At 39.4% G+C, this 260,528-nt stretch overlaps 4 protein-coding genes across 5 annotated transcripts; 2 read left to right on the top strand and 2 right to left on the bottom strand.

Moving 5' to 3' along the window:
• Window positions 1–3,315: 3,315 nt before the first annotated feature.
• SLC16A10 (solute carrier family 16 member 10) lies at window positions 3,316–67,019 on the top strand. The gene is made up of 6 exons (XM_062489949.1): window positions 3,316–3,830; window positions 40,694–40,838; window positions 43,926–44,364; window positions 59,165–59,308; window positions 60,800–61,028; window positions 62,219–67,019. Exons 1-6 carry the CDS (start codon window positions 3,458–3,460, stop codon window positions 62,452–62,454), a joined length of 1,566 nt encoding a protein of 521 aa, XP_062345933.1. The 5' UTR covers window positions 3,316–3,457; the 3' UTR covers window positions 62,455–67,019.
• A 1,264-nt stretch (window positions 67,020–68,283) lies between these two features.
• On the top strand, window positions 68,284–79,990 carry MFSD4B (major facilitator superfamily domain containing 4B). Its single transcript, XM_062489951.1, has 4 exons — window positions 68,284–69,522; window positions 69,613–69,781; window positions 72,302–72,418; window positions 74,890–79,990. The coding sequence occupies exons 1-4, from the start codon at window positions 69,178–69,180 to the stop codon at window positions 76,128–76,130; spliced, it is 1,872 nt and encodes a 623-aa protein (XP_062345935.1). The 5' UTR covers window positions 68,284–69,177; the 3' UTR covers window positions 76,131–79,990.
• Window positions 79,991–80,866: 876 nt separating this feature from the next.
• REV3L (REV3 like, DNA directed polymerase zeta catalytic subunit) lies at window positions 80,867–192,500 on the bottom strand. Its single transcript, XM_062488968.1, has 32 exons — window positions 192,362–192,500; window positions 149,363–149,552; window positions 147,799–147,873; window positions 146,985–147,145; window positions 142,957–143,053; window positions 134,400–134,494; window positions 133,725–133,829; window positions 132,705–132,789; window positions 132,467–132,619; window positions 132,055–132,173; window positions 129,317–129,554; window positions 126,186–126,325; window positions 119,531–123,722; window positions 118,179–119,161; window positions 117,513–117,595; window positions 116,345–116,470; window positions 114,585–114,777; window positions 111,969–112,080; window positions 103,245–103,360; window positions 98,209–98,327; window positions 97,412–97,530; window positions 96,297–96,438; window positions 93,420–93,664; window positions 92,341–92,449; window positions 91,282–91,488; window positions 90,488–90,597; window positions 89,362–89,476; window positions 87,785–87,922; window positions 86,749–86,939; window positions 85,411–85,657; window positions 83,777–83,986; window positions 80,867–81,379 (listed from the first exon to the last, which is right to left on the bottom strand). Exons 1-32 carry the CDS (start codon window positions 192,498–192,500, stop codon window positions 81,239–81,241), a joined length of 9,495 nt encoding a protein of 3,164 aa, XP_062344952.1. The 3' UTR covers window positions 80,867–81,238.
• Window positions 192,501–226,949: 34,449 nt separating this feature from the next.
• Window positions 226,950–242,139, bottom strand: TRAF3IP2 (TRAF3 interacting protein 2). 2 transcript variants are annotated; one of them, XM_062488736.1, is made up of 7 exons: window positions 241,074–242,139; window positions 238,654–238,829; window positions 237,197–237,285; window positions 235,461–235,529; window positions 233,078–233,194; window positions 231,896–231,970; window positions 226,950–227,221 (listed from the first exon to the last, which is right to left on the bottom strand). In XM_062488736.1, the coding sequence occupies exons 1-7, from the start codon at window positions 241,193–241,195 to the stop codon at window positions 227,075–227,077; spliced, it is 795 nt and encodes a 264-aa protein (XP_062344720.1). In that variant the 5' UTR covers window positions 241,196–242,139; the 3' UTR covers window positions 226,950–227,074. The 2 variants fall into 2 exon arrangements, with proteins under 2 accessions (XP_062344720.1, XP_062344721.1); XM_062488737.1 differs by lacking the exons at window positions 235,461–235,529; window positions 238,654–238,829; window positions 241,074–242,139 and having other exon boundaries at window positions 237,197–237,383.
• Window positions 242,140–260,528: the final 18,389 nt, after the last annotated feature.

Genomic DNA, 260,528 nt, shown 5'->3' on the forward strand with positions numbered 1-260,528 from the left:
TCTTCTTTTTTGTTTATAATAACAATTTAGCTGAAACACATGCAGCTGTCTGTATATGAGGTATATCTTCTCTATCTATGTAACCTCTTTATTTTCACTGTTTTATGGTGATTATCTCATGTCCATGTTCCTTCTTTTTCCTCTACAACTTTTTTTCTTGTGAACCTACAGGGCTCAAATAGTAGAGCCACAAAGGTGGCTTTCCTTTCACATACTTTTCCAGAGTAAGTTTTCTTTTTTTTTTGTCCCAAATAATACCTTTAAAATTCTTTGATAGCAGTAAATTTAAACAGCAGTGTTTTTATTGTAAATCTTCGGGGTTACAAAAAAAAAATAAATCAAAAACTTCAGAAATGAAACTGCAGTCAGACCTGCCCATATTCTGTTTGCAAAGTACATTTTCTATGGAAATTATCTGACTGTGAAGAGTGAGATTTTATTGTTCTTGTTCTTGGGAACTACTAGGGAAATAGCTGAGATCTCAAGAGACCTCTCTCAAAAGGAAAGAGGCTTAGCTCTTCAGAGGAGCAGAGTGTACCAAAGAGGTACAAAGTTTCTCTAGATACCTACTTAATGCCTGTAGAGGAAGACCCCATGAGCTGTTTTTTTTTTTTTTTTTTTTTTTTTTAATTTAAATACTACATATTGTTTTAGTTTAGCTAAATGGCAATAGGACAACAAGGTACAGAATATTGAAGAAACATCCAGAATAGTTATATGCACCACATTTATAAAAACTGTACATGCTGGAGAATCTGATTTTTTGACTGTGCATTCCCAAATGTGAAGAGAAAGGGGAAATAATTTGTTCATACTAATCAGGGTATAAGAAACACTTAATGACTAGAAAATAGAATCTTCCTTTTAAAAGGCACAAAAGTGGAAGCTACACACAATATGCTCTTGGGTTTTCTTAAAGACACATCCTTTATCTTAAAAAGTGGGGGAGTCATTGTATTGTTTATAGGAAACAGGCAAACTGCAGTTCATAAACATTTCCTTGAAAAATATGCAGAGAGGGAATTAGTCTTGAGCTTAACTGAACACTCCCCAAAACTGAAAAAAATATGTGGCACTTCCTCCAAGCTGATTTGACTTTCCATCATACATTTCACAGGCTTCCATTCAGGACTCCCATCTGAGGAGTTTCACTAAGAGTTAGAAACATACATAATAGCTTGTGGAACCATGACCCCTTGGATCAGTCACATTAAGATCCAGTCTTGGATTTTGCCCTTGTTTATTTCTAAGCAACTGAAAGTTTAATCTAGTTAATTGTTGCTGATGAATGTAATGAAGATTGAATCTGAAAAAAAAAAAAGTTTGTTTGCTCTGTCATAACTGTTCAAAAAATGTTGTGGTGGAGGAAGCTTTAATTATTGTACGAAAGCTTAATAGATTTAGAAAACAGCTTCTGGACAAAGACTTGGTGGAAAATGTGAACTGTTAACTTTTGCATGTTAAATTGCTTATGAAGTATTTTGCACATAGTTAAGCTTATCATAGGCTTGGGGTTTTAATAAGCATTCAGACTTGTTCCTTGGGGGGAACAGATGTGTTTTTCAGTGGTCGGCCAAATATTCTGTCTTTGCTTTGGCAATCATTAGGTAATTCATAAAACTATACTGTGTTTTGTTTCTGGGCTTTTATTTTCTTCTGAATTCTATTGCTGTTTGTTTATGTGTAATGTTTTTATGTTTAACATAGAAGGGCATGGATAACAAGACAGTGAGTGTGCAGCAAGATTAGTGCACCTATCAAATGCACCTCATTATAATAATAAGTGCATTTTATACTGTTATATGGCTTCTTTCTTTAGCTACTAGTACTTTTCACGTGGAGAGCAATGTGTGCTGAACCATGTTCTTAAGGATCAGTGCTTTGTTTTGGACTAAGCTTTCTTTTTCCGTGTGGCCACTGGTAGGTAGGACGGAGAAGGTGATTCAGGGTCAAAAAAGGAGGAAGAGGTTTTGGCAGGCAGGCTGAGGAGCTGGATGGCACAGCAGGCATAGCAGTAGCAGCCCAGGCTCTGAGGGAAGAAATGGAGATGGTGTATGAATGGAAGAGGATGCTTTGAGCCCTCCAGATCTCACAAGGAAGGACGGAGATTTAATCCGCCGATTTTCTTTCAAGAAGTTCTCTTCCTCATCAAGCCCAAACTGCTAAAAACGTAAGTAGCTGCTAAACAGAGGAACAGACGTGCGTCTGCAAGCTTGGAAGCAGGATCAGGAATCAAAACCTTGTCATTTAACACTCCTGACCTGCGCTTTCCCTATCCTCTCACTTCCCTGGCTGTGGGGAGGAAAGGTCAAGGGCTGATGCCTCTGTGCAAATGGGAAACATGTCAAGAGGTGCACTTGCAGGAGCAAGTACTTTCTCCTCCTTTTTAAAGAGCAGGAAAGACAATGGGCAGAAGCGGTTCCCGCACGGTCTCCCCTGGCACAGGGCGTCCCAGAGGGAGCTGGACAGCCGTCCTGGAGGACAGCGGATGCCCCTAGGGCCCTGGAGCTGGGCGCCTCCGTGCCGGGGCATGCAGCCCTTCCCTCGGGGAGAAGGGTGGGCTCTGGACTCCGCAGAGGCCGGAGAGCGCCGGGCAGGGCCGAGAGCCGGCTATCACCGCGAGCGGGGCCGTGGGGGTGGCGGGGGGGGGGGGGAGGTGCGCGCGTTTTGGGGCGGCTTCTCTTTATTTCGTTGTTGTTTGCGAACGGCCGGGGCGGGAGTTTCAGACTTTCCCCCCTCGCCCAGCTCGGGCGGGGCACCGCTGGGCGCAGCTGCCCTGCCTCGTGGGGAGCGCGCCGGGCCCTGGAGCGGGGCCAGGGGCTTGTTTACCGCTCTGCCCGCCGAGGGCAGCGCGATACCTGCGTGCAGGCTCGGGGCGCTCACCCGCCTCCCGCCCCCTTCCCGGCGGCCGTTAACCGCTGAGCTCCAGCCTCGCCCTCCGCTTCCCCGCTCCCCCTCCCCAGGCGGCCGCCGCACGGTGCGCTTACCGCCGCCGGCCACCGACACGGCGCGGGCCCGCCCCGCTCCACCCCCTCCGCCGGAGAGCCAGAGCGGCGGACAAGGTGGGGGGGGCCCGCAGAGAGGAGCGTGGCTTCGCCTGCCTTTCCCCGGCCCCCCTCCCTCCTCCCCTCCCGCGGCCAATCGGCGCGGAGGGAAGCGCTCCTGCCGCTGACGCCCCCGAGGGAGCCCCCCCTTTTAAAATAAAGCGGCGGCGGCGCGGTGGGAAGAGGGGGGTGTGTGCTGGCCTTGCTGCGTCCTGCACACCGGCGGACAGACAGACAGACAGACAGACAGACAGACAGACAGACAGACAGACAGACAGACAGAGTGTGTACCGCAGGATGCCCGCAGCTCCTGCGGCCAGGGGCTGAAGTAGGGCGAAGGACAAGAGGTCGCGAGGAGAGGGAGAAGGAAGGCGGGAGCGGCGCGCCTGGAGGGTCTCTCGCCCGCTCCGAGGATGGCGCCGGTGAGCGAGCAGCTGGAGCCGCAGGGCGCGGGGGGAGACGCCGCCGGCGCGACCCCCCTGCCCGGCCCGGCGGCGGTCGAGGAGCCGCGGCGGGAGAACGGCGGCGGCGGAGAGTGGTGCCCCGGGAGCGGCGAGAGCGGGGTCCGGCCCCGGGCGGCGGCGGAGACCCCCGGGAGCCCGGGGTGCCCCGGGAGCGCGGCGGCGCCGGAGCCCCCCGAGGGCGGCTGGGGCTGGGTGGTGATGCTGGCCGCCATGTGGTGCAACGGCGCCGTCTTCGGCATTCAGAACTCATGCGGGGTCCTCTTCGTCTCCATGCTCCGGCTCTTCGGCAGCAGCGAGGACAAGCAGCTGGTCTTCAAAACAGGTGAGGGGTGGCCGGGGAAGGGGTCGGGGTAGCTTCCAGCTGGAGGCGTCCCGGCCGGGGGCCGCAGGAGCGAGACCCCTCTGGAGGGCAGGGCCAGGCCGGAGCCGGCTGGGGCGCTCGGGAATGCCCCCGAGGGAAAGGGCAGCTCCCCTCGCCTCCCTGCCGCCCGGGCAGCCACCTCTGGGGGGATCGGGGAAGAAGCTGCTGGAGAGGAGCAGGTGTGCTCTCGCTTCTTCCACAGCTGGATCTTTAAGGCATCCGCTGTCGGGCAGCGTGCCTTACAATGCACGCTTCTGGCTGCAGAAACCTTTATTCCCCTGCCCCCATTTAGCCTAAAGGTTAGTCTGAATGATCAAATAATAGTGGGGTATAGTGACACTTAAAATATGTCAAGAATGGGTTTGACAAATGCCAAACCCAGCATTTTGATGGGCAGATTTAGTGCTGCAACCGGTGTGACAAAACTCACCAGTGAAGTTAACGGTATTTACTAAACTTTAAAGACATTAACAGTACTCGCACATGTTGCTGTCTAAAGCACTTTAAACACATAAGATTAAATTAAATTAAAAATGCAAGCATATGTTTTGTTTTATTTTATCTAAGTTTTCTGTGGAAAGTGTCTTATGCTCTGACTGTAAGCTGAGGAAATGCAGGTTTTGGCTCTTGGAATAACAACAGTTGAAACTAAGGAACAGTATTAAAATTATATTTTATTACAGTAAGTAATAAAGTTGACTTACATAAACAATAGCTTTGTGTTAGATTATTAAAATGAAATACTGAAAAATAAACACTGTCCTTTATGTTTTTGTTCCTTTCTTAAAAAATATCTAGTCTTGCAGAGTTTTAAGCCTTCTAGAAAACTTTTCCGGTACAGAGTGGGTGTTACAGACCTTTTGAAATTGACATCTTCCTTAATACTTGCATAAGTGGGCCTAAAGTTGAGATGTTAAGGCAACGTTAATTTTCTTCCTGCAGCCTAATAACTATTTTTGTCTGAAGTAGAAAACCAGGGCAGGTGCTTAGACTGAAGTAGGAAAGCTGAAAAGCTGTGGAGGGGTACTAAGTGATGTTCTTTCTGGCATTTGAACAGTTTTGTATGTCATTTGCAGTGATAAACAAGGTGTATTCCCCAGTGTGCTTGAGCTAGGAGGATGGAAAGCTACATCAGCACGTAAGGCTGGGCAGTGCCTGTTTCTCAGAAGGGAAATGCACATCCAGGAGTAGGTGCCTAGGCTCCTTAGCCCGCGCAGGAAAAGAATGAGATTCAGAGAACGTACTGTGAACATTTGCTTACTGACCTGGGAGCCCCTGGCCAGTCAGAAACGCAGAAGTAAATGGGTGGCTGATACTCTGCCTGTTCATTGTACATAAGTGTAAAAACTACTTTTCCTGAGTATCTGGTTTGGTAGTAACAGTCTCTTAAAAATTGTTTTGTACTTGGGGGAAAAAAAAAGGTCTTTAGGTGGTACTTCAGTAGTTCAGATAATCAACGAGAGAGAGAGAGAGAGACTGAAATTATCTCCTATCTTCCAGAAGGGTAATTGTACCACTGGTGTCTAAGCGAGGTGAGATAGTGGGTGCTTCTCTCCTCGTATTTTGGAAAATTTGCCCAGTTGCAGAAAAGAGTGGGGGGGGGAGGGGAATGGAACCTGGCTTTAGAGCCTAGTTGTTTTGCATCCTGCTTAGAAGAGCAGGAAGAATTCTGAGTCCTGGATGCAGCCGGCACCTCTTGTATCGCTTTTTAAGTGATTTGAGGAAAAAAAAAGCTACTGCTGCACTTTGTTTTGCTTTATCAGATGTAGTCTGGCTTGGGTAATGCAGAAGGTGCTGATCTTGGTTTTTTTTTTTTTTTTAAATATGAATGGGTTCAAACTGGGGGAAATACTGCAAGATAGCTGCCTTGCCTAGATTACTTGTGTGCATGTGAAGGAGGACTGCAAATACAAGAAGTCTCCTGTAAACAAAAGCACAGCTTATAAAAAATGTTTCTTCCCTTTTAATGCCTGAAAGTACCTTGATGAGTTGGAGTACTGGAAGAGAAAAAGTCACTATGATTTTAGTGTTAGAGAAAAGTCTAGCCTGATTATTGCCATGGTATTGATTCAAATACTTTATCTGCTGACTCTCATGTTTGGACTGATTGCAACTCAAACCTGGCAGTGGTAACTGAGTTAGTCAAGTTTGTGAATTGGAAAATTGGAATTTGTAATGAAAGTTTTCTTGCTGTGGGGCTTTGCTTTGGAAAGAAAAGTTTAATAGTCTAATCCTTCTGGAGAAAAAAGATTTCTCTAATATCTGAAATGCTGATTTTTTTTTTTTTTTTTTTTTTTGAGAGGCACGAGTATTCCAGGTAATTTCTTTAAGGACCCCAGGTGTCTGTGGAATTTTGCAGTTGATCCACAGTACCAAAGAGTTCAGGTCTGTTTGTAGCTTTTTTTTTTTTTTTTTTTTACTACAGCATTACTTAGCTGTTGCCAAGAGGATTTGTGTTGCCATAGGTTTTTGTGTGCCTGCTCTTTTGGGACCAGCCAGTCGTTGTCTCTTGCCTAGTGTTTTTCCAAAAAGGAGGAATTGAGTAGGTTGTAATAAAAGCTGCTTTTGGTATCACTTAACAACATCTTGTAATAATGTAGAAGTCAATGGAAGGCAAAATGAGAGGGCTCTAAATATCATAAATAGTCTATGCTTATGCTATTTTTGTTAGTGTTAGCAGGTGGGTGGGTGTTGATCACCGTGAACGGCAAAAAGGGAGGAGGCAGAATGGGGGAAGGTGTAGTCAAGAAGTGACTCTGCCTTGTAGGTGAGAAGTGGAAGGAACCAAAAGTATAGGCAAGGCAGCAAGGCTGTTTACAGCATGCAGCATCAGCACTGGATAAATAAGATAAAGAACTATAATTAACATTGTTGCTGGATTCAGGAGTATTAATGGAAAAGCTTGTGGGTCATAGAGGGTTCAAAAAGTCCTTCAAGGGACACCTTTTTAAGAAAAAAAATTGAATATAGCTAACACACAGTATTTTGATATTTGTATTGGCAAAAATGCATTTATTTGCTTATGTACAGTGCTTATGACACCGTAGAAGCAATTCCATTGTTTCCTTGTGTAGTCATTTTTTGTTCAAAAACTAATTGATTCACAATTCCAGAAGAGGAAAAGCCCCTAGTGTAAGTATGAAACTTCTAGAAAGGTGTGCCTGAAGTCTCAGGAAACTACTCTGTTCATTGTTTATATTTCATTGTGTTTGAGGAATGAGTTGGGTAGAAAAAAACAATGGTAATGAAATACAGGAGGCTCACGGCCCTTGGAAATAGGGCAGACCTAGTGTTTGAATGCAATTGTAGTCTGATCACCCTTGGAGGGAAAGGATTTAGTCTAGACCAGACCAGGGTCTGGCAGGGATAGCACTTGGTTCCTCTGGAGCTGTCACATGGGGATGAGGAGAACTGAGTGAGTCCTGTTGTTATCTCAGAGGTTTGTGTGAGCCCCATCTAGTCCCGTGTTTTGTCCTTTTGATAGGTGCCTATGTTATAAAGGTTTTTATGTGCATGTGTACCCATATTTGTTTTCAAAAGGCAAATAAATACTATGATACAAGTGGCAACAGAGATAAAAATGGTACGTTTCATTTAAAAAAAAAAAAGATAAAATTACTAGTTCCACTACTTTAATTGCTCCTTGTTCTATGTTTTACAATGCTGGTTCTGTAACTCTACTGAATTATTCTCTCATGTACAACTATTAAGTACACCTGTGTGTGCAGGCATCACCTGCACAGGGAGTATGTACTGCTATTAGAGTTCTGCATCCATGTGTTTGCTTTGTTAGCCAGTGTCCCTAGGAGATACCAGCTCACCTTGACTGGTTATCTGTGTGCTTGTTTGGCTCTCTAAGGTGCAGCCTTTGGGGACGTACCTGGATGTCATTGATTGGCTGGTTCAACTTTGTTGACACCATCAGGAGCCTTGGACCTGGATTGCTGAGAGTTTGACAGGGCAGGGAGGAGAATTCTGATTTTACTTTCACATACATGCTGTAATTCGAATACCGAGAAGATAATATCAAATTACTACAAAGATCTACAAGGGGTAATTTCACAGGACAGTTTGAAGTTTTCCTTTGTAATCTTTTCTTGAATCTTTTGATATCTTCCTAAGTTTTCCTCCAGAGATAAAGACCATCAGCAATTTTGATGTAATTCAAGTCCTTGTTGTGTAACTGTCCTTCAGAACCACAGTTAGGTTTCTATATCTATGGGTTGTTGTGTCCAGTAAATTTGGAACCTTGTCAGGCTGGTCACGTGTGTCATGTGGTTTATGAGAGAGCAACTGACTTTTCTTTCTAAGAGGTGCTAAATCAAATTTGGAACACCGAAGTTTTTAGAGTACACAGGTATAATTTGTGTGAGGTACAAGGAGGTGTGCTATTGTGTAACACCTTGGTCAATGTGGATTACATTGTAGTGGAGGACGTGGTTCCACAAAAAGCTGGACTTCAATTTTGAACAAAAATAAATGGCTACACAAGGAAACAATGGAATTACTTACACAATGCACATGAATATCTGTGCTGCTGTAGTCTGCTTTCCTTCTCATATTTGTGTGGCTATTGAAACCAGAGAGGGGAACTAAGAGTGAATTCTAACCTGAAAACTAACCTGATACATGTATATATATAAAGTAGTGATTAATTGTATTCAGCTGTAGTAATTTTTGTACCCCTTTGACCTGGTTTTGTGACTATAAATACCTATGTAAATGAAGGTTTTGAAGTATTTGATATGGTGGTTGGGTCAAACTGGAAAGTTGAAGGCAGTTTCTGTAGTATGCTGTCTTTGTTTAGACCAGAATGATTAATACCACTACTGTTTATGCATATACACATGCAATGTCTTTATGCCTCTGGAGCATTTCTCTTGTAGTCTTGTTAGCTACTCTGCAAAGTGATTAACTTAGGTAGTCTTTTTGTGGGTTTTTTCCCCCCTTTTATTGGATTTCACATTAGTTAGATTCTTCCAGCTGTGGGTTAACGTGCAGCAAACAGCTTTGTTAGGGAGAATAATCTTAATATGTCTGAAAGCTGGTTATCAGTTAATTTTTGTGGGGTTCTTTAGGGGCTGTATGTGAATCCCTATAGAATTCTAAAGATGGTTGGCAATTGTCACCACCCTGCATTAAATCCACATGCCTCAAGTTATGAGCTGTGGTGTGGTGCCTGTCAGACAAAACTGTATCCTCTAAAATCTCCTTCATACAAATCCACTGAAATACTAAGTTTTACAGTACTCTATTTGTGATAGTTTTGTTGCATGTGAAATACCTTTCATATTCCCAATGTTATTTTTCTTTGTCAATGTCTCTGTTGCTCTGTAATGTAGAGAAGAAATGTACTGTGTCGTGTTATGAGGCTTTGCTGTTTTCTGGCATGAGTGATGTACTGTGATGATGTTGTGCTGTCTATTTTGCATTATTTGCATAACATAATGTGTTCCTTGCTGCTTATTATTAGTATCTGCAGTTGGTGAAGCTTAGTCGACTTTGAAGTTTTTCAGTGTGCATTGCTCCTTGCTCTTCAACTTTGTTTTGTTTAATTGGTCCCTGTAGTCTGTTCAATGCCATCTTATTCATTCATTTTCTAGATACCATTCTTTGAGGTTTCTCAGATCCCTTCCTCATTTTTGAGTTGCTTTAAATAACTCCTGTCTAAAAGGGAAGTTAGCAAAATATGTATGTTTATTAATAAACCTTTTTCTTAGACTTAGCAAGATGTACCTATGCTTAGTGTTTGCCTATCCATAAACATGATTTTGTCTTTCAACACAGTCTCCAGTCTGCTCTGGACACTTTCAGTTTCCTGATAATGTTCAGTCTCTTTTATCTTGATTTCTTTAGCCTTCTGAAAGGAGTGATACTGAAGGCCATATTGAAGTTCGAATGTTATTGGTCTCTCTTTCTATTATTGAGTTACTAGTCTAGTGTGAAGCAATGTAGTAGCCTGTTCTTAAACTATGAGATCATAGTATGTCTATTTACTCTTTTAGCCAGTTTGAGTTATTATCTCTAATAACAAGCTGTAGTCTCTATTTGGAGCAATGTCTACTAAAGCAGACATCTAAGGACTTTGCCCAGCTGGGTTTTGATCATCTGCAAGGATGGACACTCCACAGCCTCCCAAGTGCCAGTGTTTGACAACTGTGAGCAAAGAAGACTTTTCTTACCTTTAAATGGAATTTTCTTTATTTCAATTTGTGTCCATTGCCTCTTGCTTCTTGTCAGAGTACCACTGAAGAGTTTGGCTCAGTGAAGGTCTTGAAGGTCTCAGAGAAGGTGAAGTCCTTCCATCGTTGCCTCCAGTGTCGCACATTGTGCTGACCCCCTCCCACATTTCCTTCACCTGGTAACATAAATACTGCACCAGCACACAACTCCTCAGGCATCTGAGTGCCTGCTGCCTGCCATGCTCTTCTAGCAAAAATCTACACATCAAAGATCATGCTTTGAAATGAGAAAATATTCAGAAAATTCGAACTTATATTGCTGTGTATTGCTAAGGAAAATAAGGATTGTCAATAAACATTCATTTATAATGCTCAGCAAGTAATTACCCAATTTGAAACTGCTCCTGGTCTGTGAACTCCAGGGAAGGAGACACACTGATTATTTGCATCAAAGCTAACGTAGCACTGGTAATGTAACTGCTTGGTTTTAAAATAGTCCTTGTGTGAAGGAATGATATAGCTTCTTTCTTATGTCTTCTACAAACTTTTTTTTTTTTTATTCTTTCATTTTGTGAACAAACCATGCAGCCTTAGACCACTGCAGTTCAACCTTCAGGAAATATGTACAGATAGGATAATTTTGAGAAAACATTCCATTGTGATCTTATACCATTTGTTTTAATTTCAGAAATCTAATTTATTACAATAACAGCATCTCTCTTCTAGATATTGCCTTTAATTTTCATGGGACCTGGATAGGAATGACTGGTTCTAATAGCTAAGTTAATAGTAGCCCTTTAGTAAGGATGGGACCAATTTAAAAATGATCAGCACTAGTTCGTTCCCACACACAGGAAGGGATTTCTGGGTTGTTGAGCCCAGCCTATTTGTTACCAGCAGCATGTCTATAATCTCATGGAACATGGTATCAGTTAGATGGTAGACTGGAACTGGAAGTTGTAAAGCAATTTTCTTGCTGCCTTTTTGCTGCAGTAGCGCAGTCTTTGGCTGTTTACCTTCTGCGGTGTGCTTTGTTCAGCAGAGCTGTACTTTATGTGTATCTTCCAAGTACCCAATAGTTTTTTTTTCTTCTTTTGCATTTTTAAGAACAGAGATTAGAGGAATAACAAGTAATTCAAAACATGTTAACTATTAATTTAATTCTCTTAGTCACTGGCTGTTGTCATCTGGGAAATGATATGTAAAACATACAGTAAAGATGGTCTTCTTGCTCCTAAACTAGATTTTAGCAGTTTTTTCAAGATGCTTCAATAAAAATATTGTGAATAGGAAATGCATTGAGTAAATAAGTCTTCCTACTTCACTGTAAAGAAGTAGGTTGATATTGGAGCCACTTAATTTTAGCTGTATTTTATCAGTGCTGTAACTGAGCAAGGGTAAAACACTGATATAATGTTCTAAATAAACTGTAGTCTTTAAGCTTTTGCAGTCTGGAATGGATGAGCAGTCCTTTCTTTCGGACCAAAATGTAGCTTAGTGGCAAGTTCATTAGATGAAACCAGGAGCAGTTCTTGTGTACTGGGTAGGAAAGTTTGTTTTGAAGAAAGAAAAATGCAAAACCCCGCGCTTTACTTAACTATAACATCAAAAGAGTTCATTCTAGTTAGAGGTGTCCTGGTTTTAGCACTTCTATATTGCACTGAAAGCTTAAGAGTCAAAGAATTCGAGAGGAAAAGAGAAGGTTAGTATTCATCATTAAGTGGTCCCGAGTGAGTGTTCAGATGGGCTGTATCTTTGGAGACTTTTGTCTGTGCTGCCCCTGGTATCACACTGCCTGTTGTCCTTGGACTGACTTCTGTGACTTTGCCTTGTTGGTTTCTGTACCCAGGCATGCGCTAGCCATGTGTCTCTTAAGGAGCTGCTTAGTCTGCTCTAGATTAGAGTCTGGGTGGCAGCTAAACCACATGCAGAGTGAGCAGTTAAGCAGCAAGGACATTGGTGTAAAACAAATGGATTTGGTTTGTCCAAGGAGGACTGCAGCTGTTATCCAAGGAGTCGGAAGCACTAAGTGTGCTTGGGGTACACAGCCAGGGCTTTCTAGGACAGTAACTTGATCCCGTGTTGTGACTGAACATGCTGGGATTGGAACAATTTCAATGAGTTCCACAGGTCAGACTGAGCCTGTTTGTCAGTGTGCTCCAGTTTGGTGCATACCGTAGTAGTTTTAAAGTGGTTGGAACTGGCTGAAGACATCTGCTTCTATACAATACTGCTTGTTTTTATGAGAGGAAGGAAGGTGTGGTAGCAGTGCTTTACCTAAAGGTGCTGTTAACCTCAAAGCACATGAGATTGAAATTGAGAGCCTGAACTGTGGTGCATATTTTGGACATGACAGTGATATGTGTCATGGTTCAGAGTAACAGCCTTATCAGAAAATTGATTTAGTATGGCTAGATAATATTTTTTCAAAACTTGAGTGTACTGTTTATATGATGACTTTTGGGTTCTCTTTCAATTTATCTGTGAAAATACTGCCTGTGTCCCCTTGAGCTCATTGGATTAAGTTGTCACATGCGTGATAAAATTGAAGGTATGTACTTTAAAGAAGGCCTTTATGATTTTGGCACACAAAAGAGAATTTGAATTTGCCCTTTGTTCTTTTATTACTTCAAATAATTTCTTACCTTTGAAATATTTATGTCGCTTAGGTTCTTCAGAACCCAGCATTGCATTCCAGACTTGAAAGGAATTAGAGCTTTCAACTTATAATTTCTGCCACAGTTGGGCACTGGCAGCAATCTAGAAAATTAAATCAACACAAGGAAGTTTCTGGAAGCCTAAATGTGCGAGCCTGGGATGTGCTTTCTAATCCTATCAGAGTAACTCAATTTTTTACAAATTGAAGCACGAAGCATTATCAGCTTTTTACACCTCTGTACATATCAAAGTATTTTGTTCATAGTGCAGCAGTTTAATGAAGATTTAGTTTCATGCAGTGAAGTCACTGACCCTTGAAGGTGTGTAGGGGGACTGGAACAGAATTGGGTAAATTAGTGGGAAGGCTGGAGTAGAGCTGCACAAAATTGGTATGGACAACATTAGTCATTGTATGCAGTCAGCTGTCCAGTCATTGTGGCCCAGCTCCAGTGTTCTGACAATCTTTTTGGTTTTTTTCTGATATTAGGCAAAGAAAATAGTATGTTGCATGCAATTTATGCAGTGTTGATCTTTTCTATATGTGGTTTAAGGCATTTCTGTGTTGAGGTCTGTACCAACACCTGTATCCTGTATTAATAATGTTTTTATGTGAAAATGTCAATATTTCAGCAATATTTTAAAGTATTTTGTAGACAATTTAGCTGTGTTTATGAAGGGTAATTGTATTGGGAAAATACAGGTTGAGAAAGGCAGATATCTTACAAACTTCCCTGCTGCTTGTTCTTTGGGATACTGTCTCTGAGCAGTTGAGATTTCTTTTCTGTTTTATGTGGTATCCCACTTACCAGTATTCCAGGTGCACGTTTTCCCGATTGGAGTAGGTAAGAGAGGTGCTATAAACAGCCAACTTAAAACCAAGTTGAAAAAGGTTATCATGTTTTTAAAACTGCCTCCATCTGGACCTATGTGGTTGTTCTGGAGTTTCAAACAAAAAAAGGATGTGGGTTCTTAATGGGACAGCATTCCTCTAGGTATCAAGTTAAGGATCAGAATGGATAGAAACTTTGTAGCATATTTTCACACTGAAATTATGTTGTCTTCCGAAGGTGCTGAATCTTAGCATTTCTCACAGCTGTTTATAAGCTGTATGAATTCTCTGGAAACTGAGGGCTAGTTCTTTAGGAGAGGATCTCAGCCTGAGAGATTGCTAGTCAGTGGTTATTGTGCAGAAGATGAGGATTATATGAACAGCATTCTTAAAATGAAAAGACTGTTTTTTTCAAGGCATTGCTTTAACTGAAGAGGGTTAGGGCTCCGCTTTTTCTTGATATTTTGCAGACATCTATAGAGTGCTCCATGAACTGTTCTGGAATTCCTCTTCAACACACTTATTTGGATTTTTTGCAAGAGAGTAATTTCTGTGACTAAGATAAGCCATTGGAACCAATTTGTGGTAAAACATGGTTACTGCTTTTCTTTTGTGTGTTAAACTAAAATGTGGGTTAGGGGACGGTAAGTGGACTCTAAAATATAATTAGGAATGCTCATACTTAAAAATGGGTAACAGTAAGGTGGATAAGGTGACCCCAGCAGTTACCATGTGCCTGAGAGCATTGGCCAAATGCTTCTTGAGCTGTTCAGGCTTGGTGCTGTGACCACGTCCCTGGGGAACCTGTTCTGGTGCTCAGACACCCTCTGGGTGAAGAACTTTTTCCTGATATACAACCTAACCCTTCCCTGATACAGCTTCAGGCCATTCCCTTGGGTCCTGTCCCTGGTCACCACAGAAAAGGGGTCAGTGTCTGTGCCTCTTCTCCACACGAGGATGTTGTAGACTGCCACGAGGTCTCCTGTCAGTCAGTCTGCTCCAGGATCAGCTAAGTGACCTCAGTCCCTTTTCATATGGGGCTTCCCCTCTAGACTTCCCACCCCCTTAGTGGCCGTCCCTGGGATGCTCTCTAACACTTTTTACCTTTCTTATATCGTTGCACTCGAAGCTGCACACAGGACAAGAGGTGAGGCTGCCCCAGTGCAGAGCAGAGTGGGACAATCCCCTCCCTCACCTGGCTGGTGATGCTGTGCCTGATGCTCGAGGACATGATTTGCCTTTCAGTTTGTAAACTCTGCTTTTTATGAACTTTAAATTTCATGACAGAAAAATCACAGGGGCCATGAACTAACTTTTTCTCTCAGGCTCTTCTTGTCATTATTGCCAGAACTACCACCTATCTTTTGTGTAGAACTCACAGCTTGGTAGTGGTGAATTCATTTTAAGGTGATCTTGCTGCCAAGTGTGAAATTATATAATGAATCAAGTCCTTTTTTCTTGAATAAGAGCCTGAACTGGCCAACTTTTTAGTGAAGTGTTGAGTGTAGCTTTGTATGAAACAGCAATTGAATCGTGGGACTAACAGCTGTGACTGGGGGAGTAGTGAATGTTCAATGGGAGACTGAGAGGTAGTTAAAGAATGGCTTAGCAGTGTTTACTCAAAGACAGTTGAAATGAGTGGAGTTCAGGGCTAGAATAAATGCAGAGGAAGGAAAAAGGAGCCTTCACTTATTGTTAGAACTGGTGAAGAGGAGATCAAAGGTATCTGCTTATTTTAATAGTGGGACTTCTTGTTAAGCCACCCTCCATTGAAAATGCTGCATCCACATAGATTTGTTTGTTCATATAAAGTAGTGCTTATCTTCCAAACTGACTTGTACTGCTTCTGATTACAGCTGTGCTTTGTTGGCATTGTTGTTTTCTTTGGCAATTATTTTTTGTCTTTAGCTACCTCTCCATTTTTATGTGGTGATTTCATAATTGTGAAGCGTTTTCCTGTGTGCAATTGGTTTAGCTTAGATGGGCATAGCTTCTGTGAAATTCTGTAAGTAGTGAATTTCAGTTTAGTGTAAGACAGGGGTATCACAAGTGTTTTGTGACAGAAAACAGTATGATAGGCTTTTAGAGATGATCTGTTCATATACTTGTCTCAAATTTAAGGAGAGTTTCAAGTATTATAGTTAAATTTTTGCACTCAGTAGTTATATCTGGCATGTGTTAGAATAATAAATGGCTAAACTATATGTAGTTGTTCCCCTCCCTTACTTTTTTTTTAAATCTGGGTCACTATGGGAGTGCTGAAGCAAATGTGATGGTTGGAGGGTTTTTTTTAATGTTCCGAAAGACATGATGTATACTGAGGTGAGACACAGTCTTCCTAAATGTCACTGGTGCCAGTCATTCTGAGGTGTTTAGCATCACACTGTACCAGTAATGTGAGTTTTGCTTTCATCTGTTTTTTTTTTTTTTGTTGTTGTTTTTGTTGTTTGGTTTTTTGTTTGTTTGTTTTTTTTATTTAGCTTTGCTCTACTTTTCTGTTTTTCTGCGCTGGTATATTGGGTGGCATTTTCAGGCAGTGATGCAAAATATGCTATAGTGGTGTTAGACCTGGAGAAAACTGGCAAGGTGTGGAATTCAGCTGGCAGATTATAGTAGGTGAAGGTTTGTTGAGTACATTCAGTGGTTTGTGGAGAGTTACTCAGCTGGGTAGATGCCAGCTTTTAACTTTAGGGTGGGCTGAAATTCTGAAGTTAACCCAAGCTGTGCTGACTAGATCTCCACTGCCTCTAGTGGGAGCTTTGACTCCTCACTCACACAGGCAATCCTCACTCGGGTGCTTTCACGTGGAAGTCGAATCCAACTCCAGGGGTCCTGTAGTACACCAAAAAGTTGTACATTTACGAGTCTGTGGCACATCTTTGTGCTCTTTGCTCTAATAAGTATCTGCAAAGACATGCACACCAGTCTATGCTACTTAGAGGCCACATTTGCAAACCTGGTTAGTTGGATATTTAGGGGGTTATTGCCAAAGTTATCTTTCTTTTGAACGTTTATCAGAGCCTGATATGATCAATACAGAAAGCAATGCCCTATGGAACTCTTTGATGCTCTGATCTTGTATGTAGTCAGTAATTTAGCTCTATTTGCTGATGAATCTTCCATGTGATGTATGATCTTCAGCTTCCAATTGCTCTAAAATTTGCTTCAAGACATGGAAAATGGGCTGATGCTGACTTTGTGGCCAACACTTTTGAATGTTTCTGGAAAGGTAAATTAATCTTGTATTTGGAATGCTTAAATTCATTTATGAGACTCCCAACAGACTGTAATTGTAGGTGCTGGATCCATTTCAGCTGTTTCCAAATATGAGGTAGTTATAGGCAGCTTTTCCAGATATGATTAAGGCCAGTGATGTCTTGATGAGCGAAGTTAGGCTACAAAGAAGAGTAAAAAAATCAGTGTGAAAATCCAGAAAGTTGAAGTAGTTTACCAGCCAGCACTGTAGTGTCCACTTTACAAGTCCAACTTGTAAAGCTTGTTTTTGGAGGTAAGGTAGAACTGCTTGGTGTGTCCTCCCCACCCCCCTACTGCCCTTTAACCTTTTTATTTCCAGTTTTGGTCTTGTCATTGCTATGGAGCTGCTGGCGTATGTAGATGCCAGCCAGTGCCAGCCAGTTATGTCCTGTCTCTGGGAGAGGGAATTCATGCTGAGTCCCACATTTGGTAGAAGCTGGAAACTGCAAATTGCTTCCTCTCTGAAGCAGTGCATTACTTCTCTGAAATTTGTCATGGTAGGACCGAATGCTTTGCCAAAGTATCTGAGAGATGCCAGTTGGTACCTGCCATTCAAAATTTTTTTGAAATGTTGGCTGGGCTAATATGCTATTTGAGGCTTTTGTTCATGCGTTAATTACATCTCAGGAGGATAACCAAATACATGTAAATGAAATTTGGAATGTTTTTTAGTAGCAAGCAGTCTTAATAGGTTAACTGGGATTTAGGTTTCTATTTTGTTTTAATAATTTATTTAACTTGATTATTCTGCCTTTTTTTGTGTTGGGGACTGTGTGTGGTTTTTTTTGTTTTGTTTTTGTTTTGACTAGTTTGTTTTTGTTTTGTTCTGTAATTCTTTTAGTTTCTCTGGAAATAGACCAGTTGCTAGGAAAATAGTTTGGAATAGAATGCTGTCTGGTTTTGGCTTAAACAGGTGTAGGCAACCAGTGGTACTGCTGGGTATCTGCATGGAAATGCACTTCCTTATTTTCCTAACAATTATTGTCTGTATATGGGCAGTATCTAGAAGGGTCGGTGCTGCTGTGCTAGAAAATGGCTTGAAGAACATTTTTGTTTTTTTCCTTTCTGAAATGGTTCTCTTTTCCCCTTAAGGATGTTATCTAGATAATTAATCTCAAGATTTTGCTGTGCTGTTGATCTTCGGGAGCAAATTGTTAGATCTGAGTTCCTGTGTGTATCAGCTCTTGATACTTTACTGATGAGAATTGCCAAGATGAAGCACTGGATTCTACAGTTTGCAGCTGCTTTTCTGAGCTCTCAAACCAGAGGAGAAATGCAGGAAAATGGAAATACTCTTGTTATTTTAATATTTTTATTAGTCTTAGTGCATTTACTTTTTCATTCCTTACATTAAATGAGGTAAGATGTTCTCCACTTTCTACTGGAGAGAGGGAAATGTAGAAGTAACATTTAATCCAATTAATCTATTTTCCTGCATTAATTCATTGTGATGACTCTGAGCTTCTGGTGGTAACTGAGCATGAGCTGCTTAAAGTCACAGAAACCCAATTCCTATTATTTCTGCTCATTGAAGAGAATAAATGAATTACCAGGCACTAATCTTGGGATAATTGCTTGCTGAGCAGGAGATCTTAGCTCTTAAAGAAATTAGTTTTGTAAGTTTATGGAGCTGTCAGAACTAGTGAACTATTAAAAAAAGGTTAACTACAAATGAACAGCCGCTCAGCTTTCAGTCTTTTATTCCTAACTATTGCAGTTGAACTTTGCAATATAGAAATATATGCAGTGGAGATAAATATTTCTTCCCCTTTGTTGTAGTTTAGTCCCAGCCAAAACTGAGACACTCTGAGTTTTACTATTATTTATCAGCTGAAGTTTAAGCTGGAGACTGAAATTTGTCAGTATTTCTGTCAGTACAGTGGGAGGAGGTATGTGCAATAAGATACAGTATATACTGCTGTTTGGGATGACCAAACCAATTTGGGTTTGAAGTAACTGTTATTTTGGGTTGGTCCTCTGATTTGAACATAGAGGAAGGTGTGTGCTTTTTAACTCTAGACAGTCTACCTTGTGACACAACATCAGTTTTCCTTATTCTCCATTGTTTGACATGACTTAGGCAGGTTAGTGTCCAAAATTCTTTGAGTTCTTTGTAACTGCGTAGCCTTGTGATGTATGTCTTTCGGGTATTGGTGTTTGAAAGTCATGTTGCTTTCCACTGATGGTCCTATTGCTTTGCCTTTGGAAAGCAGTGTGAAGAGGGTGTTAGGAGTCATCATTCATAGCTCCTGCTCAGTGGCATTGACCTCACTGGAGTCTTCTACTGGGTCTGGGAGCAGACTTCCTCCCCCACAGATCTGGAAACATTCAGAGCCCAAAAATAACTAGATAACAAGCAAGACTCAAATACACATAGCATTTTTTCCAGTAGAATAAAATGTCTGTTAACTAATTTTCGACACATTTTATTTGCAGGATAACTAAGGAGTACTTTAGGGTTCCTGGATCTTTCTGTCCTGATTGGTATTTTCTGTCTCTGTTGATTGTTGCTGCGGGCAGTCAATGCATTTTTTTGAGGCTATAAAAAACTATATTTGTCTGTCAAATTCCTATTCTGTATCTGGTCTTTACAAATAACAGCATACAGTCATTCAGATTTTTTTTTTTTTTTTTTTACAGTTTGTTATAATGTTTAATACATTGCCTGTTTGATCAGAACTCCACGGGGATTCTGGCAAAGTGATGACTATATCCTGGGTTAACTTGGATTAAGTACTCTGACTGGAAGTAATTGTTTCATGCAATATGTTTCTGCCTGTCAATGAGAACTGCACTTCTGTCCTGTAGACAGTCTCTTTATTGTGGAATCTCTGTTTGAAACTTCCTCAGCTTAAAAAAGTGAGCTTTATTTATTCACCTTCCATTTATTTTAACTACTGTCAAAATACCAAGATACAGCAGACTTGTTTAAGGACACTATTATTGACATTTTTAGGGACAAACTGTTATCCCTGTAAGTTGTTTGACTTACATTCAGAGTAGGCATGGAAGCTTCAGTGCCCTCCCTTCTCCAGTCAATGTCCATGGGTTGATAACAGTAGAAGTGTAAAAGCTATGTACTGTCACAAGTACTTGCTGCAAATACACCATGCTTTATTTTCAACACACAAGAAGGAAACAGCATTTTCTTTTGCACTCAGGGACTTCTGTTTCTGAATGCAGAGACAAACTTTTAGGAAAATGCAAAAGCAGAATCAAACTCAACCTGTTGTTTGCAGATTTGTTTCTGCCACAGCTTGCTGCTTTTTTTTTATTTTAATAAAAGCTGCACACAGTGGAAATAAATCTATTATTACAGTTATCCAAAAAAATCATAGAATATATTGGTATAAAATGCAGAACTATGTTATTTCAAACTTACGGGTCTTCACAAATGCAGTTTTGTAAACAAGAAAATGGCTTATTCTTGGCATTTTTTTGGTGTTGTGGAGTATCGCACTGTGCACAGCTTATAAAAAACGGGATAAATTGAGCAAGTGTCACTTTTTTCCCCACTGTTGTCTTTGAGTTTCCTGGACTACTGCTAGTGGAGACCTTCTTGATTTGATATTTCCAAATGCCTTTTTATTTCTAATTTACAGTTAATTAGAATTGCTGTCTTGAGCACTTGAAAGTTGTTTTTTAAATCCAAATGGTTCAAATTCTGAATTTTATGAAGAAGTTAGCATATGCAAAAGAATCTGTACCCACATTGTACAATCACAGAACCATTGAGGTTGGAGAAGACCTCTAAGTTTGAGCCCAACCATTAACCCATCACTGTTAAGTCTATCATAAAATTGTGTCCCCAGATGCCACATCCACCTGTTTTTTGAACACTTACAGGGATTGTGATTCTACCTCTCTCCTGGGCAGCCTGTTCTCAATGGCTGACCACCCTTTTGGGGAAGAATTTTTTCTTAATCTGTGGTTCACAATATCCTCCCTGGTACAGCTTGAGGCCCTGTCCTCTTGTCCTGTGCTTCCTACCTGGGAGAAGGGACCAACCTGACCTTGATACAACTTCTAGGCCCTAGCTTTTGAATGCAATCCAAGAACGTGGCATAATAAGCAGTGGTGGCTTTTATTTTGCACACAACTTATTGCATACATCCCTGGCAATGTGATTTACTACTTTTAAAAAGTGGTATTTGTGTTGCTCAGTTTGTGACTGAGTGGTCATGTTGTGTTGGTGTGCTCACTGGCGTGACTGTGCTTGAGAAAAGAAACTGACTTGGTGCTAAACCTTACTATACAGATTTTTGAATAATTTAATTCAACATTTGTCTTTTGAAGCAATGTTGTCAGTGATATGAGAACTCTCCCAAGGGGAATCAGGAGTTGCTGACAGAAATATGTAATAGATCCTGTAATTTTCTGGCAGCAACTTCATTATGAAAATTGATATTTTATTTACTGTTATAAACTTGAGCTACTTGGAAACAAACTCTAGTGTAAACTAAGGGACATTTAATTTATCAAAAAATGTGGTTACTTGTTATTTCTGTTGTATCTTCTTCCTTGTGTTTGGTAGCTATGGAGAAAAGAAACTCATTGCATAAAAACATTCAGAGACCTCAATTTGTAGTGCTATGCTTTGCATGGATCCTCCCGTTAATTTGCAAGGAAGATTTATGCAAGTGCACTGGCAGTGGATTTCAGAAGAAATAGCCCTGCTTATGAAAACTCCTGGCTGTGGTATCTGTATTAATGATAGGCTGGGTAGGATATGTGGATCCCCCATTCAGAACAAGCTCAATCAGATGAGGTTACTCGGGGCCTTTGTCCAGTTGAGTTTGAACAGAGATCCCATAGTCCATCTTCTGCCTCTTGTGTTATAATTGTGCACTTTTGAGCACTGTAGTTAGATTTTCGCTGCCTTTTAGGTAACTGTACATGTCAATAAGATCTGCACTCCTTGTGCCTCCCAAAACTTCTACTAAGGCTGAAAACCCCCAAATCTGCCAGTCTTCCCTCCAACATTAGGTGCTCCAGCCCTCGGTTATCTTCGTGCTTTCTGCTCTCAGTCCAATATATCATTGTCTGTCTCTTGCTCTGGGGTGCAGAAAATCTAGAGCAGCTCCAGATACAGCCTCATGAAAGTGGAATGCCCATGTCCCTCAGCCTGCTGGTAATGCTCCTGCTAATGCAACTTGGAGCGCAGTCAGTATTTATTGCTGAAGGGCACAGTGCTGGCTTGAATTCAGCTTGTGTCCCTGAGGTCTCACGTGTCCCCTTCTGCCAACCTGCTGTCTAAGCAATTGACCTGCAGTCTGTACTGGCTCCTGTTCGTTCATCCAGGGGCATGACTTTACATCTGCCTCTGAATTCCTTCTGCCTGCTCTTGTTCCTGTTCTCAGGACATTGGTCCCTGTCCCTGCACATGGTAGCCCTGACCTCAGCATATCAGCCACTCCTTCTAATGGGATGCACGTTGGTACATGGGAAATGTTTCTTTTAATACCTGTTATCACTTACAAAACCAGCTGTATGCCTTTAATGCTTAATAAGACACTTTCACACTGGAAATTTATCTAAGACAATGTTCTGTATCCAGTAATTAATGCTTACAAAGCTTAAAAAGTAATTTCTCCTGTTATGCACCTTTTTCCCTTTGGTCAGTCTGTGATTTTTGAACTTGGAGAGGCTGAAGTTCAACTGACATCAATTGCACTTAATACCTGTGGACTTCAGAACACTCAGTTGTAGAGGATGCACAGTTTAAAATCTATTTCCTTAACGTAATCCGTACTTCCTTGTGTTCTAAATGTGCTTTCTGATAATTTTGGGAGACCCGTCCCATTTTTGTTTGATAAGAAATTAAAAAGTAAATTACTCTATTCGGTCATCCATATATATTCTCTCTCAAAAAAAAGCCCCAAAAAACAACAAAAAAACAAACAACCAAAACACACAATAAAGCCTACTAATCAAAAAAGCAGCTTTCAGCTGCAGTCACCTGAGTTGTTTTAAGATGAGGAATTTTGTCTCTTCACACCTTCACTGTTTTCCAGGTGATAAGTTAATGTTGCCAAACAGCAAGGGACTCAAAACGGATTCCTTTTGGATGTTGATGGTAAATGCTCTCTGTATGCCAATTTGACCCACCTTGTTTCTTTAACCTGCTTTATTCATACCTCCAGGCTTTTCTCTTACCAAATGGAAACTTTGTTTTTCTAGGAGTCTTTTGTGATGGATGAGTCCTTTGTTGAAAGCTGCTAGAAGTTCTATCCTTAAACATACTTTGAATGGCATGTTGTTTTAACATATCCAGATAATTCTCGATAAGCGATTTGTATCTAAACACTGTATTTCTTAAATCCTTTTATTCAAAAGAAGTTTAGTGGCGGGATTTCATGATTAGTATTTAAAGCTGCTTTGAGATGTGCAAAAGTTCATGATATTCAGCCTCTTTGAAGAGGTCTTGTGTGAGAGGTGGTGATATCATTGTGGTGAGCAACTAGCTGTGTTTTGTTTTAGTGCTTTCTAGAATAAAAAATAAATGAGGGAGAAGAGTATTCCTTTAGAAAGAAAATAAACCTTGTAAAAAAAAAAATCTCTCATTTATTCTAAATTTTATTCTAGTTTCTTAGCAAAATGCAGAAAACATACTTAAAAATATAAATTCTCTAATTATGTACTGAAGAGCCTTTGTTCTTCTTGAGGAATAGTTTTAAAAAACAGTTCTTAGTTGTATCTTTGCCACATGGAAATGCTGAGGTCTTTTCTCCTCAAACAATAAAAAAAGGACTTTGTTCTATCCCCATACTTCAAAAAAACCCTTTTTCTTTTATCTGGCTATATTAAAGTCATGATAAGGGTGGTGGTCTTGAAGCTCCTACCAACTTGCACTTCGCAAATATTTAGTTCTGACTGTCTGGAAACCTACTATTTATGTTCAGCAATACTGCAGTATATGGCATCATCTCTTTGCCTTGGCAAGGTTATGTGAAGATACTTTCTGACTGGGGGTGAGGGGCATGAGAGAAAGGTTGTTGGAGGCTTTCGTATCTTGTTCCTTGTAGGCTTTTGAAAACCAGGAATGACCCAGTTTGACACTAGCCATCTTAAACATGAGCAACTTGAGTGAATTTGTCCCCTGTCTTCTAAGGAGCTGTCCCTAGCTTCATTTATGTGTGGAAGAGAAACACGTAAAAATAACATTGAAAATAAAAAGGCCCAAAGCAACAACTTTCTAGTTTCTTATATGAAGTCTATACTATTCTTACAAGTAGTAAACTGGTTGTAGAACTACCAGAATCCTTTAGTACCTATGTTAGGAAGTTTTGGGGGTTTTTATTTTAATTTATTCACTTCAGAGCTCCTGAAAGCCAAAGCAGTGCCTCAAGCTAAGCATGATGTTGGCAGGAGTTGTGCAAACTTTTGTGTAGTTTTTGCCAAAGAACCTAGTTCTTGACCTGAAATATCCCTCCCGTTTCCAGCTGTGAGCTTCATGAATGAACAGTATGAATTTTGACAGGCTGATCATTATTCCTGCAGAATAATTTATTAGATTAAATTTTTGTTCCTAATTAGTTTCCCTTTGTTTTTTAACAAGCTTTATTTTATTGTTTTCACTGCCTTCTTATCGGATCTTTTTGCTCATGTCATTGGGTTGAGTAAGTAATTCTTAAGTAAGAAATGACTGAAGGATGCAAGTGACATGTGACATTGCATTGTCTAGTTTAAATGTCAGATACCACATGTAACTTACTGTCTAAGAATGTAATAAAATGCGATATAATTGTATTGGTATATGGAATTATCTGAATTGTGATGTTCATAAGCCAGGAGTACCCAGGGAGAAAATTAATTAAATTGGAGCTTTAAAAGAAGATTGAATTTGGGGTGGTTTGGCATTTCAATTGCTGCATCAAGTTTTTTGTTTCACGATAAGCTAGTGTTATATGCTACTTAGAAAATCAGGAATTTCTACTGCAATGAAATCTTCTACTCAGTCAAACAGTGGGAAATGTTGAGTCAGACATGAAATAGTCTGTACTAAAGCTAGTTTGTGCAATTCCTTAATGCCCGGATAATATGATGATGGAAGTTATGGACTGTTTCCCTTGTTAATACAGTATACGGTTTTTCCCCCTCTCATCTGTCCCATTAATCTCCTTCCATTTGGATGATGAATAATGTTGAAGCAAAATTCACTATGAGCCTTTAGAAGATGGGGAGGAAGTTTTTAAAATTAAAACATATCAGTCCAAAAACGCTCACAAAACATAACCAACCCTCACCCCTGTGCATGCACATGGTCCTACCCATGTACTCAGTACCTGCTGTCCGGCAACCAGACCGCACAGATGAATGTGTTGAAGTGGTCTTGCTGGAAATCCTCCCAATGCAATGAGTGATGGGAGATTCCTGCTATCAAAATCCTCATGTCTGCTGGGTTTTTCTTAGGTCAGTAGTTATATGCTGAATCTGGACTTTTGTGCCCTGTAGGAGATTATAGTGGTGAGGATCTCTTAAACCTGTTCCACCTCTGAGTCATTACTTAGATTAACATTTACTCAGTCTCTTGTCTTCCTTTTGTGGCTGCCTTATATCTTCAACCCTGTTGCTTATCTTCCCACTGTTATCTCTGTGACCTAACCTATAGTTTGTCCCCTGCTATAGTGTAAATGTAGTCCTTGTTTTACTGACTTAGGTATTTTGAGGACCGGATATGTAGATATACCGTGACCTTTGACCTGCTAATCTAGGTGTGATAAACATGTGCTATTGTTTTCTCCTGCTATTCCTTCTGGTGTTTCCACACCCAGGCATTCCTATTCCTATTGTCCAATCAGTCTTAATGCTTCCATGTCTCAGCATTAATGTGTCTGCCTTGGTACAAAATGGGAAAGAACATATGCCTCTGTTTCGCAATAGCAATTTCTCATGTGTTACTACCCTTTAAACTATTAAAATACGGTTTTCAAACATATTGCCTGAATTGTTATTAAAATGACTCCCTTTTTGTTTGGGTAACCAAACTTCACCTACCCATTCTAGCATGGGGCTTCAGTTTGTTAGAATCTTTTTATTCCTATCCTGTCATCCAAAATCTGCCTAGTTTTTCTTCTTCCCCTTTTCTTGCTTTCTTTACCTTGCTGGTGCCAAATGAAACACAAGACTCCAGCGTCACACTAGCTTTAATTTTGGAGCTTATCAGCTTAATGCTTTGCTTGGTTTTTGGTGTTGCATCTCCTGTCTTGTTCATACCTGCAGAGTTACCCATCCTCAGATCTTACAGACCTGCTCAACGCTTGGCAATTCCTCAGTTTCAACCTCCTGATTCACTTCCTCTCCTGGGTAGGGTATGAATTCCCTGTACAGTAAAGATTCTCTTGTTTTCCTTAAACTCTCTCAAGAGCAACCACCTTCTTCTGGAGGTGGATTCCTAGAGAACTGGTGGGGTGGTTGTTACCAGCTTTGAACTGCCAAGGGCTCCTCACAATTACTGCTGATTTCGTTCTTCTTTGGCCCCCAGTGTTTTTTACTAAATAAAGCCCCAGCCACAGCTTTCTGCTTTCTGCACCCCGGTCTGCACACTGAATTGAAACTAGTGTGGCCTTTTGATTCTTTGTTCTCTTTGGGCTAGCTGGGGGATACTGAGTGTCAACAGCTTTTCTTTGAAACACTTTAGCTAAAGAAACATGCCTGCTATAGTTTAGTTTTTAATAGTTTTAGAAAATAAGCACTATTCTTTTGCTATCTGTAGTCCCAATAGTTAATTAGTTGTTCAGTCTGTTGGATTAGTACTTTTGTTTTCAGTCTTATTTGAAAATTCTCCAATATTACTCATGAGCAGGCATGCTAATAATTCATGTAGTTTGATTACTTTTACCTAGTGGTAGTTTACATTATGTTATCCAACAAGGTCAAGCTATGTGCAACAAATTTCCATATTTCTGTTTAGGAAAGAAGTCTGGGGGTGGTGTGTTTGTTTGGTGGTTGTTTTTGTTTGTTTTTATTTCCCCATAAAGGTATTTGGACTTCATGGAAATTTAGAACAGCTGCTGAGCTCGTTAACTTGTATTCCAGTTGCTGCAAGGAAAGTGTTCTGTCCTAGCAACTCTTCTGCTGTTCTAGTCTTAATTAATAGAACTCTGGAAAACAGCACTGCAGTAAATGTGGTTGTAGAAATGGTGGTAATAGCTGAACTACTTAGTGCTAAGGTAGCTGGTAAAATAGAACATATGTAAAATACAGAGATTCTAAAAAATCAGAGTGAAATGTTATTGGATGGAGGTTGAGCCTTCAGCAGAAATAATTGGTTGCTTGTCTTTTGTGACAACTGTTATACTATTCTGTAATGTACTAGTATGCATTGTAACTGGAAAAAAAAAGTCTGTACTGTTTGTATACCAGTTCTTGCTTTTGACAGAACAAAAATGGCTGTGTCATTGCAAGAAAATATTACATATTTTCCCACTTTAAGAAACACTGCTAGTTTCTAGGAAGAGGGGTGTTTTTAGGCTTCTTTTCAACAAATAAGTTTTTCTAGTGAACAGTTAAGGAGTAGGGCATTGAGACATCCAAAGATATTCCAACTCCCAACAGATATTTGAAGGAGACAACTGATTCCTTGAATAAATTTTATAGTTTCTTTTAAAAAAGCCGCAACCCCAATCCAGCTTACATTAAGGAAGTAATAAACAATGTTTTAATCCAGGACTTCAAAAAAATTATACTGGACACTGTGTGCCTGTTTGTTTGCTCATGGCAGGTACAAAGAGTCTTTTTAAAACAGGAACTGAGAAGCTTGAAGAGCTAAAGGCATTGGTGAAAAAGGGGGAGGAAAAGAACCAGCAGTATGATTGGCTCAATTTTGTGTTGTTTTACCTACTTATTTTATAAATAAGAGCTTTGGACTTCTGATATTTTTCCAGAATACAGCAGAATAGTCAGTAAAAACATTGGTTTTATTACTAAGATGGTGTGATCTTTATCAAGCAAAACTATTTTTTTTCTTTTAAACAATCTTCAGAAAGTTGTAACCCTAACCAAAATTTGATGGACTGGTGTGTATTGCGGTTTTGGTTTTCTTAACCACAGTTTTGGTAAAGAATTGCTTGTAGTTGGATGCACAGTCAAAGAATAAGTGATGTAGTGCTAGCGTTATTGGAATAGAAAGATGTATTTCTTGACTAAAACAACAAATTTATTCCAGTTACGATATTTTTTACACACTTTTAATTCTTTGTGGGATATATTGGCATTATTACTCCCTTATCTTTGATGGGATTTTATCTATATAGAAACTTAACATATTTACTTTGTAAGGATACTTAGTATTTTGAGAGCTGATATGATGTCTTAAGCATAACCATATAATTTTTGGAAAGTAATACTATACAATAAAGGAGAAAACCTGTAATGCTGAAGAGGATTTACCTGTGTGAAAAATGTTGTAGAATAAGATTTGCATCTTACCTTAAGGAAAGGGTTTTAGCTCAAAAGAAATATTGTCATTAAAAATACTGAGATAGCACTCAAGTAGCTCAATTACTTGGCTGTTTAAAGTTAAATTGCTGTGTTTTGCTTATGGAAGTACCTGGTGCTCTGTGTGAAATAAGGAAGTTGTGTGAAAATGGCTATGAAATCTGAGCTGAAATTGGTTTTTGGATAAACTCAGTGACATGGATAAACCTGTGGACCCCTGAAGAGAGGGCATCCATGCTGCAGCAGATTTGCTGTGACCCCATGGGGGACCCACAGTGGAGCATCTTGTCCCTGAAGGTTTGCACCCCATGGAAGGTGTCTGCACAGCAGCTCAGGAAGAACTGCTGCCCATGGGAAGAAATTGTACTGGAAAACTTAGTGGAGGACTGTCCCCTGTGGAAGGGACCCCATGCTGGAGCAGGGGAAGAGTGTGAGGAGGAAGAAGCAGCATGGGGGGCTACATGTTATGAACTCTGCAACCCCTGTTGTCTGTACCCCTGTGCCACTGAAGGGAGGAGGTAGAGAATTTGGGAATGAAATTGAGCCCAGGAAGATGGGGAATGTGTATTTTAGGATTAGGTTTTATTTCTCATTACCCTAATCTGATTTGATTGGTAACAAATTAAACTAATTTCCCTAAGTTGAGCCTGTTTTGCCCATGAGAGTAGTCAGTGACTGATCTCCCTGTTCTTGATCTCAACCCATAAGCCTTCACTTTCTCTCCCCTGTCTTGAGCTGAGGAGGGGAGTCAGTGTCTTGGTACGTACCTGGTGTCTAACCAAGATTAATCCACCACATAGTCAAATTCTCAGCTCTAGGTTATTAACTTGAAATAAGTGTGGTGCTTCTTTAAAATAGTTTTTAGCAATAGTTTGTTTTCACGTTTCTCAGTAGTGTTTCATAAGGGAAAAAACCAAACCCAAAACATTTTTATCAGAGAACCATAGCATAGTTTGTGTTGGAAGGGATCTTAAACTTCATCTAGTTCAAATTCCCCTAGTGCCATGTCTAGATACCCGGGGAACCCTGTGACATTTTAGGGGGTCAGTTTTTAAGCCAATCATTTTGGAAAGCGTTGCCAGCTCTGGGAGTGTGGGGTGCATCTACTGCTGCACTCCTCCTGCTGCCTCCTCGGAAGCAAATTTGGGAATCACTGTTCTGAGAAACCACTTCTGGTTTGTGGCTTGTTTTTAACTAGGGGAAAGTGGCACGTTTAGAAACACAAATAACTCATAGCCCCAGGGCATGCTGGCATTACAGGAGTAAGTCCCTCTGTGGTATCTGCTCAGTTTATGTCATTTTTCTCAGCAGTAGCTATTCAAACTCTCCTTTCTTTCTCCTCCACCTTCCTTGGAAGGAAAAACAAACATTAAAGATTAATTAACGTGTGGCTTTCCCAAATTTGTGCCCATTGGTTTGACTTCAGGATCCTGCAGAAAATAGGATTTGGACAGTATGCTCTGTCTTGAGGGAAGGTATCTTGATTCAACAGCTTATCGGGAAGCATTTTGTTTAAAACATTTTTGTACTTTACTAACTGTAAATATCATCCAGATTATAACTGCAACCTGTGATATTTCCACTCAAAATCCTTTCTTGTTCATAATAACTACAAATATGCAGATGTGAACTCTGAGTCTGCTGAGTACCTCAACAAGCTGTGCTGCACATGTCCTGTATCTGTCAGGCTGACCTATGCAGCAAGTCACATCCAGCTGCTTAGCTAAGATAAAAATACTCCCTGTGTATGCAGTGTACTTGCAGCAATTTGTTCAAGTTTTCTAGATGAATGGCAACCTGGGCATTTGGATTGCTGGAAGTCAGATAGATAACTGCCTGGGTAGCTGGGCATTAAGTTAATGAGAAAGAGTTTGTCTCAGTGAGTCATATTGCCACACTTGAAAATTTTGTTATGGGGACGAGAGAGAAGAATAAGGTCAAGAGTTACAGTGGCTGGTTCACTTGGTTGCAAGGGTTAGAGTGCACATGAGTGTAACTGATATAAAGGGCACACGCTGACATAAAGATTTATTATGTCACACGTGCTGTCTGTTCTTATCAAGCTTTCCATGCAAATGATTTCCTCTCACTATTAATCCTCTGAAACGGAGGATACTTTGATTCATCTGTTTGCTGTACAAAAACTTAAAATGCCCCTATTATCTGACTTAAGTTTTCTGTACTTGAAGGGGAGAGAGTAAGAGATATGGGTTAAAGAAAATTAAATGCTTTTATTTTTCTTCAGCCTGTGAAAACAACATCCAGCTCTTAGTGTTGCTTAAAAATAATCCAGTGTTGGACTTCTATATCCACTTGGCATTGTATTTGTGATAGGATTGATAAAATCATGTGGTGAAAACAAGAAAGCATTCTTTATGAAGGACACATACTGAACTTGTTAATTGTCACCTCACTTTACCTGAAGGTTCCTTACTTTAAAGTCAGATGTAGCTTTCCACATAATAATAGCATAAAAGAGTGTTACAATGCCAAAGACAGAAATTTGCTGTATAGTTAAGTGCTTGTACTTGTATTATTAAATGCGGGCATGTGACTGAACATTTGTCAGGTTTCTGGTTTGTAAAGTTGTGTTGCAAAATAGACACTGTTGTTTCTGTGCAAATACATTCCCCTCTGAAGCAGATGCAAGTTAAACAATCAGATCTTACCTTGAAAACTACTTACTTTTTGCAGCATCTAAATGATTTGCCCTAAAATCACTTGTTCTTCTGTTTTATTTGGCCTGCTTAATAGAGTTTGGTTAGTCTTTCTCATCCTCTATGGTAACTAGTCTCTCCCTTGCTTAAAATGCCTCTTGACTGATGACTGCTTTGGGGAAGAGTGGGAAAGGGTGGTTTGTAACGTTGGAATATCTTTTAGATAACAGTTTGAGCCTTGAGGGTAGGGATTGGAAACCTAAAGTTTGATTATCTTGTAGGGACATACAGAACATAAGGGGAATATGTTGATGTAATCAGGGAAGAAAAACTGTTAGAATCTGTTGAACTGAAGTTACTTACATTCCGTGGGGTCTTTTAGCCAATCCTGATAGGTTCAGAAGGATCTTTTAATGTGAAAAGTTAGGGTTAGTTTGTGAGTTGCTTGGTGGCAGTCTGTGCTCCTGAACTTTAAATAGTGTACCAGATGTACTTGTGAAGTAAGATTTCTTGATTGTGCTGCTTTTATCTTCATGGTCTCACAAAGACTTCTTATGCTGTAAGAGTGAAATGAATGCTTATGTCAATTAAAAGGCAATCTGGATTTGCAGGTCTTGACCCAGTGCAAGTTAGGTGAGAGAAAGAAACAAAGATGACTGATAGCTCCATTAAGAGTTTAGGAATTTGAATCTTGAGGTTTAATCTATGCTATAGCTCTAAAACATGAAACCATTGTATGATGTTCGGTTGCAGATAAGTTTGGAATGTAGGCAGCTGTTGGTTGGGAGAGCAGTTAGGATTAAATCTTTCTGGAAAATCAGTGTCATCTTTGAAGTTAATAGCTAGTACTTCCTTATGCAGAAAATTACTGATCCTAAATCAAAAGAGAACATGGTTCTTGGCCTTAAATTATTTGAATTTAAAAAAAGAATAAGCAAACCAATGCTGATTTGAGGAGAGCAAAGGAAAGATAAAAATGTGCCAGGAAATCAGTTCTGGAACTCTATTTTTTTAGGCTATTAGTTAAAAATATGATTACTTTTTGCTTTGAAAAGAGTCAGCAGAAAAAATTCCTGTATTACTCCTAAACGGAAAAACAAGTGGTTACAGCCATTTCTTATCGATTTGTTCCTTGTTTATTCTTCCTACCACAGCATTTTCAGACTTTATTAAGTGTCAAAGGTCAAGCTCAGTTTGCTATGAAACCCAAATGCACGTGTTTTTCTGTTAATGATTTACTTCAGCCTTCCTTTAAAGGTTCCTGAAGGCTTAACACTTAAAATCTCTAGCAGCAATATTTTGTCTAACACTGCACTTTTGAGCTTTTGTTTTAGCTTCTACAAATTTAAGCATGTGTTTATTTTCCTCTAACTTTTTAAAATATGTGGAAGAGTTGCAGTCTCTCTAGTAGTCAGAGTTGTTGGCCTAGAAGTACATCTTTAACTGTTTCAGATTTGTATTTACTCTTCTGTTTGAAGAAAATTTTGTGATATTTTCCCATGGTACATGCTTTGCATTCACCATTACTTTCTGTTTTGTTAAAGGGGAAACCAACAAGACGAAAAAAATTTAAAAAAGGCTGCAACACTCTGCCTAAGCTTGTGTTAATGCAGCAAGTGTAAATCAGATGGTAGCTAAATAATTGTCTAGTTGCAGTGGTGTGGGATGTTTTGTCAGTATATGAACAGTCTTTCCCCCCACCACCACAGTTCTGCTTTCCTGCTGTTTATATGCGTAAGGAGTTCTCTCAGTAGAAATTCTGATCTTGTGTTGTCATTACTTAGGAAGTTAGAGGATGAAATTAGTCTAGTCCAATTCTGATAAATGGCAAGCCTGGGGAGGCTCGCTGTATTAGGAATATATGTGACTCTCTTCTGGCACTTGGTGTTGTCTGTCACCCATCATGTGAGAGAATATGGCTTAAAAAACCTTGAAAGAAAGAAGCCTATGTTTTGACGTGACAGAATGTTTTTTACACCTACAAGCTTGCTTTTCTTGTACAACAATGTTACAACACGTTGGCAAGTTTATGCTTCTTTCTACCTTCTTGCATTAAGTTCAGTGTGGCATATGTGAACCTGAAGTGGCATTTTTGGAGGGTCAAGAGGCAATACACTGAAGAGATTCTGTACATAAGCACAGGAAAATTTACAGTTCTTGGCAAAATCTGGGAGTTCAGTCTTTCATTCAGAACAAGCTAATTCAATCTGCCTGATAATGACTTCATGTTTGCTGAAAGCAGAGGTTGTGCTTTCATGCTTTGTAATAGGGAAACAAGGTGTCTGTTCTAAAAGTCTCTTTATAGGGATTCAGTGACTCATTGAATTCAGATGCATCATAACAAGCAGTATTTTTGAGTGGTAAGGAAATCCCCCAATGCCTTGTATTCCTGTTGGGTACTTTCACTAGTTCCTGGTTCATAAATCTTCATGTGTTGACCATGGTCTCTGAGGGTGTTATGGGAATCTGACCAGATCCTCTACGATAATTCTGATTTCCAAAGCATGTTCAAGACAGCCTTGGTGTGCAAAAGAGATGGCAATGCCTTGCGCTAAATTATTTTTTTCCAAAGTATTTCAGAATTTTAACTTAATTTAGAATTCAGATTTTTTTTAGTAGTATTGCTTTAAGGGAAAGCCTAGCTCAGACATCTGCAAACTAAACACGGGAAAGTAAGCAAACTGAAAGCTGTAGTCGTGTAACTTGAGTTCAGAGTATAGGATACTTCCTGTGGCAGCATTATGTCATAAATTTATTTTTAGCCCTTAAACACATACTTCCTCTAATGGGATCAGCAGTTCTTTTTTGGATAGAAGAAGCAGTGCACTTTTTTGACAGTTGGGATTCTAAGTGTGTCCATACATGCATTTTTAACATCTGCTTTCCTTTTCCACTGACATGCTGTTCTGGGATCTGTGGATTACTCAGTAATAGGAGTGGCAGTGTGGAAACCAGTTGCTTTCCCTTTTGTACCCATGACTGATTAAATTCCTCACAATTCATGAGAAGTTACTGAGCAGGTTCTGAAATAATTTTCATAGGCGGTTGTAAGGGAAGCATGTAGCACAAGGTATTTGATGTTGTCTTTGAGCAGTGATAGGTTAGAAAAAAATGAGGTGACAGTTTCCAGGAGGCTGCCCTACAGAGGCTTTCAGAGGACATGGGAGGAGGATATTGGAATATTTGTTGGGTCCAATGGTTGTGTTGATCTGTTAGGTAACTAACATCTGCTGAGTAATTCCTTCTTATGGAAATTGCTGGCTTTCCCTGGAGAAAAAAAATAGATAATGGATAAAAGAGGATGTATCTGGAGTACCTTAGGCAAAGGATAACCCAGTGCTTCTGGGCACAGGGAACAAGAATGAAACAATACTGACGGAAAAATTGCATCAATAGGAGGGAGATACAGTAGTTCTAAGCAATGAATTTCACATCTATAGTTTTAATAATAGATCTCATACGATCTACTTCTTAGGATTTATTTGGTTTAGAATTCAAGGATACTCTCAACTCCTTCCCATTTTTAAAGGGGGGGTGGGGGGGGGAAGGGTTTTAATCTTGTGGGTCAAGTGTTTTTTTTTTTTTGTTTGTTTGTTTGTTTTTTAACCTGGAGGAGTTCATAATGCCAATCATTTTTTTTTATTCTGAAGAACTGCTGATGTTTAACACTACCTTCAGAATCCAGTTTTTCAAGAAGCAGGGGTTTAGAACAGTACTGTTCGATAAATCATATGGAATAACTTGAGTTGCAGGAGAGACTCTGGTTTTAAATATACTCAAGAAAGGAATTTCCACAATGTTTTTGTGTCACCCGTTCTAAAGTTTGACTACCTTTATGGGGAAAATTTTTCCTGACGTCTAATTGGAATATCCATTGTTGCAGTTTCAGTTGTTTTTTTTTTTTTTTTGTCCCATCACTCTGCACCACTGAAAAGGAGCTAGCTTTATATCTGTAATAATCACCTGTTAGATACCTGGAGGCACTGATTAGATTAATTTTGAGCTGCTTTTCTGCATGCTCAACAAATTCAAACACCGTAGTGTGTCCTCAGACTGGAGTGTGTTGGTGGCTGACCACTAAACTTCCTGTGTTCTTCTGTTATTGCTGAGTGATTAATATGGCAGATTAAATTCAGTTTATATACGTGTCTCATGAAGAAAAATGTAATCCAAATAAGTGGTAGGAAAAAAGGCATCTACATCTTCAGACGCTGTTGCCATTTGAAGGAAAATAAGGTAATGGATAGTTTTCTAAACGTATTTACTCTGAAGCAGCTGCAATATATAAAGGAAAAAAAGAGAGGGGAAAGGAAGTATAATTAGAACATAGAGATGGGGAAATAAATTGTTAGCATAGAAACTTATTTTTAAATGCTGTATGCAGTTCTGGCAACCCAGTCTCAGAAAGAGTGGCATGTACTCAGACTCAATATAAAGGGGCAAAGTACATCTTCTGTACAAAGACAGACTGAATCAAAAAGTTGTGTCATTTTGGAGAAGAAAGTAGTATGAACAGATCTGATTAAGACACATAAAATCATTGGTTTCAAGAGGAACCTCAGCAGGGATGATTAATTTGTTTCTTAGAGTGGAGGAATTAAATATGAGTAAGTTCAAAGCCAAGGGGAGTTGTTTTTAATGTGGTGCTGGTGCCTAAGCATTTTCTGTAACTGATTTCAACAAAATCAGAGAAGCCAAAGTAATATTGATGGAACTAAATGTTCTTGTTGAATGGTTAGATGCAACATTCTGCTTGGGCTGTTTCTAAGCTGCTTATTGCTGGATGTTGGGAGGATGTAGCCAGGGAAAAAGCAGGATGCTAGCCCTTTTCCCAGAGTTCTTTTTCTGAGTATTTTGTGGTGGTCAGAAACAGGATACTGGGCTAAATCAATCTTTGATCTGCAAGACATTGCAATAATTTTGTTATTTTAAAAATTAAATGCCATGTAAATGTGATTATACAGGCAAGGAATTATTAATACTAGCTGGAGACAAGCAAATTATTTCCAGAAATAACTTTCAACAACCACTTTTGTTTCTTCCAGAACAGGATCTCTCAAATTCACTAACTATTTTCATAACAGATCTTTTTATGGAAGCCAATCTTCTGCTTTACTGAAGAGAACATCCATGTGTTTAACTGGCTATAATAGAAGTATGGGCCCTTTACCCATTCCATAGTTAAATTATGGAGTTTTTTACGGTAAGAAGTTGTGGATGCTGAAAATACACCAGTGTTCCAGGGAAGCTTGGTAGTTCATGGATGAGAAATTGCCAGAATATTAAAAAATACAGTGGAACAGTAAGTAATGTCCAAAATTATGCATAAGGAAAAACAAATAATAATAGGCTTACAGAGTCTCTCAGCTTTTAATGGTTTGAGACTGGGAGAGTACACACAGGCTTCCTTATTCTTTCATAAATTGTAACCAATAACTTAGTGAATGTTAAATGTTATTCAAGCTTATTGAGATTTTAGAAGTTAAGTGCTTTTATTTTTTCCTTCATCATACCACTTGTCTTCTAAACAGCAGCATTTTGTTCCCTTTCTCAACCAGAACAGTCTCAAGGGAAAATAGTGAAGAAAAAAGTCCTGAAGCTTGTTAAAGAATGAAGGGTGTTACTCCTGTGTTGAGCCAACCACTAGAAAGACACTTGAGGATAAAACTGCTAAGTTCCTTATTGTAATACTTGGAAAAAATTGATTTTAAAGAAGAATGTTTTGGATGAGCAGCCTTTATGTAAATTTGTGCATGATAAAGCATTCCAATGGAACATGATAATAATGTTTTCTCTTTTGTTGTCCTGTAAATCTTAGTGCTTGACTCTATAAAATGAACTAAAATATTTAATAGCTTGAGTTATAATTTTGCAGATAAATATGTATTGTGCAATGTAAGTGTGACAATGAGAATAATTCTGAGAGTGCTCAGATATTAGATACTGTATTTATAGTAAAGACATTATCTGAAATAATAATTTTTAATTTTTAAAGAGTCATGGTAGAACAGCAGTATATTTTTTGAGTATGTGGTATAGCTGCTTTGCTGTAGACTTTTAAACAAAGGAAATAAAAAATATCAGAATATATGTTCAGATTTTCAGTGAACTGATCAGGAAAGAACATGTAGCTGTGACATTCATGTTTGAATAATTCTAGTTATAATAAAGTTTTGCGTTTTTGTAATCCATTATGTGTTTCAGTGGCACAGAACAAACAAACAGACTTTTCAGTACAGCTGCTTTCTGGTCTGATACTTTTATCTTAAGGATGACTACTTTTCCATCTTCTAGGGAAGCCTGGGAATTGTTATATCTACAAAAAATTACACGTTTTGAGGAGCTAATTCTTAACTTCCAGTGCCTTAAGGAATGTTTAAGTCTTTAAAGTAGGAATAGGTTTTCTTCTAAAGCAATCAAAATGTTTTATGTATGAATATGAATGCAGTTATATGTAGCAATTAGGTGCTGTATTAGTATCTGAATTAGCAGCTCTGGAATATGGCCAGCTTGTGCCAGGAAAGCAGCCAGTAGCCTGGAGGAGAAATACTTCAATTAATATGTAATAACTGCTCTAGAGAGCTCTCAGTATTCTGGCAAGATGCATTTGTGATTTTTTTGTATTACTTAGGACAGTTGTAATATCTGTTTGAAAAAATGTGGAAGACAATTCAATGTACATTTTTCATACTGCATGAACAAGTGTAAGGGTGCTTGAAAACATACTTAAAGCGAGATTGAAAATTGCTTGATCTATTGAATATATTTTAAAGCCACAAATTTCTTCACAGAATGAAGGTATCACAGCAAGAATTATTTGCCTTAGGGCATTTAAAAATTTACTCATGTAGTCTCCTGTTTATCTTTCTTTTTGGTGCTAGATTTCTTCACAAAGGAAGGAGACAGGGCATCTTCTCAATCTATGCATACATGTGAAGTTTAACTTCAAGAATATTCTTTTCAATAAATAATAAAGCTGTTCATACAGGACATGCCAACCATGTCTCTAAATTACATTTCTGTAGGCTAATGAGAGCAACTTAATAACCTGAAGTAGTAATTTATAGGGCTCCAGTTTTCATTAGGTAGATAAGTGGTACAGCATGGGCTCCCACTTCTGCAGAGGGACTTATTCCCTATGACCATTCCATTCTGAAATCCTTCAGATAAGGCATCATCCTTCATCTTAATGGTCTCTGTGTTGTAAACCAGTGGAAACCTTCCCTTTTAGGCTCTGCCCTGTCATTATTCTAACAATAAGAAGAGAGAATCAAGTGATTAAAAAGCCATAGTTTTTCCACGAGTTCCTGGAAGCACAAAAAGACAAAATTAACATGTTGTTAGTTTAATTTGAATTGAATGTCTTCACTTCAGCCTTTTACATTCCAATTATTTTATTAGCTGTATAAGCCATTAAAGAACACTGTAAACCTTGACTTCACTAAGGAGAATGGTAGTAAAATCACAGCCTGTAGCTCTAGAGTAATTTAGTCTGTTACTTTATGCAAGTACTACTTAAGCTCAGTTTCAGATGCCCGCTTTGTTTGCCTGTCTTGTCTCCACGAAGAGGGTCTGTGTGAGATCGGATTCTCAAAACCAATTGGATTCTCACCATCTCTGGGCTTGTGCTGTGACTGTTGCCTTTGTATCTTTTTGTACCTGGGCAGGACGGGTGACAGGAGGTTCAGCCTTTCCTTGGTACCTTCATATCATGTGAGACTTGTGGCGGCTGCTTCTCAAGACTTGGCTGCCTCTTGGCCTTGCAGGAGGAGTACTCTGGTTCTTAGTGCTGCCCTGCAAAATTCACAGTGGTGCTCAGGACTGTTCATGGTGGTGTAGCCACCATTTATTTGGGAGGGTGACAAGCTGAAATGGACATTCTGTCCCCTGGTGTTTGCAGTTTCCTTTGGACAGTAAAACTGCAGGCTCACTCTGGGAAACATAAGTAAAAGGACGAGGAGTCTTGTAGAAGCTGGACTCTTTAGAAGCTTTGTAACTGGCTGGTCTGGTCTCCAGGCTGTATGAGAGCATCTCCTCCCTCACACTCCTGTTACAGACAGTGGTTTGTACAGTGTCTTGTCCCATCAGGAGTCATCTGGGCTGTAATAGGGGACAGATGTCAGAGGATTCATGTCCTGCCATACCCTAGGTGCTCTTGAGTATACCTCAGCTGCAGAGAAAGACTAGACCTTCCTTAAACTTGGTCTTTGCTGTTCAGGCAGTGTCACAGGGTCTTTGTTCCTTCTTTGTCTCTTGTGCTGTTCCTTCATACAGCTTGAGCTTTCGTTGCAGAGGTGCAAGGCTGGCAGGGCTATCATACATGGGGTAGTCCTACACAGGAAATGGCCGTAAAAGCACCTCACTCTTTGGATTTTGCCTTGAAACTCTTATTTTATTACATGATCAAAGGATTCCAGTAACACACATCCCTCACTCTCTTCCCCAAATGGTTCCCATTGTTTGTTGAGAGCGTTGTTGGCCCTGAAATACAGGCTTTGTTCCTTGTACTCATTTCTGGTTTTCTCTAGCCATCTATTCACTTGTCTTTCATTTACATTGTAAACTCTCAGAAGAAACAAGTTTGTGCTTGTTGGTTTCTTTTTCTGTGTTTGCTGCCTTGCACAGTGAGGTTCTAGTCGGTGTGTAGGGCTCATTGGCACTTCAACAGCACATCTCCTAAGCCTTGGTAGTGGTAGATCTACTTGCAAATATACTTAATTTAGTCTTGTGGTGGTATGCTTTTCCAGGTAATTTTATTTGCCTTCATCACTGAAGGGATGGTTGTTTATTGAACAACACATAGATGTTTATCTAGCTATGTCTTCAGGGAAGATATTCTAAATAAAATTCCAGCTACACAGATTTAAAACTTTTTCAAGTTGGAAGAGTTACCCTGTCTTCTATACAATTTGAAGTGAAGATGAAGTTTTTTTCCATTAATTTTGAATAAGCAGCCTTTTCTACTTCCTGTTTAGACTTTTTTTTCCCCCCATATAGGCAGGTACACTTCCAATATATATGTAACTATATATATCAAACATATTAGTTGTAACTATTAGCTGAAAAAACCCACTTGTGGCTGAAACTATAGTGGACTCACCTGAACCGAATCTTAATAGTCTAATAAACCAAGTACAGTTTTTGCAATTTCTGTAAAGCTGGAGCAGTATCAAAAGTAGTAAAAATTTCCCATTATATATGGAAGTGTTTTTACTAACTCAAGCTTGTTTAGTATAAAGTAAAATCACCTTCCTAATGTGTATATTACAGTATAAAAGCCTATTGTTGATTGCTCATTATTGATGTTCAGTATGATCTACATCTAGTAATGAAGTTTTCAGCTGAATTTTTTAAAAAAATATTTTTTTCCAGCAAATGTGCCTGTTTAGAGTCATTAAAGTCTAGCATTACATCAAGTGAAATGAACTAAGTGATGTCAGAATGGATATGGATCTTCAAAGATATCTTTAATGACCGAGGCAACAGTTGGAATATTAGTTACTAGAGAAATGTCTGTGTTTTTTAAAAAAAATAAGTAATAGCTACAAAAACATTAATTGTATTCACTGAGCTGATAAAATCTAAGTTAGTTGATTATGTAAATTGTTAGGCTTCTTTTACCATGTTAGGTAAGTACATTTTAAGTTGTAATTAAACATTTAAAAAATAGTTACTCAATTGCTACCTAACTTTAGTTCAGCAAAATAAAATCGTAGGTGAGAACAAGTATTAACTGAAAACTGAAATCACTTGGTCTTCTAAAATGTCTCTCTTTTTTTTTTTCTTTTCTTTTCTATTTTGCAGCATGGGTGAGCTCTCTTTCTATGGGAATGGTCTTCTTCTGTTCCCCAATAGTCAGCATATTCACAGACCTGTTCGGCTGTCGAAAAGTCGCTGTTATTGGAGCTGCAGTAGGGCTTGTTGGACTCCTTTCGAGTTCTTTTGTAAGGTAAAAAACTTAAATTCATAACTTTCAAAATGTTTTATCAATTTTTTATTATTATAATGTTGATCTTGTCAACAGAAGGGGTAAACAGTGCAACTTTATATTATCTGTAGAAAACTTGTTTTATTTGGTTTGGTTTCGTCTTTCGAACTATGACTCGAACTTCCAACTTAAAAGGTATTTTTAAAAATATACTATTTATAAGTAAAAACAAGAGTCCCTATTTAACCACTATGTATAAATATGCCAACAGCAAGACTAGTGCTATAAGATCAACAACTTTGTCCAGAATAAACTTGTATGTTTGCTTGATGTATATTGTGTTTTAACAGGTACACAAACACTGTTGTTGTGGTCCCTTCCTGCCCTGTCCCCTTAATTTTCTTTTGAAACAGTTTCAATGGTGATAAAAACACAGTAGGGCCTCCAGGAAGCTGTAAAAATTCTAGCGAAATTGGATGTTTACTTCTGTTCTTACTGGTCCAATTGCCAAACATGGAGATAGACAAAACCTTGGTATATTGACTATACTTAAGGCTTATTTGTTTTGTTTTTTTTTTTTCTTCTAATTTACAATTAATCTGTATGCTTCTTTTCATTTTCTTCATTTGTATGTAACTTTTACAGAGTAAATCTTCAGCATTTCCAGAGCGACTGATTTGTTGGATGTACCCAGTAGATGTACTCCTACCTTGTAGAAGATAAAGAAACAGGAAGTTTACTTAGTTTAGTTACTATAAAAAATTGGTTAGTGATGGTAGAGTGTAAAATCTAGCAGAAACTTATCTAGTTCTCAGACTTTTTTTCCCCCACCAGTAGCAGAATAAGTATGAGAACAATCAAGCTACATTCAGAAGAGCTTTCCACTTAGGTGCAAATGTAATTATTTATACAGGCAAAAAGCTTGTGAAAATCTTTTCTGTGCTTGTACTCTGAACCAGATGGATGTGAGCTGTTGTCATCCGAATGGTTAATCCTGGTGCAAATATTTGGCTTAATTCATTTTATTAAACAAACAAATAAAACCCCCACTTCTTGATATACTTTAAGAAGCTTCTTACTAAATGTGAGGTAAAAACTAAAAGATGTGGCTTGGAAAAGTTTTTCTTCCTCCTTGCTTCCTAGTAGGATGTTGAGTGATGAATACTAAACCACCCTTGTCATTAGATTAAGATCATTCTTGTGTTTGTCTGAAAGCCAATGGAACAAGGGCACAGAAGAGACATGCAAGAGCAAGTTGTTTTGTAAAGGCTTTAAAAATATTTCAGCTTAACTAAACTTTGAGAGGTGACGTCTTGTAAGAGTACCTGCCAGGCTGATGTGCATGCTTGGTGTTTCATTATGTTACTCACACTAAAATGATTTATGCCTATGATGTTATCAGCTCATTAAAGGAGTATAGTTCAGATATAGAAGTCAGTGATCTAGAAGTAAAATATTGTCAAGCAGATGTGGTAGTATGATCTACTACTTTTGCATTGCACTAATTTCTTAATATAAATTTTATGTCTTAGGAAATAGGCATGTAAGTGTTTATAATGCCGGACAGTGTTTTATATGCATTTGTGCTGGAGACTGAGTGAATTTACATATAGAAGCAAAAGTTCATTGTCTTCACTGTATGATGTTGCTCCTCTTATTTTTTAACTTCTGGTTTTATTCTTCCTAGTTATTTTCCATTAATAGAGGTAATAAGTATTTTCCTTTTATGTTATTTCTGCTGGCTTATATTGTGCATCAGCAGTTTCAGAAATTGATAGATTAATATAGAAAGTGACAAAATTTTTACACAAATAATTATTTTTCACTACAATGCACAAAACCAGAATTCCTGGAGTCAGACTTCTGTTAGTCAAATACTCTTTTCTAAGTAGTTCTGTAATTGTATAGGAAGCTTGTGGAATCTGTTTTTGTACAGACGGGTGCTGGCAGGTTGCATCCTGTGATGAAAAGCACTACACAAAGCATTCATGCTCTTTAATAAAAAAAAAAAATGTTAAAAAGATTAACAGTTTACCAGAAGTGCTTTAAAAACAGGTGTTAATTGATAAAACAAGAGGTGAAGGTTCATTGTAAACATAGCATTAAAAAAAATTAGATGAGCTCTCATGTGCTACCTCAGAAAACTCATGTAAAAATTTCTTGCATCCTGCTTGCATCTAAATGTTAAAAAATATCTTCTTTCATTAACTAATACTACACCACTAATTTAATTATACTGATGCTGTTATTTCATTCTTTCAACATTTCTTGCACAAGTACTTTTTATTGGTGTCACACATTTGAGATCAAGTGCAATGGCTCTGCTATACTTTTATTTTTGTTGTAGAGTAAATGGTAATAATGGTGAACTTAATGATGAAGATCCACCTTACTATGAGGCGAGAGGTTTCATTCCTTATTAAATTTTTTTAGTTCTTTCTTAGCATATTCAATATATGTATCAAAACACTGAATTTAAAATATTTATCCATAGGGAGATTGTTTGTCTAAAAAATGAATACCTAAAGGGGCTATAGTTTTTATTAATATATTGCATTACAAAATTCTTTCAGTATTGAAATATTTTGTTCTTCAGTAATAATGATGTTTGCCGTAGTTGTTACTTGACTTTCATAACAAAATGTTTATTTGATTTTTGTTTTTCTGGGTCCATGAGGAGAGTTCAGTATTACATTTGAACTGCTAGCATAGTGAAGAAACGTGTAAATCAAAACAGTAAAACATTCTTTAGCAAAAAAATCCAAAAACCCAGTAATGTTGAACTTGCATGTGGCTAATTTGCCCTGACAATAATTTTTAAAACTTTTTTTAGCTACACTATTTGATGTAATTATACTTGAATGTAGCTTCTTTTTTTGACCTGTTCAGTGAATTCTATGAAGATTTTCAGTGGAAGGAGATAGAATAGGTGCTGAATTAAGCTGACACTGTGTTATTCAACTGTAAGTATAAGCAAATTCTTATTTGCAGGAATGAGTTATGTTGGTTGAATGATTGTGAAACTGTTTTGTTGTCACTTCCAGGAGAATCAACATCCTTACACTGCCTTACAAAACACTGATGATTTGTTCTTTTCTTTTGGTGCAGCACCATTGAACCTCTGTATTTCACCTACGGGATCTTGTTTGCCTGTGGCTGCTCATTTGCCTACCAGCCATCGCTGGTCATTCTCGGGCACTACTTCAAGAAGCGCCTTGGACTGGTGAATGGCATTGTCACCGCAGGCAGCAGCTTGTTCACAGTGTCACTGCCCTTCCTCCTGAGGGTCCTGATCAACTCCGTCGACCTGTACAACACCTTGAGGGTCCTCTGCATCCTTATGTTTGTTCTGTTCCTGGCTGGATTCACATACAAACCCCTTGTTCCTAACACCAAAGACAAGGAGGGAGGAAAGAAGGGAAAAATCAAATTACCTCCTGCGAAAAAGATTTGCAATTTCTCAGTTTTCAAAGTTCTCAGTTACCGAATCTGGGCTTTTGGGATCCCAGCTGCGCTTTTTGGATACTTTGTGCCTTATGTTCACTTGGTAAGTGCACGTTTCCTCCTATGTGTGATGTGTTTGAAACTACATATACTTGCCTGCCTTTGTGTTGTTGATTCAGAAAGCAATTGGTGATAGGAAGCCAGATTTAAACTGCGAGTTGTGTTGGGGAGAAACACAAAATTAATTTGGATGCCGTCTTATTAAAAGAGTGCTTTAATCAGAAGTACTGGTAAAGCCAGTTAAAATCTTTGTTCTCAATGCAAGGTTTAAAATACTTTAACCATGAAAAGAGAGATTTGAAAAATATTCTACAGTATTCCAAAGAGAATTCTTTGTTTTGGTACTCAGCTGTATACATTGCCAATGACACTCATGTAAGGAGTAAATAATGGGAAACATCTTAGAAGTATAATTTTTTGTTCTACCGTATTCATAATTTTTCAGGTTTATTAAAAGCAAAATACCTGGATTTTTCTCTCTCTCAAACTTCAGTCTTGTAGCTTACAGGTACAGCATTAATATAACTGCTCCTCCTCTTACCCCATCTGTCCCAGCTGCATTGTGTTTTACTGCTGTATTCAGCAGCTGATGGAGCTTTGGCTTCTGGTGATGGGGAAGATGTCAATTAGCCAATTCCTGTACATGTATTAGAGTTGTTTCCCTAGCAGTTTTTTTTTCCTGTAGTACACTCCTAAATGAAGAAATTTAGGTGCAACTGGTGATAGAGATGCATACATTTGTATCAGGCTGACACATATTGCACTGCTTAAATGGTGAGTTATTCTTGGACAGCTTGCTGGTGGTGCTCTCTAAACTGAAGTGGTGTAAACCAAAAAGCTTAAAAGGGAAGGGTGGGGAAAAAGCCCACAGTTTCTTATGAGATGCTGCCTTGAGGCCATTACACATCCTCATATTAAGAGTATTTGATAGAGCATGGGCTAGTACAACTCATTATGAAAACAGATAGGTCATTTCAATATTCATTATTCACCCATGATACAACAGTTAGATTAATGATAATAAGTATCTTTACTTCTGTCAAAAAAATCTTCAATACCTTAAAAGCCATTTAATGCAGTATAACAAGTGGTTGTCACTACTTTCTGGCAATTGGTTAGATTTTTGGCTCTGCATCAGATATTTCTTTTTAAAATTACCTTTTGGTGGGAGCTAGTGTGTTTTTGAGCAGCTGTAGACTAACTTTTATTAATGGTTAGTTCTCATAACTTAGTTTTTAATCATGTAGATCTTATTGCATAACACTTCAAATTAGCCTATTTCAAAGGACTGTACTATCCAGATGACATCTTATGTTATTTCCCTATAAGCTTTGTAAAAATGGTTTAAAATATAAGCAACTTCAGAGGAGTAGGAGACAAGTGTTCTAGAGTAAGCTATTGGATAGGTCACAAATGATCCTTAACCCTTGTAGAGAATGGAAGAGTAAGGCTACAAAAGCAGGCACAAAGAACTTCTAAAATATATTTATTGAACAAAAAGCTTGTGATATTTTGTGATGATGCTTGTATTGCTGCTTCCTGTTTATACATCAGACTAAAGCAGCTAGTTTCCTTGTAGAGAACAAAGCCCCTTATATTATACTATACTATATAATATTAAAATATTATTATTTTTCTTTTCATAGGGTGCTGTCACTCCTGTGGAGTGCTTTCCCCCCATCAGACTGGCACAAGTTCTGCTTATCTCTAGTATAGGAAAACAATTTGATCAAGGCTGTTTCTAATATAGTGTTTGATAACACCATAAAACTTATTCCAGAGTACTGTTAAAATCTAGTATTTTACAGATTACTTCAAAATTACATGAAGATACTCTTTTTGCTCAGAGTTTCAGAGAAACTGTGATGTTTAAGTGCTTATAACATAAAAGCTTCAACAGTAGACAGGCACATGCTTTGTATGCTTCCTTTGAGTGAGAGAGGAAGCTTCAGCTCTTAGTAAAACTTTGACTGAATATTACTTGTCAAAACCCCTCCCTGAAACTCACAAGTTTTTATTTTAATTTACTTGTATCTAAATATTCAATTTTTCTTAAAGTCCCTGTGGATCTGTATTTCTGAAAGTGAATAAATTGGTGTTTATGAAGGCACAGCATGAATTATGCCCTTCAACACAGATACTTCAGCTCAAGTGGATAGCTCTGGATTCTTTTTATCCTAGTTTTGTCTGCTTTGATTAAAAAGCCACACTTTGTGTACTTCCTGAAGTACACAGAAGTATGCATTTACAAATAAGTCAAAGGCTATAAGAAAAAAATAAGTTTTTTCACTGGTGCAACTGCCATGTACAACTTTCCTTAGCTTTAGAAAATGAAAGTTACTATTGTGTTACTGTTTATTGTATTTTTAAACTGTAGTAATACTGGAAAAGGAATATGATCCTTAGACAAGTGACAGTTTTTTTTACATTAAAATGCTACTATCTTTCCCAATGTTAGGCTGACAGCAGCCAGACTGCTCTACAGGGATGCTGGTTACAAGTGCCCTAAGAAAAAAATATAGTCAATGTCATGCCCTCTGATCTGGTACCTGTACTCACCAAGTCCCGTTTTTCCCACCTGGAAAGACATCATCTGCCAGGATGGCTGCTTTTTACCCTGTGATGAAGCACAGGTGGCACAGACCCTGCAGGTTGGGGTCCTTGCGTGTCACCACTCGGCTGGTGGCACCTGGGGGCTGCAGGCTGGGTGTGCTGAAGTCACTGTCTGGAGTCACTTTCTGCCAGCCTGGCACTGCTCAGGAGCTCCTAAAGTCCCAGCCAAGGGTCTCCGTGTGCTTCTGTGCCATCCCCAGTCTCTGTTCATACCTCTTGCATTTTCTGAAGCCTGTTGGAAAGGAGAAGACTTGCTGTGACCCCTGTATATACAAAAAAAACCCAAAAAAACCACAAGAAATCTTTTTCTGGGGCTTTTAAATAACAGAATTAGCCAAGTCTTTGCAATTTAACTCCCTGCACTGTATTCTTTATGTGGAGTAAAAGCTGTTAAAACTAAAGAAACAGCCTGCTCATTAAGTGGCTCTAATTAAAATTAAATGCATTAACAAATTGATTCTATGGAATTCTGGGTAGGAACTGGTAACTCTTACCAGCTTCTTGACATGAATCCTGACTGGTAGGTATCAGGCTTCAGATTCCTTTTGGCTCCTGCAGGGGAGAACCAAAAGGGAGAGCTTTTCTTATCCCAGTTTAATTGGTGTCAAATTCCATCAATAGGTGTTCCATTACGTGTAACTTGGGAATTTGGTTGAGATAAAGACTATAAATAAGTTTTGATTTAAGTTTATTATATACTTTCAGCATTAATTGAGACTGTTGAAGAACAAACTTCTAAGTCATAAGATTGCTAAATCAAATGGCATTCCTCTCAATTTTAAAACTAGTCCAAACTAGTGATTGAGCTTTTTTTTGGTGCCTCTCTCGAATAGGCAGACAGACAAGTAAAATCCTTGCTTAGTCTAGTTTGGTTTAAATTCTGAATTCATAACGCAATCTGTGGAATTAGTGGAGTATGCTCTTTCCAAGTGTTTTTAGTAAGGACTATCTCACAAGGAAAAAGAGTATATTTGAAAGAAAGTATACCTAGTCTCTATGCCACTTGTCCTGTGTTTATTTTGATAATGAGTAGAGAACTTCTGTTTTTCAGCAATCTCATGTTAAGGGTTTAGTGTTGCTCTCTTACCCTTAAAAAATATTTTCTCAATCAGGATCATGCATCCTTAATACTTAGGAACTTGTTAGGTCATTTCTGTTAAAATTTGATACAAGGTCACATGCTTGGTAGCTTACAAGATGTGGTTGCTTTTTCGTGCTTTATTTAGCAGGGTGCAAAGAAATACTGCTTAAAATGTATGTGGTCACTGCCTGGTCTTCTCTAAGCAGTGACTAAAGCTGTCACCAGATTTCACTGTGAATTTAGGAAAATATTAATTATGACACACTTACAAAAAGGGTCCCAGTATTGTTTTTTTGTTGTAGCAATATTTGGTCACTATGAGGAATACTGCTAGAACTGATAATATAATCTTAATACTTCCAGTGCAGTGTTTCAGTCCTGCAGTAATTTCTCTTTGAGTGTTTACTAGTATAGCTTGATTTAACAGTTACTTTTATTAAATGCCTCTTGCTAATGATAGGTCCTGCCTTATTTATAATATTTGACACCTTGCAGGATGAAAAACTGAATTTAACAACCCAGTAGTTGAAAAAAAAACCCACTGCACATGTGTGTTCTGTTTTTAACAAAAAGCAACTGGATGGTAGATAATGCAATAAAAATGTGTAGCGATAAAGTTTACCTTTCTAAGTTTAAATATTTTTTATGAGGAGAAATGCTTCTAAAGAATGACTAGATATATTTGAAAATTAGACTTATGGCTGCAGGCCTGTATACAAAGCTACCCATCAATTGATATGCAGTGTGAAAGTTACTATGACACAGACTGTCCTCTTGAAATTTCAGAGTAGCTCAGGGAAAAGATTTCAGTATTTTTCACCTTGCTTTGCTGCCTATTTCTTAATTTACTCTGTAAATCTGGCTTTTTCTTTTGATGCTTATCCATGTTAATATTCCACAATGGGTACATACTTGCATATGTTGAGATTTTTGGTTAGCAGTTGCTGTGTGGAATGTATGTGTTCTCTGTTTGCTTCATGTTTAAGAGATGAAAAAATGGTTTGTGTTTGACCATTTTTTCTGACAACTTTCATACTAGAGTTTGTCTTGGTAGGCAGATAAGTACTGGATTTCATGTCCTCCATAGATAGATGCTGAAGATTCAATGCCTCATTGCTTCTCTGAAATCTGCACATGCCAGGAATAAGCTCATCTGGACATCCAGAGAACCGGGAAGTGAGATTGCAGACCTAATGCTTAGGGAAAAAGAAGGTAGATACTTCTGCTGAGAAACAAAGCATCATCTTGGACTCTGTTCTAAGATTCTTGGAAAAGAAAATGCATCTCAGAATGAAAAGTAAAGATTCTTCCAAGCAATTTTATTCATGGGAGAGTCATGAAGCTGGTTAGAGTTGCTGAAGAGTACATGTTAGTCAAAAGAACTTTTTCATGCATATAAACAAACTCATTTTCTTTTCTGCATCACAAAATCAGACAACGTGGATAAATATTAGTCTGTCCTCTGGGTGGCTGTGTCTGTCTCCAGATCTTTTGTTTGTCACTTAGAAGTAGCTGAGTCTAGTGCTGTGCCCACAGCCAGTCCTTGGACAAAAAGATAATGCTCTCTGCTGCTCTATGCTTCCTATCTTTTACTGGAACATCCATTTCGTTCCTACTCTTAAGATAAGTAAAGGTGTCTCTTTCACTTTAGAAACATAGTAATTAATGGGAAGAATTGCTGATATGGATTAGAGCTGATGAAGACTTTTTTGCCAGATTTGATTCCTCCCCCACCTTCTGATCTGTAGTGTAAGTTCAGTGTCTTTTGTGTGATTTAACTGTTCTACTGCCACTCTATCACTTTGGAGTACCTTTTTAAATTGAGCCTTGAGGGTGACTTGGCTTTCACCTCTGTTCTTTATAAGCCACCAATTCTAGCTTGTCTCTGCCCATTTCTGACTCTCTATCAGTGATGTGCCTTGTTTTTGTTAATAAGAGATCAGATTCTGCTGTGCAAATTCAGTGTGTTTGAACCTTTGCACCCTAAAATATGTGCCAATAAAAACTGTTGACTTGTGCAATCAGCTTGGAGAAATGAAGAGCCAAGTTCTTGTGAGATCCTCTGTAGTAACAGCTTTCATAGGAACTTATCTGAAATACTTGCTACATAATTTGAAAGTTGTATATTCTTCCATATACTCTCAAAGTTTCTGAAATTTATTCAGGACAAAATATTCTATCTATTCTGCCTATTAAGAAAAGTGGACATTTTCCATTTGTAAACTCCACCCTCCCCAGGCAAAAGCTTTGGGTCATTAGGAAGAATTATACTGGAAAAATATAAAGGGGGTATAGAAACCACCTAAGGCTCTTCAGGCAGATCTGAGCTGCTGTATTTGGGTAAACTATGATAGTCAGGATGAATCTCACTGCAGTGTTTGATGTTCTGCCCAACAAGACCCTAATCATTGTTCATAACATTTCTTACAAATATTTCTGTAACTCCTCAAGCCTCCCCTGAGGGGAGGATACACTGATGTTGTGTTCCCTCAATGTTGTTCAATCTAAATCTGTCACATCTTTAAATTGCATCTCCTCATTTGAGAAATGTGTGTTTTAGCTTCTGCCCTCGTCCACAGACAGTGGCAGGGACTCCATGTTCTCTGCAGTGGGAGACTTGCCCAAGGAGCCACAGTAGAATGGATTTACCTTGCAATATGTGAAGCTGTTCAGGTTTTGTTTTGTGTGTAGGGTCCTAATCCTACACCTCTCTCCTCCCTTTAATTCTTATGCCCCTGGATTCCACAGTGGAGGCAAATGGCAGCACAGAGATAAATGTTTTCCTCTGTGTCTGAGGGTAGAGCATGGTGAAGGGTGATACATACTCTAAGGACTTTAGTAATCAAAAATCTCTAAATTTTAGCATACAAAGTCTACATGTCCACAGTAAAGTGCATACACATAACATATCTTCTAAGGCAATAACACATCAGTTCTTGTAAGGTAAGTACTGTCTGTTTTGTGAACTGCCTGTACTATGTCATACATTTGCTACTTTCAGATTGTTGTGTAAAATAATGCTGAATATCCAATGGGTGTGTCTGGATGCTTTTTTTAATTCAAACTGGGAAAAAACCAGCCTCCATCACTCCATTCACTTGCTTTTATGGGCTGCTGTTCAAGAAATCTCTTCAGATCTCCTATGTTAGTCATTTGTCTGAAGTCTACCATGTCTTTTATTTCCCAGAATCTGCTGTTAATCTTGTAATGGTAGGAAAGTATCTTTTAAATTATGTCCACTACTAACTGAAACTGTGTGTCTGTAGGTATTCTAAAAAAGCTAGGTATAGCTGTCAATTTTAGCACTACTACCTTTCTCATCCACTTAATCTATCATATTTCTTTCTCTAATGGAAGACTAACAAGACACTGGTTTTGTTAAGGTCTGATGTAATTATGAAGCTGGTATCTCTGAGACCCAGAATCTTCAGTGGCTCCCCATGCTTTACTTGCTTTTCTAATCTTTGCATTTATCTCCCTTCAGATCTCAACATCTGCTGCAGTTTGACTGCCCAGGTTAGTGAATTTTTCCCCCTTTATCCCACTTCTATTTTCCCATTTCTGTCATTATCCTGTGAACCCATTTCTTTTCCAGTATTCCTTAATGTTGAACTGGAAGTATTTATTCTTGGTTAGATCATCCACTTTTGACATTGGGGGTGGTGGTGGGCAAAGAAATAAATTATTTCCTGCTTTATACTTGTAATTGTTATTGAAAGCATATTTTAGATAAGTTTTTCAAATAAGTATACTGAAGACAAATGATATAGGTACAAAAAGAACAGAATCAAACAAAAAAAATAAAACAAAAGTTTGCTGGGAGCTTTTCTAGAAGCAAAAGTAAATTAAATTAAAAAAAAAAAGGTAGCAGGTATGCTCAGGTGCAAACTATGTGGTCACCCTGAAGGATAAGAGCAAGCTATTTCTCAGGTCTGTGCAATACTGGCAGCTTGAAAGGTCTGAGTTTCATTGTGATTTCCTTTGTATCTAACAGCACATTACTTCATGTACTCTGGTATAGCAAAAACTATTCTCATAGCAGATGGAGAGTATAGTTCAAAGTCAGAGTAAATTGCCAAGTGTATTATTTCTCTCTTTTTTTTTTTCTTTTTTAATGGTAAACTCAAAATCCTGTCTTTGAACACTTGAAACATGTTGACTTGAAGTCTTCAAACTCATGTGCCCAGAAGCCTGAGATCACAGCTGGTTTTGTCCTGTTGTCCTCATACAGAGTAACAGGCACTCATCGCCAAATTCTTTCACTCATATACAGACCATCTTTTGTGTCCAGTTTCTGCTTCAGGAAGAGCTGTATGGAAAACCTATTTGCTTAAGTCTTATTCAGACTTGTGAATATCTTGCCATGTGTTTTGAATCTTCTGTTGAGGCGAGCTCAGAACCTAGCTCTTTATATTTGACTGTAGTAATTGCCAAGCTCTGAGCTCTTTTTCAGGCTCTTTTCTGATGATAGAGTTAAATTTTTCATTACTATGGAGAATATTTCCTAGAAAAGGGAAAAGTGGTTTTGGATTGCTCTAAACAGGGGAAAAAATAAGGGAATATATATGTGTATAGCCTGAATAAGGACTGTATCTCTTTATAAGGAGGAGAGACGATCATTGTCATAATTTCCTTAGGACTTAAGTGAAAATTTGACTACTTCATGCAATTTCTCAAGGCCCTGATCTGGTAGGTACTTGGCAGTGTGTTTAGGACTGTCTGGAAGAATTGAGACGGTTGAGAGCTTTCTTCTGTTCCCCATTAGAATGAATCAGGTGCTTCACCCAGGTTTGTGAAAGCTGAGGGGATTATGACCATGTCCACAAGTAGATCTCTAGTCCTGAAGTGCTATGGATACCCTGGGAATTCTGTGGCGGTTGAATAAAAGTTTGAGAATCTGTTCAGATTTTACTTACCTAGGTGGTCCTATAGTTTAAGGACTCTGGTTTTGAGAGATGTGATATAAGTAGCACAGATGCTGTTGATAGCTGTTATTGAGCAAGGATGGCAACCTCTCTTAGGACACAACAGTAGCATTGTACAGTATTTGTACAGGATATCCTAATCCTTTGCTTTGATATTCCATAATTTCTTAATGGTAGCATATCATATAATGTGCTCAGTTTTAATTACATAAATTGTAAACTGATAACATTTTATTGGATTAGTAAATGCCACAAGGATTTGAAAGAATGACTTATGTTTTTACAAATGTAATATGTGGTAATGTAAGAAAATTGATTCCTTCAGTCATAGGTTTCCTTTCAATCAAATATGCAGCAGAGTTTTACCAAGCTAGAACTAAATGAAGAGTTGAAGTTGTAACACTCATTAAGTATGTAACTGTAATTGTTCTAAGACATCCAACAAATGACTTTGGGAATCATAGAAAATAAGACTTGGAGGTATGCTGGTACTTTATCCAATTTATTCCAATTTACTTTGGTGTAGGACTTTTTTAAAGGATTACTTTAAACAATCTTCATAAGTCATACTTACTATATTTGTTGCAAGGACTTTATTTTGGAGTCTGTACACGTGGTCCATGTAATAATGAGTAACGAACAAAAACAGGACATAAAAAAGAAACATCAGCTGAGGTCTTACTGTTACTAAGCAGTATGTAAAGGTCATGTCATGCCCTGAATTGATGTATTTTATTATTCTTTTATTGGACACCTATTCTAAAATGGCTCATAAGAATTATGTTTGAGAGAATTCCCAAATGCTGGCCAAAGTCAAGATTTGTTACATCTGCCCTTCCATCTGTAGGCAAGGCTTGCCCCTACCGTGTAATAGAAGGAAATTAGAGGAATTAGGGTTGTTTGTTTGTTTTCCTTTTTCTTCCCACATATCTGTGTTTGTCCTTAGTTTGTGATGCTATCTGTTAGATGTTTAAAAATAGTTCTGCTATTATTCTGGAAATTCAGATTAATGTGATTGGCCTGTAACTCTCTAGGATGTCCTAATAGTAGCTGATTTTGGACATAATTGAGTTTTGAGAGTAAAATAGGCCCTGGAAACACTGCTTTAGTCCACAAGAAACAGATAGAATTAAGACTGTAAAATATGGATTGTAGTCACAAATAGGAATAATTTTGAAAAAAGTTTTTAAAGGTTAAGTTTTATCCAGCAATGTCACTCTCATCCCTTGAGGTCGTAACATGTCAGTTCTTGTGGATCCCTGACTTTATTCTGCATTCTTATGCTCAGTCACTGTGAGCTTCCAAAGATGTGTGTGTGTGCCTTATCTGTCTGGCTGCTGCTGCCCAAGCCACACCAAGTCACTGATTTCCTTCACAAGCTCTTTAGGACAACACGGCTCTGAGATTGAAATAATAATAAAAACTATTATTATAATTACTACTATAATATGGCTTCAGGACTAGCTATTTTTTTGAAAGAAAACCCCCTCAAAATTATTTTAACTGTGTAATTGTCAGCCTTGAGTATTTTTGAATTTTTAATGCTTGCAGTTTATGTTAAATAGGCTTAACAGTTAACCTGTTAACTGTTGTGTTCAGTTTTACTTAAGAAATTCACATTATGCTTGTTCTGAATCTTCATGATGTATAAATGATTCTGTTTAATATGCTTTACTCAGTGGAACAAGAGAAAAATTCCCTATTGGCATGTAATGAATCACCTTGTTTATTTAATTTTTTCCTTGTTCTTTATATAGTTTAAACTGACAAGAGATAAAGAGTATTACCACTGTTGGGGCAAGTGTGTAGGCAGGAATTATTTGAAGATGTGTGTATGCATATTTGTAAAGACTTAGCTATAGTTATATTTCATATAAATTATCTCAGAGTATTGGCACCCCCTTAAAAATTGATCCAGGTTGGATATCAGTAATACTCTGTCTCTCAACATGAAGGTAATCTCTTCTGTAGAAGTGCAGGAGCTGCTGGCTCATTTTGCTGTTTTTTTGCTCACCAGTAATAGTTTCTTTGCTGGAGTCTGGAATAGAAATATATTTGCCTTAAATGATCTTCCTGGTGCCCAGTGTCATAAAACTTGCTGGCAATCAAGTTTCTTTTTCTGTTTCTCACCTTCCTCACCCCCCATTCTTGTGGTGAGTCCATATGTTGGAGAATAAACAGTGAATTCTCCAGAGTTACTTTATGCTTTGCTTTTTAGCACTTTCTGAAACTTCCAATCATCCAGGACAGTTCACTGCAAAGAAAGAGATCAGCAGTCCTGGCTACGGTGTTGATCCGGCTGGTGGGATGGCCAGGGTACCACCTGGACTTGGTGGGGCTGCTTCTCTCTGCCCTGGAGATAACTAAATTGCCCAGAGAGTGAGAAAGTTATGCACAGTCTGTTCTTGTAGACCTTCCTGGAAGTGGCTTGGGGGATTTCAGGGCTCTTTGATTCTGATTCCACCCTACAATCCCTACTGGCTTTTCAACCTCATTCCTGTGCTTGCACTGTTCTTATCTCCAGGAGCCAGAACAAGGACATTTGTCCTGGAAAAGTGCTGCCTTACCTTTGTATGGCCCCCTTCTCCAGCCACACACTGTTCTTTTTCACGGTATGTTATTGCCAACAGCCCTTGGCTGTTATTACCAACAATCCTTGGTTGGCTCCACAGCTATCTGGCTATCAGTGTTTGAGACATGCACATAAGCCCCCTTATCTTCTTAGGCTTCCACACCCCTTCAGCTCTTTCAGGAAACTTAAATTGGAGCAGTTAATAACATTTCTAGTAAACGAATGGTACCGGCAGTGCTCTCTAAGCATTTCCTTTTATCCTTGTGCTTGTTTTCAGTGAAAGTGTCAGACACTGGGACATGCATCAGTAATTGAAGAAAATGGTGACTTTCTTCTCACATGTTGGTCAGAGAGACTATTGCACTTAGCCTACTAAAGCTTTGCTTGATTGGGAATCCCCCAAATGGAATTTACATGGGAAGAAAGTTGGTTGACAGAATTTTTTTCTTACTAGTTCATAACTACTTGTTTCAGATTTAGGTTCTTTGTGTTTTGAAGAAAAGGACCTACAGCTTTGCTCAGATTGACGTCTTTGATTCACTGTGTGAATGTAGCTGAAATGTGTGTGCAGTGAAGGGAAGTTCTTAGCAAAACCCAGGTCTTGGTTGGTTGGAGAGAGGTCAACCAAAACTGTGTATCAGAAAGCATTCCAGGCACTACCAAGTGGCTGATATTTCTTCTAGTCTCATTCTAATAGTAATGAGAATTTGGACAACAAGATCTGTGTGTGTCACCCTGAGAGGAGAGAGTACAAGCATAAAGGAGAATGCTGATGCCAGGGATGCATTCAGTTCTGGCCTTGACTATCTATATATCTTTATCTGGAAAACTGAATTGTACAAGGATAAATTATCTTTTTTAAAAAAATAAGAATCTGTGTTACTCCAGACGGTAACTTCGCCAGAGCTAACCGGGTATTTTCTACATTTGGAAAAATCAGACCTGCAATTCAGCATTCACACAGCCCTGGGTGAAGAAGCAGCTACATTACTGAGAATAGGCACAATACACATTGAAATGCTTTTGCCTTTGTATGGCTGGGTCCCCATTTGGCTGCTGTAGACAATGCCTGAAGGGTTGTATAATTCTGTACAGTTCTGCAGTGAGGGAGAGTGTTAGTGCCTGAGAATGTTCACAAGCAATTGCTCTTTATGGGACTTTTAAGTAGTTGTAACAGCTAAAAAGCTGTGGAAATCTGTATCTTGCTCAAACTACTTCATGAATATATTTAACCTAGAGTTACAGTACTGAATTAGTCCCAAATCACTCTATTTTCAGACAGTGAATACTGCTGCAGCTTACAGCTGACTTAGTGACTGTGTCACTGAGGATTGTTTAGAATCTGAGCATTAGCTATGACAGATCAGGCCAGGCTGCTCAGGGCTTTGTTCACTTGGTCCTGAAAAGCCTTCAAGGAAGGAGACTAAACAAATTCTCTGGACAGCCTATGCCACTGCCTTCCTAAGGGGAAAAAAAAAATTTCTCCTTATATCTAGTTGGAAGCTTTCTGTAAGAAGGTTATGGTGTGCTTAAGATTAGTGGGAACAAAACAAACAAAAAAACCCAACAAAAAACCCAAACAACCAGAACAAAACAAACCAACCAATCAAAAAAAAAAAAAAAAAAACAAAAAACAAACAACCAAAACACCAAAAACCCAACAAAAAAACCCCAAACCAACAACTAACCCAGATATTTTAAATTTGGGTTGAGTAGTTGTTACTTTCTTACTTAAGGAGTTAATGGAATTAATATTTTCCCTCCTTGTTTGAAGAGTGGCAGCATTTCACCCCCTGTGCTGCTTTGAGGAATCCAGTTACTCCAGTTGCAGGTGCAGGTTTAATAGTTATCTAGATATAGAGCTTTATCTTGCCTCTTGAAAAGCCTCTAGGGAGTGGATGGATCAGGCCTGCTGATTAAACAATCCAGAGGCTGCAGAAACCTGAAGTGGAACAGGTGACAAAAATTGCAAAGAACACCTTGGCTTCTCTTACCAGCTGGGCCAGCAGGTGTTGACAGGCACATAAAGGTAGGGGTGGGAAAACTGTCAGCTTTTACTTTTCTCACCTTTGGTGGAAAGGGAATATTTAGAACAGCTTATCTCTTATGTTTAAATGTCATTTCAGATGAAAAATTTCATCAGATTCTGTTCCCAAATGTGTCTTACAAAGCAAAGGAAAAAACAGAAAGAAAAAGCACCTGTCTTCAATTTAAGTTAGAAGTTTTCTTTAAAACTAGAATAAGCCCCTTTGTGTTTTTTTTTTTCTTTCTTACAAAATCAGTTATATTGGACAAAATGAGATTAGATTTACTAGGCATTATGTGACATGCAAACAGCTCCAACAGTTTTTATACTTAAGAAAATGGCTCTTACTCAGCAAGTCCTATTTTCTTGTTGGAAAAAAGGGCTCTGCTTGTACTGTAACATTCTGGCCAGGAAAGAATAGAAACTCTTTTCCTCTAGAAGCATTTACTAAAATAGAACTTTTTAATTTTATAGATAAGAAATTAATGGTTCTCTGGTTTGAAGTGATATCAGCCTGTGGTTACCTCGTCCTTCAAATGTTCTTACTACATCTTTACTTAAAATTCATTTCTTCTGTTTGCTCTTTCATATCTCTGAACTTTCACTTGTTTTTACTTGTTTTGCTTTTCCTGTTCAGAACTACTTATGAACACAGAGACTGCAGAACTGTGCAGATCATTTCTACATCTTCCAGTGCTCATTTTGGCATATTTGGTATTGCCAAGCATGTTCCAAAAAGCAAAGCAACAGTGCAAAAAATCTCTTGTGGGTAATTTTTGGGTCTTTGGTGATGATTAAAAAGAAAAAACAAAACCCAAAACCCCCCAAAAAACAACAGCAAAAACCACAAACAAAAAACCACGGTGGAAGTAGAGATAATATAAGAAATTCCAAATCCTTCGAACCAGTCTGGTGATTTTTTTGTCTTTTCTTTATTATTTTTTTTTTCCACCATGACTTGAAGAGTTGGAATTACTGACCCTGCTGGTTCATCCTGTTGTGGTCGATGCTCTGCTCTCAGGACCATCGATCAGTTGCTTTAGTTCTTCAGGCTGAAGTGGCTGATAAATCATTCTTCCAGTCTGCCCTGTTCGTTGCTGGTGTAGCTGCACCCTCTCCTGGGAGTGTTTACTGTTGTGTTTGACACTGCAGCTGGCTTCTGCCCCTTGTCCTCCTTGCCCCTGGACATCATGGATGTTGGGATGAGATGTTCCTGAGGGCCTCTCCTACTTGCACTGTCTGGTCTCCAGCTCTCTGCTTCTTACTCCTGCCCTGCCCTATGTTGCAAACTTGGTAGCCCGTGTGGCTTCTGTGTTACTTTGAATCTATCGCTAGTAAATTAAGAGTGGTTGGAGAGAATACTTTTAGGGTCTCGTTCTGTTTTGTTGGTATTAGACAGAGCCTTCTTGTTTTCCTGAATTAAGTTCACTATTTGTGGATAAAGCAACAACACATTTCAGATTGTTTGTATTGTGTTGCACTAAATACTGCATTTTAAAATCTGCAAAAGCAAAGTCAGATGAGCATTTGTAAATCCGAGATTGACAGACTTGCTTCTATTTGTCTCAAGTTTTCCAAGGTCTATCTTTTAATTCTAAAGCAAATTTATTTTCTCTTTTGAAACAGATGAATCACGTAAAAGACAGATTTGGTGACAGCGTGCCAGAAGAAGTGCTTCTGCTATGTCTGGGCATTACTTCAGGAGTTGGCAGATTGGTCTTTGGCAGAGTTGCAGATTATATTCCTGGTGCAAAAAAAATATATTTACAGGTATGTCTTTATTGTTTCTAAATTCCTTTCTGACTGTTGATTCCAAAGGATTTGGTTTCGGTTACTATAAGGAAATAAGCAGAATTAACTGATTGGAGATTCAAATTTGAGAAGTTTCAAAATTCTAGGAAACTCAGTTTATGGGTTTTGATACTAGGAGCCTTTGGTGCAAAGTTTATGAATCTGTGATTTTTGTTTTTAGCACTAAGAAAATGTCTATTTCCTGCTGACTGTTTTCAGCTGTGAATGAACTAAATTACTGTTCATTAGCATGTGAGTGAGAACCTTTGGGGATTCTCTACATTCTGCTTTCTCTCTTTTCTCCCAGATTATGATTTCACAATGGTTTTCCCCAGACAGGGAAAAAATTAAGCCATGTTTTTCTCTATTAAGGATTTTGGATCTCTTGATCTTTGACAGGTGCTAACTTGGTGTCAAATATGTTCTGTGCATAGTACACAGGGGTATGGCCGTGGCAATACAAGGGGTGCTTAGTTGAGGAGATTTGCAGAAAGAGTCCCAGCTTCCAGAAATGATGAAGCTTGGAGATGAAGGAGGATATACACTTCTTTCCATTATAACCGATTTTTTTTTTTTTTTTTTGAAACTAGCAGTGTTAGTGTGGGATTTTGGAAAGGCTTTAGTTGACTTTCACACTGGCACCTGGGAAGTGCTCGCCATTTGGTCACTTAACATGAATAGCAAGGGAGGCATCTAGTGGGGATTGTCTGCACTGCAGTACAGATATCAAAAATTCTTAGGAAAGAATTGCAGTTCTGCCGGAGTATTTGTTGCAATGGATAAATTTAGATTCCTTGATGTTTTATTGCAGTTATGCGGAACATTGGTTTCCGTGCTCGCATACAGATGGTGCACAGGCAAAACTATTACTGCTTTTATTTTCTTTTCAATTCTGCTTCATTTTGCTGAAAGACAGTTTTATTCCTCTAACCTAAAACAAATAAGTAATCTAAGATTATATTAGAAAATCTTTGTAAGTATACATGACTACAGAAGTACATCAGGATACTTTTTTTTAATGGAAAAATCTAATGTTGTTCACTTCTGTTGAATATAAGCACCCTGAAATAACCACTCATAATACTGATATTTTTTTACTTACAACAGTGAGGAGTTTAATTACACCATTCCAGCTATCTTAACCTTTTAATATTTCTGTGACTTATTTATCAAAAAATATTGGTGCATGAAAAATGACCTTACCAATCACTGTAGAATAGTGGATTACAATTGCATTTTCAAAGCTTATGAAATGGCTAGTGGAATTTCTTTGCCTGTCACGAGTTATATGTTTGTTTTATCTTAGTATGTAGCTTCTGATGGTGGTAATCCATGGAGACTGATTATTTTAAAGTAAATACAGGCAGGCAATCTAATTTACTGCAAGTGCGAGGAGGTTCATGTAGTTCCTTACGATCTGAAAATTTGATGCAATGCATTTTTATGTTTTTTATCCTTGCTCATATTTAGGTGGCCTCATTCTTTTTTATCGGGCTGATGTCTATGATGATTCCACTGTGCAATGTCTTTGGAGCTCTCGTTGCTGTCTGTCTCTTCATGGGCCTGTTTGATGGCTGCTTCATTTGCATTATGGCTCCTATTGCCTTCGAGCTCGTTGGGGCTCAGGATGTCTCCCAGGCCATTGGATTTCTGCTTGGACTCATGTCAGTGCCTATGACAGTTGGTCCACCCATTGCAGGTGAGTGTAGGCAGGGTTTGTAGCTGTAACTGTGTTTCTGTGTTTGCATGGCACTGGTCTCGTTTCCCATTCCTTCATCACATGCAGAGCTTTGACATTGGAATTTTTCTCTGTGTGCTTGAGAAGATACAGGAAATTTGCCTGCTGCTCGTGGGTTATTAATTTACTGCACTCTTCAAACTTTGCTCAGTATTTTTCATTGTTATGCAGGTGTAAAACCCTCCTCAAAAGAAAGACAGATGGTTTCCAGTTGGATTTAGGACCTGACAGTTTCTATTTTGTGCAAGTGACAGCCTGTTCGTTGCCTGTGTTACAGAGGGCCTCCAAATTAAAATCTGGAAATTAACTGGATTCCAAAATTTGCTCATGTTAAAACCATTGTGAGGATAAAAGCTCCAGTCACTTTAATTGCTCTTCATAAGTAGGAATGCTGGCTTTAATCATCCTTTGGTGGGAGACAGACAAAATACAGGTTTTGAAGACGAAAACTTGGAACTTATTGGGAGGTAGAGATAGCTAAAGCTGTATTCCTAACCACTGATGATTTTCAGTGGTAATTTACCCTGAGGTTTGGTGAATGCTACTGAAAGGTTCTTTGAAAGATGAACATTATAAAGGACAACATTTTAGTGCTGGAACAGCACAGACTTGGTGCTTCCTGATCTGCTTCCTACTGTCACAGCTATTAGTACTTAAATAGAATTTGACTAATGGGAGGAATTTGGAGAGAGCAATTAGAGTGAATTATTGGAAAACACACTTTTTAATAAGAGGCCATGAGGAATGTGGTATATGGAGTATATCTAGAATTAGAAGAATGGGCATATTGGTCAAAGGTAACTGTTAGCAAAAGGAGGGAGAATTTCTGAGTCATGGCAAGATACAAGTGCTGGAGGAGCTCAAATGAGCAACTTTCAAATAGGAAAGATGGTGCATGTTTTTAGTGGAAGGTAACTAAGCAATTTTTAGTTGGTTGAGGGGTCACGTACTGAGCTCTTCATTACTGCTCCAAGTCAACTCGGGAATACCTTTCTACCTCCATGTACACCTCAGTTTGGCCATCAGGTTGTCAGCTTCTAGCAATTATAATCTGTGCCAGCTCTTGGGTTTCTGAACCAGAAGCCACAACCTGTTTTTTGTAGATTCCTGAGGCCCCATTATTTATGAGTGATAACTTTCTGCCTTTCCAGGTTTGCTGCGGGATAAGCTTGGCACCTATGATGTGGCATTTTACCTGGCTGGAGTTCCTCCCCTCATTGGAGGAGCTATTTTGTGTTTCATCCCCTGGGTCCACGAACGGCAGAAGCTGAAAGAGAGAGCAAAACCTGTTGATGGAGAAACTACTGAGAAAATGCTGGAAAACGAAAGCACTTTGGTGTCAGACGCGACAGAAAAGCCAGTCAAAGAACTGGATTCTGGCTTTTGATGCCTTTTTCTTTTCCTTGTACCATCCTGACCTCCTACTGAAGCTAGATTTCTACTTTTTGGCTGAAGATATTATACAATACTGGAGTCTTGAACTATTGCTCAAATTGAAAAACTGCTACAAGAATCTTTTATACCATTGAACTTTTTTTGACAAGTCTTTGAATTTGATTTCAAGCCACATTTTCAAGGTATTTGAAGTTTTGTAGCTTTAGTGTGCACGTGCGTAGTGATTCTGTGTGAGAAGATAATATTTTTCTAATCCATCAGGACTGATTTCTGGAAATGTGAAAGCTGTTTTTCCTTCACTGACCTGGGATTCTTCAATGATATCTATGATCCATCCTCTGCAGGCACATCCGCTGAGTGTTTATACTGGATAATGTAGTAGCTCTTGTGACTGATCTGTTTTTTTGAAGTTTATCATGCTGTTTACAGTATTTTATAGTTCTCTATTGTGAACACAAATATGCAGCCTTTTGCTGAAATGATTGTTTCATTAGAAAGCTAAATTATTATGTAACTATTGAAACACTCGCTTGTGTTTGCATTCAGCTTTCACATTAGCCCAAAGAACATTAAGGATGGCATTTTTGTTGGGCTCAGGTTTTGAAAATATGTGCAAACACGTTCAGAAATTAAGCTGCTGAATAATAGATTTTTTTTATTATTATTATTATTTGGTGAAGGCAATACCCTTAAGAAGTATGTGTATAAATCTTTTTCAGCCAAACCTCAGAGTAGTGGATAGTTTTGGAACTGTACTGACTTATTTCTTTGGAGCAGTATTGTGAATTAGACTAAATTTCAAAGTATTCTGTTGTATTTGTTAGGACTTTTTTTTTTTTTGTTGTTCAAAAAATCAAGACAGCTTTAAAGGATACATTCTAAGTGCAATACCAAGTTGTTTATAATATGAAAATATACACGAGCTATTAAAACAACATTCAACAATTAAAGATTTTTGCACTAAGTGAACATGCAGGTATATTACATGTTTTTATAGCTGTGCTCCATTGCCTGTAGATTATATGGCTCCATACTTTAATCAAATATAAAGAAATGTCTTTTCATGTCCTATTTCTTGCTTAACATCCTAGACAAATGGCCCCATGGCTTATGTATTCTTAGGTATTATACATTGTTTGTCAAGCAAGTAACCTCTTTTTCTGAAAAATGTTTAAAAGCCTAATACTTTGAGATGAAAACACTGCATTTCAGTTGATCATAAAATACTTCTAAGCACACTGCTTATCTGTGGATATGGTTCAGCAATCACTGGAATACTCAATCATACTTTATTTCAGGTTCATTCAATACCAATAATTTTTGTTGCCTCATTTAAAACTGTCATACCAGAGTAAACTAAATGTGATCTGGACAAAATGCATATTTAAGTGCTTTTTTAAAATAGTAACTGTTATTTACATAAACCATGGAGGCATACTGTTAATTTTTTTAAATTATAGCCTTTATTATCTTTTCTGTTTTCATTCTTCTTTTTCCAGTGTTGTAGTAAATTACTCAGAAAACCCATATAAAACAGCAATAATATTGCATTTAATGTTTACATTTAGCAACTGACAGAAATTCTTTAAAAATAATCATGCAAAGCATTCTAATTATTGTAGACCAAAGCTCAGGCTTTTTTATGTTGCAGAATTTCAATCCCTGCTTTGCATGAGCGAAGTCTAAAAGAATTGAATATTAAAATGTTAAGGAGACATATGTGGAAGGAATTAGAGGTGGGGGCGGGGAAGCCAATCTGGAGAACTGAGATCCCTTCAGGTTCACTAGGACTTGTGCTTTGGCACATTGTAAGTACTTCTAAAAATGTCATGAAATTATGCATAATAGTGTTAGTTAAATTTACTGCCTTCATTACAGAAGTGATGCTGACAGGCAATGCTGCTCTTGTTGGGAGTGTTTCTGTAGAACATGATATTCAGTATTATTTTCCATTTGGACAACACAGAAGGTGTTGGTTAAGTGCTGGTAAAAGACTCTCATTTCTTGTTCTGTTATGAAAAATTAGTATTCATCATAGATTTCCAATTTCATGTGTTTTTAGCCCTGAATTTTATACCAAACCAAAAACAAAGCTGCTGCTTTTTTTATCACTGATGCAATTTGAAATGATTGTGACCAGGTATTTTGGTGTAATTATGGCGTCTTTCCAACTTGCTGCTCTGCATCTCTAAATTATCTGGGAGAGTATATAAAATATTATAAAATATAAATGTTGTAAAGATTTATAAATGACATGGAAATAGTTTATCAATAGTTTGGATTAATTATTGCCATGCTGTTAAAAAAAATCTGAACTCTCATCTGCATAAAATTTATAAAAATCCCCAAACAAACAAAAACTGCAAAAACCATGACCTCCATCAGGAGGGTATAGTGACTAATTGTTTAGGAGTGATTCCTATGGTAAAACCAGCTACTGAGTGGGATGTTGGATGAGAAGGAAGCAGAGTTTAGGGGGAAGGAAGCTCTGCTGGTGTGACGATGTTGGAATAACAAACCCTCTTCTGATTCAGTTCTTGTTTTGCAACAATGTTAAAATTGGAAAGGCTTTTCAGAGAAGATAAAGTAAATTACTGTCCAAGAACTCTATTAGCATATTTTCTGTTAGTTTTTATCTGTGTAGGAAATGTCCAGTAGCAAATGCTCTTTTCTGGACAAAAGCATGAGGTGTTTGTCTCCTAAAACTAGGTAAGATGAAAGACAAGCTCAGATTGTGCTGAGGCTGAACAACCACTGAGAAACTTACTGAGATACTAGATCCTGTATGCCCAGAGGTTTTAGAAATGAGGTTAGATGACTCTTTTTTAAAAACCAAATAAATCCCCCTAACAAACGAAAACATGAAAACCCCTACACTAATAGCAACTATTTAGTAAATTTATTTTTTAAAAAATCTAATATTGTAGAAGTGGAGGAAAGGACTAAACATTAAATTTTATTTAACTGAATAAATACAAATAAGATTTCGCAACAATTTATTTTTAGGTGTGAAAACATTTTCATGGGAAACCTGCTGGAATCGTATTTTGATGACCCAAATCATGCCAGCCTTAATCTTGTTGGGGTAGATTCTAAAATTAAAATAGTAGTTTAATTCAAGATGACCCTTAAATCCCTCTGATATCCCTCTCTTGAGAATAGTTCATAGAGTACTTTCCATAGACATTATTCTTGTATCCTATAAAGCAGAGTAGTCATCTTTTTATTTGATGTTCTCAGGGCAAATCTTCAGAAGAAAATGAGTGGAAAGAGGTTCACTTAAAATGGCAGCATAAAATTTTCAGTCCTTGGTGATGCTCTTGTTTAATATATCAGATCTTGAAACCAATATGAATTTTGAGCAAGGTTTTATACTTTTCCCATAGGTATGAGATTTTTTTAGTCTTAAGAAAACAGTTCAGCAAAGAGTCTGAAATAATGGAAACCCTTTGAGTTCTTAATTACACCTCATCTATGCAACAGGATCCAACGTGTAACTAATAAAGTATTGTTGGATTTGTCCTGGCTGCTTTTGAAGACTTGTACAAATCTCAAAGCCAGACTTCAAATTATAACGTAGTTACAATTTCTTGCATCCTGGTGTTTGTCTATTCAGCATTAGTATTTAAATTATTTTTCTAATTTTACTTCCGGTGGCAATTTATTGTCCCTGAAAATTGCCCCCACGAGTCAAAGATGCTATAGCTCCCACTGTAAAGCAGAAATGCCCTGCTCAATTCCTTGTCTCGGGCAGTAGATGCCAAAGGGACAGGAGGTGCTTCCTTGCAGCCCCAAAGGAGGGTCTATGTCAGGTTGGGAATCAGTGCTACAATCCTTCAGGTCATCCTTAAGCAGCTGGGCTCTCTCTCCCTGTGCTGGCACGGGGCAGTTCCCTGCTTCCCTGCTTGCCGAGGGGCTCAGCTGTGCCCTCTGAGCTGGGAGCAGAGGCAATGCTTGGTCTGGGGCTCTGATTCCTCCTTGGAGAGCTGGAAGTGTTAAAGACATCAGAAAGGACGCTCTGTTATTAAGAGTGTGTATCTGAAAATACAGTGTATTTTGACCAGGGTGTGCATAAACGTGCTGCATCTCACTAGAGGAGGTGTACTTCTGAAATGTGAGAGATGGCTGAAGAAAAAGTGATCCCTTTCTTTGTGTACCTCCCTGTTGACAAGCACAGCAGCAATAGAGTTCCAGCCAGCCAGTGAGTTTCTGGTCGTGTAAACTTTGGCATATGTACAGTATACCTTCTAGTCTATATATAGCTTGTGTCAACAACTGTAATGTTTTGGAAGTGCACATGCTAAGATTAGAGTGATTTTATACTAAAATGTTTGCTAATATTGACAACACTGACATGTTTAAGTATCTTTGTAGACATCATATTTTGTATGTTGTTTTTGATATTAAAGGGTACATGTTTTGCTAGCCTTAACTCCAGTCTTGCAAGTTCTGCTTTGTTAGAAGGGTAAGAAATGAATGTTTAATGTTTTTCGTGGTGCTAAAGTAACTGTGATCGGTCTCAAATTATTCAGAATAAAGATGGTAGTTCTTAAGTGCCCCATTTGTTACTGTATGCATCTTTTTAAGTTTATTCTTGTGTGAAACTTGTCATTTTGAAATGTAATTTTGTTGTATTCTGATAATTATTGAATCTAGCATGCAGACTTTTATACAAAAGTCTTTACAGCTTTTATTGCCACTTTGGTCTGACCAAAATTGTCCCCATTACAGTTGCTGCTCCTACATTAATATATGGTGCAACCCATTTCATTCTGATTTCACTGACAACCTATTTTAAGACTAATGATTAAAAAAAACCTAAGCTATTGAGGTACTTGTTTCTGAAAAATTAGTCTTCTCTGTTTTCCATTCTGGGTCTTAATATCAAACTTGCAGAAGCAGTTGCATTCACAAAAGGCAGAAGGAAATTTGAGGGAGGGAAACTGGTAAAATAAGCTTGAGTTGTGTTTTAACAGAATTGTCACTTTGCTTCATGATCTGCCAGTGTAATTCAGTGGTACCTTTAATCATTTACTGGCCTGCTACCTTTCACTTACCTTGGTGGTATGAAGCATGAATTGTTTTCTCATTTGTGAAGGCCCTTGAGCCTATCAGGGGAACTTCTAGGGTAATGCTCTGGAAGAGTCTGGGGCATGTTTTGAGAATGCCTCACTACCTGCAGCGAGATAAAAAGGTTTCCCCCATGGTGCTCTGCAGCACTGTGTTATTCCACCTCTATTCCCTATAGGTCACTGCCCTTTGCCCTGCCCTTGGAGCTGCCCTGTGGCCTCAGACCATCGCCCCTGACCCCACACTTAACCCGGGACACTGCATTGATTTGGGCCCTTGTCCCTGGACTCCTTTGGTGTGACTTTGCAATAAGCCACTCTGGAAATCCATACAGAGACCCTTCTCATCTTTCTTTGCTGACCTATTTGTGGTGTGTGTCAGTGTGGTTTCAGTGACTGTGTCTGTCTATCTGAGCAGCTTTCTCAGAAGACGCTCTAGGAGAGGCAGCACAATCACCATCCAGTTCCACACTGCTACACTCAGTGACAGCTTCAGTAAGTCCCAGGAATTCATTCACCTTTCCTTTGTAGTAGGGCCAAATGTTTATTTTCTTTAACAAATATATCTGATGATATGGGTGAAATATTCCCTTTTCACCTGGGGTTATTCTCTAGGCTGCTTGTAGTTCAAATTAAAATTTGAAAAAGATGCCCAGAACCTTTATAAGTGCTTGGGTGCTGTTGCCATTTGTACATACTCAATGTACAAAGCTTCTTTGAAGTGTGTAAAACAGCAGTGAGGAGTAGCCTGGGGAAGGCATTTCAAATCCTGCTGTACCTTTTTCAGGAAGCTGCTTTTATAAGAAGGCAAAACACTAACATCTATAAATGTGGTTTGACCTGTGTGTGACTACTACTATTTTATAGCTGAAATAATTTTATCTGGAATTGCCTTTACTGCTGGACATATCAACAGGAGCTCAACAGTGCTCTGCAGATACCTCACAGGTCAGATTCTGCACTCTCGCAAAGGTAAGAACGTGGGATCGACCAGGTTTAAATAGTATCCGGCAGTGTTACTTGTCGCAAGCAGGTTTGTTTTGTTTTTTTTTTTTTTAAAGGCCTCGATGTGCCGAGGCTATCCCGAACAAGATGGTAGTTCCAACATTCTTGCGAGTGCCAGAAGAAACGGGAATGGGTTGCTCACCGTCCATGCACTGTTATATCCCAGTATCTACTTCTTAGGAACAGCTTGTGAAACAAAGCAGTGCAGTTTGGAATTGCCTGTTGTTTGCTTAAATTTACCGAGTACGGTGAAACTCGGAGCCTTTCTTAGAGGGAACAGCGCCTTAGTGCCAGACAGGGAGCACGCACGGAGACCTCTTGCACAGTCTGTCAGCTGCTCCACGTGAGTGGGAGGAATTGATGTAGTTTTAATGCTTAAAACTTTTAATACCCGGCATGTTTTAATACCTGTCCTTAGCAGACCCAGCAGCTCTCTCTTGAGACGCTTTATCAGCGTGCCGTAACACACGTCTTAGCTGTAGAAGACAAAGACCTTTTATGATCGGTTGTCTGAAAGGTCGAGTGCAGTTTGATAACAAAGATTAAAACTCATTAAAATAATAAATGCTGGTTTATAAGGGCAATTCCTCGGGCACTGTGGCACAAGCTTGCAGCGGTGTGGAGTGCCGGCTGTCCCAGGAATGTCGCTCCCCAGCTCCGAGCCCTGTTCCCAGGAGGAGGCGGCGGCGTCGCCCCCCGGCTCCGAGCCCGCCGCTCTCCCCCATGATCCTCCTCCCGCTCCTCCCGCTTCTCCCGGCGCCGTGCGCGGGGCGGGGCCGCGCTCCCCGGGCCCGGAGCGGCCCTCGGAGCCGGCGGTGGGAGCCATGGCCGAGGATCGGGAGCTGCGCGTCCGCTTCATCGAGCCGGAGGAGGCCGAGCCGGAGGAGGGGGCGGCCGGCGGCGGATGGCGCTGCGGGCGAGGCGCGGACGGAGCCGCGCTGCGCTGGTGCATCTCCGGGGTGCTGTGCGCCTCCTTCCTGGGGCTGGTGAGTGAAGGAGTGAGCGAGGGCCGCTGCGGGGAGCGGTGTGCATCCTTCCCCGGGACGGGCGAAGTGACCTCGCACTCTGCCCTGCAGGGGATGAGCATCGCGGTGCTGGGTCCCACCTTCCCCAACCTGGCCGCCAATGTCCGCAAGAACGTCAGCGACATCTACTACATCTTCGTGGGCCGCTCCCTGGGCTCCCTGGTCGGGTCGGTGGTCGGCGGGGTGCTCTTCGACTGCATGAACGCCGCTCTCCTGCTCGGTGAGTGCCGCGCCCCCGGACCCGGTCCGGGACAGTTTCTGCTTCTGCCCAGCGAGCGCAGCCCCCGAGGGAGATGTGTGGCCTGTACGGAGCGGTGCCGAGTCCCGAGGACGGGAGGGTCCGCGGGATGCGGTGCCGGTGCTCGCCGCTCGCTGTCGCCATGTTCCGCTCTGCCGGATCGCTGGCACCGCATGTGCCGGGCACTGCTGCTCCGCAGCATCCCTGCCGAGAGCTGGGACCGCCGGGCACAACGGCAACGGCGATTGATCACATCTGCAACATCTGCGCGAATTGACCAAATGCTGCCTCTGGTTTGCGATGAAATGTACAGCTGGACTTTTTTTTTTTGGTTCGCATCAAGTAATGCGCAAGTCTAGGTGCCCTTGGAACATAACAAACAGGCTTCTGTAGTGACATTCTGCAACACGTGGAACAGGAAGCTGTGCTGTGGCTGCAGCAGAAACCTCCAGCAGTCACGCTGAGGCCCATTTCTATGCGGGAAACTTCCCCTTCCCTTACCTCACTTACTTAACTCTCATCAGTGTGTAGTAGCTGAAGTCTGTGGCTTTTGACTGGAGGGCCGTAGCCAAATTTTAACTTATTTAAAGTGGGAAACATTAATTACTGTCTGTAATGGTGGAAACATTTAAACTGTAGGGACCACGGTTGATGACTTTAAGTCCACAAAACTGTTGTGGAAACTTGCTCCTGTAGGAGCACGGGACTAGCTTTGTCCAGGCAGAGCAAGGCTGCTCAGCCATGAGCCACACTCAACATCCACACAGGAGGGGCTCCTTTTAGAGCTGTGTTAGTGTCTCATTCCTGCAGAGATTCTCAGAACACACCTACAACAGTGGAAGCCCTGTCTTTTTTTTTTTTTGAGTGCCTTTGTTTTCTAAATTAGGGATTAAAATGTATCACTCCTCTCCTTAGTTCAGGGAACTGTGCCTTCCTTAAGGACTGTGCTGTAATCAATGGTCATTTTCAGATAGTCCCTTTTTCCACTGCTAGTGTTTGCAGTTCTGGAGTGGGTTTCCTTTAACGTCCTCCTTGTGCACCCAACAAAGTCAGACTTTGCCTTCTGTAATGGAATCAGTGCACACATCTGTAGAAAGGCATGTTAACTTGAAATAGCTTCGTATTTCTTTCTTTTCCTGAGGAGAGCTGTCTGTCAGCAATGCTTGGGAAGTGATGGATCTCCTAATCCTTTCCAGTTTGGTGGTGCTTATTGCAAGACCACAATTTGAACTACTGAACCTGTTCTCATTTTTATCATCTGAGGGTTGCCTGTAAGAGATTTTGGCTTGTGTACTTTTACCTCCCATCTTTCAACTGCTGGAACTCTGCTACAGAGAAAAACTATACAGAGGAAAAATTGAAAACAATCAGTTTTTGTTTAAGGAAATTTTAAAGTGCTAGTAATCAGGCATGGAGCTAAAGTGGACAGCTGAGCCCTTGCTGAGTATTTACTTTTCAGGTCTGAGTGGGGCACCTGAGGAGCTGCACTTTATATTCCCCATCTCTGGTGTTTTCTTCATACATCTCAGCATGCACACCTTCAAAAATGTTTTGAGGCGTGTATTCTAAGTATCTCTAGGGTTATGGACATTGTTGCTGTTTTTATTTGGAATCATCCTAAATTCTTAATTGCATCAGCCCCCATTGATGTTTTAAGTATCTGCTGCATCTATGATCATGTATTGATTTGGAAAATAAGAGCCAGCTGAACTGGTACAAGCTTTCTAGGAACCTAATACTGTCTGTTCAAGATACTAATTGTAGGTTGTTTTATTATGGAGACAATTATAAGCATAGAATTGAACTGCTGAACTTCCTCCCAAATGGTAATAACAGCAATTTCCATCTGCTAAAAATATTTTTGAAATGGCATGTTGTAAGCATAGCCAACAATGGCAAAACTAATACAGTTAACAAATTGCTGCTAAATTTATTTATGAGAAATTTTGTAGTTCTGTCTAAGCTCCAGAAATCCCTTGGAATACATCCCTCTTGTGAGAACAGAATATAAATAAAAGTCAGTATCTTTATATGTAGATCACTTGGTGGACAAGGTATGATTACTTTATAGGATTTTTAAGAGCTTAGTTTTTTGGGTTCTTTTAAAAATGGAGCCAGATCAAATGTTGTCCAGTTCTCAGAGGACAGGCTTGACACTGTTCAAACCCATGTTTTACTGGTTTTGTGGTAAAGTCACATTTCTAAATCAGAAGTTTGTAGAAGACTTCTTAGTGTCCTAGCAGGAGCTGCTGCTCTTTTTGCTTTAGCCAAAGAAGTTTGTCATGCAGGGTTTATATCCTGATGAAAGTATTTTTTTTTTTCCAACTAAAAAATTATCTGTTCAACTTTCTAGCTGCTACTGCTAACTACGGATTGAGGTATTTACATGGCATCACTTATTAGGATTTTCTGTGCCTTCAATAATTATGAATTTATTTGTATTTCTTGGTCTTCTGTGTTACTGAAATGAAAACTGCGGTATCTGTTTTTTAACTTTTCCAGCCTTATCCATGCTTGCAACAGCGGCTGGTCTTTATGGGATACCCTGGTGTAAGGAATCCCTGCTGTTAACAACCTTGATGTCAGTTATTGGAGGCTCCATGGGAATTCTGGACACAGGTAAGGGACCCAGTGATCTGACAGTTCTTTCACCAAAATAATTGGAAACTTCAAGCATACCAAAACAATTGCTGGTTTTTCTTGTGATGCATCTTGAATTAGAAGAGGGGAGCTGTTTTACCTGGCTGTGATTCTTGGATTAATCTAGTCCTGAGGCTTCCAGTGTTTTTGTGTGTGACAGGCCTTCCTTTAGGGGATGGGGAGGGAAGGGATGCTTCCTGGAGAAGATTAATTTGCATTTCAACGGGCCATTACAGGCATAAAGGTGTGTTCTTTAAGCAGTGTTTTCTTTAAATTATACATTTACAGGAAGCTGGTCATGATATGGTTCATCAGCATTAGCTGGGCCTAAGTTAGTCCTGAGCAAAACCTTGGTGTTTGAGATTCTTACAGCTGCTGTTGGCAGAGCTGCCCTACAGCTGGCTCAGCAGCAGCTGGGGGTTCACAGCACCATGGTGCCCATCTCCCTGAATAGAGGAATATTTTCCACCTTTGTCCAGCCATGCTTAGGTGGATGGGAATTTGTTCTGTCCCCCAGATTCAAAGTCTGTGGCATGTCCATACTGCAAATGGCCTGGGCAAAAACCCCCCAAACCCGGCACTTTTGCTGGAAACCTGTTCAAACCCAGTTTCTTAGCAGAGACTTATTACGGGAGGAAGATGATCTCAGGGGTCTTTTCCAACCTAAATGATTCTATGATCCTGAGATGTGTTGGTGAAGTTGCAGAGCAAGTATAGGTGTGGTCAGAAAGGCTACTTATACTGGAGGTATGAAAAATGAACTCCCACAGAAATGAGTCCCCTGGACACAGCTCAAACAGGCTGGTTTAGGGATGGCTGGCTTTAGCAGGCAGTTTGCATCAGGAGGCAAGGCCACAGCAAAGGGTTTGGGCATGCTTAGAGATGCCTGGGAAATGCTGGCATATTTGTATGTGGAGATTAGGAAATGCCCAAAAGTACATCAGTGAGCAGAGTGTTCTGGCATTGCTGAAGCACGTGGTGGTGAAGCAACACCAGGCAGCCACTCCTGGCACCTCTCCAGCCGTGTCCCAGCAGCGTGTGCTGACTCTGCTGCCCTACTGCAGGAGCCTGGTAACCTAGCAAGGTACTACTGGGCTGGTTGATCACCTTCAGGGCAGGGTTATTTCTAAAAGAGAGCTGACTTGTGTTAGCTTAGCCATCCAAACAGCTCTGGAAGCATCTCAGGCAGGGCCTGGCAACGGTGGCTTGGGCTGGTTGGCGACACAGAGGAATGATGGCTGCACATGTGAACGGTCTGCCTTAATTCTGTGGGGTTTGAGGGAGCTCTGCTAAGATGTAAAACAAGCACAGCACAGGATCCAGTAATGAAGAGGTGATTTGGAATGGCACAGGTTGTGCTAAGTAAACTGAGTGCAGAGCTGTATTTGCTGCCTCCAGTAAGATTGTTATACATGGCACTTGGTTTAAAAATTCATTGAATGGGAAAGTCTTGTCAGCCAATGGTAAAAATACCTTCAGTGGGTGTACTGCTTGGATCAGACCTCAGAGCCAGGGAGACTTCCCGTGCTGAACAAGAGTATCAGAAGAAGCCCACAGCAAGGCAGTAAAGCAAAGCTGAATTGATTTGAAAGAGTGCTGAGTGACAAGGGCTGCTGTACTGCAGCACAGGAATTTGATTATGGTTTTGTTTTCCTGCATTTTCTGAGGGACTACTTCAAAACACCTCTCTGAGATCTTATTTCCTACCATTATTGCTGATCTAAAGGTGTTGTAGGTTGGTGTTTGCAGCGGTATTGATGTAAATCCTTCTGCTTCTGGAAAGTCATTTGAACACAGTGGGGTGGGCCCAGCCCATCAGAAGCAAGTGAATTGTTATTTCTCCTGGGGTGTTTAATGAGGCCTCTGATTCTTAGCACCGGACATTGCTGCTTTTGACACTTAGAGGAATGAGAAGCAGTTAAAGTTCCCTTTTAAAAAAGGCTGAAAAATGCTGCAAATTGTCAAGTAGGGTAATTAGAACCATAGACTCATAGGGTTCCTAGGTTGGAAAATACCCTTAAAGTCCAACCCTTAACCCAGCACTGCCAAGTCCAGCCCTAAACCATGTCCCACATGTCTCTGAAATACCTCCAGGGATGGTGACTTAACCATTTCCTTGGGCAGCCTGTTCTAATGCTTGACAACCCTTTTCCATGAAGAAAGTTTTCCTAATACCCCATCTAAACCTCCCCTGGCATAGTTGTCTGTCCATTGCTACTGGATTAAGCCACTGTGTGACTCTTTGACTGCTGTGAATATCCTCCTAAAGCTCAAGTAATCACATGGATTTAAGGCAGAATTTCAGTTCACTGCTGTTTTGCACACTGTTATTTGCTAAACCTGGCATTATTGTACATTTAATTAGTAATACAGATTATGGTTTGTTTTTTCTTTTCTTTTAAACAATACCTGGTCTCAGACTAAAACGAATCTTTCTCTCTGATCTGCAGGTGGCAATGTAATGGCACTGAATACCTGGGGATCAGAGGCTGGACCACACATGCAGGCTTTGCACTTTAGTTTTGCTGCTGGTGCATTTCTGGCTCCAATCCTGGCTAAAATGGCCTTGGGGAGTTCTGAATCTGAAGAACTTGCAGGGGCTGAAAAGACAAACCAGTCTGTCCTGAAGTCTGTGCCGACAGCATCAGCTGCATCAACTACACCAGCACCAAAAGACCATCACGATGCAGACTTTTTGTGGTCCTATATTATCATAGGCACCTATATTCTCTTCATTTCCATCTTCTTTTTTGTTTTGTATTCAAAGACCAACTCAGCTAGAGACAAATCAAAGGCTTCTGCGCAGAAGGGCGGGCTTGCCAAATACCACTGGCCTCTAATTGGTCTCATGTTTGTATTCTTCTTGTTCTACGTGGGAGCAGAGGTCACTTATGGCTCTTATGTATTTACTTATGCAGTGGTCTTTGCTGAGATGACGGAGAGCGAAGCAGCTGCTTTGAATTCCGTCTTCTGGGGCACGTTTGCCGTGTGCAGAGGAGCGGCAATATTCGGTGCTGCTTTCCTGTCCCCTGTCACCATGATCGTGATGAGTCTCGTATGCTCTGCTACCTCCTCATCAGCCCTGGCCTTCTTTGCACATTACCGAGCCTCGCTGTGGGCGGGAACCGCCGTGTACGGAGCATCCATGGCCACCATCTTCCCCAGCGGCATTTCCTGGATAGAGCAGTACACGGTCATTGAAGGAAAGTCGGCTTCTCTGTTTGTGGTGGGTGCGGCGCTGGGCGAGATGTGCATTCCAGTTGCAGTGGGCTATCTCCAAGGCAGGTTCCATGACATTCCTGTCGTTATGTACACTGCCTTTGCCACTTCTGTAATGACGGTCCTGCTCTTCCCCGTGATGTACAAACTGGCCAATGCTTCCCAGGAGAATGACTTGAAAGTAGTGAGAGAGAGCGACACCCGGAAAGCTTTGCTGTCAAACCCGAGGCTTACTGAGGATGAGGAGGATGAGGAGGAGGTGAAAGAGTGGAATGATGCAGACTTTGAGGTAGTAGAAATGAATGACAAGCTGAAAAACTCTCTGACGGACACCTCCCGTCAGATACCAGGGGGCTCTCCAGCTGAAGCCTCTCTCCAGCCCCATCTGGACAATATATTGGGCGATCCTCCAGTGGTTGCTGGTGGCTCCCCTGGGAGACAAAATGGGGATATTGACTGGGAGAAGAGTTAAGAGTCAAATCAGACTTTTCTAATTTTTTAAATGGAAATGCAATTGAATTATAGCTGTTGTCAGGTGGTTCGGGAATCCTTTCATAGTGGTGCAGAGCTCAGCGTGTTCATTTGCTCAGCGCTTTCTCCTCTTTCATTTTCAGCCTGCAGGGATGTGTCTTGGAGTGGGAAGGTCCTCAGTGATATGAATGGGGCAACATGATAAATGTTTGGCTATGCCAAAACTGTTAAAACGTAAGAGGTGTTTTCTAAATGTGAGGCATGCATCCAAGAAAGAGATGTTATAATAACTGGGAAAGAAAGGGATTGCTCAGACTACTGAAGTTTCTTGAGGTGGGTGAAAGGTGCAGGTCTGAGGTGCTTTGCCACAAAATGGTTTCATGAGAAAGGAGAGAGATCTGTTAGGAGTAATGCTGAATTTTCTTACTTTGTGAAGGAGGAATGTTTCTACTGCATTTGAAAGTGGTGTGTGATCAGATCAGTTAAAATTTCTGGTGATGCCCAGCAGCTGTAAATTGAATAACCTTCTGGCAAACTATAGAAACGTTTGGTTCTGAGACAGAGACAAGAAAAAAACTGGAAATTATTTCTTAGGAGTGAAACCATGCCTTTGGGTGATTTAAAAGCAGTTTATGAGAAAGGGTACAAAATGGGTCATTGTTTATCTGCTCAAATGCATAACTCCAACCTACTAAACAGGGGCAACAAATCTAAATAATCAAAAGTATTTGTGATTCTAATTATGGCACTACCACTGAAACCAACAAATGTATGCAGAAGATGTAAAATTATCATGTAATCTTTGAATGGCTTGGGTTGGAAGGGACCTTTCAAGATCATCCAGTTCCAACCCATTGCCATGGCAGGGGCACCTTCCATTGAACCAGGTGCTCAGAACTCTATCCAGATTGACTTTGAAAACTTCCAGGGCATCCACAACTTCTCAGAGCAACCTGTTTCAGTGCCTTACCACCTCCACAGGAAAGATTTTTTTTTTCCCGGTATCTAACCTAAACCTACTCACTTTCAGTTTGAAGCCATTCCCCCTTGTCCAATCACTACATGCTCCTGTAAAGTCCCACTCCATCTTTCTTGCTGGCTCCCTTCAGGTAAAAGAGATTACCCTGTTAAAGTCTTGGTACAGGAAACCAGAGAAGTTGCTATAACCTTAATTTAAACAACTGGCTTAAAAATACCATATATTAAGTAATGTGTTGCAATGAAGATTGGAGAAGGAGAAGGAATTATCAATGAGACATTCCTTTCCAGTATGACTACTTGTCCCTGGCCCACTGGATTGGTGACATTTGGGTTTCATGTCTTTGGGGATGACATGGAGATGGACTCTCCCTAGCAAAGAAGCCGTGGTTTGTATGTATAGGTTTATTGGTTTGTATGTGTAGATTTATTGGTGCTAAGCAGGAAACCCTGGGCAGGTGCAGCCATGCCAGGGAGCCCTCACAGTTAAGAGGAAAAAAACAATAAAAACCAAAAAAACAAAAGTAGCAGCAAATGGCAAAATCTGTCTCTGAACAGTAATCTTGCCATTTGTTAGCCTGGAACTCCAAATTACTTGTGTTTTTTTAAGTCTGTGGGATCAGAGTGTACTCTTGCTTGGGGTTTTTTAACCTTGCACTTTTATTAATATTTTTCTTGCTAAGAGGTTTCATTTAGTAACAAAAGGGCTCTAGGTGTAATATAACACAGAATCTTAGATGGATTTCCTTGATTCCCAGGTCTGCTTTTGTTCCCTCTTTTGTCCTCCAAGTGTGCAACCTAAGTTTGCATGGCCTTTTTCTTTCTATTGAGAAGTTAGTAAGACGCCAGGATCAACTTGTAGTGAAAGGTTTTTTGTTAATATCTTGCCATGTTGCAGGGCCTCCCTCTCCCTCTGCTGCTGGTACTTAAATGCCATTGTGTTTTTGACAGACTCCTTCTGCAGCATCTTTTTCCTCTGCAATGCATGAACCTGCACTTTAAAACGAAGCTTGTTTCACCTATGGCACAAGGGTTCTGTTTTCTTACAGAATGGTAATTGCTTGTAAATGCCAGTCCTTGCCTTGGCACAGGTGACAGGAGTGAGTCTGTGTGGTCCTGTGTGCTTATCTGGTTTGATGTGGAAGCAAAGTATGGTGAGCAGATTTCACTGTTTTTCCTCTTCCTGTTTTTCCTCCTGCTCTGTGTGTGGAAAGTAGGGGGTGGCAGCTGATGCTAAGGACAGATCCCACTGGTGCAGGGGGAGGGAGAGGGTGCAGGACACACAATGAAAGACACAGAAACTGTTCTGTGGCAGCTCCCCTGGCTTCACCTGTGTTGATGTTGCTATAAAAGTTTCCCTGTACCCAAGATCATGTTGCCAGAAGAAAGTAATTTAAACAAAGATACCGGGCAAGCAGGAAGATTCTAAACTCCCCCAATTCATATGCTAATTTTGGATGAAATTCAGATCAGAATGTCCTACATGTAAGACTGTTCCTAGGGATAGTTTACTTTATATCGTTTGCATAATCAAGTACTGAAAAACCCCAGAAAATGAAATCAAACCTGCATTGGGAAATATGCTGTAATCTCTTAGAAGCTTATCTACTGCATATATACACACACTTATTTGTGTTTCTGACCAGCATCTTCCCAGCAACTGTAAAAATATTGCACAAAACAAAAGATTTTTCTTTTTAACTCCTGTGTAAGTAACTTCAATTGATCCCCATTTCCTCCTTAAAAAGCAGGAGGCCTGTGTAGTAGGAATGGAACAACAGGCTGGAATGCCAAGGTAAGAGCAACCTTTACCCATGAATAAAGGATCCAAAAAGCACTGGCTGTAAAACAGTGGAAACGGAAGAATTATCTACGTAGAATCACCTTCCACTGATGTGTGGACATCTGCCTAAATTTACAGTCATCTTAGTGAGGACTTTGAGCCTTCAGTGTCTTAGTTCTGGTCTTAAATTTGAACTGGAATAGACAGAAAGAGTTCTCCTTATCCCCTAACCAGCCTGCTTTTAATAGCAGAGGCTGCCCTTGACTGAAAAGGCAATGCTTGAAGCAATTTAAAACAAGATCTAGGACATTTCCAAGTATGCACCTTGCGATTCTAGGCACCCTCAATGAACACAATTTAGCTCCCTGCTCTTGGATTTTGGTGTTCCTCAAGACTTGTTTTCAGACAATGAATTTTAGTTTTCACATGTTTAAACTTCCTTTCACATTAAACTGCTTCCTGGCATATACAGCTAAAGTGAGAACCTATTTACGGTGGAGATCTATTTTAAGTTACAGGCCCTCCAGGAAGCTTGCATATTAGGGGTTGATATTACTTGGAGTAACTATATTGCATTATTACTGCCCTGTTTATGCTAGAAAAGCCATCCCTCTGTTGAGGACAAGAGCTTTAATCCATGGATTAGATACCTGAATTTGATAAGAATTCTATTTTTGTCCATAAACCCAGGAATAGGTGGAAGTTGAGTGCTCTGCTCCAGTGTGAAAGGTAACCTCTTGCAGCTAAGTACTTTATTTATCCTGAGGCACAGCCAAGTGCTGGACTGTACTGCAAGCACTCACTCCTGGCATTTGCACTTTTTTATTCTGTACATGACCAATGCTTGAATGCAAGACAAAGCAAAGTTTTATGCCTTGATGTTTTGGGTTTTTTAAAATTTATTTTGTGTACAAGTGCATCACAATCTGCAGATGTTCTATTACATATGTAGTATTTTTTTATTCTGCTTGGTGTGGGTTTAATGTACTGTGTAATGTGACATTTACTAGACTGACTTGTGTCTTAACTGTAATAAATTCTTACCTGGAGAAGGCACTCAGGTTCCTCAATGTAAATAAAGTTTTGTTCTATTTTTTATACATCTGGAGTCTTAAATTTAAAACTTGGTCCTTTTCTGACTAATGGAAAACTGGAAATGTTTCTCTTCTGGTTTGGGGAAGGCCTCCAAGAACTGCTACTGATATTTTAGTTCCCAAAGTTTAGGTTGGATACTTAACTTTGATTTGAGCAGTCTTGTTTTTACATTATTGTGTGTGCCAGAGAAGGGAAACAAATTGAGGGTAAATATTTTTAAAACCCATATAATTTTTTACCATATCATTTTATTCAACTTTAATATGGTTTCCATTATTAACTTCTAAAACAAAATGATTTCCAGTTTAGAAAACAATGCACTGACCACATAATTCCTTTTCCATTTTATACAGTTATACAAATATTCTAAATACACATTTTGTCAAGATGGTGGCAAATAAGATTTAACTGTACAGTACGTAAGGAAAGAAAATATTTTAAGCATATTTAGAAGCAATAGAAATGTCTATACAAAACAAGCAAAAATGGAATAAAATTTTATATTTAAAGTATTGCAACAGTCCCACAGGTTTGTAACAAAAATGTCTTTGCACAGTTCCTCACAATGCCCCATTAATAGCTAAAGCAAGACAGCAATTTTTAGAAAATAATGTTTCAAAATGCTACACATGGTACTACTGCTTGCACAGTCTGATCAAAATAACAATCTACTTGGAATCAAGCAAAACTTAGGAGGAGATATACCAACCAACTTTAAAATTATCTGTATAAAAGTCATTGCACATTATTTTACTCAGTTGTTTGAAAAGTAAAAAAGTGTATTTACAAAATATTTCGCAGACAAACTTATAAAGTGAATGGATAATATATAAGTAACACGTCTTGATACTGACAGTTCAAGAACACACACAAATGGTTTTATCGTTTCAAGAGGTTTTTCAGTGCTCCTTCCTCCAGGAAGTAAACTTGACTTCTACTTTGAAATGGATTTACAAGATGTTACACAGAGCTATTTCAACATCAGCATTATAAAACAGTATGTTAGAAACATGAAAGGAAGAAATTTTTACATCTTAAAAAGTGAGCTATTCATAGATCAACAAATGGGTTGGGTTTGGTTTTTTAATTTAGGTATGGTAAGTGTTCATTATTTTTCAGATAATAAACCCAACAGTTAAAATGGAAATCCTGGACTAGGTGAGAATTGAAAAAGCACCATGCACAATAGTCTTAGTGTGGTAAACACTGAAGAAAAAAAAAAATAGCACCTGGAATCCTGTAACACAGATCATTTAAAACTGGTCAAGCAGCTGGCGGAGATAGGGTGCCTTTGACAGTTCTCTGCTCACTCTGGAGAGCTTGAAAAGTACTGGGCAGTTGAGGGAGACACACTGGATCTGCCGATCAAAGCAGCCTGTGCAGTTCTTGCATATCTGGATTACACGAGAAAAAGCAAAACAATTATTTTAAATGACACAAGCGAGGCATAAACCACTGGGGACTACTTAATCTTCAAGCCTGTGTCAGCAGAACAGGCACAGCCCTTCTGCACAGAGCTTCTCCTCAACATGAGGGGACCCACAGCAGCTCTTCTCTGCTCCAGCCTCTTGGGCTGCTGCCAGACAGCTCATTTGGCCACTGGTGAGGGGCTGGCAGCATCACCCACTGAACTGGGCAGAGAGCAGCAGCAGGACTCTACAGCTTGGGTTTCAATCCTGCTAATTAAGCTCTACTTGCCTGTGGAGGCACTTAGAAAAACAAAGTAAATAAGCTGACTGGGTTTAAACAAGGCAGTGTGCTCTATTTGCAATAAACTTACTCTCTATAAAAGTCTCCTAGTGAAAAAAGACAGAACTCTTATCCTGCAGTTATTCTCTGCAGAGAAAAGGGACTTTAAGTAATTAATTACTCATTCCAAGATCAGCTGTAATTAGAGTTTTACCTAGTTGGAGTCAATCACTCCCAACACAGAAGTACACAGGCCACAGAAGTTGCACTGCTCTCCTTGTTTGAGGAACTACTTTTTAATGCTGCTTGAAAGTACTTTTAACGTGAGATACCCGATGGAATAAATAGCAGCAGGCACAGTTTTTCCAAAGGTACATACCTTTAGGAAACTAAAGGCCCCTGCTTTGCTATTTTATTTTTAACAATGCCTTTGCAGCATTTGCCACCTCCAACAGTTTTTCCAAAACGCTAGAAATTTGCTTCCAACCACACCTGTTTTGTAACATTAAAATGTTACAGTTTATCCTATCATTCGCACAGCCTGATCAACAAACCCAAATTGTATCCCTTTGCTTCTAAAACTAGTTCTTTCTTTCTTTCCATGTTCCATGCTGATGCCAGGCCTGCATCAGCACCAACTCCCTGCAGACTGACAATAGCTGGAGAAGGGCAGCCCCTCCTGGCCAAGTCCCGCAGGTGGCACCTCAGAGAATACCAATCCTGTGACCAGATGGAACGGGATTTAAACAGCTGGTTCCAGGTTTGTAACCTCAGAACTACATCTATCCTAGCTCTTCTGAAAGAGGCTGGGGCTGGTTTAAATGTGAGGGACCAAACTAAATGATACTTGAGACATGTCCTAAGTTCAGTTTGTGCTGAGAAGTCTGTGGTTTTAACCTAGAGCACGTAATTTTTGAGTGCAGTTTAAAATAATTTACAGCTCAGTGTTACATCAGTTTTCTGCTGGCTCCAGCATGTCTATAATCTCAAAGGGCTAAAAATTTAAGCTGTGAAGGATGTATTTGCCTTCATATTAAAATAAGACAGATGATCTTACAGAGGCATCAAAAACTGACTGGGACAGGATCCCAGGCCTTGCTGAGCTGTTGAGTGTTGCAGGGACATGAGAATTTTCTAATCAAACTCGCTGATCCTTCTGTGGGGCTGGAGCAGTCTGACAAGTTCTGCTTTGTTCCGGAAGAGCAGTGCAAAGGGTTCAAAGTTTTTACAGCAGGAAAACTGCATAACATGAATTTCCTCATTTCAATGAGGAATGCCATTCACAATGAAGATAAGGGCAAATATTACAAAATACAGCAAGAAGTCCACACCTTAGTAATTAAATATTTATGAAGTGAATTACAGTGTGTTTTTAGCGACCCCATGAGAACTTATCAAATCAATGCTTAGATTCAGGAACATTTATATCCCAGACGTTCACACAAGTCTTTAAAATGGTTTGCGTGCTAATGCTAAAAATACATTTTAACTAAAATATTTACTAATTATAAAATATGACAGTATGAAAATTTGGTGAATGTATGCATATGTTTCCACAAGGGGAGGCACTGTGCTTTGCTGTTATATATTCATGAGCACAGTCAGCTACCCTCTTAATTGACTTCTAGCTCAAGGGGAAAAAGCAGCTTGGAAAATTCCTATCGAGAGGAAAGGTAACAAGAAAATCCCCAAACTAAACTACATCCATGTTACACATATAAATAAATAAATTTTCTGGCCCAAACATTTTTGGTTCTAGAACATCATCTTTTATTTTAATGCAAAAAAGTGAATCTTTTACACTCTCAGAGCTCTCTGTCACTATATAATGGGGCCTACAAACAACCCCTAAAAATCAGAAGAAAATGAGAAAAGCATCTTCTGTTCTGATCCCCTCCTTTGCCTTAGCTTTCCACAAAGCCTGGGAGAGTAACATCTGCTGTGGCTGCCTTTGACAGCAATGGGAAAAGCAAGCAAGCTGGAGCACATTTAACATCAGGACCATACCTCCCATTTCTGTCAGGAGTATTCAGTAACACACTGCTTTGAAATTTCAGCCTCTGTCTTTTGCTGACAGACATCTGACAATGCTTTAATCGTACCTGGACCAGCTGTTCTTGTTTACGCTCCAGCTCTCGGATTTCTTGGTTGAGAATCACTGCCACATGCTGTGGCTGGCTTCTGCATTTATTACAGATCCCATACTGGGTCAGTTCGTCACACACGGGACAGTGTAAGGTTGTGAAATACTGGGAGATGGTGCCTTTGCGTCCTTCTAGCTCAGTGCGAGCAGCTGAGGCAGCCTTCTGAATCTGTTAAGAAAAATAACTAAGAGGTAATGAACTTCCAAGAAAGCAGCTTGCCTTATTCCTAGATTGCATACTTTTTTTTTCCCCAAAGGAGTACGAAAGTGCAAGGTCTGCAAGGCATGGGTTCATACACAAATTATGAACATGGATCACAGCACTCTGAAGTGTGCAGCACTGGCCCTGAAGTGATACACTGAACAGAGCCTTCCCCCACACCTATTTCACAGGGAATCTGTAAGCAGAAAAATCCTTGGTCACATGCTTAACTTTTGATCTCACCTCAAACTCTGCCTCCTAAAGCTGTTCCTTTTTTAGGTGCTGATCTGATTCACATCCACATGTGCCCTGGCTGCAGCCCCAGTGGCTGCCTTCTGGATGCTGCCTGCCCTCGAGTGTCAGTGCTGGGCAGTCCTGGGCACAGCTCTGCCATGGTGCTTTGGTCCATGGCACGAGCTCATGGCTCTGATTTCCTTGGACAAGGCTCCACCACTGGCCCATCAACTTGGGAAGTGTGTTCTCTGCACTTACTCCTGCTGCTGCATGACTTTTGCTTTGTGTTATCCTTCACTCTCCTGCCGCTCTGCTCCCTGTGAGTTCCTTGCTGCTCCTTGGCCTTGCAGAAAGCCAGGGCTCTTTTTACCTTTTTAGAACAGCTTGTTGGAGATACTTAAGGTGACTGCCATGGTGCCATTGGAAAGGTAAAGAAAAGAAGAACTGAAGTCAATCAAGGCTGTATTGGGAAATACTGCTATTCTGCTATATTGCAGTGGGAACACAATGTATTACCATGCTGCTGAAGTCTGTTCTGAGCAGAGTAACCGAACTACACAGATACACTGTCTTACACCATCCTTTTTTGTCAGGGGAATCGCTAACTAAAATCCAGCTACCTAATGCTTCTCTTCCTGCTTCGCAACGACTTTTAGGGAAGTCATGTTTGTATATACTGGTTTTACATTTCTGGTGATACAAATTTTTCAAGTGTTCCTGCTGCTGGGGCATGCCACCTTTGCTATACAAAGGAAAGATTTCCAGAACATTTTGGAAAAACAGGAGATCCAACATCTAATATAGAGAGATTTAAAAGATGGTATGGCCAAACAGATGCACATACACATACTGCTAAAAATACAGGGTTATGGCAAAATATTATCTTAAAACTATAGAAGGGACCAGGAAATAGAAGATGACCGTGATCAACCCTGCACAGAAGGGCTGGCTATAAAAATGATTTACTGTGTGAAAAAAAAAAAAACCCACACAGAAGATCTAAGGATCAGGACTGCATATTTGAGCATCAAACACTGTTTCACAAAATAACCTTTGCTGCTGCCTCCTATCAACCTCATTCCACTAAAAGTCACAGCAAGGCCAAACACTGCACACAGATGCATGGCACTTGCTAACTCCTGTTTGAGAACACTCACCCGGGGCAGCTCGTGGTACCAGCTGAAGACGTCTATGCCAATGAGCGAGAACACCCTGGCCAGGGGGGGCAGGATCTGCTTGGTGATGTAGTAGGTGGCGTTGAGCCTCAGGCTGGGGTCCTGCAGCACTTCGAGGGGCCGCCGGACGAGCTGGATCAGGGGCAGGCCGGGCATGCCGTACACAATGACGTAGGGCACGCGCTCCCCAACGCGCGGCTCAGAGCGACGGTCATAGGCAAGCATTCTCCTGTCAAAACACAGCCTTGAGAATGCATCCAGAGGCAATTTCACAGCTCTTGCATTTGCCTGTAAGCTTACCCATCTGGTTAGATTAGTTGCTCTCCAGATGACTGGAGTTAGTGCCTTTTATGAAGCACAGGACCAAAATGTTTCATTTTTAATTTGTCTCGTGATTGGACCTAAATTTTAGAACTTGGGACACAAGCGCTAAAGACACAGTCTGCTTCAGGTCACTTAGATTTGAACGCAGATTGTTTTCCAGCTACCACTTCCTTAAAGAAATATTTTAATACGGAACAGCCAGGGTACTAAAAAGAGCTCATGTACAATTTGCTTTCTGGTCAAATTCTGGTCCTTTGCTTTCTGAGATTGCTAGCTCAGTGGAATGCTATCTGCTTCAAATTGAATTATCCTTTGCTCAGAAAGCAAAGGACAATTCAATTTGAAGTAGTTATCAGTTTTTTATTTAAAAACTTTTATCAGTTATTTTATTTAAAATGCATAGCTTAATTGGAAGACCTTTGTATTAAGCAAGGTGATAAAATATTCCACCTAAAATTATCTATTTTTCTGTTAAGGATAGATCAAGGATATCAACAGGATGAAATATTACCTTTAAGTAAGGTACTTAATTAAAAATAAAAAGCTATGCCGGGTAATGTATTTCACAGCACTAAGAGACATCACTGTCACAATTTGTAACATATCTAATAACCATGAGTAATGAGTAATCTTGGAGCCCTTGTACAAAACCCAAACTGTAAGTAACAGAAGTGAACACACTATTACAGTGTCCTGACAAGAGTTTCCTCTTCAACCTGTGGCTCTTTCCAGGACTACAAAATAGCTTTCTAGGACCATCTCTATTCACACACAGAAGAAAGTCAGGGACAACTGCTTCAACAGTATTCCAAGGAGACATCTGACTGCTACCTGTAACTTGACAGTACAAAGGTCAAGAGAAAAATCCACAATCTGCTACCCATAACATGTCAATACAAAGATCAAGGAAAAATCCTATGAGCTACTACCCATAACCCGTCCGCACAAAGGTCAAGGTAAGAAGTATCTATGATCAGCACTTCTTGATCTCATTACCTGGTGATTTCCAGAGCAGGTACACAGGCTCCGGGTTTGTATGCTGAGCTCCCTCTGTACTCTTTTGCAAAGATGAAGTCCTGCATGCTGGCTTTTCCTTCCAGTAACTTCATGCATTGATTCTGAACATACTGCTTGATCTGACTTATGTCCCGTGTTTCAAATAGCAGCTTGATAGAACACTCAAGTATCTTTACAGCCAAAAGAGAAAGGTCAGAAAAACATGTACGTTTGAATAAAAAGGAATTAATTCCAATTAATTCAGTAAATTACATGGAAATATAAATACACAGCTTGGAAAAAGTACCAGTGGTGAACTAGGATATTGATAGGACAACAAGCTGCAATCTCTTCCACTCAAAAGACATTCATAAACACATTACTGGACAACTTTTTCCTCAGTTTGCCATATCTTTCATAACATATCATCCATACTCCAGCACTAAGATTTTTTCAACAATTATACAAGTTTCCAAGTATGAGAGAAGATGCTTTTTTCCTGCCACCTAAAATATTCTGCCATGACTTTAGTAATCCCTTCTATGTGGTTACCTTTTTTAGTGGCATAAATTTCTTTCATTTTAGCTAAGAACAAGATTTCCTAATTTCTTTTTAATCTCTCAATACACAGCTTAAAATAAACAGCAAGAAAGCGTATTTTAAAGCAATTCTTAGCTGAACTAGATTTATGTATGTGAGCTATTTGGAAGATAGATCAATGTGTCTCACTCATTTTGCAGTAATACTTCCAGTTGAAATGAACTGAATCAAGAATGGTCTTTAAGAGGGCTTACATGGGCCAAGGGCTTTTTACGAGGTTTTTAGGGGATGGAATATAAGCTGTAAAATACAAGTCCTTGTAATGCTGTAAAAGATCTTAAATTTATCTTTCAAATGGCTCACACAAGAAAAACAGGTTAAGACACCTCTAAGACACAGGTTAAGACACCTAGAAACTCTTGAGAAAGGATAAATAAAAAATGAAATAAGAGAAGATTATAATTTTAATTCAGGAAGAAATCTACGAATACTTTACCTTGGAAACGGCAGGACAGGAGTCCCTTCGGACTGTCTCTATACCTTTTGCATCAAATACTGGGTCCTTCTGGTCCAGTGTTTCATACATGTAACCCACATACCTCTTTTTAGTTTGCAGGACACATGGCAAGTAGACCTGGAATGTTTAGAAAGAAGACAACCCAGTCTGGATTGTGTTGGGAATATAAGGTGATTTTAAACATGGTTTCCTAAGGAATACTGTGCTTTGTTGGTTGGTTTGTTGGGTTTTTTTGTTTGCTTGCTTTTTGTTAAATCATTACAACTGATAAAACAGATCAAAGGGCTCTTAAAGGATGGCTGAGGAAGTTGGGATTCTCCATTCTTAAATCACTTCATATTTCATTTATATGAAGCTCAGATGGAAAGTGACACACAGTATAAATTGCTGCAAGTACCTTTACTTTTCTGGATTGCACCTGTCACCATTTCTAATGTAACTTATTATCTTTCTTTCTTATAAAGACAACTTCATTTTAAAAATCAGAGAAGAAAATGTTCCTAGCAAAAGTACTGGCTCAGAACGTTCTGTTTTCAAATTTTATCTAATAAGGAGATGCCAAAAATCTGCTACTATCTCCATTAGAAGGAAAGTATGCTTTTTAAATGCCTGTGCTTGGAGAACAGTTTTCTCAGGAAAGGATTTTTAGGGTCAAGGTCTCTTTTGCTTGTTTTCTCTGATCTCTTATTTCATTCTTGATTGTGTAAGTATTCCTTGACTACTTTCAAATGAAAGAATGGAGAACAATTTCTTCTTTGTAGTGTCACTAGGATAACACCACATCTTCCTGACTCTCATGGAAGAGGGAGCAGTGAGTTTAGGTTGCCTCAGTGAGTTTAGGTTGCTTAAAAATTTTGGTTGAACTTGTTGAGTCAGGTATGTACTTTGAAAATATCCAGACCACCATTTCTACTAATGCTAACTGACCTGAACACCTTCCTAATGACTTGACAGTGACAAACTTCAGCAGAATCAGTAACATATTGCCTTACTCTTTTATAAAAGATTTGTGGTGGTGATTATTTCTTTCAAAAGCCTACTGAAAGGATTTTTATGATTTTTTATTTTACAAGCATATGTATCACGTGGACATATGCTGAAGTGTGCTAAGGCTGGCTGAAAAATAAGTATCAGGCTTGTAATGAATGCACTGGAATTGGGGATGGTGAACATTTTCTCTGCTAAGTTACACACACATTGATTCAATTGCAGGTATACAATACCAAACCGAGGGAGATATTTCCAAAAATTGATGAGACAGGAATTCAAACTACCTGATGCTGCCAGCACAACAAGCCACTGATGTGAAATTAGGAATATTTCTTTTTATTGTTCACACTGTAGTGCTCCTCTGATAAGGTCTCTGAGGCATTAAGGAGCTTGCAATATCCTCACAGAAACAGCACAGCACATGACTTGTTTACCCTTACATTAGGGTTCAGAAAAATCTTTTCTCTTCACCTTTTTTTTTTAAGGTTTCTTTTGTTTGGCTTTTGTTTTGTTGCTGTTGTTTTCGTAACGCCTGAAACATTTCAAGCAAGATATTTTCCTTTTACCTTTTCAAACTTCAGTTTAACAGGCTTGGGATTTGTTGCTGTTACAGCTTCAGCAATTTCTTGACCAATCTTAAAAGACTGCTCCTTTGTGGCTCCTTTCAAGAGTACAAACATGCTACAAGAAATCAGACATTGGAAGTGAGTGCCAATCTATTCAACACAGTTCCTGAAAATTATGAGGTACTGTTTCCTGGTAGCAAGGCAGGGATTTTATCACAAGTTGTACTCCCTTTCTTCAGCTAGAAAAGCCAAAAATCTGAGGAACTTTGGTGTTCAGCATGAGATGTGGAGTGCCAAAGGGCCGATGGATGCTGTAACTATCTGATGAGGCAGGGAATGGGCTGCTCTCAGGCACTGCAAAACTGCAGCTCCCAGGAAAGACTTTCAAAGAGCTCTCTCTGGTATGCTTTTTTATCCCCACTATGGGCAGCAGCAGGATTTTACTTCCTTTCTCCAACTTTTTTTTTAATGAAACCACTATGAATTCAGTATCTTTGAAATGTCAAGTCTTTTATCAGATCTGGCTGAAATCAGCCACTGGATTCATAAGTTATTAAGAAAGGATAGCCAGACAAGCTTTGTTTCGCAATGGCTGAAAAATTATCCAAGTGTGGAACAGATATGGATATGCCTAGAGCATGGCTATTTTTTAGACTGACTGAGAAAATGTATGTCAGGCAGCCTAATAATATCTTTGTATGCTCTGGTGGCTGCTTTTGAATTGTATCCGCTTCTGAAGTTTAAAACAGTGCCTTCCTCGAGGTGCAATGCCTACTGTGTTATATATACTCTATTTTTCTGAAGCCATAAAAATGGCATCAGAAATAGGCACAAAAATCATAATTTGGTGAATAAGTTTATATTCATTCACAACTGAAAAAATATTTCCCCCCTCTTCCTGTTCCACATAATTTTCAAAAGAAAGAAAACCTTTAAAGTGATTAAAGAAACCTGAGCAAACTCAGTATTATTCACTTTGCATATTCTGCAGGCATTAAGCAACATCCAAAGAGGATCCACATACCCTTTTCAGCGTCATAAATTCACCTTGCTCAGACAAAAGCCAATCTATCTTTGAAGAACTGTTATGATTTTAAGACATTTTATGAAGCAGACCATGAATTACCTGTCTGTATCACCGTATACAACATGAGCACCCCATTTTTTGGTATCATTCACCAGTTTAATGGCACGCTCCAGTGTTTCTCTGGCTTTGTGGACAATGCTGTCTCCAATCTGCAAAGTTAGATTGAAAATGTTTATTCTACTGCCAAACCAAATACTAGCTCTTGGTAAACATGGCCTGACCATGCTAGATCTTGTTACGAAAACACTGTATTGAGATGATATATTTTATTTCATGGTTTAAATGCATATAATAAATATATTTTAACTTACCCCAAAATAACAAGAACTAAAAGAAAAAATGATCAAAAATTATTAAATATTAAAATAAAGAAAAATTTGTTTTAAACTTCTATGGAAGTATTAAAAATCTATGGAGCAAGACAAGACTGTTCAGGATTGTTTTTCTCTAGTTTTTAGATTCTGCTGATTCCTATGAAAGCTAAGAAAAAGCTATAATGTTTCATTTTATTTCCACTATTAGAACTGTAATCCAATCTACCTTTGGAAACAGTTCTACAGAAATGCCAACTCCAAATGCCCCTTTACAGGAAGAAGAAGAGGAGGAAGAAGGAGGAGGAAGAAGGAGGAAGAGGAGAAGGAGGAGAAGAAAAAGAAGGAGAAGACTTTTATGTTTTTCTGGAAGACCACAAATAAATCCTAAGTTGCTGATTTTCAGTACTGCAAATTAAAACAGCTTTTCTGAAGGTATTTCAGTTTGTTTCAAATAATAACATTATGTTTCTGACTAGTGTCTTTCCAACATTTTTATATATTTTTACCTGCAACCCTTACCTCAGTGCATGGCATTCTTCCAGAAAAATTAGCAGCAGTATAGCCAAAAGTAAAATTAGCTATATATTTAAGACCCAACTGACGAGCTTCAAGCATTCGAGTCACAGCCTTGTCATGCTTATAAGCCTTCATTGATTGTTTCACCATTATCCTGGTCTTCAAGATTTCTTCTAGCATCCTTGGCAGCACACCCTTTCTTACGGAAGGCTGCCGTACAGGGAACAAAGAAAAACATGGTGTTAGAAAGCCCAACATATTAATTTAAAAGTAAAATTACACCTCTGAACAGTTAGTTAACCACTGATAGGAAAACAAATTAACTAGCAAGATGCCCTAACCACCAACAGTTTGGCTTTTGCCACAAATATTACAAGGAACCTAGAATACGGGCAAAGCTCTTAAGGACAGAACAAATAGCTTTTTGCTCTTTGTATTCATCAGCCCTGCTGATGCAATATTTAGATAACCTTATTAACTGAAATGGGCCTTCAATATTTAGCTGTTAATTCTCAAATTATTAAATGCTGAAGGAACATTATCTTTTAAAAATTCTGCAAATATTCTTTACTTGAAGTTTTTGTTTTACATTAAATATAAGTATGCTGGTGATTGCCTATCTATTTTTAACAGCTCCAGGCTGTATTTATTATACATTAGCCAGCAGGACACATTACAAAATGAGAACAATAGAAAGCAAGTCAGGGAGTTTCATTTCCCAAATCATCACCCTTTTTCTAAGAAAGCATTCTGCTATACAGGCAGGAGAAAAATGAATTGTTACACACAGATAATTACTGTTTGATCCCCAAACTGCACAAGTAAAATACAGTTTAATTATAGATGAAATAAGCCTTCAGTATAAAGGAAAGCGTAAGACATTTTACTTCCTGAAATGCCAGAAGTTCAGCACTTTGACAAATATCAAAAACATTGTGAAATGAGAGAATGAACCTTCCCTTTCTGCTCTTAATGCAGCGAAATATTAACTGCAATATCAATTTGATCTTAAGTCAGCCAACAAGCAGTGAAAATGCTGTCACAGAGCACTAATATCATTACCTTGACAAAAGCTACTCCACTGGGTGACACTGTGATATCATGTCTAATCTGGTAGAGTAAGTCAGGAGGTACTCTCAGAGATGTACAACCAAATTTGAATGCATCATACCTAATAAAGAGAAAATTTAAATATGAGGACAATTCATTAATTTACAGACTAATCAAGCAAAAACATCAGCTCACATTAAAATGCTAATAATGCCAGCAAGGACAGAATAATCTCAGGTATAAACAAATGTAACATAATTTCAAATTTCTTAGCTACATAGAGAAGGTTCTAGGAACAAAGTAGTAATAAATAACTAAATTCCAATGCATATACAATTTATCAATTCTGCTCTGTGTTATGAATTATTACAAAACACTGAGTTAGTGAAGGCAGGTATTCAATACTGTAATCCCCTGTGGAAACCATGCATGTTTACCAATTACCACACTGCACTTACTTTCTCCCTACAAATTCAGAATTTCAAATCAGAAACTTGAAAACCTGATGGTGACACCTAGCAATTATTGCAGGCATCTTTCTGTTCTTCAAAATACTGTTTTACAGAGGTAATTAGAACGAGCAGTGAGATCTTTTTCCAATTAACAGAATAACTGTTAAATTCAAAAAAGATGCTACAAAGAATAACTCAATTGTACCTTTTAATTTTTAGTGATTCGAACCAGAGTGAACTAGAAGTGATACAGGAACAATCATAACTCATTAAGGAATGACCCCAGTCTAGTTTTGAAGACAGAATTTGAATTTATTCTGAAGCAATTTTAAAAACCAGCATTACCACAATAATCAAAGAGGTGTACATACACACATGCCCAGAGCTGCTTCCAGGGGTTTTTAAGAGAACAGAATCTAATTCTATATTTAATTAAAAATACATATTGATGCGTATATGTATGTATATACACACATGCACACACCCACGTGGTAGATTTTTGTCATCTGCATTGTGTAACAGAAAATGGTGTTATTCACATGTGCCCATTGTTTCCAATGGCAACCACGGGTTCTCGGAACCTTAGGAAAGACACTCAAGTGTCTATGGAAAGATTGTGAGAAAAGAGTAACAACTTACTTCCCCAAGTTTTCCACATGCCCCAGGCAGGTAGAAAAACAGTAGTTGTATGCTATGACGATGGAAGGATATAAGGACTGGAAATCCAAGACAAGAACAGCATTGCTGTAGAAGCGGGATTCTGGCTCCATTATCAAGGGAACACACTGTGGGGCTTTCATCTGAGCTCGCTGCTGGACACTGGGAGTCACAGCAATGTAGTTCATGGGCTTTGCGATGCGCAGCATCACAGACTCCACACGGTACTGCAAAACAGTTTGGAGATAATCATTATCATTTCAAAAGCGCAGAACAAACATGTATTAACTAGTGCAAACACACTTATATTTCCTGAATTTCAACTAGCAGTTTAAATAAATGCTTTTCCAAAATAAATAGCCATGCTCTTAACATATATTTTAATTCTATTTTATCACTAGATCATCTTCAATTCCCTTCAACCCCTAACCATTCTATGATTCTGTATTTTGTATTACATACAGTGGAACTTTTCCATGTGTTTCCTCTTTGTTTAGCCCTAAACACTGAAAATGGAGTACTTTTTATATATGGAAAAAGTAAACATCCAACAGGCTTCAACAATGTATGTGGATGGCCATGCTACTGTCAGTGAATGAGCATTTGCTGAACTGTAGTACTGTTAGACTTGCAGATCACCAAGGAAAACAAAGTATAATACTCACTAAATGCACTGGGTATCATGCTTTCTCCCTGATGCCACAAGTAGAACAGGAAGAATGAGGTGCTTGTTTTATGCAAGACACCACAAAATGTAGTATGTGTAGCTGGTAACAAGAGGAAAAAACCTATCCCTATTAATTTATGTATTCCTCAATGCTTTACTGAAGGCTTTACAAGCACAAATGGGCAGCTGTCCATTCACAATAAAAACCAAAACAGCTGAAAGCTACATACATGGGTAGCAAGGGACTGAAAATTCCAAAATATCGAAGAACAATTCTATGTAAGTGTAAAATCCTGTGCTTTGCAAGTAACTAAATCACTATTAAAGACCATCTGCCTGACACACTATGCATTCAATCATTGTACTGAATGGGTTAGATATAATTTCTTTAACCTTGAAGTTATAAATGAACTTACAGAACCAACAGCTTTAATAACACCTTGCACCTTAAAAAGAGGTTGGGGTTTGATGTGTAGTTAGGGAGCAACATTAACTGTCACTGCTGCCTTGCACTAATTGCACACTAATTTGAGTCCAGTGATGAACTTGGGTATATGACAAGGTGGTCAGGAACTGGTTCCAGCAACAGGCAGATTGTTTTTTTAAACCTAGTTTTCACAGCATCATAGAATTTAGGCTGGAAAAGACCTGTAAGATCACCAAATTCAACTGTTAACCCAGTGCTGCCAAGCATCACATCTACACATTTCTTAACTCCAGGGATGGTGACCCTGGACAGCCTGTTCCAATGCCTCATTATCCTCTTGTAGAAGGAATTTTTTAATATCCAATCTAAACCAGCCATAGAACAAATTGAGGCCATTTCCTCTTGCCCTATTGCTCCTTACTTGGGAGACTCACTCACCTCACTACAGCCTCCTTTCAGGGAGTTGTAGAGAGCAATAAGGACACAGTGCCATTTTTGTTATCTAGAAAGTTTCAATTGAAACAGAACATATGTGCACAGAAGGGAAGAGAAAAGAACAGTCAGGATAGAAAATGCAGCACGCTTCTGTTGTTCACTCCCACTCACAGACATCTGAGAAAATGACAGGCAGAACAGTCTTTGTGGGCTGCAATCATGACAGTTTAAGCATATCCATGTTGGCAATATGCCAGTCCCACACTTACTGTCCCTAACTGTGCATTTCTCTTCCCTTGCTCTAACAGTGGTATTTTCTGTTAATATGGTAAACCAGATTGGGCAGCTGAACTGGCAAATACCTACTGAACACTGCCATGGTTCTGCTGATGATGCCTGCCAGCCTACTCCCCTTTTCCCCCAAATATAGGGTCATTACCAGAAAGACCAATGAGAACCTGCTCTGGGTCAAGAGATGACACAAGCAACTGCACTCTAAGAAAAAAAGATGGCAAAAGTTTTTTAATATGATAGAATTGTTAAGGAAACTGAAGCTTTAGACACTCCCATATCTGGCTGGCTTATGATATAATAAAAGAGCTGTAACACATGACAGAGTACCTGACTCATTTCAGGTGCTGTTCTGGTCTCACATGTGGCCATGAAAGCAGTTCAGTTAGCCTAGTCAGTCACAGTCTGGGCAAGGAAAGCTTTTACTATTACTGGAGACTGCTGGGCTCCCAAACAAAGTACACATTTTGCTCTGTTCTGCTCCCTTTTTCCTCTGATGCTGGTATCAAAAAACCAAAACTATGAACATCTTGCATGACACGTTTTTAATAAACCCAGAACCCCTCTTATTTTAACATCTCACCCAGAGGTCTGCTGCACCAGAAATATCACTTAGAAAATATTCAATGCTGCTTTGTCTGCCCTTAAAGAAACTAATCTCATCTTTCTAAAACATGATCAATTATATTTTTTAGTGTTTTAGAAAGCACTCATTTTCAGTCTCATCTAAGTGTGAACAATAACAACTCAAAGGGAAAGTTTAGCGCTCCCGAAGGCAGTAGAAAATATTCACAGGTGTGACTGCATTTCGGGAACTCTATTTTTAACTGCTATTTTTAAACTCTGAGATTAGGCAATTCAAAAGCAGCAATAATATATTGAACAGTATTCTTTATGTTTCAATTTTCTGTTAATTCATGTTAACAGCCTTCTGTGACCCTATGAAAATACACATATGGACTGAGAAGATACTGAAGAACTAGAACATTTTGTGAAAACTGTTCTGGTTTTGTGGAGTGTAAGGAGAATGTACTCTTACCTGGGAGCCTCTTGTTAATACATGTAAGAATTGAATGCCAAAAAGTCTTGCCATTTCACTTGTTCTGTCAATCAAATCCAGTTTTTCTAACAACAGGAGATTTCCACGAACCCGGCTAACATAATGATCAACCATTTTCCATCTGTGAGAATGAACACGTCATTATAAACAATCAGAACAGTGCTGCTCTTTCAACTAAGACAAATGTATTTTTATGGTGACTAGCAACAAACCAGCAAATAAGATTTTCCTCTAGAACATTTTCATAGAGGAAAGCTCTTTCAAAAGTGTGGCATATATAAAGATACACTTAAGTATTCTAAAGATATACACAGAATATGTTATAGCAAGCTACAGTTAAGGCATCTCACAATGACATTCTATATCCTGTTCTCCTCACTGCCCCAAAGGATTACTCAAACAGACACAACTACCTCCTCATCTCTTTACAAGTTTTTGAGCTGAGTGGACCTTTGTGGAAACATCCTTCTGTATTAAGAATGCCTGTCACAGCTGAACATAAATTCATAATTTCAGTATAAAACACATTTCCACTTAGTTACAATATTCAACTTTAACAGAAAATTTTATGTATGTCTCAAACAACATGCAGATTAGTACTCAGTTTCATGAACTGTTCCTATCACACAATACCAAACTGCTTTGAGAAGAGTGAAGTTGAATGTGATAAATAGCATATGGAGGTATTTTTAAGCAGCTATAGCTACTGTCCTAACATCTTGTGTGTTGTTTTGTAATACTTTTAAGCCTATCTTGCCTGACATGCACTTGAAGTGAAACAGAAGCCTGGCAGTTCATTAAAAGCCCTTCTGATGAATAGTATACACAAAATAAAATAAAGACATTACAGAACTCCAAAACAGTACAACTCTTCAGGTATGTTGAGCATGTAATTGAAAATATTTAATATTGTAATATTGAGGGTATAACTATACACCATCCAAGTATATAAGCTCATGCTGCTACATACACACTATTCTAGTGCCCGAGCTAAATCGATTATTTCTTCCTGTGGTGACTTTACCTTATACCTACCCAATGTTAAAGAATCTGGCCTTAGAAAAGGCAAACAAAATGGATTATTAGATCATTACCTGTAGACATCTGCCTTATTGTCAAACCAATCAGACAGAACTCGGAACGTAAATAAAGGAAAACGATGATGAAGAACATGAAAGCCCACATTTTCAAAAGTGTAATTTGTTAGATTCACCTAGAAAAACACAGTAGACATGTCAAGATGCATGATGGCTTTCATAATCGAAAAATCTCTACTCTTCAAAAACTGCAAGAACTAAATCTATTAATGTCTTATTAGTATTTTGTTTTAAAAGCTAGTATTTATTCTTAGAAATCCCTAACTGTTTACAAGTCAGGAAAAAGCATCCCTTACCAACTAGAAGAAAAGAATAGACAGAATTAAGCAGTTCATAAAGATCAGGTCTGAACTTGGTCAGAACAAGATTTGTAAAGACTGGGCTATTTGAGTATTAAATGGAAAGTTATAAATGGAAAAAAAGATAATCTGACATCTTAAAATATGTTCAAGTACTTAATGTAGTAAAAAGCACCACACTAGACAAATTCTTAAAACAAGTAAGTTGTTCTCAAAACCCATAAATCAGTGAAAAGGAGTACAATTAAGAAACATTACTGAAAAATAAGGGCTTCAGTACTTTACAGTTTAGAGATATGCAAAACCCATTCTCACAAACTGGCAAACTACTCTATTTGAAAATGTGTACAAAGAAAAAATATCTAGAAGTTACACAAGTTACATGAAACAAAGTCAACAATAAAGACTTCCATTGTGACAAAAAACACTTTCAACAAAGTCTGCAATAATTAAAAAACCTAGTAAGTCAAAACATTAACCTTTTAAAAAATTTACCTCATGTCTCATCATTCTCCAAACATTCAAGACAATTCGCCCAACAATATTTATTTCACTCATTGTATCCGCTCCGTATTCATCCAGCTCGGTGGCAAATCTGTTCTCTTTATTTTCATCTAAAGACATTAAAGGAGACTATATTTAGACTAGTTATAAGACAGTCAAGACCAGATTAAGCCATCCTTCTTCCAAATCTGTGCTCTCCAGAAAAATAAGAATTAATAAAGAATCCGCAAAATTCTTTATTTACCAGTTATCCACACAATCTCTAAATAAAACCCCCCATGTTTTTCTGCTCTTGCCCTTCGTAGAGAACTTACTTTGGTTTCACTGAAACAGTGTCCAAGGCAATATATTCTCCATAGTGAATATACTGGTTATGCAATACTGAAAGTTACTTGAGAATCAGTTGAACATGCAAACTGGCATAAAAAAATAATTTAAAAAAAGTGATTTCTGCCCTAAGGAGTTTATAACTCAAAGCTTTAATTGCAATGATCTTCCACAGCCTGAACAAGATCAGGGGAGAGAAAATTCAGTCTCTTTCATAAAGTAAAAGGAAACCCACTGCAGTGGGAGCAGGTAGAAGCAAGTTCTGGATAGCACAGGGAGAAGGAAATAGGAAGGAACTGATGCAGAGGCAGAAGCAGCACTCTAAATCTTTCTGTGAGACAGCAGTGACTAAAGTAGAGAAATATATCCTCTTTTGCCCATCCTTGATTTTTGTCATGCTTTGGAATACTGCAGCACAAGAGAAGACAACCTTTTTAATATACATTTCTTTAAACTCTCTTTTTTTCAGCCATTTTAAGTCTCCAGTTTTGGTGCTCTTTCCAGAGTTTACACAGATGTTTTTTAAAATGTACCACACAGACTAAAATCCATTATGAAAACACACTGATTGTCAGTCTTATTTCTTATTAGTTTAATAGGAGAGAAATCACTTCAAGGCAATCTCCCCACAATTCTAAATCCATACCCATTTTTAACTGCTGGTTGCTTTGTATTCTGCCACCACTCATTTATCAGGTACAGCACAGCCTGTATGTAGCCTACTAAAAGAAAGCAGAACATTTTGGACAGAGAGTGTAGAAGTGTGGATACACACTGCTTTGCAATAATGATCAGAACTGAACAATTACGTCCTTAGACAGCCATGAAGAACATTTACCCTTGATGAGAGAAGTAAGAATTGCCTGAAATGCTGCAGAACTGCTATGAAACAACATAATACAGACTAATTTTGTATGTTGATCTTCAAATGTGTGCTAGATCAATGAAAATATGGTTAAGAAAACCTATTTGTCATTTACTGACCTTATCAGTAAATCACAGATCTTTGACCAAATTTAGCACACCTTTTGTACACTTCACCAAAATGCATACTATCTTTTTAACCTCATTGTTTCAAATTTTTAAGGAGGAAAACCAGCAATTTCTCTTTCCATGTTTGGATGGAAGAAATGTCCACCAAGTAGCAAAACTTTTTCTTCTGCTTTTCCTCCTTTCCACATGCAGGATCTCCTGTGAAAATGAGGAACTTATATTTGGTCCCCCTCCATGTATTTTTTTTATTGGAAGCAGAAACTGTTGGTTAGTTCTACTTTCTGCAGTGTCATCCCAGTTCTCTTTTGACTTGTTTAGGAGATTTCCTATATAAAGTTTGCTTCATGTCCTGCTGGTAAAAAACAGGCAGCAAAATATACTCTGATCACAAGAGAGACCCACCACCTGACGAAATCTGCCTGTGATGAGCACCACTATATTACAAAACCCTGCACTACTTTACACTGGTGTAGGAAATATATCACCAGAAACACATAAGCCTCTTTGGGAACTATGCTGGTAAGAAGCAGAACAGGACATTCCTCCTATCTTTCGAGTGCATGAGATGAAATGAAAAGAAGTCTCATCTCATCCTCTCTTACCCACTCCCTAACTTTGAGCTGCGATGCAAAGGAGGAAACAGGAGGCCACAGTGCACACATAGAAAATGCCACCACACAGTCATGGCATGCACTTCTCTTGTGATGTGTCCTGTGACTTATGAATGTAAATGGCAGAGGCAGCACCAGACTCAGCCAATAAAGCAACATCAGAGAGAACTCCAGGTTTCTTTTTGCTAGGGAAGGAAAGGGGAAGAGGAAGGGGAAGGAAAAGGGAAAGGTCCCTTCCATCTTTATTTCAATAGGAAGAAAGAGAAGCATACTTCTTGAAGAAGCACTTCCTCTTCTGAAAATACAGCATTTGAAGAAGAGAGGGAAATACAAAGCATAGGGGTTGGAAAAGCAAGAGGACTACAGATGGGGTCAAAACCATGTACAAGGAGGCCACAAAGCAACAGAGAACACAACAACTTGCATGTATGTGGTCATGCATGCAAGCCCACATTCATGGCATGACATTTCCACTTCTGAGTGTTCATCTACCTGCTGGCACAGGAACATTGGCACTACAAACACCAGTGCTGTGCAGACCATGCCTATGCTCTGCATGCCCACTTGGAACTTCATGTAAAGAATGTTAAGGGTTACAATCCTGATTACCTTCACTAGAACTGAACCCATGTTGTGTGGGACTTCATAGTTGTAGGGAAGGAAACCTGACTGTGAAATATATGGGGACCATTAGGAAACATACAGTTCCCTTTCTCCTTTGAGGACCCATTCATGTGTATCCCGAAATCAGTAACCTGAGGAAGAGCTCATGACAGGAAGATGGGTACTATTAACAGCTTTGCTACTTTAACTGTTCGGTTCTGCATCAGCTGCAGGCAGAGCTGTCCTGCAAGACACAAACTGTGACTCAGCCTTTGAGAACACAGAGGCACAGGTCCCAGTCTGAAGAGATTTTTCAGCCATACTTCTACAGTAGAGCAGTAAATCTTTGTGATCTTTGGAGGTTTTAAGAAACCTTTGACTTACAACACTTATTGTTCCTCTTAGCACAGACACTGCAAATCTTCAGATGTAATGGGTGAAAAACTTTTCTGGACATCCTTCAGTACCTCTGAAGACTGTAGCCAGAGGCACTATTTTGCAACTAGTGTAGCATCTCAATTTGAGCCATCAGGGAAATTGAATAACAAGGTTCATGTAGTCCATTATTATTCCTGAAGAATAAATTTGACAACTTTGTGCTGAAGAAATAAACTTACGAGTACTGATGACCTATTCATATTTAAGCTATCATGTGATCCTGTTTTCATAAATAAAGCATTTAAAAATTTTCCAAAGTTCAATTGGCAGAGATTTTCAGCTGAAGATACAATTTTTTTTTTCTTGTGTCTTCTTGTCTCTGAGAGGACTCTATAATTCAGTTATTTTCTAAACACATCACAAGTGTAGAACACATTAAGAGTATACAAATATTCAAACCTCAAGGAAGGAGTGTGTGAACATAGTGCTTCTAAAACATCCTATTCTCCTGGCCAGGCACACAGGACAACCATATAAAAGATGATCCTGTGCTGGGTATTCTCAAAGATTCAAGTAGCCCAGTATCATGTTCTGTCACATACTCAAAGGCAGATGCTTCAAGATGGGGGAAGCAGTTATATGATATTCTCCCTACAACTCTTCCAGCTTCTAACCATTTGCAGTTTCCTGGGCCAGACATTATTTTCACATATATCATACATACCAATGGATTTTTCTTGCAAGAATTTATCTCCTTTTAAAGCAATGTGCACTTTAAGCATTTGTACTATCGTGTAGGAATCTTAACAAGGAACTCAAGAGTTCAGCAAAGCTGCGATTAAAAATCAACTTCTATTCTGTAGCTGCCATTTACTAGCTTCACTTGATTTCTTGTTCTTGCATTGGAAAACACTATGAACACCCAATCTCTATTTCCCTTTACATCCCTCAATACTGCACAGGCTTCTACCTTTCCTACATAATTTTATTTCTTCTGGAATCCCACATTACTCAATTACTACACACAGGGATTATCCTTCTCATCTTTACCAGTTCCCCTATATCCACTTTGATGCGGGGGGGAAGGTAATGAGGAGGATACAACCTCAGTATTTAAGGTACAAGCACACTACAGATTTTTACATTTTTTACATTTACATTCACATTCTTCGCTTTTTATCTTCCTTGCTCCATAATTCCTAACATTCACTTTTGCAACCATTACAAAGCAACAGGCTCAAGTTTTTAATAGAACAAGCACAGTAATGGATTCCTTATTTCACAGCAATTTAATTTCTGTACAGATCTTTGGCAAGAGCCCTGGCAAAAAAAAGCTTTTTTAACTGTTTTGATTTTTAAAATCTCCCTCATCCACATCACCTTAATGACTGCAAAGAGCTACAACAAATTTTTGAGACAATTTTTCATTTAATAAAGTCATCCTGACTCCTTTCAGGTGCATCAGGACATTCATTTAGCTGTTCACTAACTCCATTCTTCAGAATTACGGCTTCTATTTATTGCCTAAGTACAGACACTAGGCTTACCATTCTCATCCAAGTTTTCTTGCCAGTCTAAACAGACTTTTTTCAAAATGCTGAAGGGGCCCATGCACTTAGGCCCAATAAAATTTGCCCAAAGTACAAGAATGGTCATTGAAAATGAGGATTTTATTACAAAGCTGCTGTCCAGGACAATTGCTGCTTGGGAGCAGTTTCATGTTCTTGTATTCCAGCCAGAGAAACCACAAATGATGATTATGGTAGGTACCCTTAATGACTGGAGCCAAGGAAAGCCAAAGAAGGTTTGGTGACAGAAGCACCTCCAAGAACTGAAAACTTAAAACACAACTACAGAATGTAGGTTCATGAATATGGGACACGCAGAGAAGTGGAATATGACAGGAATTTGAAAATTCAGAAAACATCTGAATCTCACTGGTATTTCTAGTTTTTTTTTGTTTTGTGTGTGTGTGATTGTACTATTAACACCACAGGATCAAAACCAAAAAAAAGTCTATCTGAAGAAATACACTGCATTTATTTTTTTAATTTGTTAGTAGATTTCAACTTGCTTCTATTGGAACTGAACTGAAGCCCTAAACAAATAACTCACCTGGCACACGAGAAATCATCTGGCATAAATCAACATTCAGTGCTGCAGCCCTCTGTAAGAGATAACCCCAGGAATGCATCTGGACTTCATAGCCTAGCAAAATGTCTGGGTCGTATCTAGAGAGGTAGGGGGAAAAGAAAAATGAGCTTCATATAATTTACAAAAATATTTTCCATGAACAAAGTATAAACAGGATTGCATTCAAATTATGTTGAGTTTAAAAAAGATGCAGTCACAATCGGTTCCTATGAAAGCAGTATCTGGACTAGGAGACAATATTTAAAACAGGCAATCTCCTAGGATTTTTACTAATATTCAATGGCAAAAATATTTAGAAATAATTTTTTTTTACATACTTCTGTTATTTTGGGTTCTTTACAAATAAAGAACAAAACTGAGGCCTCATCAGGTTTTATTGGTGGCATCAGGATGTATCAAGTATAAACTGAAACTTTGCTACTGGCGTGAGAGATGTGCAGCGAAATATAGCCATCCCTATGGAACAGAATTTGCCAGTAGGTTAACTGGAATGTTTACAGATAATATTGTGTCACACATACTGCAGTGTAGCTTCGAGTAAGCAGAGGGAACTTCAGGTCCTAAATGATGACCCTCTATTGGGAGTTACAATTTGTAGTTGAGTGAGAGCCATATGAACAAGCATAGAGAAAAGCAACTGTATCTACCAGTTCTCTTTAAATACCTCTTTATTTAAGATAACTTTCTTTCTAGAAGACACAAAAAACCTAATTTTATGCTGCATCTCCTTCCAGCTGGAAAATCTGACTGGCTCAAGTATGACAAAAAGGAAAGTTAGAATTGGCTTCTGACACAATCACTTCTAATCAGGCTCAGAGTAGAGCTCGCTAGACAGAAGGACAAACAATGTGGTTTTAAAGACAAAGCACAGGTAGAAGTTAGCTCAGAGGAGCCAGTATCACCTAACTATTGAGCAGGCACTATTAAAACCAGAAGTCATGATCTGGTGACTTGCCCAATGGCCTAAGAATGATTTTGTTGGGTTGGGCAGAAAGAGACTGGGAAAGTAACATGAGATATCTGTTGTAGCAAAAAAAGAAAGAAAGCTTCAGGATGAAAAGCTGCTTCTTGGTTATACTAAATGATCTTAAAGTATTTTCCAACTTTGGTGGTTCTGTGATTTTTTTCAATGCAGCTAAAGGGTTTTGAGCTCCAGCAAGCAGCATTCAATACAACTGAGTGACATCTGGGCAGCTGTCAGGAGGTAGAGGATGGATGACAGAGTGAGGATCCTGTACCATAGTCTATGCCCGACCCTACAGGATGCAGGCTTGCAGACCTTAGGTTACGGAGGAAGTAGGCAGGGGTCTTGGATTATGAACAGGAGCCCTGTACTCCTTGCATCCATAAACACATTGAAAAAACCACAAACATTTCCTGTCTGTTGAATACAGAACACCCTTTCCCTGAATACTGAGTTAGTTGTATCACAGACATTACAAACACAGCTTCAGACTTTATTAGGAAAGTGTCTTCCTTGCTTATGCATCCTAGCCAAAGGCAATGACAATTCACTTTGAGGATACTAATTACTCTGAGAATCCCTCCAAAAAAGGGTTTCTACATTTCTGCCATGGTCACTAACCTGTGAAAAATAGTTGAATGGTGTTACTCAGCATGGCTCTCTCTACTACAATTTGGGCTTTTGCATCTGCCAGAAGTTGAAAGAAATCCCCTTTATCACCTACTTCTACTTGTGGGGGAATGGTTTTGATACAATTTTTGCAGGGGATTCTGAAGTAAGCTGCTGGAATTAACTGCAGGCTAGCTTAAGTCATTTGTCCATAAATTGTTCCAAGTAGCTTTAGGGTTGTACCAGTGCTAGAACAGGTTTCCATATTGAGTAAATTTACTGCTTCAAGCAGTTAATTCCAGCAGTGGAATCAGCGTCAAAAGGAGTTATGACTGCTTGGTGCTCTGCACAACATACAATGACTGTGAAATGATGCTCCAAAATTATTAATAGCTCCATTTCAGCTTTGAAATAAAAAGGAATTATGCCACGTTTTATACATACATAGAATAAATATTTAAAAAAATTAAAATATTTTCAAATTAATTCTTGAAACTAAACTATCCTGGTCCTAGCATTTTGCAAAACAGTACTGATTAATTAAAATGAAGGAAGAAGTCATTCATTATCATATTTGAAAACTCGCATCAGACAATTCAAAATGGAAAATACTTGTAGATTTTACACAGGATAAGGCATTATGCAGATGGGTTCCATGACAGATGCAAATGTGAATCAGAAACTCGTGAAGAACTGCTTAAGTGGTACATAAAACAATATTCATTATGCCAAAAATTTGCTTTCTCTTATAAGCCTGTTTTGAACACACAGAGAACTGTTTGGAAGTAGCGAGTTGGTGAAGTTTGTCCTTCACCAACTCAAGAAGGACAGCTACTTTGGGTTTTAACTTGCCCAAGCAGGGCATTACCCTTCTCACTTCCTACATTATAAAAAAAAATAGTTGGCTATTCTATTACTACTGCAACTGAATAAGTTTCTCCAGTTCTGAAGGTAATCTTCCCCATTACCTTTTAACCTCATGAACGAAATGACCTCTGTAATCCATCTGCATATAATCTCAAGAACTGTTTCTCTGGTATCCTTCAGATGTGAAGGTGTTTTTATAAGACAAGACATAAAAGCCCTTTAGTTTACGGTATTTTCAGATACATGCTTATTCTTATATAAATAAATTGTATCTAATTTAAGTATCACACATTTTAACACAATTTTATGTAAATCCACATGTAGATTATAAAGCTTATTAATCAATCAAAAGATTTTTTAAAAAAGCAGTGTGCTAGTTTTTAACTGAGTCTTGCTTGTCCAGGCCATTAGGGATTGCTTATAATTGCACATTACTGAGTTACAGGCTATCACTTTCCAGCACATTACTCTGCTTTTCCATCCCAAGAAAACACCACCCACGTATTAATGGGAGTGTCTAATTTCAGATAATTTTGGCATCTCAGGTCTTCTAAACTGGTCTCTATTGTCATTGAACAAGATGGCCTCTTTGGGTGAACCATTTTTTGTGTTTTAGTGACCCCTTGCAGACCAAGATTCTGTTCTGTTTAACTTCCCTGGTGATAAGGACAGCTAATTAGATTATAACAGTAAAGTACAGATGTTTAAGTTTCAGTCAGATGACTTATACAAAGCTATCTAAATGGAAAATCAAGGTAGAGTAGCTAGCAAATGGTGAGATCAAATTTTACTGTAAATTCCATAGTTAAAACTTGGATCCAAGTGGTATCCTGCTAAAAGCATGAAAACCAATAAAGGTTCTACTGGCAACTGAGTTGCTCAGATTCTGCAGTAAGTCACAGATGTATGTATTTTAGATGTGTATCTGTATGCATTCACAAGTGTATCTCTGAAGGAAAAAATAAAGTAACATTAAAGGGCAGAACTCCTTTCTACTAAGTAACATTTAGAACCCTTGAACTCCTGCTCTACATATGCATAAGATCTACCTTATGCAACAGGTTTATGAGACCTATCATATTCCTTGCACCTAGTAAGAGACACTGTTTCTTGCTTCTATATTGCTTGTTGATGAACTATGCCCCCAATTTATGCAGCAGAAATACCCTCTTCTGCAGCCTAATCTCGTGTACCAGTGGTACCAATGAGCCAGTGTGACACTTGATGAGATCTTCTGTGGTATTCTATTTGCTACTAGAGAAGAGATGTCTGGAGCTAGAAGAGTACATTATTCCACATGGGAAAATGAACAGGCAAATCCAAAATATAGCTGATGTGAGCTTAGCTGAAGTATGACTTTCTCACTTTGTCCTTTTCATGTGGTGCCACAGACAACAGGCTGTGAGATAAGAGAACAAGTTTTATACGTTTCATACTCCTGTCTCACAATTTTAACAGTATACTATGAAACTGGTCTGCATCATCAATCAGTTCAAACTATTTTATTAGAAGAAACCATAATGGGACCAGCTGTTACACCTGCAAGAAACTAGCAAATTGTAATAGTGATATTTGAAAGTTGCTGGCTAGGAGTAACACGACAGAAGCAAGAGGTTGTGCTTGCCAACATATGTTCTTTTGTTAAAAGGATGGGCCTTGATACTGCTTTGCATGCTGTTGCCAGACTTTTGCAAAGATGAAAAGCAGCATTTATGCTGGCAGCATTGAAACGCAACAGCATTAACATTCAACTCATACATGCTGCAGAGAGAAGAAATGTGATTATTTTCCTTTCCAGCTAAATTGTACATGCTGCTATGACATCTCTTCCTCTTTCTCATTTGACGATTTAGTGAATGAACACTAAAGCTCCCAGTTATACCTTCCCTTCTATTATGTGTCTGCTTTTCCTGACTGCTATTTTTCTTCCAGCTATGATTAAGAGAAAAAAGGGGGGGAACCATGCCAGACCTATGATACAGACAAAAGCAGTAACTGTGCATAGCAACAGAATGCTTGGTGACTCAAATAACTGAAATATCTGAAAACATTTTTTCCAGTTTGCCTTAGACAACAAAAATCCATACAGTTGATACAGGACATTAAATAGAGATTTCTACAGGAAGATGTCAGTGATGAAGATGATACTGTCCTGAAAAAGAAGGTTAGATTAGCACTTCTCTATTTTAAGAAGAAAACATTGCTAGAGCATTTATGGAAGAAGAAATAAAATGCACTGTATCCGAACAAAAAAATTCATTAGCATTACACCTTACAAGAAACACATTACAAAAAATATTTAAGTATTAAGCATTAACAGTTAATTAATACACGAATGTTATCCCCAAAATGTTTATGCAAGATCTTACATTATACTCTGTTTGTGTAATTTTATCAAAACTACTTCAGTGGAGGCAAGGAGCTGTGGGCATCTGGTAAGTTCCTAGCAGCAATGAATCTACTACTCTTTTTTTTTCAAGCCTGCCCTGCTTTCACATCCTCTGTGTGCCTGAGAGATGGGGGCTGATTTTGCTCCTCTCACACCTGCAAGGCCAGCCCTTTTCTGCTATCTGCTGGCATCTGTACTTAGAGAGAAAGGGAACAATTTGCCTTAAAAGTGAAGGAGAGGCCCAGACATTTAATTTCTCTTTCATGGGAATCCACTGCTCCATCAAGCTTGAACAACTCTAGTTTTCCTATGTTTCAAATCCCTGTGCAAATATTCTTGCAGCATTTCCTTCCACCTTCTCCTCCTCAGTCAGCTTGCCTGTGTTAGAGAAGTATGTATATGTGCTTACTCTTTTTCCTGCCTTTCAGTTCAGAGAGATGGTTCTCTTACTTCCTCAAGCAGAAAGATTCTTCGTTTTTTTTTCTCCTGTGTCAGTTCAGTTGACAGCTTATGGTCAACAGAAATTCAAGAAAGCATTTTGGGCAGTACAACATAATGCTTTAGGACAACAATACATGTCCCGGCTCCATTTCAAGAAACAAAACAACCCTCTGACAAGAAAGCCTACAACTTGGATCTCTCTGCTTCTAGGACATCCCCAGTGGCTGCACAGGATTAGAAGGATGTTGTCTCTCAGCTGCTTTATGACAGTTTTGAGCTGAAGCCCTCTTGTTTTCTGGTTTACAGCCAGAGGACAGCTTACCAAAGAAAGGAAATTTGGATCTATGCAGGTGCAACTCCCTCTCAAAGTATAAGACAGTTGTCAGAAAGCCAATCTAATTATGCTTTTCTTTTTCACAGATCTGTGCTATTTGTCTTTCCCTCCCTCTAAACTTGTATTTGTGGCTCTTCCTTTGTGTCTGTTTCCTGACTCTCAACCCTCAACCTCAGTATTCCAATACCTTTTAAAATAAAAGTTGTCTCTGCATAGACTTTGGAATTTGGTACTCACACCTGTAAGTACTTCTATTTCACAGGTTAGTCACTCTCAGTGATCTCCTAGAAACAGAGATGCTCTTTCTCTTCAGTATTTGGACAAATCTGTGAATTTTCAGTATAGATGAAATCACAGATCACAGAACATTTAACCTGGTATTTACTTCATAGATGCCAAGGTATTAACCATACTGTGGTCATTCAGATGGAGCACAGCCTAAACAACCTCACAGTGAACTGAATCCAAGTTCAGTTCATCAGTTCCAGAGAACTTTCTGGAGCAATACTCATCTTTGCTGAACATAGAAGAACTTTAACTCTACTACAAAAACTTTGGGAAACACTCTTCAGTGACAAAAAACTAGTCAAAAACACTGAAGAGCTATGAGTATTGTAGAACTTACAAATTCTCCAGGAATAACCTTTCCTTTATCTATATGCTGGAAACAGTGACCAAGAATTCTCTACTGGGCTCTTCTAGAGTTTACATGTATTGACAAGAAGTTACAGAATCAACCATTATTTATTTTCAATAGCCAGGATGGATAGAAAACAAAAGGCCTAAATAAAGTAGAAGGCTGGAACTTGAAACAAGTATGTATGTTCCACAATTTCACATATATGGAATAAGAGGAAGAATTAGGCCAACTACTAAGAGAATGACTAGGAACAAGAATTCTTAAACTGGACTGTGTAAGATAATTCCTCCTGCAGCTGAGATCCAATCTGTTCAGTGCTCCAACAAGGTGATAAAGTCTGTTCCTTACATTGACAATCAAGAGTGAACAGTCTGCCATTCATTATGCCAGGAATCTGGAATTTCAGTCTTCCATCCTTCCCTCCAACAGTCCAAGAGTTGAAGAACATGAACCAAAAGCAGGCTGCAGTCATGCTGGGCATGCTGTTCAGCCACAAGAGCCTATTATTGTCCAACCTGAAGCACGTATTAAAATATAAGATACTGATACAATTCTCAGCTTGAAAATTAAGGTGATTTTGAGTGTTGCTCTTTGAAGTTCAGGTGGTAATGTTTCTTAAATATGGCCTGATAGTTTTCTTTCTTTAATCTGTCAGATCTACTATTAAGCGCATCCACCATAACAGCCAAAGTACCTAGCTTGTGCTGGAAAAAATAACACTAAAAAGATCAACAGAAGGCTGTTTAAAAAATAATTACTAATTTTCATTAAAGCCGGTTTCTCATTGAGGAAGTTTTTGCAGTCCACTACTCTTAATTACATAATTTTACTATACTTCCTCCTTCGGTTAAAGCTACTCTGGACCTAGACAATAGTTCCATGCTTCAGAAATACAAAACATTTACTCCAACAAAATTTCTCCTTTTTATTTGCCCAGGCTACAGAAAATAAAGGGAGAAAAAGAGCAGCAAACTGTAGAAGAGTTCCAAGTTTCAAAACCCATCTTTTTTAGGGTTCATCAGAAATCTGATAGCTGAGGTGTTATTCTAGAGTTGGGAGGGAAGTAGACTAGGATGATTACAATAGTCTGTCTCTCCATTAATAAATCAAACCTTTAATCTTTCAGGAATACAAGTCAGCTAGCTCAATCTTTGTGGATGAAGTTGCATCAAAAAGATAAGATAGCAGAAGCTAGAGAAGATCTCATAAGCAAAGACTTCTCAGTCAGCAACCTGGTGCATTCCATCTTGAAGAACACCCAAATGGCATGATTTTTTCTTTCTGCAATGCCTTCAGTATGTACAGATATAAAAAAACTTCTGTTCTTCAGTGATAAACATGTATTTTAACTGCTGGGTTCTCTCTACCATATTCTTTCTGTCCCGTCGCTTTTTAAACTGCCACACAACTGGTGGAGAATTCTTCATTTAACTGGTGGAGAATTCTTCATGTATTGGCAGTTTCTCATTCTGAGTAATTTTCCTAAGTTTGATGGAGCACTAGATTTCCAAGAAAGAGAAAAATAATATTATATTCCTTACCTGAATTTTGTCTTCTCTGAACAGGGATCTGCTGCTCTGTCAGGACCCACCCTGTGCTGGTTGCATTCAGCAACTTTTTTTGTATTCTGGCTTCACTGGGTTGGTCAAAGTCTTTCTCATCAGAGGTTTTCTGGTTGGAGAGAGAAAGAATTGCAAATGTACTCTGCCTAGTTTGTTGATTTTTTTTTCTTGTGTCTCTATTCCAGCAGGCTGACTCAGAGTTTAAATCTGTTTATTTTCCTTGAAATTTTACAGCTTTCCACCTGTCAGTAGGGTCTGGAGAGACGTCTGTGGTTCCACCTCCGCACCAGGCGAGAGGGCTCCCGAACAGGCTGCTCAGCTTTGGTGGAGATGGGGAAAAACCAACAGTTTTCCAAGTTTGATGGAGCAGGGGATTTCCATTCAGAGAAGACAAAACTAATGAAGGAAACTGATTTTTCAACAAACCCTTATTTTAAACTGCAGCAGTTTCAGTACTGTGAAGGTTTTTTTCTGTCTTGCCTCAGAGTTCCTAGAAAACTCTTCCTGTCTGAGGGGTTTTCTACAGCTCTCAGCACTCTTAGTATCTGCTATTCTGAGACTTTCAGAGAGAGATGTGTAATGAATTCTGGGGTTAACAGGAAAGTTATATGTTAAAAAAGATTACTTATATGGCTGATAAGTTTCAAGACTGTAACTCAGCTGCTTAAGAGGATCTGAATGATCTTGCTGTCAGAGAAAAGGAAAAGCAAAAAGCATTTTTATTTGAAAGACCACCACGCTTGTCCACTCTAGAAATAAGCCTTTGAGGGAAACAACAACAACAAAAAAATCAGTATTTGAAAGACTGGCAAGGGTTGAAGGAACAAAATCTGCTGTTCCAAGCCTGAAAAATAAAAGCAGAACGTACAGATATGCTACCTTTTTACAATATTCACTACTTCCTGGAAAAGAGTTCTTTCATCAGTAGCGTAACTGACTTCTAGTCCTGTAACTCCAGATCTTGTAAGCAAGGGGGCTTGGTCTCTGCTCCCTAGAAAATAAAAGTAAAAAAACCTGTTACAATTTAGAAGGAATTTCATTACTTCAGTCAACAATACTGCTTTAGAATAAAACATACAACTGAAAAGAAGAACAGAACACAACTTATTTTTATCTTTAATAAGTACCACAATTAATTCCATGGATTTATTTAGTTCCTCTTGGGCAGAATAATTTTTTTCTTTTCACTTCATAGAATTCTGCTATAGCAGTAATCTTGTACAAATTCTCATACATAAACTTGATTCAAGAGAAATGTCACTATTTTACATGTACAAGAGTCCAGCTACTAGAAAATTACTTTTAATAAGAAATATTAGGTGACTGTATGATAGTTCACACACTGTTTTTATGCAAAGTATAATTTTAATTGCTATCTTAGAGTAGTGCTTTGCAAGATGCCTTACAGAATGAAAATGCTTTATAACAGTATAGTTTTTTCAGCACACTGCTAAGTTACTGACAGAAATGGAAGAACATGAGCAACTGCTCACTTAGTTCACATTAAGAGTGTCCACACTGATTATGTCTGAGTAATATCTAAATTTGTATGCATGCAGGAACTCAGTATAATGCCTTCCAGATTAAAAAACTCTCCTTAAATGAATAATGCACAACACATACTCTGTTTTGTCTATTCACCAGATAGCATGATCTCTGTTATGATGACACTGTAGATTCTAGGAACTTAGATTTTTAAAAGGCATTCGACTTTGACACATTCTTAAGATCTTAAGGATTTTTAAAAGGCATTCGACTTTGACACATTCTTAAGATCTTAAGGATTTTTAAAAGGCATTCGACTTTGACACATTCTTAAGATCTTAAGAATTAAGAAGAGTGTGCTTTCCGAAATAAACCTTAAAATGAGTACTGTGACTTACAAAGCAATAATAACACAAAAGGGGGAAAAAAGATTTATCTCAATGTCAAGTCACTCCACAGGGAACTCAGAAAGTTCTAACCAAGAAAGTATTGACAGCACACACCAATTAAAACAACAATTGTCACAATAACATTTAAACACATCATTTTATTTCACTAACAAAACCAGATCAGAACCTCTGTTTTCTCAAAGTATCACTGGACCTTTTACAGAAAGCTTTTTCTTGATAAATTCAGTGGCACACACTTAGGGAGCCATAGCGGCTATACTGTGGAAAAATCTCACTTGGTAAAATAATGGAAATACATTTTTTTTCAAGATAGTAACAAGCATATAATACCAGAATAAAATTCACTGAGAATAATAAGAACTTAGCTTAACATGATATAATATCTACGAAACTTTGAAAAATAAACTGGTAAAAGAAGCTGTTGCCTTATTGCTAAATTTATTTTTGGTAGGTTTTTGTCCACACTTAAAATTTTAGACAGTATTTTGTGGTTTGATACACATTCACAATGCCAAAGAAACCCTGAAAGAAAGAGGACTACTTTGGGGATGTCTTTTGGTTTAAGGTTTTGTTTTTTTTTTTTTTTTTTTTGTTGTTGTTTTTTTTCACTAGCCTAAACCAGTGGTACTCAACCTTTAACAGCTGGAGAGCCACTTCTTAATAAAATGGAGTTGTAGAGCACCATAAAAATCAAGTATCAACAGTGTGATTTTTTTTTTTCCATCATGACACTTCAATGTGTGATGATGCTGCCTTAATGCCACCACACATTGATACATCACGACATGACACATCAGCATCCTCTCTCCCAGCAGCATTCTGTCTTCAATCCCTTCTGGCTGCTAGGAAGGAGTGGGGTGGAGGGGTGGAAGGGGCAAAAGGGCAAGTTTTTCCCCATTCTGCCCCACAGCTGCTGGGTGGGAGGTGATCTCTACTCTTACCTGTGGGGGGATCCCAGCAGCTCCTTTTCTTTCCCCCTATGGGAGGGGGAACTTCAGCGACTCCCACACTGCTGGTCCATTTGCTCAGTGCTCCCCGCGCTGCCTGATAGAGTGGAGCGCCGATCAGATGCCTACATTGCGAGAGCCGCCTGTAGGGCCATGAAGAGCCACATCCGGCTCTAGAGCCACAGGTTGAGTATCACTGGTCTAAACAAAGCCAAAAAGGTACAATAGAATAAGGGCCCCTGTTTAGATCCTAAAAGGATCAGATAAAACCACAAAAAATAACCCTTAAGTAAAATATAAAACATACTGTCTTGCTTTTAACATTTTCTACTTGTAGCTATCCAGCAACTTGAGTAGGAAACTAAAGGCGGGTTTTCCTCTTTACACTTTTAGAACATTGCAGGAGCTTGTCCACAAGTATGCAAACATGGATATTTTGCACACGCAAATGCTACTTGTGGTTTACAGCCCATGCAATAGTTCTTTGGAAGATATAAGCAGGAAAACTCCACATTTAATATGGCCATTCAACAAGACAAAATTAAATGACATACATAGTAATATAGATACTCTATTACATTTTGCTTGCTACTGTTTGATTACTAGGAAATAGCATTTTTGTAAAATATATTAAGAAAAAAAGAAATAGGAACCTTGGCTTGAGAGTGTCCTGCCTCTATCAATCACTATAGCACCAGTGATTTCTCTTTTATCGGTATTTGGCAGTGCTGAGTCTGATGAGATGCAATAGAATAAAGCACAGATCGGATCAAACTCTGGATCTGGTTCCAAATCTCTTCTTGTTCGAGCATGTAACTCCATACTGATGAGGGTAAGGTGTTGGACCTAGCAACAAATAAACACAGTATGTTAGTTTGTTCTTCGGGTTCCTTAAAAAATTAAGAGAAGACCAGCAGTGCAAATGAGGACAGTGCAAACATTTATATGGTAGTATTACATTGTAACTACAAGGTTCCACTTGAAAATTAACATACGTGATTAAACATGCATCTTTGGGGCTCACTTTTTTGCAAATAGCACCATCTTAGGAAAGACTAAGATTAATCATTAAGCAGTTTTATACTCAGTTATAAAAATTCAGTATGTGTTTCTGAGTACTGTATTTTTCTATCAAAAGCATAAAATAAGACGAAAACCAAATAATGGTTAACTTCCACAATTGTAAATTCCTGTAGTGTTTTCAAATACATTTGTATATTGAGCTGAATCACATTTCTGAACTGATCAAGAATGAAAAATCACTCTTGGTCTTTTCTTCTCCCTTCCCTCCCTCACCCAAGACAAGCATGAAGACTAAGTCTTACAGGAAGGTAGGGAGAATACCTAACATTGCCTTCAGTTGCATTAATCAACTTTCACATCATATTGCCAGACCTTTTTGGAGAATGGTTTACAGTAGGAAAATGCTAATCCCTATACACTGTCCCTTCATACGTTTTGACTCTGCAAGAAAGACTGTGTTATTTAATACTGTTTCAACACTATGTTGCTGCTCTGCTGTTTTGCATAATAGTGCTCATAATGCGGATTAATGGAGAGGTTGTACAGATTATGAGGGAAAAATGAGAAGTACTTCTATGTATGTAGGATGCCCGGGAGGCAGCCTGATTTCCTCTAGGTTTGCATGCTAAATTACTACAAATATCACTAAGTGAAATTTTACTATCAAAGCTCTAACTCCATTTCCCCCAAGATCACTGGTTTCTTGTGGCTTCTCCTATGTCCTTTACTCAGTGCTATCTCCCTATCTCCTCTATAAACTGGCCAACTGCTAATTCCAGGTGTGGAGACTGTCTAGGGGCACACATATACACAGACTGCTTGCCCTGTCAGCAGCCAAACACAGCACTACTGTATTTACATTGCTGCCCTTTCTTCAGCACTTTGTCTCCTCTTCCCACACCAAACACTCACCTGACATTAAATATATAGAGATCTTCTTTGAGATAGGCACCCGTTTGTTAAATGTAGCAGAAACTGCCCAACAGGTTCAGAAGGTAACAAGCAGAAATACCTGGAGGCCCTTACTGATTGCTGCCAGATGCCTTATTTCTTCAGGAAACAATCCATAAAAATGATAGTCAACTAGTTTTTAAGTAATGTTTTAATGCAAAACTTATTATTTCTTAGTTTTGATTTTTCCCTTATTTTCATTTTTAAAGGGAGGTTTACCATCTTCTCAACCAAAATACTGTGAACTCTAGTTCAATACTGTTTACAGGCATTGGACATCAAGCTGAAATCAGTAGATCAACTATTCATAAGCTGCAGATACCACGCACTGCTCAATCTTTAAGTCACGTAAGGACCCAGGAGAAAAATATTTTTTATTTCTGCCAGTATAAAAGTAGCCTGATAAATTTTACAAAGTGACATATAACAGTAAAATTACCTCGTGTAAAGATTTTGCTTCCTGCAGGTTTTCCACACTGACTTTAAAACCATAAGTATTATTTAAAGATGGTCCTTCAATCTGGGAAGTCTCTTTCTTTGGAGCACCGAGGGCAGCAAATTGATTCTTATGAGGCAGGGGAGAAAAAAAAGCACAGGATAGTGAGAAAACACAGGTTGTTGAACTCATATGTAATATTAAATAACATGCAATATTAAATACAAATTTATCAATGAAAATGCAGATTTGCTACACTGCAAATTACTAAAAAGTCCCCCAACCTTTTACTATCTCCTAATTTCACTTTTCAACATGCAAACAACAGTTGTATCTTTCTGCCTTATAGGAATAATTTTAATTCATAGGAAAGCAAGAGGCTGTTTGAAATACTTAAAAACCTCTCAAACAACCAAAAATGCCCAGAACCTTACCAAAAAAAACCAAAACAACCCAGTCCCACACATACTGGCTTTCTTGGAAGTCTGAGGATATGGAAAACTAGCAATTCTCTACTCTCTTTTGAGCAACAATTTGTCAAAAACCCCTCTATCAGTCATCACTTTTTAAGGCACCGAATTTAAGGTACATTAAGTATCTCTTTGAAATAGGTAGAGTATACTCAGAAGAAAAAACTACTGGGTCACTCCAGTAATGCACCTAGCCCATCATTTGTTCCAACATGGAGAGCAGAAACACTGTTTAAGTAAAACAAGTCCAACCTCTTTCTCCTCTGTTGACACACCAGAAACTGCCCTCCTTGTTTTCAGAAAATGCTTAGAACATTGTCTGAAAACTAATACACACAGACACATGAATACACACAGGTCTGGGTATACACATATAAAAAAGGGAAATCACACTAGAACTTAAAAAGGATGTTGTAACTCAAAGAACAAAATATCATTACATGGTGTCTCTTCAGTGTTTTATTAGTATTTACTACCCTAGAGCAGCATCCTCAATCTCCAACCTACACCTACTTCCCCCAAAGTAAAGTCATAAATTTCCTCCAAATTTTGATTGTGCTCTGATTCTATAACAATTGTACCCTACCATTTTAAATGTATTTACATGATCTTAACAGCAAAAGACAAAAACAACAACGAAGAAAGAATGGAACTGTGTGTATGCTGCAAAAAACACATCTGTACAGAAAATGTGAATTTACCTTCATTTGTGTGGTTAGAAGCACTCTTCGAAGACCATCAGTATTACTCCCCCTCTTGTGGCTCAGCTTCTGAGCTTTTGGCTCTGTAAACATAATAGTGAAAGACTACTTAACCTCAATGGTATTGTCTAGGCATTAAGCAACATGCAAGAAACAACAGAGGCATTCCATTAACATTATAAATAAATATTGCATACATAAGCAAATACAGCTTTATCCTTTGTCAAATCCAAAGCACAACTACTATAATTTGGTATTTATGGACATTTAGGAACATAAATAAGTTAGAAAGCCTCACATCATTATAATCTTGAACACTGCAATTTTATTCACACTCTAGATTGAGATTACTTTCGGAAAAATACAAGCAATATAGTCAACAAGATTAAAAAAATCCCCCTAATAAGCAATTTGACTTCTAAATTAAGCTTTTAACTAGGACTTCAGAATTCAGACACTAGAGACTGTTAGGAAGCAAATGGATGTTCTACTTCTAGACTTTTTCAATAATTCAGTAGTTACTTTGACAATAATGCACAGAATCTTTCCTTTCAAAAACTACTTTAAATATATTTTTCCAGAGATACAATTTTTTATTACTGTATCAAAAGAAATATATTCAGATTTGTGTGTGTATGTATTATTACAATCACTTAATGGATTTACCTGCAGATAAAGGAGTAAACCCAAGAACTTCAGGTATTCCATCTTGGTTTTCTCTGTGAACAATGGGTGTACTATGTAGACAAATAGATTCAGAATTTCCAGGATCTTCATTAACTGGAAATGGGGACATGTCAAAGGATGTCCTAATGTCTTCTTGGGTGCGTGGAGAATTTTGTGCGCTTCCAACATCATTCCCTTCCACAGAAGACAAAATAATATCCTGATTTTTCCACTCTGTGTCTTCTAAACCGGACTGTTTAGGATCTGGAGATGCCACCTGCTGCCAGGGAGGAAGCACTGGAGAATCTGGTGAACTGTAACTGACATAATAATCTTCCTCCTCCTCTTCCTCCTCCTCCTTATCATGTTCTAGAGCTAAAGTAGTGTGTGTCTTGTTTTCAAAGGAAGTTTTATTAGAGTCTACGTCATTTTTAGTATTTACAGAAGTTCCTATAGTGCTTATAGACTTATCACAGGTTTCCTCGGTTTGCATTTTAGTATTTTCTGCCAGAGAGGCAGGAGAATTCTTTGTAGGCACAATAGGTCTTTCATCTTCCAGGCTAGACAAATTCAAATCTTTAGCAACTTTTATTACTTCTATAGATTTCTCCTCAGACAATACTGCAGAGCTGAAGTTCTCATCTGCCTTTGCTAGCTCTGCAGAATGACTCTTAGGCAATTTCTTGAAATGCTCATACTCTTCCTTGGCATGAAGCCATATCTGAACTTGCTGTTGGCTTGGAGCACACTTGCATGGCATTATGACTATTTTTTTGTCTTCGCTAGTTTTATGGCTATTACTTTCTCTTTTATTAACAGTAGAGTGACCATAATGAGGAGGACATCCTGACCTAGGACTTTCTGTCATTGCTGAAAACGCAGTCTTCCAGAGTCGTAGACCTTCTAGTGAGAAGTCCCCCTCAAACTCGAGGAGGTCATTTGGAAGTCTGGTTTCCACTGTGAGAAGCCGCCCTCCAATCTCCCTGTGAAGAAAAGAAGTTTAAATTACTGTTTTACTCCAAACTGCACTGCAGGCAGTCCTCCAGATGATAGAGAAGCAGAGTACTACTAACTACTTTTCTCACTATGCAATTCCCATGTGCAGTATTTTTATTTTAAAGTGTGAAGGCACATTCCCACTTTCTACAACAATATGCAAAAAGAAAACTGAAGAACCATGAAAGAAAATCGGTATTTGGACTGGAAGCACAGTAATTTTCAATTTCAAATGGATGTATATCAGATGGGATCATTCATGTATCTCTGCCACGTAACAGCATAAAATTGTTCACAGGAATAAATTAAATACAATCACAATCACATGTAGACAGAAATGCATTTAACAACAGTACCTTGGCTTTTCTGGAGCATCTGAAGGATTGCTGCAAAATGGTTCCTGATAAACTGTTTCTGCAAGATCATGATCTAGCAAAGTTGCCATGATTTCTTCACGACTGGGTGGGGACATGAGAGGCTTAAGAATGTGAGCAGTACGAGGTGTAAAGCTTCCATTCTTTGACTGTGAGGGAGAACTGGTTGATCTTGGGGAACTATCCGGAGTTGGAGTTAATGCTTCATTGTTTCTTGAAACATGTAATTCTAAATCCTCAGAAGCTGCATCTATAAGTTCACCATCAGGTGATGACAATAAGGATGCAAAGGAGGTATTAACTGAATCAAGTGGTTGACAGGGTTCAAAAGTGGTTTCTTTTCTAATGTGGCTTTGAATCCAGTCTGAGCAGGTTGGCTGAGAAAGATTAAGAAATCTCTCTTTATTTACTGTATTTCTGTTCAATTTGAATTTTTCATTTAAGCAGACTTCAGTCTCTTGGGTACAAGAGGTATCAATAAAACTAGACCTAGAAGTTGAAGAATGAATGGTTTTCCTCCACTGACTATGGCAGTGGTTCTCACTATTATCTAGTGAGGTCTTCTCAAAAAGCTCAGGGCTCAGGGTACCAGACTGTATCCATTTATTTGTGCTTGAAGAATGTTGCTTTTCTTCCTCAGATTTTTGGTCATTATGACATAGAAAGTCACTTTCTGTTGTTTGTCCAGAACCAAGATCCTGAACTGCATCACTCAAGAATTTCTGGGGCAAATTTTGATCTGCTGGGACAAACTGGCTTGCAGAATAAAAACTGCAAAATCCGCTTTGCCCTATAGTATTAATATCAAAGTTGTAATTGTGGTCTGGAGATAAGCTGTCTTCAAGTGAGTAACAGCTTTCAAAACCAGGGTCTGAAAAAAATATGGGGCTGTCATCAGATACAGAATGATCAATGCGACTAGTGATTGGCTGGCTTGAAGACTCCATTTTTGAAAGTTTTGCTGTTTTTTGTTTAGGTTTTGTGCTCCTAGGAGCACGAGATTTTCTTGATGATGTGACTGACCGTGGCCTTTTGATGGGTTTATTCTGTTCAAGAGGGCATGTTATGCCCTTGCTCAGCTGTGGTTTGTCTGGCAATGTCTCCTGTGCAATACTTGCATTCTGAGCTTTCTGCTGTCTCTTCTGGAGCAACTCTTTCAAAACAGCCAGACCAGACTGTCCTTCACCAAATGCTGATGGAGCCACTATATTCCTGTTTTTATATTGGGAGATGGGTTTTGGTTGCATGGCTGTTTCTGACAGAGGCCTTTGTTTTGCAGTTTCTGGTTTAAAATGTGACGTATCCAAAATAAATCCTCTCTGGTTTTGATCGCAACTTATCTGTTTCACTGGACTCTTCAAAGATGTTACAAAACAATTTTTAGGCAATTGAAGTGGCCCAGGATTTTCCTCAGACGGCTTAAGAACAGAAGAACAAGGATCAGAATGCTTGGACGCTTCTGGTAAACAAAAAATCTGCTGTTGATTATTGTCTTTACAATGCAAATAGTTAGTGGTATGCAATTGATCCCTCTTTGCGGTGTCCAGAGAGTCACGAATGTCATTTAATTTCCCAGCTGCTGGCAAATACCTAATTTGCAAATTTTTTATCTCTTCTGCTTTTGGAGAAGTGTTATCTTTGGAGATATGAGCATTCTGTGTTATGTGAGTTGAGTGATTAGATGGATCAAATATGTTTTGAATGAGAGCAGAATCCTTAATTCTAAATATAGCACTCTGAGTCCTGGACCTTTGAGAGCTCATTTTTGGTACTTCCCTTCTAGATGCCATGGAAGGAGATGCGAAAGATGAATGAGGGTCTTCCCGTGGAGCAGGCAAACACTGTGCATCTACAGGCTTATCAATTTCCATCAGTGAGTGAAAACAGCCTGATGAACTACCTTGTGCATCAGCTGAAGGGAGCTGTGCTGATGGCAGGTATCCAGCTGAATAGCCAGGAACAGGACTGTCTTTGAGGTTGTGAAGTGGTTGAGAGTAGATAGAGTTATAGGAAATCTCATGAGGATCTTGATGTTTCAGCAGAAATTTGACTTCCGCAGTAGCAGAGTGACCATTTCCTTTTTCATCTTTAAATACAACACGTTTTCTTGAGGACGCTTTTTCAGCCGTTCTTTTTGTTCTAGGTTTCTTCTTTCCATCATCTGGCATTTTATCAGCCTGATTAATCTTTTTCTTTTTCTTGGTAGATACAGTGGGGCTAGCAAATTTCTTCTTACATTTCTTAACCTGAGTTTTTGCTCGACTAGTTTTTCCGACACTAGTATTAACAATCTTGCTATTGTAGATACTGGGCCCCCTACTAAATAAAGCTTCTCTGTCCAGGTTGGTCAAAATTTCTTCTGCTTTTGGATCAGTGGGAGACCAGCAGCGAGGTGGAGATGTGTTTACTGGGCTTGTGCTTCTCTCAGAAAGAAAACCTAACTTAGACATAACATCACTATAGTTATAGTCACAGTCTTCAGCTTCAGCACTGTAGGAGGGTGAAGGAGGAGAAAGAACTGTATGAGTCCTTTTTCTGAAAGACAAAGTTCTTTTAATATTTGTACTACCTGTTTTTTGTGGTTTTCCAGCTTTTTTCTTGGTTGACTTATGTTTTGCTTTCCTTTTGTGACTTTTCTTTGGTGTTAGTGGATAAATAGGATATTTGGTTGCAGGAGAGTCAGGAACTTTTGGCCAAAAGTCCTTTAAAGGTGCAAGCTTTTTATATAAATTCATCTTTTCCTCTGTGAGTACTACTCTTTCCTCACTAGAATCTACTTTCCCCAATTTAACAAGCATATTTTTTCTCCCTCTAAATCTATTGATGATAATATATTTAATAATAACAGGTGGCAATTTTTTAGAAAGCTTTCTACGCTTTCGAGACTTCTGAGACCCATCCAAACTTTCAATGCTTTCTATCGGTTGAGGTAGATTAATTTTTGAGTTGTGTGCGACAAAGCTCGATTCACTGTCTTCAGTCTCATAATTTACCTTCCGCTTCGTTCGGAGCGTGTATTTATTCCCACACAGTCCAAATGACTGCTCAGTTTCAAGAGATCCATCTGCAAACTGGCAGTCAGTGTAATTAGCAGTACTTGTAGGCATTTTGTTTTCAAAAGCCTCAAGAGGAACTTGAACTAAGTCACTAGGTAAAGCACTGTCCTTTTCAGGAATGTTACTACAAGCATTACCTTGTGTATAGCAGCCTTCCTTCACTGATGCAACATCATTTACACTTGCAGGCTCCTGACGATTGATAAAACTATGCTTCTTTTTATTCAGTTTCAACCTGGACTGTTTGTTGCCTTGCTGCAATTTATATGTCACAGGAGCTAACTTCTGTGGTCGACTGAGACAATTGGAAAGAACAACACTAGGGAAGAACATATAATGTGCTGCTTGTTGACTGAGGCTTGGCTTTTCTGCCTTGTGCTCCTGAAATTCTTCATACCTAATTTTAAGCTTATTAAGGCCACCTTCATCATTGTTATTTTCAAGTGAATGTACCACAGTTCGACTGCCTCCTGAACAAGATACTAATTCACAATTTTCTGTAGCTGTTGCTGGAAAAAAACTATTTATACTTGCACTGCTGGATTTTTCATTTACTTCAGAGGACATTTTACCTTTGGAGTGGCTCATATCAGAAAAATTATATAAGTTTTTATTCAACATGTTGTCACCAATATGGCGGCCCACATGCATAAAAGAGACATCCTTTTCAGCCTTTCTAATGCTGATGTACTTCCTACTAGGTATTGGTCTGTTCACTGATGAAATATCATCTTCATAGTCAAAAATATTATTTCCACATGAAGGAACTGGGAGAGTATCTTTCTTGTTACTCTCTTTGTGAGAGTTTTCTGCATGGGTACTATTGCTGAATGGAGTTGGGTACTTTGCTGAGTAAGTGCTTTCTTTTGTGAGAGAATGGACTGAAAGTTCAGATCTTGTTTCTGTGTTTGGTTGTGAGAGGTCTTCTACAAAATCTTCATTATTCAAAACATGGTTAGAAAGGGCACTTGTGTGTTTACACTGAAAAGTAATTTTAGCAGAAGATGGGGGTTCTAGTGTAGCAGCATCTTTATGAAAGATTGAGGTCTTTACAGACATTTTGCTTGTTGCAATGACGGAGGAGTGAGTTCGAGAACTTTCATTATTCAAAGGATTGTCTGAAATGGAAGAAAAGCAATTTTATTCTAGTTTTCCTGTAAAAAATAACCCAAGGCATTAAAAATTAATATTATTTTCCTGAAAGCCTTCCCATCAAATAAGAAACAAAACTCACACAAATCTCACATTTATAATCATGACAAATAGAGATTCTGACTACATGAGTTGCTTTATTAAAATCACATCGGCAGTGCACTTGTCTCAGGCATTTTGTCAGTTGTTCCTCAGTGGCATACTTGCATAAAATTGTCAAAGATTTCATGCTAACTTTCTGAAAGAAGGCTTCACAATCACTTTAAAATGACTATATAAAAACAGACTGATTTCTAGAAAAGGTTGTACCCTGCTTTGTCCCTGAGAAGTATATATACTCAATGGCTCTGAAAAACAAAAAACTTATTTAGATGACCTTCCCTGTGCAGGAAAGTCATTGCACAGAAAGCCAAAGTAGTACATCTCACAACATGGCAAGGGTTTTGTATAAACTGTGCTGTGCACTAAGCATAGGTAGTTTCCTGCACTTCTGTAGAGCAGAGCAATACAGCATCCACTCCACATCCACAGGTGTCCATGCAAGAAGCTTGCACCAGTTAGTTAGATCCTGGATTCATATCCATGTATTAATGTTCCCACATAATCTGAGATCAGCAGGCACTGTGGTAACTTGTCCAGCGGACTCATCACATGGTATCTGTGATGATTTTCATCTTTCAGTGATACTTTCACCACATTTATTGCAGGGTAAGTATGGACAGGGACATGGTAACAAATTAACAAGTACGTTCTTGCTCATAACCTTGCTGAACAAGTAATTTGACAGAGGTTGTGCCACTGCAAAGAGGCAGCTACCACAGAGCACCTGGCACACAGAAATTTGTCCATGTGTCCACCTCTTTAGCTGAAATGCTGAAGGGGGATAGGAGTTATGAAACATGCTATATGACCTGGAAGCCATGTGCTGCACCCTGAGGTACTAGACTGGGGATCCTTTGGGCATTTACTGTAAGTCTCAACCAATCTGGGGATTATTTTAGATTCATGCTACCTTCAGCTTAGCAATTTATTTGCTGTTGGCAGAGAAAAATAAAAGGAAGTCCCCAGTTTGTTTCCAGTAACATTTTCTAGTGCATACACAGAGTCCCTAAGCTGTGCAACACAGCTGGGAGATGCTGCCCATAATTATTTGAGGGTAGGAGTCCACAGAAAGAATGAAGATGATTAACAGAAAACTCAGAAAATGGGACTTTGGTGGTGTCAATAAATACCTGGGAAATACCTGGCTATTCAGATAAAAAAAACTGCAAAAATACTTGTCAGTCAGTCAGATCATATGGACACAGATTCACCTGTGGATATGCATTTTCTATTTTAGATGACCTGGACTGAGAGCTGTTTTGAATTTACTGTGTCTCCTATTACAAGAAATCAGTGTAAAAGTTCACAGTAATAAATTTTCTAAGCTGATGTTCTGCATGTAATATATCACATACTTAAAATATGCTTAAATTTAAACAATTACTTAAGAAACAGTCTCATTAGCTGACAGCATCTCTTATTACAATAAACTAGAAAGTATGGCAAATAAGAAAATTGCAATTGTATATCTGACAAAAGCAAATCATATTAGCAGTACATCAAATCATGTATTAATCCTACCACTATACCTATAAAAGCAAAGGAAAAAGCAAAATATGTTTTAAACACTGAATACAAAAGAACAGCTGTGGTTATCTGTAATCTATCTCATAAGATCATATAGTTCACTTTCTCAACTGAATATTATAATGTGACATGCATATTTTCTAATGAAACAAATATTATTATTTATCTATTTGCCTAACCTCAAAGTATGCATTTTGTTGACTAATGTTATTTGATCAAAGACAGTATGTTATGTAGACGGCAAAAATTTCTATAGATTAATTAATTCTTTTACAGATTTTTGAAAGGCAGTTGCTTCTGCAGCAGCTTTGCCACTGCACAGTTTTAACTCATGCAAACCCAAATGTGAACATGTAATCTGAGGAATGAAACACAGGCCCAAACAAACGCTCACTATATTTTAGCATGTGTGGCAAATACTTGCATAGAATCATCTAAATCTACACAGCAATACATTTATTATTTACAATAATCCTAGGAGGATAAATGATCTTACAGAATCATTACTTTTAATATCATATTTGTTTTTTTTCCATAAAACTATTAAAACTATGTCCTTTTTTGGATCATTGATGCAATAAGAAAAACAGATCCTGGTAATTCATAGAGAGCATTGAGATTAAAATACAACTGTTTTTTAATGAAGATGTTAAAAGCCTGCTTCTGCAATCTGTTGAGAACTTTTCCTTCCAATTGAAAGAAGAACTGAAAATGGTCAGCACTTTTGAGAACTAGCAATTTGATGTGAAAACGAATTATGTTATGACTCAACTTCCAAAGCTGATTTTCTATTTCCTTACCACCATTTTCATCTGCAGTTCCATCTAACTGAGGTATTGAGAGATTAGTTAGGAGCATATTGTTACTGCTCCACTCCATTTCCTCCTCCGAAGATGAATCCTCTTCTGTTGAACTTCGATGCACATTTTTGCCAGCTGACCTGGAGGAAAGTGAAGGAACTAATTGATGCATAATACTTCTATTAGAAAACACCAGGAGCCACAAGGAACATGAAACTCAATGGGGTGTGGTGCCAAGTGATTGTGTAATTTGGGGGAACAAAAGGAAGCAAACAAAAATTTTGTCACATTTCTCACTAAGAAAGTCAAAATATTATTCAATGTTATTATTTAAAGAGGCGACAGTGGTAGCAGAATTAAGCAGCAGGATTCACTAACTTAAAGAAGATTCAGGGAAGGCATTTAGATGGTTAATTTTAGTTCAATTTTACTGAGATTTAATTTCATTGCTTCAAAGTGCTTGAAATTTGAAGACTAAACCAACTATTCAAATTCAGTTTAGCTTTTAGCAAACAGATGTTTACTTTTTGTGTTGTTCTTTTTTTAATAAATCTCTACAGTATTATAACAATTATCTCTTTTGGCAGGCTTAACTAGATCACAACCAACAAAACTGTTTCATTCCACCTCTCACTGAATGTTCTGAAGTAGTTGCTGTTAATACTTAACCTGCTTTTACTAAGTTAATTGTTCTACACTGCCACGTTCACAGTCAAATTCACTGGGAAAAAAAGAAGCAAATATACAAAGAAAAGATTCTATGAATTTTTTGTGTTTTAAATGGCATGGGGGAAGGAAGAATATCATAGAAAACCACAAAAAACAAGTCCTCCAGTATATTGTAACTCTACAACCACTTAGGAATTTGATTTCTTCTTTAAAATAAAGTGGAAGAAGGACAAAATTCTTAACAGAAATAAGCAATTATGTGGCTACACTAAAGAATACAGACACATATTAAGGAACTGAAGTTTGGGGTTTTAAAATTTGTTTGTTGTTTGTTTAATACCTTAAAAGACATAAATACAAATGTTTTGAAGTTACAGGAAGGAAAATTCACAATAACCTAAATTCAGTTTACTTTTGCAGAACTCTTTTATGACTGGAGTTAGACCAGCATGAATTATATGTATGGTACCACCCCAGAAATCAGAATGTCAGCACAGAGCTAATTTAGATCAAGACAGATTTGTTAGTTCAGAAACAATAGGCTCAAATGTAACCAGATCTGGAAGCATGACTTGGAGAATCAATTAACAACCACAGCTAGGTTCAGTCTCCATGATCTAAAGGAGCATAGTTGTCCCTCTTCTAGGTTCCCAAAACATGGAAAAGCACAGCACAAAGCAATCAGCTTGATATGCAAATTAATATCAAACAGGAGATGTTTCTTCCAACCTGAATTATGCTGTAATCCCAGGTAAATCTTTGTCAACTTTAGTAAACCAAATCAGATTGGAGATAACTTCTGCAGATAACTGGGACTTCTCATTCAAGCCCATCCGTTTAGATTCCAGGAAAATTTATGTAACACACATGGTATCACCATACATGAACTAGACCAGGTCTTGGTGGGCTTTTTTCTCCAGGTCAATACAAATCTAACCCAAGCCATTTATTTCATTCAATAGGGTGTGGTTACTCCTCATAATCTAAATAGATTTTCTGAGATAATGCAAGTGAACATCCACTAACAGAAAAGACATAGTATAGATATACAAGGATGCATTAGGAAGCCATGCAGATGGGATGAGCCTGAGCAGAGTAAAGTCAGATCTATCATTAAACTCAAACCGGTTCTTCACGCACGAGCAGAATCATGCAGGGGGCAAAGATACCCATGGTTTGTGTCTGAAATCAGCCCAAATTCTGTAGAGACCTCAGTGAAACAGAACTTGCAATTCTCTCTGAACACAAGTTCACTCCCTGTGGAAGCACACGGTATATACATTTTCCCTAGTGTTTTCTGTCTGGGATTAAGGTGTAGGCATATGTGAGCAAGATATTAGTGAGACAGCTCATCAAGTCTCTTGAGTTTTTAAATAGGATTCTTTACTGCATGAAAGCAGTTAATTGCTTCAGGATCCTTCCTGACTCCTGAAGCTGCACAGTCAAGCCCATACAGAGCTATGCCTGAGCTAATGAATTCTGCAAGATACAGGTTTTCACAGTAACTACCACTAAACTGAAGTTTGATCTTAAGTGTTTTGGATGGAAATTTCAACTTTTGAGACTACTGTGAGGGGAAAAAACATAGAAAATCAAAGGTCAGATAGGAAAACTAGCTTTAGAGATCAATTATCTCTAAAACTAGGAGATTAATGAACTAAATTCTGGTTCTGTTACAACTTTAATGCACCTTTGGGAAATAAAAGAAGCATTTCTATACCTCTCTGGTTCTCTGAAACACAGTATGATTGCCATTTTTGATGCAGGAAAAAAACCCCAAATATAAAAATGCTATGTCTGTGAAGTTCCTCATACTTCAAACAGAATTATAAATATCAGAAGGTGTGCTGAAAGCAGGGGTCAAGAGAAACTGGATATAGTTGCTTTCAATGCCTGTCAGTGCAGACTGTACAAAAAGTCATTACAACCTGAGAAGGTGTTCAAGAATCTCGGCCTTAAACATATTGAAGTTGCTGACCTTTAGCAGTCAAGCAGAGTGAGCAACATTCATGTTTTGATTTAAGCTTTGAACATGTAAACAAATGGATGTTTCTTCCTCAGGTCACTTGGTTAGTCTTCATATTAATACTTCTTACATATTGACTTTAGTAAAAGATGTACAAGATACACCTTAACATTTGTATCATATCCAAGCTGTGACCTTACAAGCAAGTTACCAGTAAAGGTTTGCTTGTATTTGGACTTGTAGAACAAGAAGCCTACTTATTTTTTCCTCAAAGAGCAAACTGGAAGCTTATGTTTGGGCAAACCTAAACACCTAATCTTTATTTTCAGGTAACACTGATGATTCACATAATATCTAAACAACTTGCATTCCATCCCAAGATCTGCACAGATTTTTCCATATTGTCAACAGAGACCTCTCTACATCTCACTGGGCTCATAGTATACTTGAAAACAAGGTGGGAGGAAGGAAATATTCGGCAGAAGAAAATATGTACCTCCTTTTTTGCCCAGGTTCTTCCATGCTACTGTCCCACCTCTGGGACATTAGCAAGCTAAGTTCCATTTCTTCTTTCTCACACTGTGGCTCATTTTCTTCATCATCACTGTTCTGAGAATTTTGCCAGCTTCCAAGAGAACAATGGTGAGAGAGTGCTTTTTGATGTCCCATCTGATATCCATCATTCTCCAATCCAGCCAACAGATCAATCATGGCTTCATCAGCACTACTGCCCACTGCAAAAAAAGCCCACAGAAGTAGAATTTGTATTTTGTTCTACTTGTAAATGACTAGTTCCAGTATACCAGTAAAAACTAAAACCAACCAAAGAAAAGAAAGTCCATCACTGATTTAAAATCTATTAATTTGCTACTGTCTAAGGCAAGGCATGCTACAGAAACAAAGCTCTTTTCCTACATTATTTTTCAAATTTTATGATTTATCTTTTCTAGCTCTGTATCTAAAACTTTGTCAGCTTTCTTTATTTCTACTTCTTCTTCTACTACCACTACTACTCTTCTGATTGTACTAGATACAGTGGATGCACTTCTCCCTCTCCACTCTCCTATTACCTCCTCACATTCAGTAAATCTTCACTCTCCCCTTTAATTGTAGCTTGACTGGCAGCTTCTGAAGTATCAGTGCCTTCTCTTGCTCAATAGCTGCATTAGCTTTGTTAGATACTTTTTTCTGTTATCACTTGAGGACTTTCAATCACTGCACCTTGTGAAAAGGGATGCTGATTTTAACCAATTATTCTTCCTTCTGTTCTAACTATAAGGGTCAACTTTGGCTCCCTCTTCATGTCACTATAAGCTGTTTTATTCCATGGTTTCTCTACACACTGAAAGTTTACCTGATTTCACTCCTCTTTTAATTTTTATATTGGCTTTATTTAACCCAAGCTTACAGCAATTTATGCATGTCTCTTTTTTTACTTTTCCTTAGAAGTCCTTCCAAGTCACAATTTTTTCTCACTTTCATCCTACTTACCTATCATCTGACCTCATAACCAACTTATGACCTCTAGTCTACCAGGCATCTTTGTTACTTTTCCCTCCTTCTCTGGCTGAATCTCTACTTTCTTTCCTCAGGAAGCATCATATGATTACAATGATCTTGAGAATTATATAAAATAGATCTCAACATTGGTGAGAAAGGCACTATTCATATTTTGCAAAGGCTTCACAAGATACCATGCAACCCTTTATGACAGAAACCATCCCCTTTTCCAGAGTTTTTGAATTAATCCACTTTCAATTACACTTTCTGTTCTTGGCTCCTTTTCCCTTTGTGAGGCTCATCATTAAACTCCAACCTCTACTTCGTATTAATATGAACCTCGGGGTGCAATTCACAGTGAATAACAGAAATCACGTGGTTCACAGCTCCTGTGGTACTACAACTCTTCTAGAGGAATAGTGAACACTGGTGCAGGCTATGAGGGAGCATAAGAGACTCCAATATGCAGCATGTTACTCATAGTCACACAAGACACCAGGAATCAGCATGACAAGAAGGGAAGAGAGAAAAAAAGATCAAAAAAAAGTCGTGTAATCTCAACTTGATTACCTAGTCAATGAAAAAAAAAACCCAAACATTTCAACATTTCAATTTGGTTAAGCAATTCAAATGTAGAGTTGTAAGGCATACCCTACCTATTATTTTAGCCACTTTTTATCCTCTCAGGTCTGCTCATGTTTGCCATCTCCCACAGAATTCCTTAGAGTTCTTTCAATAAATCCAAATCCTTGCCTATAAAACTTCTATAATCAAAATCTTGCCTATTCTCTGCAAAATAAAACAGCACTACATTCTTAATCTAACTTAATCTACTTCTTTTTTTTAAGCAAGATTTCAAGGCTGTATATTGCATTACCCACAGACATATACTGTTGTCCAAGCATATACTCATACCCTATAGGCATCAAAAGAAGTGGAGGCTACTATGGTTTTAAATATTCCTCCCTGCCCCACACTATGTGGTTCATATTGACATTATATAGTATGTTTACCAAAGAACATGCATAGAGATAAACCATGAACTATGTGCTTTTCATCTCCTTTAGAGTATCTGAACTATTTCTACCTCATGTAGTTTTTCATACAAGTTCCTTTCTTGGTTTTTCATGGTTGTTTCCCCCTTGTGCCACTCACAATTTTACTGTCATGGTTTTTTTCCTCCTCTTTAATATTTTGTTTCTTGTTTCTTTGCCTTCAACCATTCTTTGCAATTAAAAATTTTGGGAAATGCTCTGCTGCAACTTGCCTAGTTACCAACTTACTATTGCCCAGTATCTCCAGACAGATCACATGCATGTTTTCTACCTTAACTGTATGAAAGACGCAGTCAGTAACTGCAAGAGTATTACGGACAGACAGTCAAAATCATCTTCATTCTGATAGTTTTAGCCTTAAGCCCTAGGAGCATAAGGAAGAGCAATACCCACAAGAGACTGCATTGAGCTGACCTGGCAAGAGGACAGGGCTTACTGAACCAGTCAAACAGAGGAGCCTCTACAAATACAGTCTTGGTAACATTTCTTAGAAAAGAAAGGGTGTGTTTTGGTGGTGGTAAGGTGTGTGTGTATGTGTGAGTGTGTGAAGTCTCAACCTGTCTGAAAAACTCCTTGAGATAAACTACTTACTTTCTTTCATGATGGGTAGCCTAAGGGAACACAAAGACTGTGGAACAATAAAATAGTCTGGAAGAAAAGACATTCCAGTCATACTCACTAAAAACTGTAGTCTGATTCAGTCTTTGAGACAAAGCCTGAAAGCACTGACTATTCTCAACAATGTTTAAAATTGCTTCTTCATTAATAACTGCATCCTCTTCCTTATCAGTATGCATCCTATTGGAGTCTAAAAGAAAAAGAAAAAAACAGAACGCGTAAAACTTCCAAGTCAGAGACATCAATACTTTATGAAAGCAAGCCATACAGAATGGAGTTCACTATGCAAGGATATTTCCATTATTTGCTGCAGCAATTTTAGAAAGGCTTACTCTAACAACAATAAAAATAAAACCAAAATTACTCTTTGGTTTTTCATAACTAACAATCACAACTTCTTTGGCCTACTTCTGTATAAACAGCCAAACCATGACACGGGTTTATGCCTAAACAATTAGGATATTAAAAAAAACTCACCTTTGCTCATCTGTTTATCGTCATGCACTTCTACCGTATTAGCTGGTGTACATGGAAAGGCTTCAGGAGAAAGTACCTCAGAATGTAGTGTTAGCTCAGCAGAGAACTCCTCTGATCCATTACTGTAATCCAACGATCCTGACAACGTTCTAGTTAATTGAAAAGCAAGTTTTAAATGCACATTTAAGGTTTGCATAGAATACTAGATTTTATGACAAATGGCTAAACACTTACACAGAGAAGTCATTTTGCTTGAGAATTTCTTTAAGTCTCTTCTGAAAAAATTTTTCACTCTCTGTTGCTGGCACAAATCCACGGTCTTTAAAATTTGAAAAATATTTGTTATTCAGTTTTACTTTGATCTCTCAACACAGAGAGCAGCTAAAATGACTGATTTTATTAGGAAAAGGCTCAAAGATGAAGTGCCTGCTAATTTTCAGTGCCAAATCTGAGGGCTGACTTTCCAAGTGTATTAAAAAAACTTTAAAATACTTCACACACTCCCACTGATCTCCTTTGCAACTGTATCAACAGAATTTACAAATCATGATGCAATTACACAAGGTGAGCATCCTAGAAAAATCAGTGAACAATTTTGAGAAGTCTGGCTTACGCAGCCTGAATAACATATACACAGAAAAAAAGGCAATCAGAAAGTAGTCTGCCTTAGCCAGGAACCTGCCTCTTTCCTTCTTGCAATCCTCTGTCTTACTTGCCAAATATCATTCATATTTTAAAAGAAATACGGCCTAGATTCTATAGAGAATAGCCTGTTCATCATGCAATTATGTTGCAGAGCACAGTCTTCCCTGTATAATGAATTTTACATAAAAATACAGGGATTTGTCTATCCTATTAGAATTTTAATCCAATGTTACCTTAGCTATAATTCTGCAGAAATTATATGGGACTGCCCTTGTGCATAAACTACAACGGAAAGCTTAAAGATAAAGAGATTTAATTTTGTTGGTATTTGAGTGTTTTCCATCACAAAGCATGCAATCTTAACTGCCACTACCATTCACTCTGTCTAGAATGCTTTGAAGACAACTGAATCATGATGTTGTTAGGCAAGGTTACATCCCCTTGCTTTCAAAACTGAAAAACACATACTGGACCATCATTAAGCCCGGAAGTGAAAAAAAACAGTACATCTAAAAACCCCTGAAACTTGATACACCAATTTAAATTCTGTCCTCTTGCTTGCTTCTCATTCAAAGTTTTGTATTAACATCTGCTTTTTATTTTTTTTACCTTGTGACTCAGGTGGCTTTATCTGAGAAGATTCACATTTCTGTCTCCGTCGCTGCTTTTCATCCTCCCATATAGCTTGCAAACCAGGGTTCCTGCCAATCTGGGCTGAAATATGCAATTATACATGAAGGGAAATCTGCCAACATGACAAAGCATTCTTTCCCCAAACTGGATTCTGACTCTTCTTCATCTCTTTGTCATTCCAGTCTGTTATTTTTTAATTGCCATTCCTGCCTTACTCTAGGATTTGGTATTATTAAAAATTAAGGCATAACTTAATTTGTTTTCTAGATCTCCTATTTGTAATCTAGATATTTGGCTTTTTCTTGTCTTCCCAACAAGTAGTATGTATATATAGGTGTATGTATGTACATATGCATACATACACACATATAATGCTGGTAATTTCCATTACTATTCTTCCCATAGGTCTGAAAACTTCTGTTACACATTAACAAAACCTCTTTATATTGCTCTGATAGGACACTATTTTTATAACCTCTGTTCTTTCAGAGTTATTTATTTTTTAAAAACTTCATAAATTTCGAGATCAACAGTTCACTAGCACTGAAATATGGATTGTGATTTAACTAAGATGAGCTTTAAAACAGAGAACTACGACAACACAGTTTCTGTTCTAGAATGATTTTACATGCAAAGTTATTAACACTTCACCTTCAATATCCAGTTGATTCAAAATGTCAGCAGCTACTGCATCCACCTCCAATTCACAGGTACTTTGTGGCTCAACACCTTTCAACATTAAAGAGCTGTGACAACATAAATACCACAGGATAATTTTATCAATACACCGAGTTTGAAACATGCATCATCATTGTTTTTTATCTGGACTAATATCTAAAATTATTCAGAACAGGAGTGACTAACTGAATGCACAATTACCAGTTCCCATCCTCACCTGCAAGTCCTTAAATAAATGATCACATCCAAATCTAATTAGGTAAGAAATCTGTATCTTCAACTTAAAGGGTTTAGCTGGGTTTTCTCTGGGTTGGTTTTTTTTTTTTTTTTTTTGTAAGGAGAAAAAGCTGGTAGATAACTCCAAGTACTAAAGCAATTACAATAATGTTCTCCTCCTTAAATACAAGATGAAATTTTCTACAGAACTAAGCCAATAGGACCAGGTGTGTAGGCGGGGTCGTGCACCTGGAAAACACAGCAGTAAAAATTTTTCTCTCTCATTCACAGTTCAGAACAATGCAGAGCACTGTAACTTTGACAACTAGTTTTGCTGGAGTTTTTCTTTATTTAGCCTATTGAGTAAGAAAGACAACCCCAACACATGCTGAACTAAGGATAACTGGCTTGATGAAGACTTAAAATTAGAAACAGATTCAAGATTGCTGTACAATGATTTGGTCACCCACTTTCCTGCTGTGCCATTTCAGATCTGCAAACGTCAATGACCTTCCACCTGCTGCTGTCAGTGAACAGATTTTAAGGGGTCTATGGAGGAAGCTAACAAACAGAAATTACCTCCCAGGTTTATTGTAAAAGTCTGTTTACCCTTAAAAATCTTTTAAGGTAACACTGAAAATCCACTTCAAGCTCTTCAACTTTCTATAGGGCCCGTAGCAGTAGGACAAGAGGTGATGGTTTTAAGAAGAAAGAGGGCAAATTTAGACTAGACGTACATAAGATTTTATTTTTTTTTTATAATGAGGGTGATGAGATGCTGGAACAGGCTGTTGAAAGAGCTGGGAGAAGTCCCATCTCTGGAAATATTCAATGCCAGGTTACAGAGCTCTGAGAAACCTAATCTAGTTGAAGGAGTTCCTGCTCATTGCAGGAGGGCTGAACTAGATGACATTCAAAGACCTCTTTGAACCCAAACTATTTTATAATTCCATGCACACTTTTCAAGACAATCTTTTCAATCATGTCCCTCCATTCCTAGCCATGCCATCAGCTGAGAAACAAGCCCATAATATGTTCAAAGTAAGTACTTTTCATGTCATGCACTTTGGGTATTCATTCATCAAAGGATTCAAACAGAGCTTTGCCTGCACAGTGGGCAACAGGAACTGCAGGCAAGCTGAAACTTGTATTTTAATCCCATAGTAAGAAAAAACTGCAAGATCACTGGGAAACAAGACTGAGGGAAGAGGCTGCATGAATTGTTAGCTCCCTTTACAGAATCAAAACACTTCTGGGAACAAGCAAAAAGGGACCATGATACAGAATGGTCAGTGGTATCCAAAATGTGGTATAGACTTGCCTTGACTTGTCTGGAGGATACAAAATCAAAGATCTGAGCTTCCCACTTTGACTAATTTCCTTTTTTAAAATACAAGAAAAAAACCCAAAAGCTAATGGGGGTTGGGGGGAAAGACTGGAAGTGTTTGAAAAATTTAAGAAAAAAATGTGTTTTAGTGCCCTATTTCTGATGAGTTTGTTTGATGACTAAAACCATTAACTTAAGCATTTGCTTTTCCTCTGACAATGATAGCTTTCTATTGTTTACCCTTCATTTAGCCAGGAAGTTTTGTCCAAAAAATCCAGTGCCATGTCTTGGTTTTCCACATCAAGAGTATGGCGTGTGTTTTGAGAACTGATCAAGACCAAAGACAAAACTGGCCAAGAGCTTCCCAAGTAATCAATTTTCTTACTTATAAGAAGCTTTAATATAGATTTCTCATGTAAAAAAAATAACACTAAATCCAACATTGCTGAATTGAAAACAAACCAGTAGATTTTAATGTACTTAAGTATTTTTCCATAGTAATATTAATTTGAAGCATGTTCTTCGTCTGCAACTCATTTAAACAATTTGAGCAAGTACAAGGAAAAGAGTTAGCTCATTCTGCCCAAGCTCTAAATCAAACAGATATGAGGAGCCTTTCTGTCAAAAACTACAGTATTTCAATTTACATGGCATATTATTAAAATTAAAAACACTGAGCTAATATAACAGGCCTTTTCCGAAACAAATCTAGGATTTATCATTATAGCTGTCATTAACACTCATGATGAAGGCAGGGCTAGCAGTCAAAACTGCACACTTTAAAGATTTATGTGGAAGCTAATAAAGACACCTGACACACAGAGTAAATTCTTCATTAGACTTGAAAAAACGTCTTCCCAATAGAACTGGTTCATTAGCTTGGTGTTTAACATCCTTGGCAAGGTGAGCTGTTAGACACTTGCACTAGCTGAAGTCATGGCAGTAGCACTACAAGCTTCTGCAACATTCAGGTAAGCCACAAAGGCCAAGAAGTAATTTGTTCCCACTTCAGGAAAACCCTTGAAGGGCATATGAAAGCAGAGCAGCTTTAATTGGCCCTTCTAACATTTTAATTTATGTTGATTAAAACAAAAACATGAGGTAGCAAGGGGGGAGTACAAACTGTCCTGAAGTATAGTTATTAAAAATGGTTAAATGTTACATATGCTCCAAACATGCTGCTTTGGGAACTGTTTCATCTGAGTATTGGCAATAGCTTGGTCAGCCTCTAGGTTTGGTGCTTCTGGTCACCTAAAACAAATGTGTGCAACATATCGGGAAAATACACAAAGTACCCATATCTCCCATTCTCCCTGATCAAGACATTTCCCTAGCAGCTGCAGTGCTGTTTTTAGCAGGTGAGAAGCCAGCATAAAGAAGTCAGAACATGTCTAGTCTCCCAGCTGTAGTTAATTGAAAATATGAAAACTACTTCATGTCATGAACAGTTGTAATGTCTTGGAAGATATTCAGAAGTGGCCCATTTGATACAGATTGCTTTCTACAACAGACTAATCACCTGCCTCACATCACATGCACCAGTTTTGCAAAGAAAAGTAGTGGTTTAGGTAATGCCAAAACCATGATTTGAGAATATCTGTACTAGAACAAGGTTAGAAGAGATGAATTAGCAAGTCCCAGGCAAAGCTTTTCACAGCATCCATGTTTCATTTTGTAAGAAGAAATGTAAAGAGAATTGTTCACATGATAAAACCTGTAATACAGATATATGAAAGACAGGGTTAAGTGAAGTAGTGTAGAAGCAGCCCAGCTGCAGGACAACAGAAATTTACTCTCAAAGAACCAAGATAAATCAGAGTTGCACAACACTGAGTTGCCATGGCTAGGCTATTTGGGATACTCATACCAGTTAATTTTAAACTGCCTTTACACACCAGGTGAAAAACTGCAATAAAAAACCATTTTGCTTTAGTATTAAAAACTCCAAATACATTATTTTGAGAACAGAGAAAATGGTCCTTATTTTTGAGAAAGTAATAGTTTGTTCACACTGTCCACTGAGATAAAAACTAAAGGATGAAACTTGTGCTCAAAGAAACTACCAACATTTGGATTCTCAGACATTGAGGCAGGAATTCAGGCTACATTTTTTTTAAAAAATGCTCACTACATACAGCTAGGCTAGATCAAGCCCCTTAAAAATACTGAAGAATAATCAACAAGGTCAGTATCTCAATTCACCAATATTCATGACAGCCTAAGGAAACAAGTTCTGTAATGACCACATCTGAGGTATTTGTAAAGTTAAACTGAGCACAAGAGACAAAAACTAACTCCATGGAGAATCTGAAAGGTGTTATTCAACTGTGCTGATAAGGACTCTAAAATTTGACATAATAATTTTCCATGCTCTGTTCATGGCAAGAAAACATGCCCTTGTTTTCAGGATGTTCAAGTGACTTAAATAATGTGAACATTATATTAAAAAATCAAATAGCTAAATAAAAACATGCACAGTCTGACAAGCGAGAAAAGCAATTATGACAGTCACAAACCTAGCAAAAATCTGCAATATTACATATCTGCTAGACTGTGCAGAAGTGTTATTTGTCAGATCTCTCTACTTCCATATAAAATAGTGCCTAATAGCAAAACTAGGATTAAAAAAAAGAAAGTGTTTCTCAAAAGCATTCTCCCAGTCATTCTGCTTTTAACACATCATGTCCAAGTGGTAGACTTGACTGGCAGATAGTCTGATATTTACCAGAAAGTTCTCTCAGTGGAACTCACAGAAGTGTTTCATCATTTATTATCAGCTGCCTGAGTGGGACAACAAAATGTGTCTCATGTCCAGAACTCCCGGTGTCAAAAACTGTTGGATAGCTTTACCAGGTTGAAGTGATTGCTGCCTCTTTTAGGGTATGTCTTGTAGATTTCAGTGCAGTAATACTGGCAAGTATTATACCTTACAACATCAGGGATTCTTGGGAGATTCCTAGAGATTTTGGTCATTTGTCTACTTGATAACAGAATCACTCTAGAATTACATTTTAAAAAAGTATCAGGTTTAATACAGTGCACTTATTATAGTAGCAAGTCAATAATTTGGAGATTTGCCAGGAGCAAGACAGGACATGGCTGGGTTGACTGCTGTTCTTAGTAAGTGGCCAAGTAGCAGGGTGCTCTCTAGCATGAAAGAGGGAGTTCAATCACCAAGAAACTTTGGCATACTTCTCAAATGTTTTTTGAAACAAGGAACCATCACTAACATTTACTCATGCAAAATGCTGCTCATGTTACACATGTGACTTTTAAATACCTTCCAGGTATGCAGAATTGTATTTCAACCGGGTGATATACTGTGTTCCAAAGTCAAGAAATGCCCAGACACTGGCACTGCTTGGTTAAACAAGAGAACTTGTTAACTGCCACTTACAGCAAGGACTTGGCAGATACAAGTTGGAGTATCTCTAAAATGTATTCATAATGTACACGAAGGATGATGGGTCCAAACAGACATATCAGTTACCAAGAATACAAGACAGGCCTAGAAATTCTGTGGTCTCAAACAACACTTGACTGTCCTTTCCCTTCTTGCTTTTTCTTGACAGAACAAGTAATAATGTAAGCATACAGCTGAAAGGTATATCACATAAATCTTTCCTTAAAGGACAAGCAAAGAAATTCAGAAGTTCAGTGATATTTAGAAGAAACTCCAAATGCTTCTGAAAATAGCAATCAAGTGGTAAAATTACACTAAGCAGAAAAATTTTGCTTAACAAGTCACAAAACAGTTTTGTATCTGAACTTGAACTGGATGGAACTTGAAAAGGACTGGGTAATAAAGTGAGAGGACTGTGCAGGTATTGCACATGAAACTAGAAATGAATACAACTGTAGATATATAAGTAAGTATCTTGGGAATACAGAACATACTTTGTTAAGGAAAGAGAAATAAAGGAAGAAAGGCAACTTTACAGCTACTGAGTAATGCTGTAGAATGCAAAAATAGAAACAGTTGAGTCACAATCATTTCAGGAAACAATTAAAAGGGTTTCCTTGGATATATGTCTCATACTATCTGGGTCAGATTTACCCTTAGGTAAGGCTGATCATGACAATTATAGATCCATTAAGCCAACCTAGAAGCAAATTTTCAGAATTTGAAAGGAAATTAAGTAGGAAGGCAGTATGAAAGTAGCACTGCAGTATGGGTTTGATTACGAGAACACTATTTTAACTGATGACTCCCATAAATAATCCAGGAGAAATTTTACAGGCAAATAATTTTGTGTAGATACAGAACAGAGTAAAATCAGGACTGGAAAAGTTTAGGTTTCTTGCTTTGCTATGACGTGTACATCCTGCAGCATGGGGAAGGCAGTCATGCTAGAACACCCTCAATATAAATTTAATTTTCTAGACAAAAGAACTTTTAACACAGTATCAAATGTAAACAATTTCAGTTGCAAGAATCATAATTGAGTTCCTAATTTATTAAAGCATTTTAAGAGCTAGTTAAATGTAAAATTCTTCTTGGTTATATAAAAGGGACAGAGCATAGACTCAAAATGTGTAGAACTGAATACAGACCAGTTACTTCACATGTCATTAATACAGCACTGTGGTAATGAAATATGCTAATAAGGCAAGCCAGTAAACATGCTGGATACATAACCAGATGTCTCATAGTATCAGAAAACAAAAGCAGGATAAGTCAGAAGTAGAATAATACAAACAGGATGAAATTTTAAAATGGGATTGAAGATCCTATAGGAACTATATAGGAACTCCTATAATGGAGTCCAAACAGAAGATTCTCAATTGGAAATAAGAAAGAAGAGAAACATCTTGTACTAATAAATCTTAAAATACTCAGAAGCCAAACTGGCAAGATAAATGAAACTGCAAAGTGTATCGGGAACTACCACTATCATTGCATATGGTGCACAGAGGATTTGTGTGGTATATTATGTAGTATTCAGGCTTTACGTTCAAGAAATAAATTCCTGCTGGCAGAAGTACAGCAAACGAATACCAGGGTAATGGACAATCTTGGTATTTTCCCCATTATTGTTAACATCCCGCTTCTGGACATATGTGAGTGTTGGAGGACTGGCAAAAGTGAGATGCTGCAGCCCTGGCTGTATACATGGAAGTGTGGAAGGAGGAGCAAAAAAGACCTGTGATTACAGCCATGAGGATGCATCCTCGGCTCCTGCTCTGCTGAGCTCATCTCTCCCTGGTTTTGACAGCCCAGAAGCACTAGTTTACTTTCTTTTCATCTGCCTTCCCCAGATCTGTGTAAAGTAACATCAGATAATCCTGGTCTAACTTATGATCCAACATTTAATGTTTAAGTAAGCTGGCTTGCGGAACCAAGCCAAATAAAAGTTGAAATGGACTGTGAATGAAATATGCAGCCAAAAAGAAGAAACAGCCCAAGAACAACTGCACATACAGTGACCACTAGGTGCAATACAACTGTCAGTTGAATGTTGTTGCAAAATCCCCTTAAAGTAATAACAGAATCAGAAAACCAGATGTAATCAACACAAGCTCATGTTTTTGCAAGGTAGAAGAACCTGTAGTATGGTTTCATGCACACACTTTCTACTGGAGAAGCAAATTCTCCCACTATATAACACTAGCAGGAAGTGTGGCATTTTGAGCCCAATCAGCTCTTCAGAGAAGGATGACAGGATCCACCCAAAGACTGAGAAGATTATTAGATGACAGAAGGACCTGCCAGGTATTAGCAAATAGCTTCAAGAAGGAATTTGCTGTTTATTTGTTATAGAATAAACTACAAATCAAAGTAGCTTCAGATACTGTGAATTTCTCTCCCCTCCCCAGCTCTGGCCAAAAACCCTCCAAAATTCCAGAAATACTCAATTTTCTTACAGAAGTAAAATGATTACAAATTACAAACTGTAGAGCAGGAAACACCTAGGAAAAAAGGAAAAGCATGGGAGACAGAGATGAACGTTCTAAGCTGAGGTTCTTATGTAGCTGCCATTCGAAATGGACGAACTGAAATTCTCTGATAACACACTATTAATCATAGAGCCATTAAGGTTGGAGAAGTCCTCTAAGATCATCAAGTTCAACTATTAATCTAGTAGTGCTAAACCATGTCCCCCAAGCACCACATCCATGTATTTTTTGAACACTTCCAGGAGATTCCACCGCTTCCTGGGCAGTCTATTCTAATACCTGACCACCCCTTCAGTGAAGAAACTAATATTCAATCTAAACCTCCCCTACCACTTCAATTGTTTATTATTGCTTATTATTGTAAATTTATTTATTGTTTATTATTACTATTATCACTATTATTTATTACTCCTCTTTTATCAGGCAATTTTATTTTGTCCTGCCACTTGTTACCTGGGAGAAGAGACTGATCTCCACCTGGCTAATACCTCCTTCCAGGCAGTTAGAGAGAGCAATAAGGTCACCCCTCAGCCTCCTTTTCTCTAGGCTAAACACCCTCAGCTCCCTCAGCCACTGCTAACAGGACCTGTGCTCCAGCCCCTTCACCAGCTCCACTGCCCTTCTCTGGATTCACTCCAGCCCTTCAATGTCCTCCTTGTAGTGAGGGGGTCCAAAACTGAACAGAAGGTTTGAGATGTGGCCTCACCAGTGAGGTCACGTTAATTAAGGATGACTACAAAAATACAGTCTGTGAACTCATGTGTAAATATTCTCTGTAACTATTAAGCATGCTTAACTCTTCATTAAAGTCATCATTCCAAAACCCAGAAAGTCAAATTTTGCCCATTGCTTTCCAGCTGGATTTTTATAATCATAAACCACAAACCATCAAGTGACCAAGACTATGCAGAGAAACTAAATAATGATAATTTGTGTCACACAGTCTCTTTTTTTTAAACATGTAAAACATATGAAGGTCGTTTAAATGACAGACTGGAACTCTGTATTACATGCAAGTTGATGTATATAGGAACATACAACAGAATACAACATAATACAGCACACAACAGAAAAACCTGAGATGCTGACCTTGGTATTTCATCTTCTTCCCATTCAATGAAAGATACGTTGCTTGAATTTTCTGGCAAATGAGTTCTGTGGTGTTTACTTACACCTGATGTATCACCTAGGAAAAAAAGTAGAACGAGAAATTAATTAATTTATGTGGCAACAGTTTTTACAAATATCATTATATAACTGCATTTATCATTTAATATTACCAGTCCACCTGCTCCTAAAGAATAAATAGCACTGCTCCATATCATCTTCACCCATTAACTATGCAATCATATAAATGATCTAATTTTCTTTCTAACATGTAGACACATATAACAAGAAAAATATACTTCCAACACACTGACATTATTTCAACTACATTTGTTGCATTCTAGTCATGTCTTAGCCTAAATTCCATCTTCTCCTATGTGTGAAAATTTCAAAATAAATCATACACTCTGATGTAAACTTCAGAATTTCCTAGGTCCACAGTTCAAATCCCAATGGAAATTAGAAGCCAAAGAAAACACCAAATTCTACTTCACACTTTTTCTTACTTGTGAGCTGGAAGGGAATATACAGTACATTTCAGATACAATGGTAGTAGCAGTAAGTGGAAACCTGCAATGAAGGCAGACATTGTCTGACCTACAAGTAAAGAAAACACAAGTTTGCTCAGAGGTCTCCACATAAGGAAGCGTGCTCCAAAGTCATGCTGGTCAAGTCCTCTCTGAAGAATTCCTACCTCCTTTGATGACTGAACCCTCAGTCTTCAGAGAAAGGAAAAACAATATACACAGGATATGGCACAAGAAAAAAAAGTAAAGGCTCAGGAAGAAGACTTAGAAAATTACTCAGTCTCCCACTCCTATCTGAAAGACCAGCTCAATCCTTGAATTTTCTCAGCAATGCTGGTGTCATGCACTAGCAGTTTTCTGGTATTAAATTTACTTTTCAGCCACAGCAAAGACTTCTGCATTTTTTAAAGTTACACTAATTAACTCAATTGTCAGAGGTCTTCAGTAATGAATTATTTATTAGAACATGTATTTTTATTCAATATATTTTGTACTAGTCTTGCCAATGTGAACTCTTCTACTTGGAATATTAGGTTTAGAGATATGTCATGTAGGAAAAATCCCTAAGTTACTACACAAGCAACTAGCAGGCATCATGCCAAAAGAACCTTAGAAGCTATGAATAGAAGCAAGCAGGCTTAATTCCATATGTTCCAGGCAAGCTTACTGCACCCAGACTAGGTTCCTGCAAACCTTGCCCCTACATCAGGCTTTTAAGTGTACTGACACGGCACGAAGATGTGGCATTCAAGTGGGGTGAAAAGACATTCTTGTGCTTATGCAGAGCCAGTTCATGTTTCAGCCACACTTGTGCCGTTATGGTCTATGCACTTCGATGCCTAAGCAGGTGATTCTGGAAAGACAACACGAAAGATCTGATCCCATTTGCACAGATTCAGCTCAAACCTAGCACACACCTTACTGTCTGTGCTGTTCAAAAGTAAGGACTTGTCCTGGGCAGCTAGGCCAGGAAGAAACAGCCATGTTTTTACTGTGTGGCACATCAGCTAATTCCCCATATTAAAATGTAAACTGACTATGCATGGAAACATTGCTTGTTATTTTTCATGTGCAACTTGATTATTTTAAGTTGATGAAATGGGACTGAATAGTTGTATATTTGAAAGGAAAATACATCTCATCAGCTATGCAAGATTATAGAACAACTGGTAAAACATATACTATTATTTTTAAAAATTATATGCATTTCAAATACCACACCACAGCAGTTTCAGTGCATTTTTCCCTTTCTTATTCCCTATCACTGCTGTTTTCATATACTTCTAAAAATCAAGGCTCAAATTCCTGTATCAGTTTGTTTCTTCAGTCTAGTTAATCACAGGGATAGGCATTTAAGGACACTCAATATTCCCCTTCTCTTGATATAAAGATCTTTAAAGACAGGAGCAATGACACATCAAGGTCTTTCAGAGTCATATTACAGGAGATTCAGCTACTGGAAATAAAAGTTTTGCAACAGTTACAGTGGTATGTGGTGCATGAATGAATAGGCAGCCTTCTTCACAGCCCATAAAGACAAGGACTTGAGAAAAGGAACTGCTGAACCTTCTGATATAACCTGATGAAGGCAGAATATTTCTGATATTTAAAATCTGCATGCTGACCTCTCCCAGCCTTCAAAAAGATCGACTTCCTTAAGTAAGAAAAATACCACTATGAGCAGGCTCCTGAGGCTGCTCGCTTACACTGACAAACAAATACATTAATTGACAGACTCATATCATCTGCAAGGGAAGCAAGGTAAGTGTTTGCTGCACATCTTTTTGGCAAAGGCTTTTACTGCTGTCTAAGAAACAATGTTTGGTCCGGCCTGTGTGACACAGCTGTATCTGACTGAAAGGAATGCACACTCCCACAACACTGAGGCTGAGCAACAGGCAGGTGTAGTGTGTCAGGTGTAAGCAGAGGCTGTGCCTTCTACACCACTCCAACAGCCTGAGCTCAGAGAGGGCTGCTGTACAAGGACAGGCTCTTGACAGCAGTGCCTCTCTAAGGCTGCTCCAGGGACAAACCATTTGTCGCTCGGCTGCTGTGCCAGGAGCAATAGACAGTGATCCTGTGCCTGGGGACTCCAACAGTTTGAGGCAGGCTACTGATGCATAGCCATGCAAAGCACAATGAATCTTCCTAGCAGCACTGCTGCCAGTATCTGATCAAGCCAGACAAGGTAGTGTCATTTTTTTCCTTTTGTTTTATTGGATTCTTCCCTATAAGAATAGTAAAAGTCTACTGGTCTCAGCCCATGCCTCTCTATCACCCCCTTGTTCCCATTCAAGACTTAAGTCTCTTATACTTAAATAAATGATGGAGAATATAAACAGCTTATGGTTTTCATCTATCATCTGAAAGAGAGAAAAAAAAAGAGCTGTGGAAAAAGAATGGGAGCAACTATTTGATACAATCACATCACATGTTTCCAGAAGGCTGATTTAAATATTTGGATAACTAAAGGTACCTGACATACTTCCTCAGGACTGAAAATCCTGAAGATGCTCTGTCCATGGCAGAGTTTTTGCCTTCCTACAGTTCTGACTCCGGCAAAAAGTGTGGCCCATTGCTGGGTACAAAAAGAGTATTTTCCTTTAAACAAGAATTAGTTATAAAACTCCATGGGCTACTCTACTGCCATCTGAATATACATGCATAAAAATAAGGAAGAAATTTAGCATTACTATTGCTTGGCATTTTTACAGGAAGATATTTCACCAGTCCTTCCAACTTTTGCTTCAGTTGTAGGAACAATTATGATTTAAGTAAACAATACTTATTTTACTAAACGTTATGTACCAAAGGCATACTTTTCCTACTGTTATCTCTCCTTTATAATGAAGAATTTAGAAGAATTAGGGATGTTCTCACCAAGCTTAATTTTTAAGTGTGTACATTCAAAAAGCCAAATTCCTTCTTTTAAATGCCTCCTGTGCTCACACAATAATAATTTAAATTTTACCGTAGAGCAAATGACTTTAGCACAAACACAAGCATTTTAATGAAAAACACTGTCATCAGAGCAAAATCATTAGCTATAATTTTGTAAAGACACTAGTGCAACAAAAAAGAATTTGAATTTATGTAAGAATCAAAACCATGAAAGAAAGCAACAATATTATTATGCTATCTTTCACGTCAATTCTTCAACTAAATATCAACAATTTTTTATCTTCCAGAAAAGAGGTGTGGTCATCTTGTGAAATGGTCACAGCTGCACTGCTGACAGAACACATGAGATGTACAGCATTTCATTTCAGGAAGCAGGCTCTTCCTCAATCTCCACACAGAGGCATAAAGGAAAAAAGCTACAAGTGGACTTTGTTTTGACACAAAAAGCAAACTTCAGGGAAACAACACAATACTCATTCAGCCAAAATAAAGCAAGAGCATGACAGCTAGAGACATCTTGTTCAAAATGGTAGTTTTTAGCCTTCAAAACAATTATTTGGTCTTAAGAAATAAACACCTTACTTTTTCTCCTTGCCTTTCTGAATTTGACAGCAGCCAGGTTTATTAAATTCATTCCATATAAATTGTAGTCTATAAAGAGTTGGAGGAGGTAGGGAATATGGGCTTCATGAGGCTGGTAAGATTTGTTCATTATGGCTCCACCTTGCAGAAGCTCACAAACTCTAAAACACAAATTAGGACATAAATAAATTATTTCAGTACAACAATACTGATATTTGACTTTAACATAATACAGAATACTTAGACATATTAGATTTTGCCTTAGATGTATTTTTAACTTAAGAACTGTGTTTTCACAACAACAGATGAGCAAAAAGGATCTCTACTAATAATAATACAATATTTGGGTGTTAGTTGCAAAGGAGACTTGAATCCTTCAGCTTAAAAAACACTAAACTCTCTGAAAAAACATCCTTACAATATTATTTTCAGTAATTTTTACTTGAATTAAAACCTACCAAAATTTACTTCATAACAGATGAAATGAAGCCATATGAAAGACAGCTGCATTGTTTTCCTTAAGAGTTACAAGAAAAGTAAGCTGATGCAAATTTGTTGAAGTGTTCACAAATTACAGTAAATACAGAACAACTAATGACAAGTATATTTTGGTATTGCTTTCCTAATATTCTACTACTTTAAAAGATTATTGGTGTGTTTAAAACTAGCAAATTTTAAAGTGTTTTGAAAACCATGAGACAATAATTTTGGAGCTATTATTTTTCTAAGTTACTGGTGAATCTTGTTTCAAACCTGACTTTTTAATCCAAGATATAAGGAAATCAGACAGAACTTCATATTTCCACATCCTTACCTTTTTACCATTGCAGGATTGTAAAGATAAATCTTCATAAACTGTCTCTCCTTTTCATGGTAACCATAAAAAGGCCTGGAGAGAAAGGAATAAAAGCAAGAAACTAGCCAGTTATCCAGTTATGCTACAGCATTTATTCAACTACATTTTACTATAAGCAGTATTAAATAAGCATGTCTATCTACCCAGCTAAAGATGAAGTTGTATTTCATTTAGGTCTTCCCCAATAGTCTCTTATGGAAACAAACAAAACACCTGAAACACTCTTATGCTGCTTTGAGGCAATGAGCAACTGACTTTCAGTAATAACTGTTCTGAAATTCTAATGGAGGAGAGGTGAAAAAGAGGCAGGTTCTCCTAATTTCTACCTGTTCTTTTCTCACTTATTCAAGTAAAGATTGTCATCAACAGTTTACTCTGCCCAGCTTTCATTATTGAGATGAACAGCTATACTACAATTGACATAGTTCTCACAAAGGGATGAACATCAAGAAATCTGGCAGGTGACCTGTGTTACTGTAAAAACAAAAAATCAGAAAGTTCTGCTTGGAAACAAAAACAAGTTACTGCAGCCACTTTACTCACAATATCTAGAAACCAACAAAAGTGGCTGGGAACAGAAATATTATCTTCCTACATTTTACAACTAGAAAGAATGTATTTCAGAAATGCATGAAAAAAGCGAATAAAACATAGTGGTGTACAACACTGAAAATTAGCATTTACATTGTTGTGAAGATGAAAAACTGAATGCATGTATCTCAATTACCTGTGCTCTTCCAGAATATTTTCTTATTATTCATTATGATTTGACCTATTTTTCAGCCCTTGGTTATGCAATTTAAATAAAAATTAACTAATAGAATCCTTGAAATGCTAACATTCAATATAGAAAGCTACACTAAATAAAACACAATGGTCATCTTGATAGATTAACAGTAAATGTATGTTTAAGAGCCTCCACTTCCTGGCCTGTGCTGCTGTAAGAATGAGACAGATAAACATGACTTGAAAGTCTCCGTGGGGATGATTTTACATAAACAACAAAAACAAACAAACAAAAACCAAAACAAAAAAACACAAAAAATCCCACAAAAAACAACCAACAACAAAAAACACAATCAACCCCCCCAAAACAAACAAACAAACAAACACCAAAAAAAAACAAAAAACCCCAACAAAACCAAAAACAAACCTGGCTGGTCTCAGGGAACCTAGAATAATCCAGAGATGTAGAAAAATGCTGTATGGAAAGTACTGCTCTATCAGCAGAGACAGAAAAAGCTAAGAACAGATTTTGCAAAATTATAGACACTAGGATGCAATTCAGGAAAAAATGGTTGTGTTAAGAAGGTTTTTTGGGAAAACCTGTTAACTATGTTGAAGTCAAGGCAAGTGAGAAGAGTTATTTAGAAGTTGTACAGCCCTGTATAAAGACATACATGGGTGAGAAATGAAAAAGAATTTGCATTGCAATCACCCAAGCCCAAAGTGCTTCTATGTAGTACAACCGCAAAAAACTGTTCAAAACAGACAACCAAAACTCCTGACAGGTCATACTTACATTCCAGATACTAATGACACTTTGAAAACATGCTGAACAGTAGAAGATGGATTGCCTAAAGCCACATTGAGTGCTCTGTCAATGCTGAATGCCACTTGACGAAGGTAGCATTCTGGATGCTGTCCAAAACCATCGTAGGGTACATAGAGGTAAGGAAAGATACCGTGCAAGTGGAGACAAGTCTTCTGACCTAAAAATAAAAGGTAAACATTTATTCTCTAATGACTACTTTTTCTTATTCTAAGTGGTTGCTACATCTGAATTTTTTCATATTACTTTAAGGTTCTGCAGACAGGATAAATCTATGATGCGGGTACAGGAGGGTTTCAAACAAAAGGTACTAATGTAGAGCAGTTCTCACAATTGAGACATTGACAAAACCAATACAACAGCTGTGGTTACGTGACATAAACACGATTACACCTGTTTAACAACGAAATTCACTATTAATCATTTTCTTTATAGTAATAACACAACAACTCTCTAAGAATAACTTTGTCTACTGAGTAAATGTTGGATGCTTAACAGTTCCTCAGCCTTTGTAAAAATTTTTCAGTTATCAATCACGCAACCTCTCAGAAATTAAAAAGAACATCCAGAGCACCTATGAGGCCACTCAGTATTCTCATTATTAAGGCATAGGTTTGAATGTGGAAAAAAAACCCAAGTGATTTTCAACTTTTAAAATCTGTGGATCCCTCTGAGATTTCTGCTGTATATGCAAATCTCTAGACTTCTAAGAACACACTTACTTCCCAGCATTAGCTTCTGTGAGCCTGCAGTAAGAGCAGAGTGAAAGGACACACCCTGAAAACCTCTGTGCTAGACCACAGTCTGAGCTTCTCATTCACACAAGGCAGTACAGTAATATGGACTGGGACCTACCGAACTCGCCACATTTTTAGCAGGACTAGTTTTAACTTCAATGCATGTTACCTGCTCTTTTCCCACTGCAGTGCAACAAAGCATGCATTTTCTGGCATCCATTTGCAACCTTTTCAGTCCCCAAAATCATTCATGACTTCTCACTTGGCAATGAAAAACTTTCACAGAAAAATACTGTAAGCATGTGTTGCTGATTAACAACCACCACCACAATGATAGACAGCACATATCCCTCTGCATTTTGTTTGGATGAACTCCCTGCATGAGGACAGCAAAACTGGCTGTGCTTTCATCACCCAGGAGATGAATGCTACAAAAAGGGAGCACAACTTCACTGGTACACACGACCAATGAAAAGACTTCCAAAAGTCCACTCTTTCAAACTGAGGTTATTTCTCAGCTGGTGAAGCTTGCCTGAAGTATTTACATTCAATTGTACCCCAGTGGCCACCCAGTGAAGACAGCTTAAGTCCATTAAAGTGCAGCAATAACAAGATCTTCAGGCTGAGGACTGCCTGCAAATCTTACATCTGTGAAAAGCAGGTCCAAAAATCCCACTAACAGCATAGGTTTTTTTGCCCCTTTTTTAAACTGGGGTCAGATGCATTGCTCTTCAAATTATGTTTAGAAGTAAAATAATTGCTTAAAAAAATGGTATGGCAAGTCCATTTTCTGAGGTGAATTTTATTCTTCTAGCAAGTCAACTCCATCAAGTCTCGTCATCAAAGAAACAAGTAACTACAGGTTTGGGGTTTTTTTCAAAGGAAAAACAAAGGACAGTAACTGCTTTATATGGCAGAAAACTTCTTTATCCCTAAGGTGGAGAAAGTCATATATTAGAAGCATGTGAACTGACAGGACTGTGCAGTGGTAGCAAACCATTTATTTTCTATACCAGGTCACCAACTGACTATAAAATGATGGCTGTACTTAGGATTGATTTTGCAATAAAGGAGACCCCCATCCAAATATAATTATCAGAACATGTAGTTTAAAGTTCTACAGTTTCTCTATTCAAGTTTGTTTGGTTGGTTTTGGGAAGGATTTGAATTAGGGTTTTTTACTATTATTATTTTTGTTGCCAAGTTGGAAAGGGTGGGTTGTTTTTGTTGGTTTTTAAAAAAAATGTATCCCAGGATCATGTTCAGGGGGAAATTCAAACTAGTTCATAAAGTAATTTGTCTGAATGCTCACTGCAGCTTAAAAAAAACCAAGTGAACAAACCAACCCACCCCAAGCTAAATTTGATAGTGGAATACAGACTGAATTTCTGTGTATACAAATATACATGTCTATTCCCCCATGAATTTTATAAATTCAGGTGTTTGCTTCCTAGAGCTTGTGAGCAAGAATCAGTTCTGACAGTCAGAATCAGTATCCTTATCAATATAAGGCCACTTTTTATTTGCACTACTAGCTATGGACTCCTTTTAAAAGCACCATTTATTTCATATTTAAAAAAATACCTTTTCTTTAATGGTTGTCCAAGTATTCTGAGTTATAGTTAATTTATGACCCCTTAGAACACAAAATTGCAAAGCACCAGAATAAACATAACAGTGACACAGACTAAACCTACTGTACTTAAATTCAGGTTCCTTTCAAGTTAAGCAGCTATTTAGCCATTCTTGCTGAACTGACAATGTCATTTTACTGTTGAATATGAATAAAAAAGAGAACATATACAAAGAAAGTTTCCTTCTGTTCCCTTCCTCTGTACTCCCTTTATGTGCAAAAAACCCCATGATAAACACTATGGCTTTCTATTGAGCAGAGTCAAATTACCACTTAACTCCAGAAAAATCTTATAGAACACACACCCTGAGCTGCTTTTCATTTTTGATTCTGCCAAGAAAGCAAACAAGTTACTGCTGAGCTAAGACTCCTATTAGGCTAACAGCTGTCAAGTTACATGGGTTTACACAGCTAGTTACTTTGATTCTTGATAGTATTGACTTATTTATCGTGGTATTTGGTTATACTGCTATTTCTGCTTCAAATCAACATTATTACAAGTCCGACCCTGCTAACTGTTAAGAACAGTCATGTATTTCCATCATTTAGGTTAAATCATCAAAATGCACCAAATATCATGGTCTTGAGTTTGAAGCCCTGACTCCAGTAATAGCAACCATGGTTTGCACTACTCCATTTAAAATTCTAGTGGATTCCTTCCAATAGAGCCACAAGGATGAAAAAAGATCTACCCACTGAGGATTTCAGGCTACAAAGACCTGCCAATTTACATGAATTAAAAACTTGGCTTGGGAAAAGGTTAATGAGTTCTATGATTTAAATACCTTAATCTTACACTTCTGTTTCGTTTTGGAGATACAGAGAAACAAATCTGTACCACTAGAACATTACTGACTGCTACAGTGCCCACTTACAGTGACCAGATGATGTTATTTTTATATCTACAGAATCAATGGAAGTGGTGCTCAGCAGCAGATTCTGCATATGACTGCTCTCTGCAGAATTTCTGGATACAAAATTGGCCCCTGATGGGACAGGCAACTGAAATGTTTTCATTCTGTGGCCTATTCATGGACCTAAAAGAATGAGGTGTGCACTGGCTGAATTATCTCCTGATCAAGCACCCCAATATGACTCAAGGACACTGCTAATTAAAACTAGTTAAAGTACAGACACCTACAAGTATACTTGCAATAGCTTGCTGCTGCAACAGAAAAAAGGCAGTACACACAAAACCTTGAGATATTATGAGATACTCAACTAGCAAACTGGCCATTTTCTCTGAAAAGAAAACACTGCCAACTAAACATCAATATAGATTATTATTATTAGTAGTAATAATAATAATAATGAATCAATACTTCAAAAATAATACAAATGCAATAAAAATACATTACTATTAGGAGCACATGCCAACATAATCTTTGTGTTACGCTGTAATTTTTTACTATTACAAGAAAATCTGCAGCATCCTAAGATAGAACACTTCAATATTATCAAAAGAGAACTGAAACCTGGATGATAATGCAATGCCAAAGATACTCTTTGAAACTACTTAGCAAGATACAGGAACTGATGTCTTCTGACCACCTGAATGCTCAGCCAAGCAGAATAATCTGATAGGGATAAAACCAAGATGCAGTCTACATAGAATGGCTCAAGCTGGAAGGGACCTCTCAAAGTCATCTTGTCCAGCTCCTTGCCCAAGCTTATGAACACTTAATTTCACAGCACAAGAAGTTACAGAGATTCTGAGGATTATTATTCAAGCATCCTCAGAGAAGTGCTTTTGTATAATTTGTAAATATTGACTTTGATTTAAACTTCTAAAATAATTTCTTCCACCAAGATCAAATTGTACAAACTTCTGTACAAAAGAGAAGTGTGAACATTATTGATAAGGGAACTTATTTTACTGTCCAGTTCAGGAATAAAGTTTGCAAACAAGGAGCCCATGAATGTCTGTGTATATATTCAAAGAGAAAACAGGAGTCCATTTGCTCCAGATGGGATTCCACACACACACACACCTGCTGGCTCATATTCCATCAGGGAGAGAGCTTCTACAGATACTGTCTCCATTTATTTCCTCCAGAAAGACTCGCAATCTCATGGGAGAACTGCCTGAACAAAGCATGTAGATGGTCAGAAGGCAATCAGGTTGGTCAAGAGTGATTTACCTTGAGTGAATCCATTCTGACTACTCTAATTTCCAATAATTCATGGGAACATGTTCTACAGTTGTGATACAGTTCAACTAACTTTTCATAATTGATACTCAAAGCTGTGTAGCTCCTATCCTGCAATTCCTATTTAGGAACTGACTACAGAACCCTCACAAACTCAACTCAGTGCTGGAAACATTTTGAATAGACATTTTCTTTAGCATTTGGAAGACAAAAACTAAATCTAAATCTAGATAAATACCACTCCAGAGAATAGCTCAATGCTGGTCTACATGCAGACATATTTTGCTGTGATATTTATGCTACAGAACAAGCTGATCCCATTAAGAAGCTAAGCAAAGCCATGGGGAACAATGGTGTGGGAGTAAAACAGAGACTGTAGCAGCATTTAGAAGCATGGGAAAACCCTGAGATTTTAGGAAATTTGGGCCGGGAATTAATAAAGAAATGCAAAAGACAAAAGACAAATGGCTTTTCATATACTTGAAATCTATTAGAAGCACTTTAAGCACAGTTTTGTAAGTGGAAGAGCTAGCTAAGCATTAGCTTAGCCAAGTATTAGAAGAAGAATGCATGCAAACATGTCAAGCGTCACTACAGGATGCAGAAAAAAACAATCAGACAATCATAAGGGCAAAATAATTAGAAATCAAAAGACATTTCACTACCATCTTAAAGAGAAAATTGGTATTTTCAACTAAATGTTGAATCACATTCAAAAACACTTGAAAAACGCACTGTGAATAGTGTTGCCTCCAAAGAATTAGAAAACTAACAATCCTGTTGTAAAAACAATTCTAGGAATTAAAATTTGTAAGTGGGATAATATTAGAATTCAATTTCAAAGTAATTTCTTCATGCAATAAAAGTTCCTGTGTCTTAGGCAATCTCACCCTTTTCTCCATGAAGAGGCTTCAGAGAGCAACATCAAGGTGTTAAACAGCAGTACTTTATCTGCTCTTGCACCTACTTGGTAGGTGCAACATTGGCATCTTGTGCACAGTTCAGATGGTGCTTTCAGTCTAAGCTATGTTGCACACTCGGCTGGGCTTGTCAAGCCTGTATCAGTGAATACCAGCAAGACTGAGCTACTGAAAAGGGACAGGTCTCCATTGCTTTCTAGTGCTAACACAGCCTGTGAAACTTTAGCCACCATACCTTCCCTCTGACACAAAGCAAATGAGTAACATATGGACTGGTAAGTAAGGTAATGCTTTGAAGATAAATCCCTTTCCTAACAAAACTTGGGAAGATCTTTTCCCCTTAAGACTCTTGCTAAGTCATTCAGAAAAATAAGAATTCACACTTTTAATCCCGAAGAGTTCTTCAGCAGTATATTACATGAATGTAATCTTCAATGATTAAATGAAACTTTCAATATTCTCCCAGAGTCATCAAACAAGTCAGCTTTTTCACAAGGACTGAGAAAAGAAGGAGAACTACATTGCAGTCCTGGATACTAGAGAAAACTGGATGTCAGAGAAACAGAAATAATGAAATTAGGCCTGACAGAAGCAAGATATTCTCAAAACATAATCAAGAACAGAGTGCACAGGCCTTATTTCACATACAATATTAGATATTTGTGCCAAAATTTTCAGTTTTTCCCTAGGGCGTGAGAAAATACTTATTTCAGTAACACTTGTAAACAGGACCAAAAAAAAAAAAATCTTTTTCTTACATTTGTTGGAATCCAAATGGAGTGTTCGGTTATTTATAATTATTTAGCCAGTAAATGTTCCTTGCAACATGTAATACTTCTAACTCTTATGAAGACCAAAAAAAAAAAAACCCACCAGAAAACGACATCAGCACTAGGAAAATGAGGCCTCTGACTCACTGCTATTAGATTACTCCTCAGCCTTGACACAGGTATCTTTAGTGAAGGAGAAGAGCTGGGTTTTCTGTCTGTAATTTAAAATTAGAAACCTATGTATGACTAGATGCACATTGTGTAATACCCTGAGCTATGGTGGGAAACAAAGATCAAAGAAAAGCAGATCTCTGGGCAGAATGGAGATTTGAGCAAGAAGTCCACAAGCTTCCTTGAATTTGGCTGAAGGACAAACTCCTCTCAGGTTAAGGTACACCAAATAAAATTACATTTAAAACATTGATTTTTACTGACATCTCCAACTGACATCCAGGCAATTAATTTGCTCACTGACAGCTTTTACATCAAATATAAATTGTCTTAATTATTTGAAATACTAGGCCTAAGAGACCACATGGTTCACCTAGTCTTCTCTTCTCCAATCTAGCAAGCAATGCAAGAATCACACAAAACTGAAGACCATTAGATGCTTTGAACTGTGAAGCATCCAAAGAAGAAATAACCTCTGAGACCTCTCAGGCTAGAATTTACATTGGGAATTACTGCTGATGGCAAGTATCAATTTTAAGTTCAAAAGCAAGGTTACTATCTTACTGAGAAATTTTAACATATATATTTTTAGTCTAATATGTAAGAGAGCCACTGATTTTTTTTTACACATAAACAATGAGCAAATCCCAAGAAAACATATAAAAGTTGAAACAGTTTATTTATGAATACATCAACTCAATGAAGACCTTCTGATTATCTCTGTAAAACTACCTCCTCCTGACTGGAATTGATTAGGATGAATCTTTTTTGAATTCCTGCTGAGACATTAGAAAACAGTCTCAGAAGTACTACTGATAAGCCTAGCCATTTATAGGATGCAAAGGTACATCATCAGAAAAGTACATCTATTCCCTACTGTTATCACCAAGCAAAAATAACTGAAATACAACTCAAGAAATTTATTGATATGCAGTCCAACTAAAACCAGGAAAAGTCCAGAGATACAGAAGATAATTTAAAAGTATCTCCAGAAATACTGGAGACCAAAGAAGGTAAGCGTATCAAAAAGCAAACATAAGCTATGTACAAACCATTTTTCAAGTGGATGGGTGTGAATTATGAGAGACAGCCATAGTATTTTATTCATTTCTTAAGACACACAAGGTGAGGTCAGGTACTCACTTACTAAGGACCCATCTATAAAATGAACCCCATACAAAATACTGTTCTTGCTTCCTCTATTGACAGATTACTCATCTAAGCATCTGGACAAAATCAGTAACTATTTCTTGAATGAGTGTCAAAAAATTACTATGAAGCCAGCTAAAATGAGCTAAAACACACAAAGGAGGCAAATGGAGCTGGCCCCAGCTACAGATTCTAGCTGTCATGTTGGGCTCTGGGCACTCGCAGGCTGGCAGCACAGTCCAAGCTGCTCTTCTGGTAAGAAACACCACCACATGAAAACAACACAGGAAGACTATGTTAGACCACACTGACCAAAGCATTGCTGAACAGAAGAGAGTGTGTTTACTAGTCCCAGGTAAACTGATGAGGTGTACTTCACCACATCCTGTAAAAGATAAAAAAGCAAGTCAGTTGTAAAAGGAGGGAGCAGAGCAGTCACACAGCTTTTGGTTTCCACTTCCCTCCACAACCGTTCCCTAAAGACTGCCACTGCCACACAAGTTCTATCTTACTGGTCTTTTTTGGTGCAAGTGACACAAGTCACATGTACACGGAGAATGGTGCACAGATAGATGTTCAAAGAAAAAGTTTTCATGGTAACTGATCTGTAACTTTCACTTCTACAGGAGGCTCATCTGCCTATTTAAATACTGTGATGTGTGTGCATTACTCCAGCCACAACTCATCTCTTTGTCCTGTGTCACACAAAACCAACCGAAACATTTTTGTTCAACAGGTATTTTACTGTCAGCTGCAGAGCTACTTAGAGAAAAAGCACCATAAATTATTGCCAAAAATTATTTGTTACACTAAACTGTAGGCAAAAAAACCTCTGGCCTTGTGGCAAGGTTAACAGTGTTTTCATCATTATAATCTTTCATAGACACATTTCACAAATGTTGACTATAAATTCCTGGACAACACCAAGCCTGTGTAATCTCCCCAAAATTACATACTGTAGAGTATACACACTCTCATGAGTCGCATTAGTTTATGTTAACAACTAAATGACATCACGTTCTGTTTGTTTTCTCCTCCTGTATTCTTCAAACAGCACTAAATAATTCTATAAATATTTATTGAAATTTTTGGTTTTGTATTTGCATTACACACTTGCAGGTAACTGTCATTTCAGCCCACTCCTCAAGCTAATGAAACCTAGAGGATGTGCTCCACAAATACAAGCACTGCTCTTGGGCTACCCATAAACAAACCTGCAATACTTGGTACTCCTTATCACACATACCCTTTTATTTTATAAAGAAAATCCTAACATATTTTGTATGTTTTAGGCTTATAATTTTTGGACAAGCAGCAACTTACTAGGAAGCACTTCCTGACCCCTTCCAAATTTCTGTGTAAGCTTTTGAAATGACTACATGTGGTGTGACAGTAATATCTCGTGACCCGGGAAATAAGTGATGTTCTTAATATCTTACTAACTCTGTGTTCCAGGTTTATGTGGCAAGTGGCTGGCAGAGGAGAGGCTGCTGTGGGAAGAGGCCAGAGGCTGCCCTGTGCAGGACACAGCCAGACCCAACACCCACACTGCAGAGCACAGCTGAGTCCCTCAGCCAAGCTGGGGACACTTCTGGGAGAACATGTTTAAGAAAGGGAACACCAAAATCAGAGGAAAGTGGAGAAGGAACATCTCCATGGAACAGCAGATACACCCTGCAGACCATGGAGGATGCCACAGTGGAACACAAGAATATTCCTGAAGGAACTGAAGCCCTTGGAGAGCCCACATCAGAGCAGAGGAAAAACATGATGAGGAAGGAGGCAGAGAGACACCATTATGTAGTGGCTGCAACCCCCCTGCCATTCTTCATGTGAGCTTTCGTGGCAGGGGTAGGGTATGTGAGAAATAGAGTTGAGCCTGGGGGAAGGGGGAGGAAAGGTGTGCTGTTCTGAGTTTGTTTCTCACTACCTGAATCAACTTTAGTTCGCAATAAACCAGCTATATTTTCCCAAATAGAGTTTGTTTTGCCTGCAATGGTAATTGGTAAACAATTTCCCTGTTGTTATCTCAACCTATTGTTTTGCTGTTTCTGTTTTTCCTATTTTACCCCCATGCATTACCAGACTGGGGGTGGTGGGCTGTACAAGCAAGCAACTGGACAGGAATTTTGTTGTTGGCCAAGTCTGGCTCAGCACACACCACTTAACAGAAATGATCCTCTGGGTGTCAACCTCTAAAACATACTATGCCAGACAGTAAAGGTAACAAAGCAAACAAGTCAGTGTTAGTAGACTCCTACCTTCTACCTTATGATCTTGAGCTGCACCAAAAATTTCAGAGGATGTTACAGCTGCAACTCTCTGCTTTAAGCCTTATTCAGAATACAAGTTTCAGTCTATCTGATTTGACTTAATAAAAACCATATACAACTTTAATCACCAAAGTAACAAAAACTTTCAATGCAACATTAATATACTTAACCACAAACCTGACTAAAATCAAGTAGTCCCATTACCACAGCTTACATTAAATGATTCAATGGTATAAATATTGTCCATTTGCTGCGTTAAGACATAATTAAACAATGTGGGAGACAGTATTATCCTTTACAATAAATCTACTTAAAAACATATTAGTGAAACATATGCCTGGTCACGAGACTTCCAAAAAAGGTTGTGCATGAAGGTGCAGAACATTCAAGACATTTCCATGTGGGGAAGAAATTACAGCAAGCAGAAAGATAAAATGCTTTAAATTCACCAAAGCTTTTGAAGTTGAGATTGCACATACCTCAAATCCTTATTATAGTTTTTCCTAAGGATTCTCATGACATCTTTCAAGCAGCTACATGAGGGAAACAATTTTATCTGGTAATAGCAGCACTTGGTGTGCCATGAACCTATCCTCAGCCAAACTCAATTCTATAATGCAGTTAGAGAGGGAGCGGCTCCATACATGACTTAGAGAAAATGTATTCTTGAAAACTGGTGGTCTGAATCCTGATTTATCTAACAGAATTGTAGATCCTGAGCAATTCTAAAGTTTGTATCGCACACATACGCAAAAACGTTACCACCCCCTTTTCCTCCATATAATTTTAAACCTTCATTCCAATTTAGCAGTTGTTCAATAAATGATCAACAGATTCTTAGCATTAGCTTAAGAGGTACTGTGCAAGTGCAAATACAACAGTTTTAAACAGTAGAAACAATGGCAGCATTAGAAAAAAAATCCTATTACAGCATTTTTCATTATTTTTAAAATTGTTTTCCTTCACAGTAAAGAGCAGAGTATATGGAAACCACACTACCGTAATGTTTTATTTTATTTTGCCTGTCAATATACTAGATAGCCTCCTTGCTTTACGAAAGACATGTCAAGGTAAGCGTCTTATAGAAGAAAAAAAGTCCTTGAAACCAAAAGTAAATGAAACTAGTTCTTTTTAGACTTTTTTTATGGTAATTTAAAAGAATCTACATTTTAGCTTTTTGCCTTCTACTGCAAATATAGTCCTCAGGTGTCTGCTACACCCTCAGCTGTGGGGACTAACAAGCAGGGTCTTTAGTAACTCATTTCCAGGTGAACAAAGACCTTAGCATCCACTAAAGCATGACTGAAGTCAATAGATTTTAAATGCACATTTGAACAACACATTTGTTGTTCTTCAAATGCGATCTTTTTATGCTGTCTTCTTTCATATTTTACAAAATATATAAATGAATGCTCTTTCAGTAATGCTGCCAATGCTACTATGTTATTCTACACATTTTGCAATACCATTAAGTATCTTACTTCCTATTTTAGGGGTTTTTTTTGACATACTACTTTTCTTCCTCACCCTGAATTAGGCATCCATCCCCCTCTTTTCATCTTCTGTAAAGTCTAGCGTCTTTTGGAAGCACTTGAAGGGTTCCATGGCTATTTGCCTGCTCTAGGCCTCTGTTTCTGCAAAAAATGCCCAGACTTTGTAGTATCCTTATCTTAGGCTTGTTACCATCATTAATTGGGAACACACACACACACCGTTCTACTTTTTCACATGATTAAAACTACAAAATCATTTTCTGTTTCAGTGCTACGGCAAAAAAAATTAAACGTCTGAGCACTTTTACACAAAGTGCATATCCAAAGACTGCTTGCCTTGCACAGATCATTTAATGTGGTTGTCTTGTACATACTCAACAACCTTCTGAGTGGCTGTAAAGACTGTGTAGACTGGATGCCTCACTTGCCAAGGCAATGCATTTATAGCAGTATCTGCATTCTTTAAGAAATGGCTTGAAGCATTACTCAGAAGTATCTATCACAGATGTAATGTCACCCAGTTCAAACACTCCTATTTTACAAGGTAATCTCACTAGCTATTATATTTTAAATTGCTAAAATTCTGTGCACAGCACAACTAACTAGTGACTACCTTTCTGCACTGAAAACAAAGGGTCTCCTTCAAAAAATCAGCCAGCAATCTAGTTTCACTTTTTAAGCTAATGTCAAAATGTGCTGAAGGATTGATAACTTAATCTCTCTACTGCTCTGTTCAGATCTAAACTCCCTCTTATCACCATTTCTCCCTTTCCCCAAATCCATGATAGCAGTGATACATAGGCAATGTTACAGAATCACAGAAAAGACCTCCTAGATCAAGTCCAACCTATGACCAAACACCACTATGTCAACTAAACCATAGCACCGAGTGCCACATCCAGTCTTTCCTTAAACACCTCCAGGGACAGTGACTCCTCCACCACCCTAGGCAGCCCATTCCAATACCCAACCACCCCCCTTCTGTGAAGAAATTTCCTCCTAATGTCCAATCAAAACCTCCTGTGGTGCATCTTAACACTATATCTTTTGTGACTGAGATACTACACAAGTTTTTCAATAAAAATAAAAACAGTATTTGAGCAACAATGGGATTTTTGGTATGGTTTTGTTTAATAGCATTAATAAAGTGTGCATAAATAAAAAGTAAGTGCATTAAAATACAAAGATTCCCCCTTCCTATGTCCTCAGTAGTCCTACTGCTGGTCTCCAGTGAGCACAGAAAACAACAAAAAACCACCACAACATAACCCAACAACAACAAAAATACTCTGCATGAAGAGGGGGCGCAAAAAGAAAAACAGATTAAAAAAAAACACAGAGTGGGAAGTGTTGGTGCTGGAGGAGAACATGGCAAATCTACTGACAGAAATCTTAGTAAGTGCTAGAACAAAGTGCTACTAGTTAAGCCCTTGACTCCTCACATACATTATTAAAGTACATTTGTACAACTCTCTCACAAAACCTTAGCTACACATACAGAATAAAGACCTGGAATCTGCAAGTCAGAACAACATGCTGAATGATTTACTAGCATAATGCATGTCTTATTTATCACAGTAGTTAGAAATTTATGCCGATGAAGCAGACATCAACGCATATAGAAAGGCTCATCATCAAGGCAGATGAATATCACTGTAGTAAACAGATAGTATTCCCACCTCTCCCTTGGAATTTTTACTGTGATGCTGAGTAGGTCATATGTTAAAAAGGCAGAGGGAGCCATTATTACACTGAGACAGTTAAAATGGTTTAGAAAACCGCAAAGTAGTTCTATGTTTAATTAAATCATTAAGCATTGTAATGTTACAGAAACCTAAACCATAATACTTTCTGTTGAAACCCCACAAAAGCTTAAAAAAATCAAAATCTAGTATTTTCATTTTGTAATCCCAGTTTTTCATATACAAGTTACTATTATTACCACAGGTCAGACTTGCACATAACTTCCATAAGAATTACAAATACATCAGTATTACAAGGAAAAAAACCCTCTCAGAGTGAATGTGTAATTTGGATTGAATTTTTTTGGGGACGATAAAAAAGATAATGCCTACTCACTGAATAGTTGGTTAGAATCACTGAGCACCTTGTGTTAATTGCTAGGGAAAATGAGAAAATATAGTATTTTATCACATTACTGAAAACCATCCTAATATTTCACACATAGAAAAATACTTCTGGCGTATTTTCACTCTTTTTAGTGACTGCAACCCTGGTGTTCTTTTAACAAAGAATTTATATGCAACACTGATAAACACGGACTCCAGATCTCCTGCAGCAGATGAGGAAAAGATGAGATGGGAGGGGAGCTAGTTAAAATTTGGCAACTCTGAAGACTGAAGATGTCCTTGTTCATTGCAAGAGGGTTAGACTAAATTAACTTTAAAGGTCCCCTCCAAACCAAACCAAACCAAACCAAACCAAACCAAACCAAACCAAACCAAACCAAACCAAACCATTCTATGGTTCTCTGAAGGTGAGAAACCAATTTAAATTGACCAGTAGATGCAGTCTGTATCAAAATGTATGTTGGTATTTCCAAGGCTCTATAAAGCCATATTTCTAATTTGTTACCTAGTGTAGCCCATATTTCAGGTTAAACCTCCAATGATTTACTACAATTTGATAAACCAAATAAGGAAGCAAGCCAATTAACAGTAAGATACTGAATAATGAAGAAGTCTGAGATTCATAAAAGGTAAATGTGCTGAAGATGAAAGCATCAATTTAATGAAGTTCAAGGTTGCTGCTAAGTCACAAAATACCTACAGAAAACTGCAATATATTACCAGAACATACAGAACTAAAAAAACACATAAATTATATCATGACACATAGGCTTTGCTATTATAGGAATAACATCAGCTCTTACGTATCAGTTCTGAGAACAACTGTCTACCAAATGCAAACTGACCAACATTTGGCCTCAACACAAGTGACATCTATCACACTATTTAACTTTCTCAACCAAGATCAGCCCAGGCCAAAAAGACCAAACCTGGCAAGCAAACCACCTTTGATTCAGCTACTGCTGTATGCTGTCCTTTGTGGTGTATATATACTTTCTCATTTAAATTCAGCTCTGTAAGAGCAACAACTGCACGAGTCACCTTGTGACTGGAATGAATAATGTACTAGATTCCTTATGAACTTTAATCTAAAACCAGTTTTATGACAGTACTGCATGTTCAGCATCTGCACACATCAATTTCAGCAAGCGTATCAACAGGTGAAATTATGAGTGGAGTGTGGTTGCAAATAGTACAGCTGAAGTACTAAAGATTTACTTCTCATGAAGAGAAAGTGGTATAGTACTTGCCTACTGTTCTTTTTTTCCCCTAAATTTAAATTCCAAATTTATTTAAATATTACCTATGAATTATTGTTGAAATATAAACATGGTTTAAGTTACTACATTGTAAAGTAAATTTTTAAAGTATAAATATTAAAGCATATTTGAACCTAGCATATATAACTATCCATTTAGATCTTTGAGTTTTCAGATCAGAGTGAACTGAATGGAAAAAATTTTGATATTTAGATACTACCTTCTTTCCCCCACCCATTTTTAACCTTAACAACACTTAGGAGGAAGAGTTGAAATAACACACAGTCTTACAAACCTGGAAACTCACTATACATGTTTCTCCATTTTTAATTATTATCTTTTTATTTCTCTAAGAAAGGTAAGGGAAAGTAAAACACCAAAATACAGCATAAGGAAACAAACAAAAAAAACCAAAACAAAACCCAATCTCAAAATCTTCTTTGCAATCCATGCATTTCAAGACAAAAAACAGCTTCCAGGTGTTTATACAAAGAGAAATAACACTGAGAGGTCATTCTTTAGAAAAAGCAACTTGGCTGTACAGTAGAGAGAAAATCTGATGAAAGTTAAGATGTCCAGATCATCTGGTCTTGCTCCTGCTCTCCATTTCTCTTTTGAGACTGAACAATACTGTGGAAATCTGCACTAGGAACTGAGCTGGAATACTGACCTGGCTAAAACCTCATCCTGCAAAGCACTCACCCTTTCAACACAAATCAGTTCCCCAAGTTCACCGTAACTACACAACTTACTGTGCCAGTACACAAAAACACAAAACCACACAGGGCAGTTGTGCACACTTCTCGATTCATACAGTATCAAATGTCAGCTAGAAAACAGCATATGCAGCATTCTAAACTATAATCTAATCATTAGCTGCTTTAAAAGCAAAGGGAAAAAAATCCCGTACTGCCATATTCTTACAAGTGGGAAGGAATGGTTGATACACCCTAGCTTTTACACTGTGCCCCTTCCACAGAGAGATAAAAAGCAATTATTTTCTGCAAGTACAAGAAAATACCAGTTCACTAATTGCTCTGATGTATTTAAGCAAACAACATCTCTAAATGTTTCTTGCTTCTAAAGCAAGATGGACAGACAGTATTCAACAGCATTTCTGGCAAACTAGACTGAAAAGGCAAGTAACTTCCAAACACTAATAAAACAGAAAAGGATTTGTTCTACATTTTCAAGACACAAATCCTATTATTCTTATCACTTGTAAACCACATCACATGACTTGAGTTTCATGTGGAAAAAAAGAATTAATTAATACAGAGTGTAAAACAAATTAAGTATTTCTAAAACTAGAGCAATTATATTAATGTCACTGTAACTCTATCAGAGTTAGGACAATGGCTACTGAATGGTGAAAGTCACATTTCTGCCCTTTTTCACATTAAAAAAAAAAAAAAAAAGGGGTGATGGTGGTGTTCACAATCAAGAAACGTACCAGGAAAGTTTTATATGCTTTGCAGTTGTTTGCTGGACAACATAAATGGGCAGAATGAGAGACCAACGTGAAATCATGTGTTCACACTGAAAGGCTATGGGATCACAATATACCAGACATGAATAAAAATCAGTACAGTTTGAAGTGCACAATTTTAAGACAGATTTACTGAATAGTACTAGTCAGAATACAGCTGTAATTCCCAAACTGATAAAAACAATTAAAGAGAATGAAAATGTGACAGTGTCATATAGCAATAAATTGTCTTTCCAGCACAAGTGAAACAATGCCAGTTTTGGTAATTACACTTATAAATAAAGACCTACGTAAAGAAAACAAATATGCATGAAAGTTCACAAAGAAATTATAGCAGACAAAATTGGCTCAGCATTGGAAATTCAAATTAATCTGCACAAAGTTAGTGTGTCAGAACTATGATTTATCAAATCACTTAAAGTGGAACAAAAGCAATCTGACTGGAATACATTTAATACAGGATTCAAGACACACCCACCATAATCTGCAGTTAGGCATGCAAAAGAATGTAAATTTACTTAAACATTTAGAAAAAAGTAAAACTATTCTTAAGAAAACTTTTAAGAAGTACTGACGATAGAAATCAACACTGTGGCTTGCCATGTGACCAGATTTACATTTTTGCTCCAGAGAAGTTTGAGGTTAACCGACTAATAATTAACATCTGCACTCAACTGGAAGATATATAGCTCTAGGGATGTGTATTACAAAACAGGCTATTTTCTAAAGTACCTTTATTCTAGTTTAAAAAAGTACTTAAAAGTCCAATTTGTAGCTCATTGCTTATAAAAAAATTGTGCAGACAAGCCCCCTGCGTGCACTATAAACATACATAAAGTAACTTTCCTTTTTCTAATGGAAACATATATAATAAGGGACTAACTTCAAATGAAGCAAATACAGTCAAAATGATTTTTAAAACATTCTTACTCCCTAGTAAATTTTCAGCAAAAGAAGAATCACTGCAAAAATAAGGAGACTCAAGACAGTACATGGGTAAAATTACTACTCTTTATATAGTTATCACACCATGTTTAAACAGTATGAGCTGTTTTGCTTCCTGCCTGTATTTTAGGGCCCATGAATCCTGTCTATATGTGTGAGGTCCTTTATTTGCAGTTCCCTATCTTGACTCATTTCACTATGTGTACTTCAATCCAAAACTTGCATCACATACTTTGTAGTAACATTATAAAACACTATAGTGGTAACTATAGAAAGATGCTTCTGTACTGCTGTTCCCTGAATAGAGGGAGGGGAAAAATAAAATATTTTATTTCCATGTGTCTAATTGTCAGAAGGACAGACCTACTATGAATTAGATGCATCTTTTTTTTCTTGGTCCAGAGACCTACTTTATTTTAAGGCATGAGATTCATGCAGTCTGTTGAGTTAATCATCATACTGCTTCAAAGAGGACTAGCAGAAGATTGGACCCCTTCAACAGGTAATTCATCCTACATTAAGACCACAATTTTATAGACAGCATCTCACCAGTGTTTCAGGGGCACAAACAGCTACTTCAGAAACAGCAAGAAAGCAAAAAAGCTATTCCCTGCCATGTAAATTTAGAAATACATTTTACAGGGGCATGTTGTATGCACTCATATTTGAATAAGTTGGAGGAAACTTCAAGCTGTTACCACAAGATGCATTTTTTAAGAAACTTCCAATATTTTCTACCATATTCTAAAAGTTTCCTCACTTTTTACCTGTGTTATAATCACCAGATAAATTAGGTTTCCTCTTACTACCATCTAAGATGAAACTTTACAGCAATGTGTAACACAGCAAAAAACCACAAAAACACCATAAATGCACACAAAGAATCATATCTTTGTGATAGTTGTAAAATTTTTAATAAAATTATACATTTCACTGCCTTTCTTAAAGAAAGGAATGGTCAATGGACATCACCTCCCTAAAGTCTTGTTAGGAGCATGTTCAGCTCAAACAATCAAAGCCAGTGATGTTAAATCAGAAACATCAAATGCAATGCACACTGCCAAGCAAATAATACTGATTCTATTCTATTAAGCTTTATGAGAAATACAATGCACAGTGCTTGACAGTTTGCCACTAAAGAGTATAAAGTCCTCTCAACTAAGCCCATAGCTGCACTTGCCAGAAAGTAGTGATCTTCTGAAAAATACTTTCTTTCTTAGTTCTCCTTTTAAAAACTGGGTTTCAAGCAGGACAATATTCACTCAAATTCAAGCAGTTACTCTGTGATGGACATAAATGAATAATACTAAATTTGGTAAATATTCAGTGAAGGACATCTGCTTTCAACAAGTGAAGCCCACTGCCTAGAAGAGACCCAATCCTTCTGTAACTGGTAAGGATCCTGCACTAAATGTGATGATGTCAGCTACTTCTTCTACAACAACAATTATCTCTCCATTCCACTTGAAAATTCTCCAGGGATTCATTCTGACTTGTATTTCATCAACATGGGTTGTGCAAAGTACAACTGAGTAAGAAATCTCCAAAGGCATGGAAGCTTCTTTCAGTGGATGGACCTGACTATTTGGAAATATTTGTTTCCAAAACAATACTGAGCAATATTTTCCAATGAATGCTCACGCTCTCAAGAAGAGACAAGGGCAACAGCAATGCCAGGAAGGTTTCCCAATGCCATAAATCAAATCAATACCAGTGAAATAGTTGCATTGCCATAAATAACTAAATCTGTCTAGAAATAAAGAGACCTGTTTCAAAGAATATTGTGATGATCAGAACACTTGATGTTGAAGTGCTTAACCCTAACAGGAACATAAATACAGCTGCTTTAGAAAAGAACAGCAGAGGCTTCCTCCTTCTATTTCACATAGTACAGAAGCAAACCACATCTGGCTTGATGCTCTGCTCTCCTGAAGCTGCTTATTCCAGTGTTACTTTTTATATGCTGGAAAGAGGTTTGAATAAAGACAGACTGGGCTTGCCTAACTACACTTGTATTTACTAAGACAGTGGCTTTATTACAGTGATGCACTTGCCTGATTTTTCAGCAGATCTAACCAGATCCAGCACTACTGAAAAGGTGTCTTGTGTTGTTTACATCCTTCTGGAGAAAAGTTTCCTTACACAAAGGAAACAAGAAAATAACATCAGCCAGAATACAATACACATCAGAAATGTTTAACAGTAATGGATAAATAGTAAAGCCCAATGATCCTATGAATCCAAATACTCTGCTTTTGCAACTAGCCAAAATACTACCACACACAGCTTATCCTGTTTGAAAGGGAAAAAGAACCAAGAAGCAAATAAATTCTAACACATCACATTTATAAGGTATGCATTCACTACAGGATTCTCTCTTAGAACCAGAAAGAGCAGACAGGAGGTAGAAGCCACTTGCCCTTTATGCCCTGAGCTATGTGTGAGAGCACTCACTACTGGCATCCTCTCTTAGGTCACAGCAGTCAGAAGAATCCAATCCTGCACATGATGAATTATTAATCAGATACATTTCTAAGAAAAAGCACATCTCAAAAACTGGTTTATCAAGCTAAGATATACTCAAATTATGCATTTAACAGCTGCTTTTTGGAAGACAACAAAGGCCTCTGTTCTATGACACTAATCTCCCTCTCCCATAGATAGAAAATGGCAGAGAGAGACCCTGATTATCCACAGAAACGTTTCATGGAGAAGTTACATTTAGTGTCAAATTCTGATTCCATTGTGGCAGTGACACCAGCTGAAGACACTATAACGAATTGCTCAAATGCTTTGAAAGCACAGGCAAGATGTTTTGCCTGTCATCCCTGGAAGTATGAGCACATGCACAAGTTACAGCAGGTTGAACCAGCACATAAATTTACAGCATATCAGCTGCTCCTGCTATGACAGTTTGCATAGCTGTTACTACAGGGTAACACCATTAAAGTGGTGCTGCAAAGCTAGTGAGCTCTCTCATGAGCTCCAAGATAGAGAAAGCACAATCCTACCCATAGATTTTACCTAAACTCCCAGCATTTTGGGTCAGCTGTTTACATACAGCTCAGATCTGCACAGGCCAGTGAACTCTGAAGTAACACAGGAGGAGCCTAATGGGGAGCTGAAACTCAAATTTTTCTACTTCACACACCTGTAGTTAGTATTCCACACTGCTGAGACTGAGCTGCAAGCAGTATTTCCCCAATCAGAAGCAACCCTGCACAGACACAGCACTGAATCGTATTGATGCAGTGGACTGTTCTTTTTTTAAGTTAGAGGGGAAGACTTCTTCAATTTGTCTGTATTCCAGGACATTACAGACCCGGTTGTCCAGTGGCTTACATAACAAAAGCAGCCATTCCAGAAAGATCTATATCTATCTTTAGGAGAAGATGTAGCTACCACTTTCTTCTAACAGGCAGCTCAGAAGCCTTTAAATTCCTCTCTCTAGAATTCTTCATTGCTTATGCGTTTGTTCAAATTTGACTAGCCTGAATTTTTTCCTTGTGGTTTTCTTACTAAACTAGAATTAATCACTTCTTCACAAGCTCCTGATACCATCTAATAAAAGTTTATCTTAATATCCTGTAGAGGGGGGAAAAATGTTTTGGAGCATTCTTCTAAGACTCCTATTTTTTTCCTACATAATTTAAAATGCATTGGCACAGAGTCACACTGTTTAGCACATCTGTTTCGCAAATGCTACCTTTAACATCTGACATTCTATTGTAACCAAAAATTACATTAGCCCTTTCAGCATCATACCAATATTCATTCAGCTGCTCCGCTGCAGTGACCTGAAATTCTTTTCACAGTCCTGGTTTTCCACACCATGGACTTTGTTTACATTCTTTGTTTTTATACACAACTTTGTCTGAATGCTTAACCTCTGCCAAGTGATCCACGTAACTATGTATGACTGCTACTACTGTCTTTCTTGAATCCTAAGAACATTACATGTTATTTATACAAACTAATTGCATGGTCATCTTGCACTAAAATAGAATATTATAAATAAGTATTATAATCAGTTGCTTCTTGTGTGAAATATCTATGCTCCTTAAAGGGATGAAACCTCCAAAGCTACTGAACTTTTCTAATGATTGAGCTCCAGCTCTTATGTTGCAACCACATTAAATTCACAACAAATTAAAGCATATGGTATCAGGTGATACTGTTATCAGAAAACATCTACCTTGAATTTTACATTGTGGTGAAAATTAGAATAAAAAATTCCCAAGCAGCTCTCCTGTGTCCTCTACTCTCAATAAATTGCTTTAATAAGTTTTACTACAGTTAGAAGGGATATTGTTTAACAGGCCAGAAAGAGTCAGTGTGCTTGTACTTCATGGTCTACATATAAGGAACAATAAATTAAACAAGCAGTACAAGAATAAAAACCTAAAAATGCATCAAGAACACCAAAAAAAAGTGCTCAGATATGCAAGAGTATGTTTACCATAGAGCTCAAAACCAGTCCAACTGAAAGCAGAGACATTGTATATTAAAAGCATAGTAACATTTCCAACTACATACATTTTATCTATACTTACAGTCATTAGAGCCTGTGGATATGCTCCTTCAAATAAGGAGCACTCTGGTTTCTGAAATGTCTGCATTCTAAAATTTTACTTGTGAGAGTAAAAAAAGCTCTGTCAAACTCAGATTTATTTACTTCCTTTTTTAGTCCTTTTCACTTGATTTGCAGTATTCCTAGTTCAATTTTACTCACTTTGACCCCCAAAGCTGACAATTTACATCTTCTGAAGGGGTAACTCTGCACGCCAAGTGAGCTGTTAAATGCCAACAACCAAATGCAACCAAATCTGAACTATGAAAATTCTACTAAGTGTTAGCTGTCTGCCTTTGTATGAAGATTTAATTGGTATGAAGATTTAATCACTTACTATCTTGCCTCCTCAATCTCAGTTCTTACAAGTCTGTAATGCTTCCTCATGAGCAACTAGAGCACACCTCTGTTAAGCTTTACTGAGCTTCTCTCTTATATTTCCTGGATGAAATCACCCTCCTTTATCCAAACAGGGTAACTATTACACTTCCATGTTTAGGAAATCACCAATTATATGTCAGTGTATGGTGGTCTGATGAAGACCTTAGAAGAAAACCAAACCACAGAAATGGTAAATAAGCGACCTAGAATTACAAAGTTTTTCTAAATACATCTTGTGACATAGACCATCTCAAGTAGTTGTAGAACAAATACTTCAAATTTAGTGAAATTGATATAGACAGATACTTCTTCAGAACTGAGAAAGAGCTCCATTAATAAATACCACATAAAACTTACTTAAATATTCTCTCTTTTAATGAATACAGAAGAAGAATGAGATAAAGAATTTCAACAAAATGAAGAAAATCTGAAATATAAACTAGCTGGATAAACCCATTTTTAATGCAGGTATGTTAAATGCAATTCTTTTGTCATGTAACAGATTGGCAGAACAGCTGAGGTTGAAAGGCATCCTGGACACCATCTAGTCCAACCTCCCTGCCCAAAGCAGAACTATCTAAAGCAGGTGGTCTATGGCAATGGTCTAGTACTTCAGTTAAGGCTTTTTTTTCTCTCCATTTGACTCCAATTTCTACACAAATGCATTTTAACAAAAGTTTAAGCTATCCAATCTCAACCATCAATTCCTTAAGTTAACCTTAAGCCCAACAAAAAATGAAACAAAAGAAAAAGCAGTGGGGTAGTTCTTCAAGAAAATAAATATAATTAATTATGTGTATGAAGCATCCTGATTTGACATTAATTATATTGGCGTGTCTGAAGTTTTACAGGATTTGCTTCAGAAAAGAGATTCTAAATCTGAAAGTCAGCTGCTGTTCAGTTTAATATTCATGTATGTATGCTCTTTTACTCATTTTATTGATTATCAGCTTGTAAGCTGGGCTCTACATTTTTCAGAATACAACTTACATGGACGTAATTATGGTATTACTTTCTAGAGCTCAATGAACAAACAGTAAAGCAGTCTGACATTCTGGACCACCACTTCTAGCACTCAGATTGGCATAGTTTTAAGAAGTATTCTCTCATGCTCTCCGACAGCTCAAGCACACGTTTAGACTGACTTTGTTTTGGTGTTGAATGTTTCCTTGCAACTACAACTACAGAACTGGTTCTCATTTGAAAACAAAGTTAAAATGACAAATCACAAAACCAGGTTTCCCAAGAGGCTTTCTTTTACGTCCCCTGGAATTGATGCAATTATTCCTAGAAGTGTGACTTAGGAAAAAAACTCTGCTTGAATTGAAGATGGCAAGGAACAGTTTGTATTATACAAAACTGTATACAAAGTTGCAGTAACAGAATTTATTGATTTGGATTTTGAAAATTTATGTTTACTAATTATCGTGTTCAGAAAAGAGGTATTAAATACCTACACCAGCTTAATATAAAAATGCCGTATCTTACTGTATTAAGCCTTTGAATTGAATGGATCATCAAAAGCAACAGGAATGCTTGAAGAACACTAAGAACTTCCATTTCCAATGCACTGAGAATAATCAGACAAAATCATCATCACTATCCAGCTGTATCAAAGTAAATCCTCAGTTCTGATCTGTAATCTGTTTAAAAGCTGAATATTTTAGAAATAAGATGGAGGCCATCTACATTTAAGACACCCAGAGGACTTAATTAAGCTCCTCAGTAGAAATGGGTAACTGGAACAGCAACATCCAAACCAAATACAGACATCTCACTGCATTAATGAAAGACCCATGAAGACTAAGGGTTTTCAAACAAAAGCAGTGCACACGTGAAAAAAATAACAAAAAGCAAGCTGGAGGAGTTTATGATTAAATGTTAGCTAAAAAGCAGAAGCAACGTGGACAGAACTCTCAGGACACTGTGCACTTACTAAGTCAACAGGATAAAGTCTCCTTACCACGCTAACAGGCAAAACTTGCAAATAACAAAACAGATTAGCCATGAAAGGTGATTTAATGTGGTTTTAATATAATTTTGATGAAATTACGAAACCTTAGTTTATTCCATACTGGTTGGTTTTCTGTAGTGGATTCATTGCTTTTTACCCAAGAGCTTACAGAAACAAGCATTTATTATTAGGTCTTTATTTCAGCTGGTGGTTGAATACACGTACGCTAACCTCCTCAAACCATTGTTTCCCCCTGCTACTGCTCCTGGAATAGTAGAAGTTAGCCATGAAAGAAAACAAAAAGAAGCTACTGAATATATTTTTCTCTTTATTGTCAGAGAAGCAATAGTCTTAACCTCTTTGAAAATAGCTTCTGCTTTATTCATATGTGTTCAGGTGCACCTAGTGTTTTTAAAATACCAGTCAGTGTCTCTGCATCTTCAATACTCTTTGTTCATCCATGTACCTCTAGTGGTATGTTCTACTTTTCATGCTGAGATCCTCTAAGAGCATTTACCAGCACATACTGGCACCTTACATGCCCCTTGGGAACAACTGCAGCCAGATTACTGGAGGAGTACAAGCCCTGAAAATAATTTGAACTGCATAGTCACACAACAAGCTTGAGTAAGAAATGTGCTTGAATTCAAATCTGTGATTTTTCCTAAAATCAGTAAGCTTTACCAAATTTGAAAATACAGGTAGATTGTTATATGATACACTTTTGGAGAAGAACCAAAGAAGCACTACTGCTTATTTGCTTAGTGAAGACACACCTTAAATGAGCACTTAAGAGTCTTCCTCAGAAGCAATTATTTGTTTCCAAGATTTGAAAAGGAAGACCATGCTTCTGAAGTCATGCAACAACTTCACACTAATGATCAGGAGACAAATGAAGAAGTTTATGCAAGTACAGAAGTACACTGAGGAATCACAGCTCCATTTTTTTTTTTGTCCCTGAGGTCTGTTGGACAGTTATTGTTGCAGTTAACTCACAGTCTGTAAAGATTACTGATTACTAAACGTTTTTAGGCTGTTGAGGTATAAAGTTGCCATCATCTCTTGCTCCTTTAAAAAAAAGAAGTAAAACATTTCTCAGGAGGTACAATTTTGTAAAGCAATGAGCACTCCTTAACTAGAGACCCCGGTTCAAGTCTAGAAAAATCTTTTGAGAACACCAGTACCACAGAACAGAAATTTTCCTACTCTCATGCTTCAGATTTGAAATTATGAGTGTTTATTTTCAGTACTAATGTTTTCACTTCTATTCTGGACAATGATACTTATTTCACTGTCTCACCTTTTGGTCCTTTTGAGGACAGCTGGAAGAAATGGGCCATAATCAGAATGAAAAATCTGTGCTTAAAAAATATTTTATGCAGTTGGGACCAACACTTCACTGATTATTCAGAATCCAAGTCAATTAACTGGAATGTACTTTTTTACTTTTGATATGAAGAGAATCAACAGCAGAGCACAGATCCATCAGAACTTCTCATACAGGTGACTGATATATCATGGTACTAATAGTTATGGCTGTGGATTGGGAAAACCAACCTGAAACCCTCCTGTTGAGAGAAAAATAAATAATAAATACTGTGCAAGCTTAAAGAGAAGTTGGCTATTAAAACTTCCAGGGCTCTAGCCTTTTCAGAGCTAAAAAATTTCCTCTTGAAAAAGCAGAAAAGAATTATCATCCAAACCATCAGAAGACCTTGACATACAAAAACACAGGTAAAGTTATTTATTTTCTCTCTTGGCTTTGGCCAGAACAATAATTCACTGCTGTCACTGGGGCATTTCTGCATTGTCCTGTTCAAAAATCAATGTTCAAAACCTTTTAATTATATGCAGTATAAAGATATTTTAATCAGGCAAAAAACTTTTAAGAGGAAAATCCCCTATGTTTCCAACTCTTTGATAACAAAGGCAGTCTTCCAAATAAGCATCATTTAAACCCTATGCCTGTAGAAAAATTGTTCCTCTGCCTTTACTGTTCCTGTTCATAGTTCTCTAAGCAGCTACTAGTCCTGACCAGATGACTGTAACAAATTCAAACACTTCTGGCAGGGGCATGTTTATTATTTTCCAATATGACTGCCTGCCAAGTTTCCCCATCCAGCATTTTTTTTTTCTTTAAATAAAGGAACTATGTGAGCCAAACTATGTCAGGGACTATTCTTCAAGCAATTCTTTCAGGAAGTGGAAGTGTACTATCATATATGCAAGACTTCAACTTGAATATGGTTCAGAAACATTAGGAGACACAGTAAAAACTTCAATTTTCAGAGCACAAAATGCTATGCTGTGAGTCTTGAAAATCACCTACCAATACAGAGTACTCAGAATCTTTTTTAGCACATGATAAAAAAAGCATAAACTTTAATGAAATGGGCCTTCTTTAATTCCCCTCAAAAATGTAATCTTAATGAAACCTACTGTTTAGTGACTTTCCAATACATATATTCTACAATGTCTTGTGTCCAGTCTATGGCTCATTAGATTGCTGTACAAATCTGCATACAATATTATGGCATAAAGGCACATATCTTATGGTCGTGAGATTAAAATGCCTAGTGGCATGAAAAGGAGGATAAATCCCAATTAAAATCTACCATGACCTTGTACAAAAGTCATGCAATCCCTCAGTCTTGATTCTAAATCTGTAATAACCAAATTCATAATTGATTAAATATTTTAAAGCCCAAAGTCATTCACTAACCACATACATGGCATTCAGAGAAAAAAGCAGTCACACAATTTATATATGTGATGAACACTCAAAAACCATTCTTTGCAGGAGTCAAATTAAAAGAAAAGTCAAATGCCTTTGCAAAGATTCTGCACATTACTCTCAGTTTTCAATCTGAGCATAATCCTGCAAGGCCAACTTAAAGGAAATATTATCTTGTGAGAGTTTAATCCAATTGAAAGTAACTCTAATATGTAAATGTACAAACTAATGACCAAGTAACAGCAATACTGCTTAAATGGGCAGTGGTTTGATATGGTAAGTTCTTTGATTTATCATCAGTTTTTGAACTCTTGATGTATAAAATTCTGTTTAGGATGTAAACTGGGGAGCTGTAGGGGAGAGAAAATCCTTAAGATAAGACTGCATGAAAAATAGCAATCACTTCAAAATTATGGCCAAAAAGAACTGAAAACTTCATGCACCAATCACAAATGAGACTGTGGGTTCCCCTTATTTCTCTCCTACAAAGAAGTAACTACCCTTGACAATTATGCATTAAAAAACCTAGCAGGACTCCAATTACTCATTCTAAATAAAAACATCATAACATTTCTATTAAAAATACCCCACACAACAAAAAGCCTGTAAGAATGGAATTTCTAGGGGTAGCCAGAAATATATTAGTTTTATAGGAAATGTGATTCTTACATACTACTGAAAAATCAAGTCTTGGTGTTATATAACCATATCAACCAGATCATCTACTGACAAATTTCTTTGCATCGAACTGATGAATTGTCCATTGAAATGCTGATGTCTCATGTATTCAGAAACTGTCTTAAAAAAAAAAAATAGTCAAACACATGGTTTCTTACAATGATGGTGTGTTAACAAAAAGTCTGCAAATGTTACATTTTGGACACATTGATTCTGTTATTGTGGCTCCCACCATTCAATAGCTGGGGATCACAAACTCCTTTAACAAACAATTACAAAACATAAATATTTGTCTCCCCACTGAAAAAGGTGCAAACCATTTCTAAATAGATATTAATTATCATCATCATAATCTATTTTTTTTTCCTCCTTTCACTTAATGGAAATTATGAGTCTTAATTCAATCCAAAATTTCTTTTCACTTTATTTCTTTAGAAAAGATCACTCCATTTTCATCACATTCTTTAATAATACTAGTGAACATGTCTTTGCCTTTTTTTTAACTGCTTGAGCAAAGTCTAACAAAAAACTACATCAATTCCAATCATCACTATCCTTCTCTGTAGTAAAGCTTTTTGTCTATGAATGGGCTTATGCAGAAATAACCTCATGAGAGGTGATCTTTAGAAGCCTTTTTAAAGATAAATGCTTCAGCATACAGCTTAGCAATGAGAGAAAATGATGTCCAGTTGCAACTGAGCTTATTTTAAAATGTGACTGAAATTCCTGAAGAGCAGAAGAGCATTTGACCCTACTGTGCAACTACAAAAATGGTAAAAGAGCAAGAATTTTCACTACAGACGTGACCTGTGCTTCATGACTTCAGAACTAAACTTGAACTAACTCATAAAAGCAGAAATTACCTCAGGCCAGATTTACTTCTGTGTTAGGGATGAGCGTATACAGAAGCTATCTGCCAGAAAAACATATAATTCATGCAGTTGGCACCTTGTCCTTTCACATGGCTAGCCTCCAGTGTCAACTTGTAGATTTCTTTGTTCTAAACACTAGCAGCTACTAGAACATAGGTTGATTTTAAAAATCCACTTTACTCCTTGGTACTTTTTAAAGATAATACACAGAACTGAAAGAATACAAGAGCTACAAGGAACAAAGAAACACTTTGCTTTAAAAAGTAGCTGATTAGTACTCAAATAGTAATAACAACTAGGACTTGATTGTTTACTCCTTGGCTGGAACACTGGAAAGAATTTCTGGAATTGGAATTAAAATTCAATTTACTACAACTATGAAAAGCACAACATGGCTTCTCTTTCACCAGTACTCCAAGTTTCATAGAAAGAAGTAACAAAGTGACACTGAGAGATTCAGGGTGGCAGCACTAACAATAACATTAAGGAAAATTTAGAAAATCAATACCAAAAAGAAAGGAACTGCCATCACTTCCATAGAAGTTTACTAGAAGTAATTTGTTTTGTATTGGTGACATTATCATCCTTAATTACAAATTTCATCCTTGGACAGATTTTTAAACCATGTTTTCCCCAACATTTGAATTTTCTCTAAAAAAACCATACTAACAAATTAAAAACACACTTCAAAGTATAATGCCATGGGACTGCTGTCATAGCCAATCCCTCTGGTATTGACACAAAGATTTAGTGGACAGATTTCCCTATCACATTTTCCTTCTCTACTCTCCTGAAAACTAAGAAAATTAAGGACATCAATACAACAGCTGGAGAATTTTCCAAATATTACTTAAAAAAACCCAAAAAGTGAAAAATTAGTAATATCTAATTTAAACATATGAAATTTTGTTCAATACTGTATCACAACATTTGTAACTGCTATACGAGGTTCTACTCAGTAAAAAAGACTATGGTTTTGTGTATGCACTTATACACAATTTAGAGATATTGAAGGATTATATTCAGAGTAGAAGAATATATCTAATTCCATTACATCGAGTTACATTTAAGGAATGGCTGCTATCTGTAACAGAAAATTTCATATTTGAAGAAATTAAGAAACCATTTTAGTATGTTTAGATGGAAAAAAGTTGAGATTCCTTCATGAATGGAGATGGAATGGACTTCTAATTCCCCAAGATTTTTCTTCTTTTTTCCTCATCTGTTTCTCCTCCTGTAATCCACACAGGAATATGCCACCTCCAGTACTAGAAGTATCCTGGCTTATTGCTCTGATGAACCTAAACAGCACACTTCTGCAAAACTGCAGTGTGCAGTAATTCAGAACACAGCCAGTATAAAATCATCTGCCTTTCTCAGTTACTCATTACAGAATCAATATGCAGCTCACAAAACAGTCTGAAGCTGTAAGTTATTTTCAGCTCTAGAACAGCTGAAACCTCAATTACACTGTGCTAACAATTAACTCACTTACTTGAGGACAACAGATTTGAGTCTACCTCCACTAAAAAAAAAAAAAAGCCAAAAAACCAGAATACCAGAAACACCCCCCAAGCCTCCCCAGCTCAGCAAACAAATTGAATGAATTCTTTCCCCGCTCTTGCATCTTCCCTGCCATTCTAAGTGATTCCTTAGTGTAAAAGCACTAACAAATAACCACACCTGACCATTTACTTGTCATAACACAAGCCAAATAAAATCAGAAGGCTTCAGAAAGCAACATTTATGCAATGTGATGGGTGCTGTATCAAATTCTTGGACCAAGAAACTCTTGTTCAGTATTGCACACCACAAAACAGTTTAAATCATTAACTAAGTATAGAAGAAAAAAATGCAAACCACTGGATTGGAAACTCAAGTTATCTGATGTAGAGATTCAACTGTATGATCAAGTTTCAAGTTTCAACTGATGGCTTCTGCAAAGCAGCTGTAACAACAGACAAGTTTTGTACTACTCTTTTAAACACTGCATGTGCTTCCCCTGACCCTTGTATACTAAATTATGCATCTTCAGACAGTAAAAGCACTACTATGCAATCTTATGACACCAGGTTTTCTCCTAAATCAGTTTCTTACTCAAGTTTCTCTGGCCAACTCTGTTATTCTTCCACCACCATTTTATTTCCACAATTTTATTTCCAAATGCATAAGCTTCAGCCTCTCACCATTACATGTTCTGCTGTCAAAATACCAAATCCCTAGTCATTAGGGTACTCCAAGTAAAAAATGCAGTCACACATCCTTTAAAAAGTAAAATTGAAACATTCACTGTAATTAAATGGCTTACTGTGAGTAAGACAGCTACAGAAGCCAAATTACTAATAAACATAAAACACTGCCTTGCTAGTGGTTTCCATAGGAGAACAACATTGAAAAAGCCACAGACTAACCTTGAAAGAACAAGATACTGCTATGGTTTTCTTATAATAAATCAAGCTTACACAACATAAGTAAGATTTTTATGAAACTGAGTAACGTTAACAAACAGGTTGCAAGAAGCCCATTGGCACTAAAGAAGAGATGATCATGTGGAAGGAATGTGTTGTTTTTCACAGCATTTTTGTGTTTTGTTCTGTTTTTGAAACCTGCCAGATGTGCACCTAACATTATGCAGGCCCACCTATCTTTCTCAGCCAGCAAGACATGCATTTTCTTGTGCACCCATCACTGCAGAGTCTGGCTTGAAGTCTGGCTGTTTTTAGTTAATTTCTATTGATACACTGGAAAGATGAACACCAGATACTTATTTTATTTACATTTTCACATCCCTTAGCCTAAAAATAATACAAATTGTCATGAAAGTAGGCAATACAAGAGGTGCTCACAAACTGTATAGCACTGATGAGAATACTGTAGCTCTTCACTGTGTTCTACACTTCTTGGGAAGTTCTCAGTCAGGGAGACTTCGTTTTTCTCTTTTCTCCCACTGCACAGAGCAATAAACCTCATGAAACATCTCATGTACCTCCAGCCACAAGTCCAGAGGTAAATTTCAGGGGACAAGTCAGCCCCATGAACCAAAGCAAGAAATCCAAAAGGGAGCAGACTTAGATAATTGGTCTCTGTTACTGCGGCTCCAATATCAATATATTTCACAGTCCTGGCTCTCAGCACTCTCCTTCCTCCAACCTCCCCCACCTCCCAGCTCACCTCACATGCTCTACATATTCCTTTCTGATCCCAGTCTTACTTTCAACACATTCTACCCCTGTTTTTCCATTCAGGAAATCCCTCCTACAAAATTCCACTTCAAAATAATGACTAACAATATTGCCATGCCATCTGTTTTTGTAACATATCACTCTTTCCACACCTTTTAATGCTCTGTTTATATAGAACTTTTTTTTTTGGAGTGAGGACTACCCCACTATTATCTGCATACTGCCTAAAACAACTGGTTTTGATTCTTAAATCCTTCATCTTTAATATAGCAGTGGTTTAAAATTACTATTTATTTCCTTGATTAGATTTGCAACTGCTGGCATAAGAACACAATTTCACCAAAACCTGACATACTGGCACAATCTGCAAATGCTTAGCAGTACTTTATTAGTTCTTCCCGTCTATCTGAAACTGTGTTGATGGGGTTTTTCTGGGGGGTTTTTTTGGGGTTTTTTTTTGGCTTTTCTTGTGGGTTTTTTAATGCATCAGACTGAAATCTGGAATCTGTACTGTAAAGATACTAAATTAATCTCTGCATGAGAACTGCAGGTTTACAAATGCACATGTCAATGAACAATTCCTCAAGAACTGTACATCAAGAAAACCCCACCAACAAAAAAACCACAACTCAAAAACCCATAAAAATCCAGAACAAAGAATGACCTGAATTACCACAGCATAAATGTACAACATGTGCCACTCTTCTGAAGTAAGAAAAACATGGGACAATTTAAAACTGTATTTCCAATAAAGAACACCTTTTTAGTCACATGATGACTTATTCAGTTATTTCACAAAATTCTCATGTTTTCCAGGTAAAACATACCATTAAAACCCAAAAAATCCAGATCCAGGTTTTATTACTTTTACATAGTCATTGCATACCCAAGATATCTATAGAGAAGTTTTAGAAATGTTACAAAACAAACCTTACTGTAATCAGAAGTGAGACGCAGTGTTTATACTTTCACCTCAGAGGATGGCATGCTAAAAAAAGTAAGGGATAACAAGACACACACTGGAGATCTCTAAAACAGATTTAGAGAGAGCAGCCTTGCAATAATGGATCACAGAGGCCAGTCATTTGTGGTGTACTTTAGAGGTCAAAACTCAGGCCACTGTTGTTTAACATCTTTATTAAGGGCCTAGACATTGAACAGGTGCACCTCAGCAAGTTTGCATATGATAAAATCTGGAAGAATGCCTTCTACAACAGAGGGTTGTGCTAACATTGCTAACAGGCTGAAGAAACAGGTAGAAGAACTTCATGGAGCCCCACAATGAGAAATGAAAAGTCTTAACCTGGGGGAAGTAACTCCATACTTCACTAGGGGTTGGAGGCAGACTGTCTGAAAAGCAGCTCTGATGGAAAGGACCCAGGGTTCCTGAACATAAACAAGAAGCCACAAAGAAGGCCAAGAGTGTCCTGAGCACCATTCGGAAGAACAATACCAGCAGGTTGAGAGGCATGATGCTTCTCCTCCACTCAGCACTGGTGAGATGCATCCTTGAGGGCTAGCTTCAGGTCCGGGTTTTCCAGCACTAGACATGGACATACTGGAGTCAGGCCATAAAGATAATGAAGGACTGGGAACACTGGACATACAAGGGAAGGCTGAGTAAGCCAGGATTTTTTAGCCTCAGGAAGAGAAGGTAGGAAGGATCTTATCAATGTGTAAAAATACCAGAAAAGAAGCACTAAAGAAGAATGAGTCTGACTCCTCAGTGGCACACAATGAATGGACAAGAGGCAATGAGCACAAACTGAAACAGAATAAACTTAGAAAAAAAGTCTGGTGATTTTCTTTATTTTTTTGCTTTGGTGTGTTGTGAGCATGGTCAAACACTGAAGTTACTTAGATTGTGGCATTTTCATCCTTGGATCGAGTCCAGACAGTCCTGCTTTGCCCATGGAGATTAGACTATAATCTCTAGAGATGGCCCTTGCAACATGAACATTAATCTGAGGGTGAAAACACACTTCTACTATAAGGAACAGATAAACAGATAACCCAAGGCAGAACTAGGTTGTTTTTACTGCTACTATTTTGGTCAAACAGTAAACATGGCTATGTGTCACTTCTACAAAGCTAATTCAAACAGCTCAAACATTAAAATATTTGATACTATAGATTCATTTTATCCCAGCATAAATATCTACCTGTAATCTCTTCTGATTTCCTATAGACAGCGAAACAGGAATGTGAATGCCACAAATCCATTTACTTAATAGTCAATGGACAAAGACATACAAAAATATAAAGAATGATTCATTGAGTATTTTGTAACATTTTAGCTAAAATATGTAGCTAAAACATTTAGCTTATATATGCAATTTTTCAAAAGAAAATACAGACGTTTCTATACAAAGAACTCCAGAAAATAGCCTTTTCATCTAGTTAATAAGCAGAAATAAAAATTTGTTCATTATTGATCTGAAGGCAGTACCTGCCAACATGAGCGCTGAATCAGTTTCCAATTCCCACGGCTTAATAAAATCTGTGTTAGGCAGAAACCCACACAGGCAGCTTCAAACACAAAATGAAAGACTCATTATACATCTCATGATACAAAACTAGGAAAACTTCTATTGTAAACCTCCCCTGAGGAGTAATGTCAGGTATTATGGATTAGGTGCAACATTCCACAGTCCTTTCAATATTCATACTGAGTACCATGTGTTGATATTATGCCTAAAATAGGACATACAGCTTTTCTGTAGTAAACACTGGTTTAGTCAGCAAACAGCACAGAGGCACAACCTGAATGCAAATAAGCAGGGCTGCTCCTACTTTTTCTCTAATTTTTAGGAAAAGAACGTGTCACTAAGGGACAAACACAGTTTAGCAATGGTTTCTGTACTGAATATTCTGTCTTTTCTTCCTCTTGCCAAATCTTAATCAGTTTTCATCAACACTACCAAAACCTTCCAGTAACTTTCAGAGCAACTTTCACAGCAGTAAGGTGATCAGCTTAAAGACAGCAAGCTACCTGGCAACCTTTCCACACCGTTTGAATGCAACTGTGCTTACCTGGACACACAAGCAGGCTGCACAGAGCACTTGGATACTCACTGCTGACAAGAGTAATCTCCACCATCACAGAATGATTGAGGTTAGAAGGGACCTCTGGAGGTCACCTGGACCAAATTCCCTGCCCAAGCAGGGCCACCTAGAGCTGGCTGCCCAGGACCACATCCCAAGAACTTTTAAGTGCCTCCAAGGACGATGACTCCCCAACCTGAAACCAGAGAAGGTGCGCACATATACATCAAAATAACATAAAATGAACTCAAACATGCAGTCAACATGACAGACTGCAAATATATGAGTCGGGGAAGAAGTTATCCAAAATGGCTGTCTGCATACTGATCACAGGAAGGCTGGAACATACAGACATCAAATGGTTCCCTAATAAGCCATATGGCTCAGCCCAGTCAGCAACTGTGAAGTTTTATTTAAATGCCCTGCCAAAAAACACACAAACTTCTGCACACCTTCTAACTCTCCTGTAATAAAAAGCAGCTCTTGAAAGAAAAGAGCCTTAACAAACATGCATGAATGAAGCCTATGCAAGAAGTGACATTTAAGACAGTCCCTTTATTTGGCACAAACATTTGTGGTATTCATCTAAATTCTTGTATATTTTTGGCTCTATTATCAGTCTTAACTGTACCACTGGTAGAAAAATCCTGCCTGCTCTCAAGCTCACATACTTGATTATTCCACTGTATTTTTCAGAATTATTAGTTTCACCAAAACACATATAGGTATTGTGAATAACAGTGCAATTATGTGTAACTATGCAGATTTCACAGCAGATCTTTGCAATCAATCCCTGAACCTTGTTAACCAAGCCTATGCCTTATCATTATAATTGTTACCACAACTGTAACTTTGGTCAACATACAAAAGAACATTACTGTTCACATTATTTTATGTGAAAAGTATTGTATAATATAATGATTTATTTTATCATTACTGGGCAGTGTAGTAGCACAGAAACAACACTGCTTGTAGACAGCAGCTTCTTCGCTGTACTATCAGTTCTGCTATTTATTTGATGTAGGACCCTAAGTAAATTCATCCTTTTCTTTACACAGGCATACCTTGCTGTCCGTCAAGAATAAGTTCCTGAAAAGTGAGATAATTCAATATAGTGAAACCATTTCCCCCACACAATAAATGTGATATAGAGGAGACATACACAGAAACTTTTAAAATGCACACAATTATAACATACAGGGGCAGTATATATGACATGGCAGACAGTGAGGAAAAGGCAAAGAAGTGAGTTCATCAGCTGTCACCTCAACATCCAGTGATGACAAATTAGGAAGCTGAGATACTGGTTTTGCAATAGATGGAGATGATGGAGTCTCTTTAAGGTGTAATTAAAGAAGAAAAATTTTTCACCTGCCAATTGTCCTGAGATTTTGACGAGTAGGTCTCCTGTGACATGAGACTGAATCTTCAGTGACTCTGTCCAGTCATTATTAAAAATTTCAGCTGCTTCATTTGTGAGACAGAACATTGACTATAAATCTTTTAGTATGAGTGTTCATACTGCCTCCTTCAAAATGGTTATATGTTCACCATCATGCTTCTCAGAGGTCCACTGCACACAGAGGTCAATCAAGTCAACCAAGGGTAAAGGACAAAACCAAGGTAATGACATCAGTTAGTAGAAGAGGGTGTATTAAATGATCAATACTGGAACTCTGAATATGAGAGACTGAGAAGAAATTGATAGCATGGTATTATCACACCTGCTTCCTTCTTTCAGAGATTTATCTTGTCTACTCAGACTGCAAAAATTACTAAGCAGGAGCTGTTTCTCGCTGAGTGTTTACACATCATCTCATCCTGCCAACCTCAGTTGTGATATGCATGTGCTTCTCTGGTAAAAATAAGAGAGACAACTATTTTCAGACCAGTGTGCTATTTTGAGGAGGCTCATTTTACACATGGAAAAAGAATATATTTCAACAAGCAGCTGAAAAGCACCATTAAGAAGCATTGAACAGAACTGGACATTATAGCTGAGATAGATAAGCTCCTGGGCTACTTCCAGGGCCACTAATCATAAAAACCAATCCCAGATTCAACACAGATGCAGCTATTTTGTGGGACACTTTGAAGTCAGCAGCTGATCAAGTTTTAAGCATGTAGGGTCAGTTATGCATGTATTTTTTCCACTGAATTACAACAGCCCAAAAATATTCAGTGACTTGACCAAGAGGTACCCTACAATAGGAAGCACAGTATTGGTAATGAACCCAGTATCTGGATTCTATTTAGAACATCAATTTTGTCACAGTATTTTAAAGTTTATTTAAGAAACAGAATTTTAGCAAGTTGCATATACACAAGTATGGAATTGGGTACTTTTCAGTTTCATGCTAGAGAAGCAGACTCTCAGTTTATTCCAGCAGCCTCTCACTGCTCAAACAACTCAGCAGGCAATCTATACAAAGCAAGTAACAAATGCCTCTTAAAAAAAATGAAAAAAACCACCACCACCAAAAATCCAAAAGGCTCTTAAAAAAGCCCCAACCAAACACAAGAACCCCACCAAAAATCCCCATCCCCACCAAAACCTAACAATTTAGAAAATGTATCCTTTTAATACGAGGCAATTTTTCAAACAGTTCTTCAGAAGTATGAGAAACCTGTCAGTGCAAGATGCAGAAATGTTATGCTGGAAGTGAAGTACTACACAAAAATCTTTTAGGCCATGCAGTAGCCCAGAGAATAACTATGTTTTGGGAAAGGGTGTGAAAAGGTAAAGCAAAGGCACAAGCCCCACCACAATGGCTATATCCTCTTTTGCATCTTCTCACTGTGAAGCCACAGAAGAAAGTGGAAATGTTGGCAAGAAGTAGTGCCCACTTCTGGGAAATGGAATATGGGAAGTAGCAGCAACTGGAACAGTGCTCAGCTATGAATACTGAACTAAGGAAGCTACAGGGAATGACCACTGTGGGGGACAGCGTCTGAAATGGTAGTGAAAATGGGGACAGGAAAAGTTCATCATGAGCTGAGCATAGAAAGCAGCAAGATCATGCAATGAGTTCAGTCCTTCTCAAATGGGCAACAACAGAGGACAGAAAGACAGACATTGGATGGGATCAGATATACAGCCTAGCCAGGTCAGTGAAGGGGGAAAGGGGAGGGGGAAGAACAGAAGAAAGATAAGCAGATCCCTTCACTGAATCATACCAGAGCTACTGCTGCTGGAAGGGAGCCAGATTTTAGCTGGAGCTTTTGCCTCTAATTTTCTTCCCCCCTCTCAGAAAACCAAGAAGTGAAAGCACCAAACTTAGATGTCTACCTGAAATATATTCATATTTTGCTGAATGTAAGCCCCTACTCTATATTACATTTAGCCTCAGAAAAACTTGTAATCAAAAGGATGCAAGAGTAACTTAAAACCATTCTTCTTTTGGCTGGGTTTTTGTACTGCCCTGAGTAAGATTCTTTCTTGGATCAGTGATTTCATAATGTAAAATACAAAACCCCTCCAAACAAGACAAATACATAAAGTGGCAGTTGAGGACAGCAGTTATACTACTCCTCAAATTACACACAGCTTTTTCCTATGTAAATTCCTAATCTGCCTTCTCCAAAGGCCCCCCTGTCAACTGAACACACATTTCTCAGCCTAACACCCTTCAAAAGCAATTTAAAAATGTGCATCTACTTTCATAAAATTTATCACATATCAGCCTCAAATCATATGCATGCACATCAAAATATTTTTTTTGCTAAAACTATATGTTTGACAATACTCATTATCACACACCAACAGGTATCTCCTATGTGGTTTATGAGTAGTATCCTCAGCTACTTGTGCTCATCTTGTTAAATGAAGTGATAGTTTTGCAACCTCAGCTTGCTTGTTAATGTCTGTCCTGGAACGACACCCAGTTCATCTAGTCTCCCTGATTTTTTTTTTTTATGAATGGATTTACAGCTTGGTTCTTTCTGCAGTTGCATAAGCACCTGACAGAAACACTCAACTGAGCATTCATGTACATGGTTCTGAAGTGGTCAGTGAAATCTTGAGGACAGACTCCAAGAGCCAAGAGCTAGGTAGGAAACAAATCGAAGCTTTAATAACTCCATACACCACAAGAGATAGTAAACAAATAGTAAAAAAATCTTCACGGTACCAGCTAAATGGAAGCAACATGGGATGGCAATCTTCTTCCAAGATCACCTAAATTTAATATAAATTTGGAATGAGGCTTAGGGTGACTTACAGTGCTTGATTTGCAAACCGAATGAAATTCCACATACTTTTTCAGGGGAATTAAAATAGTACAAACATGGCATCCAGTCACTAGTGGGGTTCTGTAGAACTCCATCCTCAGCCCAGTTCTCTTCAACATCTTCATTAACAACTTGAACACAGGATTTGAAGGAATTCTAAGTAAGTTTATGGCAACACTAAATTGGGAGGAGCTGCTGACTCCCTCAAGGGCAGACAGGCCCCTCAGAAGACCTTGACAAATCAGTGAGGTGGGCACCATCAACCATATGAGGTTTAACAAGGCCAAGCACCAGATTCTGCACCAGGGAGGGAGCAGCTGTGGTTTTGTGTACAGATCAGGGAACAAGACGCTGGAGAGCAGCACTGCAGAAAGGGACCTGGGGGTTCCAGTCAATGGCAACTTGAACAAGAGTCACTGAACTACCAGCGAGCATCCAAAGGAAGACTACAGGGATGGTGAAGGGCCCTGAGGGGAAGCCACATGGGGAGCAACTGAGGTCTGCTTGGTCTCTTCAGCCTGGAGGAGACTGAGAGGAGACCTCATTGTGGCCTAACAACTTCCACATGAAGGAGGTGCAAGTACAGATCTCCTCACTCCTGTGACAGGACTCATGGAAATGGTGTGAAGCTGCACTGGGGAAGGTTTAGGTTTGGTATCAGGAAAAAGGTTTTCCTGACATTGGAACAGGCTCCCCCAGAAGTGGTCATAGCACTAAGCCTGACATAGTTCAAGAAGAATTTGGACAACACTCTCAGGCAGATGGTGTGACTCTTGGAGAGTCCTGCACCAGGCCAGGAGTTGGACTTGATGATACTGATGGGTTCTTTCCAACTCAGCATATTCCACGACTCAATGACTAAGACCTCTGGAATAACCTCTTCCCAAACAAAACTATAAACATACATGACTTTTAAGATTACAGATATATCTTACCTTAACTATATCTGTTTTGAAGCTATAAATTCAGGTACTTATGTGGTTGCAAAAATCTTAACAAGATTTAGATAAGCAACAGGAATGACAATTCAAAAATTGATAATTCAACAAACAACAATACACCAACAGAAAAAGAAACTTTTGTTATGATTTCATTCTAAACAACAAGCTTTGCAATTTTTCAAAGGTTTTTCTATTTTTACAAAAAGCTTTTACAAGAGTACTAGTCAGCAGACCATACTGCCTGAGAATTGAATGTGAGTTTGTTTCATACTCGAGCATTACTTAGTGAATTAAAATCTATTGTTTTTATGTATAAGCAGCAGTATTATGAGACTTCCTTAGAGACAGAAATACTCGTGTATCAGATAATACCTATGCTCCTATACAATAAAGTATGAATTCAACACTGCTTTCATTGTATTACCACCATGGCAGTGTTGCAGCATTTCTGAAATTATACTTTTGTCCACATCACTATGTCAACAGACTTGCCAGTCTGCTTAAAGCACCAAACAGCTAAAATTGAATTAAACAGCTCAACCAGCTCACTTCACCTTTTGCTACTGTAATCAGAATTTAACCCTTTATTTCAAAAAAACAACAGAATATAGTAGGTGGACCTTTGGGCTTAAACAAAATTTTGAACCTTCATCTTTCAAGCTTGTATTAAGCAAAGATGTAGGACATCAAGTCAGAATTTGCATAGCCTTGCCAAATACAACAAGATTTCTTCCTCAAATAACATAAAGAAGTTGTCAAATGTTATTGCCAACACAGTCCATTCTAGGAGCTGATCCTTCCATTACTTTTAATTAGAAGTCTGTTTTTTTCCTCCCCCAACCACAAGCTGCTTCCATTTTATAGACTGTACCAGTAAACCTTAACAAATTGTTGAGTACTGGATTACACAAAAGCCTTCAAAGGCAACACTGGTAATCCCTGTCATTCAGAGTGCAGTACCTCCAGAAGATGGGGCAGAAAGCACAGGTGGGTGCCTTCAGGACCACTGTCCATAGCTGCTGGTGGACACAAGGATACAGCAGTACCAGACATTTGACTTCCTGAACATCTGCATAAGCCACTGCCACATACCAATCAAACCCCCTTGACTCAGCAGGTGAAATTTGGAATCTGTTCTGAACCTGACTCCCAATTAGCTGCACAGCTTGGGCACACAGCTATAAACACACTAAGAGTGTGCAAAGTTAATAACGCTGGAGGTGGAGCAGCCGGTACAGCCATAATGGGTTGCTACCATGGAGGCAAAAAGGCAACTGAGCACCTTTCCTGGAGGCAAAGCACACACACATTAAACCCAGTGAGAAGGGGTTATTCCCACCCAGACCAACTCAAGTGAAGACAGACAAGCATCACACTGCCTGAAAGCCAAACAATAAGGACATCCTATTGTTTTAGACAGTATGCTAGAAGTTGTTTTCACTATTCCTTTTTCCTCAAAGAAAATGTCAGTGTAGATGTGATTACATATGTAAGTGATTACACTTCGTTTTAAATTTCACCTCTCAAGAAATAAGCTGAGAATCACTGTCAGAGTACTTGACAATGACTGCTTAGATCCAATACCTCTGAAGAGAGAATTACATGTCTGCTTTTCTAAAAAGAAAAAAAAATACAATGCAGAGATGCAATAAGAAGCTCATGAAGCTTAATAGCAAACACTACTAAAGGTACAGAACATTAAAAAAATAGGAGTTTAAAAAGGAAATAAATAGGATAGACAAGTAACACCGCTTTCGCAGACTCTAGTGAATTGTCTTCTCTAACGAAGACAAATTAGAAACACTTCTATTATGCAAACTAACATTAAAGTTTATGGTTGGGGAAGCCAGGGATTTCCTACTGTATTCCTAACAGCTGGACAACTAAACTACTTCACTGTTTACTTTATGATGCCACATTCATGATATGGCATAGCCTAAACATTTTCTCAAAAGAAAATAAGCTTTAATGAGTTAACCACACACACGCACAAAAATTCTGCTACCTGCCAACAACCTCAGGCTCTACATTTTTTAATCATGAAATAGTTACTCCTGCTATTACATAAATATTATTACATAATATCTCCTTTGTATGCAGAATTAAAGCTACAATAAAATAGGTCCCACTATTTCAATATTGTATCGATTAATCCCACTCATTCACTTAATAATTTGGAGCCATAGCTGCATCAGAACTCAACAGCTTGAATATGTCACGTTTCTCTGTGCTTAAACAGAGAAGACAGATAATTCTGGATTAAAAAAAATAAAAAAACAAGCCAAAAAAAATCAGCAAAAATATCTGCTCTACTATAATAACTGCCTGAAGGTAAAGACACCTCTGCTGTGCTCTTTCATTCCCCTTTTTTTGTCTTGCCTAAGATTTAATGTATGTGTATCAATAGATAATTTTCAATATGTCAATCAATAAAATATGCAGAAATACCTTAATTCCCAAGGTCAGCATCACACAGCCTAAGTGTAAAGACATCACAAGCAATGATGCTTAGTATGTCTAATATCTCAAAAAACGTAAGTTAATATTTAACCTATGTGCAAACTACAATACATAATTAATTAATTTTCCTAAGTATTTAATATTTAGAAATTTGTTCCGAGAACGTATTTGTTTATGTTGGTCAGAAACGCATCTGAGACGTGGGACGGCTGTAAGCACAAGGCCAGGCGAAGAGGCAGCGAAGAAGTGGCATGTGACATTCGGGAGTCTCGGGGGGCAACATGTGGCCGGCGCTCAGGACGCTCCTCTCTGCAGTGCAGCGCAGCACAGCCCCGGTGCCTCCGGCCGTGCGCGATCCCTGCCGCGACACGAGCCCCCACTTCCGAAGTGCCGCACAAGTCCCGCTTGTGCCCGCGCTCAGCGGCTTCCCCTCGTCGGCTCGCCCTCCCGCAGCAACAGCTCCCGGGAAGGGCAGGACAGCGGCGGTGGGCACCGGGAGCGAGGGCGGCACGGGCCGGCCCCGGTGTTTGCACAGCTGAGCCGCTCTCCCGGGGCAGCTCCGCACAAAACCCCGCAGCCCCCGGCCGCCACCGGGCGGGCGCGGCGCGACAGCCGGGGCAGGTCCCCGCTCCTCGCCGCTGCCCTGCCGTCCCCGCGGCCGCCGCTGGCAGGTGAGACGCGCCGCAGCGGCGGCGCCGGGCGCGGAGAGGGGGGGGCGCGACCCAGCCACAAAGAGCGGGAGCGGGGTGGGCGGCGGCGGGGCCGGCGCCGGCACGACCCGCGGCGCCGCAGCGGGGGGACGTCCCCGCCCGCCCGCCGGTGGCGGCGGGGGTCATCCCTTACCTGCAGGGGTGGCGCCGAACACTCTCACGACGGGCACCCGTTTGGCCGGGGCCTCTCGGAAGCGGGACTGGCAGGGGTCCAGGCCGGGCAGCGGGCTGCCCATGTAGTAGTCGGCAGTCACGATCCGCACTGAGAACATGTTTGTTCGCCGCCGCCGAGGCACCAGCACAGCACCGAGCGAGCGCGGAGCGAGCGCGGAGCCCGCACGGCTCCCCCCGCCCGCCGCCGCCGCAGCGAGCGAGCGCGCGCGCGAGCGCAACACTCCCCGTGCCTGCCGCTCCTCGCCCGCCCGCGGGAGCGCGCGCAGCCCCGCACGCGCCTTGTCTGTGTCTCTGCTCCCCCCACTCCACCCCACCCCCCCCCCCCCCCCCCCACGCCGCCGCTCTGGGCGCGTGCGCGGCGGCGCGCCCCCCGCGCGCTCCTACAGCCCGTGCGGCCGCGCGCCCCTCAGGGACAGCGCGGGCTCGTGCCCCGCGGATGCCCCGGCGGCGACGGCGGCAACCCGGCCGCGGGCTGCAGTTGCTGTTGCCATGATGATGTCGTCACGGATGCAACCATTAGGGGACTGGGGGCGGGGGTTGGTGGATGGGCCATGTATTCCATGTATCGGGGGAAAGGAGTTCAACGAGCAGAGGAGGTGTCCCTCGCGCCCCGACACACACTGGCGCTTTCCTTTCCCCCCCCCATAGTTCGGTTGGGCGCGCGCGCGCGTGGGAGCGGCGGCGGGGGGGGGGAAGTCTTTCTATCGCTTCCTCCGGTGGCAAGGGAAGAGGCAGGGAGGGAGAGAGGGACGGCCTCGGTGATTCGGCGATCGGCCGCGCGGGCTGGGGGTGAGGCTGCGGAATCCCGAGCCGCGGATGGGGCGGGAGAGGCAGCGCTGCCGGGACACGACGGGGTTAAGCTGGGTCGACCGCCATTTTGAATGGCGGGGAGGTGAGTCCTCCGCACGCCGCAGGGGCCAGCCAAAAAAAAAAAAAAAAAAAAAAAAAAACAAAAAAACAAAAACCCAAACCCTAAGAAGATGGGGGCGAGGAGAGAGACGGGACCGGCAGAAGGCGATGGAGCGGCCGCGCGCCCCCGGGCTGTGACGGTGAGCGCGCGCGGCGCTGTAGGGGGCGGGGCCGGGGCTGCGGAGGGACGCGATTGGCGGCGGGGCCGAGCGCGCGGAGGGGGCGGGGCGGGGTGGGGCCGGGCCGGGCGCGCTGCGGCGGAGCGGCGGGGGCGGGGTCGCGTCCCCGCTCCCTGCGGGCGGCTCGGCCCCGCGGCGGCCGCGTCCCCCTGCCCGTGCTGCCCCTGCTCCTCTGCCTCCCTCCTCCGCCCTTTCGGAGCGCTTCCTTTGCGGTTTGCAGCGCTCTTGTGCAGGTTTTTATTGGAACCCATAAAACAGGCTTGACTTTAGGTTGAGGCACTGAAAAAAAACTTGAGTTTTACGTTTAAGGTTCCTGTTGCAGTCTCTTTGTCTGGGAGCTGCGGATCCGGGGATAAAAATGGCAAAACATAGCAAATATCCCAAGAGTTAGCGGTGTGGGAGACGAGCCAGTTAAAAGGCCAAAATACTCTCACACGCACTCAGAGCGATGCTGATACATGTGCGTGCAGGACTGGATGATACGAGACAAATGTACAAATCTATAAAACCTGACAAACGTTCAATATGTAGAACACATGTTTCGCATTTTGGTTACATGTGTTTCGGGTTTAGATTTGAACAAAAGACAGGTCAGGCAGTTGCTACCCTTCATTTTTTTTCATTGTAATGAACAGGAAACTTGCCTGTCTTTTCAAGGGTAACTGGTTTCCTACTCTTTCTTTGTAAGCTGTTTATTTTCTCTAGCTCACATCTGTTTTCCTCCTTAAACTAATTTTTATGTGAAGAGGGAAAAAAAGTCCAAGTACCTAGTCATCAAGAAATCTTGTGCCACAGAAGTGGTTGAAATAAGGTTGAAATCCAAACTATTTTCATTGTATCTAAAGAATAACTGAGTTACAACTTTAATTTTTGACAGTTGTTTACATTTGCAAAGCTAATATTTGGAAAACCTTTGGAGCTGCAGAAATACTCTTATGAATACTTAGATTTCACAAAGGCTAATAAATCACTAGGAGCTTACTGGTGGGGCTTGTTAACAAACAGCATCTCTAACTATTGTTGTTGGAATGCATTTTGTACTGCTTTTTCACCAATCCATTTCCTTAATTTTCCATAGAACTTCGGTAGTGACAATAACAGTTCTTGTGTTACTCCATTTCATGCTCTGTTTTCTTTCTGTTCACATGATCTTTTTAACTTGCTGAGCATTGTGTCTTCCCACCACTGTGTATTTCACTGACAGTTTAATGTGTTTGAACACTGGCAGATGTGGTCTGGTGCCTGCATTAGCTGAAGGTACGTCAGCAGTTCTCTTCTGTGCTGGGGGGGTACCAGTCCACTGCTGTATTCTGTTTTCATCTGCACAGGCAGGAGAACATGTTGTATCTGCCCCTCAGCTGGGTTGGTGAATAAACCAAGACATTTGAGTCACTGGTAGATTCTGATTTCTCCTAAACGAGTGTTCTGTGTGAGATGCAGCACAAGTTCATACCTGGGAGTCCTGCTGAAGAGAAACCAGTTGCCCCCAGTAGAATAGTGTAGAAAGCTGAAATAATTAACTTCTCAGAAGCATAAAGGCAGGATTTGTTAAAGCATGTCATGCAGTCTTCTATTTAAAATGACAAAATTTTTTATGTTATTTATTAAATCAGGGAGAACCATGCTTTGAAATCGGAAAGAATAAGAACAGTTGATACCTAACCTAGAGCCAGTTTCTTGTTCGTATGAGGTATTAATTTGATTTCTGGAAGTGTTATTCTCAGAGAATGTTACTCTCAGAATAAAATTTAAAAAAAAAACAGGAAAAAGACTTTCCTCTTTGATATAGATAGCTTAATCTGAGTCTTAAAGCCATGCAGACACTTTTGTGGAACTTGTATGCTTTCTGAGCGGTGCCTTTCCAATTTCCCTTAGTTTCCTGCAGTTCACTTCTGCTGTCAGTTTTGTCTTGCAGTCAGTCAGTAGGTTCATCTGCAGGGTTGCACCAAGGTAAGATTATATTTTCAGTAAAGGTTTGAGTCAGCAAAACTGTCACAGGAGGTCCCCTGCCCTCCTCATGTCAGTGCAAGCATTTGAACAGCTGCATAAGAAACTTGACTCGGAAACTGAGCCAGGTAAAAGCTATCCCACTGAGAAATATAGGTTAGTTTTAACCTCTATCAGGTCCTTGATCTGCCTTATTATGTAAGGGTGTGAAAGTCTGTGCTTGCACAGAGGCGGAGGCAGTGCAGAGACTGGGATTGAGCAGCAGGAAGAAAGGGAGCACTTCTTCCAGAAACCCTGGCTTGTGGTAGTTTAAGTCTGTGGTAGCTGAAGTCTAAAAATCGGTTTAACCCTTTCAATAGATGACAGACACAAAGCCTGTTTCTGGATTTCCTACATTTCAATCTGTGTGTCAGTGTTTGTTTTTAGAAGTTGTTTTATGTGTTGTTCATTCATGTGTGTATGCATGTATGATACATAAATTTTCTTGTACTTTACGCTTCATTACCTGAAAAAGCTGCTGTCCTAGGGTGCCAGTAATTGTAAAAGGAAACATCGTGGTTAGAGAGCACTACCACTCATTTTCTCTGGTACCTCCAAATACTATATGTTCTCTCTCTAAGGTTTCATCCTGCTTCCTGTTATAAAGTAAGTCACCCCCTTTCTCTGTTCCTCCAGTTGCTAAGCAGCAGCTGTTCTCCCCATTAGCCAGCCAAGTATTTGCATGAAAATAATCACTCCTGAATATATAACTTGTCCTAATTATGCACAGCTAAACAGCTGTACAATCAAAATTTGAGTATTAATAGTATTACTTATCAGCATAACTGATGACTGTCTTTTAAGTCAGAATTTCTCCATACAGTAAAATCAATAAAGGTTTGCCCAGTTTTTTTAAAACAAAAGCCATGTTAGTTTTTATTTTTGTTTAATGCTTACTGTGTAGCTGCTAAAAAAAAATGGTCACAAAATGTTATTTGCAGTTCACAAAAAATTATAAATGCAAATATGAGCAAACACAATCATTTTGTGACTGAACATGGTGGAGGCCAAGGGAAAAGCCACATTTTTCAAATATCTATTTATAGTAGCAACAAAATTTGATGGTAGGTGTTTAGACTATAACACAAAGGTAAAATTCCCAGCAGTACATCTTAACTTCAAAACCCACTTAATTGTCCATGTCTGAGTTCCTGTTGATTTCAAGAATGTTCAGTATTTCTGAAATCTGTGATCTGAAATCTTTGAGTTCTTTCTCAGTCAGGGGATATATCCAAACTGCTATTTCAGAATGAGACCTGAGTGTGGCTCACATATTCTCAGGTGCTGTTTTTCCAGGTGACAGAAACACAATTTCTGCAGGGAGAAAACCTGGACACATGGACAAAAAGTGATACATATTCCGTCCAGTTGGTATCCTAACCTAGACAGTCAGACTGTCTGCATTACACAGGGAGGTTATTTCCCAGTTCAGCCCCGCTAACCAAGTGAATGAAGAAGATCCAAATCCTCACACTGAAATACGTGGTACTACGCTGTATAGTTCTGGCCTGCCAAACTGTACTTGCTTTGTCGTGTGTGACAGTCCATAGTTTAGTATTAGACTCTAAGGCTTCATACACACCCAGTGCAAGGAGTCCTCTCATGAGGATTCTGACAAGCCTTGCTTAAACTCCAGGTTGTTAAGCCCACTAAAGCTAGAATGTGAAGCAATGTCACGCATGCACATCAGACCAGCTGAAAATCAATTACTGTCTGGATGTTATCAGATAAAAATCTAAAGACAATATGTGAACAGCAAGAAATTGAGCAACCTGTTGATACCAGACTGCCTCAAAGTGGCTCTTAGGCTGCTGAATTAATTTGTAGGGGTAACAGTGTTTTGGAAACAATGCTTAAGATCCTAATTAATAAGATATATTTATTTGTTTGTTTGTTTGTTTGTTTGTTTTAATTCTCAGTTGCTAGCTACAGGCCAGGTAGTAGGCTCTGAGATGTAGTCAATGGCATTGTGCCATCAATGTCTTGTCACTAGAAACCTGATGGGAAAACAAAACTAGGTCTCAATTATGAAAATATTGGAAGTATCAGAAAAGTCTTTTAGTAAAGACTCTTAATGAACCTGTCAGGGCAAGAACAGTGCCATGTGATTGGAAAGTCACAGATGTGCATGAAGGAAAGCTCATGGGCATTGTATGGGACATAGGAAACAAATGACAACATAGGGTATGCAAAGGCATAGAAGTAAAAAAAGATATATATCTTCTGTGTAGTAACATTAGATTCTGTTGGGGTAACTGTGTTTTTTTAAATAAAATAATTACATGACAAAATTAAGTCAATTTCACAAAATTATCAGACTGGAAGAGACCTTCAAGATCAGCTAGTCCAACTGTCATCCAAGCAGCACCATAATCAGATTTAATCTGTGCTTCATATAAAGATTCAGTATAGTGTCATATGGGAAAAGAAGGAAGATGCATAATGTAAAGAATTGCTGATGGGAAGTTCTGATGGATTGTTTTGAGAGGACTATAAAACTGGAAGTTTGTTCCAGGTAAAGTCTGCCCATTTCATGTCTTCAGGGCAGTCCTAGTTAGCATATAAATAAATGTTGCCAATAACCTTAAATTTGAAGGAAGACAGCATATCAAATAAGATCCAAAACTTTGGAGTTAAGAAAGAACAAAAAATATTTAAGCCAAAGAACACTCTCAACGTAGAATTTTTAGACATAAACTGAAAATGAACTTTCCATGAAAGAAGATTTCTGTCCAATGGATGAATGGATTTCTTCTCTTAGTGAAAGCAGTAAGGCAGAACATTTTAGTAGATTTTACTATGGAGATTGATGAGATTATGGAAAGGTTATATGATGTTTGCTGGTTATTTCACATGACTGCACCTGATTATCAAAATTCTAGATTGACTGCATGTAGATTCCTGAACATTTCAATAATGGGTTCCTCTAATCAATGTGGACAGTTTAGCCATTAGGACAAATGAGTTTTCATCATCATTGTACAAAACACATTGTATACCATGAAGATGGTACAGCTTTCTGTTTCAGAAAATCTGGACAGTAGTGTAAAAGGCAACCCTTCTACAACATGCATCATGGCTTTATTTATATGTATGTTCCTATCTGTAAATGAGTTGTGTGTACAAACTCATATACATAAACTGTGTATGAAAATGCAAACTACCTTTGACCATTTTTGTTTCCTGGGTTGTATTTGCATTTAGCAACTTATGTTTCAAACAGTTTTCATTGGGGTTTTTTGTTGTTTTTTTAAAATAATGATTTTTTTTTCTAATGTTTTCAGGTCTTGCTGTTGCCCTGAATCAGAAAAACTTGCCACTGAATGTGCCTACAGGAAAATGCATAAGTATTCAAGAAAATTATATAAATTGAAATGTAAAAATTAATAAAGAATGCATGTGCAACAATGTAGAACTATGCCACTTTTTTAAAAAAATTGAGGAAGTATATTTAACTGAGAAGCAGCACGTGCATCATGTAAGAAAAGGGCCAGTAAACACTTAGTTGTAAAGATGAGGTTCCTGATCTGCTCTTTCAGAATTCTACATATCAAGAAGTGATTGAGGTTCCCTTCCATGCTTGGAAAATGACCTATTGACAAGAGCAAAATAATTATATGTTTGCATAAGGAATTCAGTTTAGTATAACAAGAACACACATTGTTGGGTAGCAGTTAACTGTAAGTGACATTTAGAGATTGCACATATGACAGAATTTAATAGTTATGAAATTTGATTAAGATGAACTGATTAAGTCTTAGAAATTGAGGAATGGTGCTAGAGTTGTTGTCATTGCTGAACCAGCGTAATTTAAAAATCTTCTGTTTATTGCTTTGTACTGATGACTGTAAAAGTTGGGAATGGACTCAAAAGAGAAAACAGTGTGTAATGACATATTATATTTGAACATTAATACTATTTTGGGAAATGGTATGTTCAACAGAGTTACTGGCAAGTAGTGGAGTATACACAGAAAAGTGGTTGAGCATTTGAATAGCTGTGTTTAAAAAAAATCAAAGTAGTAGGTTTATTTTTAAAGAAGAGCTGCCAATACCTCCATACTCTGAAATTTCTGTTCCACACAATGCAGCTCAGGGAGGTGATTTTAAGAATTGCTTTAAACAGGCAAGCAAAACATAATTTTTCATATTCCGATTCTGATGAATAGCTGAAGCATTTAGTTGAAAGTCTCCATTGAGAAATATGTCTGGTGTGAAGACAGTTAGCCCAAATGGTTCAAACAATAAGTAATTAGAAGGATGGCATAACGGAAAATTTTCAAGTACTATAACTGCCAAAAGCTGTATCATCCTTCTATAACTTGTGTGGCCAAATACACATGAGTATGTGGTTATTATTTGAATTTTTTGTTTTAAAATGGGAAATGTGGTTCTGTGAATGAATCACAGAAATGGGGCTGGATGGTAAGGAGTGAAAGCCATTTAATTTTAGATGCTCTGTTTTTTTCTGCCATGTAGTCTGACTTATGGGAGGCATTCCTCATTCATGCATCAGACAAAGTGAAAGAAGCCTCAGTGCAATATGTAGATCACAAACAGCCATCTGTTATCCGAAAGGAAAGAGAAGTGTTGCTATAAGAGTAAACTTGAGATGTTTTAAGATTAACTTAGAGATGGCAGAGCTCCATTAAATATTTTGTCCGTCTCTGTTGGTATTGGTCCCTGTCATATATGAATGTATACATTATACTGAAATTTCAGATGCCTGCTCTATTTTTTTTCTGTTGGGACAATTACTTCTAGTTAAGAACTCAGTATATGCTTTCACTGAGTTCCTAAATAAGTATGTATGTATATATAACCTTTTATCACCTCACATAATTATTTTTCCTTCTTGGGGTTTATTCCTTTGAAGTAATTTTCCTGATCAAACTGAATGTTAAGAATAAAGCATTTTGAACTTTTTACTTGCTTAGCTTAAGCTAAGTAAAGCAACACTTGTTTAGGCTTGTAACATTTCCTTTTGATTCTTTCCAGCTCCCAAAGAATTTCTGTTATTTTTATGTGAATTCCATCCAATTTGCATAGATCTTTTTTGTAATATGCCTTGAACACATTTGTGGTTTCCAGACGTGGCTGTAAAGAGTCCGGACGAAGAATTTATGTTTTATGTCCAGGCAGCTGTATGACCTCCATTTGTAGGGCAGAATTAATTACTTGGGAGTATTGATGTTTGGTCCACTACGAGGCTTGAAGGACTCTGTTGGCTGTCCACAAATAAAGTGTTGCACGGTCTGCCTAGAGCCATATTTAGACAAACCATTACCTTCCTGCTCCAGAATACAAGCATGGAAGTATGCTCCATACTTCCAAGTATGCAACCCAAATCTAAATGAGTCTTTTTGTTGGTACTCTTACAAATCTATTGATAGTTTCTGCTTGCTTGTTATCCTTAGATCCTTTACAAATATGACGCTTCTGGGGTATTTCCATCCCATTGAATATATTCTGGAATCTGGTCCAGAATATTTCGGTCTTTTCCACAGCAGTAGCTTGCTTTTTCTTGTATTCAGTTTAATTTTACAGTTTTCTGGCTGCATTTTAGCCTCACTAATACATGTTGAAGTATCTCAGTGTCCTCAAAGTTGCCCACACTGTAGCTTCTTGGGGATTAATGAAGCTGTCAAATAAAACAAGGCCTCACAATGGTTCCTTGTGGCACACAAATATAGATAAATTACTGTGTTTGTTTTTATTCCAGCTTTATCTTGAGCCCTATAATAGTCACTGTTTTCTTTAAGCTACAGAATTTTTACACAGTCCTTTGGACCTCCCATTCTGCCTTGTAATCTATGCAGCACATCCTGAGTGATTTTTGAGGTTTCATTACAGTACCATATGGGTTCCAAAAACTGAGTTATGTAATATCTAAAGAGTTCCTTTGCACCCTGTATTTTGGTCTGGCTTTTGGGGGAAGTGGTGGTGTTTGTTTTATTGTAAGCTAAATATTGCCTAGTATTCTGCTATCCTTTAAGGCTAATATTTTCAGGCTTGCTTCATCTGAAATTAAGTTGAATGCAATTTCAGAGGTAAGGCTCTTATCTAGATGTTTAAAAAACTATTTTTGTGACTACTGAAGCCTAGTTTCAAAAGTGTTCACTTTCTGAATATGCTTTGCTAGTGTTCTCTTTCCCCTCAGTACTCACACTGAATGGATGCTATTATTATGTTATTTTAATATTGAGATTCACAGAATTCACAGAATGACTAGGTTGGAAGAGACTTTCAAGATCATTGAGTCCAACCCATGCCCTAAGACCTCAAATAGACCATGGCACTGAGTGCCATATCCAGTCTTTTTTTAAACACATCCAGGATGGTGACTCCACTGCCTCCCCAGGCAGACCATTCCAGTACTTTATCACTCTTTCTTTGAAGAACTTTTTCGTAATATCCAACCTAATTTTCCCTTGGTGCAGCTTGAGACTGTATCCTCTCATTCTGTTAGCTGCTGCCCGGAGAAAGAGACAAACTCCCACCTCAGTACAACCACCTTTCAGGGAGTTCTAGATAGTGATAAGGTCACCCCTGAGTCTCCTTTTATCCAGGCTAAACAACCCCAGCTCCCTCAACAACACCAGCTCCCTCAATATTATTATATATAAGATCTTATATATATAAGATATTATTACTATGACAATCTAGCAATTCTAGTACTGTCTGCTGAAGGATGACCCTGAAAATGCAGACCCCATCAGCACACAGATCTACCATGACAATTTGAGTCTTGCAAATAAAATTAATTCTCGTACTAGTATATTGATTGGTTTATGTCTCAAAGCATAAGGTAGGTACCGCTGGAGATGCAAAATTGGGAAAAACTCCAGATTTGTAGAGTAGATCTGCTAATCTAATGTGATGTGTTAACTGAAGTTAGGACAGATTGAAAGGCAAGACACTGTGATTCTGTTTCCAGATTTTGGGGAGGAAAATCATGTGTGCTGCTTATAAACACGTAGTCACGTATAGAAGTTGGCTATGTTCTTTCTGGGAGCTGTGCAGTTAAGTGACTGGGACTGTTACAATATGGTGCATGTTTCCTGCTGTGTCTTGAGTAATCTTGCAGCTGTTTTACTTAGAAAATCAGTGACACTTGTTTTTGTCCAAAAACAGGAACTTGATGATTTGGCTAATAAGATGAAACAACACTGTCCCCAAAATCTGTGAATTAAGTGTATTAAGTGTTATTCCATATTAAGTATTAAGTAGTAGTAATTAATAGTATTAATAGTGATAGTAATACTAATTAGTAGTAATTAATAGTATTAAGTATCTATATGTGTATTAAGTATTACTCCATATTCCAGCCTCTTCACGCACTCCACCTCCATTTTCCTTTCCCTATGCTACCTTTTAAGTTGTTTTGTGGAGACAGTATTTTGTCCTGTTTTTCTGAGGACGGGACTGAGGCTTTTGACCAGTTTCGTTTTTCATCTCTAATAATTAACTGATGTGTTTGCATTAGGACAGTGCTTTTTTGCAAAAAAAAAAAAAAAGTGAAATTACTGATGCACAGGGAAAAACAGGAAATTTTTGTGCCATAAAAATAAGAGTCTCACATCGTTCAAAGAGGGAAGAGAACCTTCCAAGAAGTGATCACATTCTCAAACTCAGCTTTAGACACATTCTTTACCTTTAAAAGGCAACAGAAGATAATCAGTCAGTAAATCAAGTGTAGTTGTGTGCTTGTCTGCAAATCTGTAGCAACATTCTGAAATATGGCATTAGGACTGGGCACTTGAAACAAGAATTGTCAGTGCCAAGATCTCTTGTGCTTTGAGGAAAATGAGCATGTCTTTCATTAAACAATACCTTTTCTCCATACCCTGATTTTCTTTTTCCCTTGATCATTGTTTAAAGATAGCAGCTGTGTTGGCTATTCTGGGTAGATCTTTAGGTACACATTAAAAATCAGACTGTATTTTTGTGCTGTAATGAATAAGCTTTTAAAAGCATTTTATGTTTTTTTAATATCTGTTTGAAGAGGAAATTGGATTTCTTATGAAAAATGTCCACCTTTTCTTAGTTGCTGTTGGAGAGAAAAAAAAAGCCTGTATAAATGTTTTAGCTGCCACTACTTTTTGTGATCAAGCTTGCAATACCAGTAATGTGAGTTTCCCCTCTCTTGTTCCAGCCAAGGTTACTAATCAGTTCCCTAATTTCTTCTTTTTCTTACTGGCACAGAATTACTTTTTAAAAAAAGTACTTCAGAAATTACTTCCTTTAAACAAAGGAATCCACAGCATCGATGTTTTTCAAGCTTATCCTGAGTAGCTTTAATCTTTTATCACAATTTGAAAATATTAGCATTTTTTAAATTAAATAGTTCTGCTTAGAAGTAAATTCCACTCAGATAAAGAGAAAATACAGCAGTAGTTGCCAAAGGGATAAAGTGCTTTACCTGGAAACATAAACAGCTTTATTTCTTATGTTCTGATAAAATGAGATAAATGAACCTGTTACAGGCACACCTTTTCAGTAAATACTGTATTGTTGTTAGCATAATATATATGTTCCTAAGAACCTAAAAATTTTTAAGCTTATTTTATTTTAATAATTTATAAAATTATAACACTGCTACTTCCAAGGCTTAAAAATTACAAATTATTTGGTATGAACTGTAGCATTGGAGTAGAATTCATCATTTCCACCCTTGGATCCTTTTTATGTTACCATATATTGCAACTGGTAAGTGTAAAAGCGCTGCTGAGACCTCTACATCACCCTGCCTTGCAATGCTGTCCCTGACCACTGTGGGAATACTGCTTTGGATGGCTCTTGATCTTATGGTCCCTAAACTGCCCCCCAGCACACTGGCCCAGGTGACAGGCAGGCTGGTGTTCAGGTTTGTTCCTTTGGACCATTTCCCCTGGTCAGATCAGGTTTTTTAAATGTGCCAATTTGCCAAATTCAGAACAAGACTTTTAGGGTTATTCAGTTCCATTGATTGATTTCTACTTCAAATAGAACCACAGAATGGTTTGGCTTGAAAGGGACTGCAAACATCATCTAGTTCCAAACCCTCAGCCAAAGGCAGGGACACCTTCCACTAGACCAGCTTGCTCAAACCCCCTCCAGCCTGGCCTTGAAATGCATTAATTACTTTTCATAACATCCAAATAAATAAGTACTAAAGGCCCCTGCCTAAAGGTCCTTTGTCTCTGCACTCGATAAATACTATATATGTAAGCTATCTAATTATTGTCCAATGAAAAAAACATAAGTGGGCCTAGGAAATAAAAATTTTCTCACTCTTTTTGTCCTCTAAGTCTTCCAGTCATCAGCAATGATTGGCAAAATCCCAAACTGGAGATAGGAGATGCTTTATAGGCAACTACCTGCTGATTGAAACATTCTCATTGGAGCGTGCCAGGACAGCGAGACAGGAGAGATTGGCTTGTTGTCCTTCAAATGGAAAGCCTAGAATCCAGTCTACTGTTGCCTCTTCAGCTGCTGTTGAATAATGTACTGTCCTAACCACTCTGCTGCTACATAAAAGTATGCAACAAAGGTATATATCCCAAAGGAGAGGGAGATAACCTCTGCCAAAGACTTCATTCTAGAAAAGCTTGTGCAGCAGATGCAAATTTATGCCTGAAGACTGACCTAAATTTTGCCAAGGAGAGAGACAGACTGAACAGCAATAAATGTCCTATAATCTGTTGTCTGGGTGTCTTGGTTTGAAGGACAGGTGTCTGCTAAAGAAGGTAGGAGCCTCTTTTGAAATGGAAAATGTAAACCCCCTCCCTCTAAATTATAATTTTGAAATTAAGGAGCTCTTAGGTAAAGATGTAGGAAGAGGAATAACAGTTCTTTATTAGGAAAATTAAAATCAAAATACAGTGGTATAAAAACCAAAACACTGACAGAGTCAGAATACAACCTGACACTCTGTTGGTCAGGGTGTTGGTAGTAGTCCAGTTAAATGGTGGCTACTGTCTTTTTGGAGTGACAAATGTGGTTCTGTTGAAGCAATGGTCCTGGAGAAGGGTGTAGTTTTCTTCTGGAGGTCTAGTGGTGATGAAGATGGGCCTGGTCTTCCTCTGTGAATCTCATGGAAAGAAGGCTGCTCTGATGTTCTAAATTTCAGATTTTATCTAGGTAGGAAATGCTTGGCTCCTCCCCCTGGGTGGGGTATCTCACAATGGGTGATGTAATTTATTAGTCATGCAGTGACACTTAATGGCCCATTAACAGAAGATATCTTTCTGGACAACTGATGGGTCAAGGAAGAGAAAGTAAACCATCCCACCTGGTTTTAACAGCTGGCATATTAACAGAGGCTATCTCCCCTGGAGTTATGAGGAATGGGTCATAGCAGAGATAAGGAACACTCCTCCACCTGGTTTTAACAGATGGTGATGGAATACATATTTCTGGTTATGTTTTGCATTGCAACCTAAGACACTGGGCTACTGTAAATATGTCTCTGGATCAAGCTTTTGAGAAGGCAGGAGTTGTGGTGCATTACTGTCACCAGGTACTGCTGTTGGAGGAATAAACTCTCTTAGTTGCATGCATTTACTCATGTCATTGGGCAGGCACCACGGCACCGAGTGGGAATAGCTGGGTTCTGCACACAATTCTGGTTGGTCATAAATGCTGCACAAAGGACTAAGTAATAAAGAATTAGGTCAGTAGGTTTTACATCTAATTCAGCCTCTAATTCTACAAACCACTTACAGTTTTGCATTATTGTATGTTCATTCTGTCTTAAATGCAGCTACTTATTTGAGTGAAGTTATGGGTGTAAATGCATGCAGGATCAGATCTGGGCAATCACATTTTGGCTTATTATTCATACCATTGCACTGTTGCAAATCAGGTATCTCTGATGTTGCCCCTTCCCCAGAGAGGGTGAAGGGGTATCTGAAACTGAATATATTTCTGTGAAATGGCTTGCACTCTATTACTGTACCTGTCCAAACCAAACACAAAGACACATCACAGAAAGTATTTCAACTGTTAAGAGAGTCATAAAGCATAGATTTTCAATGCAAAAGGTCATGAGGCTGCAGATTCACTGGCTAATGTGCTGCATTTGCATAGACACATATTCAGACAGTTAATGGTAGTGCAGAATGCTTTAATGATTTTCATTTGCATCAAGCTGTTCTCACCTCTTAGGAACATAATGGATAAATAGAAGAGGCCTTTTGTTTGCTCTTCATGAAAGTTACCAGTGATTAAGTGGTGCTGAGGGAACAGAGTCATGCTCATTTGAAAAAGAAAACCAAAACCAACAACAAAACTGCCCATCAAAGCTGACTTCAAATGACCTACTTAATTTTGATTTAAAATGGCACTTGAGTAATTTATTTTAATGTTATGTAGATTTCTTAATTCAAAACAGAGAAGTGGTCACTCTTAATTGAAAATACAGAAATAATTACTACATCAGTTGCAAAATACTCATAATTTGTTAGGGTACTCTTTATAGTGTTGAATTACAAACAAAACTATATACACTTAGATCAGCTTTTCTTCCAAATGGCCTCGGCAATCAGGTTTTTTTAATGAAAAAATATGTCCAGAATAGTTGTGAGTAATTTGATACTTTTCGCACTATGCTGTGGTGTTTCACAAGAAAATCCATGCCAGAGGCTTGCTAGAGAAAATCTTGTAATCACTACATAGAGGGTTTCCCTGTGAAAAACTTCTCCACACCCTCCTGAAATATAAAGGTGTACAGACTACCAAACTATGTCTTGGAAGTATCAGCTTCTTGGGTCCTCTGTCATGCATCAGCTCAAAAGTGCCTTCTTGAAAAGGGCTTCAAGGAAATTATCTTAGTCTCAGGCTGTGTTAGGTTTTTAGGCACTTTCTGAAGGATTTCAGGTGCAGTTCAGTCTCTTAGTGTAATATTGAAAAAAAAAATATGAGTGGCTTTTTGAGGAAAAAGCTCTGTTCTTAAATACCTTTTTCTCAGAATAGTCATGCTTAAATTTTTGTTCCTAATTTGTAGGCACACAAATCGTGGTTTCATTGCCCCAATTTGCACATTGGTGCCTTGGGATAAGTATTTTTTTATTATATTTGTCCAAATATGCTGTAGTTTCAACTTTATGTGTCGCACTGAGAAGCTCAGCCAAGACACTCCACATTGCAAATACCCAAATTTCAGTAATCTCCACTCAGGGTACAAGGGTGCAATATTTCTAAGAGCTGCTAGAATGAACAGGCTTTCAAGTACTTGGGTCTTTTCAGTTAATGACTTCCAGTTCTTTCAGTTTCTAACCCTCTGCCTTCCACATAGTGATCCTGAGTACTTTTTGTGGCATTCCAAGCCTGTCATTCAAATCAAGATATGGAACCTGACTTCAGGTGATCAGTGAGATATTTGGGGAACACAGAATATGCAAATGCAGACTTGCTGAATACATAATTTTTATGGCTCTTCTGTTTTGTATTGGCTTTGTAGTTTGTCCAGTGTTTGACTAAGGGGTAATGGAATTCACAGTGAGAATATATCAGTCCCCCGCTTTTCTTCACTGATTTTAATTCTTTACTCCTCTAGTTAATTTTCTTTTAAATCTGCCTTTGTATTCTCAGTATGCCATGAAAGGACTAGTCAACAGCCTGAATACAGGGACAATTGAGGGAGATTTCTGTCTGTAATCAATCTCCCCACTACAGGAGGAGTGCTGGATATCCTTACATGTACAATAAAATTGGCTGAATTCAGTGACCGCTGCCTGACCAGCCTAATGATTCCTTAGCAATTTATGGCAGGTTTGGAGAGAAAGGATTCAGGATTACATTCAAGAGGTCTGTGCATGCAGGGCTATAACTATCTTGTGTTAGGAATAAAAGACCTGTTTGGAGTTTTGTGTAATTTCAGTGTATGGTAAAATACACTGTCTTCTCACATGAAAATAAGACCCATTATTGACATTGTATTTCAGTGCATATGTACTTTACATGTGTTATCCATGTAGATTTTTTGCATTTTGTGTGTTTATACACACCTTTCAGTGGTCTTGATCATCTTAATCTTGGGGTTTTGTTATGCACTTGTGTGCAATGAATGGAACTATAGCTTACGAAGTATAAATGACTGAGGAGATATTCCAGAAGCAAATCCTAGAAGTGAAGGTGAAGCATTTTAGCTGATGTTGACACAATTGCAGAAATTCCTTGCTGTAGTAGGAAAACTTTGTTCAAAACCAGAAATGTTCTCATGGTTTTAATTGAGTGCCAGAAAATTACTTCTGTGTGGTCATCCCTGCTAAGAGATTCTTTAAAACCAACATTTTCCATTTTTCCTTGTTTATTTCTTTTTTGGGTAGTAGTTGCCTTCCTGTATTGGATTTATAAACTATGAATCTAAGGAGGATAAAATGCTTTTTGAAGAATTTAATCCAGATGTGTATTACTGTTCCAATAGAGATATTTGAACTATTTCGGGTAAAGAAGGGGTTTTTTTTAATTTGGGGATTTGTTTTGGTTGTTTGGGTTTGTTGAGATATTTTGAATGGTGTTTTTTTGTTTTGTTTTATTTTTTTTCAATATCCCAGTTAACTCAGAAGCAGGCAAATTCTTGCGATGTAAAACTTCAGGAAAGTCTATAGTATTTCAACAGGGATTCATGTGGCCCTTGGGTTTTTGGACTGTATCATGTTGCAAGCTCCTAAAATAAGACTGTTTGGAAAGCTGCAGGCTTCCCATCTTTTTGTCTGGAAAAGTTATAAAATGGAACAAGCAGGCTTTTCACTGAGCTGCTGAGAGTGCAGTTCTGGCTATGCAATCAGGACTAAATAAGGAGCAAGATCAGCACTAAAAATAGAAACATAGGCTGATCCAACTGCAGCGTGAGTTATAATCCTCACACAGCAAAGGGCTGGTAGGTTCAGCTGAGGACACACAGTTATAGAGAATCAAATAAACTTTATCCTGCCCCTAAAAAACTATCATACCCTAGCTGCTCTAACCAGATTTCTACCGTTCAGCAGAACTATTAATCATGCCTGAAAATTATTTAACACGTTTTTTCAAATGTAGATCTTTTACTATTGTTATTTTATTAGAGAGAGGATTGTGTTTGTGACATAGTAAGAGAGAAATGTGGGTTGGGTTTATGTAACTGTTTGAGGAACGTGGTGGAAAATGACACAGAGAGATTTAGTGCACTTTTCCTCTCAACTGGGTAAATACGTCCTTATCACTGCTTTGTGCCTTCAGCTAACGTGTCCACTGACACGACATGATTCCAGCTGGGCACAGTCAGCTGATTTGGGTGTCTGGCCAGGCCTGGGCTCTGTCACAGTCTGTGCAGTTCACAGTGTGTGCTTTGAGGGAAGTTACTCTGCTTGTTTCAAGAACAAAGTACAGAACTGTGTACTTCATTCCTGTATCCTTCCCTCCTCTTTGTTGGTAAAATAGTTCAGAACATATTCATCTTTCATTTGTCTGTTTCTTTTCCACTAACACATACGTCATAATCTTAAGCCAAACTTGCCAAAGGAGTTAAAATATATCCTTTGATACAGAATATAATGCTATTTCTTATTTATTGTTAGGAACATTTGGTTATTAAATATTTGGATTAAATGAGCCCAGCCAGCTACAGCTATGTTCTGCTTGCTTTCTTTGCCTGTTCCTGCATTTCTCCAGGCAGCAATATGGCAAGAAGGAACAAATTTTCTGTTACTTCAGGCTTAAAAGGCAGAGAATCTGTAACAGACTCTGGTAATTCATCATAGAATTTCAATTATTCTAAGATTACATTTGAAAATTTAAAAAAGTAGAAGACACCAAATCACTCATCTACTAACTAAATATTTTAAAATACTTCAATTATTTTTAGTTTTCAATTAGCTGCAGAATTTGTTACTGAAAGTACACCCTATGTATATACACCTATATATTTTTTCCTGTTGATCCCAGGAGTTGCTCAGTCAAATTGGAGGACAGTGAGCGGAGGAGAAACATCTGGGTCATTTAACACATGCAAAAGCTCACATAGCAGTGGGAGTAAATGGAAGAAGACCAAAGACAGAGATCATCAAACTTGCACAGGTCAAGAACAAGGCAAATATAATACAGGGTGTCAGTGAGTCACAAACCAATGGCTTGGTTGCATTTTCCTTCTTCAGTTCTCTCCACACCATAACATGAACTATAATATTCCCTGTTTCCAGAGTCCTATCCCAGTATCCCTGTCTCTTCCACATCCCATACTGAGTGCACAGCTTAGCAGAAGCTACGAGCAGCTGTCTTGCAGAAAACCAAGCTGATCAACACCATCTTATAGCTGGGGAGGCAGAGCCTCATTCTCCAGTTGAGTTCAGAGGCCTTTTTTCTTGTTTTGTTGTTGTATTCTCATTATGCATGTTTATATTTGAAGATCTGTATTTTCTGGGACAAAAAAAAAAGAATGTGTGCGGTCCAGGAGGCATGGAGAAGGGATATTGTGTGATAATTACTCGGAGTGCTTTACAGTGAAATACGTGTATCATTGTGTTTTCATTACACTCAAAACTTACACTGATTATTTTTTGACATAAACTATATTTTTATAAGACTACATAAGGTTATGCATTAGTTTATCAATGGCTTACACACACCTACTTTTTGTGTACTGTTAGCTATTTGAAAAAAATAATTTGGTGAAATAAAAGCAATATAAGCCTACAGCACAGATACAGTAATTTTAGTGACTTTATTAAAAGTAGTTAAATACTAGTATCAGTTTAGTGATAACACTTAAAATGTCACACCCAGTCCAACAAAGAATTATTTAAATTGTGTAGGCAAAGAGGGATATCCTTTTAATAACATATTTTAGATAACTGAAAGTTGCACAAAGAGGAAGTAGCATTGCTTGAACTCAGTTTCAGCCCACACAGAGGCTTAATGAACATCATGCCCGTTTACGAGTCTGGTTCTGGGTTAGAAAACAGTGGTGGCGAACAATGCATTATAAATGAAATGTTAAGAGATAACTCCAAAACTCCATACCTACCTTACCTGCCTCTTCACTATTAATTCTGAATGCAATAAAAACATGGAATAATTTCATAAGTCATTATATAAGCAGAATGAATGTCTCCAAATTAAGAACTATTTTCTTAAAGAGGATTTGTTTGTTTTTTATCAGTGACCTTTCGAAGTACAAGGGGAGGTCACAGCTGTTCACTTCATTCACATGCAGTCTAATAAAATAAACAACATATGTATAGGTCACAAGAGTTTAGCACTCAGAACATGGGGATTGGTGTATGATTTTGAAAACTGTAAATAAAAAATTACCCTTAACCTTTATCATTCTGCCCATCAACCTGCTTTGTTAGTAAAGATTTGTGTTGTAATTAAGGTTTTCATATATTACAATGTTCAGAAAAATAGAAACTCCCCCACCAAATGCAAGATAGCAAGGTCCACATTTACATCCTTCCTCAGTCGTAATTCCAATTGTCATAAGTCTCATAGATTTACATAATTACTGCATTTGCATAATCACTTAAGACTTAGATCTGTGCTCTAATGAAAGCAGACCTGAAACGTTTTTTTGAAAATAGTGCTTAACCACATTTTTTACTGCAAGGATACAGGACTGACCTCAGAAATGGTCAATGCCCTTTTCTTAGAGCACGCTGGCATCTGGGCACCTGAGTGAGTTTGGTGGCTTAGTACAGGAGCATCCTAATTGTCACAAGTAGTCTGCTGGTGGTCCTTGTGCCATAATATATCTGGAGTGGATAGGACTTGGGGAGGAGGGGCTATGGATTATACCATGTTTACTCCTGGTCTAAAGGACTTTTGGTTCAATTACAGTGTGGACACAGCTGTGGTGGTCTCATTTTTACCCTCAGAGGGGGGCTTTCAAACAGGAGGATTAAAATAACAAACCTCAAATGCATCACTCATTTTCTTATAAGTCAAGTGGGAAGATTATCTGGAAAATTCACACATACAAATCAATGTGTCCTTGCCCTTTTAAAAAAAAAATTCTTGTTGAAGGCAGTGAGCTACAGAAACCCATCAATTTAGACACGGTCACATGGATATTTACTTTTGAACTAGGATGTGAATTTCCCTTTGACTTCCCCAAACCACAGAACCCTTACCTCTCTTTTTACAGTAAAGATTCTGTCAGTTCAAGGAAATTATGCTTGCTAGACTGAAACACTAGAAAGTATGTGAGTGTTTCAGTGCAGAATAGGTGGTTGCTATTCTGTTACATGATAGTATAAAGTAATTCCTTGTAGAAAATGGGTAACTTACAGGATATAGGTTAGGTCTTGACACCACACAAGTCATGACAGAAAGTTTTTGTCATCTGATAGTTTTTGGATGGCCTCTTTACAGTGAAGTCAGACCCTTAAATTATTTTCCAGTGGACAACTATCTGAACCAGAAAGGTAATCATGATTGTTAGCAGTCTTATATGACTTCAAGTCAATAGTGTGAGAATGTGAGATTACTCTCTGTGCCAGGAAAAAGATTAAATTATGCTATTTGCATAAAATCTTTTTCTGTGTAGTGCTTAGTCCACAGAATATTTGCTTACAAGATTTCAGCAGATACTCCTCCTCCAAACACAGACAGAAAATCAAAAACAGTTGAAGGCATCTTCTCAGGATAGAGTTGCCCTGAATGGACATCTTAAAGCACAAGCCAACAAGGCAATGATTTCCATGTTCCAGGGATAGCTGTTTCCTTTTGTTCTTTCCTGTCAGCCCTTCTAATTGGCAGATTACTTGGCAAAATTAAGTAATAGTCAGCAAAATTAATCTTTTTAATCACTACTTGCCAACTTCCCATTATCCTGAAAAGAGTAACTGTAGCACTAACGGACTTCCAGCATTTGGACCACCAAACAAAGGAATGGTTTGGTATCTGTACTTCAGGTTGTTCCCTCTCTTAGGCTGCCTGCTGGATATCTGTTAAGAATAGGAAGTGCTGCTTTTCACTCATTCTTGCACAATGGTATGATCTCATTGAGGCAACTCTAATTGGCAAAGAAAATGAGATTTTCCTCCTACACCTGTGAAGTATCTTGAGTACATTCCAGGAGTTGCTTCATGATGTTTTAAACCATCTTCTGGTTTTGAAGCACTGGCCAGTCCTGAAAGGCCAAGAGAAGTTGAACTTGCAGCAGTTTATATTCAGTGTCTTTGCCTACCTCACTGAATTCTTGAAGGTTCTTGAAGTGTACATCTAAGGTAAATGTGGTAGTTCTCCTGCTTCACATTGGGACTGGTGTCTGGAACCATCACCTCACAGAAGTCCCTATCCTTGACAAAAATTTTATGCCCTTAATGACTTTTGGCCATCACTTCAATGACAAGAAAGATGGAAAAATCAATCTGATCCCTCTTCTGTGCCCTATGCTCTGGATACAGAGCACTTAATGGAATCCTCCAATTTCTGTCAATGATGGTTATGGAGCTCCACCTGAACTAGAGAATTCATCTTTCTGTATTCCTCTGTCAAACCATGTTATTGGAGTCAGTCATCTCTTTACACTTGGGATGTAACAAGTGCCCTTTTAGCTACAAAAAGTGAAGTATTTTAAAATATTCACTTGACTTTTCCTACATAGTTATTGCAGACTGCACGTCTGCAGATTGTTATAGCAATTCTTGGTAAAGTGCTAGATCATACTCTGTCAGAGCAGCATCTGTGCTGACAATTTCAGCAAGAAAATTATTTATCTTAGACATCTACAGAGCATCATCCTGAAGCTCTGTCTTCCCAGTTCGACAGATGTTACATATATTAACAACTCTTGATGGGTTGCAACACAAAGTGTTGCTCCTTTTGCAACCTCTCAAGAATCTGAGTCTGCCAGGGAAGAAACTAATGATTGTTATTGAGTACACTGGAGTCAAAACATGGATATGTGCTACATACGGGTTACTGCTAGGAGGAAAACAGAGAATGAGTTACCTATCAGTAATGATGAGTGCTAGATGTGCACATACCCCACACAGCTCCCTTTCTCCTTTTGTTGTATTCCTGCAACCTTGGGATTCTCTCACACAAAGGCACGCTGAGTGTTCTATTGTCCAAATTAAAATCTCCAGGTGCCTCAAGGCTTACATATGCTCTATCAGCTCTGTCAGCTCTTGCAGTCCCATAAACAAACGTGCAACTCCAGCAGGTAGGCATATATACCTCTCATTGAACCCTGGTGCTATATCTTAGCAGTCATTCAATCACAGGAATGAAAAGCTTTCCTGCAGGTTCTTTGTGCAGTGCAAGTAGCAATACCAGATAGCATAAGCATGTTCAATCATACAAAGGATAAAGTAATTTTAAAATGCACACACAAAGCAACAGCAAGAGTACCCAAGCAAACAATATTTGAAATAGAGTGAGTTACTACTTTTAAGATATTTCCTTAAACTCCAACTTTTGAAACTTATTAATGGAATGTGGCATCAATAAATAGCTTGTTCAAAACCTTTGTCTGCATAGCAAGTGTGCAGTTCTACTGTCATGTATAAAATTAAAGAACACAAGCAAAATTGCCAGCAAACATCACCAGGCAAACAGTTATAAGGCAACAGTAAGCCATCATTCCTAAAAGTAAAAAATATGGACCAATCCACAATGAAATTAAAATTGCCAAGAGCTCATAACATTTGCTCTCGAAGAATTCTGTACACTTCCAAATCACAGCCAAAAAAACACAGGTAGACATCTGTCTGCAATCTGCATAGTTGCAGGATGTGTCTTCTGCCAATTCATCCCTTAAATAATGAGTATTTCTGTGCAATCCTGTTGTTACCATACATTATATAGTGGCTTAAACTTTTCAGTATCTCATAAATAACAACAGTAAACTAACTTGGGAATTAGACAGTGCAAAGCCTAATAGGAAAATAAGGATTCAAGAGACTAGAAAAAAAAAGACATATAGAAAGGATTGAAAATGAGAGAAGAGCAGAAGGGGAGCAAAAGAATAAACTCTGAGGGAAGAGTCAATGCCAGTAAATGTAGTATCCTATTCAAGTAAAAAAGAGTGAAGCACTGATGGAAACAGGAGGGCATGTTCATCCAAACTCATTGTAGGAAAGCAGGACAGTTGTTCCTCTTTTGTTCTTTACCATGTTTTAGTATTACTGTATAAAGTCATGCATTGTAGCTGTTGAGGGAAAGGTATACCTAGAATTTAAAAGCAAGCATATGCCATAAGAAGAGTAATGAATCACAGAGATAGGAAATAATGGTTGTGGTTATTCCTAGAGAATTCATGGGCCTTCTGAAAGCCAGGGATAGATTCAGACTTGATTCCCTCAATTTGGTTAAATAAACCACAACTGTTGCCAGGAGGTTTGTCTTGTGAGTCAAACTCCAGTCTTACCTTTGCCCTTTTGTCTCAGTGGAAGATCAGCGTGCACATATGAACACAGAATTATTTTCTTTTCCATAATGATCAAACCCAAATGTTATTTTACCTTTGCCAGTTTTGTGTAGGGTGATATACCATCTTGCATATTTATTTTTCTGGAGTGATTCCCAGAAGTATGCTATGTTTTTTTCTTGCTCATGTATCACTGGCTTTATTTATGAGTTGAGTACACCAGGTTTTCAGTCACTGGGGACAGGCCTACAAAGAAAATCTGTGGACAGTATTTAGTACATACAAGTATGAGACCAGTAAAAAGACAGCTGCTGAATGGCACTCCAAATTGATTGATGGCTTCAGACTAGATCATGGATAAGTTAGCATCCATGGTTTAAAGCACAAACACCTTTATCTGTTTTGTCATGTAGGAGGAAGGCTCCTTTATCAAGTGGAAATAACTCAATGTGCAAATATTTGCTTGGTTTATAGATTTAAAATTCCTTTGTTCTGATGACTGAGTCTAATAGCAGTATTGTTATTGCTTCTTACTGATTGCATAGAACCATGTTTTAAAGATACCTTTTTTCTTGCTATTAGATACATGAATTCCCTTTGGCTGTAAAATAAATCAAGATAAGGCCCTCTTTGTCACATGCCATCACAACTGATGAGATCTGAGAGGTGTATTATCCCTTCAATTATAGCTTGCAATCCCATTAATTGAATAATATCATGACCTGGGGAAACTTAACAGCTAGTAAGGATACATAGGAAAACTCACATACAGTTTGATGTACATTTTAAACTGCTGTTGTGTTTACAGTTGGCTGCTTGAAAAAACCAGTTTTTACCATCCTCTAGAACTTTTTTAAGATGCCATAATTGCCGGACCATTCCTCAAAACAGAATTGATGGATAAGCATTCTGATGGTCAAACCAAGGAGCAGGGCAACTATCCTCCCCACCAGTACCATAATTCATCTGACAAGTCCACTTGATATTCCTGCCTGTGTTCTTCATCTGGCCAATTTTTCCTCCCTAGATCTCTTTGTAACAGCTGCACTAGGTGTGATGAGGCTGTCAATCCATGTAGCATGTTAACACTTTGGTATTGTACTTAAGGATGCTCCTAGACTTGCCTCTGGCGCAGCTCTAGTGTCAGGGCAAACTGCAAGCGCAGGCTCTCACTTGCAAGGCTGTCTGTGTGTCTGTGCACATCTGGGGGTTTGGTAGCTGGTATTTAGTGAGGTGGTTTAGCAGGCTGCTCAGTGCATTGGACAGGGGATGTTTCACTGCTCCTGTGCATGGGAAGCAGATGGACTGGGGAGCACAGTTCAATGCCAGCCATCACCAAGATCATTCTCCCAAGTGCTGTGCGAGAGCAGGCTTTCTAGTGATGGTGCACAAGTGATGGTGTACAACTTCTGTGCCAGGCTGGGCACTCCTGCCTTGTGACAGGCAGGAGGGAAATGCAAGGACTGTAACTCTGATGGAGGAATTAGCACTGCCAGTTTGGTTCCAGTCTGTAGCATTGGCAGCTATCAGACCTACCCGTGACAGGCAGGACAGAGCTGCTGAGATGACCTGCCATTTACCACCCTTTACCCTCTTGTTTCTACTGATACCTGAACTGCCAAAGCAATTCCTTTTAAGGCAATTCACCCAGTGGCCCTAAAGAGCTGATTACTCGGTGATGATAGGGAGCAAGGTAGCCTGAGGACAGGCATTACTGTGGGCTGGCTTTGCAGCTTCTGCCATCTCAGCTACTGCTCTGTAAAGTCTGGGATCTGGACTGAGGGAAAACCAGTCAGTAACTACCTTAAAGGAAGGGGATGCCCTCATTAACCCTTTACTGATTTAAGGGTCCCAAGTAATACCTCACTTAAGAGTCCAGCACTTGTTTATCTCTGCATGCTTCCTGACACCTTTACCACGCCTAGCTGAAACAGTTGCCTTCTCCATTCTGACACCTCAAAGTGACAGCAGAACTCCAAATCCTTTTCTGTGTAGCAGAGCCCTGACAAATAATCAAGTATTGGATGAGACCAGCGGGCGTGCCCTGATGCAGCTGTTGTCTATGGTAGCAGGAGCAGGTGGGTATTGCTAGTCAAGGAGAAGAGGAAATTGGGATCTCAGTCACAGGACTTGAAGACTTTCTTAAAGGCACCCGATCCATCACACAGCTCCAGCTGACACCTGAGTCAGGGATATAGCACTGGCCTTGAAGAAGCAGTGCTGTAATTTTTGCTGGCTAACAGGACAGGAGCAAGTGCATACATCCTATGCTTCATGCCAAAGCCGGGATGCCTTTTGCAGAGGTGCTGTAGCTTGTTAGGCAGAGACAACTTGGGAGAATAAAGAAGAGAGGTTGTGTTGCTGAGAAGGAGAAGCAATGAAGCTGCGAACTGGGGGTGAGGAGACAGCAGAGCAGATGATGATGTATTACTCTGGTTCATTGGTCCTACAGGTACTGGCTAGGCCAAAACTGCAAGGGATGCTCTCAACTATGGCCTGCTGTTTTTAAACAAAACAAATTAGCATATGTTATTTGTGAGTTTATGCTCAGGTTTTTTTTTTTCTTAATAGTTCTTTTTTTCCTGTAGAATCATAGGATTGGGGTTGGAAGCAATCTTAAAAATTATCTAGTTTTGACCATTGCCATGTTTGTATTCTTTTGTTTTCTTTAATAAGAAAGAAATAATTTAGAAGCATGACTAGACTTTCTTGCAAGTAGTTACATTTAGCTGTAATCTGCCTGGTGACTTGTAGGAGAAAAATTGCACTAGTTTGAACTGGACTGAGTAGCAGGGATACTTTAATCTGGGGCAGCAAAGAGAAGATTGTATAACACTGTTGTGCTGTCCTGAGTGGGTGAAGACGCCTGTGAATTGCATTCTTTTTCCGTCTTTGTAATCAGTTTGTTATGCAGAGAGCAATGCCATGGGATTCTGCATTTTATCTGCTGGGTTTTCCCTGGCAGCATTTGAAGAAGTTCATTATAAGTGTTTATCACATGATCCACTTAATAAAACCCCTGAAACTTGGAGAATAAGTAATTCTAAAAGACCCATCAGAGTTGCCTCATAAGCTACTTACTGATGTACTCTTCCTTGGTGAGTGTACAATGAGTTTCCTTGTATCCCAGTCTATGATACAGGAAGTTCATTATCCCCAGTCCAAATTCAGACGTAAAGAAAGGAAGCAGGGCTTACAAAGAAGTGACAGATAATTTGCAAAGGATTTTAGTTAGCCACTCAAATCCCAGATAGAGTCAGACTGTAAGCTCTTCATAAGAACAGCCTTCTGGTATTCAGCATTAGGCACAAGGCAGCTGTATCTACATAGCTGCTTCTAAAGTTGTAAAATGCAGGCAACACACAAAAAGTTATGAAAAATGCTCTTTTGATTAGAGGTTCCCTAATGGAAGCGTGTGAGAGAAAAGAGAAATCAGAACTGAAAGCAAGTTTTTACATCTTGCACATCTACAGCACGATAGTGAGAGCTGATAGCTGGGCTGATGCGAAATGCCTCCAAAGCCTTTCCTAAATGCCCGTGTGCACCAAGGGGTCGAGGCACCAAGACTTGTCTGACAGGCTTGGAGCTTGCAGACACGTTGTCTGCAACCTGTACTTGTACCCCATATGTCTGGTAGGATAAATGCCTTCCCCTGTGATGTACCTAAGAAATAGGAGCAGGTAGGTCAAGGATCCCTGTGCCTCCCTGAAGGCATTCATTTTACTGAGCTTTGCCACAAGCAATGTGACACCAGATTTCCTGGCACTCACTGCATTTTTCTCACCAATGCTGTTTCACAGGCAGTGTCTCATAAAGGCTTGTCTTCTTGCTCTCTGCAAAAGACCAGTTTGGGTATCACCACAGATGTAGCTGTAGACCATACTTAATATAGAAATGCCTTGGATAGGTTTCCCCAAGCACCACCCTCTCTCCATACAATAGCACTGCTGAACTACACATCATGACATATGAAGACAGCATAGGGTCACACCAGACCCATTGTTGATTTTGTATAGGGATGTGCAGGCTGAGCCTGATGTAGGTCTCTGAATGAACGATTTTTTGTGCTGAAAAAAACCTGCTGCTGGGGCCAGGAATGTTGGGGCTGTTCGAGACAAGCTACTCTGTAAGACATCAAAACCAGGGAAGTGTGCACAACTAAGAGATATGGGCAACAGAAAAATGATAACCTGTTTTGATGAGGATGGTGCTTTTTCTCTAGTATAGCTCTGATAAAGCAAGTTACAAAATTAACACCATTCTCTGGGCACTGCTTTAAGGGAGTGGTGAAACCTATCTCTCCAATGCCAAGTCCATCCCGCCCAGAGCTTAAAATTCAACCTGTTAAATTACTCCTGGGAATATTTAACTCCAGCCTGGACTAAGCAAGGAGTCGTGACTACATCAGTCAGTGTTAGGGTCTGAGATGTGCAGTTTTCATTCCTTGTGTTTTACATACCTGTCTGTCTTGTCTTGGTGCAGCTGTCTCTTGACTGCTGATATCAAATTGTCATCAGTATGGCTGTGTCCTCAGGAGGGACTGTACTGCTTTAGTAGGTTGGTTTCCAACTACTAAGTTAAACTGGGACACAAAAGCTTGGAGGAAAATACAGCTTTTCTCTCTTTTTCCTATCCTTTTTTAAAACAGTAAGTGCTAAGTTATTTTACCTCTTTAAAAAAAAAAAGAAAAAAAAGAGAGGAGTCTATGCTAGCTGATAAATTTTGCTACTGCATTAAATTTAATGCAGTGTAGTTCCCTTACCTCTTTCTCACTTCTTTATTGTACTCTCTCTGTCTTCTCAGATGCTATTGTGCCTATTTTAAGAGCTCCCCTTCGTCTCTCTTTTGGGATAGTCTTACTGCCGGCTTTCTGCTGTTTCAGCTTCTACACAGCTGGTGCTTCAAGGAAAAAATGTCTCTTGTAAGGCTGTGAGGAGAATGGACCCGTAAAAATAAATAATTTTTGTATGTATGTGGTTCTTTATTCAACAATCTTACCTAAATGGCCACTTTGCTATTGTCTCAGCTTCTTAGCTAAGGAGCCTGGACAAGAGTGAATGGGTAACTTTCTGCTGTCTGCAGCAGTGCAGTAATAAAGTGAAGAATAAAACTTCTGTTTTACAAATGATTCTCTGCCCTGTATGTGAGGGAAGCCAGTACTAAGCATCTGGAACCATTGCTGGTAGTGATATTTTCAGTCTGCTGTAAAAAGGGGTGGTCAGTTATCCTCTGTATGCTGTTGATTTGGCATTTGGGAACCACTAGTGCCTTATCAGTGCTGAGGCTGGATTTCAGTGTCTCTGTACAGTCTGTTTGGAGGGAAGTTCTGGGAGGAAGACTGTGACGGGAGCATCTGGCTCTGCATTTGCACATGTGTGAGATGCACACAGTGCCCACTGAGAACTGATGCTACCAGATACTGACTGGACTGGGCTTGGTCAGTGCCAAGCTGGGCTCAATTCCCTCTCCCAGACTAGGGATGAAAGATTCTATAATGCACTCACTGCTTCTGGGATGTTCAACTCAATCCCCAGTAGCGTTATCTGTTTAGAAGTCTTTCTCACTGAATTTCTTCCTTTGAAGACTGCAGGGTTTTTAACAGTGGACTGCACCACCTGCAGCTTGCTGGAAATCCCAAGGCTGGCACGAGAGCATTGCAGTGCTGAACGTGGCAGTCACAATGCATCACATGTACCAGATTTTCCCTGGGCGTAGCTGATGAAAAACAGAACAGACATGCTGTAAGGGCTGTCACCCAAGTAAAGGAAGGTAGCTTTGAAGAAGGCCTCCAAGATAGTATTTCCAGAATATACTTATATGCTTCCTTAGAAAAGTAGTGGAAAATCCAAAGAATGAAATTCAGCCAGAATGAGCTCACTGCAGGTGGTGCTAGTCATGATTTTTAAAAATCAATTTTGGTTATTAACTATTTTAGTAGTCTGGGGGGAGGGGGTTGCTGTTTGTCCAGTGTCTGCCATTACAGTACCTTCTTCTGCAGCCCTCGAAAGCCCATTCTTTTGAGGTTCTGTGGAGCTTTCCAACAGTGTGCATTTTCCCATTTTTAGGAGTGGTACAAGTCAGACAGAGAGGGCTTCATCTGCCCAACCATCAAAGTAGGTCCTGGCAGGTCCCCCTTCCACAATAGCCAGTCCTGTGGGGATTTATATTCACTGGGTTCATCCAAGTTTCACCTGAGATTCCCTGGATCTGTCCATTAGCCCCAAGCACTTGGTGTCTGCAGAGGTTGCTGTGAAACGCCACTTACCCCGAGGGTTAGGTGGGTAAGCAGGTGCTTGCCCCACACCCTCTGGAAGCTGGAGAAGTCCCTGATACTTTTCAGCAAAGAACAAATGTTTTTAAAAACCCTGCCTTTGCTTTTGGTGGTATTTCTTGGAGTTTGCATGGATCTGTGCAGTGGCATGCAGTGCTCAGAGCCACGATGTGGGGAGTATGCATATTTGTATTTGTTTGGTCCCATCTACCTCAGCGAGCCCTTGAAATGTAGCCTAGCTGGCAGATCTGGTCAGGCTGGGAAACTTAGCTTTAGATGGCTTTTTGTTTGTTTACAAGTGATCTTGGCCACAGACAGGGACACACAGCTGGTGGTCTGTGCACTGTTCCATGATCCGGCTGAGGCTGGGCTACAAGCCGATGAAGGCTGGAGTGGGGCTAAGCAATTCCATCTTATTCTTGGCCTAATTTGGAGGTGGATTGGACAGGCTGCTACTCTGCTGCCTTCTTCTGTGGTCTGGCATCTCAGGGCCTGGTTTGGCTTTGCTTGTGTGGGCAGCATCATCCAGCATCCCTCTGTCATGGCAGTGGAATCTCTGCTTGCTCAGATGTCCTCCTGCAGCCCAGAGAACACCTCTTGCTGGGATCAATAACTTGTATTACAAATACCACATAAACACAGGCATTTATTTTCCTGCACTGGTTGTAACATGCAGGTGGCAGAGGTGCATCTGATATCTCAGGGTTTTGCAAGTGGCTTTTGTGAGATGTTCATGTGCCAGTGTGGTTCGTGCTGGCTTGAGGGGACCATGTGAGCATCCATTGGCACAGCTCAAGGAGAAGTGACACTGGAGATGTGTAATGATACTGACGTGCTGTGTGTCAGCCTGTAAACTTCTGCAGAAGACCCATGTTGGGGGTTCTGGGGAGAAGGAGCAGTGCCAGCCCATCAGTACTGCAAACTGGGTGCTGTGGCAGTGCTTCTCTGCAGCAATATCATAATAAAGGATGGTGGAGCAGGAGGCTGACGAAAACTGTGACTTTCCAGGCAGGATCTGTTTCCCAAACACAGATTAAACAATATCAGAGTGCTGCAGATGTGGGCATGGAGGAACCTGTTAAATTAAAGCCAAAGTGTAACATGAGAGATGTTTGCTTTGGAAGATAACGTGTACCTGTTCTGCACACTGAGGCTGAGGGAACTCTCTCAGACATGTTTTATTTCATTACCACAGTAGACCTCTTGCACTGCAAGGCCACAGAGCTCCCAATTTTTCCCTCCCACATCCCCTTCCCTTTTAAAACCAGGGGTCTCTGTCAGCTTTACCAACACCTCCATCTGACAACCCTAAATGGTGGGAATTGTTCCTTATCTTGCTGTAGAGCTTCCTGACCGCACTGCCCAAGTTCGCTGCCCAGACTGATGTTGTTATTGAGATGCCCATGTCTCTGCTACCTGCAGCCTGGTCAGTGGCTAGAGATGAGGGAAAAGACACTCAGCAAGGCACCCTTTGGTGGAGCTGTTTTAATGAGCCAGTTTCATTATCTGCCTTGCTGGTGGTCTTGGAGGAGCTGCAGGGAAGTCTGCTGCTTTATTTTCTTAAATGGTATCAAATGATGGCAGTTAAGACCCTATCAGGAGCAAATGAGCTCTTAGGGCAGCATTTCTTGTCCTGTGTACAAGGCTTTATTAAATTAACTTTGTACTCAAATCACCCTGCACATCCCTCTCTGGAGAGGCCAATCTAACTTAATTGTGGGATAAAATTTTGCAACCCTATTTTTGTCACACAGGTGACTTGCATAAAGAAATCTTTACATGCATTAATGTCATCTGAGTTTTGGCAAGCCTTCAAAGACTTTGAATTCTCTATTTCTATCTTAATGCACTCATCCCAGTGTTAAGTATGTAACTCTCTTGCTTTGCTTACTTTCCACATTAGGGACAATGGATTTCCTCTCCCACACACCCCTTGCAAAAGGGTGAGACAAACCCCTGGTGCTGTTGCCATCCAAGCGATGCCTTTTGCCTCTGTGGGTACCTAGGTACCTGCAGCTTGGCAGCTCCAGCTGGGCAGCAGCACTGCCAGTCTGCAGGATGGAGTCTTGCATACTTTCAGCTACTTCTCTGTTATTTGCACATAGAGTTAATAACTGACTTAAGAGTTCATCTACAAATATATATTAAGGACTACTCTTGTTAATTTTCCCCTCAGCCACAAAGCTCTTGTTTTCTGCAATTTCCTTTCTGTATTTTCCCTTAACCCTAATCCATTTTAACATCAATGCATTAGTTTTGAAACAGCTGGTGTATTCTCAGCCTCTTCTTCTTCTCCCTTACCTGCTGATTATTTCTTTTTTTTCCTTTCCTCACCATCCTCTGTACTTCTGCTGTTTGCAAAAAACGGCTTTTCTCCTGCCTCTCCCTCTTCACAGCTCCCACCATCTGTCTCTCTACAAATACAAAGCTTTAGGGGAAATGATTCACTAGGCTGCTAGCTCATTACTCACACTCTCCCCATCATGGTTTTTGTCCTTGTAGGATGCTCTAACTAATATAAAGATCAATGAATCCTGGGAATTGTTATTCAATTAAAAAAAAAAAAGGCAAAAAGCCCCAGCAGTTAAATAGATTGGGCTCTTTATACTTTCCAAACAGCAAAGCTTAGTTTCTCTTCCTCACTCTGCTAGTATTGTTTTGCAGAAAAGGATCATTCAAACACAAGAACAGAAATAATCACCGGACCATTTAATGCAACCTTGTGCATCACATGATGCCGGGCGAGTTACTTAATGAAATTCCCTGGCCCAAACCAAGCAAATCTGTGGTAAATCTAGAGCACATATTTTCGGATGACAGCCAAAATGATGAAAGGAATTTACTACCCAGCCTCAATAATCATTTTGAATGCTTAACTGCACTCCCTAATACCCTGCTTTGCAAGCAGAAAAACTGACACAGCCTCATTCCCTGCATGCCTTCTCTCCTCCAGACTTGTGCAGGCTGTGTATCCTAGAAGGCCTCCCAGCCCCCTGCCAGGGCCAGGGTGGCCAGCTGTCCAGCTCTGGGAAGAGACCAGAACCTGTCCCTCCTCAGCATGTGGGTTTGGGCCTTCCTCTTTGCTTGGCTAATTCTTTCCAGGAAACTAACAGGCATTTAGTATCTTTGAGCTCTCTCTATTAAATGTGGCAGAAATTGGCTACAAGGCTCAGAAGCCATTTGAGACTGACTATTTCACAGTGTTAAAACACTTCAGATAGATACCTTAAAATAACCGAGGCAGCCATACTGAGCTGGCAGATAATACCACAGCATTTCAGGAGACTTGCTCAGAGGCTGAACTCGATTTTGTAGTGCACTCCAGGTGACCCCAAATGCCACCCACATCCCTTTTGTCTTTACTTTGTTGACCATTTAAGATAGATTTCTGTCATGATTTTAGTCTGTCACCACATACTAGAAAGTTATTTTCTTAATTGAAAATTTATCACATGGAAAACAGACCTTCCTTCCCCACATATAAGTAGGTGCCAAGAAATACCACTGCCTAACACAGTTTTGTTGTGCCTTCTCGGGAAGCTGCCAGCATGTCAGGTATTAGCCTGTTTCAGTGGTTGAGCTTCCCTTTTGAAACTGCAGTTGAAAGAAGCACAGCAAATACCACAATCAAAATCATAGGAGTTGACAACACTGAATACACCCCTTCTCTTAAATGCCTGCAGTTATTTTTGCAAAAGTCTGCTAAAGGAATTTCTGAATTTTAATTTTTTCTGCATGAGCACCACAAAGCACATGCTGCATCAACACACCATGCTGGCATCACCTCCATGAAGAGCTAATTAAATAATTTGGATACTGTACGAAGAGTATCAACTTCTGGGCTAATTTCCTTTTCAGGCTACCAAACACATGTACTTTCTTTTAAAGCTGTGTTTGGGTCATTCTATGACAAATATTAAAGCTGAGGAGGATCTTGGTAAGACTGCTCCGAAGAATAAAGGCTGAAGAATTTTAAGCCAATAGGGTGAGTAAGGTTAAAGCTGTTAAAAAAACAAAAAAATCCTCACCAAAGTCGTGCTTATGTGGTCTGTTAAAAAATGTTCTAATTTTAGCAGACGTGATGTTACTGAGCCATCCTGGTGGCCAGCACCCTGTGGCTCTCCATCTTTGATTATTTTATTGTTCCATACTGCAAGTTGTAGGAGTCAATGTTCTTTCACTTAACAATCACTGGCTTTCCAAATGCCAATTGTCCTTTCACATGCTCTGTTTTAAATAAAGGCTGAAGAGCAGAAGTGAAGCGAAAGGGCTGCCATAAAAAAATACTGCAGTGTTCCATGGCACTGACAGCACTCACGTAGTCATGCACTCAGCTTTCTTTCTGGAGACGGTTGCTGCAACACGCTGGAGGTGTGAGGGACCAAGCTGTAAGGAAAGAGAACTCTAGAGATTTCAGATCTAAAAGTCCTCTTATTGAAGACAAGTCTCTTTATGCAAGACAGGCTAAGGAAAATCTGCCTTACCCAACCCATTACTCCATTCTTCCCAGCAATAATAGAAATGGACATGGTATACAAGATTGCCTTACAAAAGGCAAGTATATTTAATAGTGTATATACAAATTGATGGTTCAATAATGCTATACAAAGCAGGAATACCTTTAAAGAAACCCTGAGCAAAAAGGAGGATGTAATTTTTATTTTACACTTATTGCATCATTATTTCTGGTATTTGTTTGCTATAGTAACTAATAAAAGGATATGTTCAAACCAGATGTTAAAATAAAAGTGGGCATTCTTTCCACTTATTAGCTTATTAAAAAATCTAGAGAAGAGAGTTCTGCCCCATCAGCTTTGGAAATAGATGTTTAACATGGTAGAGAACAAGCTGAGCCTGAGTAACCCAAGACAACCAATTCGTTTAGCAGAAAGACTATCTTCTGTCATCAGAAAGAGCCATCTGGAAGAGTGTTGGCTCCCTGCCAGGAACAACCCTTTAACAACCACTCCTCATGTGCTTTAAGTTACCATGTTCATAGTGGCACAACCTGGAGTGTTGGTAAAGGTCCTATCGGAGGAGCAACGTATTCCTCCTCCCGCAGTAACCGCAAAAGGATGTTCTTCTTATTCTTGGGCCAGTTATAAATGTGAGTGTTCTGCAGCCAGGTAGGCACGTGTTCCTGAAAAAAAAAACAAGGAAAATAAAAGCTAAATCGTGCAAATCCTTCTGAATCTCTACCAGAACCTTTCAGATTCTCTGAGACCCTGCCAAGGAAGATTTCATTTTGTCTGTTCCAGGCACTTCCTGTAACAACAAGAAATGTTAACTTGGCTTCAGAACTGTATTTGGGTTCCTAAATAAATGAACTCTCTGTGATCTCACAGCTTGCCTGTCTCTCTTTCTCTTCTGCCATCACGCTGGCTAATTTCATCACATTTCAAAGGAAGTCTGATGTCAATGACAGGCACCGAAAAGCTTGTGAAAATAAACATGAGGAGAGGAGAGGAGAGGAGAGGAGAGGAGAGGAGAGGAGAGGAGAGGAGAGGAGAGGAGAGGAGAGGAGAGGAGAGGAGAGGAGAGGAGAGGAGAGGAGAGGAGAGGAGAGGAGAGGAGAGGAGAGGAGAGGAGAGATTTCAGTGCCCCTAGCAGTGAAAGGCCACCTTAGTAGCTGCTAAAGGATCCATACAGCACATTCAACATTGGGATGAGGATCAATAGGGAAAGACTGGGACCCCACAGGAACATATCTCATGCTGGTAGCCCTCTCCCCCTCCCCTTGCACCTTTCTTTGCTAAGCAAGGTGTGCTCTGACCAATGGAGCAGAAGGTCGAGGCCAATGCTGAGCTTGAGGAGAGACTAATGCATCTCCAGATTAGCAGGGTCAAACCTCCACCAATCCCTGCATACTGGAAAAGGTGCAGTCCTTCACAGGGACGGGCTAATGTCTATCAACATAATGAAGCTCGGACAATGGCATTGGAGAGTGACAGCTGGCTGAGAGAGACAAGCCTGCTCAGCCCTCATGTTCCCATGTTCCCACAGCCTTGTGAGGTTTCCATATGGACAGCCTGGATGTGTAGAGGTGAAGGGCTATTATAATACCACTGATTAACAGAGGGACAGATCCTTGACCAAAATCAGTTCATGGTCACCATGAGACAGAGATTTGTTTTGGAATTGGAGACACTCAAAATGTAGCCAAAATGAGACAGCAGGTAAGCAACATGTGGAACAAGGACATCCAGCACTTGGCCCCTGGACCTCTTATTTAGCAGTGTTTTCCCAAGACAGCCCCTGTTAGAAGCAGCACAGTTCCTGTCATGCTAGTGGAGCTAGCTCCAAGAGGACAGAACAAAAAGCTGCTGGCGTGCACATCCCTGGCGCCTCACCAGGGGATGCCCTGGCATGAGCTGCACATGTCCTGATGCCAGCAAACAGCCTAGCTGCAGTCCAAACCTTTCATTCCCATGATCATGCTTCTCAAAATTGGCTGTCTTTTCCTTGGCCTGTACAGCTGTAGGAACGAGGCTGCATTGCTTTCCCTGCTCAGTTTGTGTTAATTGATGCAACCACTCTGTTAGAGCTACAGGATTTATGTATAGGAAGAAGGACATAAGTCACACAGGCACCTACAGACCCATTAGTATGAATTCACCTAGGCTTCTGGACAAGCCTGACCTTCCTCTTTCTCCAGTGGCTGAGAAAAGATAGGCTTTGTTCAGTGGTCTCTCTAAAGTGGAGGGATCCCACAGCATTCCCTTTGTAGGAGCAAAACTGAGGTTTCTTGCCTCCACCTGCTAGTCTTTTTATATAGGCATAGGAATGGATTTTAATCTGTGAATTTTACTCCTTTGACAAAGCTCTTTGGAATTGGCCAAGAGACTCAAATGTTATTGGGAGAAAGAAAGATGACTATGTTTGCATGCACATGCATATACCATTGTTACGTGGAACTTGTTTCTCTACTAAATATTGTTAAGAACTATAGAATGAAATGCAATTAAATACAGCAGGGGTTTTACCAAATGAGCCCTTTCCTTGCCTTTGATAAGAAACTACATTTTTTGGACAAAGGAAATGCAGTAGGTATAGTCAGTCTAGACTTCAGAAATGCATTTGATAGAGATCCACATGGGTAAATCATTAGTTAAATGGAAATTAGTGTGAGAAATGTGTAGTACGTAAGAAATCAGCAAGTGGGGATATAATGAGAGAGGCACTATACATCCAGAGACAAGCTCTGGGCCAAACTTCCAAAACTGCTCGTACAGTTTCGTTTAATACCCTTAATCATTTAATACTGTTAATACCATAATGAAGTCAGTGCAAAATGCACCTGCACATGAATCAGCTCTGGCAATAGTTTTAATTTTAGGGAGGTGTGTAGGGGTAAAGGGCAGCTATAGCTGCTTTTTATCCAGAGTGAGAAAGGGGCTTTTCCTTGCCATGCAACAGCATCTGTCATTGCAGGTGGGAGTAACGGGAAAATGGTTACCATCCTTGGGATTTTTAAAATTTGGCTGTGTATATGTGAGCTGAGAGGAAATTTTCTTGATGCCATAGGGAGAGTATTCGATAACTCTGCAGTTCAAACTGGTAGGAAGTGGGCAGATTGTACTAGTGCAGAGGACAGGACTGTTCAGGCTGTGACAGCAGAACATGGTTTGACATCTCATGCCTTCCCTGGCACCAGCCCCATTCATCTCACCCCTTGGCTGCTTCCAGAGGGAGTGTCTCTAGCATGGAGCAGTCTTGGCTTAACACTTTGATTGTCAGATGGCCAGATGAGGAGGACACATTTCTGTGGATTATTGTGATGCACACCTTGAACCAGCATGTTTCCTTTAACAGTGTATGACTAGAAGTTGGAAATGCCAGTTCCACCTTAACTGTGTGTTGTGCATTCTTCGCCTCATTATTCAGTTTCTTAATGAACGCTCCTTGGATCACATAGATCTCTTCCTGTAGGAGGTCGACTAATTTTCACATACCAGCAGTGCTTTATGATGTGCTGTGTATGAGATTAACTCATCTAATAGCCCCATCCCCAGATGAAACCTCCAAATCTTCATTTTCTGCTCTTTTCCACTGCCAGCTACGCTAATACTTGAATGTATAAAGGACAGTATAAAAAAGACAAAATTGAAGTAATTTGCCACCAGCATCATCCAATTATACATATACTTGGCAGTTTTTCAGGTACCTCACTTCCTCTGACTAACTCCAGACTTCATTACTGCAACTTGTTCAGGCTCTGGTGCTCTCCTTCCACCCATGATGTCCTCAGTTGCATTATCATTAAGTAGCTAGATGAAGGTAGGTGATATACCCAAGGATTATGTGGAGAAAGAGACTACAGCAGTAGCAAATGCTGATCTGCATAATTTAATGAGAAAGGCACCTATTGAAAAACTGAAGGGATATGTGGACTACAGAGGATGGGCAGGAAGGATGCCTGCAGCCTGATGCTTTGATAGAGGCAGCTGGATAAAACAACCCTGGAAATTCCTTAAATACCATTGAGAGAAGTACTGCTATACACTAAATAGTCTTCTGATAAATAAAGTTGAGCCCAAATTAACATAACTTATTGTTCTGTCTCAGAGCCCCAAGGCACCTATAGTGCCTCCTGAGACACTTTTCTCTGTAACTCTTAAGGTGCCAAGCGGCTCTAGACTGTGCGGTCTGTTCACATGCTGGGCACTCAAAAGAAGCCCCACGGTTAAGAGCCCTTTCCTCCCATCAAAGGACATGCTGACTGCTTCCCTGCCTTCAGCCTGCCCAATTCCCACCATTGCTGTCTTCCAGGTACTTAGTTAAGGTAAGTAGCAGACTGAGATCATTCAGGAAGGATCTGAATGACATTAAATACCAGAAGTACTGTTCAACCCATAGGACCTCATATATTTTACAAACCCAAGGACATATTTTCAAATCTGTGATCTTAAACTGGTGCTTAAATAAAGAACTTCATTACACTAAAAGGACTCTACAGCCCTATAACCATTGATAACATGTTTAAATTTTGACTCATGTTCCAAAATTCGGGTGCCCAAAGAAATATGAAGTATTTTTCCATACTTTTTAAAATGCACCTAGGGCCAACATGATAGCTACCCAACACTGCACAAAGCATTTGCTTATGCAAAGTGGACATGAATATAATGCAGGAGATTGAGGAAGCTAAAACTGAAGCCTTTTAACATTTTTGTCTCTGTAAAAATCCAAGAGGTTCTCTCAGTGAGGTAGAAGAGGTGGGAATCTGTTGCATTACTTATTTCTTATTCTCAAATGAATCTTCAAAACAAGTAAGGAGGGCAGATGAAATTGCAAGTCCTAAAAAATCTTAGTTTGCCTTTGATGGGCCTATTGAAGTTCAAGGAACAGCCTAATACTTTAGTATTTATTATACTCTTTATTTTTATATTCTCAGCACATGCTCTTCCAGACCCTCTCTTCACATCAGTCATAAATCCTGCCCATCTCACTCATCAGCATTGCATTTGGACAAATTTATAAAAGGGTTAATATAAGAAGCATGCTTCCTGGATAGGTTGCCTCTCTCCATTTAAATTCTTTCAGTGCTCAAGGCAATTTGACTTTTAGTTGGACATTAATCATCAGAAATACATTTACACGCTGATTTATATTGCGGATGAAATTTTTTTATTTGCATGTACATAAACCTATAAACCTTGGAATACATAAACCCATAAGCTTTAGAATATTACTTGCAGGCTATTAAGAACCAAGAAATAGAGTGTTTGAGTTTTAAGAGTCCATCTGCTGCACTGTGATCAAAATAATACGCACTTAATCATGCAGCAAGTATATAAGCATGCATGTGTGTTACCTTTTTGGCATTTGGAAAAAGCACAGGGATGAATCTGAAGTTCATACTTCCTTGCTGTATAAACTCAATCTGCATCTGGAAAAGAACAAAATGCCAGTTTTATTGTAATGACATGAAAATTTTTCTCGGCATGCATCTGAACCCTATGTATAAAAACATTCCTTGCTTACTTAAACTGCTCTTCTGTTACATGATTTGATCTATTGCTGTGGACTTGGTGTTTGGTTTGGCCACTTAATCTAATTCTCCATTGCTACAGAAAGGATACAGGAAAGATCTACCAACATTTCTTGAACATCTTGTTTCATGGTGTGAAATAATTGTGGGTTTAGCTGCAGGCGCAATCCCATGAAATCCATCTTGAACTAGTGAAGCCTGAGTTGACTAACACCCCTGTTTGCCCTCCAAGTGGGTGAAAGATTTCAGCCCGAGGCCAGGTCTGTGTCTGAGCTAGGGCCCGGACTGTTCCCCATAGCCCAGGACACAGGCATTTCAGGGCTGGTACACACAGCAAAGTACTGCTGAGAGCTCATCTGCTGGTGACAGCTTCTGAAAAACCTGACTGCAGATTCAAACCTGGGGTTCAGGTAGGTTACAGGGTGAGAAAGGCAGTTAACTGCAAATCAAGGGAGAAAGGATTGACTTAATGTCTCTGTGGGCTCTTCTGGGATAAATGTCCATCCTGTGACAGGCTGTGGAGATGGTGTCTGGTCTTCTGGCACCATGTGCTCCCCAGGAGCCCCACACTGCATCTCTGGCCGTTGCTTTGCAAGTCCATCCTTCAGTCAGCTTTACTGCTGCCTAAGAAAAGACCTCAGTTCCAGGATGGCTGAAGCAAAAGGGCTGGTTTAGAAGGAGGAAGGTCAGGCACTGTTAGATAAGATTGTGCTCAGGGCTATACAAGGGCTCAAGAAGGTGAAGGAAGGGAAAAACATTGAACAATAAAGCATACGAAGAAATAAGATGAGCATGTTTAATAGGATTTTTCTTCCTTGAACCTCTTAGCAGATGTTAATGAGTATACTGAGCTGATGAGAGGAAGGATTAATGAATTCCAAAGAGGGGTGTTTAACTATGGGGATTAGGGAAAACAAAGCAAAGAACCTGCCATTTGGAGACAGATTTGTCTTTTGAGAAGAAGAGACAGTCTTTGTAAAACAGCAAATGCATGTCCTTGCTTACCATCCTGTGGATGTATTTAGTATGTAAGCCGTGTTCATCCCTGTCCAGCTGGGATTCAGCCCCTTCCACATCCTGTTTGTATTTTGGACTGATTGCTATGATTATCATCACTGTCTTCTGTTAGGGAGAAAAGCACTTTTATGAAATTGAAAAATGCAACATGTTTGGTAGAGGCAGATCGGAAATCTGCCAGTTTGTGTTTTAAGTGATCTTTGTGTTCCTGGCAAACACAAGAGGATCTCATTCATTCTGGCAGGAAATACAGGAGAACTTGTACACTCGTTCTCCTCATTATTTCTCAACATCTCAATATAGAAAATCTAAATGTCAAGAGATGCATTAGCAGCTACCAGTTGACACTTGCAATCCCTGTCATAAAAAGCTACTTTTATCAGTGTAGAGTGTCTATGTGCATACACAGAAAACTTTTGTCTTCAAATTCAGACCCAAATGTTTTCCAACAGCTTATGTAGAAGTGCCTCTATTTAGTCATCTATGACTTTTTATACAAAAAGCTACTAAAGACAGTGGTCTGTGGAAGCTACTTCTAGGGCTCTCAGTAGCAGAAATTACATATTTTCTTGCTGATCTTACTGGCAAAGTGTGCGGAGAGATGGCTGTGCAGAGAGGGCGACTGTTGTGGATGGTCTGGACAGGTTTAGGGGTATCTGGCAGTTCTGTCATGATGGGCTGAAGGCAATGCTCCTCCACCATGCTAGGACAGCCCAGATCCTGCCTCTGACCTGTTTAATCCCAGCTCCACACTGAGCTCAGGTTTCCTTTTTATCTGGGAAACGTCTCCTTAATGGCAGGCCAGTTGAAACGAAGCAGATGAAAGCTTCCTACTTGTGTTTATCTGGGGCCTGCCTTTCATCCCATCAGGCACATCAGGCTGTGTAAGGCTTCCAAGTCTTACAGTCAGCCTGGCATGTAATTAACTCTTTCCTTCTGTGCTGTATCAAGAGCATCTGCCTCACCACAGGGTCAAATACAGCAAGGAGCCATTATCCCTTACACTGACTCAACATACTCCAGAATTACTTTTGCTTGTGCTTGACATGTGTGTAAGCATTTACAGATGTTGAGGGTTTGCAAGAGACATGCCCAGTTGCACACTTTCCTCTGCTTGTGCCCAATCAGTCCCTTACCTCTCACACATGTAAGGGTTTTGAAGTTAGAAACTGCCTCCAGTCAGTGGAGGCAAAACCAAACTTTTCTGGGGTGGGTAGTCAGAGAAAGATCCTCAGGTGGAGGCAGGAGATTGTTCTCTGCATGTACTGGTTTCTCCTACTGACTGTGCACAAGTCCCAGAGGAGATCTGCCAGCTTGAATTTTAAGTGATGTTTTTGGCAAAAGCAAAATCTGTCTTCTGGTTTCATTACCTACATTACACACAGTGAGTCCAAGCCTAATTTGTCCTGATGCAAGCCGCAGTAGGCATGACTACACTTCCATGGCAGAGGTCCCAGGCTGACTCTGCACGCAGTTGTATCATGCCTGCATGGGCACCTGCAGGAAACCTCTGCAGGGCTGGCTCAGATGGTTGAACTTCCTTGGTCAGGTGGAGGAGAGTCCACCAATTCAGTCATCCTGCTTCTGAACCATGGAGATCTGGCCAGAGTGAGTCAGAGACCCGGTGGCCACTCAGCAAGGTGAGAATCCAAGGAAGCTAGCCCATGATGGCTCCTGTCCAGTGACAGAATTGCCAGTTTGCACCCAACTGTGCTGGTATAGTCCGACCACTTGGCTTGATCCTAAAGGAGATGTGCACTCACTGCTCAGGGGAACTTCAGAGGAAGTTGGTGCTGCAAGGGGACAGCACTAGCATCAAGATAAATCTCTGTTTTACTGCTTAGATAGATACAAAATGATGAGAGCAAATCTATATATCAACCAAGAGTAGACCAATTTCTAGTTTAAATGTAGGATGGTTTATCCAGAACAACCCTTCAGCATTTTAGATATCAGTGTAAAAGCTACAAGTGAGAAGGATGAACATTAGCCATGACTGTGCAGCCTGGGATGAAATACAGATATCATTGTAACCATGCACAGCTAAACCCTACTATTTAAAAAGGGGATGCAGGAACAACTTTTCCAATGGCAGCTTCAGGCTGGATGTAACAGGTAGCATTAGAAATTGGCAAGAATGCCAGGATTAACACTTAACTTCTCAAAGAAAGAGCTCTGGGACCACCAGATACAGATGTGAGTGAGATTTGCCTACACTCTCTCTTGCAACGCCTCTGCCATTTCTACAGGGGCAGGGAAGACAACAGTAGGGTCTCGCATTTTCATTCCGTCCCTGCTATGTATTAGAACGATTCAATCATTTTCCTCAGGTCACCTCTGCTATAAACAAGGTTAAATTGCCCTTACATACATCACCTAGGTAGCGCTCCATCCACTTAATGATGTCAATACCTCGTACCGTGTCCTCAAAGATATCAATCTGCAAGAGAATGGAAGTCTGTGGTGAGCATCCCTTCACCTTTCCTCTCCACTTTATGGCACTGATAGAGCACCTACTCCTTTCTTTGTTTATGACAAGCATGCCCAATTCCCCTAGGAAAGAAACATCTGCAATTTCCCTGCGGTCTGGAGCCAAGCTGGACAGGCAGCAGGCAGAGAAGGGCTGCTGCAGGCACATCCTTGGGCTCCCACTCAGCTGGCCCTTTGACTGGCTGCCCTGCCAGCCCCCAACTCCCAGGCATTTTTTACTGGACAGAACAAGGTGCTGCCTACCTTCTCCATCTGTATAGCTGCAAATACCTGCTGTTTTCTGACTGCAAGGGTATACTGAGTGTGAAGCTTTAGCTTCATACTGAACTAAACATTCACCCAGACTTCATTGACAGCAGAGCAGTGGAGGACTTCATAGGACTGAATATGACCAACACTATTTGCTTCTCTGCATGCCCAGTAAACCAAGAAACCAGAATAAGTGATTGTGACCAATGGAGTAAATATTAACTTCTCCAAGTTTTCGAGATAAGAGTTATGATCTGCTCTCAAGTCTTTCTTTTTCCCTTTCTGAATGCAGAGAGCCCACTTGTTTCCCTGCTTTGTGGCCATTTTGCTGTATTTATTGTTCTGCAGCAGGCTCTAAGAGTTACCTGTCCAGCAAAGGTGCTATTAATGAGCCTTCTATTCTGTAAAGCTATGGTGCCCAAAAGCCTTCTTATGAATTGGTCATAGTGCAGAACTGCTGGAGAGAAGTATAATCGCAGTCTCTTTAAAAAAATCTTTGATTCATGAAAGTAAATAAGCATGTGCAAAGCTCCCCACTGAGTCTCATTCAGTTTAATGATAGCCACTTGCTTAAATACCTTCCTGAATTGGAGCCAAAGAGTGAAGGTTGAGGGGTCAGATAGCATATGCTTTTGAAATAAGAAAATATGAATCAAGATTTTGATGAACACTGATTCCTAGAGCCTCTGTGGGCCTCTAAGATGAAGAGAACTCATGAGAAATTCAGTAAAAATCTGAATGGCTTATGGGATTAGACAGCATGACACAGACCTTTTCAGGCCAGTGATTTTTAGAATCCCTTTTAAAGGTGTAACAAAGCAAAATCACTTTTAAAGGGATAACAAAGCAAATAAAGCCATGAGATGGGCTGTTTCATTAAGCTGTGTGAATTTCAGAATCTACTTTAGATCTTTTCTAGCAGAAAGTTACTCACATCTGAAGAATCAATGATGTAACAGCACTGGAGAAAAAAAAGGTAGGGTGGGATAAACATAAAATTGGCCTTTTGTAATACTGACCAAATATGAGACAATATTAACGGAATAACTCACAAAACCTCAAACTGTTGTCCATCTGGTATTACTAAGTGAATTTTTCCCGGGTCATTATTAAAGCATATTTCAAAGCACAAAATTCAGTTAAAAGAAGAATAAACAAAATGGCAGATCATTTAAGCTACAGCTTGCAAAACCAAGGCTAGTTAATTCTACGTGCATCTTCTTTAGCCTACAAAATGTGATGATAACCAGAAAAACATTTAAATGGACAGTGCATTGCCTCTTCTGTTTTTGTTTTTTTTTTTTTTTTTTTTTTTTGGAAAAGCCTCTTCCCTGGGTGAAAGTAATTCTTTCCGGAAGGAATACTTACAGCAGTTTGAAATCCGTTTACAGACAGGAAGTTCACAAATTTCATAACCTCCACTGCCGTATCCACCGAGTAGGTTATGAAGACCTTGCCTGGGAGAGAGAGTCTGTATGAATACGTAACACATTTAAATACACCATTCAGAGGGTGAGACTGTCACAGCCCTCCTTTTCCACCACGCTGCACGTTCTGCCCACTTAGGTCTCTTTGGCTTGTTTATGAAATGGATGTGGGAAAGTGCAGTGGCTCAGTGTTGAAACCAACGACCTGTACAAAACCCTGCTCCAGATTTGAGCTCCTCCTGCCTTAGTGGCAAGCTGCAGAGGGTAAATCCCTCTGCTGCTCCCTCTGCCCTGTGGCCAGAGCTGCTTTTTCCCAGTGCTTGGGCATACCTAAGCCTGGGCTCACACCCACAGCTTGTGTTACCTCCACTGGCTGTAGCTGGCACAGTTTTCCCCAGAGCCACTGATATGACACAGAGCTGGATGGGCCCTTATGCATGTCATACTGCCTCTTCTTGAAGCAGCATTAACCCCCTGTGCAGGCAGGATATATGGCTGGTGACATCAATGTCCTTGCCGTTGTGGGAGGGGTTTTCATAGATTTGCATCAGGGTAAACCAGCTAGCTGATCTAATCCAGCTGTGCACGTACCAGAGATGACCCTGTAATACCCAGTAATTCCTCCACCTAGGACACAGTAACTGATAAAGTAGGGTCTACCCAAGAGTGGCATCTGGTATCATAACTCACTCCTACAGGCCAGAGAGATGTGACTCTGGATTTGGAAGGTGATACTTAGAAAGAAGAATAAAGGAAAAACCAAAACTGCAGGAGAGCTCTGGAGGGTTCTTAGCAATGGCACATCTCAACTACTTGCCAGCTTGGCATTCAGAAAGAAGTTATTTTTCTGAAACCTGACTTTCCCCAAGGAGTAGGAGGGTGAGTGCATCTGTAGTGCTCGTGGCAACAGAGGCATGTCAGGCAGAGCCCTCAGCATGTTCCAGAGTCCTCTCCAAACTCACCAGTTCAGGGAGAAACTGAGGTCAAGGCTAAACATATTTGTCTGGTTTGGGACAGGCAGAAACACTTTATCCCTCAGGCTTTGTTTGTTATTAGTCTTTTACTGTAAGCTCCAGCCCCTCCTGCCTCAAAGGGACTTCCTGTTTAGCAAGGAGTCATGAAAACAATCTAAACAGTATTTACTTCTTGTAAACAAAATAACAAGCAATTAATGACAATTACGTTTTCAGGATTCAAGGGGGTAATTCCATCCCACCAAACACAGACACTCGTACCCAACAGATGTGGTGACACTCGGTACTTTCTTTTCTTGTTGTCTTTGTGTCTTGTGTAATGTCCTCCTGCCTTCTCCCCCTTCACCACTCTGGAGCTCTCCCACCTAAAGCTGTTAGGCTGTGCTGTAAAATCTCGCACAGAACAAATTTGCTAACCACTTACGCAACTCCTCTGGCAGATTGCTGGTTCTCAGAGTTCCCTTGGCTGCAGGGTTGCTGAGAGGTCTTGGGACAGCAGCTGGAGATGGAAAATTGTCAGAAGGACAACCACATGCTTCATCCAGGCCACATGCCTTGGGGGGCAGCTGACCATTAGGCAGCTGATTGTATAGCTGGTTTCTACAAAGAAAAGCAATGGAGGATTTAGAAAATACTTATTTTCAGGTGAAATTCAGAATTTCTTTTCCTTTTAATAGCACACTAAGAACTTTATCTGCATATTAGCTGTGAAAAGTTCTTGCAGAAATGCTTGGCTCAGCACATCTGCTTAGTTATTACAGTGTCTTTGGAAGAGATACCTTGGTGGCAGGCTACCACAAGAAGCAGTTTATCAGAGATACAACATTAATCACAGGAAGTAAGTCACATCATAGCTGAAAGCTGTTCAGCTTGCAATTAGCAGAAGCAAAGGCTGTTTCTGACTGACAAATAATGGAGTGTCGTGGATGTTGTTATGCTCATATGGGAGCAGGGTGGTCCTTGGGTAACCTCTTCCCATCCTCTAAAGGTAAAGAATGCTTCATCGCACCTCAGATGCTCTCACGATGTCCTGTGCAGCACAAGAGGCTCACAGAAAGGCGGAGTTTGGGAAAATGGGTCTACAAAGGCACTCCAGCTCCACCCCTGGAGGGCCTCCAGTCTTGGACAAACCCAATGTTTTGCCAAAGGGAACAGAATTAATTTCTTGACCAGCAATGGCAGACCCAAATGAGGGTTTCTCATGTCAGGGACTGGCATTCTAGGCCAGCAATAACCTTGCCTAATGTTTTCTCCACCACAGTAAACAGACAGATGGGGATAATTTTAGGAAGCTTAGGAGTTCTCATCCTACTACACTTTGGCTTCAGATTTTAAGTCAATGGGAATGTGAATCTACAGAGATTTTTATGTGAGGTGTGCTTGCAATGTGCTGGGTTGAATCTGTTGGATGAATTTTAGGTTTCTCTGAGAGCTTTTCCCCACAGAGCAATGATGTTTAGTCAATCAAGACCACTCTCTTTTTTTTTTTTTTTCTTAGCCTTCCTTAAATGAATGATGACAGGCTGGTCGCAGCATGTTTTCTGTTGTCACATTAAGATCTGGTTTATTCATTTTGGTGCAGATGTTTTCTGTTACAAAATACTCTATAGGCAAATATTACCAACATGTAACTGCTGTTCCTGGAGTCAGCCTGCAAGCAGCAGCAATGCAGCCGCAGGACAGACCCCAAGTATTCTGGATCTCTTTTTGCAGAAGAAAGTACTAATAAAAACAACACTTGCCTCATCAACGGCCACAAAAACACTAGCCAGTGGCTAATTTACAGATCTTCCCAAAACTCCACCTTATCTAACAAATGTGCCAAAAATCGGGAGTCTGGTTTTAAATTTTACTACTGCAAAGGATACTCACTACCCCTCAATATTTTTACGTTTTCATACAAACTCTCTGCAATTCTTTCTGCTGCAGGTACTCCCTTATCTTGCTGTCACTTTTCTGTTACAGCCCTTAAATTTTCACAGGCCAGAGCAGAATGATATTTCAGCTGTCTGCCCTCTTTTGTCCTGCCAATTCTCACAGTTCCCTACCAAGGCCATATCACATAAGTGGACATTTTCAAGCACAGATGCCTGTTAGTTTAACAACTCTAAAAGTATTGTGGCACTTGAATAAAAACAGTCTGATTTCAGTTATTCTCAGAACCTGAAGCTTCAATTTGTTTTTAGATAGCTGAGTCTGAAGGAACCCCTTGCATTAATAGGATTTCCCATCTGCTAACTAGATACTTGTAAGAATATAAGGCCTGAGAAATTAATATTTCAAAATCAGTCAAAAAGCCCTGGATGAAAACTGCCAGACATTCTGCTATGAAAAATCATAGAAAAGGCTGCAAATGGCAGTGTAGAGATATATTAGCAACTGATGGGATTTTCTCCCTTTTTCTGTGTACCACAGAAGAGGTAAAAAGGAAATCACTGGAAGCCAGTGATTGAGTTGCCCCAGGCTGGTACAGTGTAAAGCTGAAGACTCCAGCAAGCCACCAAATTGACCTTTGCCCGTGAGCAGGACAGCTCTAAGGTTTCAACTGAGATATTTTTCAACTCCTCATCCCTTAAGCCTTCAAGCATTTATCTTCCTTAACTTATGCATTTCAGGGTGTGCTCTAACAGCATATCAGGTATCTGGCTTTGAAGTCCTTTAGGAGAGGGTCAGGCCCCCATTGAGTGTAAAATAGCGAGAAAAGAAAACAACCCAGCATCTCACATGTACTCCTGCAGCCTGGGCAGGCTCACAGTACAAGGATTCAGAATTACTGGTTGAAAGCCCACAAAATCAGATGAGAAGAACTTCCACTTCCCACAACCCCCACCCAGGCATACTTACGGGAATCGAGGAGGGCCAGGGGAGGAGCATGTCCTCTGGGGTAGTCGCTCTCCAGTGCCTTTGGGAGCACGAAGGTTTGAGTAATTTGGGATGACTTGCTGGGCTGGGCGGATAACTCTCATGCAAGGTCCAGGAACAGGAGGAAGTGGTTGTGATGGCTCTGCAAAATGCTGGTAAGGAGCTCTGCCATCTGGAAGGGTGAGAAAATAAAGGCAGCAACTATCATTTCAGCCAACACATTTTTGCCTCAGTTTGTGTTTATTCCTTTCCAGGCATGTCTCAGGAAACTGAGCAGTTTGGAGGCATTTGCAGGTATCTCGCTCTGAAAGAAGCCAGATGAAGGAATGTTTTAGAGTCTAAAGCTTGCTATTTCCCAGTCACATAAGGCACGGTTCAGATCCCTGCTCGGGGTTGGGCTGTTGGGACAGCTGACAGTTAAACAGTCAGGGCTGCCTTGTCCCTGTGCTTACTGTGCCTCAGTGTTTTTTGGTAGGGTTTTTTTTTTTTTATTTCTTTTTGGCAATGACTTGTGAAAATGAATCATCCCAAAGTTCTCATGAAAGCAGATGCAAAATCCTGGAACAAATCAGTTTGCAACACTAAGGCTAAACAGACTGTGATTACTGTAAATGAAAAGAGGAAAAATAATCGCTTAGTATGTTACTTCACCCTATGTGAATTTTCTGTCAAAGTGACATTTTAAGGACTTTTCCCTGCTCCTGTTGCCATCCAAAAGGCTGCAGGGGAAGCCCAAAGTGATAATTTTGCACAAGTAATTGTGAAAACCTTTACTGTTACTGGCCTTATGTAATACCGATTAATAACTATCGTACAGCGGAACTGTTGGCATAAACTGAAAGAGAAAGCAATGCAAGCTGTTTGTTTCCCAATTGGGGAAGAGGAGGTTTCTGGCTTTTTTCCCCTCAGTCTTTCTGCTTGCACTTTTCATTAGGCAGCAGCTCTGTGCACTTCCAAGCTGCTGTGTGCAGATCAAAGTCCAGCCTGGCAGGGCTTATTAGCACTGCATGATTATGGTGTCATGAGCTGTCTCTAAAAGCTGCAGTATTCAAATGCTCTTTTCCCCAAAAACTGTTTTTTAAAATCCTTTTAGCTATTTTTGGGTCATGCTTTCTTTTCCCTAGCAGCCATGAGGACTATCTATCTTTTTGGATTTTTTTAAGGGGAGGATAACAAAAGAAAACAAAGCTTCGATGAAATACTCCAATTACAGGAGCCAACATTTAAGAAAAAAATCCTCAAACCAACCCCATAATTACACAGATTCCTGATGAAATTGTGAGTCAGCAACATTGCATTTGTTGAAATTGGTTTAGGAGATTTTCCCACCCCTCTCTTTTAACTATTTGCAGAAGAACAGGGTGAAAGAGTCTGGGCGTACCATAGTACAAGTCAATATGGTTTCCTCCTGGATTTCTCATGACCAGCTCTAGGGAAGTTGACAGGGGTCTTGGACACTCAGTTTGGTTTGGGCATTTAAAGGCCAATGTTTCACCAGCTTCCTTTGGATCTGTCTGCTGCTACAGTATATTGGAAGCAGACAAAGTTCAAAGCACAGCGTGGCCAGGCATGTCCACATACCCCATCATCCCTCAAAGACACATATCTGAGGTAATGGTCCCTGGGCACACAGCACTGTTGTGAACATTTCTTTGACTTAAGAAGCAGTTTTGTTGTTGTATCTCAAATAGCAGGTGCCCTGAGCCAGTTCAGAGCCTCTGGGCACAGTTGCTGTTCCCCAGGGAAGGCGTGTTGTAACACACAAACTACAGAGCTTTGTTGTGGGTTGCCACTGCCCAACAATTATGTGAGACACAAGGAGCTGTCAGGAGGTGATTTACACTGTACCAGGCATGTGAGAAACAGGAGTACAGTTGCCAGCTTGTGGTCCTGACAAAATCTGCTCCAGCCATCAGTTTATTTTACTCTTTTTGCCCTCTGGATATGACTGGAATGGTAGTGATTTTTCTGAAGAAAGCCTTTCAGAGTTCCTGCTTTCAAACAAAATGTCCTCACTCAGTAAATGTCCTACTTCTCACGATGCCTGCTTGTGGAGGGGGTATATGGAGGTAAATAGTGAGGGGTGTCGTGCAACCAGCTCTTTGTCTGCTTACAGCTGTACTGAAAGGAGAAGGTAGGAAAAGAAAACCAAAGGACATTTTCCAAATGTTAAGCTGTAGATGTTGTTCTAAAACCCTCCTCTTTCATATACCTAATTACAGCACATTGCTGGAATGACAAAACTCCTTAAACAGATGCAATATAAATGCTGTGGAGTCAAAAAAAGGTTAAAAAAAAGGAAAAAAAAAAAAGGTTTATCAGAACAGGCCTGCAGCTTTTTATTAGAAAGCCAGCCCAAAACAGGTCAGGGTCTCATGAGCCTAATGTAATATAAATTTATATTAAAACAATCATATTGCTGTTGAATGTTCAAAGCTCACTTCATAACAGATAAAAATCTCAGAGACTGAAAAGGAATACTAATTAATAGCAGGCTGTAAACTGCACTGTAGCCTCCCAGAGCCAGAACGCCCATATTGAGGGAATCACATCAGTGCTCAGCGACACAATCACCAGCAGCTGAGAGGACTCCATTTTAAGTAATGAGCTTTCATTTCAGCTGACAACAGAAAAAAATGAGGATGATGGATGTCACGCTCTCTTCACACAGAAATAAAACACATGGGTGAGTCTGGTCATAATGCTGGGAGATACTATTTATGGAGATCAAGGGTAACCTCCCACCCTGATCCTGGCAGGAAATTCTCAACTTTGGGGATCCAAGGGGGAGCAAGGAAATCTATGAAAACAACAGGAATTGAGTCGGTATAGGAGACTGCCGAAAGACTGATGCAAGGAGGAAGGAAATGACTAGAATATGAAATAACAGCAGGGAGAAGCTGTGCATGCTCAGCATGACCAGCAAAGGCTAGTTTCTAGGCAAAATCATTCGCCTGCACTCAATGAATAACTGTAACCTCTTTAACTTAGAGGTTCAGAGGTTTTGCAGCAGACAGTCCAGCCACACAGACCAAAAATCTGAAATTGTAAAATGGACTGCAATTAGAAGTTTAAAGAGCTTAATAATTGCATGCTGTGCTGGGAACATGCCATTGGTGAATGATGGCTGAGATACACCCAGAGAAACTCCTGTGGGGCAAGAGGTGCTACTCACATGGGCCTTGGGGCAGCTGCTCTGCCAGGCAGCGGTGCCTGAAACAGCCGTGGGCTTGTGAGGGCACGTTGGGATGGGGCAAGTGCTGGCACATAGGGCACTGCTGATGCTCAGGTCCCAAAAACTCTCTGGAGATCAGCGGTCCTGGGAGGTCCTGGGGGCTCAGCACAGACACCAGTGGTAATGGGTGCTCCAGATGCCTGATGCCCATGACATCTTGTGACTGGGAGTTGTACCCTGTATCTACAGTCCCCAGATCTGCCAGGAGTCTGTTTCCTGAGGGCTGTTGTGACTGTGAATTCCCTTGGCTGCTCTCCTCCACTGAGTCCCCAGGAACATCAGACAAGATCTGCTCTGATTTACTGGAGTTGTGCCTGGTGTCAGCTGAAAGCTGTGATCTTGGCTGCATGCCTGGTTTGTCCATAGCTACAGAATTTGTCTTCGAGGGAAATACTCCTGCTACTGATTCACCAGGGGAGCAGAAGTGTCCAGCTCCATCAGGATCAATATATTTTGACCACAAGCTGCTGTCTGGCTCCACGGACAGTGCTGAGTGATGATGTGCTGGTGCTCTGCAAAGGCAAGATGGATCAGCCTGAGGTGTTCGAGCAACACATGGGCTCTGGGCCTCCTCATCCTCCATATCCTCTCCAGACGGCTGCAAAGCCTCTTCCAAGACATGTTCAGGTAACTGGGACCATGGAATGGATTCATCCACTTCAACTGGTATGCTTCGACCCACAAAAGTGCCTGAAAAATTGAGAGAAATAACACTGGAAATGGACAGCCACACAGCTGAACGCCCATCATCCAACATCATTCAGTGACTGAGAGCTGGAATACTGAAGAGTAATATGTATTCTTTATACTTTAATGCTTTTTAAAAAAAAGATAGCAGAAAACAGCAAGAAAGGTTGGCTGATTTTGTAAACAAGAAAGTAGAAGGTTAGCTGGAGTGAAGCTAGTAGAGAGTTATAATTTGGACTAACCTGACACGGAAGCCATTTCCAAATTTTTTGTTGAACTGGACGCGAGTCAGCTGCCTCACTGCAAGGCCAGGATTTTTCAGCAAGCTGGAAAACAAGAAAAGGACTCTTGTGAACACAGTACAGTTTCACATGGGCAACAATCCTAAAATAACTATCTCAGATGCTAGAAAAGAAATAGCAGTTAAAGTTTTGGAAACTGTGTTGCGCAAATCCAATGTTTCTTATGGGATTTCTGAAACCTACTGTTCCTGCTGACACTGGAGGTGGGCAAAAGCAGATGAACTGTCTCTCAGAAGTAATTCTGGCACCTGATAGTAGATCACACTGCTTAGGTCTGGAGGTTTGGTTTAGGCGTAATCCAGGCAATACAACCACGTGCAATTATTTTACTCCTGACCTTCTTATAACAGCTGATGCATTGGATCTAAACTATACCACACACCTAAATGAGTAATTTCATGAAGTCTTGTTTCCAAGTGCTGCTGCTTAATTTATTGTACCATTTCTTCCTGTCCATTATCACACAACTCTCATTATTTTAAATTGTTGAATATTAAAGGATAATTTAGAGATATTAGTTATTGGTTGGAGTTTTTTGCTCTTGAGAACTGACTTGGGCCCAAAATGAAAATATCACTTCATTTTGGGACTGCTATCAGCAAAACTTGGTCGAAATGATGATGGACACCTCTGCTTCACCCTAAGTCAGGATGAGAGCAGTAGTGATGGGTGAATGCTGAGCAACCTTCAGGAAGTGCAGCCATCTTCATCATCTTACAGGGTGCAGCTCAGCTTCCTCACAGCAAATTCTCTTTTACCATGGAGTGTAGAAAAATGTGCTTGGTGCTTATAATTTCCCCAGCCATTCACCTTCTATCAGACTGAAGAAGCTAAAATCCCAAGTAGGAGAGTTATCAGAGGAGAGGGAACTAAGCACTGAAGCAATGGGAATGACAGCATTTGGTGAAAGAATCTGGCCTGAATGTCTGGTAGAGAAAGTCAAAATCACAACATGTTTGAAGAGCTTTTAGCAATCCAAGGGTTTCTCCCAACTTCAGTCACAGTACCTTGAACAAAAAAAGTAAAATGAAGAACAAATTGAAATGACCACTCCATAAAAAAAAAAAAAGAGTTGAACAGGATCACAGAGAGCTATAAAGCAGTGTCCCAGCCTTTACCCTGGCTTCCACAGCAATTCTGTAATAGGAAACGTTGTGCCCCATGTCACAGGGCAAGGTTGAGGCTTTACATTTTTTGCTGATCAGATCAAATAACACGTACTTCCCCCTGAAAGTACCTCTGCCACAGAAGATTCTGGGTGTAACATTTGCTGGGAAGTAGGATATAAATGGTGTTTTGCTGCTGGGCTGCAATGTAAACATTCCTCCTCTATGCAACTTAAGCCCCATCTGTGTAGAAGATTTCCCATATATTCATACATACCCTATGTTATATTAAGCACATCCACAGGGAGAGTTATCCTGGGATAATTACAGTGGGATAATCACACTGGTAAATTTTCCCATGTAGGCAAGTCCTCAGAGCAGCTATTAGCTACACCACCAGAGCACACACTGCTGCTCTGACAGCTGCAGCCCCTGCACGAGAGTGCTGGGTCTGGTGCCAAACCAGCTCCTGCCATTCCAGCATCCAGGCTGGAAAGGCTGACAGTCAGCTCACCACCATCACATTTAATTCCCTGAGGTTTGCACCCCTTTTCCTCTACACCAAGTCACAAACACTGGCCAAGCCCGCTGAGTCCCAGTTTTCCGACAGGCATAACTGATGTGATGGGAAAGAAGAAATCTCGAGCTCTCAGCACACAGGACCGTGTCAGGGACTTGATGCTGTGCGGGGGTGACAAAGCATCCTTTGCCCGGGACCTTTGGTCAGCTGTCAGTTTAAACGATGACTGCCCTGGGGTGGTGACTCACCAGGGCAGTACAGCACAGTCAAATTTACACCAACCAGCCTGTAAAGCTGCTGAGCAGTCCCCTGACAGAGAGGCACCTGTAAAGGAGAGGTGTCAAATGCCCTGCAAAGCATCTATCTTCTGCTTACCTCAACAGCTTTGTAAACCTGACTCTTGGATCAGCTGGCCTTGAAGTGCCTGCTCAGACATGCTTCAACTGGTGGATATCTCAGTATGTCTGGTTGTAAAGTGAATGGTGCGCACTCCAGCAGCACAAATCACATTGCAAACTCTTATTTCCCCTCTGAGCATCTCCAGTAAACTGGGTCCTTGTGCAAAACTCACCCTGGCATTCACAAAGCACAACTCAACTGCGTACTGAGGTACAGCTCCACGTCTGTAGGCCATGTGCATTATCTGGTCACCGATACAATCCTTAGCAAACATGCAAACTAGACTTTCAAGAAACAGATTTGCAATGCCTCATACACTAAGATACTGTTTTGATGGTCTCTGAAGTAGCTAGGTGAAAACACTAGAAAACACTTTGAATTCAGATCCTCTATATTCAACAGCCTTTAGTTTAGCACTGTGACAAGAGCAGATTTCTGTGGAGAAACCAAGATCTCAATCCAGAGCTCAATGAAGTAAATAGAAATCTCTCTATTGACTTACATAGGGTTTTGGATTTGGTGTCAGACGGGATTTAAAAGTTACTAAATTCCTTTGGAGGCTACAACCTTCAAAGTTTTTGGTCTTTTTTTTTTAGTTCTATTGCTAACATCTGGCTATATATGAAATGAACTGCATGAACCTAATGAAAGGGACAACATGGGCAAGAAAAACTCAGGTTTTGTTTTCTTGAAGTTTGTTATTTAATGTATTTAGTTTGCCTTTTGGAGAAGGGAAATTAAGACTTTATTAAACTGTACTGTAAATCATCAGCCACCAAACTCTTCAAATGTCTTACTTCAGAATATTTTAAAAATGTCTTTCTTATTAGTTTAACCTCTGAATGGATAAAGGCCTCTTTAACTCCCAAATCAACTTAATATTTAGAAGATAGCCTTATTTCCTTCCTGGGTAACATGATCTTAAAAAATTACTCCAAATACCTGAATGAAATAATTTGGTCAGACAGAAGAAACAACCAATTCCATTACTTATGCTTTGCCCGTAAAAAAACTCTTTAGATAGGTTTTTGCTTAGACCCTGCTGCAGGGTGTAAGCATAACCTGAGCTTTGACACCCACATACAGCCCCTGCTCTCACAGGGTCGAGATAGGAAGCACCAAGGGGATGAGGGCTCTGGCATTAAAAAATTAGGAAATGTGACTTCATCCTCGTCCTCCCTCAGTAGCCCTGGCTGGAGAGACAAGCTGTTACAACAGCAGAGCTCTGTCAGTAGTGATGGCCCCGGGGATAAATTAACCCCAGGATATGCTGAACATTTTTTGAGCAATGCCAGCACTGGCATGTGGATGGGAATTCCCAAGAGAAATCCCCACACTGCTGAAAATGCAACAGATGATTCAAAAACATCCTCCTCCAACAGCAGTATTTCAGGGTGTTATTTCTGTTCAGCTGAAGATTCTTTGCTTTTGGAAGAAAACCCAAAAGAGCCCATTATCTCTGTGTTTTACATTGCCTTGTGCCGCTGAGTTTAATTTTGTTTCCTTTGACTTTTCTGGTTAGCTTATCCTGCAAATACAGTTAGGCATAGGGCATAAAAATTACCTGCTTGGTCTCCTGTGTTGAAGAACTAGAGGAGGGAAATGCTTCAGCATACTGAAATACCCTCAGAAACCTGTAGCCTGATCCCTTCTCTGGCACAGAGGCTGCTGGAGAGCAGAGATCATGCCCAACCTCATCCGGAAAGACACTGCAACTTCAAGTCAGTTCATGATATTGCCAGAAAACGTCAAGAATTTAATATCCCCCCTGCACCTCTGACTATTCAGGAAAATACTGATAACCAGCTGGAACCGTTGCACATATTTCTGCTTGTAATAAAGTGAGGAGGCCCTTCCTAGAGGGACAGAGCCTGGACTGCTCCCAAAAATGTCAAGGGAACTCTTTAAACCACTCTTTCCTTCCTCTCCTTATACACCCTGTTCTGCAGTGTGCATTAATTCAGCAAATAACCTTTGTGGGTGGGTGTTCAGTGATTCAAGCTCCTGAGAAGAACTCCACCCCAGCTTTCTTGCGAAGCTTCCCACAGCCAGAGAGCTTCTTCCTCCGCTTCTGCCAGGGAGACAGGGGAAGCCACCCAGACCTCCTGCTCACAGCCAGCTGCTGCTGGCCATGGCCACTCCTGCAAACCTGCAGTGAACACATAAATGAAGGGGAGCAATTTCTGTATATCAGTAGAGATGGGCCTGAAGTTTGGAGCAATGGCCAAAGTCCCCTAAAAGTCCTTCCACTGAGGCAAGGGGACAAGGGGAAGGGTGTTTGGCTCAGCTTATCTGTGCTACTTTCTTGCAGCTGGTTGCAAAATCCATCAGGTACTTACTTCATCAGTTTCCCAGCACAAAGACCTGTCAGGATGCACTGTCCCAAAACACACACTAACCCATCTATCTGCTTTTGATTAGAAACCTTCTGTCATGAAGAAGCAGAGGAGAGAGAGAGACCGCAACACGAGCATGGTTGTGCTCTCTGCTACTTCTGGAGAGGGGGAAAATATCTTTGCTCTTTTAATCAAAGTTTTTTTTGTCTACCTTGTTAAAACAGAAAACATTAGGATGAAAAAGAAATCTCACCTTCCAGGGTGCACAGCACACAAGGACATGGTTTTTTTCACCAGTCACAGCATTTCTGAAATGGCACGGGTAGAGATTAAGGCAAAGCTGAGATCACAAGGGGTGGGGACAGACAGGATTTTCTTGATTTTCAAATAATTCCTGCATACTTTGGCTGAATCCCTTAAGCTCTCAGGTGCTGCTTTTATCCATCTGCAGGATGAGAGTAAGTAGATGCAGAATTTGCAAGCAGCTGTGAGGATGCACATGCTGAGATCCCAAACAATGCTGTTGCCATGGGGTGGGATGAGAGTAAGCATGCAAGGGCACTTGGTCTAAGTGCAGCTTTCTCTACAGAAGCACTGGTCACAACTTTCCTCAAAGAAGTCCAGAAAGAAATCCTTACAGGAGAAGCAAGTGCAAATGTGGGAACTGGTTTGGGTCTACAACTTAAATAAGCACTGCCAAGGAAATCCAAGCTTCAGAGTTTCACACTTCACCGTGAGAAAATTTGGGTGCTGTCATCACCGACACTGACCCTCTCCCTTGGGTACCCTCCACAGCAAAGACTAAGGCAATGTGTCATATTCCTAGTCCAGACATTTAGCCCTCTAGGGCAGGTAATGTTATCTTTATGACTTATGGAAAAATTAGAAGAATATGAAAACAATGTTCCTCTGGCTATATGGTTGCTCTCATGTATTTTCTGAAGCCATGGCAGGAAAATTTACATGTGCCAGGAGAACATATTTCAAATCCTGCCTGCATGGCAAACATCACATTCTCTTTTGCAGCACTAATGCTGCTTCATTGGAAAATCGATGTTGCAAAGGCTAGAGCAGACCTGATATTTTTTGCCTTTTTAGTGTAGACACTGATATACATGTTGAAGGAATGCTGGGCAGTAAGCAGTAAGAAAGTGGAAGGGTGACACCCTTTAGCAGGATCCAAACAGGCATCTCAGATATAGGCATTCCCTGCCAGTTTTCTAAGCTTTGTGAAATATGAAAATGTCTACAATTATCTTCAGTGTCCTTAAAAATGTGATTTGTTTTCCAGAGGCTACTTCCCACCCATTTCTGGTGGTGACAAAGCACTCACAGACACTTAAGAACCCCCAGTCTGGGATATCCCATTGCCCTTTTTGGGACATCCAAAATTCCTGTCACAAAACTGGGGCAGGCTCAGTGGGGTGGGATGGGGGGGATCACCCTGAGAGGCATCCTGCTTTCCTGTACCTTCATGCCTTATGCTGAAGATTCTGGTTCCTGAAGAACCCCTGGTATTTCACAGGCCTGATCTCCCATCCTCCCACCCCTAACCACTCTCCCTGCTCTGCAGCTCAAGAGCTGCGGGGGTGTGGGTGGTGGGAGGGGAGGCAGAGGGAAGCCTGCGGGACCTGACGTGTCTCCCTGAGCTGGCGTGAGAACTGCCTCGCTCACTTGCAGTCGTGAAACGTGCAGAAATGTGTGTATCCTTCAGACATGTACCCTCTGCCAAACTTCAAAAGCCACTGCTGGGGGGGCACTGACAGACACGAACACCATAATTGCACATGCCTTGCTTCCTGCCTTAGGAAAACAGAAAGCAAGCTCAACTCCATTGGAATATAAAGAAGTAAAAAATAAAAACTACACCATGTTTCCAGACACTGCCAGCACTCTGCAAGGGCAAGGCTGGCTTCAAAGGCTGACAGCATTGCAGGCAGCAGAACCACCAGCAGCCACCCACCCACCCTGACCCAGCCACCCATGCCCCTCGCATCCCTGTCTCTGGCGTCACCTGCCAGTGGGTGTCACGTCTGGTCACTGCAGGGCACTGGTGGGGCCAGTCCAGGCCCTGAACCCACCCAAAGCTTGGAGGAAATGGGAATTTCTGGTCTTGGGGTTGCTGGTGGTGGTTGAGAACCAGTAAGCCCAGATGTGCTAATCTCGGTGCCCAGCCAGTGCAACCCCACAAAACATATATCCTGAAACTGGGAGAAGTGGGAGCAGGTTTTATACTGCTGGTTTTATCCTAATCGAAAAGAAATGCTACCATCTTGCTCCCACTTGTTTCTGTGCCCAAGCTATAGAGGACGGTGCAAAAAGGGTCTGTGATCCCGTTTTCTTCACGCCTTACAGCCACCTCTCCCTCACCAGGTCTGTGGACCTGCTCTATGCAGCCTCAGATCAGCCGGGGAAGGGAAGGTAAAGGGAAATTTCCAAAGGGGAAAGGGAAGGGGAAAGGAAATGAAAGGGGCGAGAGGGCCATCGGCCAACACACCACTTCAAGCTTGCAGAACCGGGTAGGGCAGGAGCGGGATCAGGGATCAGGCCTGGCCGCCAGGCATTGCCAGGCAACACCGTAAATAGGCAGGACAACATGTCGACACCAGGCGTGTCCGTCCCCAGCGTTTACTCCAAACCCTCCTGGTTTAAAAAAAAAACATAAAAGAACAAGAACCAACAAACAAAACAAACTGCAGCGAAATGGCTGAAACATGTTGTAACCATCTGTGAAAGCCGGGCTCTCATGACACGAGAGAGGGGAGGGGAGAAAGCGAGAGAGACAGCAATGGGGGGGGGGGACCGCAGGGAGAGCCAGGCGTGGGTCAGCAGCTGATGGCGAACAGGGGCCGAGGGAGGCGGCACCTCGGACACTTCTTACCTTGCCAGGGGCCAGGGAGGTTCGCGCTGAGCTGCCCCAGGACAGCGAGAGGGCTGCGCGCCTCCTGCGCTCCCCGCCGCGCCCGGGGCTCCTTCCTCGGCCGGCCGGGCGGCTTTCCCTTGCTTTTACGACACCCTCCCTGCCTCTCCCAGGTAAGCGGCAGAACCGGCTCTGCAGCAGGAAGTGGAAGAGGCACGCAGGGCTCAGCGCGGCGGCCGGAGAGCCTGTGTGAAGGAACGCTACCTCGGAGCTCGCAGCGGAGCCCCGGCAGTGCCGGCGTGCGGCTCGCTGCCTCTCCCGGGGGGAGCCGGGCGGGCTCTGCGTGAGCGCCGCGGATAAGTAACTCGGGGGGAACCCCGGTGTGATTGCTAAACGGTGTGCCTCGTCGGCAAAGTCATCCCTTGCTTTCAGCCCTCGGTCGCCTACTGTCAATGCCAAATGTTAAATCAGCTGTGATTCAGACTACTGAAGAAAATCACGTGTTGCGTGTAAGAACTATATAAAGAACAGCAACAACAACAACAAAAAAGAATTTCTCGTCTGGTTCTTTCTCTCAGGTTAGATTTCTAGATGCTTCCAAGTTTCTACACTCGCAAGGAGCAGAAACTCGCTTTTCCTACAAGATGAAACTTCCGTATTCCCACAGCGCCAGAAAGTCCAGCAGCTCTGGAGATGCCCGGTGGGCTGTCCCAGGAAAGCCACTCAGGCAATTTCTGTCCCAGCCCACACCACTGTCCTGACCCCCCTCTCAGCGCATCTCCCTGCCGAGAAGCTCGTCCTGATCTCCAGCCTCATTTTCTTAGTTTAGCTCTGGAAGGGGTTCCCTTAGCTGCAGCCTGGGCACGGCTCCTCATGCTCCAAGTGACCACAGGCGGACACCCCACGCTGCCTCGATGCCTGGCAGGTCTGCCTGCGCACACAGGGACATCTAAACCATCCCCCAAGCTCCTCGCTCTGGCAGTGCCACCCCTGCTCCTTCCCGTGCCCTTCCTGTGATACTGGGGGCAGAGGAAGGAGCCTCATGCCCAGCATTCTTGCCGCAGGGAAAGGCTCTCTCTGGATGCCCACCGCTCTGCCAGCCCCTCTTCCTGCTCTAAAGGCAGAGCAGTGACCCAGGCAATTGTTTCCTCTCATCAGGGCATGGCTGCCCACATTTTTAGAGGGAAACCTCAAACAGCTGGGAGCAGCATGTGCCCCCAGCCAAGCACTAAGTATGATTGTATTGATGGCAGTGCAGTGATGCCCTGCAGCCTGGGCTTACCTTCTCTCTTGAGAAACCCCATACCAGCCTGGCCCTGGAACTGGTCATCCTAACCACCTCCTTTCTTGCTTCCCCCCTCCTGTGCCAAGGCAAAGGCCAGCAGGACACCAGGGCTCCCTTTTGGAGCATCCTAAAGTTGTCCTTGACTGCTGCCGGACTTCCTGGACGGTGCCTGCTGGTCCCAGCCAGACCCAGATGTGATAAGCACAAGATGCTTGTGGCTGGAGCATTATAACCATAGTCATTTGAGCCAGCTGAAGGTTTAATCCCTCTGGCCTGGCCTCTGCTGCACAGCTGTTTTGCACCATGAACAGCCTGACAGCTGGCATTTTCATCAGGGCTGTCTGAGCCCTGAGTTGCACCACCCTGGGATTGGTGGCTGCCTCTCCTGCCAGTTTTCCCACTGGCCTTCAGCTTGGGAGCAGTGGTGGCTCCACGGCCACCTGTGTGATACAGTGGGTGAGGGTGGCGAGGGGCCCACAGCCACACAGGAGCCAAAATCAGGACCTTGGTGAATTGAATGTCGACAGGATGGAAGCAGGGAGGGAGAGTTGCTCTGGGGAGTGCCTGACCTTTCCTGGGACGTATGTGAGGGATGTATGTAGTGTTCACTGTACAATGTCCAGCTCCTCAGGGAATGCAGGCAGCATGGGGGCTCAGCTGGGAAGAGTGTCCCTTGGAACGTTGCATCTATACTCATATTTGTGGGGTTTCTTTGTAAAAGGTTCTGGTATGGAGCCATGAAGCACCTCCCTTCACACAGTGGATGGCCTCCCTTACCGACAATGGGTATGGACAGTCCTCTGTTCTCCGCTGGTCAGACCCTGGACACTGGTCTGTTACATCCAGCAAAAAACAGTGTCCACCTGCCACCCCTGTAGACAGCTGCCAGTTGGCAGGAGAGGAAGGTTCTGGCTGTGAGATCTGTCCCTTGTGTGAGCACTTTCAGGTCCAGAAATGTAGAGACCTGATGGTGTCTGCAGATGTGGCCAAAGAACCAGTCTCTGTCCACTCTTTAGCTTGCGAAGCCCCAGAAAAGAGCAGATATTTGGAGCAATTTCCTCTCACTTGAGCTTTATTAACAGCCTGACAAAGAGAGGGAAAATAGCTTGAAAGTCACACTCTGCTGACTCTGTTAACAGCAGTGTCTGCTGAGTAGGTTTCAAAGGTCCAGCCCAAACCCTCCCACAAAGCTGTAGAAACTGCTGTCAATTAACTTACTTTTAGATTAGGAAACTTGGACAACAGACACCCAAGTTTATTTCAGCATTTCAAAAGCCTCCCTCATCCTCAAAACCGAAGCCATCATAATTGCCTTCTGAAGGCCTCTTTTATGTATTTGAAGTCTTCCTCCCTACTGTCTTCTCTCATTGAAAGACAGATAAAATTCTGAACTCTCTAAAGTTAGTATCTCATCTGTATATTATTTACAAGCGGAACGTGATGAGTCATATTTGGCCTGTCATAGAAAGGACAGATTCAAGTGCAGGATGGTTTTCATTGGCAAGGGAAGTAACACAGACCTTTTTTTTTAAAAAAGGTTCCTAATCCTGCAGGAGTTGTAATATTTCTTTTCTCGTTAGGAAGAAAGTGTTGGTATCAACTGCCCCTTCTCATATTTCCTACTACATCTCTGTATTTGGAGAAATAAATTATGAATGTTTTTGCTTCCTAATGATTAACTGTTTAAATAAAGCACTGTCATGTTGCTCCTCTTTTAACATTGGTGCTGTGAATTAACCTGGAGACATTGCAGCAAGCCTTTAACCCCCTCTGCCTCAGCATAACTTGCAGGATGGTCTCACTCTGGCTCTCTGTATGTGGCTTGTCCCTTGCTGCTTTTGCAGTATGAGGAAAACTGGGGCTTTCTTCCATATCTTGCTGTTTACATTGCTAGGCATATGCCTGCAAAAATATTTTCCACTTGCTTTATTTTAAGGCTCTTGCTTTGGCATTTTTCTGTCACACCCTGGAGAGACACCTGAAAGGAAAGAAAACAGTACCTGGATGTTAGCTTTGTGCAATGCTTCTAATTAAACCCTGCATAATGACAAAAACCCCTCCTGCCATTTGTTAAAGATTTCCCCCACAGCATTATATATCCTCTTAATTAAGAGCAGAAGCTAAGTAATACCTATTTTATTCCCTCTTGCGTCCAGTTAGTCATGCATTGATGATTACCCACTCAAGATCTGACAATCAACAGAGCCCCCATTCTCTGCAGGACAGGGATGTTTAGTCCTTCAGAAATGACATGTCCAGAATAACATGAGGGGAGCTGCATGGATGAATAATGGGGCAAGGCGGGGGGGGGGGGGGGGGGGGGGGGGAAAGGAGGAAAAGGCCACCCAAGTGGAACAAAAGACATGTAACATATGCAAATGTTCAGTATGTGGTATGTGTTTTATACACTGGATGTATATGAGGTCATAGACAAAGCCCAGCTGGCGGCTGCACTGCTTTTGGGAGGCATGGGAATTTGAGGGAACACTTGAGCTCTTGTATGATCAAACATACCTACTCCTCTCACTTTAAGACACAAAGCTGTTCCCCATGTGGCTCATTGCCTTTGCTTTTTTAGAAGGGCAGGACTTAGCATCTGCTTCTCCATAGTCACTGGGGCTATGGACTGTAGCAACACAACCCTGGCCAAGACACCCCAAGACCCATCAGCAGCTCCACACAGTTGTGCCTGAGCTGCTGCCAACAGAGCAGCTCTGTTGCAGCTGCTGTTGCAGCTCTGCATGTCCAAGGGACCTCCATGGAAGCTGCAGGCCCCTTCTGTGTTGCCGCTCTCTCCTGGAAGCCTGTCCCAAGAACAGTGGTGGCCCAGGTCCTGTGTAGTGCCAGGAGGGGTGTGCTGGGACCTTTCCCAACACCCGGGACCCTTCCTATATGAGCAGCATCTTCTAGCTAGGGAAATCCAGCAGCCTGTGGGATTGAGAGGCAGCCCAGAGCCTGAATTGCAGCAGTGAATAAAGCACAGGGAATGCCAGGGCTCACAGAATGCCTCAGCCTCTGGCACGACGCTGAGCCCCAACAGTCACAAAGCAGCCCTGCATTCTTTTTTTTCCTTTTTCTTTTTCCACGTTAGAATCCATCCATTACAGGGCTCAGGAATTTTGTGTGAAGCTGTTACAATAGGCAGCAAACTTCACAAGGCTCTGGGTGCAGGAGCTCAGCAACAAATGCTGATTCACAAAAAAGCAAACCAGAGCCCTTGGCAAGCTCTAGCCTGGCTGTAGGGGAAGGAGGATAATCTCATTTCTTTACTTTTTGCCCTTTTAGCTATTCACAGAGCTTAATGCTGAGTTATTCCCAACAATGGGCCAAACAATCAAACTTCCATCTGGCCCAGTCAGGCAGAACCAACACTTGCTTTGCAGTCAACAGGCCACACCAATCCCATGATTTTTTTCCCCCATCTCAAACATATGCTATTTTCCTCTGCGCTGTAACAGAGAAGATATTTACATTTGGAAGCAGAAACCGCAGTTCATGCTCCTCAGCCTGCTCTAATCTCATCACCCAAATCCCTGGGCACAAGGAAGCACAGGCGCTGTGAGTGCAGCTGGTGCTGCAAACACAGCTGCTGCTGCTGCAACCTTTGGCTCTGCCTCTCTACCACACGATGCAGTGCCTACCAGCTAATGACCTGCTTTTCCTGGGAGGGCAGTTCTCTCAGCACTCCTGCACACTCCTGCTGCAGGCTCCAAACTGCAGCCATGCCCTTGGGAGAAATGCTTCCTCTCCCTGACTTTAAAATCAGCTGCAGGCTGCTCACTGCAGTAGCCAGAGAACCACAGCATCTCTGAGCTGTAACAGCAGTGCTCTCCTGATTTGGGAATAGATCATGTAATAGATCATGTAGTGGGAACCAGCAGGGGAGGGGAAAAAAAAAAAAGGAAAACAACAAGAAGAAAAAAAGAGCAGCTCTTTTGTTGTTAACAACATTTTGTCCTCTAATCTACTCATGTCCCAGTTTTACATTTTTAGCATTCAGCTACAGGGGAGAAATACAAGGAGATGGATTGATGTTTGTGTAGGTGTTTTTGTGTGTGATTTTCCTTCTGTGTTACAGAGAATAGTACACACACACATAGAACAGGTTCTGTATTAAAAGTCAACAAAAATATCTCACAGACTTAAGGGAAGCCAGCATTTCTTCTCTAACATTCAAAATGAACCTCAGCAGCCTGGTTTAGCTGTCAGAAGTTCTCCTGAGAAATTTAGAAGCACGGGGAGGGAGACACTAGCACCTTACTCATGTAGCAATCCCAGCAAGGTCCCTCTTTTCATTTTCTGAAGAAAGGACACGGGTTCTGGTTTGGTCTGTGCAGGAAAGTCTGAAACTAAAGTGCCCCTTTCTTCAGTTAAGATGGCAGGGAATGCTGCTCTGGTTGACAGGAGTCCCCTCAGTGATAAAATATCCCTGTGTATGAGTCACAGGAAATTATAATCACTGCTTTCCAAGACTGCAGAACACAATGAGATTTCTGAGCTACAAACAGACTTCAATTATTCTTGAAAGACAGACAGACCCTCAAACTGACACGACTGGAGAAAATAAATATCCTTTTGTCTGCACTGCTGGTGGTAATTTCCCATTAGACAGGAAAAGGCTTCTTTGATGAATGAATATTGTCTACACTTTATAAGAGGAGCTACTGTATATCTCCTAATAGCTCTTGCATGCTTGGGCTCAGCCCTGTGTGAGGTCCTTAAACCCCTTGGGTACAATATGGTAGCATTCATTAAAGTGCTGCATTTTTTATTGAGAAAAGGATGGTGCACGTTAAAATAGATTTGAGCAACTTTCCACTCACCTTGAAGTTATGTGGCAAGATGGAGGTATTTAGCAATCTGTCTTCTTGGGCTGCAGGTAGTCCTTTCCAGTCTAAAGGCTTCAGGAGAAACACACTTGGAAACAGATTTTCCATTTGTGATTATTATTGTAATTTTAGCAGTTAATCACTTTTCTGTTTTGTATTTACTTTGTTTTTCTACAGTGGTAATTAAATCAAAACCAGAGCATCACCCAGAACTACACTGAGCACTGTTTACAAAAGCCAAAGAACATCATGTTAGTGCCTTTGACAAACTTTTGTCTTTTTCAAAGACCGCCAAGTCTCACATAATTGTCTTCTCACAGAAATGTAATAACCATAATAGCCATCCCTTTCACAGCAGGGTCCTATTTCCACCTGTCACTTTTTGTGAGACTGGTCTTGGATTAAACTTGGCTTAGAGATCCCAGTGTCAGCCCATGGAGTCCTTTCTGCTGCTTGTAGGTCTTCTAGAAGACCTCTTCTGGAACTCAGCCACCACACCATGGATTGGTTGGGAATCAGGTGGGCTGGTGGGGGGAGCATTTGGCCAATTGTTTCTATCTAGGTGGAATTTATTTAGTCTTACATTAAAAAATTATTGGAAGGAACAGAAGATCCTCAATCTCATACATTCTACTTTTACAGTCACCACACAACTACTTGTGGTGTACACACAGTGCTTAAGAAAAGGCTTTTATTAATTTATAGCAAAAAAACCTAACAACCTTGTTCAAATTTTTTGCTAATGTTTTTATTTGAGAGATTAAAAAACCCAAACAACAAAACTCCCAACATTAAGAAAAAGAAGCAGAAGAGCTACCGGTGAGAAACGGTCTGGATTTGCCACTCAACAGTGGCACCAGTCTGCACACAAGCCAGCTGCAGGCAGAGATCCGGCAGAGACCAACATGGTACTCAGAGACCGAATGCAATACAAGAAACAGCAAACCCAAGAATCAGAAATAAAGGCCATAAAACCCCAACAACGCCCCATCTGAGTCTTACTTCCAATGAGAAACATAAGCAAACTAACGTTTTAGGCTTGTCCCGCATTACGGATGGAAACTGCACTTAAGTTTGTGGCATAGCAAAGGCTGCTAAGGAACTTGGCAGAATGGCCACGCTTCGCCACCGGGCTCTGGGCTGAGGAGGTGACATTTTGGCTTCGCCAGCCCGCTGAGTTACTATGGAGTCCTCAGTTCCATGGATGATATTTTAAGGCAGGGGGGTAGCTGTAGGGAAAAAAAAGAGGGCCACGACTTGCTTTGTAAGTACTAAGAGGAAGCTAGAAGTCCAACAAGGATCATGGCCTCTTCAGTACTCCACAGCTACAGGTACAGCAACATTGAATATATAATGTACATAACATTACTTATAGACTCTACATGTAAAACGTTAACCAATTTATCATGGAAATCTGGTAACAAGCGACATTGCCATATAAATTCACACTTTGAGAAAGGCTAAGTGTGGAAGCCTTCTTTGCAAGAGGATTTTCAGTCAAAGTTTTGTATAGAAAATATTAAACAATGATGACAATTTGTTCTCTGAATCTCAATTATTGGGTTAGTTTTCACAAATAAAGAAGGGTTCTCTTTAGAAAATGCATGAATCTTCAGAATATGAATTCACAATCTAAATACTAAATAATTAAAAAAAATCTTAGCTGTCAGGAAGTCTTACTTGGCTGCAATCTTTTAAAGCAGTAACAGCAATACAAGACATAGAAAAGCTTTTCCTGCAACACTTGTAGATGTAAAATAATTCATGTTAAATGCAACAGAACTAATAAAGAACAAACTGCTGTAGAAGAGAGAAATGAGAGACTAGCTATGCATTCAGCCATCTTCCTTACAGTTGAACTCCAGCTATTTAAAAACA

Source organism: Cinclus cinclus, chromosome 3 (assembly GCF_963662255.1).
Source record: "Cinclus cinclus chromosome 3, bCinCin1.1, whole genome shotgun sequence".
In the NCBI taxonomy this organism is placed as follows: Eukaryota; Metazoa; Chordata; class Aves; order Passeriformes; family Cinclidae; genus Cinclus; species Cinclus cinclus.

Excerpts from the sequence above, each read along its gene's own strand:
- MFSD4B (XM_062489951.1), top strand. The coding sequence starts at position 69,178 with ATGTCGCTCCCCAGCTCCGAGCCCTGTTCCCAGGAGGAGGCGGCGGCG. Across the intron at positions 69,523-69,612 it reads GCGCCTCCTTCCTGGGGCTG|GGGATGAGCATCGCGGTGCT; the intron begins GTGAGTGAAGGA and ends TCTGCCCTGCAG. Across the intron at positions 69,782-72,301 it reads GAACGCCGCTCTCCTGCTCG|CCTTATCCATGCTTGCAACA; the intron begins GTGAGTGCCGCG and ends TAACTTTTCCAG.
- TRAF3IP2 (XM_062488736.1), bottom strand. The coding sequence starts at position 241,195 with ATGAGAGTTATCCGCCCAGCCCAGCAAGTCATCCCAAATTACTCAAAC. Across the intron at positions 237,286-238,653 it reads CAATCTGCCAGAGGAGTTGC|GCAAGGTCTTCATAACCTAC; the intron begins GTAAGTGGTTAG and ends TCTCTCTCCCAG. Across the intron at positions 235,530-237,196 it reads TAAACGGATTTCAAACTGCT|ATTGATATCTTTGAGGACAC; the intron begins GTAAGTATTCCT and ends ATTCTCTTGCAG.
- REV3L (XM_062488968.1), bottom strand. The coding sequence starts at position 192,500 with ATGTTCTCAGTGCGGATCGTGACTGCCGACTACTACATGGGCAGCCCG. Across the intron at positions 143,054-146,984 it reads CAGAAAGGCAAGGAGAAAAA|GTGATACATCAGGTGTAAGT; the intron begins GTAAGGTGTTTA and ends TTTTTTTCCTAG. Across the intron at positions 87,923-89,361 it reads TTAAACTGAAGTTTGAAAAG|GTCTACTTGCCATGTGTCCT; the intron begins GTAAAAGGAAAA and ends TAAACATTCCAG.
- SLC16A10 (XM_062489949.1), top strand. The coding sequence starts at position 3,458 with ATGGCGCCGGTGAGCGAGCAGCTGGAGCCGCAGGGCGCGGGGGGAGAC. Across the intron at positions 40,839-43,925 it reads CTTTCGAGTTCTTTTGTAAG|CACCATTGAACCTCTGTATT; the intron begins GTAAAAAACTTA and ends CTTTTGGTGCAG. Across the intron at positions 44,365-59,164 it reads TTGTGCCTTATGTTCACTTG|ATGAATCACGTAAAAGACAG; the intron begins GTAAGTGCACGT and ends CTTTTGAAACAG.